Source organism: Leptonotus elevatus, chromosome 1 (genome assembly GCF_054856555.1).
Source record: "Leptonotus elevatus isolate MCC_2025b chromosome 1, RoL_Lele_1.0, whole genome shotgun sequence".
In the NCBI taxonomy this organism is placed as follows: Eukaryota; Metazoa; Chordata; class Actinopteri; order Syngnathiformes; family Syngnathidae; genus Leptonotus; species Leptonotus elevatus.
Window position 1 is genome coordinate 54,767,093 of NC_141239.1, and position 288,358 is coordinate 55,055,450.

At 39.6% G+C, this 288,358-nt stretch overlaps 8 protein-coding genes, 3 long non-coding RNA genes and 1 pseudogene across 23 annotated transcripts in view; 8 read left to right on the forward strand and 4 right to left on the reverse strand.

Moving 5' to 3' along the window:
- prkar1aa (protein kinase, cAMP-dependent, regulatory, type I, alpha (tissue specific extinguisher 1) a) overlaps nt 1–1,939 on the forward strand; it is a 15,049-nt gene extending 13,110 nt beyond the window's left edge. For both annotated transcript variants that reach the window (XM_086070362.1, XM_086070363.1), the window contains one exon: nt 1–1,939. This exon is cut by the window's left edge. The gene's annotated coding sequence lies outside the window, so the exon portion shown is untranslated.
- Nucleotides 1,940–33,605: 31,666 nt separating this feature from the next.
- Nucleotides 33,606–38,291, reverse strand: LOC147184676 (ADP-ribosylation factor-like protein 4D). Its single transcript, XM_086070364.1, has 3 exons — nt 38,077–38,291; nt 36,198–36,777; nt 33,606–34,456 (listed from the first exon to the last, which is right to left on the reverse strand). The coding sequence occupies exons 2-3, from the start codon at nt 36,639–36,641 to the stop codon at nt 34,292–34,294; spliced, it is 609 nt and encodes a 202-aa protein (XP_085926490.1). The 5' UTR covers nt 36,642–36,777; nt 38,077–38,291; the 3' UTR covers nt 33,606–34,291.
- A 3,694-nt stretch (nt 38,292–41,985) lies between these two features.
- LOC147184677 (uncharacterized) lies at nt 41,986–46,854 on the forward strand. 2 transcript variants are annotated; one of them, XR_015096209.1, is made up of 4 exons: nt 41,986–42,060; nt 46,365–46,428; nt 46,497–46,576; nt 46,650–46,854. It is a non-coding gene; the product is annotated as an uncharacterized LOC147184677 (long non-coding RNA). The 2 variants fall into 2 exon arrangements; XR_015096210.1 differs by lacking the exons at nt 41,986–42,060; nt 46,650–46,854 and adding an exon at nt 45,977–46,217 and having other exon boundaries at nt 46,497–46,564.
- Nucleotides 46,855–47,600: 746 nt separating this feature from the next.
- Nucleotides 47,601–83,362, reverse strand: nbr1b (NBR1 autophagy cargo receptor b). Of its 3 annotated transcripts, XR_015094286.1 has the most exons (25): nt 83,123–83,362; nt 82,396–82,458; nt 81,971–81,989; nt 81,851–81,873; nt 81,012–81,197; nt 79,835–79,912; nt 79,519–79,751; nt 78,786–78,911; nt 78,363–78,569; nt 77,114–77,273; nt 76,116–76,199; nt 75,625–75,810; nt 75,410–75,529; nt 73,727–73,802; nt 73,463–73,573; nt 72,442–72,612; nt 72,120–72,353; nt 71,467–71,668; nt 70,791–71,021; nt 69,492–69,577; nt 69,336–69,408; nt 67,260–67,353; nt 65,863–66,069; nt 50,944–51,203; nt 47,601–50,693 (listed from the first exon to the last, which is right to left on the reverse strand). XR_015094286.1 is itself a non-coding variant. In XM_086070367.1 (24 exons), exons 1-23 carry the CDS (start codon nt 83,222–83,224, stop codon nt 65,896–65,898), a joined length of 3,039 nt encoding a protein of 1,012 aa, XP_085926493.1. In that variant the 5' UTR covers nt 83,225–83,362; the 3' UTR covers nt 47,601–51,203; nt 65,863–65,895. The 3 variants fall into 3 exon arrangements, 2 of the variants coding, with proteins under 2 accessions (XP_085926493.1, XP_085926491.1); XM_086070367.1 differs by having other exon boundaries at nt 47,601–51,203; XM_086070365.1 differs by lacking the exons at nt 47,601–50,693; nt 50,944–51,203 and having other exon boundaries at nt 58,537–66,069.
- A 17,072-nt stretch (nt 83,363–100,434) lies between these two features.
- Nucleotides 100,435–110,106, forward strand: aoc2 (amine oxidase copper containing 2). 2 transcript variants are annotated; one of them, XM_086070368.1, is made up of 5 exons: nt 100,435–102,128; nt 107,481–107,599; nt 107,893–108,059; nt 109,102–109,234; nt 109,317–110,106. In XM_086070368.1, the coding sequence occupies exons 1-5, from the start codon at nt 100,553–100,555 to the stop codon at nt 109,599–109,601; spliced, it is 2,280 nt and encodes a 759-aa protein (XP_085926494.1). In that variant the 5' UTR covers nt 100,435–100,552; the 3' UTR covers nt 109,602–110,106. The 2 variants fall into 2 exon arrangements, with proteins under 2 accessions (XP_085926494.1, XP_085926495.1); XM_086070369.1 differs by having other exon boundaries at nt 100,435–102,104.
- A 1,645-nt stretch (nt 110,107–111,751) lies between these two features.
- Nucleotides 111,752–113,380, forward strand: LOC147184680 (uncharacterized). The gene is made up of 2 exons (XR_015095643.1): nt 111,752–112,384; nt 113,073–113,380. It is a non-coding gene; the product is annotated as an uncharacterized LOC147184680 (long non-coding RNA).
- LOC147184681 (uncharacterized) lies at nt 113,371–115,545 on the reverse strand. The gene is made up of 2 exons (XR_015095644.1): nt 114,635–115,545; nt 113,371–113,979 (listed from the first exon to the last, which is right to left on the reverse strand). It is a non-coding gene; the product is annotated as an uncharacterized LOC147184681 (long non-coding RNA).
- An 8,377-nt stretch (nt 115,546–123,922) lies between these two features.
- Nucleotides 123,923–130,665, forward strand: LOC147184682 (apoptosis regulator BAX-like). 2 transcript variants are annotated; one of them, XR_015094287.1, is made up of 6 exons: nt 123,923–124,069; nt 124,291–124,321; nt 126,927–127,091; nt 127,204–127,342; nt 127,991–128,655; nt 129,400–129,542. XR_015094287.1 is itself a non-coding variant. In XM_086070371.1 (6 exons), the coding sequence occupies exons 1-6, from the start codon at nt 124,042–124,044 to the stop codon at nt 129,538–129,540; spliced, it is 609 nt and encodes a 202-aa protein (XP_085926497.1). In that variant the 5' UTR covers nt 123,923–124,041; the 3' UTR covers nt 129,541–130,665. The 2 variants fall into 2 exon arrangements, 1 of the variants encoding a protein (XP_085926497.1); XM_086070371.1 differs by having other exon boundaries at nt 127,991–128,095; nt 129,400–130,665.
- Nucleotides 130,666–146,036: 15,371 nt separating this feature from the next.
- LOC147184683 (voltage-gated potassium channel KCNC1-like) lies at nt 146,037–218,930 on the forward strand. Of its 2 annotated transcripts, none has more exons than XM_086070372.1 (5): nt 146,037–146,747; nt 199,181–199,312; nt 199,878–200,739; nt 207,779–207,991; nt 215,670–218,193. In XM_086070372.1, exons 1-5 carry the CDS (start codon nt 146,205–146,207, stop codon nt 215,819–215,821), a joined length of 1,902 nt encoding a protein of 633 aa, XP_085926498.1. In that variant the 5' UTR covers nt 146,037–146,204; the 3' UTR covers nt 215,822–218,193. The 2 variants fall into 2 exon arrangements, with proteins under 2 accessions (XP_085926498.1, XP_085926499.1); XM_086070373.1 differs by lacking the exon at nt 215,670–218,193 and adding an exon at nt 218,217–218,930 and having other exon boundaries at nt 146,039–146,747.
- Nucleotides 157,060–161,088, forward strand: LOC147184684 (uncharacterized; annotated as a pseudogene).
- A 24,476-nt stretch (nt 218,931–243,406) lies between the features above and the next one.
- On the reverse strand, nt 243,407–249,911 carry LOC147184685 (pyruvate dehydrogenase (acetyl-transferring) kinase isozyme 2, mitochondrial-like). The gene is made up of 11 exons (XM_086070374.1): nt 249,677–249,911; nt 248,779–248,920; nt 247,698–247,769; nt 247,439–247,626; nt 247,167–247,256; nt 246,385–246,462; nt 246,223–246,299; nt 245,942–246,040; nt 245,157–245,267; nt 244,964–245,077; nt 243,407–244,136 (listed from the first exon to the last, which is right to left on the reverse strand). Exons 1-11 carry the CDS (start codon nt 249,804–249,806, stop codon nt 243,993–243,995), a joined length of 1,245 nt encoding a protein of 414 aa, XP_085926500.1. The 5' UTR covers nt 249,807–249,911; the 3' UTR covers nt 243,407–243,992.
- A 4,359-nt stretch (nt 249,912–254,270) lies between these two features.
- The window catches only part of LOC147184686 (TANK-binding kinase 1-binding protein 1-like), a 38,450-nt gene continuing 4,362 nt past the window's right edge, over nt 254,271–288,358 (forward strand). For 2 of the 6 annotated variants that reach the window (XM_086070393.1, XM_086070426.1), the window contains exons 1-12: nt 254,271–254,410; nt 261,656–261,899; nt 262,001–262,126; nt 274,936–275,040; nt 275,131–275,281; nt 275,824–276,023; nt 277,084–277,145; nt 277,214–277,320; nt 285,191–285,375; nt 285,454–285,729; nt 285,834–285,914; nt 285,996–286,208. In XM_086070393.1, the coding sequence (XP_085926519.1) occupies nt 261,666–261,899; nt 262,001–262,126; nt 274,936–275,040; nt 275,131–275,281; nt 275,824–276,023; nt 277,084–277,145; nt 277,214–277,320; nt 285,191–285,375; nt 285,454–285,729; nt 285,834–285,914; nt 285,996–286,208 (1,740 nt within the window). In that variant the 5' untranslated portion in view covers nt 254,271–254,410; nt 261,656–261,665. The remainder of the gene's footprint in view (nt 254,411–261,655; nt 261,900–262,000; nt 262,127–274,935; nt 275,041–275,130; nt 275,282–275,823; nt 276,024–277,083; nt 277,146–277,213; nt 277,321–285,190; nt 285,376–285,453; nt 285,730–285,833; nt 285,915–285,995; nt 286,209–288,358) is intronic. The other 4 variants (XM_086070410.1, XM_086070402.1, XM_086070418.1 and 1 more) reach the window with 4 other exon arrangements.

A 288,358-nucleotide genomic window follows, 5' to 3' on the forward strand; every position in this document is an offset into this window, starting at 1 on the left:
GTAATCCTGCCCTTCCTCGTGTCAACCAATCAGTGCCCTCAGCCACTTGTGTCTTGCCCCAGGTGTGTCTTGTTGTGTCATTAGTGTTTGTGTGTATTTAGTCTCCTGTCTCCCCTCTGTTTATGTCGGTTCATTGTCATTTTCCTCCTGTCATGCTGCCAGTTTTTTGCCTTGTTGCCTTGTTTGCCCTCCCCACGTTTTGTCTTCTGCCATTTTGAGTTCGCTTTTGTTTTGAATAATTAAAATCCTTTTTTGTACATCACCTCTGCCCCCTTGCCCTGCTTCCCTGCGTTTGGGTCCTCCACCAAACTTTACCCTCGTGATAGATTGTGCCTGCCAACACCAAGTGTTATTACCATGTTATTTTGTTGTTATTATTAGTGTTTATTCAAAGATGTGATAATTTCATATTGTTGTTAATGTGTTTTGTTCTATAAGTAAAGTTTGTGCCTAGGCTCTAGATCAGGAGTTGGTAACGTGTGGCTCCAGAGCCGTATCTAGCCCTTTATCGGAATCTGGATCTGACTGCCTGTGCCTTGATCAAACCCCCCAAAATGGCATTACACCACCTGCGCCACAATTTAGACCTGCTTTTAGCTGCTCTAAATTTTAGTCTACTTTTTGTCAGGTGTGCCAGGGACGTGTAATAGGAAACACGTTACATTCCCAAACACAGTCATTCATCCAATGCTGTTAACATTTCATGTTTCTTCCATGAAATGTATTTAAATCCACAATTTAATGTGTTGGAGTCATTTTTAAACATTGCATATATTGTTTTTCATTGTTACATTCCCCTTTTAATTATTTTACTTGTTTGGAATAGTACTGAATAACTACTGCTATAAATTAATAAAACAATTTAATCTTATTATAGTTGAAGCTTATTTCATTTTCTCCCCTTGAATCAGAATTTCAGATTTCCGTTAAAATAAGTTTTATTTATATATTATATCCTCCTCCATTTGTACTGTTTTAAAGTGTAATGTTGAAAACTGAACAGCATAGGCTAAGATCTCTTGACTCAGCAAGTCAACGTTTAAAAAAAACACACTCTTGGCAGTGGGTACGTCTTAGTGAAAGATTGACAGCGCAGCTGGATTAATTTGTCAAGCAGTTAGTTGGCTGCTTACTTTTTGGTTCATACAATGAACAATGATAATAAAAAATTATAATAATAAATACATGGGAGGTGCTAATATTGTTTTGGAGGTTGGGCGATTCCAACAGTGTCATGAATCTCACCAATGTTACATGAGCTTTTTTTTCCCCCACAACTGAAATGAAAGTCTCTACTCACATCAAGTGCTGATACAATGTGCAGCTGCGGCAGAAGTCGGTCTGGTGACTCAAAATCTCATGCAGATGATGGAGTCAACAAGTAACACATAAACAGCACAATGTTGGCTACCACCTGCACGAAGAATTTAAGGCTGGCTTGTCATGAAAATGTGAGGGAATGGGGGCCCAATTGGGGGCTAAGGGCGAAAGGATGTACATTTATCAGCAAAGCATTTCATCTTAAGAACCACTCCTGAGATAAAGACTTTAACAAGTTTTCGACACAAGCTGACATTTCAGTCCAATCTAGTTTTATATAAGGTTGCCTGTCAGTCCTCAGGCAAGAAAGAGTGTGGCTTTCAGTGTTCCCTATCACTTATACTCCACAGACCACACACTTTCACTCGTGTTCATTGGCCCATGTTCTTCTTTTCTCTTCCTCATTTCAAATCCTCTCATCCCATTCCCATGTTCATTTATTTCTCCACAATGACACTCGTCGTCATCCTGTCAGCCTTCATTAAAATCAGTGCTAAACTGAGGAGTCTAATAGTGATAGGAATAAAGTTGTGTTGATGTTAATGAAAAAGGAATAGGAAGAGTCAGTTGGCCTGTTTTCTGAAGACAACACAATGAAGAAAATAAAGTACTGAATTTATTTTTGTGTGCCTCATTTATTTTCAAATTCTTTATCTGCCTTACTCTCTCTCTCTCGCTCTCCCCTCCGCCTCCCTCCCTCCCTCCCTCCACAATTGTCCAGGTTCAGATACTGTATCCAACTTTCCACATCCGATGAGTATCCTGCCAAATGCGTGCCACTGTTGACCAGCACAGAAGTAGACTACAGTGCATCCTTTGCCGTTGTAGTTTGTGGTGAAGAAGAACATATTACAGTTCTATATGATTCTATATGATATATATTGATTATGTTGCAGACAGTATTCTAAGACAATAAGAGAAAGCCATCATGCACAAGAATCCACAGAAATTACAGCCAGCACAATGAAGAGGTTGAGAAATAAGAACCGAGTGATCTCAGAACGTGAGCCAACCACACACCTCATCTCAACTAAAAACATACCTTGCAATTTGATATGAAGTGTCTCTTCGGTGCACAAGGACTCATGTCAAGCAACAACGTGAAGCCCACGCAGAAGGCCACTTATTGGCGCATTCTGCCTCAGCCCACTTCTCACTAAGCAAACGTGTGAAAATCTCCTGTCCATCTCAATACACGTGCTCACGTGGATGATTTTGTGCAAGAAGAAAACTGAAAGAGCTCAGTATTTTGAGATCTATCTTAAGAAGAAAGCACATCCCTACAAAATTCAAGGTTTTTGGGAAAACCTTGTTGAGTGGAAAGCCACAGGCTACTCTTTCTCAAGAAGAACTAGTGCAATGATTTGACTTGACATGCAAGGGGGGGGGGGGGGTATACACAGCAGAAGTACTGGCAGGAATAAACTCTTTTTGCACATTGGGCAAGTGCTAACTCACTGTTCTCGGCAAGCCAGTCTTATTTGTTGCTGTGCCTGTACCCTGACTAACCCACACTTCATGTCATGTAGAGGCATATAACCAGCATTTAGCAGGATGGAAAATTATATCTTCTTAAAATAAACAAAATGAATCACAATACCATCTGGATAACACTGAATATAACAAAGAGAAAAGACTGCAAAAAGAGAAAACACCTCACTGGAAAGACTGTTATATGGAGTAATGAGAGCCTCGTAAAGATCGAACTTCACTATTTGCATCAAGCATTCAGAAGTATATATTATCTCAGTATCGTGACTTGCAGAAGTTAGGTTTACATTTCACAGCTAATTTTTTTATTGATGGCCTTTGCTTTCATTTCATTGTTGATGATGACAAATCTGACTTATCTTATTAACCTCACAAGCCAGATTGATAATTGTGATTCACTCAAGGGAGTTCATATTATAAATCTGGAACTTCATTCGGCAACGGATGAAAATGTCGTCTTTGGTCTCGTCTTAGAGAAAAAAAAAGAAAGCACGAACATCTTATCTACTAGATAAAAATGCACGGAGCACCTCTCACTGATCAACATTCAACAGGGAAACGGTGAGTAAATCTGCGAGAACAGAATTATTTGCAGCGTCCAAACCCCGCCATCGGCGCTTCTTGGTTTCGTCCCGCCCTAAACAATGCCTGATTGGTCCAACCTAAAAAAGGTCAGTTGCAAACATATCAGTGGGAGCAGTACAAAATGTATTCGCCGTAGTTTGTGAACTCACAAATACCACGAGAATTCAAGGTTATTTATCTTATCGCACTCAGAAAAATGTGACAACATTTATAATCACATTCTTACCGATAAAATTAGCATTTAACCATAATGCTACAACCGTACGCCACACACTGTGGCATTTTCGCCGTAGAGACAGAAAATAACATGAAAACGCCACAGAAAAATCAATGTAACTTAGGTGTGCTAAGCAAGCAGCACTGGCAACACAAGATGGCTGCCAGCGGTTTCAGTCCAGATTAATATACTGTATAGTATATACCAGGGTGGCCAAGTTTGGTCCTCGAGAGCCACTATCCAGCCTGTTTTCCATGTTTCTCTCCACTAACACACCTGATTCATGATCAGGATCGTTATCAGGCTTCTGCAAAGCGTGCTGATAAGCTGGACATTAGATTCAGCTGCGCTGAAGGAGGGATACATGGAAAACAAGCAGGATAGGGGCTCTCGAGGACCGAACTTGGCCACCCCTGGTGTATACAGTACGTCCTAAGCTTTGGGCCAGAAGAGCATGGTAGCATTTTTATTGCATTTCCTTAACTCAAGAGCTACAGTTGTTCACACACACACTTTTGGGTAGGCTTGTCCTTCGGACTAGCATCATTTTTACAGCAGGCGGCTTGAATGATACATGCAAACTTCACTCGTAAAGCACAGAGCTGGATGGTTAATGGAGTCTCGGTAAGATGATGTAGCAAGCGTGCGCTTGGTGATGCGATGACAGGCATGCAACACTGACAGAATTAACATTCTTTCCGTGTTGAGAAATACCTGAACGCTCAAGGGGTATTTTTTAGAATTACCGAAGCTGTGTGCCGGTGTGTTCCGGCCCAGTTAAAACACTGTGTATATGTGATAACATGATGCAGACGATTTGCTGCTATAACATTTGATGTATGTGGATTCATAGTCCCTCTGCGGGAAGTCATAACTACAATGTTGCCCACAACAAAAAATTATTTGATACCTCTGATCTATTGTAATTATAGTAAAAAACAAACAAACACTATACTATGAGGCGGCGTGGCTCAGTGGTAGAGTGGTCGTCCCGCAACCCAGAGGTTGTGCGTTCAATTCCATGCTATTGTGACCACATTGAAGTAGCCTTGAGCAAGATACTGAACCACCAGTTGCTCCTAATGCTGCGTCATCAATAAGTGAATCAGTAGTCGAATTGTAAAGCGCTTTGAGGGCCTTGTAAGGTGGAAAAGTGCTACGTAAATGAAGTACCATTTATACATAACAAAATATGATAAAATTACGGATATACTGTAAACACATAAACAGCAAAAGTGTATAATTAAGCAAAGTGAAAAACTATAGGGATGAATGTTGTAATAATGACGTTAATAGTCAATGCTACATAGAGGACATTAATCATGAAGCAATAGAGGAGAATGCAAAATGATTGCAAATTGTCACAGTGAATTCATTTAGATGAAAACCTCTAGATGAAATCATTAGCAACACAAAGAAAATAGTGACACAAGGTGTCCTTGAGGATCTCTCACGACAACTGCCAAAGTTAACTTGTGGTATCTTAAGTACAGGTCAGGTTATTTTCAGAGAATCGTGAATTACAGCGCATATATTTAAATGGTTGCTGGACTACAGAGTGACCACTAAACATTTGGCAAGCAGTCGGCTGCTACATGCACAGTTTCACACTACAAAAAGCAATTTAAAGTAGGCCTAAGTGAGAAACTGCACGTGTTGAAATTGAGAGATGCCAGAGTTCCATTCTTAATATCCACTTGTCAGTCCGCTGAAACATTTTTAAACCTGATTGATATGAACTGCACATTTGCCTCCGCCAGCCTTTCCCAAACTTTTAAGCACATCCTAAGTGTGTGTGTGTGGGGGTGTGCGCGCGCGTGTGTGTGTGTTGTCTCTCCACACTCAACCTGAGAAAATAAATCAGTTTCATCAATGAATCAAAAAATAATATATAGTTTAATCGATTATTGAAATAATCATTAGTGAGCAGCTCTAAATTGAAAACCTGGCAGGTTCAAACTGTCATGCGGATAAACCGGACTATTCTTTACCAAATCACGTTTATGGGAACATATACTGTAATGGGAGATCATATCTTTTTTTTATTTTATTCTTTACAGGATTTTAGAAGAAGGATTTCTTCTTCATACTCCAATACACAAAGTATACACACACATCGCAGATCACGTGTGCGTCAGCAGGGGTCCCAGAGAATATCAGTTCATCACATGGCCCATAAACCAAAGCTCATTAGGAAAAATAAATCCTAAATCCTTTTAGCTGTGCAGGAGGCCATATGGATAATGAGGAACTTAATGTATGTTAAATCCCATTTCCATCAGATCACCATTTAAAATTAATTATACTCCCGGATGTCTAGTAAGGCTGACAAGAAACATAAATCCTGGAATTTTCCATTGCTTTAATTATTTGATATCAACCTTGAATGTCCTCCTTTAAAGGCCAACTTCAATTGAATTCAAATGACCTTTTATTCTGTATTTGTTATACAGTTTGTCTCATGTAGGCAACAGAATCATAGAGTGAGTGTGAATCCTATTCAGGAAATGATCTGTAGTACAATGTTGGTGGTTTACAAAAAAGATTAGGCATTCATTATCGAGCAGGTCTCGCTCTTCAACGAAGCCCTTTTCCCATTCTCCTTATACTCTCTTCAATCTCATTATCATGAAACCTATTGATGAAAGGAGGATTTCCTGGTCTAGTGAAGTGGATTAGTGTCCCATGGGAAAAATGCAATATATGATGACACACTTTTTTCCCTTTCTGGGTGACTGCAATTGAAGAGAAAAGGGTCTGAATGAATGATGAGGAGGACAACCAGCACCAAAAGAGAGGGAAATAAACCCGATCATTAAGCTGCGCCTCTGGGTAATAGCAATGACATCACAAGGATGCAACACAGAGGAAACTAGAATCTTGAAACAGAAACAGATGGAAAGTTGATGGGAAAGTAATTGAGGAAGTGCATAAGTAATTAAAAAGGTTGATGATTGATGTGGTAGAGAGAAAACAACCGAACGGAACGCAAATAGTGACGTTTGTCAGAAAAGTTCCAGGCTCAGACAAAGCCAGGCTGAGTGGGTTGCTCCAGTTTGACAATGTTCTCAGTCAGGAAGCGTCAGATGCTCAGGGCATTGTAAGCAGGCATATAATCACCACTAGTCGTCCAGCCACAAATCTGGCCTCATCTCATGCACTGGACGAAGCAAGCTCGTACTTGATACTGGCTGGATTCCCAACAGTACCATAATATCCATTTCTGGAAAATTCCAGGCTTGCATAAATGTGAAGGCTGCATCAGGAAAAGAACATCAGCACATGATAACCATGACCAATATACATGATTGATACGTGAGAAGATAAAAGGACGTCAATAAGTTACGTTTCACAACACGAGGACTATGCATAGCCTACCAGAAGTTTTTTCTTCTTCCAACCAATCATGTATTGGTTTCACCAGAAGAGCTCAAAGTGAAACACTTGGGTCTGCTTTACAAAAATCCCAACTAGTGCTAAATTGTGTGGTCACTAACATGTTGCAGCGGTTGTGTTGAGGGCCCTTTTAGTGGTGTCTTTGTTCCTTGTGACCCCACTTGTTAACTTTGTGCTAATTGCTATTATCAACAGAGTTTGTGTTGTCGACAGGAGGAAGACGAGTAGTTACATAGTGAATAACAGGAAGGACACACACACTACAGGAAAAAATACAGTGATTGACAAAGAATTCCTTTTGTGTTTGTCTGCTACGGTGGACAGCTATCATGATCTATGTTTTTGTTCATGTTTTGGGTTATCTGTGGTTTTCCTGTCTCCTGTTTGTGCATTCCATGTTTACTCGTCATCTTTGTTTTCTTTTTCTCATGTCAGCCAATCAGCTTTTTCCAGGTTTGCTCCGTTGTCTCATCATCAGTGTATGTGTATTTAGTTGCCAGTTTTTGTTCAGACTATTGTTAGATGTTACCGTGTCCTGTTGCCTGTTATTTGTGATACTGGATCTGTCCAGGGTGTTCAGAGAACTGTTTTTTGTTTTGTTTTTTAAGGTTATTTACTCCTGTCTTGCCTTATATGTGCTTCTCATGATTTTTTTTGCCTTCTGCCTTTTTTTTTTTTTACTTTTGCATTGTTTCTTGTTATATTTAACTTTGTTTTTGTTTTGTTTTTTACTTTTGCCTTTGTTTGTTTTTTGCTTTTGCATTGTTTTTCTTATATTTAAATATTTTTTATTGTATGTCTTGTTTTCCTGTGTTTCTTATTCATGTCTTGTCAACTCATTACGTTTTAATTTCCGCCGGTTCTCGTCAGCCCTATCCCTTGTGTCAACCAATCAGCTATCTCCACCCACGCGTGTCTTATCCAGGTGTAGATCGTTGTCCTGTCAGTTTGCTTGTATGTCATTTCCTGCATGTTCTGTGTGTGTATGTTTTTTTGTCAGTTAGTGTTGGATCGCTGTTCCTGTCTTTTGTCACTAGAGTTATAAAAGTTTGGGATTATTCATTCACATTAGTTTTTATTCTGTTTTGACTTGTGTTTTTCAAATTTGGTTCGTTTGTAGGGTGAGTGTGATAGTTTTAATTATTGTAGATTTTTTCCAAAAATGCTTCATTTTAGATTCGTTTTTGTTAGTTTTAGTATGAGTATGTTTAAATAGTGGGTCACGTTAAGTATTGTATGTTTTATAATGGACAGTTGTATGGATAGACAGAAATTTTCGCGGTAAGGCACGCTAACAAGAACTACAATTCTGAAAGGACTGTTATAAAAACTGAATAAAAACATTTACAGTAGCAGAGAGGGAATTCATACAAATTGTGCACTTTGTGAGATTTTTTTGCAATTTGATATAGTGTTAGGTATGTGCACAAGGTTTTCAGAAACACTGCATACAATTGGGGTTGCCATATTATGCACAATATTGAAAATGGCCACTGTCACATCTCATCACTTGTTGGCACTATATCCTTGTGCAATACCATCTTTTCGATGGTCTTAAGTGTGAGGAATCTCATTTTTCTATTTAAAGGTCATCATCACAGGCTAGTACAGCACATCGTCCTTGTGTGTTGTTTGCCTTTTTCTTCTTCTTTTTTAAACATTCTGGTTTGAGTACATCCTGCACTCCTCTTTTGCCTCCCGGCTTTCCTGCACTTGGGTCATCCACCACTAGGCAAACCCTCAACCATTTGCTTCACCAGCCTTTTTGGCTTCACTCCACAATGTGACAACAGCAGCCAGGAAAATATACAACACTGCACATAAAAATCCTAGATGGACATAGTCCAAGATGTTTTACAAATATCTTTCGTGAACATTTTGATGGGGTTTATCTAAACATTTACTGCAAATGTTCACTGTTTATTGAGTATTTATTTAGCCTCCATTGTTCCAAGTAATAATTTTAGTCCCAATGACCAAATGATTGTATTAGCAATGTTTGCAATACTGTGCATCATCTCCGTAAACAGTGACATTCTCTGGGCTGGAGAAAGAACCTCTTGTTTATCTTTGCCTGCTACAAGTCTACTTGACATCTAACTGATTTCAGTTTTTTTCATTTTCCTGTTATAGCATTGTAAAAATTAAAACCTTTGTAATTCTTGGACTAGCAACAAGGTCAAGGTCATGAGGGGAAACCTGTAACTGCTGACTTACCCAGCAAAAGAGGAATGTTACGCCCTAGACAGATCGACCCACTCACCAAATCACACTCCTTAAACAGAGGCAGTCAACCATTCACACATGCTGACACTACTTTATGCACAATTCAGTTTCCTACCATTATTTATTTATTTACTTACTTACTGATTTATTTAACTTTGGGGTTCCAGGAGGAAAACCATTGAAATTCAGTCTCCTCCTGCACAATTTTATACACCCCCCCATATATATATATATATATATATATATATATATATATATATATATATATATATATATATATATATATATATATATATATAATTACAAAAAAAGAAAACATTTGTTGACAAATGTCAAATTTTTCGTATTTTGCTGTTGGAATATAATTTCCTCATAGTAATTGACTAAAAACATGTAATTTATGCTGTACCTAGTTTTTTCTTTTCTTTCTTTTTTTCGACACAAAAATAGAGGGGAAATGATGAGAAGGCAAGACAATTTACAGTATTTTGTCTTTTAGGTCTGTTGCTGCTGTTGTTTAATGTCAATAAAGTTGTAGCTGGCAAAGATCTTCTAAAGTTGGGTACAATTGTATACGTAAATGCAAGAATAAACATAAACAATACAAATCAGTCCATACAATGCTGCCTAAGGCTTCTTAACTGCTTCATTCCTAATGTACCAATACAGTATGTTCAGTTAACATATCCCAAATGCATTTGCTCTAAAAACCCTGCAATAACGTGTCAACAAACCCAAGAGATTTTTTTTTAAATTATTATTAGCTTTTTTGACTTGTACTTTATCATCCTTGTATGCTTGTTGACTGACTTACCATGGAGCTTAATTAAACCAAGCTCAAGAAATGTGAGAACAAGAAAATAAACAAGGAATGAGGGAAGTCATCATATAATATCAATGCATCGAAGCAGGGTTTCTTTTTTATTCTTCTTTCTTTATTTATTTTTTTACGTATGGTTCGTATGGAAAGAACATATATACGGTTAGCGGTTCTCTCTGTGGAGGCCAAGAGATGTCACCATGATCTAACAAAGTGATTTTTTTGACTGTCTAAGTATCACCTTCCTGCATCTGCATTAACCAATAATATTAAACAAAAAGCAGATTTAATGGAAGCATGATCCCATAATCTGTTTGACGTTGAGAAGACCAAAGACAAAAGACACGTTCACGTCATTTGTTTGGACTGCAAATACGCTGTGTGTATCTTATACTACAAAATTGATACTCTTTTGTCAACTTCAGTCTGTCTGCATGCACAGTTAAAGTTGACTGTATGACAAAATGAACTGTCACGAAAAAATGAAGTCACATGGACAGCAATAACATGATTCACTTTGTGGGACATTCTGTCAGAAAAGGTGTGCTGTTAGGCACTTTTTTTAGGCTGTGCAGATTCCCCCATCGATGTATGTCTCACTTACACACGTTCATGAAATGTATGCGGTCTGGGTTTGAAATGAGGGTGTTCCCGGATGTGTGAGACGCACCATAGGTTTGTCACATCCAAAACAAAAGCACCTTTATGTTCTGTGGCTTAGTTATGCTTTAGTTGTAAGAGAAATTGATGCTCTGCAGTTCCGTAGGGGATGTACAACAATGCAGTACAACTACATAAATTATTTTACATGTTTAGCATAAGAATAAAAGTTTATGTTTTTGCTGTCCATGTACTATAAATTAAGCTTACAGTATATATAAGCAAAGAGTTTTCCAAGTGTGTCTGTCTTTTATGACAAGCTGCCCACCTTCACTTGAATTCCCCTGTGGCTGCCACTTATATTGTACGTACAATCTACATCACCAAGAGGTCTGCCAGCAGGACACTAACATTTACAGAGGCATACATAGACACATAAATAAACACGGTGGTTACATCCAGCTATTATCTTCATGTTGGAGGGCCTCAGTGCACTCTAATTATAAGGAGACAAGGTTGACTTGCAGATCCGGGTGTAAACACTGCAAGGAAATTACTGATATTTTTGGCATCTGTGTCAATGTTTAAGAAAAAGTTTTGTTGTTTCATTTTGTTATTTTTTCCCCCTACGAGGCACAACGTAGCCACTCATATCACCACCACATCTTAGTCTTGTGCTCATGAGGTAAGATTAATTTTGATGTTATGTGCATACAAGGCCATACTGTAAATATGTCACAGTACAATACTTCTATGTGACTGGAGGCTTCTGGAGTCTCATACAGATCTTAATTATATGTAATCATGAATAACATGTTGTTAACCAAACAGCACACATGAGTAAGTGCAGCACAATAGTTGCCAAATATATTACACAAAAATGCACACCTATTCCGTACTTGGGATGCAAATACAATATCTAAATCAATGGGGGCAAAAACCTCTTGCACTTCCAAATTGCATCTTAACATCCATACAAATGACAAAAGTAATAACATATCAGCTTTTCATCTTATTTCCATTGCCTTCATACCAGCTGTACCCATCCAATATTTCCAGACAGCAAATAGCACAGCCATACCACAAGTCCCAGAATACATTACAATACTTGGTGCACTTATGTACAGTAGTTCATGAGAATCAGGTAACTGATAATTGGTTTTAAATGTTTCTAGACAAGAAAATACTGTCATTTGAACGTTTGATTTGTTATTAGTTAATATATGAGTTAATATTATAATACTTTATTGTTATTAATATATGCACAACTTTTTTTATGCCAGTGAGTGACCCTATGAAAGGGGATGGAATATCGGTCTCAGGGAAAGTGACCCTGCTATGTAAAGAAAGAAAGAAAAAAAACGATGACATTGAAAAAAAAAATCTTATCTGCAAAAGCAGTGGAGAAAACCTTATTGATTCAGTGTCCAAGGTAGGCAATTATTATTGAATTTTAACGTGTTTAAAGCACACTTAACTTATTAAGTCTCAATTTTCTAGTTTTCCATAAAATCAAATATAGACTACCAGTATTTGTTAAATCATTTCCTGTGATTCTGCTTTCTTATGTATTTTGCCCCCAATAAACATTAAATTGATCTGTTCACCATCTGACACTAATTGAATTTAAAACAAACGGCAAAAGAGCAATTTATTTGCCTGCTGCTAAATGCTTCTCGCGCATGCACCGAGTGATATCACGACCAATTTGTGGTGCTGTTCAATGATTGTCATGTCTGGTCACTACAAGGTTAAATGAATTGTAACGTGCATTACTGCTACAGTATAAGAAAAAGTATCAATAGAGCAAAAAGCCATAATTACAGAGACTGTGTTGCTTGTGTGATGCATTCATCCTATTACTAATACTGGATTTTTATTTTTATGTGACCATCAGCCATCCGAGCTTACTGCATGTGACAGCTTTATTTTCTATCCGACCAAAAATGTTTGGGTGTGTGTGAAAGTGCATTTTCCTGTGTGCTCATCTGTTTGCTAAATCAAGGGTTCATATCTCACAGTCTCAGTCTAGACTGGACTATCGAGGCTAATTTTCCTCTCCACTGATGTAGAAAGCAGGCTACTGCGAGGCCAACAGGAAAAAGCTGTTCCTCCTCGTCAGACAGATCACATTTTACCATAAGGCATAAGACTTAACTTCATGTCTGGCAGTGATTTATTAAGATTCAATGAGAAGGTGAGCACCAAAAGAACAAACCTGTTTTTGTGTTTGCCACGTATCAATTGTAGCAAAGTAAAATTCTGCAACTATTAGTTCTTCCGTGGTAAAAGACTAATTCGATTAAGCTTGAAGAGCAATTGTCAGTTGTTGGGGGCAGTAGTAGCTCAACAGTAATGACTTTTTAGACGTTTTGGAACTGGAAGGTCTGAGTCCCACTGCATAAAAATAAATAAATAAATATGGTGACTACATGTTGGAGGGATGCCAGTCTGCTTCCTGACTATTGTCGACTACTTGATGAAGCAAACGGTCCACCCACTCCTCGCGCTTTATGCAGCGCTTCACTCAGACATCTCTTCTTGCATGTCTGCCTGCATGTACAGTGTACACATGCGGACAAAATTGTCATTAAACCTCTGTTAATGAATGCAAAAAAATAACTAAGAAAATAATAATCATTAATCAAATGAGACATGTGTCCTCTCATTAGCATCACAGGTGCCTTCAAACTTAAGCAGTCAGTCAGTCAATCAGTCTAGTGACTGTGTAGTCACTGTGCTTTTTGGTGACCATGATTTACAACACTAAACATGGACCAGAAGAAGTCAAGGAGATATAGCTTCCGGGAAAATGCCCTCTGGACAAAACTATGGACTCACATCAGCTCTATTTTAACAAACGCAAAAATGAAGCAAAAGAACACATGGAGGAGGCTGTGCTATGTTCTGCGGCTGCCTTGCTATGTCTGGCACGGGGTTTCTTGAATCTTTGCAAGGTACAATGGAAATGCAAGACTATCAAGGTATTCTAGAAAGAAATATGCTGCCAACATTGACTACTTAGAAACAAGCATTTTGGTTCTGAGAAAGGTGAAACGATTTGAGTTTAAAATTAAAATAAATTAATATAAAATATACCACTACAGTATCCTTTTCTGATAGTGTTGAAACATGCAGTGTAAGGATAAGTATTGACGTTCTTTAGGAGACAAATAACAGTTTCAGATGTGCAAGGGTGCTCATTTTGTTGTTGCTGTGCAGATTCAGCTGCATACTATTCCGGTGCTTTCCCACCAATCATAAAAGATTGATAGCCAGAGACAAGCTAAATCTCACAGCATAGTAGAAAAAAAAAAGAATAGTGATGGGATCATCGAGAAACCATCCCACTTTGGAAGATTAAATAAATTAAATTCAGATTTTGCAATGCTGAGATGTATACATTTTTCATACTGTATCAATCCTCCTGGGGGTAAATCCTCTTTATATTCTCTTCAATAGGTATTGCACATACGCACAGATCCAATCCACACAATGTGCACAATGGAGCCTACGGGCATGTAGGCAAGGGAAAGAGCAATTAATGAACTGCATTTTTGGTTTTAGTGTGCTTTTTGTTTTCTGTACTGCACTGTGATTTGTGATCATACACCACCCTGGCCAGCCCTAAAGCTTCTAAAATATTTTTTAAAGTTTATCTTATCTTATCTTATCTTATCTTATCATTATTATCTAGTAGGAAAAAATGCCTGTAATGTATTTAGATATAGTCTGCTATTCAAAGCATATCCTGTATACTGCTAAAAATGTAAAAACAAAGGAAAAAATATTGGAGCTTGGGCTTGACATCTTTTAGTATTACTGTACTACAGGACACTATTGCAGAATGACTATGCATCATTTACACACCTATTTTACCATAATTACTATAATATAGTGGTCCCCTTACTTGCTCAATGACTCTTTGCACTTTAGTGTTCGTTTCCTAACTCTATATTTTTGTTACAGTGGCATGTTTCCTGTGGTACTAGAGTGGTTCCAATTACACAGAAAATCAGTCAGTGTTAAATTTCCAGTGTTTGATCAAATATGCAGTAAGCAGTATTATTTTAACACTGTTAGGATAAGTTACAATGTCAGAGTATATTTTCTAGAGTGCTGGTGTTGATGTTGGGTAGCCTATAGTGTGTTCAGTGTGAGGTCATTCAGCACCTTTTACAATGTTATAATGTATTTGACCTGTTTCGTAGAGATAAGGGGACAGTATGTTAAAGTACAACTCAACCCCAAATCAATTTTTTTTTTTTTTTTTGCTGATAAACTGTATAAACGGGTGTCTATTAGTGCTGTCTACGTGCCCTCATCATTGTTTTGATATCTTAGTGCCTCAACGTCGGGTGGACTTTGACTTGGATTTTCAAAATGGTTTAAGCAATTTTTTTCCCAACAAAATTTGCAGATTTAATGATGCGCCGTCTTATGAAGTAAAGCTTTTTTTTTTTAAAACACATTATGGAGCATCGAAAATTACAAACACTCAAGCCTCAGTCAGTCAGACAGAGCTACCTAAACGGTTTGAGGAAGAGGCGGAAGTGCAGTACTACATGTCCCCAGCAGATAGCGCATGGCGACCAGGACGGTTGAGGTTAGTATTTAGGTTTCGGTCAGTTTTGAATTTTCATTGTTCAATAAAGTGTTCAAAACATACTGTAATCGTTATATGGTATGGATATGGTTAGGGTTATGGTTATGGTTAGGTTAAACAACAAAGACAGACAGAAAGAAGGCGCTTCAAGGTCGAAAATCCGTGTGGGTGGAGTTTAGGTCCACCTGACGTTAAGGCACGCCTCGAACTGCGCTCTGCATCCAGGGCTGACTCGCTCATTGGACGTGCACGGGCTACCAACGCCACTTTCATGAAACTGCCGGCTCAGTCTTGTACGAGTTGGAGTGGGAATAGTAGCATCATATCGATTTTCAGGTTAGCGATTTATTAGCGTAGCATTTAGTAGGGATGGCAGAATTGGAACATTAAAACGATTAAATCTTTTGAAACAATTGATTCACAAAAGGAATCGATCTTTTGGAACGTTCGAAACATCTCCCCACAGCGACATCTGATGGCCATTTGTAAAATATTATAATCAAACAGTAAAGCAGTGTTGACAGCTCCCCAGTAAGGAAACTTACTATTTGCTCTCTGTCATCACCTAATTTACACGACTGGCAATCGGCCTATACTGTAATTGTAATGGACGCCATAAGAGAGAGAAATAATATCATGGGAAATAAAAACTGAATAACCCCCACCCCGTAAGTATAAGTATAGCAGTACAAATGAGCTTTTTGTTGCTGATATTTGGTTTGTTTTCAATTTTGCCTCTCAACGTGACTTAAATGCTTTGATGAAACCCCCAGTGCTATCACATTTAATCAAAAACTACATTTCAAAGGCTTTTTTTTTTTTTGCGACAGGGCATCAATTTTTGACAGAAAGTATTAGAGAGGAAAAAGAATAACCTGCAAAAACATGCCACCCGTAGCGAGAATTGAACCTGGGTTACCTGGATTTTTTCAGCCCATTGTGCAGGTGCGTCACCACTAAACCAACCGCTGCGTTCAAAGAGTTCAAGAGGATGTTGACATTTGATCATGTAGGGCGATGAATCAGCAGGGCAATTTTACATACGAAGTATACTTAGGCTGGATTTATTTAAGATTTAAGACATTTTAATATAGTGCTATGGTCGGATTTTATTTAATTTTAGAAAAGGCACTTGCTGAAACAATGTGACGTTTGGAGGCATAATGGAACGCGAACTGTCACGTGACATCCTGATTCTGAGACAGATTTAGGAACGCGATTCGAATCAGTTCCGCCTGGGTTCCGGTACGTACCAAAACGCAGTTTCGATTTTGCCATCACTAGCATTTGGTTAGTTGATTTAATGCTGTTTGTTGTAGTATAGAATTATTTATGTCGTAGTTTTCACAGCTTCTGTCAATCACAGACAGACCACGCCCAACCCTCTCCCCTCTTGCAAGTCCAACAGTCCTCCAGGCAACACCCCCTTTGAGCACCATTTTCAAATATTAGTGAGTGGTGGAGCAAGAGTCTGATTGGGAGTGAGTTGCACTTTAAATGCAAAATGACCTGATCAAATTTTTATGAAGACTTTGAAATACAACATAAAGAACTGTTTCAGCTGCATAAAATATTGTTTCTTGTCAATGGGAAACAATTTGTTGGACAAATATACAGTCATACACACATGCATACACAGACACACAAGCCTTATATACAGGGTTGGGAATCCAGGTCCAGAAAGTAGAAACCCTGCCACAGATTGGCTTGGCCAAAGGTGCTTCTACTTAACTGGCAGGTAAATGAGCTCATAGTTTCACCTGTTGAGTAGAAGCACCTGTGACTAAAGTCAAACTGTTTCACAAAAGTAATAATACAGTGAATGCAAATTTTGGCCTGGACAAAAATTAAGTGTCCTTCTTAATTTGTTCCACAACATTTTGAGGCAATCACTGCCATTAAAATATTTCTGTAATCCCAGTAAATCTTGTCATGATAAAGCTACTCCAGCTGCCTGATGATTAAAGTGTGGCTTTGCCAGACAAATGTTTTAGCTCATTCCACAGACAGATTCAAGAGGCTTTCTATCTTTAGAATAATTAGAATGTTCTATTTCAAGTCATTTGTGGTTAATTTTACCTTTGTGTTTTTGGGCATTATCTCAATGTACCGGTACTCGTATGTCAAAGGACCAATGACTTGTAGGTCTAGAATACCGTGACTGTCTTGAGATTTAATTGTTGCACAGATTCAAGACACCCCATGTTAAGGATCCCCAGAATACGACAGAGCCTTATTCATTCACTCGTCAGTGTGTTCTTTTGAAGTATAAATTTTTTATGTCTAGGTGTGAACTGAAAAAATGGACAATGGACTAAATTTTTCATCTTGAAGGCTTTCCTCACCACTGATGTCCACCAATGTGTTTGAGAGTCACTACCACGAGAGGCACCAACTACTTTATGGCAGTAGCTCCGGTCGGCCGCTTCAGCAATGACACACTCGGTGTCATTTCCTTCACAATAGCACTTTGAAACAGTAATCTCATGCCTCAGTTGGATAACTGTATAATGGACTTTATTTTGGAGTCAGCCAGCCCTCCCTCGAGCGTCTCCAGTTGGTCTAAAATACTGCTGCTCATCTCCTAACTGGAGCATTTAGGGGGAAGCACATACCTCCAATTCTGGCCTCCCTTTACTGGCTCCCTGTTAGATTTCCTTTTAAGATTCTTGGATTTGTTTTTAAATGTTTAAATGGTCTCGCCTAGGGTGACCAACCGTCCCACGTAGCGCGGGCACGCACAGCGTTTGAAGCTCAATTCATGCATCCCGCAATTTCGAGTCATGTCCATCAAAATCAGTGCTTGCCATGATAATAATAATAAAATTTAATGAGAGTTTGGCGCGATACTGTCAGCCGTAACAATAACAACGAGGCGTAGCCATGGGCTGTGTCCGAATGTGCACCTTACTCCCTATATAGTGCCCTACTGAGGGGCAACGCCATTTTGTAGTGGCGTCCGAATGTCCAGGGAGCGAAAATGTAGAGCACTCAAAATTACCCACAATGCACTCTGAAAAGTAGTGAACATCGATGTTCACTCAACCGGGTTGATATAGACCACAATGCATTGCGAGTATAAAAAAAACATGGCGCGAGCGACAGCGCGAGAATCAAAGCTATGCATTCATATCTACTATGAAAATACTTACAGTAATGCGTTTTAGTTGAAAATATTAAGAACAAAGGAACAAAAGTACAGTTTTAAAACATTTTCATTCACAATAGTCGGAGATTTATGCGCCAGGGTGTCGTAACAGTGGTCACGTGATATGCGACGAGGAGAAAGTAGTGAGCTGGCTCTCCGAATCGCCAAACAGAATGCGGACACTACATATTAGTGCGCGGCCTTGAACAATATGAAGCTGCCACAGACTTTGGGGGGTTGTATATGTGCTTGACGTGTTTTTTGTTGACACAATCAGAAAGTAAAGCACACATAAATGAATGTTTTTAGACGAAAGTCTTGCTTGTATCATGATAGCTTTGGTCACCCCCCCCCCCCCCTTAACCAATGTCTAATGGCTAGCACCACTTGCTGACACTGTAATTGCTGACGGGAATAATTTGATAGTAAAGTAGAGAAGGAGGGCATGAAGGTGTAAATAACATAAGGAAGTAAAAATAATGCATAGATATACATGTATTGGGAACAACCTCTGTCTCTCTCTTTCTCTAGTGCCTCCCTCACACCTCCTTTAAAAATGGAACGCTTCAACATAATGCAAGTCAAGTGTTCTTTGTGTACAGGCTCATTAACTGTCATGGCTCTAATTCCAGCAGCACCACAGATAAAGAGCAGAGGGCAGCAGCGAAGAACAGGAGGCGTTACTTCTTTTACCTCCATTGTGAGTAAACCATACAACTGTGGCGTCAGGGGACCTCATTTTATGACCTGTGAGACTCAGAGGGGACGGGTGTAAAACAGACAAAGGGATCTATGTCTGTATGGGTTCGTTCGTTCGTGAGTACGTGCGTGCGTGCGTGCATGTGTGATTTAAGGTGTATCAGAGGTCACAGAGGGCTCTCAAAGGTAATGAGTACAGCAATTAACTGTTTGTCTGCTCTAATGACTGAGTGGTAGCAACACTAATTATGTTTTCAGGAGATGGGATGTCCCCAATGACAGCAGAAACACACACAAAGTTTTGGAGAAGATGATATGTCAGGGATTTAAACCCACTATCAAGCTACTTTAATATCTGCCTGTGTCATGCTATGGATTTCTTAGCATGCGTTTAATGTAAAAACGCCGCGAAGAAATCAATGTATTTAAGTTAGGCGAGCTTAGCTAGTGGCAACATAAAATGGCTATTGGTGGCTTCAGCAGCATTGTTACTAGTCCATTCATATACAGTATAAGTCTGTGGTGAGGTTTGGGGAGGGGCGGCCTATATTTGATGGTTAGCCCCAGGGCCTATCAGTCGGTAAAGGCGGCTGTGCCCGCGGTGTGATCCTTAGGAAATCTATGGATACAGAACACATGAGTCATCGTAATTTCATCAGTTTCCTTTGCAAATGGCATCTTAGGCAAAGAGATGAAATTAGTCATCTCAAAAAATCTGTCCTGTACTGTGAGTACCGTAGTGTAACCTTCAGTTACTGGTCACACTAATGTGGCATGGAAAACATGGGCATAAGACTCAATGGACAAGACGAACTAGCGCGAAACAAAGGGGGAAAAGTAGAAAAAAATAGGGTGGGGACGGAAATCAGGAAACACAGAGGAAAGGCAAGTTGCCTGAAATGAGGGGATATATCTCTCCTAATCATATGCAAGTAATACTGCATTGACTTACGGCAAGATGTTTCACATAGATCAGATGATGTGGGATGACCATTTTATTGGTTTTCAAGTTATTTGACGTCCTTGCTTCAAGAGGTGGCGAATGCAGGTCCAGAAAGTCAAAACCCTGCTATCCATTTGTTTTTTAGGTACTTTGAATCTTGTGATTGTACGTTTGTGATTTCATATTTTTGTCCACGTACCTTCTTTGCCTTTTTGTTCTTTTGAATCAATTCAATTTGGATTCTTGCTTAACACTAACTTGGATAACTTTTGATGTCATGTAAAAAGGCCTATATTTCTCAATTGTACTATTTTGAGATGCTCGGGTTAGACACTGTTATTTGTTTTTGAACAAGAGAAACTACTGTACACCACGCCAAAAAGTTTTAATGGCCACTTTAGCATCAATGTTACTTTCTCATTAGAATCTCTCAACCTCACACTCTCCTGTATAGTTCTGGCTTGCACAACACATAAAGAACCAGATCACACAGGCAAGCATGTAAAAGAGAGATGTGCTGCCCCTCTTGAACTGGGGCACTCAACGGCACCTCAACAATAGCCAGGAGCAGACTAGCATCTGTTTAACAACCAGTTGCCCTTTTTTTGCATTTTGTTTGCAGAAGGACTTCAACCACCACCCCTTGGCACCAAAGCCCAAGTCCTAACAGATGAGCAAGTAGTAGTCCTAGTAGTCCTACATAAGCAAGGATCTCAGAATGATGGCTTTTCAATGCGGTTTATTTCCTGAAACCTTTTCAAATATGCGGACACGCACACACATAAGCACACAGAAGCGCACAATGTCACAGGGAAGCAGTTAAAACGCAACTCGTTAATCTACCTGACAGAATCACAAAGCTAATGTGCCACACTCACGCTGTAAAATCTATAATCATGACCCACAAACTTTAACAGACGCTTCTCAGATGAGAAACACAGAGCTGACTGTGTCCACGTGTGTGCCTTTTTTCCTTCACAGCTGGTAAATGCAGATGTGGCAGTTTGGTTTTGCTTGGTTCTCAGGCATCAAAGAGGCCACAAGATTGCGCATACCCATAATTTGCAGTGGTTAAGACTTGGATTTTTCCACAAAGTATCTCAGCGCCAGAGCACAACCTTGGTGTGTTGCAAGCATTGCTGTAGGCTATTGAATGTGTAGCGTGAGCTTGGAGATGATGCAATTCTTAAAATAGATGGACCCAGGATCCCACAAGGTCTTTAAGTAGGCAGGTAATTCAAATATTGATCACTGCGAAATAATACATATTGCAAACAAATAAAAAATATATATATTTTGTTTATTCACAAAAAATCACCATGCAGACACAGAAGGGCTCACTTTAGTACTCTTTTTATGTAGTGTTGACTGTATTGAAGCACAGCAAGCAGTAATAACCAGTTGTTGTTCGGCCCTCATCCATCCATTTTACTCCACTTTTCCTGTTCAGAGTCACGGGTGAGCTGGATCTTTTTATGAAGCGAGCCCACAGGATTAACAAAAAAAGAAAGAGAAGGAAAACAGTATGGGAATTTAAGTTTTGTTCCAGGGCACTCTGCCACATGGCTCACAATAGCTGGGTCATCTTCACACACCATTGGATGCCAACTTGGGACAACTTCCGTTCTGTCGATTTTGCGTATATAGATTAAATTGAATTTTAACTCAATGTAATGCAAACATTAAAAACCTGTTCTGCTATATAGCGAGTGCACAAAAGATGAAAGGCGATATAGTGGGGCTCACCGCATATTGTTATTTGCAGGAAACCCTGTAACTGCACCACCCCATCACTGTTATTGTAAACATTAAACTTCACCATGCAAGAGATGATTAGTTTCATATTATTCCACGTATAATTTACATGGAGTTACATGTTTTTCTAATAGTGTGCAAAACATTCTACCCTGGCCCTTGATATCCTCCTTAACTTAAAATAAACACAGAACAGAGTTCCAATGAAAGTGTTAGTAACATCTAACATGTTTGTTTGAAATGTTGTTTTGCCCCATGAAAGGGCTAATAAACAATTTCCTGCAGTAAAATTCTGAATCTGCTTGCTGTGTGATGCATGAATCTATAGCATGTATGAACCTTCTATCAGTCTATGAAGGTCAGCCTGTTCAACAGTTGGTCACGCTGATGTCTGTGCTGTATTTCCAGACTGACTTGTTTCCTACACTTGCAGGTGTGTGTGGAGCTTTGGCTGTACAAGCCTGTTATCTAATTTTTTCCATCTTGTTGTTACACAGACAAGAAATGAAAAATAAAAGAGTTGAATAACAATGGTGTGAGGGGGCGGGGGGAGCACACATGCGTGCAATTATCTGGATATTTGATTACCTTTAGTTTCTCTTTCAGGTAAACTACTTACAAAACAGTTCATATTGTTTGTATAGTATTATATGTTTTTTTGTAACGTCTTTCTGAAACTTCTGAGAGAATACAGCTCAACATTTAGTAGAACTATATAAAAAAAAAGTGTGTTGGTCTCGCTTCTTTCCCCCAGCACGAGTATACAGACGCACAGTAAGCAGACAGTCCTTTTATTTCAACCACTGCAGCAAAATGCAATAACCCAAAAAAATACAATAAATGTAACACAAAATTTCTGCTGCCTAGTCACTACATCATGTTACAGCATGCTACTACGTGAAAAATAAGTGAGTCATTAGTCACTCATGTAGAGCCTTGCTGATTTTTTTCCCCTTAATGAAAAGTCCACAATAAATGGGGAGTTTTTAAATAGCTAACTTGCATAATGTCTGTTTTACGGCAATCACAAAATAGTATATTTCATGTATGCATTTATTCCATTATGTTTCCATTCTAAAGGGTGTGGAAAATACCATCTACGTTCACTTCTGACCAACAACTAGTACAACAGGAAATACTATGGGGAAAAAAATCCACTACCATCTCACACTGAAATTTGAGTTTGACTACATTTTGTTGGACACTAAGTCAATTCAAACAAAGTGTAGTTGTTTACTCTTAGGATAATTTTCTACTAACGTCTCATGAGAATAGAGTGTAATACACTGCCATTGCCAATTAACATACACATTTTTCTGCCTGAGGCAAGACACAAGCTACAATGTATTAGTAGCCTGAAGCAGCACATAGGTGAAATCCTTCACATGCTTGACATGGGGACAGTCGAGATTTTATCTCCGTGGTCATTCCATGAGATAACATTTTCTTTTAGTGTGTGAAACTAACAAGACATGACAAACAAGACGACTCATCTCCTGTCACATGCTTGCCTATCAGTACAGTATGTAAGGGGAAGCTAACCAAAGGCCCACAATCACAACATTTACATACACTGAAGGAAATGTTGACAATTATATTAATAAATTCCTAATCTGATTTTAAATTTAGATAAGCAAGTTGGATTTTAAACCAAATTCCTCTTGCATTGATATACTTCCATTAAATAATAATAATATTATCAAACAGTGCAAAAGCAGCAGCATAGTGGTAGTAGTAGTTATTGTAGTGCAGTAATGGGAATAATGTTCTCTCCAACACTTTTTACTGTTTGACTGAAATTACTCTATGAAGAAGTGAAGACATGTTTTTGTTTTTCAACTCCAAAGAGGAAATTATATGTTTTAGATGCAATCATGTGTGGAAGGAGCCTCTCCCTTTAACTTGCTAGACCTTTCTAGACTTGGAGGCATGAACTATAGGCCCGTGCAAGCTTGCTGCTAGATAATATTAACAGATCATTGTGAGATCTTACAAGTGAGGCAACCAGCATACAGAGAAAGCTACAGGCTGACAACAGCGTCATCATGCCAAAAAGAGATGAAGCAGATGATCCATTTGTTGGTACTGCATTCTAGGCAAATTAAAGCAAAGTGGGTGTATTGTCATCTATTGTGGACATAATTTGACCCCAAAATCAAATTAACCGCAATTCATGTAAATTGTACAATAAGAGAGGTCTGATGAGTAAGTCAAACACACTGCAACAGTAACACACACAAAAAAAGCAATAAAGTGAACATTTGGAAGGGCTTGATTTAACTCTAGAATGTAGTAAGGCTGGCTGAGATCATTAGATGGGCAACTGTAAATGTTGTTTGCAACCATTGATAATAGGAGACAGCTGGATGCACTGCAGTGAGCATTGACTTGTCTGCTCCTGCGCCTCTGAGTGCAGTTTTAGAAGAGCTCTTCATCAATGAACCTGATGAAATTTTACAAAAAATGCTTTGACACAATTTAGGCTCATTTAAACTCATTAATATGCATCAATTAATGTTGTCTTTAGAAACTGAATGAGAGTGGAACTTTTTGTTGTTGATATAAACCCATTTTATCTTGTAAAATTAAGTATGTTATTACAGCTTTTGCTCATTGCTTGAACACTATAGACACATGCTTAAACCAAAGTAACTTGAAGTTTTTGTCACCATAGCTTAAACAAAAGTGCTGCTTTACACTTTAGTTGAAATTCTGTAACACACCTGCTCCTTTTTGCAACATACTTGCTCATGCACACTACACACTATTTCATACATGGGCCCCATTGGGAAAACACATCTATTCAAAATATAACACACATAGTTTAATTGAAGATACTTAGCCACACACCTGAAAACACTTACAAGATTGAACATCAATCAGCCCGCTGCAAAAAAGGACTCAGTTAATTAAGCCATTTTGAGAACTTTGCAAGCATAGACCACAAAGATACATTCAGAAAGCTAAGGTGTTGGGATGGAGCGGTTCTCTATGTGTTGTTGTGTGCTTTGAGGAAAGCCATCCAAGATATGCATTTTTTGTTACAGAGAATCTTGGACATGGATGGAGCTGCCTAGCCTCATGAATGTATTCATATTGACGAGGCTCCACCTCGACACAACTGTAAAGTAATGATTTCAGATTTCAGTTGTTGTGAAAAGTGCCTTTGGTGGAAGTGAATTAATTATAATCATTTTGTCATCAGAATGACATTTTGACAAAGGATTGCTATTTTTTGCTAAGAGGTTGTTTTTTTACGTTGTGGGGGTGCAGGATTCAGGGAGAGGTGAGGCCCGCTTACAGGAGATCAACAAAAAGGGATTTATTTCCAAAAGAACAACCAAAAGGCAAACGAGGAACGTGGTAAAACTTCTTAATTAACAAAAGACCAACAAGTTGATGCAAAGTAACAAACAAAACACATGGTCAAGGACAGGATGACTGACATAAATGAATGATCCAACAAAGAACGCAGGAAAGGAGGGAACTAAATAGGAGCAAACTAAAGAGAAAATGACAAACACCTCGACATGACAAAAGGGGCAGAGGGTGCTGATTGTAAGACACAAGGGGGCCGGTATGACGAGCACAATGATAAGGAAACCAAACTGAAACCAAACCAAACAAAACACAGATCAAGACAAAAGACAAAGCAACAAAACTAACCAAACCCAAACCATAACAGAATCCCTTTTTTTTTAAGTTCCATGCATATTACAGTGTTAATTGTGATTCCATAGAAATAGTTTGAAATAAAATGTTACATAGATAAAAGCAAAAGAGAAACATTGCTGGTTTTGTACATTGTCGTTGTGTAAACATACCCTCTGTCTCTGTGCCTATAACTGTAACATTGACACATTTTTGGGCTGAAATTGGCAAGAGTCCCAACTTTTCATTTGAGGAAAACACATGTTTAGGAAGCGAAGACAAAAGGCAATAGGTACAACAAAAATCCTAAGGGACAGAGGAATGAGAGAGAAAGAGACAAATAAAGGAGAACAAAATAAAATAATTTGAAATGAAACTAAAGTGAATTAATGCTTTACGTCTTTGGTGGGCTTTCTCATTTGTTTTGTTGACGAACTAATCCTTATTCTCCAACATCTGATTCACAGCAGGAGGGAGTCTACAATCAGTATAATTGGATTGACTGAGCAGTAAGGGGGCACTGGAGGATTTGACCAATGATTTACTGACAGTTGGAGGATGGGCCAGAACGCCCTCATGGCAGTTTGAAGCTATGAAATGTATTTGTTTGCAACATACCTTATGTTGACTAGCTCAAATCACCTATCTAATCATTAAGAGTCCTAATCTAACAATGTCTGCATGGGATTAAGATTTTATTTTCTCACAATATACTTCTTTTTTTTTTATGTCGTTACCTTGCCCACCCACGTGGTATCTTCTTCAAGCTCAGGTCCTCTGGGAGCTTGAGGGTACTGCGCAGGATTTTAGCTGTTCCCAGTGTTACGCTCTTCTGCATGGAGATGTCAGATGTTGTGCCTGGTATCTGCTGGAGCCATCTTGCCCCCAGTGCCTCAATTAACATTGACACCACAGTTGCCTTTAAGGCCTTTTTAACTCCCGCGTTCGCTCGTGCCGTGTCACAGCCGTGTTGCGTCTCGTGATCGACACATTGTGTAGCACAGTAGCTCTGTGTGGAATGTAGATGACACTGTAAATGACATGCACAAAATATAGTATTTTACTACTTTCTTACAAAATGCTGTATGTTACAGTTTTTTGCTGGATGTTACTGTATTTTTTGCCGCCCTTAACAGTGCATTCATTTTAATTCTGAACTTGTTTGAGATTGCTTTTATTTCTGTAACATCGCCGTTGACGGAGAACGGGTGACCTCCCCTGGACACAGTTGAAGCACCGATGTACAAGCGAGCACTCGTTGGACAGAGAAGACCATTAGAGATGTATGTATGACTCAAAACTCGAAATTTCAAGGTCACCATCTTAAAGTCGACATTAAATTGTAACGAGGTTTACAGTATTAAACATCCCCAGCAGCTCACCATTTTTTGTGTGGTGGGGAAGGCTGAGTAACAACGCTCTCTTCCACGTTTAAGATAACGTTGCCAAGGCTTTGGGGGAAGACATTGGCTATCACTTAAAAATACTCTGCCAAAATTAAATGGGGAGAAGCCTGTTGGACATTATATTGGCTAATTGATACTGTAATAGCTACTGGCTAAATTCATGACATTGGCTTGCTTGCATAAACGGCATTTCAGACAGTGACACGTGGTTGGAATTACTCTCACGTTCTACAGAAGTTAGTGTTTTATGTTAGTAGTTTTTTAATATGGAGCAGTGAATGTCTCCATGTAGCCCTATGTTTTTGACATAGAGTACCAGGAGCCTGCATGTGCAACCCTCAAGCTCATTCAACGGTAACGGTAAGTCTCTCTTTTTTCCCCCACACTTCTCCATTAATTCAAATTCTAATTTTTTTTTTTTACAGTTTACTGTTACATCAACAAGCCATTTACTATAGATATAATGTACTGTATATTGACAGATAAATATTTTTATTTTTCATAAAGATTCTTGAATCTAGAGGAGGGAACGAAGTGCTCTTCAATAACCGGCACAAGTCATAACGTAAGGGTGGAGCAGTGGTGAAGAGGAAGGTGGAGGCTGTCCACAGCAGAGTGTCTTCTTTCCTGTGCCAGCTGACTGAATTTGAATGGAAGAACTTGGATTAGGTAAATTGTCTTTGTCTGACCATAAAAATATCCCTCCAACACCAAGGGGGTTGTAGAGGGAATATGTTGCATTTGTAGGCTATATTTGTGCTATATTGTTGTTCTATAGGGTTTCAGTGATGGTTGTATTTATGACTTTAAATTATGTTCTAATTTGGTTCTGAGATTCACAGTAAACATATATATGTGACTTGGCCGAACACTCAACCAAATTCTACATTTATGGTTCTACCTTAAATTTCTCAACTGATTTGCTCGCAATGAAAGTTATATGCAGCTGGTTATTCCTTCATAGGAACAAATGCAAAGGTTTGTATTCCTCAAATTAATGTTTTCAATGTTATCTGTCTGTCTGTGTACATCATAAGAGAAATTGCCGGTTGGAGGAGCTGCAGCTAGCCTTTGCCAGCAACACAACTGGTTGACACCAAGACACCAACAGCACAACTGTTAACACACACACAGATTATCTTTAGCAATGTGATACTGAGCCACAGCAAGTTAATTTTTCTGGGGTTTGAACAAGAAAAGAAAAAGAAATAATATTGTCAACAAAATGTTTGAATGAAATTAATTTCAATGCTGGTAAATTAATTCAAATGAATAATTGTACATGTTGCAAATTTTATAAACACATAAAAAAAAAATCTGATTAAAATAAGTGTCTGGCCTGCATTAAAAAAAACTAAAAGAAAAAAAGAGGTTACTATAGTGTACTGTAAAATTTGGTAATTTACAGTTAAAAAAACACATTCCATCTTTACAGTAACTCTTTACTACTGTAAATGTGAAATACAGTTCTGCTACTGTAACTTACTGTAAAAACCTGAAATTTCTAACAGTGTACACTGATAACAGTGACTGATTTCATCGAAATATAACGAGATTTTAGTAACCAAAGCAACACATGACTGCCCCCTGACACACACACGTGTGTGTGTATGCGTGCGTTTGAAGTCTACCCTGCCCACGGCCATGTTTTCATTTACCTTTGAAAAATTCATTACAGTCTCCCATCTTTGATCTTATTGGCCACCAATAGCAACAAAGCTGTGCGCCCAGGTACACAGAGAGAGAAGAGCTTTAACTACCCTTAAATGCAAGACTTGCATTTGCATTGAGTATCCATAATCATATTCAGATACATTATTATTTGCTGATATGGCCATATATATTACTTGCAAATGCTTTTTCTAAATGTTGTTTTTGTGTTTTCTTGTTTTATTTCCTGCCATAACATGCCCATTCAACAAATTAAAAAAAATACAATTTTACCTGCAAATGTGGCTAGGGTTTGAATAATTTTGTTGCTTTGACTACACAAATCCACAAAGGTTGAATCCAGGCAACTGGATTGTTCTTGAATTTTTATGCTTGAGTGGGTGTGTCACTGGTGTGACAACAGGTTGTTGTTATTGTCTGTCCTGCATTCCAATCGGTCGTCCACTCGCATATTGATGCAAAACAGCTCTTAAGGTCACGTTTTAAGTAGAATAATATGTAGACAAGGAGACAATCTTTGGGGGAGGGATTTCAGGACATTGTTCTTGTCAGACGGTAAGGGATTTGATTTCTCTAACCTCTTATTTAGAGATGGCATTCCTAGTTTGATACATAGTTTCCCCTCCAAAAGCATTGGAACTGCAAGGTCAATTCCTTTATTTTTGTTGTACAGTATAATGAAGACAAATGGGTTTCAGGTAACAACCAATCACAGCTCAGCTTCAGAAAACAGGTGAGCTGTGATTGGTCGTTGCCTGAGCCCTGAGCAACATGGAAGTCATCTTCAGTCGACAGCAAGTGGCAAAATGGCCACTGAGATGGATAAATATGCTTAACTCATATTCCACTAACGCAAGATTAACCAGAATGCCGTATTTAGACTAGTGGGGATGCATAGAACATATTATTGTCCCCCAAAAAATGGCGTTGACTTCTCCTTTAACAGATCACCTTTTGATTGAACCTTGCACCCACTTTCAACAGCCCTTGTTAATTTAACTTAAAGTGAAAAACATAAAAACATTCCACTTTTTTCCCACGGTGAAGCCCTTTGTTGTGTTTGCAGTGTGTTTTGGGTCATTTTCATGTTACCTGAAGAAACTTCTCTCAAGTTAGTAGTTTGGATGCATTTTTCTGTAATTGCCAGATTTTATTTTTTGTAGACTTCAGCTGTTATTCTGCTGCTACCTTCATGAGATACAGATACATCATCAATAAAGACTAGTGAGCTCGTCACAGAAGCATCCATGCTTTACAAATGAGCTTGTGTGTTTTGGATCATCAGCAGATCCTTTCTTTCTCCATACTTTGGCCTTTCCATCACTTTAGAAGTGATTAATCTTGGTTTCATCAGTACATACAACTTTGGTCCAAAACTTTTGTGGCTCATCCGTGTACTTCCTTATGAGTGGTTTGCATCTTGTGATATGGCTTGCCTGAATATTTATTCACTTGAAGTCGTCTTCGAAAAGTGAATTGCGATACCTTCACTCCTGCCCTGTGGAGTTTGGCAGTGATGTCACTGACTGTTGTCTTTAGGTGTTTCTTCACAGCTCTCATAACGTTTCTGCCATCGCCTGCTATTGATACACTTGACCGTCCTGTTTGATGTCTGTTGTTGAGTACAGTTGTTTCTTTTTTTAGGACATTCAAAATTCTTGCATTGGCTATGCTCAGTGTTTGTGCAATAGTTCTGATCAATCATTTATGTGGTCTTCATGTTTGCTTCAGAGCAAATGCAATTTTCACAGGTGAAACCCAAAGCCAAAAACATGCACTCATTTTTAAGCAATCAATCTAATAGGCAACACCTGAACAACTAGAAACTTCCCAAAATTCTGCTCATTTGAAAAGTGGGTGGGTGTAAAAAAAAAAAAGAAGAAGAAAAAAGGTGCTCTATCCTGAGTTGTTTAACACATCTAGATTTAAATACCATGAAATAAAAGCTGGAATTGTGCACTTTGTCTTATATTCACCTTTTAACCTGAAACCCAGATGTCTTCAGTATACAACAAACACAAAGGAATTGACCTTGCTGTTCCAATACTTTTGTAGTCAATTTGAGAAAACCTTGAGTAAATCAATCACAGTTGTTGATTTGGTGAAAGGGACTATTTTCACTCCATTATTTATTTTTTGTCCTTTCGTGTGCTGTCATCAGTGTTACGTCACAGGACTGCTTACTGTAAATAAACACACTCTTTACACAGAAACACAGATGACATGCTTTGTTTTTATACAAGTAATGATTGGGCTTCATTTTTATGATGCAAGTTTTCATTTTCCAGTTGAAAAGTAGATCAAGTACAATACTGTATACAAAAGTGTAACAGCAATATTACCATGCCTTTTTTCCCATGCTCAGAATGTTTTTAAAATATTGCATAGTAACTAAAAAAAAAAGCATTGCCACTATCATTGTCCTCATAAGCAAGGGAATCCTAAACACAATTCTTTACAACCACAATCTGGTTCCACCATATACTGTACCTCCAGTTTCCTGCTGCTATTTTGCCTGTCTGATATCAAACCAAGGTTTCCTCATAATTCCATGTCCAGGACTTGTCAGGAGCAAGCAACAACAATCGGTACCCTGTAGCTATATTGGCCATTTCAGATTAGAACTTTGGGTTTAATGGAGAACAGTGCATGTGACTTTTTTTGTGCATTTACATCACAAATTAAACTCCACGGTTGACACTAGCCATGTAAAGGGGATATCGGGGTTTTACAGCCTTGTTGATTTGTCATCTTCTTGACTTACTAACCCACAATGTTTCGAGGGTGGCAGTGACTAGTTGCCTATCGTGTTTTTGGCTTGAGTAGACAATCACTAACAGCAATAAATGGAAATGAGTGATTTATTGAAATTGTCTTATATTTTTTAATGCATAGATTTGGCACACGAGGAACAACAGGTAAAGAAGAAAGAAAAAAGACAAGCTCAAGCAAGATTTTGGAAATCTTTCAGCCCATTGTGATGCAACCGTGTTATACTGGCACACTTTTGTTTTGAAGGCCCGACTTCGCCAGCTGCATGATGCATGAAGTTTGCCGAGCGGACTGAGACGGAAGCAAAGCCGGCTTGGTTCCTCAAACAAATCTCGTACACACAGAAGCATTTCAAGATTTGCGTGTGTCCAAAAGAAGACGCTGAAGACGTTTAACGGCTGTAATGTATATGCCAAGTCTGGAGTGGCTCTGTAGTGCAGCCACAGGGAGTTAACGGAAAGCATAGAAGAAGAGTCAGCGAAGAAGATGAACACATTTTCCCCCCCTAACTTTATTGCAATCTACAGAACACACATGGCTTTGCATGTATCAAAACAACATGAAGACAAACACAGGAGAAGTGACAATGGCGGGTGATTAAAGTACAACACCACTTGTTGAACGTGGGAATAAAGAAGCAAAATATTTTGCTGTATAAGCAAGCTAAGGAGGCTGTGCAAAACGACTACGACACGGCAGTCCGCCATTGTTGTTGACAGACTGACGGTTTGCGCGCAGTCAGGCGAGAATTGGCGCATACATCATTGATCTGCGACCATTACTTTATCACTGGAGGAGTATCCTGCATATGATATCCAGACGGACGTGTACGGGGCGCATTTTGAAATCTTTTCACTCTGGAGCCCGGTTTCAAAAGTGATCGGTTTCAAACTCCGAAGCCGCGCCATCATGTTGACGAACGGCCTAAACGGTAAAAACTTGTGAGGATACATTGAAACTGACTTTCATGTGGACGGGGACTCAGTGGGTTGGACTTGTTGCCTGTGGCAGTGAATAAATGCATTGCAAAATATGCCTTGATGTATGCTTGAACGAGTTGAGGAGAGGTTTCCTCGTTTGGCCAAGTTTTTCTAATGCCAGGTACACACAACAAGAAGACAATTGGGCTGTTTTGTCCCCAATTAGCCCCTTTCTGACCAGGATGTCACATATCCGGGCTACTGTATATTATGTTTTAAGGTTATTGTTTGTTCTGAGGTATGTTAAGATTTGATTTGTCAGTAATATGATCTGAAACTGGTTGGGCCAACAATTTTAAACATGCTGACTGACGCACAAAGAAGCAGCAGTAAATAAAACAAAATGTGCACTATATGCAATATCATTTTTTTTGTATAAAAGTGGGTTCCCCGGATGGTGGGAAGTTTGTATTCTCCAAAGCAATTCGTGTTTGTCGATATTGCTATCTTACAACGCTCTCAGTCAGCAACCATCAACGCAATCCTCAAAGTGTGTGTTTGTCTTCGTGTTTAAGATCACATCTAATTAGGCAAGATTGCTGCATCAGAGGACTTTGTTTAACTTCCAAGATGAATGGAAGGACAGAATCAGAGCAGACCAATAACACTGAATAAAACTCTTAAAGGCCTCAGTTTCTATCTTTATGTGTGGGTTCTCTCACATATAGAAAAAGTTTTGAAAAATCATTGTGCATACCAGGCATAATGTTATGTCCCAGCGGCAAGCACACAAACAAGAGGATTTTTTCTCTCTCTCACTTTCAATACAGTCACGCATCACAAGCCTTCACAGAGCCCACATCGATGCGACAGAGCATGTACGTTCTCAGTAAATTCTATGAGCTGTTCATCGAAGGGAAATAGATTGTAAAGCATTTCTCCTGTGATACATATATGTATATACACAGTGTTTTAAGTGGGCCGGAACGCACCGGTACAGAACTCCAGCACTTCTAAAAATCTCCCTTGAGCGTCCAGGTACTTCTCAGCGTGCAAAGAACGTACATCAGCGTTCTGGGACACTTGACAATTCGTGTTTTGATCCCCAAAAGGTGTTCCGGCGAGTGACGCTCATCCACTGACTTAGATATAGTATGGAAGTTCTGCGCTCATCATATCACCAGACGCACTCTTACTCGTAGCGGGAACCCGGTGTGGTGACATTAAAAACACCTGCGGCTTACAGGCGGGTGCGGCTTATATGTGTAACAAACTCGAGTATTCCCCAAATTTAGCTATCGTGACTTATAGTCAGGTGCGCCTTTTAGTCCAGAAATTACTGTAAATTGGATGAAGTTAACACAAAACAAATGTTAATGTCAGTTTCAGTCAATAATTTATTTATTCTTCAACATTTTACAAAACAAGATATAAAAACAAGTTGTTTTAGCAAAGAAACTAAACCAACCGTGAAAAACACCCAGCTGTGGCAACTTTGGTGAAGTGTCTGGGGTGAGGGGTGGGGGACAACAACTTCACATGCATTACTGCTGTCCTAGTCTTTGTCGGTTAGTAAATGTCCCGTTTGCTTTTTTATGACAGATCTCACCCAGCTTCTCAAATACTGGGCAGTTTCAAGTTTCTAATAGCGTAACATACAAAGGTGTGTGTGTGTGTGTGTGTTTTTCTACTCCCAACCATGTACTGGGTGACAACATGCAACATAAATAAAGTGAACAGAAATGACCCTAAAACTTACTGAAGGGGGAAAAAAAGTCTAACCAATCCTTCAACATTGGAGTGAGTGCATCAGTGAGTGTTCATCATATATTACACACGTTCAAATCCGTCTGTCCCTATAGAAGGGCAAGTCTGTTCAACAGGCAGATGAGGAAAGGGAGATGTGCTCAAGAGCTGATACCATCCTCTGCCCGTACTCTTCCTGAATATCATCCTTGTTCAACAAATGGACTGTATCCTTCCAAATTAGTGACATTATTTCCACTGTAGAACTGTGCATACAATTGCATTCCCATCAACGTTTAACGCCCCAAATAGCAACACCTCATCTCTTCTTCTTGCTCTGTCGAAGTATCTTCTTCCACTTCAGGATCATCTCATAGAGTTTTTCCAGGCCCATCTGCAGGCCTTGACCGTCCAGCGCTGAGCAGCCTTGTGTGTGGTGTAGCGTGGATGAGCTCATTTCATGGAGAGAGAGAACTTTCTCCACCTGAGAAAGGGAAACACAAGATTAGCCACATTAGCACCACTTTTGCTGGTAACAGAATGGTGGTCACAAACACCAATATTAGTTTATGCTATAATATAGTGCATATCAAGAGCAGAGTGTTTTCTTCCAGTGACTGTTGATAGCAGTCCAACATAGAGATGATAGAATGACACTATCCTACTAATGAACAGTTGAATAACAAGCATTTAGACTAACAGACTGCCGGTAGCTTGCAACCCCAACTCCCACTCTGCCTAATCTTGTTCTGAACCACCAGACATGTATGTGTAAGTTAGTGACGCGATAGCAGATATCTTCCAAATGTGCAACGCCAAATCTGCCATCTTCCATCAAAATAACAACTTGTGAACAATTCAAGATATGAACGATGCAGCATTCTGGAACGTAACTTGTTGCTAAGGAGGGTGACATCTGTATACACAACGACTATTCAATTCTTCAATTAATCTTGCTTCCACATATATTGGAGTGTGGAAAAAAAATCTCACATACTCTATATTTTTGTTTCGTGACTTGTGTTCTTCTTAGTACGTTTCAGACAAAGGTCTTAATCAAGCCCAAGTACACACCACCTAGCTCTGCCCCTGGTCATCATGGTAGCCCTACGACACACCTTGCATGGGGGGATGGTGTGTGTGTGTGTGTGTGGGGGGGGGGGGGGGGTCGGACAGTGCCGGCTCATTTGCATGAGATACAACCACACCCAAAAAACTGTTCTTTCAAAAAAGGTTATTAAAAGGGAAGAATATAAATAGAAAATAAATAGTCCCCGCCGTTTTAGGAATGTATTTGAATGTTTAAGTTTGAAGGTTTTGATGGGGGGCAAAAAACAAACATCTGCAATTTCTTCATATATTTTTTTTAAGTTTGGTGAACATACCCTCCCTTATCAGAATTCACATTCGCCAGCACAATGGCAATATAATTGCAATATTTATTCCTACCAGTAGTTGGCAATTTAAGACACTTAAGTTGATTTTTGTCAAGCAGACAAAACCTTTTTATTTATTTTTTTATCTGCTTTAGCACACTGTAATTGTAAAAAAAATAAAAAATTAAAACACAGGCCAGGCCAAATGTTACCCTATAAAATGGAATTGCTTAACTCATTGCAGGACATTCACATCATGATAACATTAAAAGCAAAAACTGTTATTACGTGGGCATGTCTATATGTGTACAGTACAGTGAAAACATACAGCATCAGCAATGCTTTAGATAAGTAATTCTCAGTTGTTTTTTTTTTGTTACGCCTCCCTTAGGAAGAAGAAAATATTTCACGCCGCCCCCAACTCCCCCACCGTGACTATAAATAGTACATTTGTCAATAAAATTGTTAAAATTACACGTCCCCTCTGCAAAACACTAATATTAAAGAAAACAAAAGATAAACAAATGTAGCTCAACAAAGGATAACTTTATCATAATTTTTTTAGGGTGTACAATAATAGAGTTGAAGTACATCCATTTGCCTGGTGAAGAAAGAAGAAGAAAAATAAAATAAAATAAAAAAAGAGCACCACTTCCAACCACTGAAGTGGATGTGCGATTATACTTTAGGGCAAAAAAAAAGAAAAAAAGTGTGTTCCCCAGGGTTACATCGCCAGTACAAACCCCCACCAATACTTGAGAAGGACTGCTTTTGAGTAAATGTGTATCAATCGCAGCATTCGTAACACATTTTAATGCAGAAAAACAGAATAAAAAAAAAAAGGATTACCTCTGACGCTGACATGGCTGATTCCAGGTCCTGTTTGTTTGCCAGAACCAACACAGGCACCCCAAGATTCTCAGCAGACCGACTGATCCTGTGAAGCTCCATCTTGGCTTCCTCCATTCGCTCGGCCTCAGCTGCATCCACCACAAACACTAGCCCGTCAGTCCTCCGAGTGTACGATTTCCAGAGAGGCCTCAATTTCTCCTGACCGCCAACATCCCACACCTGGAAAGTCGATGTGTTGGCTTTGGAATTCCCCATGGGTATTTTAATGCGCTCCATGTTGAAGCCTTTGGTGGGGATTGTCTCGACAAATTCCTGCAGTTTAAGTCTGTAGAGCAGTGAGGTTTTCCCTGCGTTGTCCAAACCGATCACAACAATGTGCAAGGACTGGAGGTTGGGGAGGAATGTGGTGTTGGGGGCAATGTCTGTAAACTGGTTGCCCATGTTTCTGTCCGGACCAGTGGAAGAATCCACTCTGAGATTTCCACTCCTGTCTGACTTGGGAGGGCAAGTGTGCAAGGATGAGAAAGGCTGTGTTGCCAGGGGGCAGCAAACAGTTGCAGCTTCAGTCACTGGAGGCCTAGAGAGAGAAGAGTGGGGGAGGAAAACATGAGTCAACTTGTAAATAAGAGCCATGGCCCATTAGAGGTTTAACAAATCTATCCACATATACGCCATGTTATGGAGTCAAAGTGGATACCAATGCTAAATATATTTTACAATAGGTAAGACTATAGTGGCCATACAATCCTGATTTGGATCAGCCACCCTCCTAACCCATTGTGTCATCACATTTTAGTTTTTTGGTTATCCATGTTTGCGTGGAGAGCCTCAAAGGCTGCTTGTAAATTTTGTGCTTTTGGTTGAGTAATTTTTGCGCTATCCTTTTACCAAATAAACACATGAAGGCCCTTCAAGCAAATAAAATAAAAATTGAATAAATATAACAAAATAACTGTTTCTAAGCCCTTTTTTTACTGTCTAAATGGCAACACATCCACTGTGACGTGGCAGGATACCTGCTAGCGATTTATTGACACAATTTGGTACAACTTGTACAAGCAATGAAAATTTCAAATTACAAAGTCAACTACAATTGCAGACATTCAACGACATTCAATAAACAAACAAAAACTAAAAGCATGCAGTCAACTCAACATTCAAAAAACTTTTCAGTCTGTCTGGGGTCACATGAAAAGGAAAATACAACATTGTACGCTCGGATTTGTTATTTTTAACAAAGGAGTGGACAGTACATTAATATATGATTTAAGCTCGATCCAAAAAACAAAACAAAAACTAGGAGGCGTGTTTTTAAGTCTGTATTTACCAGTAACCCTCCTGCGTGACGCAACCGTTAACAACTCTCTCCGTTAATAACTTTGTCTATGACACCTATAACAAAAGCAAAAATTACCGGCCGTCAGTATGGTCTGCTTTTGATAAGCTATTTACTGCACTGACACATGAAAAGAAACGTCCCAAATGCCCAACCCCAACTCCTGTTTTTGCCTTATATTATCCTAAAACCGCGATGAAAGAAAACTGGCCTCTTGGTGTGGGATGCAAGCAAATAAAAGCCTACTATATACCGGTTATAGTAACTTACAAAATAATAATAATAAATAAATAAAAATCCGTAATTGTACTGTCAAATGTAGGCAAATGTTTAATTTCGACAAAACGCAAGCAGCCGGGGTAAAAACCTGCAGTTAACACAACATTTGGGAGAAATGTCGAATTTTTTTACTATATATATATAATATTAAGTGCACATGAAATATTAACTGCACCTGAAGTAACATTTGACTTCCAAGATTCGACGAGGAGAAACTGAGACGTGAGTGCATTTAAACTGTACAACTACTGCAAAACTCACCTGCTTGTACTTCCACGCTGCTTAAAAAAAGAAACAAAAGAAACTATTCAACAACAAATAACCAAATCTTTAGTGAAAAAAAAGGCAATCCATAGGTCCAGCGCGTTTCAAACGGTCACCATCGGCTGCGTTTTCGCTCAACAATTGCTGCTTACGTGGTGCTGCGAAATATAGACTGGAGCCGAGAAGCATCTGAAGTGTAGTCTGAAAGTGGGGTGGGGGGTTGGAGTGGGAGTTAACGGCTCTGGAAACTCCCGCCTACCCCGCTTCTGACGTCACTATGCACGGTGGCCTTCAAAGGACAAAAAGCAAATCAACTGTCACACATCTCACCGTACGTCACAATAAAACCTTTGATGCGCAGCATCCGTCTACATCTTCTATTTTGAGCAAATGCTCCAGTGAATGAAGCTTTCTTTTGACCCACGACGAACTGCCATGGGCAATCTTTTCGTGGATACGTATTAAAAACTATTTTTAGTGTGAGACGACATTTACATTTACTTCGTCACTGCCAAAGCTTTAGCAACAGGTGCTTGTAACTGTCTCCACCTGTTGAGTAGAAGCACATGAAGTCAAGCCAGTCTGTTTCAGGGCTTTTACTTTCTGGACCTGGATTCCCCAAACCTGTAACATAGCTTCTACATAAAAATTTTATCTGTGCCTGACTAATTATTTGTCTAATGCAATTTTACTTTTACACAGTGTTCCGAACTGTCCCTAAATGGTGGCAGTTTATTTTAAAGTGCTGTAATGCATTCAAGTAAGTACAGTACTTATTTGTTATTGGGCATACAATATTAGCACTTTACTGTCCTGTCTATGCGTGTTTTCTTTGCTAATATTAAGCACCACTAATAGTGCAATAGAAGAAGTCTCATACATTTGTTTGTTTTCTTGTTTTCGCGAATGGCCAATAGAGGGCGCTCGGTGACTTTTACTTCCACCAAAGTTACTTTATGTTAAAATTATTTTACTCAAGTATCACTTTCAGGTACTTTATACAATATTGGTTAATGTATATAATTTACGGTAAAAATATCACTTTTACTTTTGCACGTCAGTATATGTCAAGAGTGTAGATAATTTACTTTGGTAATGGAGTTGAAGTGTGTAGATAATTTACTTTGGTAATGGAGTTGAATTAGCACACCTTTTATTTATTTATTTATTTTTACTCAAATAGCTGTAGGCCTACTTATATTTCCGTAGAGTGTCAGCACTTTTGCTACCTTAACAATTATAACAAATATACATTTAAACTTATCTGGCCAGCATTTCAACACTAGTCTTAAACAAATAATTTCATATCTGACCACTGACCAACCACCTTTGACTTCCTAGTAGTTCACTACACTCTAGCTAGCAGACAAACATTTTTAATAAATGTTTATTGGATGATAATATTGCTAAATTGAAGGAGGCCATTATTCCTGCCATCGATTCTGTACCCTGTATCATATCAACAGATGTCCTTTGTCTCACTCTTAATTGATGAACTTGTGGACTGTACCATTATAGTGTCACCACATGCAACAGTCAATTTAATTGCATCCTTAAAGGTGCAGTGAATATTTCCAACTATTTATCTTGATTGGCTGGCAACCAGTTCAGGGTGTACCCCGCCTACTGCCAGCGCCCCCAATATATATATATATATATATATATATATATATGCCTCCCGGTGCAGAGGACGTGAGAGTCCGGGCTTCGGCCTTCCTGGGTGAAGTTTGCTTGTTCTCCCCGTGCTTGCGTGGGTTTTCTCCGGGTACTCCGGTTTCCTCCCACATTCCAAAGACATGCGTGGCAGTGTTAATTGAACACTCCAAATTGTCCATAGGTGTGATTGTGAGTGTGGATGGTCGTTCGTCTCTGTGTGCCCTGCGATTGGCTGGCAACCAGTTCACGGTGTACCCCGCCTATTGCCCGAAGCCAGCTGGGATAGGCTCCAGCGCCCCCCATGACCCTTGTGAGGACAAGCGGTTAAGAAAATGGATGGATGGATATATATATATATTAGGGGTATGAATTGCCTAGTACCTGGCGATTCAATTCATATCTTGATTCATAGGTCACGATTCGATTCAAAACCGATTAAGCCCGATACGAATCTATAAATTGATTATTGCGATGTTTTTAAAACTCAAGTTTAGAAAATACTAATCAGTAAACTTGTACATGTACACTGTAAGATTTATATGAAAATTTATTTTTTTAATATGAAAATTCAGGCGTATAACTGAGCCACTGCATTTAAACAGGTTGCAGTTGGTTTCATGTTTGAACAGCACTGAAATAAAATATTAAGGCTTAATGTTCCATTAATATAACATTCTTCCATGCTTAATGTGTAAATCCTAACTCTAAGTAAGACGTTTTGTTGAATATTTCCATAAAAAATTGATGTTTAAAAATCAATTTGTCAGGGTGGGGGAGCTTGAGGACCCAAATGCGGGAAGACAGGGCGAGGAGGTTCAATCAAAAAAAGGGATTTTAATTACTACAAACAAAAGGTGATCTTCCAAATTGCAAGATAAACCAAAACTAGAACCAAAACATGGGGGAACAACAATGCAAAAACAAGCAGTATGACATTGGGAAAAGACAAGGCAAAAAACGGGCAGCATAACATGGGGAAAAACAATGAACCGACACAGACAGAGGGGAGACAGCAGACTAAATACACAAACACTAACGACACAACAAGACACACCTGGGGCAAGACACAAGTGGCTGAGGGCACTGATTGGATATCACACTTAAACAAGACCAAGGGAGACACACAAGGAAAACAGAACCCAAAACATGACACAATTCGGCCGCATATCGAATCGATTCAAGAGTTGCACGCCGTAATATCACGATATATTGTCAAATCGATTTTCTAACAACATATATATATATATACATACACATACAGTATATATATATATGTGTATATATATATATATATATATATATGACAGTCCTTACACAGTACACAATGATTTTTCCTAATCCTAAAAAGGCAGGCGTCTCAAATCCACATTGGCAATCAATCTTAGATGCCATTCGATACATGATATCCAGCAGTCTTGCCAACAGTGAGTTACTTACAAAGGCAGGCTAGTACAATTACCAGTGAGATGCAACAATGATTTATCCGTCACTATCTTTCTCCGTTTAAACAAAGAAGCCAAAGAGAGCATTAAGTTGCCAGCAGACCCCACTAATAGAGGTCGGAAAGAGGAGTGGGTAAAGTGACACTGCTATTGCAGACTCCAGAGGCTGCCATAGTTTGCTTTGCAGAGCAGAAAGCTTGGTGAGTATTCACTATTATTTATTTGTTGGGATTTGCTCGGTAGCTACTTAATGTAGTCTCGATGGACTCAATCAAAACCAGTTAAATTACATACTGGAGGTTATTAACATACAATGCACAGGATTTCAATTAAATAACTTGAGTAATGTTTGGAATGTAATGCCAACTATTTCCTTCCTGTGCTTCTTTCACTTCACTTTTGAAATACAACTGAGCTGGTGTGTTGGTATTCGGTCCTTTTGAAATACAACCATCCGTGAGGTAGTACATTGGTATGTGCTCTGTCACAAGAGTTTCACTTCATCTGTTCAAATGAGGCGCAGTTGTCTGGTACACAAAGTGCCAGGTTCGAGTCACAACATAGCAATGAAGTGACTTGAAGCATTTTAAGTGCATGAAGTTGGAAAAAAACCCACATCCATCCATTCAGAATATATTTTTTGTAATCGAATATTTAATCTAAATAATCTATGTAAATATTACATTTACCTGTTCATCTTCCTACGCAAAACATGCAATACCATGCAAATGCACAATACGCCTTTTGGACATACAGGTAGATCAGTATTCGGAAGATGTCTTGTGAACTGCTTCCAGGTACTGTCAAGATGTCAGCAATGCATTGGGAGGCCAGACGGCGTCAGAGTGCTCTGGATCGAAGGCGGGCTAGAGACAAGCAGCAAGTATACTGTCCCTAAATTATGATAATAATTTGCTTGTAATACTTTACCATACTCTTTCTCAACACCCAAAATGATAATAAAAATCTTGAAATAGAAACAAATACATGTTACAAACCCAAGCTTGGAACATAAACAAACATAACATATACAGTAGCCGTGATGTGGAAGTTATTGTCAGTTATTGTTGTATACTTTGAGGTAGTATTTTTTACACCAAGTACCACCAAAAGAAAAATTATTTACCTCTCTAAGCATCACTATGACAACTACATTTAAAATAGAGTAGCATAGTAGGCTTAAGCGTTCATCAAATACCGGTCAGAGGTTTTATTCCAAAAAAGTAAAACTTTACTATCCATTAATTAATTAAAACATTATGCACAGTTTGAACATTATGTGCATTGCACATAAAAAGTTAAATCAAAATTGCACATGAATGAATGTTTAAAAAAAAAACTGTTTTGAAAGGTTAGGTGCAAATATATTGTATTGTGCACAAAAGTTAAATACTATGGAGCCCCTAAAGTGACATGAGGGGGAAAAAATTAAATATGTTTCTCGTCCGGACAAGAAAGTTTCTCGTCCGGACGAGAAACATATTAAAAAAATTTTTTTTCTCCCATGTCACTTTAGGGGCTCCGTAAAATACAACTGAGCTGTGCTTAAAAATATACTGGACATGCAATGTAAAAAAATAAAATACTGTAGTGGGTTAAGAAAAAAATAAAAAGGCTGTATGCTTAGCTGCAAACTTATTTGTAATATAATTAAATAGACCATATGTATTATTTACCGCCATCTAGTGGGGAGCTAATAATTTATTCATTTTAAAAACCCACTATAAATTTCAATAATATGTAAAAACATATGTTCTATCACATTAACATACATGTTTTTATATAATCGTATGTGTAGGAATCGCTAATTACTGTATATTAAATAGGTCGCACCGCGCCTGCAGGAGGCTGACATGTTTCACCGCCATGTTTTTGCTACGGATACCAGAAGGAGAAAAACTTTGCGAACGTAGTTTCTGTAGCCTCTGACGGTGCTTGCAGCTAGTGTCAGACCCAGTGGATCATCTGTGGCCTGCAGTTGGTCATCACTGAGTCTCGTAATTCTGGCTCGCTCCACTTGTCTCCCTCTGCTTTGCTCTTGCTAGCTTTTGCTAGCTTCTCCCGCTGTCTTCTCTTGTTAGCTGCTCTAGCTAAGTTCTTGCGAGCCATTCTTGCGAGCTGGGCTGCTCGCTTAGCCTGGCAAGCCACACCCACTTTCTTGAAAAAGAAAGTGGGTGTGGACAGGCATCGATAGACAGCGATTCGGCAGGCCGGCCAATCAAATTTGTCTATTTGCATGACGTCGTCTTCGCTAACGCTGTTCGAATATTAAAACAGAGTGACTGATCATGACACCATGAATCTTCAAGGTTTTCCCGCAACAACAACATAAGTCATTCACTACTGTCTCTCTTCGGCTAGTAGCCATGTTGGATTTTTACTCCGTCTTGGCAAAAAAACAAAAACAAAAAGACTTCAATGAGTCGCTTTTCTTACATCAAGTCCGCTCTTTGCTCATTGGTTCATTCCACTACTGCTTGCTCGCTTGCTCACTCCAAATAATAAATTGGTAGTACATACTTGCCAACTTTCTCGATTTACGTGGGAGACTCTTGAATTTCAACCCTATTGCCCGCTAGAGTTCATTTCATCAACGAAAACAAAACAATTTATTAGTCAGCACACATTTTTAACCGGACTTAAACTAGACTAGACTCATTAATAAACCCTCCTTAATAAACAATAACTGAGACAAAATCAGTATGAATTTTCGTCGACAATGAAGACGAGATGAAAATGTACTTTACTTAATAAAAGCAGGACTAAAATCTATGGACATTTTAGTTCATGAATAAAAACGAGACGAAAATTTTATGATCTTGTAAAATCTTGTCTACTGTCACTGTGACACTGTCATGTGACACACTCCCTTTCAATTCTGCACCTAGTGAATGCAACATACACAAACACATGGGGCAGACAGGAGGTGGAGTCATGGTAAAAAAAAAGAAGAAGTAAATTATAGTTATAATGTAATATTAATCCAACGGCTATGACGTTCCAACAATAATGTTAATAAGACCGCTAAATAATGCTGGCTAACTTAATAGCTCATAGCATGGAGCTGTAGTAGCCACTTGTTGATGTACTGTAATTGTGTGTCAAGTTATTTTTCATCAAAAAGATGAGAGAAAATTTTATGTGACGAAATGTTCAACATAATCAAGCTTAATGGCTATTTATTTCTACCACGCAATTTTCCAATAGCTAACAATAGCATAATTATTTTTTATTTGAGCATGGAAAGCTACCTTCTAAATAGAGCCGAGTCCCCGCAAAGGCAGCGTCGTTTGGAAATCCCCCGTTTTAGACCTCGCCAGCGAGTGAAACCCTGTCCTGTGCTTTTAACCACATCCAGGTAGGCTTTTTATCATCATTATTATTGTCGTCTCAGATAAAAGTCTTCGTTTCCTGGGGTGTTTTCTAGCCTCTGCATGATAACAGCAACACGCGTAGACGTTTGACTCGACTTCCGCCTGGAAAGGACGTATGCCGTAAAGCAGTCGTTTGTAGTTTTTTGTGTGTGGCAGAGAGACACCATCCACCACAAAGTTGTTTAGTGCCAGTAAAAATTATACAGACCTCCTCAGGTCATCACATTGGTTTCATTAATCTAGCCGTAAATCAATGTTTCATCAGCAGAATTATGAAAATATGAATTAAAGGTTCAAATCGCATTTAGTGTTGCTTTAAATGATTGTCCTAACTAAAATTAGACTAAAACGTTGACAGTTTTTGTTGACTAAAACTAGACAAATACAATTATGTTTTCTTGGACTAAAATAAAGACTAAAATGCTAGATTTATAGTTCACAAAAAATTGACTAAATAAAAACGGGATGAGGTTGACTAACTATGATAAAAATACAACAACTAACAAGCGTGATTGAAACCGGACTAAAACTGAGACTAAATAAAAAAAATGGCGGACACTATTGCCCACATGACTCCCAATTTTACACCAAAGTAAACGGTTTACAATGTGGGGAATATTTGAAACAGTACCTGCAGCCTTCTGGTCATTAGTCTTAGTCGACTATAGCAAACATCAAAGATAAAAGAACTGGTGAAAATTCCCATCAGAACTTTACAAGACTTCCGCTGAAGGCAATGATAATTTAAGAAGCCTTGAATCTACAGATAATGCATCAAGGATTCTACCGGGAACGCAGTTGGAGGCTAAGGGGGGAGGAGACTGTGTCATACAGGGTTATACCGGTTCATACGTGGCAGAGATGGATAGTGAAAGAGTCGACCAGACACCATTGGGAATTTCATGAGTTTCCCAAACAGCCAGTCAATTTGTGGGCCAGTCACTTCTCCATCAACCAATACGGCTGTCGTGCGCTCACTTCACTTTTCAACGGCAAATAGTAATTGCTGGATGTCAGTCGATCAGTTGCACTCGTCGACGAATGCATGTCCCCGAGACAAGATGTCGGACATGCATTCCCTTGTCGATGATTAGGATTAGCATGTCCGTTGTCCACAACCCCCGACCCCAAAGGGGTACACCGATTCAAGTATGGATAGTAATTGGTGGTAGCCTTGTGAAGTGTAGTCTCTCTGACCACACTTTAGTGCACATGCTTCAAAATCATTGCATTCTATTAGTTCACCACTAGATGGCACTACATAATACACACTGTTACTTTGTAATTAAATTTCATCTTTTAAATGTTGTAAATGTTATTTGTTTCTATTTCTGTGTTTCTTTCATTTACCACTAGAGAGAGCCTAGTGGTACTTGTACAACACTTTGAGAATCACTGCTTTAAGGCAAAGGACAAACAAGATCATTGTCATATTACAGCTTTGAATTTGTATACATGAAAAGTCTCAGGACCACCAAGGAGGTGTCATTCATTCTTTTTTTTTTGTAAGTCAGCCGTTACCTGGTGAACCAACACTCTGCTTGGTCTACTATATTATTAAACAACAGTGGAGCTGAGCAAGGACATGTGACACTCCAGTATGAGGTCAACCTTTTTTCCTGTGTGAACAATTGACAGAGCACATGTATCCTGTTGCTCTTGACATGTGAGTGTGCGGTTTTTGGCATGGGTTTGATTTATCGGCTTATGTATGTCTTCACATATGTGGTGTATCATGAATTTTAAGGTTTTGTTAGTTAAAAGGTGAACATAATCTAATTGGCTTTAACCCACAACCTCTTTCTCGTTATAGTTGTTGAAAAAAAGTGAGACCAGCTGTGATACAAATGAATCAAATTCATCACAGGAGCAAACAGGTATACCGCACCTCTTAATTCTCTGGAAACATTCCCAGCTCTACCAGTCACACTGTTTTCATTTTCAGCTAGATACCAGTGTCCCCATTGTAAAAGTGAGCTGAAGGCACCGATTGATCACAGCGGCAAGATCCCCAACAGATACTCAGTGGGTATCAGTCTGTCTCTCTCTCAACTATTCATCCATTCATTCTGATTTACAGAGAATCCATTTCTTACAGTCTTTGCAGTACACGCAGCAGTGGTGAGACAGAGGCGGTCTTCTCTGTTACCTTATTGAAGATAACCTTACCTCACATGTTAAATCAAACAAACAAAAACACCAAAACTAGTGGTGGAGACTTTGCACAGTGCTGCATATTAGAATTTCAAGTGGAAGTGAAGCCACACATTTACTTTGCAAAAATATGTTCTATGTGCCCCCACTTGTATAATCACGGTATTCTGACTAATATTGGGTCTGTCACTGTGCAATAAGAATTAAGCCTCTGAACATCATGGTTCACCTGTATTCAGGGTTTGGTCACGTACCGTGATTACTGTGTTTTGATTAGTCGGAGTAAAAGATTTTTGACTTGACTTCCGCTTAAAGGACAGTATTGTGCCATTGACTGATCAGAGGTTGTGTATAACTATTTTAGTAGATACAAATCTAAATCACATGTTCTTGCTAACAGACTACACACGCTGTACCTGGCATGTTGTGCTTGATTTACTGAATTTGATTGCACATGTAAACAGATGCTGATCAAACGATATTTGTTTTATGTCCAGTTTAGGCGAAATATACCATATTAATTCGGGGGAAAATTTTTGAATCAGAAAATCGGTTTTGATTTCAAAAGAGTGCATTAAAATTTAACCAAATTTGATATTAAAATATAGATATATATTGAATTGTCTTCTATTGGAGAGATACATTTTTCAAGGAAATGCCACATTTACAGCACTGAAAAGTTCATGTGTAAAATGACCACACAAAAAAAAAGAAGATTACATTATATCCTCTTGAACTGAGCTGTAAATCCAAGTCCATGTTCCTTTTGGTCATAGGATATTACTTTTGGAATTATATATAAAAAAATGGAAAAAAATATTTGTTATCGTTATCTGATTTAAATAGAAACATAATAATTAAAATACAGCTTTATTTTCTTGTTTGATGACTGGAACGAATAAGAAAAATTCTAATAATAGTTAAATTTTTCATTTTAATTTCTAAAACGAAAATAGGATACAGCACGAGTGAGATAAAAATGGGAAACCTAATTAACAAACGTCTCATCTATTTGTTTTGCATTCCCAGAAGTTGTCAACGACAGCATTTCTCAAACAGGCCAGGAGATAGCGACAGCGTGGTGTCTGAAGACGATGGAATGTTCTGTAATGAATGATCATGAACCTCCTAAATTCCCCAAACTCAAAGTACCCCTCTTTTTAAAATTAAAACTAAGAAAAAAAAGGGAGAAAGAGAGAGAGAGAGAGAGAGAGAGAGAGAGAGAGAGAGAGAGAGAGAGAGAGAGAGAGAGAGAGAGAGAGAAAGAAAGAAAGAAAAAGAAAATAAAGTAGTGCTAAATAAAACCTTAATGAAAATTAACTAATGAAAATAAGACATTGCTTTTGAGTTGTCGTTCTTTTCGTCCCTCCCGACCGCCAGGTGGCGGTGCTGAAACAGCACGGAAATCCCCCACCCGCATGCGTCACTTGAGAAAGATTTCATAAAATGACATTTCCAGGGTTCCGGCTGACGTGATCCTCATGTATAAAAGAGGATCGTATCCGGAACCCGGTCTCTTTGACCTTCTCTTGCGGTTCACTCACTGTTCTTCGCAGCCGTCGCTGGTGGCCTGTGATCTTTTTGATCGGGGCAGCGGGGTTCCCCGTCCCCTTGGCTGCGACGGCTCCTTGTATTTTTTAGCTTTTGGAATATATGTACGGACGCTGGAGCTCCCTTTCCATTGTTCCATGTTTTCTGCGCCTCATCGTTGAGTGCAGCATCAAGTTTGTGAGTACGTTGGGGGTAAGTCAACAACTGTTGCCGTCTTGCCTACGGTTGCTTTGACTTGTTTTGAATACAACTAGCTAGTGGTGGTATCCTTTCCTAGCTTGTATTGCCTCGCAACTTATGCGGCTGCGGCCTAGGGTCGGCAGCCGGCTTGATGTTGTTTGATGGCTTTGATATTGTCTGTCATGACTTCAGCTAGTTTATGACAACACTAACGACCACTTAGGTGTTGCTGTGAGTACGTTGTGGATAAGTTTGTTCCGTTGGGGAAGAGGCCGGTTCTCGCCCCTCTCCCACACGAAGATAGCAGCCTGTTGACTTGCGCACTCATTGCGTGTCGATTGGAGGCTGCTATGGACGCCGTTGCTCGTTGTAAGCACTGTGTGATCCTTCTTGCCCAAAGAGGGACGCACTGACTGCTGTCGCGCAGCTGCTGCTGCGGTCCATACTCCGGTGAACACAACCGATGTTGCGCCTCACCAGGACGCAGCGGCTGTCCAGGGTTGGTCATCGTCGGTGGGAGCAATGACCCCTTGCGGGGGTCGGGCAAAACGCAGTTCTGCTTCTCCTGCTGCCCCTGACCATTGCCGTAAGAAAAGTCGGGCTGATTCTCAGATTGCCTTGCAGTTGAGCCGTTTGGAGGCGAGTGTGATGGCAATAAAAGCTCAGTTGGGTAATCAAAACCCTTCTTTGCCCTATGCAGGGGTGGACATGCCGGATGCAACACTCCAATTGCCCTCCCAAGATGACGACATCGCCAAGGATGCGGTCTCCATCTGGGATTCTGAGGAATATTTGGGAATGGACTCTGTTTCCACTGCCCCGTTCTCTTCTCCTTCTGAACGTTTTTCAGCTGGAGGAGAATTGGAGCGTGCTGTTATGCTTAGCACTTTCCAACGTTTCAGGTTGGACACGTCTGGCTTTTCTCAGACTCCGACTGAGTGTGACCTCTCTCTGATGGACTACTTAACCGAGTCTTGGATCCCGGAATCTCATCTCTTTTTTGACAGACCTCCATTTCTGCTAGTACATTTCTAGTGTTTATCCTCGGCCCTGTCAAACATGTGGTTTCTTAATCCTATTGGATTGGAACGTATGCCTAATGTGGAGTATTCGGTGGCTTCTCTCATCGTCTCCCCTGAAGAAGGCCTTAGAGAGGCTGTGAAGATGCCCTAGCCCTCAGTGGCGCTTGATGTACGAACTGGTCACTAAGTCGTACAACGCGGCGACAGTGGTAGCACGCCTGGCCAACGCCCAGGCGCATCTTCTACTTGCACTCTCCGCAGCTATGAAAGACAATAAAGTGGATGAGGCTACGTCGTACTGTAACATGGCGTTGAGGGATGATTTATCCCTCCTTTCTAGGGAGCATGGCCATAATTTGTCTTTTCGCTTCAGACCCATGTGCTTTCAACCTTGTCTCATGAGTACAGGATTCAGTTCCGACGCCGGCCCCCTCTCTCCAACCAGGTCAGAGAGACTGTCATCAGCGACCCGGAAAAGGGACTAGCTCTAGATCAAGACCTAGTGACGCTCCTCGCCAAGTCCGCTATCGAAGTAGTGGATCCCTCGGCTCATCCAGAAAGGATTCTATTCCCCCTACTTCCTCATTCCAAAAAAGAGAGGTGGATTACGCCCTATCCTGGATTCAAGAGGTCTCAACCGTTACCTCAGGGTGTTGCCCTTCTGCATGCTGACTACGTCAGCCGTGTTGAGGACGATCGCCCGAGGGGAATGGTTCACGTCAGTCGATCTGAAGGACGCTTACTTCCACGTCCCTATTGCTCCTCAGCACAGGAAGTTTCTCCGCTTTGCCTGCAGGGGTCGTCACTGGCAATTCAGAGTACTCTCATTTGGGCTGTTCACATGCGTAGTGAAGGCGGCCCTTGCACCCCTGCAGTCGAGTGGCATGAAGGTGCTCCCTTACTTGGATGATTAGCTGATGGATCAGGCACTCCGAGACACGTCTACACTTCTTCAGCATGTGTCACGACTTGGACTCAAGGTAAACTTGGAGAAGTCCTCTCTTGTTCCCTCTCAGCTGACTCTGTTAATCCGAATGTCATTGGATCCCACCTCTCCCCCCTCATTCATCTGACCCTTCAGAGGGTCCTCCTGATCGTCACTTTGCGCCTTCTCCAGATTCTACAGTTTAGATGTCACCTCTCCTCATCCACTGGATGTGGCTCGCGGTCCTGCGGAGGCCCCTCTTCGTGACATCGCTGGTATTCTGCGTTCCGTGCTGTTTCAGCACTGCCACCTGGTGGTACGAAATAGAACAACAGTTATGTATGGAACTACGGTTCTATGAGTCCTGAACGACCGCCAGCATTGTTTGTCACTCAAGAGCCCTCGTGTTGGTTTGCGCGAGAAGGTTCGTAAGACGGCGTTTCTACTTGCGATAGCATTCGCTAAGCGGGTGGGGGAGCTCCACGCCCTGGCTGTTGTGTGCTGCTGTTTCCAAGCAACACCTGTCTCATTGGATCAGGGATGTTATTCGGCAGTCGTACCGGGTCTCTGGTCGTCTCCCTCCTCCTGGAGTGCGCAGTCACTCCACCAGGAGTGTGCCTACGTCATGGGCCGTTCTGAAGGAGTGTCCTTGAAGGACGTCTGTGTGGCTGCTTCCTGGTTGTCACTCTGCGTGTTCTCCAGATTGTACAGTTTAGATGTCATCTCTCCTCATCCACTGGATGTGGCTTGTGGTCCTGCGGAGGCCCCTCTTCGTGACATCGCTGGTATTCGGCGTTCCGTGCTGTTTCAACACTGCCACCTGTCAGTCGGGAGGTACGAAATAGAACAACAGTTATGTATGGAACTACGGTTCTATGAGTCTTGAACGACCACTAGCATTGCTTGTCACTCAGAGCCCTTGTGTTGGTCTGCGCGAGAAGGTTCTGAGAGATTGGGTTCCGGTTGCGATCTTCTTTTATACATGAGGATTACATCAGCAGGAACCCTGGAAATGTCCTTTTATGAATTATTTCTCGAGTGACGCATACGCGGGGGGTGGGGTCGTTCGGGACTCATTGAACCGTAGTTACATACAGTGCTGCTTAAAAGTTTGTGAACCTCTTGAGCAATTTGGATTTTCCAATTGTTTGAACCTGATTTTGTTGTTTAATCTGAACCATTTCATTTTAAATAAAATAACAGGTGTAGGTTTAGTATTTCAATGAATTGTTCATTTTTTTTAGATCAATTGTGTGGTCAAAACTAAATTAAAAATAGTTTTTGGTCAATTGATTGATTGAATTACTACAATACAGCCTAGAAGTGGATGACCTTCTAAAATATCAGCAAAACCCACAAGACAAATGATAATTCAGGTGAAAGGCAACCTCTGCATGACATCGAGGGATTTGCAGACCTCTTTTGCTGCATCTGGGACACATGTGCAATGTGCATGCTTCAACAATCAGAAGAAAAGTCAATCGACAAAGCTTTCATGGAAGGCTTGCTAGGTAGAAGCCTCTGCTCACAAAAAAAGATCAAAGCTTCCCATTTCAACTTTGCCAGCGAGTACCTGGACAACACTGAAGCTTTTTGGAAGTCCATTCTGTGGAGTTTGGTCACAACTAAAACAGTCAACACTGCATACCAGCAAAAGAACCATCTCCCTCGAGTGAAGCAGGGTGGTGAGAATGTTAAGTTCTGGGCTGGCTTTTCATCCTCAGGACTTGGACAATTCCACATAGTCTAGGGAATCATGAATTCAGAGGAATATTGGGAAATCCTGGATCATAACCTGAAGCCGTTCTTTGTGAAGTTACAGCCTGGTAGAAGATGGATCATGCAACATGACAATAATCCAAAGCATTTCAGCAATACAACCAAGGAATGGCTGAAGAACAACAAAATTCATGTTCTGGATGTGCCCAGTTAAAATCCTGACTTTCTTTTCAAAATACTGTGGCGGGACCTTAAGCGGGCAGTTTAAGCTAGACACCCATCCAACCTCTCTCAACTGGCTGCATTTTGCAAGGAAGAGTGGCAAAAATCCCCCAAAGTAGATGTGAAAGACTGATAAGTTACTAAAGAAAGTGTTTGCATGAAGTTATCATTGTAAAAGGAGGTGCAATGTCTGATTAAGTGAGAGGTTCACATTCTTTTGCACCCATGAAATCTGGGTTTTTCTTAAATCGGCAACTTTTGCTTAAAAATTAATGACAATATTATCCTTTTTGTTCAAGTCTATTATTTTCAATGTCAGTATTGTAGATTGGGGTATGACTAAACATTTAATAAGGTTATTTTAATATTTTAGACAAAAAAATCTGACCATGCCTGCAGAGTTCACAAACTTTTGAGCAGCACTGTACGTAACTGTCGTTTAGCAGCTTTTTTTTCTTTAAAAAGAAAAAAATAGGCCTATACTGTATTATTATTATCATCATCATCATCATCATATCAAAAGAAAAAAATAGGCCTATACTGTATTATTATTATCATCATCATCATCATCATATCATTATCATCATTATTATTACAATAGTTGTTTCTTTGTTTTATTATTTTTGTTATATCTACCCTTAATAGAGGGGTATCAGCAATTTTCTCCAAGTGAGTAGTCTGCGTTTGTGGAAAACTAGAGATGAATCATTGCAGAATACGTTTCACGTCTTCAGCCTTCACGCTGTCGCCATCTGCTGGTTAGTTTGAGAAATGCTGTCAGTGACAACACCTGTAATCTTAAACAAATAAACCAGCCGTTTTTCGATTTGTGTCTCGTGCTGAATATTCCATTCGTTTTAGAAATAAAAATTGAAAATCAAACTGTTATTAGACTTTTCCTTAATCGTTCCAGACAACAAACAAGAGCATTAAGCTGTATTTAAATTGTGGTGTTTCTATTTTAAAACCAAAATCAAATAAGTTTTTCTATTTTTAATATCTGTCTCTCACGGTTATATCCAATAACCAAAAGAGACACGGACCGATGCACATTCCTAATAATTATGTTCAAGTCCGCAGGCATCAGTTTTGCTCATACAGTACTTAATCTATATTCGATAATATACAATGCGGCATATATATAAGATCCCTTTTTCTGTCTTCTCGCACCTTGTGAAGCATTATAGAAGATTGGGTTCTGTTTTGTTGGCAAAGGGGGTTGTACAAAGTATTCACATCAGAGGTGTTATAAAATGTGACACATATTTTCATGTACAATAATGATTTCTTAATGTGGGATCCCCCCACACTGAACAAATGCATGTGAATTAAACGTGGGATTCTCCTCTTTTGTTTTTAAATTTTGGTCGTACATTATTTAGAACACCCTGCCCTGAATTTATTAGAAGGTAAAGAAAACATCTTAACCAGGTGTGCCAACAATTATGGAGGACAGTGTACTGACTGATTGTAATGTATTGACATTATATACTTCTCCAAGTATATACTTCTCCCACAATGCGCAAAATGAACTGTGCTTTAATTTTCAGACACAATTAGTACATAGATTAGTGTGTGCATCTATTCACACAAATAAACCTGGTCCTTGGGTTGGGGTAGGATTCGATAAACTGGGTGCACTTTAGCAGTCAGCAATCCAAATCTGTCCAATTAGTTTCAAACTTCATTCTTAACACAACTCAGACCACAGGATAATCTTATAAAGCATTAGATTGTGGTTCTTTGTTTTCCTGGGTCAGAAAGGAGCAAAAATAGGGCAAAAGCAGCCTACTTATGGACCAGGCCTAATTAGCAACATGCTTTTGAAATTAATAGAATTAAGTGCAATTATGGGTTATAATAATAATAATAATAATAATGCATCGAATTTATATAGCGCTTTTCTCGACACTCAAAGACGCTTTACAATGGAATGAATACATTATTCATGCCCTCACACATTCACACTGTGGTGGCGGTAAGCTACTCAAGTAGCCACAGCTGCCCTGAGGCAGGCAGACGGAAGCGTGGCTGCCAGTGTGCACCTCCGACCACCACCAAACATTCGCACCTTCCATATACCAGTGTGAGTAGCACTGGAAGCAATGTGTGTGAAGTGCCTTGCCCAAGAACACAACGGGTTATGTAACTGGGAAATATTATTTTATTATATTGGTTTTTTTTCCCTCTACAAAAACAAATTATGATCTATTTAAATAGGCAATGTGGTCATTAAAAAAAAAAAAAAAAAAAAAAAAACCCCGTAAATTTAATAGTGGAAAATGACACCACATCTGCAACTATAATACATTATTTGTTTAGTCCACATTCATTGCATATTGCAGTGGCAGTAAGAAACATGATTACCCAAAGTGTTAAAGCTACTGAATGTAGAATATTCCATTTCGATTCGCTACTGCTACCTGCTGACGAAAAATAAAACTGCACATACCGTTCTTCACATACACCCACATCACATCCGCAGACAGGGCGCGGGAAATTCTAACCCGATTCCAGTCTATTGGCCAGAGGCTTGCAGGAGTACCCATTGTGAACAGCTAAGGTGTTAATCTACTAATTAGAAGGCATTTCAGTCATAAATGGTCAAATAAAAAGCTTACTCTAAAGTTATTTTTGGGAAAAAAGTTCCATATTGCAGCTTTAATCTATACCCCAATAGTACAGTAATAAAATTGTATCTGATGATTAAAAAAATACGGTACAAATCTTTGCTGTAGTTTAGCCACTTTGGCATTTAATTGTAGCTTAGCATTGTAACTTGCATTTCTTTGATGTGTAGAAGTATAGCTTCATTTAATGTAGAATAGCTTAACTATAACTATAGTTTTTTATTTATTTATGACATATATGTTTATGAAACATATTCCAAGTCACATCAATGTGTTTTAAAGAGTAGATGTTGAGAAGAGAACAACAGCCAGCAGATTTGGGGGGGGGGGGGGGATCATTAAGACTGTAAGCGCAGGAAGACTCATCTTAATTAAGTTTGTTGTTAAGACATTTAAGGCAATGTGTTCTGTTTGTTTGACATTTTGCATTGTTTAACTGCTTTTCATACTTGTGTGACAAGTAAAATGTTAATAAATAAAGTGAGTCATGTCTGTCTTATACCTTTATCCTTTGTGATTAATTCACAGATAAGCTTTAAGAACATATCTCACTGAGCAGCGCAGGCTTGTGAGGGTGTGCACACGTAACAAGTGTTGCTTTTTTGGCAAGTTTCGTTCAAACATCGCAACATCAAGACACTCACCACACTCTCAAAGACAAGAAAAACAGTTTGTGTTCATGAAAAAAAAGCTATAGGTTTTATTCCTAAAAAGTATATCGCTGGCATCGGGCCAAAACCTCCTAAGACACTATTAGGCAAATTTAATATTTTTTCAAAAATCTATACTTTTGGTCAGTCCACACATGTGGGTGTTATTATTATTTTTTTTTACGAATTACAAACCCATCTAAAGTGTTGAAAATGGTCCTCTCTTTGATGATGCGATTCTAATGTTTGAACAGAAATTCCATTTTTGGGGTCTCCTGGAAAGTGACGATTTTGGAGGTACAAGGTTTTGGCCATATTTAATATTATTCTAATATTATGCACAGATCGGGCATTACCACGACACTTAAATATTAGGAAAATAAAGTAATTAATCATCAATTAACTCTTTGACTGTCAGACGTTTTCAGAAAAGGGATGCTGTGGATGCCAGCCGATTTAAGCATTTTGACTGATCTTTCAAGGTCCACAGAACATTTTGTGTTTGGACTATGGAAAAACACATACTACCAAATGAAAGATTGAACTCTCATCTTTCATCAGAACAAAAAAGTTTGTTTCTACCTTATTCCGTTCTTCAGTAATCAACAATAGAAAATGGTTAGTTTCACCCAAATGCTCTTGTTTTGGACCAAAATACGGAGAAATCAAGCTTTTAGTGAAACGATATTATTTCATGCACTCTAGTGAATTTGACACCTTTTTTTTTTCCATGAATGATGCCACAAACATCTAAACAGTGCTTTACTTAAGTAAAACACTACCACCAACAATGAAAAAGTGTTTTTTGTTAGCAAAATACGTTTATTTACATTCAACAGTGTAACAATTTGACACAACAATTTGGCAAACTATTTACAAATGTGTGCAACTGTGGTGCTATTTACAATTATGTGGATGTTTCAACTACAGTTTTTCTTTTTGTATAACACTCCCCTGCGTGCAAGGAGACGCAACAAGATTTGCACAACAGATTAGTTTCACTGCCCCTTCGCGTGCAGACGCTACACTTTCTTGCCGGCCGTTTTTTCCGGGGAATAGCAAGTATATACTGCAGTGTGTGTTGCCATCAAGTCTACTATCAGGATCATGATACGGTTACGTTACGGTGGTGTTACGTCTGGCTTCCTCATGTCCTTCATTTCCTATACCGGGTGGTAGATGTTCTGATCCATCTTATCCACTCCATTCATGGTGGCATCGTAGTCCAGAACCAGTGTCTTCTCTGTGATCAGACTGTACCCGCTCCACCGATGAATATGCATTGGACTCGGGGTACTCTTCATCGTCCGATTGAACGTCCGCCTGTGCTCGGTTGTGCTCCGCGTTTTCCGGCGTTAGCATCGCTAGCCGGTGAGGCTTTACGACGTGATCATAGCCGCCGCGTCAACGCTTCCAACTTCGGCGTCAAGCTCGGAGTCACCATCATCATCATCGTCGTCATCAATGCGCTGTTTAGCATTAGTCGATGCTTTTCGTCTTTGAAAAAAATGCTCAAGCGTGAGCTGCTTGCAACCGGTCGCCATTGTTATTTCATCAGCCATTGTCCCCTCAACACTCTAGCTCCGCCTCACGTCTTCTACTGACGCCCACCCAATCTTGTCCAAAGAGAGTCATCGCTGCCATCTAGGGGCCAAAACTAGTCATTATACTAACTTGATCTGCTTGATACTTTCAGCACAGGCTTTCCTCCACCTGTTTCCAAAAAAAACCCAAAAAAACATAGTGAACGTCTTTTAACGTCTTTGGCGCCCCTCCGTAGGATTTTACTAAACGTTATTTAACGTTTTTGGCAGTAAAAGAGTTAAAATTTATTACAGCAAAAATATCAATAATAAATCATTGAACTAATTTCAAGTGTGTATTTGCAAAATGTATCCGACTTGGACGTTGTTCTCTCTAAGACATAGGTGTCAAGTCCTGCAGGTTTTGGATGTTTCCGTTTTCCAACACAGCTGATATATGATCAGCTCATCAGCAAGCTCTGCATAAGCCTGATAACGATCCTGCTGATTGGAATCAGCTTGTGTTGGAAGAGGGAAACCTCCAAAACATGCAGGACTGCAGCCCTTGAGGACCGGAGTTTGACACCTATGCTCTAAGATAAGGCTTTAGTTGTGCTACACTACATGCACAGCCCAGACATACAGTATGCTTAAGATGGGAGATATGTTGTCACATGTACTAGAATGTCAGTTGGCCTCTTGGAAATTGGTCAATTTTGGAGGGACATCCAAAATTTGCAACTATATAGGTGCATTGAGGAGTTTAAAATAGTAATGTTAAAGATTTTTCTTGGGGGTGGGGAGTGGTGACATCAAATTGACATCATGCTCGTCCCCGTGTAAATGTAGTGTTGTGTTCGCTGCATACAACACAACTGGGATGGAAACTGAAGAAAAAAAACAATAAGAAGCCGGCTTCAAACACAGCCCGAACTCCTGCTCAGACTCCGAGAAAATAGAAAAAACAAAGAATTTATTCGAGCGCATGTACTTGCACGCGCACAGTGCACGACGAGCTTGACACAGAGACTGCAGTTACAACTTAGGCCAGAGGAGTAAAAAAAGTAGCAAACTCCACAATGCATCATTAAGATACATTTTTGACAGGCAATTAATTATTCTCAACAAGCTTCATCAAGGTGTACGACTGACTTAAAATGAAACTAATATATCTATTTGTGAAACCAGGCCGTATTTGAGTATTTTCATATCTTAATATTAATTGTGGTTATTGGTTGTAACACTTTTACAACGGTGACAATATTGCCTTGGAGGAGATTTATTTACATTTCCATAATCTCCAATAGCAAAAATGTTTTCAAATCTGAAACGGGATGTATTGGCAGTCTACCAGGATTGAGGTTGAGGTTCAAGATTCCACTGTAAATCATAAAATGCAACATTCCACATTCAGTTGTATAACGTGATGTTTTATTTGAAGTTGCCATCTTTGCCAAACAACCATTAAAAACCAAAAGTACCATTACAAGATATACAGTAGATATTTTTTCAAATAGACATGTTTAGGTAGTATTTATGCAAATAAACATATTACACTATTTGATTTAATCAACTCAGATTTATTTTTCAAGTAATCTTTACCTGTAATCTAAAAAAGGTTCTGAACAGATTATGTCAAAAACTCAAAAGGAAAATACTAACACACATACAGCAGAGCACAATCAAACACTGCATATTAAGCCTAAAAATACAGCAATCCACAGCTCTTTGTACATTTTAAGCATAAAATGCACAGGACCAAAACAATTTTAAAAATCAATCTCAATTTAAATGGCAGAATGAAAAGGATTGTCCTTAATAACACAGAACACTAATACACATACACATAGATTAACAATATATTTCGCATCCAAGTAGGTAGCCAAAGATGCTACAGAAGAGGGAAAAAATGGGTCTAATTACCTCTCTGTGTGCTTATAAAGTATTTGCAAACTAGTTTATTTGCTCATACTTAGACTAGATCATATTTAGTACAATTTGCATTGCTCATTGTACATATCTAACTTCAGGAGATGCATGTTTTTTATTTTTTTTATATGTGCTGGATTTTTTTCTCCAAAATAATAATCCCAACCGTTGCTGAGGCACATATTTAAAAAAACAAAAACAAATATAAAAAATGTTTGAAGATTTTACACCGTTTAATTATATTCTGTACCTTCTGCCATCTAGAAGAACATATAATTGTTCTACCTGTCACTGGCATAGATAATCGAACAGGGATGCATTATTTGTACTAAATAAATAACTTTGGGACTAATTAAATGGAATTGGATAATTTCCCGTGGCACATTAATGTGCCATGGCACATGGCTGCTTGAGAAGCTCTGCATTACACCAACACTACTACACTATTGCATGTTGTCAACAAACTGATCAGTCCTTCTCATTCTGCCTTTAAGTCGATCAAGTCACTCGATAGTCTTTGAAAAGTTGAAAAGTTCTGTTTATATACACACACTTGTGAAGGAAAAACAAAACACAACTTTTAATAGTTTTAATGAAAAATGTTGAATTCCACTTCTGAGTGATTTAACTGCGTCTTTCAACATATTCCACTAAAGGTCACACAACACAATGCTCCCTTTCGAATACAGCATGAGACACATAATAAACTTCAAAAGAATCCTTGTACATATTTCAAAGTCTACCTCAACTCACCTTATAATGTAAAATCTAATTTCTCTTATTTTCATCAGCAGTTTTATATATTATATTTGATTGTATGTGGCTATGACTATCTAATTATTGCTTAGGTTAATTTCAGTATTTTTTTTCATCGTCCCCATTACCTTAAATTTACGGAAATTATTTTTTGTTTACATAACAGATTTTGTAAATGATTATATAATTTGCCATACAATGGCCCATTAAAAATATCCTATAAATCAATCAAATAAAGTCATTTCAACCTTTTGTGATTCCTGAAAACATATGCCATGTAGAAAGCAGAAGAGTCAACAATGTCTTGTTATATTTTAAAGAAAAAGTTGGAAAGTCTAAAAAGCATTAATTGCAGAAATGGACAATATCATTGACAACAACTGTGAAGACATACGGCTGAAACAGCCTGAACACGATTCAAAATATCATTTCAGGCTGGAGGAACTTTCCAGCCTCGATGTGTGTGTTTTTTTTTTTAAATAAATACACCTGGTAACAGTACCTTCACATTGGCCATCAAAGCCTACCCTTTTCCACCTTATGGCTGTCCTGTGTGTAAGGTATCGTGTGTAAGGTAAGGCGTAGAGGCGGCACACCACCAGTGTGTAAGGGAGTGCGAGTTGAAAACAATTGTGACTGTCCACACATCTAATTATCTCAATGCAGATATTTAAATGCACATTTTAGAAAGCCATGTCCCAGTCACGGAACAACTGTTACCTCTCTGATGCAACAATTTACCAAGAAGCCAGTGTGAACGTGGTTGTTAATATGTAAGTGAAGCCACTCAAAGATAAGAGTGATAATAAAAAGTCACTATCTTAATTATCTCAATTATTTTGAGGAACACTGAGACCTTTGCTTTTACAAAGAACAAATGTTTGGGACACAGTAGATACAAATAAGGTAGTATTGGTTGAGAAAAGAGAGGCCTGATTGTTAAAACAAGTTTGCATTCGATGATGATAGTGTTATGTTTATTATTAAAATATTATACCTGCTCAACATTGCTTAACATTAAAATAAATATTTAGGCCCTAATATTTGCTATGTTTGATCCCTGTCGCGTTGGAATGATTGTTGATACATGGCTGCACAGAGAAATTAGCCGAGTCGTCGCTGCGTATACAGTGGTGATTGAAACTTTGGGCACCCCACATAATAATTGGTATTACTTGTGCATAAACAAGCCAAGTAAAGATAGAAAAATCTCCAAAGGGCATCAAATTACAGATGAGATGTTTTTATAACATGTCCCAAAAAGTTTGATATTATTTCCATCATTTACACTTTCAAAATAACAGAAAACCAAATAATGGGGTCTGCAAACGCTGGGGCACCCTGCAAAGCTAACACCACCTTGTACTGCCACTTTTGGCAAGTATCACAGCTAATAAACACTTTTTGTAGCCAGCCAAGAGTCTTTTCATTATTGTTTGAGGTGTCTTTGCCCATTTTCCCTGACAAAAGTCTTCTAGTTCTTTAAGAGTTCTGGGTAGTGTGTTAAACAACGCTCTTGTTGATGTCAGGAGATTGTGAAGGCCATGGCAAAACCTTCTGTTTACACATCTTGATGTAATCCGCGGTGCATTTTGAGGTGTGTTTATGATCTTTATCCATTTGTAGAAGGCAACCTATCATTAACTTCAGCTTTTTCACAGATGTCAACAAGTTAGCATCCAAAATGTGCAAACTTGATTTTTTTTCTTGGTCTTCCAGTTTTTGCCTGAACTCCCGCTGTTCCTGATGACTGCCATTTCTTAATTGCATCCCGAACAGAGGATACTGGCATCTGAAACCCCTTTGTTTACCTTCTTATCGCGTTCTCCTGCTTTGTGAGGCTGCTCAGTTCTTCATGTCGGCTTTTCCTGACATTTAGTCTTCACTAATTGTTGAGGCAAGATCAAATCAGTATGGCCATTTAAAACCTTTGTGATCAACATCACCTGATCTTTCCAGACGATGATTGTGAACAATCCATGACATTATCAGGTCTCAAACTTTCCAAAGGGAGAGGTGCATGCTAAAAACTTTGCAGGGTGCCCAAACGTTTGCAGACACCATTATTTTTATTTTGAAAGCGAAAATGATGGAAATAAAATCAAACTTTTTTTTATTTTTATTTTTATTTTTTTTTACCTGGGTTACCCAAACTTTTGATCCCCACTGTACCTGTGATCTCATAGTAATGCCACACTGTATTTCCGCTGTAATAGAGTGTAAAGCAGTCTAGCAGTAGAAGAGGACAGAGCCATAGCTGATTTGTTATGGACATAAACAACTTCCAAAAAATGTCACAGTGGGGGGCTTGATATGCATTCGATCGATGATGGCTGCCAAAAAGCCAACAGCTGTTTTAGGTTACAAAAATCCTTAACACAAATGCTATGATCACAATTTTCACTCAGCCAAAGTCTAACTGCCTTCAGGCCCACATAACACAAAGGCCAGTATTCTACTTGGCTGGAAACAAGCCGCTCTGTTGGTTGCAGCCTTGCTTATTGCCTTGATAGAAAAAATGATGCTCGATTTTGTGTCAAAATGTGTTGCATTGTTTATGCAACTCTGTTGTTCTTGTGTGGGGGACAAGCGTAGACTTTGACCAGTGTAGTACTCACAGCTGGTACACTCTGGTAATCTCTCAATTCAACCAATTGACCCATTAAAATGTGACGTGGTGCTAACATTGTGGTGCCCAGCGTATACTATTTCTTTTAATATATAAAAAAAACTAAAACATAGTAATTTTAATATAAGACTAGTAGATAAGATAGTGCCTGCTATCATATAAGGCAAACTTGTATGAGCAGTCAGGGTATCAGTGAAAAGCGCAAATGAGAATATTTGTTCTATTTATAGCTAAACTACAGTATATTAGCAGTTTATAAATAACAGGACAGTGTAATTATACAAATAAGGAATAGCAATATACTCCAGTGCAGGACATACAGTGCATGAAAACTGAAAAAAACAAAACAGATCCAGTCGCACTTGAATACAACAAAGCTTAATGGGTACAACTAATAGAACAGATTATAAATTGTACACAAGTGGCTGAAAATGAGCAGCACACTTGACATAGGTCTTTGCTGAAAGCCCTTTAGTTAACCACGGCACTCCAAGCCTTCACTTGGGCAAATTCCAAACAAAATTTAAATTAATATTTGTGCATAAAGTCAATTACGTCACACAAGAGCTTGATGTAACTTTTTCTGAGGATGTTATAAATGTTCTCCAGAGGCTGATACTTAGCATAGTATATCATTTCAATTTCACTCTCACACTTTCCTTAATTGATTTACTTGGGGTTCTTTACATTGTACTTTCTCAATTTTTATAATTAACAGCTGCATTCAGAAATAAATGGGAGTGGAGGGTAGTCACAAATTAAGAGGATAAATACTTGGGTTGTGCCCAAAAATAAATTCTCATAAGAATCATTTAGTACGATTCCGAATCGATTTTAGATGTCCCCAAAATAGATTTTATTTAAATAATTTTATACTGTTTTGCCTTTGTCTGTGTGTGCCTTTATTTGGAGCGCTGTTCATGTTATAGTTTGGCCACTGAGGGGCAGTGTGGTTCCCTGCGGTCTAATACACTGTTAAGTTGTAGCGACGTTAGAGAGTAGAAGGAAAAAGTCACGATCAAGTTATTCCAATAAAAGCGGAGCCGTTCTTTTGAGTGATAAAAGTGCCGCGAGTAGCGCGCTAATTAGCATTAGCGAGTCAGACTGGAGTAGATCAATACAATTCCTTGCACATCTATAGATTGAAGCAAAAATCATTGTCAATCAAATCATTTTGAATAAAAAAGCGTTCATAATCGAAAATCGATTTGAATCGAATCGCAAGCCCAAAAATCTGAATCGAATCGAATCGTGAGACATTCAAAGATTCCCACCCCTAATAAATATGTCTGTAGGTGGCCTTATGTCGTGTCATCCGAGTTCATTAATTAAACTGAAGAGATGAAATTATGGTCCTCCTCATTAAATTACGTGGCTTCGCTATTGCTGCAGCAGCCACCACTTGCTTTTGAAATTTGATGATGTTACATATAAACTTTTCCTGCACTTAAGCATGTGCGATATTACTAACTGGAGATGTTTGAGAAGTTGTATTTTTGAAATATGTACTGTAATTATTGATGTAGACGATATGTTCAGTATTTAGAAGTGCAGTCCACATATTTACATAGTGTATCATGTTTCATGAAACATGAAAAGTTGGATATATTGAAGTGGCAAAACAAAATTGTTGTGGTCTGCACTTTAGTTTGTTTGATTTCTTACTGATTTAGCATATATTTATGTTGTTTAAGCCACACATATGTGGCAGAATTATGCTGTTCTGGTGAACGCTTAGACTGCACATCAAAGTATTTAGTTTACACCTGAATTGTAGTAGATAAATGGTCTTTCGTATTAATAATGCTTAATTTGTCTTTTTGTTAATATCCTATAATGTAAAAATTTTTTTTTTTTAATTGCGATCATAAGCCCTAGTGTACACGTAATATTTTTTTAAAGCCTGTGAGTATCCATGATATATTCAAGTACTGGACAAACAGCAAGTGTTGTAGTGTGGCATAAGGTATTTAAATTTGGTGGAAGGTAAAGCAGGAAAGGAACATATTTTAAACACTTAACTCCTATCCTAAGACGTTAGTGGAAGAGTTGGCACTTCTTCTTCCCCTCGACGTGACACACTGAGGGCCCTATTTTTATGCACAATGAGAGTCTAGTGCAAAGCGCAATCTAACATGCATGGAGCTTTCTTTCTTTTGGTGTTTTCATAGACCGGCACAGGCAGAAGGGAGGGAAGGTTTAGCCAACTTGTTAGCCATCCAAAGGAAGTGGCTCCCCTCATTCCCTTTCAATTCAGCACAGAGTGAGGTGTGCGGTTTTACAAGGCATGTAGATGTACATGTGCAAAGTGCATTTAAAAAGGAACTGCAAAAAATTCTCACTGTGGCGTGGGCACTTAGAGATTGCCTTCTTCTCACAATACTCACTTACAGCACTGCTTGAAAATCATGAATGGAGACCGCATTGTACACTACATTAAATTACAATGCGCTCACAGGGCACATTCCTTGGAAACTGCTAGTAGTACCAGATATTTTGAATGGTATTTTTCCACTGAATATTTCAGTTTTATTGTATTTCTATTTACCTTTTATCCGTTTTATTTTTCAATATAAAATGTGTTTATAAATAAATGGAGGAACGGTCAAAGAATATTGCCATTAATTTAATTTTATTAGAAAATATTATAACGTAATATATATCCTTCGTGGGATATAAAATGACCTATATGAGGATAGAATATTTGGTCCATTTTGCACAGCACTATGTCAAAACATCTTTTGTATTATCACATCATATAATGATATAAATAATGATAATGACATCAGGGATATCATATATCGTTTGTAGTATTTCATTCCCTCACTGAATGAGAATCTATCAGAAAATCCATATGGAAATCGGAATGACTAAATTCTTATTAAATTCTCATCCCTACTCCACAGGACCTTTTAGATTGAAAATAAATTATCCCATCACTCCTCAGTTTCTCACTATCATCTCTGGCAAAGTTTTGATGCCCGACCAAGTCCAAAAGCAAAAATAAGTATTTAAAGAAGACAAAAAGGAATTTAAACGAGTCTAGAGAGGACATAGAAGATAAGGGAGTGAGAAAGCAGACAACAGCTAAACCCAGCAGCATACATAATTTACAGGTTTGGACCTTGGCTATCCAATGAGGCCTTTAAATTGTTCCAAACTATGAATAACAAACAGAGGGCTCCCACTGATTTTTATGCTATGGCGATTAGTATTTGGTGTGTACGTTTTAGGTTTAGGTATTGTAGGGTTTATGCTATATTGTGCATGGGTCTTATGAGAAAAGATTCTGTGATCTAACAAGGTTCCAGTCCCCTGTCCCAGCATTGGAATGTTTTTTTATATTATATAAAGATAAGACATTTTGTCTTCGACCCACACCTCCGCTTTCTTTAATTCTGTTTTGCGTTCTATTACCCACCCCCATGCTTGTCTTGCATCTTTCTCTCGCTGGTCAGTAACGTGTAGAGTACCAGTCATTGTCGGTCAGCTGAACAAGCTCATTGACGACATCTAGCAGGTTATAGTTGTGTTTCTTTAGCAGCCGCTGGTTGAGTGGTCTGTCCCCAAACCCCATCTCTACGAGCACGGCCATCATGGTCTCTTGTGTGGACTCGTCTACTGGAGGCTGCACAAAAACAGATCAAGATAAATCTCTGCTCAATGCTACTCATGCTGGAAGAGCATAAAATTAATGAAATTAATGCTGGAATCATCTTCACATAAAGACAATCGGGCTTCCCGCTTTTGCCTCATCCCAAGCCAGGACACGCCCAACAATCTTATATTTTATTGGTTAACAATTAACCAATAATGTAGCCATATGTAGCAAATGAACATGGGGGAGGGGGGTGGCTGATTGAGTGATCAGCATATGTGATTGTTTTCATTTATTACAACTGATTTTATTATTTTTAAGGGGTGGCTTTGTTTTTATGTGCTTTAGATTGTGTATCAAGAGTAAAAGGCTCAACCAGGACGGGGGTTGTAAATTAGCATTTGCTAAACTGTGTATGCTCAACATCAGCTGCAAGCTTTGCTTAGTATATGTCTGATTGCATTGTTCCTGTTAAATAAACTAATAAAATGAAATGAAAAAGATTGCCTTATAAGAACCGTTTCAGATTACCGTTATGTCTGAGGTGTGTTAAGAGTGGACTTCCGGTACTCTTTAGAAACACTCAGCAATTACCGGCGCATACTCAGAAGAGCATGATCGCCTTCGTGTTGTCTAATCACCAACGAAGAAGCTCTCCTCATTCAGGTTAAGACATGTTTTTTGTAAGGTCAAAGTGGCCAGCAGATTCCAAATTTGGCAACTTTACGGCAGTAATGAAAAAACACTTACTGCTATTATCATGTTTTCCACTCAAGTAAATAAGGGAAGCCATTATGCTGCATCAAAGAAGCAACAAATGCGCTCTTTCATGGAACAGAAAACATTCCAGCTCTGAAAAATGGGCTTCAGAATCAATAATACTGACCCACCATAAAGCAATGATTTTTAAGTCATTTGATTAGTTAGTCACTGCAAGCGAAGTTCAATGAACAAAACACGTGCAGCGTTGTGCACACATTAATACATTCAGTGTTTGCCACACCATGTTAAGTCTTGGGTGTGCCACCTAAGTAAATTGGCCACCACCTAAGTAGATTTCAAGAAAATTTAATAAAAATATATTTTTTTCAAAACGTGTCACGACCAGATACACCGCATATAACATTAGTTCGCTGTCACGCACTTGTGGATCATGAAATTAGAGGAGACGCAAGTAGCAGGATTGAGAACAACCAGAAAGGATGCAGAGAGGGAAGTACCTGTGTCGGGCCTTGTCCAGTAAATAAAGCTTTGTAAGCAGAAGCAGCAACTGACAGCGCTCCTTTAACCAGGTCACTGGTGACACCTGGATGCCTGAGGAGAGACAACAAACATGTCAAATATGTCATATCGCAAAGAAATTTTGAACATATTCAAAATGTGATGGTGACCATAAAAACTGTTTGCAACTATGAAAAACTGTTTGCGAACGTCTTTGCAACCTTTGACAAAAAATCAACTTTGGCTACATGTGTATCATCTTCACAAGCCTTCGCCGCTCAGTGAAATACGGGCTTAGCTCCATGGTCGTCAAGGTAACTTAGCATTGCCCAGGCATTGACGAGGCAGAATGTGTGGTTAATTTAAAAAAAACAAAGTAAAAAAATGTGCTGCAATCCTTGATCTTTGTAGTATTTAAATAAAGCTGCTATTAAGACATACAGGAACTGTTTTAAATTGAGGAAAAAGCAGAATGTGTCTCCTTTAAAGGTCCCATCGAATGAAAATGCACTTTAGTGTTTTGTTTTGTTTTTAAATCAATAATATGCATACCCGGCCTGTCTACAATCGAACAAGGTATGAAAAAAGTCAGTCCGCGACTTCTTTATCTTTCTCCTCCTTTCTAAAATGTGTGCTTCTAACGGGCAGATTAAACTTCTGTGACTTAGTGATGTCAAACAGACATGGAAGTGCACTTGACCCAGCCCCCTCGGGTTAGTGGCACCACCTCTGGTAAAGGTTTGTCACGCCCACTGAAATTTGAGGAGCTGGCTGCCTTTCTTTTTCTTCCTGTGCTCGCAAATGCTCTGTGGAGAGGGGAAACAATGATCAAGAAAGAGTGGTTGCTTCCTTCGTCCCAAGTCTTTGAGAAGACAGTGGATTAATTTTATTTTTGAAGGACGTGTACTGACAATTTCTCAAAGGACTGTTTTGTTAGTGAAAGCCTGTTCAGAGCTGGATTTGCAACATGTTTAAATATAATGGATCGGTCCCAACAGTGTGACACGACTGCAAACGGGAAAGATGTAAGTTTAATATTGTTTATTTAGCCTTCCTCCCTATCCTTTCTAATAAGAGATGTGTACCTTCTACCATATTACTGGTGTATTTTTAGTGCCTAAAGTGGGAGCTATATTTGTCGTGTGGAGGTTGTTCGGTTACAAGACGTCAGATATGATAAAGCAGACGGTGGTTAGATAATATGAAGCAGTTGCGTATTGTTTTCTCAAGATACAAACCGCGATGGTTAATTTGCCGTGACTGGCAACTCGCCACCTAGTTAACATGACTTTGTGATGCTAACCGGCCGCTAAGTGGTCTTGACGAGATGGCTTGCACGTTGCGACCGCGCAGTGGCCTAAATGTGCACATTTGTGTTATTCATAACCGCTTGTAAATGTCTACAAGCATTCACGGCAAATCGGAGACATTCACGGCAAAATAACGTTCGCAGGAGATTTGCCGGTTACGGCAAAATAACCATTGCACAAACTAACGCTACAACATAGTCTCTGTAGTAACGTCATGCTACTTATTCTTATGGTAAAACGTTATGCCACTTTTCCACATATTAAAATAGTTCTTAAATGTGTAAAAGGCGTAAATCTGTATTTTTCTTTTCTTTTGCTCCCATGGCCAGTCGTTTCCATTCACAACATTAGCACAAAGCTACCATGACCGAGATCACTGCCCCTTCGAGAGAGAAGGGTAGCCTGGTGCAGCTATTTATATAAAAGTCACACACCCCTAAAACAGGCTGTTTTTAACAGAGCCTTTTTTGGCTGATTTAGGGACAGCAAAAATATTAGATCCAAAGTCAATTTTGACGAATACATGTCACAGATATGTCTTTTACACATTTGAGAACTAATTTAGTATGTTGAAAAGTTGAATAATATGAGACCTTTAATATCAAGTTAATCAATTTGCTGTTTGTTATACGGTTTTGTTCCACACCATACAATGCAAGATATTTACTGAATAAAATTCTAAAATAAATCCTAAATAAATAAATATTTACGGAATAAATTCCGCAAAATCCGCACTACTGCTAAAAATGTGTGGATATTTCTTACCTGGGATTCTCAGAGCAGTCTACCTCTGTGTCTGCAGTGGCTTCTGATCCTTCTGACTGTTTATTTTCAGCACCTGAGGATGAGAGACAAGACACTATTATGCAGCACGAACCTTGACATTTCAATGCTGTGATTTTTTTCATATGAAAATATTACCATCCTCAGTTTGATACATTTCAGAGTGCTGTGTTTCCTCCCCATCTGGAACATTTCCCCCTGCTGCTTCCCCACTGCTCTCTGGACTGTGAATATGAATAACAATTCCACATTGACACCATCAGGGAATCCCATCGTCATGTGCTAATCAGCAAAAGCAAATACCATTCTCTCACATAGCATGATTGATACACTTGCAGTCATTGGTGTAGCCTTGGGTGTTGCTGTAGTATGCTCAGATTTGCTACTTGGACTTTTATAACTTATTTGCAAATATTTTAACTAGTGGTAGACCGATTATCGGCCGAGCCAATTATCGGTGCAGATATTTGGCATTTTGACATTATCGGCATCGGCCTTTTTACAAATCTGAAGGCCGATAAAGCTGGTATCTCCCTGAAAGGTGAATGCTTGCGAATGTAGCAAATTTCGGGTTTTCATCAGGATTTGTAAGATGTTTTCAGACAGTTTTTACTTGTCGTGAACACATTTCAAACATATTCAGGCAATTTTTCACGGCAAAGATCTTTTGAAACCTTTTTTACGAACCTTGACGAGAACCCCAAATTAGCTACATTAGCATGCATTTGTCGCTTAATGAAATACAGGGAACTTTTCATTTAGATATAGATTATAACATATAATAATAATATATAATTAATATATATTATATTCTCTATACACTTTTTATTTTTTTTAATAATAAAATAAGGCAATTATGTTGAAATTTTGGAAAACTTTATTTACAGTAGAAAACTTTAGGGAACTATTTAATTGCTTATTTTTTAATTGGCTTAATACATGCTAATGACCCTGGAAGCTAGCAATTTTTGTTGTATATTTTTTAAACAAATCTGTCAATTCTTTATATGTTTAAAATTAAAATAAATGTTTTTTTGATTTTTGGTTTTAATTTTGACACTACTATTTTCTCTTTTACTGTAAATGACTTTTGGCTTGAAATATTTGGCTGGCTCCCTTTACTAGTAGTAATCGTTATCAGTATCGGACTTGAAATAAACATATCGGTCTATCACTAATTTTAACCAACAAAAATGATGTGATGTTGATGGAGTGACATTTCCTCCGAATTAAAGAGAATATGAAAGTTATTAAAAATGTAAAGGAATAATCATAAATCAATGTTAAAATTATTATATATTTTTTTTTTTTATTGATTAATAAAAAAAATAATAATGATTTATTTTTCCTTTATTTAATTCGTTTTTTAATTAATTATTTAATATATAATTATTATAAATTAACCACAAATTAAAGGGAATAACCATACAAACTGACCTTGGTGTAAGGATGGCTGTAGGTGGTGCTACCACCTCAGGTGTCAGTGGCTCATCATCGAGTGTCTGAGATGTGCAAAGCATGTCGTTAGCGCTGCTGTTGCCCAATGTTTCTGTGATGTCAAGTTCTTTGTCCTCTTGCGCGGAGGTACCATCTGAGTGCTCACAGGTAAGGATTTCAGGGTCTTTGGGTGTACTTGGGGGGATGTCACCAGGTTGAGACAGAGCAGAGCTGCAACACATTGAGGAATATAGAATATGTACAAAATAATTTGTATTAGGTATTCAGGACTGTGTTGCACCTATGGTTGTTCTAGGTGCCCCATTAGTCTAAACACAACATTCTGATTAATATTGCATTTGTGGATTAAGAATTAAGAATTAAGAATCTGAATCCACTTGTCATCCATGTCAAGGGGCTTACATTTTACCCAGTGCCACCCCCTTTGTTGTCGAGTGAATTTGATGACAAGATGACAGGGCAAAACACAACAAATAAATATCTCCTGCCTCAGTCCGCTTGACATTTGTCATGTTGCTGTATTTTTTCTCCATGTACAGGACTTTGTATGCAGCGCTGGTTGTTTTGAAGTGCTCTATAAATGTAGTTGAGTTGAGATATACAGAAAAATTATTCTTTTGAAAATTGCCATCTACCGCTTTAAACAGGCCCACACCTGTACATGGACTCCCCCAGTGGCCGGCTGGTGTCAAAACAGTCAGGAAGGATGATAATGTATTCTTCGGAAGAGGTTGAGGATGAGCGACTCCTTATGCCCGCTTTCTTCTTCAATCCCTCTTTCATCTCTGGTTCTTTCTCACTTTCCATTCCTTTGGACTGCACACCGACACAGTCATTGTGCGGACCCTCATCTTCACCTGTGTTGAAAACCAGGTTAAGTAACATTGAAATAACCATGGGATATCAAAACTTTTAAAACTATTTAAAAAAAGTATTGTATAATATTAGACAAACAGCTGAATATGAAATGAAATATAATGAAATGAAATGTAAAAAAATAGGGATGTGTGGAATAGTAGTAAAGACATGGGCATACATATGAAATATATATAATATTCATATGTAAGTGTGCGGGTAAATAGTAGTGGTGGGCGGATACGGAGTAAATTCAACATGGATACTTGAAGAGAGAGGGGGTTTTTTTCTCTCTCTCTCTCTGTTTTTTGGTGAACTTGTGGGATCCATGGAATGAATAAAAGGGTTGTTGTTTTTTAACTTAACTCTTACATTGTTAATCTTCGGATTTGAAATAAATGTTAATCATCTGCGTCAGTTTAAATGTGATGTACCTTTCACTCAACTACTCACCGATGTCTGTGGACTCCTGTAGTGTGGAGGGCATCAGTGGAGTGTTGAGTGTTGGTACTGAGCCGGGGCCAGCCACCTGGGCTGGGACCATAGATTGAGGAGCTGGTAGGGAGGCCCTCAGAGGGGATGGGAGGGAAGACTTCAGCATAGCTGGTGGTTTCAAGGGATTGTGGGAACTTTCCAAGATTTCTTCACTTTTCCCACAGGAGCCAATCTGAACAGCCGGACGTACCACTGTGAGCAAGCAGAATACAAACTATAAACCTACAGGACGTCTATATATTCAAAGAGCCAACTTGCGCATTTTGTTATGTTTGTTTACCTGCTCCGGAGCAGGATGATCTCATCGGGGTGTGATCAGGGGCCTCTTCCAAGGTCATTGAGCGAATAACAGTTTCACATACAAACTGAGTGCCACTGATGTCTTCCTCCCCCTCCTCTTGTGCTGGTATGCCACTATCCTCAGCACGAGAACTCGCCCCATGAGATACATCTAAAGGGACAGGCAAAATTACAGACTAAAGACAGCTAATTATTAGGACAGTTTAAGGATTTTAAGAGATCTGGCATAGTCAAGCAGTCTTTACGTTTGTTGTCTCTTTAACTCAGAAAAAAGTGTCACTTGTCACTTAATGAACAGTTAAGAGGATACATCAGAAGATGCATACCACTCATTACAAAGCATAATAATTTGAGCCTTCTTGGGAGTGGCCAGGCTGGAACTTGTCAAAAAGTACGGAGACCAGCTTTAGAAATTACAAACGTTTTTGGGGTCAAATTGGGAGAAAGTAATTATCCTGACTAAAACCCTACAGAGAATTTGCTGCTGCTTATGAAGAGTCTGAACAACGTGATGCACTAAAACAACAACTGGTAACAGACTTGATGCGATTATGAAGGCAAAGATATTGTAACTATGCTTCTGCTTCTAAGTCTGTATCTGTATCTGTCCCAATACATTTGCTCACTTAGTTTGGTGTTCCGTTGTGTAGTAGATGCAGATGTACAGTGAATATAAAAAGTCTACATGCCCCTGTTCAAAATGAGACAGACAAATCACTGCAACTTTTAAAGAGGGGAAGTTAAATTTAATAACTGTGATAATGTGTTTGATTTCTTTTGGAGAACAAAATCTGAGGGCATGCATATTCATGCAGCCAGGTTATTATAGGCTCCCCCCCGCCCTTTTTATCTATTTTTGTTTCCGGAAATAAAAGCTGAAATGATAAGTCTAATATGCATCGCAACTATTGAGTGTACACCAAAATTAAAACAATTTGTCTCACTGTTCCAATAGTTTTAGATGGGTGTGCAAAGTTTATTTATTCATTTATTTTAATTACCCATTATGCTGTTGATGATTTCAGTCTCTTCTTGAATCAGCCCTAAAGAAGGGCTGCTTTTGTCCTGTAGGTGGCCATCTTGAGGGAGAGGGGAGATGCAGGGAGTCATGTCTGGGTGGAAGAGAAAAAGAGGCAGGTTGATCATCCGATCAATCATTTCAAGCTATAAGAGACTTTCTGCTAAAATATTTTAACATGTATTTGATTAAACAGACAAGTAATCATCATGAATAAAAATCACAAATTACTTCCAACTCTTCTTACCAGCTGGGGTGTTATTCGGAACACTCTCCAACTCTTGAACAATGTTGATGTCCAGCAACTCAAAAGACAAAAGATCCTGAGAGATGCAAAGCAATGAGGTGCAACAATTAAATTTTTGTTTCACAATACAAATATCATTCAGCACTTTTCCATTGCGATACTGTAATATAGTTACTTTCTTTTGTACGAATCAAGGAGGTGCCCTTAAAATCCATATCAATAAAGTCATGTGAAAAAGAAAATACTGTACACTCTTGCAATACTGTAACTGGTCGTAAAATAAGATGCATACTGTACAACTCAATTCATTATTGATTCTACTGTGTAGAAATGAAATATGTGTATAATGACGTAGTCAGTGTACAGCTTGTATAGATGTATTTCCCTCTGAATATTACTTAAGGCACAGTCATTATTGTCTAAATAGCTGGAAACACAAGTTTGTGCAGCTCACGGTGATCCAGCCAAAAGTGTGCCCAAACATGGGCACCAATCTGGGCGTAAAAATGGGAAGACTTCCATGCCTGGGAGTGGGGGGTCCCTGAGAACACCATATGCTCCTCCACATTCTGCTTAATGTTGCCCCAGGTGCTCATTTGGGTTCAGGTCCAGAGACATATCTGGCCACCTACACCTTCATCTTCCTCAGCAAGGCAGTGTATGGGGTCATTACTGTGCCGTAAAACTGAAATTCATCCCAGTTAACACCCCCCCCCCCCAAAAAAAAGTGGATTATGCTCTTCTTCACATATATTCCAGTACAATGGTTGGAATTTGTGTTTCTCTCAATACACCCTAGATCACGACGTAGGCAAGCATGCTTCCTTCTGGAATGATGGCTATGCACTGCACGACTTACTGCGTACAATTTATTGTATCAACACTGACAGGCTGACCTCCCTTTTAAACAACCTCTGTAGCAATGCAGGCACCACTTGTCTGATGAGTCTGTTTTTTTAGGATCAGGATTTTACACAGCACAATGACTCCATTTCTTTGGCTGACCCTTCTGAGAGTTCATTGTGGTGAAGTGCCATGAGGTTCCATGCTCAGACATCCAAAAAAAGCCAGTATGAGAGAATAGTACATTAATCACCATATTAAATTGGTTTGATTTACTTAATTGTGCAGTCAACTATTCAGATAACAGCTGCGTGTTGAAAACATGTCTGTGGATAGTAAAACCATGCTGCTATAGACCTACAAGATGTACACATACTACTATGAAATAAACCCAAACCTAATTTCTAATGGAAGATCAAATACAATGGTTGCTGAAATGTGAGGGATGTACACTGTAAACCTCAGTTCAAATGCCAGTTTCAAGATTAATCATTTCGTTTTCAACCATTGTGACGTTATAACCTGTGCCGGGGCCAGCCACCTGGGCTGGGACCATAGATTGAGGAGCTGGTAGGGAGGCCCTCAGAGGGGATGGTGCGCATTCCATTCATTAGTCCATTATTAATGGAATAGGGGTTAAATGCAGGTGGAGTGAGCGCTCAAGTGGTAGTAAACTAAAGGTGCGCTGCGAGTAAATGGCCAGGATCACAATCTGACAGAATAATGTAGAAAAAGTAGGCCCATAAGGTAAGCAGTCTTAAAGTGCCTCCAAGCAGACTTCTTCTATCAACTTAATGAAATAATAGTTGAGTATCATTGTGAATGACTACAGATCATTACCTGTGCAGTGAGCAGGTCCACGGAGGGGATGTAATATTCTTCTCCGCTGTCGACTGAGAGTTGAGGTTGCTTTCGAGTGGCTGTACATGTTTTTCCATCCTTTGGCACTGGGTTTTTACCCTGTTGGCCATTGGCGCAATATTACTTTCACACTAATTCTCACATCATAATAGATTTGTGTACTTACATTTAACAACTTCTCTACACTATCATACCTGTGGTGTGACACACGGAGAAACAAATATCCCATCAGCCATCATAGGGGCAGGGGCCAGAGGGTCAACCACAATGCTGCACCAAACCCTGGGTCCAAATTGCTCTCCAGCATGGGCAAGGCGCCAGTGGGAGGTGTAGGAACCCTCCAAAGATGGAGCACATAATGCTACACTCACAATGCCAACCTGGACATACAGAGAGTAACATATAGTGACTGTCAGTCGGGAAAGAGCTTTTCAAAAGGTAATTGGTGTTAGAGCAGAGGATGCACGGTTAAATAGAGGCAACTGATTCGCTGTGGCGACCCCTGAAGGGAAAAGCCGAAAGGAAAAAAAGAACAGGTACTTGGAAAAATATTGCAAAGAACAATAGAAAAAAAAATTTGAGTTCAATGAAGTTAGCAGCACAGTATAAGGGAGTTTATTATACAGACGAACAATGACTAAGGCTTTGATACCCCATTCAGAATTCTCCAGATTGAGAGTCTCACCTGTCCAGGCTGGAGAAAAGGAACAGATACTTCTCTCCAACGATCCCCGGATCCCACTGCCAAGTTTCCCCACATGAACTTCAGCTGGAGGAAGAAAATAATATCAGCTGGAACCCCACTGATAATACTTGTTTTGTATATTTAGTGATTCAAAAAACTAACATGAGCATTAACATTAAAAAGGTGCAAATGGTTGACCACTAATTGATTTTTGTTTAGTACTGTAAAGGAAAAAGCACTTTTTCAAATATTGACCTCTGGTACTTAGGCTATTTGGGTCAGATATATTGTTCTTGGGATAGCAGACATTACAGTAATCGTTATGAATAAACATCACAAATTACTCCCAACTCTTCTTACCAACTGGGGTGTTATTCGGAACACTCTCCAACTCTTGAACAATGTTGAGTATTCCCCAAATGTAGCTAGCAAGGCTTATAGTCAGGTGCGCCTTATAGTCCTGAAATTACTGTAAACCCTTCTGGAAAAAAACTTATTTTTACAAATGTGTTAAATTAATCCCCAAAAAATAGTTGTTTTTCCACTGTCTCGTAGAGTAAATATTCTGTTGCATGCGTTACACCGAGTAGAGTACAGTCATGCACATGCAGGGATGCAGGTCAGGAGCAATACCCAAGGAATGAGCACGGTGGCATTTGGTCTGAATACACACTAGCATGTCACTTAACAACTCTTTGTCCAGAGGAAGATCTGAAACTTGACCCTTGGATCCCAAAGCCCAAGTCCTCCCATCAGGATTTGCCATATCAAGTCACTTGATGAACTTGTTTGGCAAGGTTGTTACACCAGAAGCCTTTTCCTGACACAACCCTCTCATTAATCCAAGCCTGGGACCAGCACTGAAGAGATGTAGAGGCTGGACGTTGGGGCACTAGTTATACAAATTTCACCCCACAGAATCCCCTACAAACATGATTGATAAACAAGTAAAAAGAATTATGTGCACAACCAAGAGCAGGGAAATGGTTCAATGGTACCTTAGTATCAGAGCTCCAACTCATTGTTCCAGTGTTCCTCATCTTCCAGTACTTGATGAACTTGGTTCCAGGACGCAGACGGGTCCCATCGGGAAGGTTTTCATCCAGAAATATCGCTGTCATGGTTGGAACCATCAGGGGACAGGGCCGCTTTGGTCGCCTTAATACAAATGAAATGCTTTAATACTTTACATTTTGTTATGCTAATCAATCATGTAGACTCACAAGTTTACATTACATATGGAATCCACAATTTGGCATAAAGTTGCAGAAAGTGGTCTGCTGTTACAGTGCTTGATTACCTATATGGACGTATAACTGCACTCCCGCTCAGACTAGAGCTGGATAATTATTAATTCAATTCGTTTGTCGCAGACTCGCAATGATTCCCGGAAAAAATAAATCTTTTTTTCCTTGTTCCATAGATCAAAGTGCTTCCCCCCTGACGTGCACTGGTTACACTAATAGCATGGCTGCAAATAGAGAAGAGCACGTTCACAAAAGTTTTTCTGACACCTCGAGAATTTTTTTTTTTAAGTGACAATGGAGTTTAATTCTAGCGAAGACCATATTACAAGGAGTGTGGGTGAAGGGAAAAGTGAGTCAACAACGCTGTCAAAAACATGCCCGTCCGTGATTTGTCAACATGTTGCTTTTGATGCAAGGTGCGTACTTCAAGTCATCTCCCATTACCTGTTCAACTCTACATGAGAAAATTAATGAGAGAGCTGGCAACAGACATACTACACCGCCAGACCAATCTTATTATGTGAAATTGTTGACCATGTCAAATTCTAATTAAAAAAGATTGCGTTTACATACAGTAGCCTACATGCTTTGATGAAAGGAAAAATATATATATTTTCACATTATCCGTAGAGAAAAAACACATTTATTTCTATTATTTCTGTACATGTTGACACAAGTTCATGTGTGAGGAAACATTGCCTGAATATTTATTAGGAGATTTATTTATTTATTTTTATCCCAGAAAGATGGGGGGAGAAAAAAAACGAACGCTTATTTTGAATAATATCATTGTAATTTTTGCCTTTCCTGTCATGTAATTTTTGTTAAAGAAATCAGGTTTTTTTATTTTAAATCCATATCACCCAGCCTACTCCAAATGAATAAATAGTTGGTCATATTACTAGTTTTCGTGATCATCTGGGTTGTTGATAATGTTTGATGCAAGAAATTTGACTTTTTCTACAATACAGTGATTTGGTACACATCTTTAGCAACCTACTCAGGGCTGTTGTGCTGGGTGGCCCGAGGCTGAAGAAGTACAGGAGAATTACTTCCATCTCTCTGGGAGGAGCTCCATTGTATGCCACGCCTCTCCATCCTTAACTGTTTACGGATCTCTTTCACTTCAGCCTTCAAAAGGCGCTTTTCTGCTTTCAGACGCTGCTTCTCGGCCTTCCGGAAGCTACGATCACCTCGCCTGTAGAACCTGAAAGCAGTACCGTCATAACAAGTGATGAGAAACAGATGTGGACCATGCACGTAAACTCAAGATGTTACATAAACCCCCTGCTAAGCTTGCCAGGCACAAAGACAGGCCAATGATAATGAGGCAAAGAACAAACACGCACTAAACTTTCAACTCAAAGGTATGAACAGAAAGTGTATTTCTGTAGTAATTCTAACGTTTGGGCCTTTTCTTTACCTGCTGTGGTCAGGGGCAGGTGATCCATGTTCCGGTATTGAAAGAGGAGTTCTGGCCCTCACCAAATTGTGACTAGGATCATGAGAGAAACTGCAAGGCTCACACAGAGTACAAGATGTACACACACTGTTGGAAGAAAAAACACACAAACGCACACACACAAAATCAATTGTATCATATCATTGGAGAGAGAGCAAAGACAAAAAGAGAGAAAGATTTCAGAGACATTAATAAATCATTAAGTAATTCAGTCAAGCTGTCATTAAGTGGAATCATGAATAAAAACGCATCCATATTGTTTAGTGGACATGCTAAATGCTGAATGATGTTTTGTTTTGAAAATGTGCATCACACCTGTGCCTCTATCAAACTGCTGTTCTTGGTCACGTGATATGGCAAAAAAAAAAAGTATGCTCTATAGCTAGCAAAAATTATTTAAAAACCAAGTGCATTTTGAGAACTTCAAAAAGTGAAAAAGGGCCAAACAATGAGACAGAATAAGAGCTACAACTTTAAGAAACAGAAAGGTGTCTTTAAGAGACAGTATCAGCAGTCCTACATAAGGTAAGAGTTTATTGCTTCAGTTTGAATGTGCACACCAAATCCGCTTAATCTGCCTAATAATGTGGCAACAGGCTCGCAAATGAGGGGAATAAAACAAGCTTCGGCAAATAGTGACCAAATCCCAGACAAAGACAAGCCTACAGTTAAGAGCTGCAAACACAAACAATACCTGCATTGGTAGCCTCCGCCAGTGGTCTGTCCCCTGCAGGAGGAGCAGGGAAGAGTGGAAGAGGACGGAGCGCCGGGCAAGGTCGAGGAAGAAACCTCAGGTACCACGGCAGCACCAGCTATTGCATCCCCTCTATTTCCCCCTACTCCACTCAGGGGCTTGTGGATGCAGCACTGCCCAGAGAACTCCCTGCAAATTTTTTCCACTGCCTCACGGACCACCTGGTCCTTGAACTGGTGGGACAGAGAGAGGGGGGAAGGAGAGGTCAACAGTGGCACACGTAGCCAAACTTGTGCTTGTTACTAGCAACACTAGCCTTCTCCATGTAAGAGGTGAACCAAGCTGGGGGAGTCTTGTCTTCCTCTTTTGTCCCTTTCACTTCTTTCATGATCACCTGATAAGGGAATAGAAAATGATACATGGAATGTCATTAGCCATAAGCCTTAATTATAGTCGATTCAAGTCATATTTGACCAGCAAAGGGAAACCAAAGCCAAAACTCCAATTTGAAGCAGGTACTCGTCTTGCCAAATGTACAGTTTGAGTCAACTTCTGGCAAACACAGATGGATTCAGGAAAATTATATGGCCTTTTTAAAATAACTGAACCATTGTGTTGGATTGAATTTTTTTATTTTTGGGGGGATTAAACTGACCTATTCCTTAATCATTAAAACCCCCAGCTAATATGCTTACCACAAGATGTCTCCTACTTTACTACACCTCCACAACACACCCCTATTCATAAACTGATTACATTTCGTCAGCATATTTATCTGATGTGAATCAAAGGTTTCTGAACTGTTATATATGATGGCGAGGTACAATTTCCCCAATTAAAATTGAATTCTTGACGAAACAGTACAAAACAAAAGTTATTATAAGATGTATAAATAAATAAAAAAGCAGAATTTTTGTAACTGAGTGCCTACCAATGTTATCTACAGTGGATGAATTAAAAAACTAAAAAAATTAAACTATATTTATTGCGAAAAAGTCATTTGTTTTAATCTTTGTCAATTAATATAATACATGAGCTTTCCGTGTTCATATTAAATGTATTTCGGGATTGCTGTATAGTATCTATCCATACAGTATATACAGTACAATATATCCATAAGGTCAAAAAGTTGTTTAAGAATTGTAGTTTACCGGTACTTTATTTTATTCTCGACAATTACTGCACCCATCCAGTTTCTGAGCCACTTATCCTCCCTAGGGTTGTGGGCGTGCTGAAGCCTATCACATCTGTCTTCGGACGAGAGGCGGGGTACACCCTGAACTGGTGGTTAAGCAATCGCAGGGCAAAAAAAACTTAAACTAATACTAAAAGTAATAAAAACTCAACAAAAATGAAGCATTTTCAAAAAAATTAAAACGTGCTCTAAAAACTAATCGAAAGTAAATGAATTTAAAAACAAAACACAAAATTCTAAACGGAATAAAAACTAACTCTAATAAATAATCCAAAACTATTACAACCCTGGTGCCTACCATGCCTTGTTCTGGCACCGCCGCCTGAACCTTGCGACTGACCACCTGGGCAAGAGTAGGACAGTGCTGAGGGGGTCTGAAGCCTCGCTTAGGCTCTGCACCAGCCTTGCCAGTGGAGATCCTTGCTGGTTGACCTCGGGTCTCATACACATTCATGTGCAGACGATTGCCCTGCCTTGCTGCACTCTGTGAGGCACAGACATAATTTGCTATAAACTGATGCTGGAACTATATCTCAAGACTTTTTGGGGACAAATACTAAAAGCAGTTTATTACAGTCATACAAAACGTAATTAAACAGTTTCACAGTGTTCCTTAAAAGGACAGTATGTAGTTTTGTCCCCAATGTTAATTCATTTTAAAAACTCACACAAATTTCAATAAAATGCAAAAATATATGTTTTATCACACAACGCACATTTCTTTTTAAATCATATAATCGTAGGTCTAGTAATCGCTATTTATATTACATGGGTCACGCCGCACCATACACAGGCTGACATGTTTCGCTGCAAACTTTCTGCTATGGCTACCTGAAGGAGACAAACTTAGAACATAGTAATTGGTGGTAGGCTTGCGAAGTGTGGTCTCTCTGAGCAGGCACCGTAGTTTGCTTCAAAATGCAAGCTCTTCAAACTTAAGTCATTGAATTCTATTAGTTCAACACTAGTGTTTCCCACACCATGTTAATACTTGGGCGGGTCTCCCAAGTAAGTTCACACTCATCAGCAACACAAGAAAAAGAAGAAGGGTAAAATTGTGTACAGTCTCCAGTCAACTTATTTTGAGACATTTGCTTTACTTATTTTGAATTACTGTGTTAAAGCAATTAAACATACCTTGAGTGCCTCTTCGTACTCTACTGCAATGGAAGCAGAAAGAATAGTTTAAAATAAGACCTTATGTATGAACGTTTGTGTGACTGCATTTTTAGAGATTGGGACGCCATGATTTCTTACCTTGGCTGTTAATGGAAACCTGGCAGAAAGGGTAGAGTTTTTTTTAATTTATTTACAGTCAACACATTATGACAATCCACACGGGTTGAATGGAAGACAGCTGGACTGTTTTACTTTGTGGGGGGGAAAAACTACAGTCCAGGTTGCCTTTCCTTCAATTCAATCCTGACTTTTTTGTGTAACATGATTGAGTGAAATTTATTGATAACATAAACATGGTCCAAGTCTCTAATTTTGGAGGACAAATCAATTGTAGAACAAAAAATGTGCCCAAATCTGTTCAACACTGTCAACTAACATGGTGGCAGTAAATATCCGTTTTTCAAAACAAGATGGAACCAGGTTTCAGTAGCTATCTAATGTCATGTAAATAGTTCATTCATTTAGATCAGTGACACGTTTTTATTTTAAAGCATTGTACGCACCTCTTCGTTCTCCTCGTCAAAATAGGTCAACTGAAGGCTACACAATCCAAAGGCACGCTTAACCTGCGACACACACACACACACACACACACACACACACACACACACACACACACACACACACACACACACACACACACTTAAGTTAATATGAAATCATATTTGACAATTGTAATGATAGTGAATTTCTATTAGATCAATACAGCGTGTTAGCAGAGTCAATGAATGAACCAAGGCACACACAAAAAAACACTGATTAATCATATCGAGATGGAGAAATTTGAAAATGTGGAAAAAGTAGATGAGAACTTTCTCATATCATAATATTGGCCTTAACAGCAGCCCGTCACACATGAATACTAGTGAATGTTACAATAAAAATCAACTAAGTTGTAATGTTAAGTAAAGTAAACGTGTCCTCAATGGCGCTAAAATGTGGTATACCAGGGTTGACATTGTCTCCACTAGTAACAATTTCACGATAGTACAAATTCGCGGTGATTCTCAGACTGTATGGTGGTAGTAAATATCCTGCAGTATATGAATATGATGGGACAGTTGCTCCACTATTTGGAACAGCCGGGTTTTTTGTTTCCTGAATGAATAACATCTGGATTATAACCACATATGTCATAATGTCGTCCGACACATTTTACGACCTCTAGGGGAAAAAATGTAGGAGCTAATACGTCGTATGTGCGGCCCGGCAGTTCTCCTGTTAGCTTACCATGGCCTCCATCGAGTCCCAGCTCTTGGTTTCGGATCCCGATAGGAGGAAATTCTTGGAATTTCCCCTGAAATTCACCTTTATGTTAATGCAGAAGTCCATTGTGTCACCTTCTCCGCATTAATACATATTATGTATGAAAGCCACGAGGCGTTTTTCCGGGCAAGACAAGGGCGATTTAGGTTAATCTTGCCAGATGGATCCAGGAAGAGATGAGTCGTATGTTGTGTTTACATCAGCATCCTGGGCACGCCCACTTTGCACCTTGTGCCGGAACAACGAGCACCGCTTCCGCTTAATGCCTGAAAAAATAAAAGACTATATAAATAAAAACACGTTGGCTAAAGATGCACGTGTTGCTTATTTTCATACATTTATTTACTTATAATCGTAACTTTTGTGCTGCTGGGAAATGAAAATAGAGACCTCAAGGCTATTTTGGGATAAATGCATGTGAATTTTGGTGAAGATCATAGCATTTTTGTGTTATTACAGTTTTTACAGATTACACATTAAAATAAAAAAAATTCTGACAATTACTGATGTTTACAAAATACCTGTCCAGAGTTGCACAACAATAGGCAGACTTCACACGTTTTGCAAAACATTACATACAGTGATTTGCAAAAATCTACACACATTTGCACAATTTAGACACAGATAAAGATTGTGATGTTACTTCTTTGTCATTACAAAGCCCTGTCTTGCCAATGACCACGGAACACCCTAATAAACACATTGGATAATCACATCCACCAAGTGTGGAAGCACACATGTGCATAATTGAAAATACAGCCCTCAGATAGGTGCTATAAAAGGGTGAGTTCGCCAGTCTTCAACAAAGATAGAAGTAGCTAGAAGAAGACAGAATGAGAGAAGAATGAGAGGTGGAGGACAAAGACGAGAAGGAGTTAGAGGAAGAGGCCTATGTTAAGGAAGAGGTAGAGCGGGACCTGAAGAAGTGATACAATATGAACAAAGAAGACGAGGACTAAATTTAACCCAAAAAATCCGTGCAACATTTATTGACCATGTTATCGACCATGGACTCACCCTGAAGGAAGATGGACTTGGAGTTAAGCCAAATCTCAGCAGATATACTGTAGCGACAGTAATGCGAACATTTCATCAAGAAAACAGGTAAAATACCCGCATAGTACATTGAAACTGCAGCTTACTGTACCCGTCATCACTTCTGATATCTACTGATATTTACTGCGACATGGGTTTTTTGTCTACATAGGATCGAGGGTTTAGGACACCAAGGTGGAAGGGGTCCCATGTTCCCTCATGCACAGGAGACAGCCATTCTAAACATTGTCATGGGTGGCGTGCATGAGTGGTTGAGGGATGGTGGACCCAGATGCAGGGAAGCACGGCAGTGAGACAGAAATCAAGTGTAATACGTGAAATGTAATGAAACACAGAAGAAGAGATGAGCAGACAACCATGACTTGATGAGCATGGACAGGACGTAACTGGACTGAGCTTGACATGACGTGGCTAGACGTAGTGTGGCTTGACTGGACAGGACAGGATGTGACTGGACTGGTTGCCGTGACTGGACTGGATGGGACATGACTGGACTGGTCGCTGTGACTGGACAGGATATAATTGGACTGGTCAACGTGACTGGACTGGTCAACATGACTGTCACTGGACTGGACGTGACTTGATTGGCCAACGTGACTGGACTGGACAGGATGTGACTTGACTGGTCATCATGAATGTAAATGGCTGGACTGATCGTGACTGGACATGACGTTGTGACTTACAGTGACTGGATGGGACGTGACTAGACTGGTTGCCGTAACTGGACAGGTCATTGTGACCTCTGTGAAATCTAAAACCATGGAAGAATGTGGAATACAGTCAAAGGTGACCTGTTTAGTCACAAATGAGATGGGGCATCAAATATGATTGCCTATTTGCCTGTGGCAAGGACCTTAATTTGTGACATTATGTCTGCATTGCACACACTTTTAATTTAACTGTCCGAAAAGCCACCATTCGAGCAAAAGCAAGGAAGCTGGTGAGCTACTTTTGAAGCAGCACAACTGCCAAGGTCAGCAACATTTCTTTCCACATTTGTTCACATATTTATTGCTACATATTTAACATTTGTTTGTGTATGTCTTTAAAGAGAAATTGGACCTTGTACAAGAGAAAATGGGGAATACAACAACAACAAAAAACTCATTCAGGAGGTAGAAAACAGGTGGAACAGCACATTTAAACCATTAAGGCCGGGAGCGCTTAACCGGTTGTGTCATTTTGTTGTGTTTTGACCCATTCTTGGTTTCTTAGCCGATGAAATGCATCAGAATATGCACGATAGGGTTACGTGGGCCTCATAGAATGTCCTGGAATTTTCTTCGAGCGTTTATGGTTGACGCAGATTCGCGGGAGTTATTAAATAAATGACTCGATTGACGACGGTGCGGGAAAAATTCGAATTAGTGTAACGAGTCGACTGTGACATACTGTTAAGAAATATGTTTGTAGACAATGAGGATGTTAAAAATTTTGACGGCTTTGTAACGGAATGGACAACGTATAATTACCCCAATCCCCTGAGGTTATTACAACTGCGCTCCAGTGTTGAAGGTAAATATATTTTGAGTTACACCTGCAGATGTGACATTTGTTTGTTGAAACTTAGGTTTGTGTGAATACCACAGGTGTAAGCTCTAAAATGTTTTTAGAATTATGTTTCTATCTGCTTCAGGAGGTGAGATATCAAATTTTTTTTTTAATATTGTTGATTTTCCAGGAAAACTTCAGGTTTTCAGGGGTGACTCAAAAGTCCCCCATAGATTTTAGAGGCATTTTTTTGCCAGGCGCTTTAGGCCTTAATGGGTTAAAATGCTAAAGCGAGTGGCAGAGCTGAGGGAAGCTGTTGGGCCAGCTTTGGCTGGCTTACAAAGCGAAATTTCTGCACTGACCTATGATGAGTAGTGTTTCATTTGTGGGTGGATGTCAATTTTATCCCCTTTCCTCAAAGCCACTATAGAGCTGTCAGAGGAGAAAGGGGTATCTGGCTCAAAAGTGACACCACTGTTAAGAATGCTAGAAAGTACAGTCCAAGAAGAAATATCAGGCTACAGTCCCAGTCACCAAGGAACTTGGTGACCACCTCATCAGGCCCCTTAGGGTCAAGCTCACTAAAACTCAAACCATGAGCATTATGTCACTGGCAACACTGCTTAATACACGTTATGAGGCACTTGGTTTCTTCAGCACAACAAAGGCTGACGAAGCCATTAAACGGCTTAATTTTGAATGTACAAACTTAATGGCACATCAACACCCACAAACATTACCAGCAACCGCTTCTACATCTCAACAGAATGAAACTGATATACCAGGTATGCATTGTTTTTTATTGCATTTCAAGAACGTTTTGGAGTAATGACCACTTATTTTCCCCTTTCTTCTAGGAAGCACATTGTGGTTTCATGCCACAGTGAGAGAATCAAAAAGCATCCACAATGCCACAGCTGATGCCATAATTGAAGTATAGAGATACCTTGGTAAACCTAATAGGCCGACCTTGGTGAACCTAATAGGCCGATTGGCTAAGACTTTTGAAGCCGTGAGGCCACCATATTACTCCTTCCAAGAAACGGTTCTCAGCGTACGTGTTACGTGTTACGTGATCGAAGTGAAAAGTCTCCCTCTGCAGCCGGTGTCATTTTACAGAAGTCTCCGCTGCGCCCTGTGAGAGCGTGTAGTGTACTCTGTTTGTGTTCTCATACAAGCCTTGTCCACATGATTCTTCTCACTCTAACAGACCACAGCACGTCCCGGAAGAGGCTATTGTTTGGTTAACATAGGGAAAGATGTGAGGATAAGCCAATCAGAGACAGTCTGACAGAGTAGGGCGGGTCTTACTATTACGACTGTACTCAACACAGACACACAAACCCAGTTTACGCACACACATACAAAACTCCGGGAACACGCTACAATGACAAGTGCGCATGAAACTGATAGTGGAGACTTTTCAGGGTGAAAATGCAAGCACGACTTCGAATTTCTGCGGATAAAGGAAGCTAAAAACATTGTGGTAAAATGTAAGTTATATATTGGACATAAAGAATTGTCTACAGCGACGAAGAGCAATGCAAATTTATTAAAGCATCTTCAGTCAGTGCATGCGACAACAAAACGTGTTGCCCCAAGACCCTAAATCAACCGCCACCACTGATGAAAGAGATTGACCAACACCATCTAACCAGATGATCAATTTTAATTCGCCGCAGCAGCATATAACCAAGACCCAATTTGATAGAATGATTGCCAGGTATGTTGTTGAGGAAATGTTTCCCCTCTCAACGGTGGAGTCTGTTCCGCTCAGAGCACTGATCAGCAAAATACCAGTGAATGCAGGGCCAATGTGCAGGAATACATTTTCCAAATACCTCAACAGTGAATCTTTTAAAATGGAAGAAGAGCTCAAAAACATTTGATGGGTTAAAATATCTGTCTACCTATGCAAATATATGGACTGCAAATAATAAAAGTTTTGTGAGTCTGAAAGTAGTCTCTTAAGTTTGTCAATGTTGACTATGTCTTCAGGTGATTATTATTATTTATTTTATTTATTTCATATAGCACAGCAACTTTTGTTCATTGTGTTTGGAGGGATTTGTCTTTTCTCTTACTGTAAGACAGAACTATCTATCTATCTATCAATTTTTATTTTCTTTCTTTCTTCTTTTGTTTTTTACTTGTTAAAAATAGTGACCAACTCCGCCCCCGGCCCTTAACCTAAGAGCCTATGAGCTGTACATGTCTAATCTGTACATATATGTATTGTTTATACAGTAGTCTGCTCGCGAGATGGGTGGAGTAAGATGGCTGCCCTGTCACTTCACGCCCAATTCACACTGACTGCGGAATGGACGCGGAGCGTTTTCCGTACGGCATTCGCACGGACTGCAATTCACACTGCGTGCGTTGCGTGAGCTGTCCGTGTCCGGGAATCTGCACCCGCCAGACCACAATAGCCACGCTTGCCTGTTGTCAAATCGATATGCTTTTTGGACATTATTTTTGGGACTTCTTCCATGGCTCATCTACCATGGGTAAGTACGTTTTGTGTTTAAATAGTGTTATTTTGTCATGTTTAATTTATTTTGAGCTTCTTTTTTTTTTTGTCTTTTAAATGTCCAACTCATGTCATGCTATGTTAGCTACCCCCCCCCCCCCAAAAAAACAAGTTCACATACAGTTTGATTTTGAAATATACCGGATCTACCCAGATGCCGACACCTGACTTCCGTGTAATCAGCTTCATGAAAACCGCATGCGGAATCCGGAAATAATAGAAAGCTTGCGGAACCTTCCGCAGCGCCGCATCCGATCCACACCGCATACTGTAGTGTTGGGCATGACAGTTCGTTTAAGTGAACTGCATCTTTAGAATCAGTTCATTAAAAAGAACCGTTCAAAAGATACGTTCATTGAATCGTTCGTCTACACACACACCCAAATCCCCCCCGACACCCCACCCCCCTACTCTTACAAGACAAACACAGGTGGACGTGGTAACACATAACGAGACGAGGGGAGAGACAAGGAACACATAACAAAACACTGAACACACAGGCAAAACTAGACAAAAACCCAATCCCACAGAACCGAAACATGACAAACATGGTTTTTGCCAACAATTGAATCAGGTTGAGGGAAATACAAGCCAAAGTCATCAGTGATTAATGATCACAATATTTTCAATAACATCCATCAAGTCTCTCTGTCAACATTAGGTTAAAACCTCAATAAATATACAGCAACTGTATCGCGTAGGCTACCATTTGACAGAAATTCAGAGAGTGAAACGTCAGCGTAATGTGTGTACAGTATTACAACCCTTTCACATGAAAAATTAATAGATCATTATTATTATTATTATTATCAAAGACGAGGTCAGGCAGAAGGGGAAAAGGAGGCGCTAACACAGCCCACCCATCAAAGTCCAGTGCGCGGGGCGTCAGAACGCCAAACAGGGGAGTGCCCCATAGGGCCAGTCAGGAGGGCGTCCTGGCCGCCTGACCCGGAACATGGGCTTGATGCCGCGACAGACGTGGAGCCGGGACGGGGACTTGGGGACTGTCCGACCTGTTATCCAGAGTTCCACCAGCCAAAGCCAGGTGCCGCAGGGCTTCGTCCAACAACCCTGTGGTCAAAGCTCTGGAGACAAGTATTTCTTTGTGGCGGGACAGCACCCCGCTGGGTCCTTCTGTGGTTGAGTCATTCTGTCAGGTTGGGGAATGGGGTGGAGGACCCAAATGCAGGGAGCAAAAGGAGCAAGGCAGGGATGCAGTCAGAATGAGGATTTAATTAAGAAAAAGGCAAACAAGGTACTTGGCAAAAATAACAAAATCAACAATGTCCAAAAACATAATTCAAAGCAACAAACCAAACAGGAACACGGCTAGGCTAGGAAATGATGACGACTGGACATGGCATGGGTGTGACAGTGACAATGACAATGACAATGACTCGACAAGGACTGAAAGAAAGCAGGGAACTAAATACACATAGTAACAAGACAACGAGAGACACATGGACAAGACACACGTGGCTTGGGGAACTGATTGTCAGTCTGCAGCATCAGTGTTGTGAAGTACTTGGTATGCTTATATAATTAGTGTACTTTCACTGTATTCCTCAAAGTAATGAAGAATGTGGTTAAAGTACCACTGATTGTCACACCCAACTAAGTGGTGGGTTTGTCAGTATTATTTCCTAAAATGGGTGTTTTGTATTGATCACAGTAGTATGTAACTGACAATATAGTGTCCATCATTTAAAGACTGTTTTAATGAGATGACAACAAAACTGCATTTTTATTAATATGTGTATGTTCTTACTGTAATATAAGTGTGTAGCCTATGTTGTGACTGAAGTGTGTCATTTTGCAAACAGTGTTTGGTGCGGTGTTTGGACAATTGTGAGAATATTTTGAAAAAGGAGCCCTGTTTTCAAAAGTGTGAGTAAACAGTTGAAAAAAAAAACTGTAAGCGACGTTTAGCTTTTGTACAGTTGTGTTCATAAGTTTAAATACCCTAGAGGTATGGAAACTTCTGAGTACAACTGTATGCCTATATAATTTTTTCCTGAAAAACGTTATATCCTGATAAATGTAAGCTTGAGAAGATGGATAGATTGTGACAATAAAACGAATGTGAAGGTACAAGATTAGAAGGACTAATAGCTAAAATGTCAGGACCAACCATTTTGAAACATCTTTGAAAAAACAGATGGCGATAAAACCTGAAAGACAGGAGCAACTGTTTGGAGCAACTGTTCTTCCTGGGGAGGGTTCAAAATACTGACTTGGTGGGTGGCTGGTCAAAGACTAAACTATGTTTAAAAAAAGGTGGGGGCGTGGGGGGGTTCTCAGGGATTCTGACAGGGATTTATGATACACTCCGAGAAGTTAAAAGTAAAAAATTATTTTCAAAAAGCTTTTGAAATATATCATGTTTTTTCTACACAAAAAAACAACTCTGTTTGAACTAGTTACACACTGCTATGCTTAACTTAAATAACGTTTAGCAGTTGCTATAAGTGAAGTACACAAAGAAAGGGTAAATTACAGGTTTTCTCAAATGCTAAAACACAAAAGCTAATCCTCTAAACCAAATGGCCAATTGTCTAAACACATTTAATAAATGTAGCCCTCATTTGCCAATATCATAAACACATTTCACATGAAGACACAATTCACAAAACACAATCTTCCCACAATCTAAACACATTTTGCCTTGCTTAAACACAAGTTGCAAAATAACTCTGCTCACATTCTCAAATTAAAGCTCATGTAATGCAAAATTATTGCACAGTCAGGAATATTTGAACAAAATGAACACAACTGCTGCCAATGATGTGACCACATCTGTAAAATCAAGTTCAGAGTGTGGTTTGCTGGAGATTCCAAACAAACACATGGATGAAGGCAAAGCCAGAGGAAGAGAAATACGAGTCAGAGGAGGGAGAGGAGCAGGCCATGGAGGAAGAGGAGATGATCCAGGAGGAAGAGCAATAAAACCTCCCACCATCATTACGGATAAGATGTGAGCAACAGTCATTGACCATGTCATCATACATGGCATGACAATGGCTGAACTGATCATTTGGGAAAATGTCCGCTTCCACAGAACAACCCAAATCACAGAGTGGTTCACCACCAACAGTAACCAGTCTGACACCCTTCTCACATTTCCTGAACCCTTAGAAGGAGTTCTTCTCATCATGAAGATGGAAGGTTTATGACAGACAACCATACACCAAATAGAGCGTCCTAAGGGCAATGAAGCTGGCCTGTGATGGCATACCAGTGGAGGCCTTCCAAGGATGGATCGCCATTCCAAGGTGTTTTTCCCGCGATGGCTGGAAAGGGAGAATTTAGCCTGTGATGAGGTGATGTGGCCCGATGCAGCTCGGGAATAACATGATGCCGCACAGTGATTGTGGTGTAAATAAAGTAAATTATAAATAAAAAAGGCTATTTGCAGTTATGAAACAAAGAAACTTCTCACAAATTGAACATTGTCTTTTCAATTGTTTTACTATAGTGTCTAATGATGTGTTTAGTGTTTACATTTTTTAAAGCTTTCACTTTCTCTTTTTGTGTGAAAGTTTGAAAAGAGAAGGCGCGGTTGTGTTTATGTTGCTTTAGAAAATTGGGTTGTGTTTAGACAATAGAAAAAAATGGAAATAACATTTGTGAAATGTGTTTTACCATTTGAGAAAAACTAATCAAACAAAAGCTCAATGCTACACACTAATGAATATAAGATTGATTTATCTTCATATAACCAAAATCAGTCATAAACAATCACAACAAAATGTGTCCCAAAACTGTCAGATTAAATGTTAGTCAAGTAAAAAAAAAAAGAAGAAAAAAGAAACATAATAAAATTGAATAAATCGCCTAGTTAGGCTTGATCAGTGAAATTCATCAACATTAGGTGTGTGAATTGCCTAGTACTTGACGATTCGATCCGTGTCACGATTCATAGGTCACAATTCGATTCAATACCGATTAATCCCGAAATAAATCTATAAATCAATTATTGTGATTTTTTGTACTCAAATTTAAAAAATACTAATCAGTAGACTTGTACATGTACACTGTAAGATTTTTTTGAAAATTTACTAATTTAGCTATCTGAAACTTCAGGCTTATAACTGTGAGCCACTGTATTTACCAAACAGGTTGCAATCTGTTTCATGTTTGAACAGCATTGAAACAGAATATTAAGGCTTAATATTCCACATTTTTTGATGCTTAAAGTGTGAACCCTAACCCGAAGAAAGACATTTTGTTGAATATGTTTCCATCAAAAATTGATGTTTAAACATCGATTCGGCCGCATTTTGAATCGATTCAAGAATTGCGCGTTGTAATATTACGATATACTGCTGAATTATTTTTTTTTAAACACCTCCAATCAATATCCTCATGGATAACTTAGACATAAATTAGCTATAACTTCATAAAATGTTGTTATTTCATGATAGAATCTTGTTTCTATTGTTTCAAAAAAAGGTTATATTTACAATTAAGATTTATTTTATATAGTACATACTAAAAATAAAACTTAATATATGTAATATATTATTTTATGCTTTATGTTTTGTGTATATGTTTCATAATTTATTTTACTTGTTAATTTGTCATTTTATTTTAGCCTTATTTTACACTTTCTGCAGTTGACATTGTAAATAATAATCTGTTCTTAGTTTCCTTGCCTGGTTAAATAAAGTTTAAATAAATTGATAATAAACTATAATTTATGTTAGATTATGAAAATCTTTTTTTTTTCTTTCCCAAAATGTATCTGATTCATCCTCATAGCAAGCGGCATGGTGGCTGACTAGTTAGCACGTCTACCTCCCAGCGCAGAGGTAGTGAGATCGAATCCAGGCCTTTGGCTCCAGGGTCCATAACCTGATAAAAACCAGCGTTAAGTAGTGATGGAAGCTTACAACTTTTGCCTCCTTGCAGCAGAAGAACGATTTACAGAGATGAGTGGCAGCTTCTTTTTCTCGCCGACAGGCATACTTTTTATTCAGCACACAACACACACGTCCGCTAACCACGAGTCAAGTGCAGCGGGAACATTCGAGAACTTTCTGTGACGTCATCAAGCGGCGACAACACATACTGCGACAAATTAACCTGACAGTTACAAGCAATCATACAATACACTCAACACTCCCACTTATGAATGACTTGTAAACTGTACAATCTTCAAGACATCACATAACAATAACATAACATTTTCCATGTCAAACTTTACACACTAAACATGACTCGTGCAAATGTGGGACAATAAACCAGCGACATCTTTTCATCATTTTCTGATGGACCTAATAAAATGATACTTGATATCGACATTTTACATCGCTGTCTACATACTGGATTTTTCACAAGTGCAATGGTCCCTTCATTGTCCTCACAAATGAGAGTTTTTCTGTACACATAAACATCAATGCCTCTCAACAGTTGTTCCAAATAAATACACTCCTGTATTGTTTGGGCTAAAGCCATATATTTCGCCTTGCATGTAGATAGTGCTACCGTTGGTTATTTCTTGGTCTTCCATCAGGTGCCACAAGAACATTATTGCCTTCGAAGAACACTTTGGCTCCATTACGAGGAGCAGACCTTACCGAGAACAGTTCTTGAGGAAAGGAAGGAATGTATAAGGCATTCTTTAAAGTCACTGTCAACCGATGCCTTCGATTGTCTATAAGACGTACCTGTGCATCCCCCTTTGCCGTGTGCCAGTCCAAAAATGCGTTTACCGTCCGCCAACTCCATGCTGTGCTTTTCGGGCGTGAAATCGCTGACGAAGCTCTTGAACCGCCTTCTGTCGTTGATGATGTGGGCTGATGCACCTGTGTCCACGATCATTCCCTTTCGTTGGGTCTCCTCCGCTGTCCGGCTGAAATCCTCCGTCTCCGTCCTGAAGGAGTAGTCATCATCTCCGGTTGCTCCCCGCGCGTCACCTTGTTGCCTTTCCTGGCTGCTGCCGTCATCGTTACCGGCATCTTGAACACACGTAGCGAGCATTCTGCCCGCGCTTCTTCCTACACGCTTTGTCTGCGCGCCCTGTGTGTTTGCAGAAACTACACCAAACAGTCTTTGAGCATTCATCTTTACGGTAGCCCTTCTCACCACATCGCCAACATGCCAGCTTCGTCGGGGTACCAGTCTTCTTCTTTTGTGCCGCCCGGGCCTTCAGCACCCTCTCTCACGCCTCTTCGGCGACTGGGCTTGTGTCCTCCGCGGCCTCGTAGTTTCGCAACTTAGCCTTGAACTCCCTTAGTGACATGTCCGCTAAGCTGTGTGTCACCATCAGCGTGAATGGCTTGTATTTTTTTGGAAGCCCCCTCATAATCATTGCCATCATCAGCCCTCACTTGGTGCTTCACCTGCACTCCTTATAATCTGCTCCGCTCTGATGACATATTCTGTCACAGTCTCTGTGTCCGCTTTCTTCAGCTATGTCATCGTGTAGGGCCTACCTTTGCCAATATGTTCTCTCAACACTTTCAGACTCTCTTGTCCTGTTTTTAGTGTCTCTGAAGATGAGTCCCAAACTTGTGTTGTCGAGAAGTGGCGCCAACGTACAATATGTGTCCGCATTCAACTTGTCATCCAGCGCTCTCTCCTGCGCAGACAGTGGCTTGGTGGGCTCTGTCAAAATAGTCTCCTTCAAATCCACTCCGTGCATACAGCACATCCTTTCTTCCTAGAGCTCATATTTTTCGGCTCTCCCGTCGAATGTCGGCCACTTCGTCTTGTTGCCATTGTCCGTGTGTTCGTAGCTCCGCTTTACTGCCCGTTAGCTTAGCTTTATCCTCCCTCTATGCTCACTCGCTCCCGCCGCTAAACTAGCTATACTTTGCAGCTAACTCGCTACCGTTGCTAGCGGCCACTCCATCTCACATTCAGAATCTTCTCGTAACCTGGACCCATAACCTGATAAAAACAAGCGTTAAGTAGTGACGGAAGCTTACACCTTTTGCCTCCTTGCAGCTAAAGAACGATTCACAGAGACGAGTGGCAGCTTTTTTTTCTCGCCGACAGGCATACTTTTTATTCCGCACACAACACACACGTCCGCTAACCACGAGTCAAGTGCAGCGGGACCATTCGAGAACTTTCTGTGATGTCATCTAGCGGCGACAACACATACTGCGACAAATTAACTTGACAGTTATAAGCAATCATACAATACACTCACACCCCCACCCCCCTCGCCCCCTAACCGCGCGTTCCCGCCGGTGGGCGTCTCAGCTCTCTGAAATGCTTCGGACAACTGAGACAGACACACTACACACTCGCATCCGAGGGGCACAAAAGTACTGGGACGCGGCCCATACGTCGCAAACCGGAACTGGAAACAAAGCTGATGTGTGAACCCCGGAAGTCGGAAGTCCCGCCTCCTCCGTGGCGTATACCTAATTGTCCCTAGGTTGTTCGTCTGTGTGTACCCTGCATTAGGCTGGGAGCCAGTTCAGGATGTACACCGACTACTTCCCGAAGACAGCTGGGATAGGCTCCAGCATTCCTACAACCGTCGTGAGGACACCATATACTTATTGTTTGGACTTCTGTTAACTTAATCCAGTAGTTTTGAAACTAACTTTCAAAAGTCAGTAACTGAGAATAATCGAGTTGCTGTAACAGAAAGCTTCTAAGTAAATCTGTATAAAAAAAAAAAATTGTTGCGTGTCATCAAACCATTCAAGTTCTGGAAAACTTTAACTTTTTAGTTAATCAACTCAAAAAAATTTAGGCAACCGATTTCCTCACTTTTTGTTTTAGTTCTGCTAACTTATTCGGGTTAACAGTGTACAGAGAAAGTACCCAAATTCTACAAACTTACCAAGCACTGTACACTGTCTGATGCTGCAGACTGAAAATGAAAATACTATTTTTTTTGTTGTTTGTTTTTTACCATACTCAGCTACAGTAACATATTACTCAACAATAAGACAAAGAAGTAGTTTTTCTTACTACTGTTTAGTGTAGACAAATAAAAATGACTGCATGAGGTATTTTCAATTTAGCACATGCCTACTTCCACACTTGGTGGATGTGATTATCCAATGTGTTTATTGGTGTGGTCATTCCCAAGCCATGGCATTGTAATGACAAGGAAGTAACCTCACAAAAATAACCTTACAATCCTTATCTGTGTTTAAGTGTAAAAATGTGTGTAGATTTTTGCATGTCACTGTGTGTAATGTTTTGCAATGAGTGTGAAGCAGAGTCAGTGCCTATTGTTGTGCAACTTTGGACAGGTGTTTTGCTCCTTCAGTGTATACATCGGTAATTGTGTGAAAATGTTCACTTTAGTGTGTAAACGACTGTAAAAAAACAACAACAACAAGTGTAAAATGGCATTTTTGTCATAGCTCTGGTTAGGAAGGTCCAATGTGGTAGCATTAACAACAAATTGTAGCCCCCTCCATCATTTAAATTGCTCATCCCTGCCCTAACTCAAAAACTAAGACGGCAGTTGAGACTGTCAAGATGGAAGAAAAGAAAGGAATATGTGGAATGCATAAGCTAGTAGTCTAAACAACCATTTGTAAAGCTTGAAACAGATGTGTGTGTGGGTGGGTGTGTGTGTGTGTGGGGGGGGGGGGGCGCGTGCGCGCGTGTGTGTGTGTGTGTGTGTGTGTGTGTGTGTGTGTGTGTGTGTGTGTGTGTGTGTGTGTGTGTGTGTGTGTGTGTGTGCGTGTGTGTGTGCGTGTGTGTGTGCGCGTGCGAGAGAGTTTATATCACATCATGGGGACCATTTTCTGGGTTTTTACTATCATTGTGGGGACCACGTGTCCTTGTGCGGACATTTTGGTGGTCCCAATGAGTCCAAACCTCTTTTTGAGGGTCAAAACTTGGTTTTAGAGTTTATGTTTGAATTGGGTTTTGGTTGGGGTTAGGGTATAAAGGTTAGGGTAAGGCAGTCAGTTGTGAGGGTTAAGGTTAGGGTGTGCAAGATCCAAATGTTTCTCCCCCACAGGGAGCATATTCTTATTAACTGCAAAGCACTTATTTCTCATGTCTCCAATATAAACATTTCCCAATGCTTACATGTAACATTTGTGTGCATGTGCGCGTGTTTGTGCTGCACATAAATTCAGCAGCTTTACTTCATCGTTAATCATTCTTTTAAATATTTAGGCAAGAGAAGGTTTTTCTCCGGTCACCTTTTCCTACATGCATTGCAAAAGAAAAGTTTCACAAGAAGGCATCTTTCATCTGGAACAACCCTACATAATTAATATTCCAAGAATTCAGTTTCAGAATAATACGTTTTTTTTAAATAATAATAATAATAATCATAATAATAATAATAAAGATTTTACATACTGTGAAGTTGACGTTATTCGAAACCCAGACTGTATGTTGTCAAAGTTAAATGACAATTTTAAATTTTATTTTATTTATTTTATTATTTTATTATATGTTAGGTTGATTGAAGTCTTTAAATTGTCATTAGGTGTGAATGTCATTCTGAATAATTGTTTGTCTCTATACGTGCCCTGTGATTGGTTGGTGACCAGGCTGTAGGCTACTTCTTATTTTTAGCAAAGAATTGCCTCAAATCTCCTTCATCTACTTCTCTATCTGTGTGTCAGTTTTTTCTGGGAACTGGATGTGTTGTGCTCTCCAAGTGTAAAAGCAACACCAAGGAAAGACTTGAGCACTGACCATTTGGACCTATTCACTGTTTAGAACATGATGGACTGATCTACTACTACGAGGATTTTTGCTATTCAAGGGCCAGCCTGGTCTCTATGCCCTGCGAATAGTGGGGGTCCACTGTAGTCTGTGTTTCCCTTTGCATTGTTCTAGTTAAGTTCGTCTTATCCGTTGAGTCAGAGTGCAAAGTCTTGTTTTCCACACCACTTTCCAAATAAGCTTCCGATAAGTTTTGTGGCAAGACTTAAAAATTCTCAATTTGTGTTTTGTGTTCTGTGGATACTCTGCATTATTTGTTATCATCAACATATTTTTTGCCAATAAAGTGATTTTGTGTTTATTGTGAAAATTGTCTTTTTCCTCTTCTAAGTGATTTTTGTTGTACTTTATACATTAAACAAGTGGTTATTTGGAGTTTGCTATTTTTGTGTTTGAGTCGTGCATATGGGTTCAGTCATAGTTCGGCCAAGACAAATCCTCTGGGAGGAATAAGAGGTGATGAACAATCATAGCATTCACTGAAACATGAGACACGCACACACACACACAAAAGCAGTGTGACTTAAGGCATGGAAAATTATCACTTTTTTGGTAATCATATTTGCAGATACAAACCCTAATTCCAATGAAGCTGAGTTCTGTAAATAAAAACATAATACAATGATTTTCAAAGCCTTTTCAAATCTGTACTCAAACAAACACACTACAAAGACAAGATATTTAATGTTCAAGCTGGAAAAATGTTAGTGTTTTACTTTCGTTCGTCCCCCCCCCCTCCCCCCTCCCCCCACACAACTATTCACTCATTTTAAATTTAGTGCCTGCAACATGTTCCAAAAATGCTGGGACAGGGGAATGTTTACCAATGTGTTACACCCCATTTCCTTTTAGTAACATTCAATACTGCAAGCAATTGGAAATGAATACACTAGTAAGTGAAATGATTTCCCATTCTTGCTTGATAAGCAACTACAATTGCTCAACAGTCCATCATCTCATATTGTGCCACACATCTTCAGTGGGAGACGAGTTTGGACTCTCGTACCACTCTCGTACTCACACTCTTTTTTTTGTAGAACACGTGCAGAATGTGGCTTGGCAATGTCTTGCAAACAAGCATAGACATCCGTGAAAAAAATATTGCTTGGATGGCAGCATTATATGTGGTCAAAACAAGTGTTCACTTTGTGTCAATCCATTTCAAATGAGCTAAGCCCAGAGAAGCTGTTGTATTTCAGGTTGTTTAAATTTGGTTTTCACTTTGCATGGTAGAGTTTTAATTTGCATTTAAAGATGTAGCGACTGTGTTAAACTTTTTTTAAAGTGTTTCTGAGCCCACGTGGCAATATTCTTTACACAATGATGCAAGTTTTTAATGCAGTGACACCTGAGTGATCAAAGGGCCTGCCCGCCTGCCTTTTCAACACAATAATAATAATAATAATCCCCTAAAACATTAAGATACTCTCTTATTTTTATTTCTCAAACTGAAATTATTTCGCTGCTTGTTATGAGGAAGCAAGCACAATAGTGAGGGCTGGTCCATTCCAAATACCTTCTCTTTAGATTAACCATGACCTTGAGGAAACAGGACAATCAACATCTGTGGTTGGTCTTGGGACAAACATGCTGAAATGTTCGGCTCGTTGAAGGAAGGAAATGCAACTTGGCTCATTTAACACAGCTCAGGCCATGTGGGATCCAATGTTCCGCTCCCTATTCACCAGAGGCTTTTGAGACATTCACTTGGCGCTCTAAACTCTGTTGTTGGTCCTGGCCAGAACTTTCTTACATAAGAGATTCTGTGATGAGGAGGGAGATGTCTAAAACAGGAAGTGTATGGGGATCTCAAGGACCAGACTTGGGCACCACTGGTCTACATGAACTATGTGCATGAGCACCTGGAAGCACTTTTCACCTAATGATCGACAGATTAGTTTCCGGTTTAAGAAAAAAAAGAAAGGAAAATCCCTGGAAGCTTTAACTGGCATAAAAGTGAATTCATGGTTTAGCAAATCTAAAAATAGTTACCGGTATATTGCTCCATCTTCTGATCAAATAGGTGATTGTTTTTCTTCTTCTTTTTTTGAAACTCATTGATTGCTGATCATGATCAGCCAAAAAATCCTGATCGTGTAAAGCCTAATAGCAATGTATAGTTTCACAAAATGTGTTTAGAGATTTTCCGCGCAATTCTTCTCGCTGTATACAATTCAAATGAGTGTGCTGCAAAAGGGTAATTATAACACAAAGCAGAGCGGTGGCCTGCGACACTGTACTTGATATATTTCCATTTACCGCAGCTGTTAGCTACAGGTCATTTGTAGATTAAGTTTAAGAAAAGTGTTAATGTAAAAGCCAGTGCTGAGTCGGGTGATCATACACAAATTTGCGCAGTGGATGCGCATTTAAGTAAATGCATCCCCTATGGAGCATGAGGCCCTACACAGATAGAGTGCATGTTCTACTTTTAAGGAGGGGCGACCCTGCCCATAGCCATAAAGTGCCCACCCCTGAATTAGGGGGCTAAAACACTTTATTTACTCCTCCTTTTCCTCGAGTGCTAGCCGGATCCCCATATAAGGAGGCAGGGTGCCGAGCAGAAGCGGAGGAGCACACAAAATCTTCTCACCATTTGACTCTGCTCACTTCTCTTTTTCTTCAACCACTGCTTCTAATAGGAGACCAAGATGAACTCCCTGGTGAAATGGGCTCTATTTCTTTTTGTCCTCATTTCTCTTCTTTTGAATATTATTCTGATTGGAATATATTCTAGCCGGGCACCCAAATGTTCCTCTCAGCTCACGCATCCTCTGAGGGGCAAACACGACAAGCGCAGCCGCGTGTTTGCTGATCTCACGCAGGATGAGTACTTGCAGGTCCAACAGTACATGCTCCAACAGAAGGACTTGGATATATCTACTCGGCAGCTCTCCAAGCCCTCTGAAAACTTCTTGTTCTTAATAGACCTTTCTCTTCCCAGGAAAGTGGACGTGTTGTCTTACTTGGATGGGGTCGCTTCTAAGCCAGTGCGCGAAGCCACTGTGGTGGTCTTCTACGGTTCTAGGGGTCACATCAAGGAGTATGTAGTGGGGCCTCTCCCTAACCCCACATACCACAAGGATGTCACCAAGAAGAAGTACAAGATGGAGCTGCCTATCAACACGCGCACGGTCACCATCGGAGAGTATGAATTGTTGTTAATGTTTCTGCAGCAAGAACTGTTCTCCAAGCTGCCGGAGCTCATGAAAGAGAGCTTCGGTGCCAACAACAAGCTACTCCCGTTTGAGCAAATGCCCCGTGGATTGCGGTCAGGAGACAGAAAAACATGGGTGTCTTTCTTCAGGGACATGAGTGGCATGTACATCCACCCGGTGGGTTTCGAAGTACTCATCAATCATAGGAGCGTCAATGAAACTGAATGGAAAGTGGAGAAACTTCTGTATAACGGTCAGTATTTCGACACCTTAAAAGAACTTCAACAGAAATATGCTGCCGGATCAATTAAAAAAATAATTTACCAGGAGGCAGCTGATTACGGTTCTCTGAAGCCCAAGAACAAGCCTCTGCAGCTTAGCCCGCTGCAGTACTACACAGAGGGAAAACGATTCAGCGTCAGCGGTAACCACGTCCTCTACCTGGACTGGAGCTTTGCGTTTGGCTTGAGTTCCCTCACTGGCATGCGGGTCTTCGATGTGCGCTTCAAGGGGGAGCGGATTGCATATGAGCTGAGCGTACAGGAAGCCATGTCAGTGTATGGGTCAGTGACTCCCGGAATGATTGTCACCAAGTTTTTGGACTCCAGCATCGGAATAGGCCGTTTTGCACATGAACTTGTCCGTGGCACCGATTGCCCCCATGAAGCTACCTATGTTGACACATACCGCTACATCGATGTAAATTCACCGGTTAGATTCAGGAATTCAATCTGTATCTTTGAGCACAACTTTGGTCAGCCTCTGAGGAGACACTTCTCTGACTTTTTTAGTAATAGTTATGGAGGGATGGTAAACAGCGCTTTGGTGTTCAGAACAATCACTGCAATAGGAAATTACGATTACATGTGGGATTTCATCTTCTACCAAAGTGGATCTGTTGAAACCAAGGTGCACGCCACAGGATACATCTCGTCATCTTATCTGGTGGACGGCAGTTTGAAACATGGCCACCAGGTGGCAAAAAATGTCCTGGGAAACATCCACACGCACTTCATCAACTTCAAAGTGGATCTGGATGTCTTGGGTGAGTCTGAAGTTGCCTTATATGGTAGGTCTATTGAAAAAGTCGTTTAAATAAACAATATTGTCGTGCTTTTTATGTTCTGTGCAAATTTGGGGTTTCCCATCCACAGTTTGCTTGGCTAGTGAGAGTGAAATAAATAAATACATAAATAAAGGGTCCCAGCTAGGTCCCATGAGTTGTTCCATATAGAGTTTCTCTCCCAGGGGAAACTTCTCTAAAATAACTGTAGTAATATTTGGCCTGATGTAGAAAGAAAGGAAACAGTAAGACCCACTGGCAGTCACTGTGGTGCAAAGGTTCCATCCATGCATTTTACATTGCATTGTAGGCTACTTAAGTCATCAGTTATTGCATGAACAATGCGAACATGAAAAAACACAATTTTTTTTTACAAAATGTTGTTCGAATTTCATGTAAAGGAAACCAGTTCTGTCATTTTACCTATTACCGTTAAAGGAAAAAGCTCTGCTCACTTGACAAGGAATTTGGATTTATCTACCATGGGAATTATTTTCTGTCATGCCCATCATGACTTTTGACAGAAACATTTGTTTCCAGGTTACAACGATAGCACCCTGGGTCTCTTAAAAGTATTAGACTTTAACCCTGCTGTTATAAGGTGGATCATATTGGCCCACTGTAAATTTGATAAATACTGTAAGAGAAAAGCAAAATATTTTTAAAATGTGTGTGTATTTGGGGGTGGGAAACAATATCCAGTTGTGCTTTTCCTATCATTTTTGTCGGATGCCCAATCTGCATCACTGTATGCTTCAAGCTGTGGACTTTTCTCACATAGCCAATCATAGCCAATGAAAATAAATTTTTCGCACCAAGCATCTAGCTTATTTGTATCTTGTTTGTGTCTATATAACATTCAGAGCCAAAAACCTTCATGTTTGATAGGTCAGGGACCTTTCCTGTGAAAGCACCGTAAGGCGTTTGCTCGAGACGTTTGCATTTGGAATGAGCTGCAGCTGTTTGATGTTCTTTTGGTAGTAAGAGGGTTTCCTTTTTCTTGCCAGTGCCATCGTCCAAGACTGATTTCTTGGTATTGATGCAGCGTTTCGCATGGGTCGACGTAGTTCCTCAGTGTTGGCTGTTTTGGTTTTCTATCCATCCATTTTCTTAACCGCTTATTCCTCACTAGGGTCGCGGGGGTGCCGGAGCCTATCCCAGCTGGCTTCGGGCACACCCCGAACTGGTTACCAGTCAATCCAGGGCACACACAGACAAACAACCATTCATACTCACAATCACACCTGGGGACAATTTAGAGTGTTCAATTAACCTGCCATGCATGTCTTTGGAATGTGGGAGGAAACTGGAGCACCCGGAGAAAACCCACACAGGCACGGGGAGAACATGCAAACTCCACCCAGGAAGGCCGAAGCCAGGGTCAAGACACATACGATTTTCGAAGCATTCTGCTGGCCTTTAATCAAAAAGATTTTAATCAAAAACATAATTAATGTACGCAAATAAGTAACAACTATATTGACCATTAGTGAATGAAGGATATACAACCACCTAGTTATGACTAATGGTAAGTCCGCCACTGCTGGTGAATACTGAGTAGTGTTCAAAGTACACTAGAGTCAGTGTTACCAGTGTGAAGTGTGTTTTGACTGAGTTAAATTTTAACGCTGGCACTAGTGCAATACACTCATTAATGTTTAAACACCAGAGTTAAGTCTCGTTTGGCAGAGTGATTATTATATATATATTTTTTTTTTGCTGTATACATTTTATGTAAGCGACAGGAAAAACTTCTAAATTCATCTTGAAACTAAAGAACATATATATGATTATTTAGTTTACAGAGCTTTAATACTTGTCTTGTCCCTAGTGCTGGGAACCCTCCATGTTCAGGGCAGCATAATGTTCCTCTCAGCATGTGCACAATCTGAGGGGCAAACACGACGAGCAAAGCCGCACATGGTTGCTGATTGGCCCATCACAAACATTGCTTGAGACAAAAGTATTTGCTGCCTGGTTACAGGTTCAGCACCCTGGTGTTCTTGAAAGGATTTTCTGGGACTTCATTTTCACGTCCATTTTTGGCTCTGTTCTAATCACATTCCACTAGTTGGTCCACAACACAACTAGAGGCTGGGAAACATGAAAACTTCTGTATGTGAACGAGCAGTTCATTGAAATTCAATTCAGTCTAAATTCCAATCATGGGTGTATTTAGTCATTTGGGGGCCCAAGGCAAAGCAAGTCATGGGGCCCGCCATATCCTTGTATTGACCAGACAAAATGTGTATTTTCACATCAATACATGGTCTTCAAGGATAAAGGATTATTTATTTAGCAAGGATTATGATCTAACAAGTGAATCATCTCAACGTTTTATAGGTGCATTGCAGAGTTTGTCACTTTCTTACTCACAACTGCCACCTCTGGCAGTGCGCTCGGGAAAACTCTTTGTGCCGTTTCAGCATTTTTATGTGTTTTTCAGAACACAATTTAAGACTAGTACAACAGCTTTAAATTTAATTTTTTCAATTGAATTGAACTGAGGTTCAATTCAATTGAAAAAAAATATCCATCCATTTTCTATAGCACTATAGTATACTGTACTTATTGGGTGGCAGGTGAGCTGGAAACTATTCCAACTGATATAGCGAGAGGCATGGGTACACCCTAGACTGGTCGTCAGACAATTGCGGGGTGCATATAAACAACAATACAAAAAATTCATATTCTCATCTATGGACTATTTAGAGGGTTCTGTTTTCATGGCTGGCAAGTTAATGCTTTGCAGAGGTGTATTAGACTGAATGTTGGTATTTCCAAGCACTCGAGAAGCGACATTTAAAAAAAAAAAAGAAGTCACCATTGCCGTTGTGGGTGTGAACACAGCCACCTTGATACTCTGCCAATCAAGATGTGCCAGCTTTTACTGCACTATGTCGTGTGGTGGAGGTTGAGGACCCAAATGCAGGAAGTGGGGAGGCGAGGCAGGTTTGCAGGATATCAAAAATGGATGGATTTATTTCCGAAAACAAAAACAAAAGGCAAACGAGGAACTTGGAATACTAACAAAAGACCAAAAGTAGATGCAAAGTAGCAAACAAAACACAAAAGGCTTACTAGGGTAAGGACAGAACAACCGACAAAGACTCAGGAATGCAAACAAATGATCCAACAAAAACCGCAGGGAAGGAGGGAACTAAGGCCCCGTCCAGACAGAAGCAAAGCCGGCTTTGTTCCTCAAAAAAATCTCGTACACACAGAAGCATTTCAAGATTTGCGTGTGTCCAGAAGAAGACGCTGAGGACGTTTAACGGCTGTAATGTATATGCCAAGTCTGGAGTGGCGCTGTAGTGCCGCTACAGGGAGTTAATGGAAAGCGTTGAAGAAGAATCAGCGAAGAAGACAAACACATTTTCTAACTTTATTGAAATCTACAGAACAAACATGGCTTTGCATGTATCAAAACAACATGAAAAACACGAACACAGGAGAAGTGACTATGGCAAGTGATTCAAGTACAACACCACTTGTTGAACATGGGAATAAAAAAGCAAAAGCATAAACAAGCTAAGGAGAATGCGCAAAACAACTACAACATGGCTATCCGCCATTGTTGTTGACAGAATGACGGTTCGCGCGCAATGACAATGTGACAATACGTTGTCAACGAGCTGCGACCATTACGTCATCACTGGAGAAGTACCCTGCGTATGGTGTCCAGACAGACATTTTGAAATCTTTCCACCCTGGAGCCCAGTTTCAAAAGTGATCAGTTTCAAGCTCCAAAACCGCGCCATCGTGTGGACGAACAGCCTAAACAGTAGGAAACTTGTGAGGACACTTCGATACTGGCTTTCGTGTGGATGGGGCCTAAATAGGAGCAAACTAACGAGACAATAACAAACACCTGGACATGAGACAAGTGGCAGTGGGCGTTGATAGGAAGACACAAGGGATCGGGATGACGAGAACAAAGGATAACAACAGGGACACATGACTAACTAAAACCTATAACACATAACTAAGACCTATCCAAAACCAAACCAAACAAATCACAAATTGCAACAAAACTAACCAAATCCAAACCACATCACACCATCTATTAAAATGGAGCCTTGAGTCTTTAATAACATGCCAGCTTTCGGAATGGGAGAGGAATTCAAATTCAAATCTTTTTCACTGTGAATGAGTTAGACCTGTTGACCATTGGCCTATCATAATGCCTCAGTTTAAACTAGTTTTTGTTCGTCCCCACAGCCCCCGAATTCTGTTTTCCATATATAAACTGCTCTACCACTGTGGAAATAGTAGACAGTCATTCTAGCTGTTCTGGCCTTCAGAGTTAATGGTCATATATATATATATATATATATATATATATATATATATATATATATATATATATATATATATATATATATATATATATATATATATATATAGGACAATAATTACACTAGTAGTATTCGTCGTAAGACAGTAGTCGATAATGGCAACACCAAAAGCTGAATGTTTACTGTCAAGAGAATTACTTAGCAACAGTGGACATCTGGTGTACAAGTGTTCAATCTGGGATGTGTCAGTCTTGGCGTGTAAACGCCTTGGGATCTCCCTCCAAAGAAGCTGCATGAAGTGCTGGTGAGAGGGAAGTTTGTATTTCCCTGCTAAAGCTGCCGCCCCTAAGACTCTATCCCAGATGAGCAGAAGAAAATGGCTAGATGAATGCATAATTAATCATGTATGAAAAAGAAGAGTATTTAAAAGACAGCAAATTCCAGAAGGCTAAGCAGTAGATGCACATGTACAGCTTGTATAGCGTTAGTAATAGCATCTTCATCAACTGCCCTTGCATGCATAAATAGAGTGCTTTAAATTGTTTCTAGGCTGTTGTCGAGGTAACGTAAACTGGAGTGTAAATTTGTGAGTTAAAAGAGTGGTGGAGCGGCATGGGCCCAATTATAAACCTGGCAGCCATGGCTCAGGAAGTAGAGCCGTCAGGGCAGCTGTGACATACATAGTTTACGGTCACTCTGGTTTTTAAACGGCATCTGTAAAGATCATGGAGCTAGTGGTCACTTTAAGGAGAATCAAGAACCATAAAGCCGATTATTATTATTAAATACTTCAGAGGCCATCTAAACTGTAGATTCAACTAAAAGACCAATATGAACTGGACACTGTATTTGCTAAACAGGCACCAAACAGGTGCCATGTACTGCTGTTTTCAACTGATGGAGCGGCATCAGTACCAGGGACAAAAATACAGTAGAAATTATTTATTAAAATGCCTTGTGACCAAAAAATGCTGACGTTGGGGATAATTGAATCAATGAGGAAATAGAAATAGCTTTCTGTTTATAATTTTTATTACATGTTTTGTATATATCTCTTCAGGAGTGAAGAATGTGTTCCAAACCAAAGACATGGAGTTTGTGAATGTGACATTACCATGGATGCCCGATCGCTATGCTATGGTTCCTCAGCTGGTGGAAAAGCAACTTAAAACAGAAAAGGTAAACCTTTACTACGAATAATAAAATTATTCAAGGGATGGACTACATTGAAGCCCTTAGAGAATAAAGCCATAATATTAGTTACAGACCTTTATACACATTTCTTGGACAATATATTTTTGCTTATCTTTTTAAAGATTTTTTTGATGAATGTTATATGCATATTTAATGTATTGTTTCCAATAACTCAGAAAGAATTTCCAGAAACCTATAACCTTGTCCGATGTAGGCAGGTACACTAACCAAAACCGATTTTGATTGTGTCCGTTGGACTAATGGGGCCACTTCTGCAGGAGGCAGCTCTGCGGCATGGTACAAAAATTCCTCGCTACCTGCACATTGCAAGCAACAAAACCAACGCTTGGGGTCATCAACGTTCCTATAGACTCCAAGTAATAAGCTTCACTGGAGACCATCTCCCAGAGAGTGAGACAGAGGAACGAGCCATGTCCTGGGCCAGGTGAGACCAAACAGCTTCAATAAAATCTTCACATTTATAATGTGAAAATCATACCCACAAGAAAATAAGATAAATTATATGGTGTTTCATTACATGCTTTTTAAATAAAGATTTTTAAAAAACTAAAACTAAATAAATAACTGTATTATTTTTTTTCTGGTTGTAGCAGTACTGGTATGTGCACATGAAATGTTATGTTTCAGGTGTGGCAAATAATTTGTCAAAATAGTACAAAAGTCACGTATTTAGACTACTGCAATAACCAAAATAACCGTTTTCACATTCCCCCTTTTTCAAAACAGCAATAATGTAACATGGACTTTACAACATTGGTTAATAATGTCCTCTGGTCTAATAGATGCTGTGCCTATATATATAATCTTCTGGCCTAATATCAAATGAGCACCACCCTTTTTTTACTTTGAGAAAAACTAACAAAAAAAACAGCATTACCGCACTTATTGTGGAGTTATTCCCTTCAGGTACTATGTGCATGTTTGAATGTTTTATTTATTATTACTTTATCCTTATTAAGATTACACACATTACATTGCAATATGTATCATTTTAACTTCCAATATTTATTTATTTATAATTCATTTCAATTTGATCATTATTTGATTTTGGTTATTTTGTAGTGATGTTCGATACTGATACTAAACTCTTGAGTAGTCACCAATACTGATACCAAATACCAATACCACTACTACATAAAATTCCCCCCAAAGAATGACATATAATTTTAAAGAAAGACCTATATATTCCAATATAGTATTTTTCTTAAAAGATAAAAAAAAATGAAATTATTGGCAATTTTCTATTCCTCTAATTTCTATTCCTGATTGTAAAACGGTCACAAGAGGGCTGACCATACTGGTATAGGCCACCGTCACGAGTACCGATACCTTAAACTGATACCGATACCTGGTACTCACCCATCCCTATTATTTTGTATTGCATTTGTGGATTTGCTCTGTGGCAGAGATTCTTTCCCTTTTCTTGTTCAGCCGTTCCCCGGGATCATCTTTGTCTTTGTGTGCAGGTATAAGGTTGCCATCACTAAGTATAAGGACTTAGAGCAGACCAGCAGCAGTTTGTATAATCAAAACAACATGTGGACTCCAGCAGTTGACTTCAGCATGTACATCGAAGACAATGAAAACATTGAAGATGAGGTACGTTGTGCCTGAATTCTCAAATACGGATTGAAATGTACACCTAAAGTAGTGAGTATAATTGTTTGAATGTTTGTTTTAGGATCTGGTTGCCTGGGTGACCACTGGATTCCTCCACATCCCGCATGCCGAGGATATCCCCAACACTGTAACTGTGGGCAATGGTGGCGGCGTCTTGCTGCGACCCCATAACTACTTTGATGAAGACCCTTCCATTCACTCTGCTGATGGGGTGCACTTTAGTCCAGGCAGTGAAGAAAGCTGTGAATACAACAGGATGGGCTGCCTTGCTCAAGAGACCTGCAGCCCTGTGCTGGAACCCTTCACATACAATGGCTTTGAGGGAGTCATGAAGTTCGAGGACTGAGGTGCAACAAACATGTTATGGGTAGTGATGTTTTTTTTTTCATCTGAAGGAAAAACAAAGGGCAATATAACACCCCCCCCCCCCCCCCCCACACACACACACACACACACGCACAATACAAATATGATATAGCTCTACACTGTGCATATTCTTGTCTAGTATCTGTGTTTTGTAAGGCATGACCAGGCAATTAGGCTCCATGAAAAAGGTGACTGCTGAGGTAACAGTGGAGTAAATTTACACTTATTTTGAGATGAAAAGCATGCTATTAGTTTTATGAAGTTATTTTATGAATATACACTGAATGTGACACGTGCCTTTACTTCTACTGTATAATTTCACATGTTGTGTATTGTCCGGGCACTACATCCAGCCCCCCAAACATGCATGTTCGGCAGCCAGCAGCTCACCCGCACGAATGCTATAAATGGATCACCAATGTGCCTGGTCTGTATTGTGTTGGGTACACAAAATAAAAATGTCTGATCAAAAGACACAAGCATAAGGCATTTTAATTGTCTTTTCATTGTTTCGACAGCTTAGTGTTTGTACACAAAGCTCAGTGTATGCAACGTTTGACTCTCTCATTCTCTAATCTCTATCACCATCAATGTTTAAAAATGGAGGTACACATTGCTTAATCTTTTAATACTGATAGCTGCAGCTTTTCACGATTCCCTTTCTCGCTTTAATCCTGCTTGCAAATTCAGTCTAATGTTGAGCCAATATGCCAAGTAGATATTATTATTATCATTTACACCGAGTGTTAGACTGCCCTAGCTGGTAATGTAGGCCTATACATGCAATGGAAAGTAGTGGGGTTGACTGGCTGCTATGCATCTTTCTTTTTTTTTTAAAGACTGTGTCCAAACGATTATCTACTTTATTAATAGTTACTGATTCGCCCCAGAGCTTTTGAGATTGCTCATTGGCTCACGTTTGAAGCAGTAAGTATGCGACTGTATGTTGTTGTTGGCCTTTTTTAGGCTTTTTTTTTGTATGTCATCCTACTACCCTGCTACATTAACAGGAAGCTAAAGTTGCAACAACTAACGTAGCATTCCGACATTGGTAAAGTCTGTAACAATCACAGCACCGTTCTGGTTTGTGTGCTCAGTTTTAATTGGATGATGGAGGTTGAATGAATAAAAAAAAAAAAAATAATAATAATAATAAGTCTGTAACAGTCTAATATGGACTGTGCAGTGTTTGGATTAATTCCGTAAATTGGGAGCATAATCTATGCAAAGGTTCGTGGGGCGTAGGTAGGTCAGGTAGATATGAAAAATGGAAGCGATGACCTCGCCCCATTAGCTTGATGTTGTCTTTTCTATCGAATCGATGGCTCACAGCCTGTGAACTATCACAACCTTGTTATTAAAAACTGTGACCCAGATAGCAAAATGTGGTTGAATCAATGTTGTAACATAGTTCAACTTAAGTATAGAATCTACATTGAGGTCTAAAGTTTAAATTATACAGAAAGCGCAAGGTTGATAAAATGTTGAGTTAACATTTGCTTTTTGACCATTAATCACATAATATCAATGTTGATTCAACCATCATCTAAATCAGAATCTACATGTATATTGTGGTTGATTTTATATTGAATTAATGTAAGGAATAATGTAAATTGGAATTTACATTTAAATGTACATTATTATTATTATTATCATGTACATAAATATAAAACTTCTTTTTTTTTAACTAACAAAAAATATTGGGTTAGTCCACTAGAACAAAATGTTTTTTAATCTAGTGTTTCTGCAGATCTTACAACGTACTTGGAAGCATTGTTAGCTTGTTGAAAGTGATTTCCATTACCATACTTTCCCATACTCTATGATAAATCTTAAGACAGAAAACACGTTTAATATTCAAACATTTATTAGGAGAGATCAAAACACACTACTTTGTAACTGAATTCTGGGGAGAAACGGTGCAGAGAAAATAACACTTGTTTTTTTTCTGCCTCGAAGAATGTTTGGGTTTTATTGTAGTTTTTCCCCCCCCTTGACAAAGGAATGAAATACACAAATGAAATTAAACATAGGAACAGTTATGGAGGTAAATTTGGTGCAAAACTAACTTGTGCAAAAAAATTGTGCCTGTAGAAAAAAGTCTAAATTTGTATCTGTAAAAGTCGTGATTTGTATCTGTAAAAAAAATGTGTGCCTGTAAAAAAAAAAATTTGTGTCTGTAAAAGAAATTTGTACCTGTAAAAAAAAAATGTGTATGTGTAAAACAAATTTGTATCTGTAAAAACAAATTTGTACCTGTAAAAGTCATGATTTGTATCTGTACAAAAAATTTTTTGTACCTGTACAAAAACTATAAATTTGTATCTGTAAAAGTTGTGATTTGTACCTGTAGAAATGACAACTTGTAGTCAAAGAAGTCGCCACTAGGAGTCACAAGTGGGTTTTCTGCTGCTGTTCAGTGACGTGAGTTTTGCCCCATTTGTCGCGCTACAAATGGAGCAAAACTAATTTGTACTTGTAGAGCGCCGTGATTTGTACTCGTAGAAGAAGAGGGCGGGCTCTGGAGGATTTGGGCGGGCTAAAGCTCAACCTCATTGGTTGAGCGAACGACCACGCCCATAAATCCGCAATTCCAAACAGAGTAGCTACACTAGTTTACGCGTCATTTTGGAAGAAGAGGGCGTCCCAGGCGTGAAAATTTCAACATGGTTCAATATACGAACACCGTGTGGAACAGCTTAAACGTTGGTTGACATGCAGAGCACTCCAAGTGGGCAGAAAGAAAGAAGTTTTAGTATGAAGGTAAGATTTATTGTACGAACATAGCTCGTAATCCGGTGCTAGCTAGCTAGCTCATCTCATGTTGTTGTCACGAAAACTGAACACATTGAAGTCACGATTTGTATTTCAAGATTTGAAGCCTACCAGTGTAAACATACGACCAATAGCTTGTACCTGTAAAAAAAAAAGTGGACAGTACTCAGCTACTTGTATTTGACTAACATTATATTCAAGCATCTGTACTCTTACTATCATAATAAAATGAAAACAAAACGTTTTTACTGCGAGTGGATCTTTAAGCCGCTCCAGGTATTTCAACCTCAACCCTTTATCCTGTATTTAATCATTTTATTTCAAATATTATAATTTATTGATAAATGTCAGTATTTTTTCAATGTATGCTTTGCAAACAGTTAAAATAAAAGGCTCTTACACTTTTAAACATACACATTTGCTTTCAACACTGAAGCCAAATAAAAATAATGCAAATGGGAATGTTTATAAACAATGTCTGTGTCTATCAGTATTACCACTATTTCTGAAATTAAGATGTGACAAAATCTTTGTTTTTTTTCTGGCTAACAAGATAAAGCTAAACATTTAACTGATTACGTATAATGTCAGTGGCTGTGTTTTGATGACACAGCTAGGAAGCTATGATTATTTTTTATTGTATGAATATGCTGACCCAATCATTCTATTCGCACAGATGCCAGCATGCAGTCAATCAAAGCTACTTCTTGATCAATCGCTAGACGGTGGCACATGGTGTGACATCAAACCTGCTTCAAAGTGGCTGTGAAGTCCAACAAATGAGAATCCTTGATACACTGGTTACGGTTCTGAGATAATTTCACTGCAAACACCTTTGGGAAAGTGAAGAAATTATGCTTTCTAAATGTCTTCCAATTTTGAGTTTGAAATGTTGCAGGAGTACAATTTAATCCATATTGAGTTATTTGAAATAGTCAGATCAAATAACAACATGTATCATTCAATAAACAAGATTGTGCATCATTTGAAATGTTTTATTTGATGTCCAGAAGAGCCGTTTCTGCATCCATCCAAGACGAGAACAGTATTCTTCTCACAAACAGAACAAAAGTTATTGATGGAGCTGTATGAGGAATTCAAGACTCACCAAAAAAGGCAATACTGCTGCTATCACTAAGACGAGGGAAATATGATTGGCAAAAAAAAAAGAAAAAAGCAGAACGACTAAATATATAAGTTATAATTGTTTCATGTTAGATGTGTATTTCACATTAATCGTGTTATTAATTATTGATTTAATGTAAAGCACCTCGAATTTACCTACATATTCATTCTTCACTGTTACATCTCAACAGTAGCCAAAAGCGATCATGGCAGCAAGTCGGCAAGTAGCCTATAACAATATATATATAAAAAATAAGACTAAATAGGTGTTGCCCATTATTGTAGCCACCAGAAAAAAAGACTGACCACTGCCACAGGTAGATCTGCAAAATAATTTTCCATAATCCAGTTTGATGGAATACCCCCAGGTGTCATCTCCTGTCTCTTGGCTGCTTTCTGATGGAGTGGGTCATCCTTTTCACTGATGCTTCAGCAGTGTCTCCAGCAGTTGTCTCCACCTTTTGAGCAATATTTTGAAATATATGAGATTCTCATTTAATTAAAAATAAATAAACTAACATTTGACCTAGTTACTTTTGTTAAAGTAGCTGCGTGACAGTGACACTGCTCACATCTTAGTAATACAGATAGACTGGCATTTCAAAAGCAGAATAGCCAATATTTAAATAAGAGTAATGTTACATTGGAAAATGTAACTCAAGTAGAAATTAAAAGCACAGAAAAAATACTTGCACAAATATTTGAGTACTGTGAGTGATGAGTAAACTAAGAGTGTAAGAGCAAAATACTGACATTTATCAATAAATTATAATATTTGAAATAAAATGATTAAATACAGAGGATACAGGGTTGTGGTTGAAATACCTGGAGCGGCTTAAAGATCCACTCGCAGTAAAAACGTTTTGTTTTCATTTTATTATGATAGTAAGAGTACAGATGCTTGAATATAATGTTAGTCAAATACAAGTAGCTGAGTACTGTCCACTTTTTTTTTTACAGGTACAAGCTATTGGTCGTATGTTTACACTGGTAGGCTTCAAATCTTGAAATACAAATCGTGACTTCAATGTGTTCAGTTTTCGTGACAACAACATGAGATGAGCTAGCTAGCTAGCACCGGATTACGAGCTATGTTCGTACAATAAATCTTACCTTCATACTAAAACTTCTTTCTTTCTGCCCACTTGGAGTGCTCTGCATGTCAACCAACGTTTAAGCTGTTCCACACGGTGTTCGTATATTGAACCATGTTGAAATTTTCACGCCTGGGACGTCCTCTTCTTCCAAAATGACGCGTAAACTAGTGTAGCTACTCTGTTTGGAATTGCGGATTTATGGGCGTGGCCGTTCGCTCAACCAATGAGGTTGAGCTTTAGCCCGCCCAAATCCTCCAGAGCCCGCCCTCTTCTTCTACGAGTACAAATCACGGCGCTCTACAAGTACAAATTAGTTTTGCTCCATTTGTAGCGCGACAAATGGGGCAAAACTCACGTCACTGAACAGCAGCAGAAAACCCACTTGTGACTCCTAGTGGCGACTTCTTTGACTACAAGTTGTCATTTCTACAGGTACAAATCACAACTTTTACAGATACAAATTTATAGTTTTTGTACAGGTACAAAAAAATTTTTGTACAGATACAAATCATGACTTTTACAGGTACAAATTTGTTTTTACAGATACAAATTTGTTTTTACAGATACAAATTTGTTTTACACATACACATTTTTTTTTACAGGTACAAATTTCTTTTACAGACACAAACATTTTTTTTACAGGCACACATTTTTTTTACAGATACAAATCACGACTTTTACAGATACAAATTTAGACTTTTTTCTACAGGTACAAATTTTTTGCACAAGTTAGTTTTGCACCAAATTTACCTCCATAACAGTCCATAAAAAGTTTGACTTGCATTCGTAGTTGCGTCCAAGGCACTTGCATTTCTTGGGATGCCGCCTTTACGCTCATGAGCAAAACACAGCCAATGCTTGACAGTAGCACCAAAGTCCTAGCCTGGCAATAGCCAGATTGATTTGTGAGCTTCACTCGAGGGAGTTCTCCACAATATCAGCCTGGGACTGCTCCGCGTTGATTTACTCAGAAAGGCGGGCCATGCTGTACAACACTTCGAGCTGATTGGACGAAGCAGAATTGTGTGCACGTCTACCTAACTTTAGTTTCGACCAATCACGGCAAAGGATGAAAATGTCATCACCGACATACGACTGTTGTGACTAGCTGATATCTTGGCGTTGAGTTTATGTCGTCGGTTTTGCAATGTTGATATGCGGATACAAGAGACTAATTCAGCGAAAACAGAATTAATTGCAGCGTCCACGCATTTGTCCACCGGTGTGGCCATGTTCGGTTTGTTTCTTCCCACGGCTACGGCGCTTCGTCACAGTTGCATATCCCTCCCTCAAATACAATGTCGCTCCGTGATTGGTCCAAACCACCAGTGGTTCGTATCGGTGGAAATCAATGTGAGCAGTACAAGGATTCTCGGGAGTTTGTGAACTCACAAATACCGCGAGAATACATCTTGCGAGAGCAAGGTTACCAACTGAAAGACAAGATTACAAAAAAGAAAAGAAAAAAAACAAAGAGGGAGAGGAGTTAGTATCCGATACAATTGATTGTTTTAGAAAAAAAGCTGCTCAGTTGTTACAGTAACTATCAGTAAGGATTAAGTAACACTTTTTTGGGGGGTAAGATTTTATAATGTTGGAGAGCCTACAAGATTTGAAAGACGTACTTCAAACCATTCCCCTCTAAGCTCCTCCTACTCCAGTCATTGGCTTTGCCCAATGCCACACCCCCACCAACATGAACGCACGGGCCTGTCGCACGCCACAGCACCGCTGGGCAGACTGGCTCATCAGCTTCTGAAGATTGTACATTGAGGAAATAAACGTTTGGTGAATGTGATCATTTAATTTTAATATGAATTCCACCAACACCGGCTTCCTCCTCATGATTTTGCATCAGCGGCCAATGGAGGGATAATGTAGCAGAACTATTTACAAATGCTTTCTTCCACCAACAACTGCATATTTCGATCCACAAATATGCGCAAAATAAGTGTGACATGAACAGGGCTGGACTGGGCATCTAACATATGGGCAGATGCCCGGTGGGCCGGCCTCTTTTGGGGCTCCTTTAATTATTATTTTTCTACATTGTATCCACTGGCTCACAATTTAGAGGGGCGAGGCCGTTAATCCATTTCGAATATAGATAACAAATTAGTCTGAAACATCATCAATTAACACCAGTGACAGAAATACATGTTAGGCTAAGTCAAAATGACCGGGCCGATTTTTTTGTGCCAGTCCTGCCCTGGGCATGAATCTGCAAATGTGTACACTGATTTAATTTGTATGCATAAACACATGGTTAAATTTGTAGATACATCTGATCTGTAAAAAAAATTATCTTTTGATTGGCTGTATTCTTACATGTACCATACTTAATTCGTAAATGCGTGCGGGGAGTTGCAAATGCGTGTTTGGAACATGTGCCTGGCTCAGATAAAACACATTCAAAAAATGTAGTATTCTATAGCTGGGGCAGGCAGATGGCCCGGTGGACTCTATCTTGCCTGCGATACATTATCAATGAAATTAAAAAGATACAGATACTAATAGCTGTTTTTGTGAAGTATCAATGATGATGTTTTTCATTGATTTTGGAATTGATCATTCTCTAATAAATAATAGATAATTGTTTGTTGTGTTTGTGTGGAGCCACACTTTTGTTTGTTCTTTGAACTTTTATTTCTTGGCCTCGTTGATTATCCACTTGCAACAAAAATATTTTTATTAAAAGTGTTTTTTTTATCGTTATTTTAAAAGTCTTGAGTGTGAAACTCGAGCGCCTCAGTACTCTGTCAACTACTTTGGTGTTAAGTTGCTTTAACTATTGAAGTAGATATTTTGCTGTGACTGGCACTTACCCATCGCATACAGTGCATTTCAGTCTACCATTATTTCTCGATACAATAAACATTGTCCATTAATAAAAGTCACAAGAAAGTATAAGGGTCTAAATAAGGCATGGATGACAAAGGGGATAGAGAATGCATGTAAAAAGAAAAACATTTTATACAAAAGATTTATTAAATTGAGAACTATGGAAGCTGAAATAAAGTACAAGACCTACAAAAATAAACTATTGAATATTATACGAACAAGTAAAACGGATTATAACCATGCATTACAAGAGCAGAATAAAAGCAACACACAAGCAATATGGAAAATACTAAATCATGTAATTAAAAATAGCTTAAAAAAAAGATTATCCAGAATATTTTATAAAAGATAAAAATATTGTTATTGAAAAATTAGATAATGATTTTAATGAGTATTTTGTTAATGTTGGCAGTAATTTGGCAAAAGAAATCCCTGAGCCAAGAAACAAACATGAAGCATATAAAAAAAAATCTGACCACTATGTGGCTTAATGCTGTTAATGATACAGAAATATTAAATGTTGTTGAAATATTAAAAAATAAAAAGTCCACTGACTGCTTCAATATTGATATGACATTAGTAAAAAGTATTATAGAATACGTTGTGCAACCTTTCACATATATATGTAATTTGTCCCAAAAGGCCCAATAGGACTCCTTCTTCAGTTTGACGGCATCCCTTACCGCTGGTGTCCACCAGCAGGTTCGAGGATAGCCGCCACGACAGGTACCAACCACCTTACGGCCACAGCTCCGATCGGCCGCCTCAACAATGGAAGCGCGGAACATGGTCCACTCGGACTCAATGTCCCCCGCCTCCCTCAGGATAAGGAAAAATTTCTGCCGGAGGTGGGTGTTGAAACTCTTTCTGACAAGGGATTCTGCCAGACGTTCCCAGCAGACGGTATATTTCCATCGAAAATGAAAATAACAAAAGTTATTCCTATTCATATAAATGGAAAAAGACATATATTCACTAATTATAGAACAATCTCACTGCTGCCACAGTTCTAAAAAATTCAAGAAAAATTATTTGCATATAGACTGGACAATTTTATTGAAAAACATAAACTTTTAAGTGAAAATCAATATGGGTTTAGAGAAAAACGGACCACCTCAATGGCAATCATGGAACTCGTTTACTAACATAGATAATAAAAAAATTACTGTTGGAATTTTTATAGATAAAAAAAAAAACATTTGATACTATAGATCATTCTATACTCATGAATTAATTAGAAAGATATGGCATAAGTGCATATAAATGGATGAAAAGTTATTTGGATAACAGATATCAGTACTTACAGTTTAACGATATACAATCAAAACACTTGAAGATTACTCATGGAATCCCCTAAGGGTCTGTGCTAGCCCCCAAATTATTTATACTGTATATATATGATATCTGTTGTGTCTAAAAAATATTCAAAAGTGTCTTATTCGCCGATGACATAACTCTCTACTGTTCAGGAGGGAACCTGAAGCAGCTTCTGACTACCGTGGATTATGAATTGAACACATTAAAAAACTGGTTTGACTTAAAACAAATTATCATTAAACTTAAACAAAACCAAGTTTATAGTTTTTGGTACTAGACGAACCACACAACAGGGCAAAATGATGGTAAATTCCATTGAAATAGAAAGAGTGGATGAAAATAAATTTTTGGGAGTAGTTATTGATGAAAAATTATGTTGGAATAGTTAGATAATGTCAAAAGGAAAATGTAAAAACATATATAAGGATACTCTCTAAAACTAAGGATGTCCTGAATAAGAAATCATTATGCAAATTATATTGTTCATTATTATTACCATATCTGACCTATTGTGTGGAAATCTGGGGAAACACATATAAAACAAATACCTATCCTGTTTTCAAACTGCAAAAAAGAGCCATAAGAATTATGAATTGCTCAAAATATATAGAGCCAAATCATTCTCGATTTATTAAATCAAATACAATGAAATTCTACGACTTAGTTGAATTTAAAATAGCACAAATAATGTATAAAGTACACAACAATCTACTCTGCCGTAGTACTCAGAAGCTGTTTGAAATTAGAGAGAGTCCTTATAACATAAACCCCTTATGTTATAAGGACTCTGGGGTGCAAGTGTCTACAAAAAAATTAAAACAAGAACAAATATTAAGCAAAGGTGTGTTTCTGTAAAAGGTGTTAATTTGTGGAATAATTTTGGAACTGACCTGAAAAGGTGTCAATCACTTACTGAATTCAAAATTTTTTTTAAAACCAAAGTTGTATTTTTTTACTTAAATCAGACAGGAACTGTTAAAAATGTATATATGCTGTAATTTCTTTGGATGTATCGGTATGAGTGTAATGAAAATTGTATATGTGAGTATGAGGATATGATACATAAATGTATTATGGTATATGCCTATGAATTTAATGTACATATGTCGCTGGCAAATGTGCGTATGTTAAAGTGCACTTGTATATATGATTAGGTTTACACATTTCATTTTGTTGAAATACATCACCTTATTATTTTATTAACATAAAACGAATAAGCCGTATAGACTAGATACGTTTTTAACTTCCTTCTACCCCTTTTGAACTTATAAACTCTTTTCTTTCTTCCTATTCTTGTTTTCTTTTTTACTTCAATTTATATTTTATACTTGTAATGTGTTTTCTCTGTGTTTATATGTTCAATAAAGAACCAAATCAATCAATCAACTTGCCACTTAGCGTCCTTGCCGTGAATCGTAAAGAGAACAGCCTATTTTCGGTAGCAAAACAAAACGAAAACTTCGTGGAGAAGGGGTGAAGGTATGGCCTTGGCCATGGCCTTTATCCCCCTTGCATTGTGAGGGAGGTACATTGACTTCTCTTGATCTTCAGTGTCTGGAACGTAAAAGAGACTTGCTGCGCAGCGTTATATGAATAGAAGTGGCAGGTACAGCCTCTAGCAATCGATTTAAATGCGCCATAAAGTAACTCCAAAACACTCGTGTGGGCAATGGTAGGTAGCAAAGTCCCCACACTAAGAAAAAAACAACAACTTCATTTTACAATATAGAGAGAAGCTAAAATTACTACTGGGAGGCGCCAGGTGGAGTGATTTGACACCACAAACGAAATTAGCTTCGAGCATTCCGCTTAAAAACAATTCTGTGTTGTAATATTAGGTAGTTTGCATGGGCGATAACTCACCAAACAGTCTTGCATCATTGTCTCCTTGAACGCCTTCTTGCCACTGCAACACTTGTCTTGCTTCCCTGCGCAGTTGTATTGACAGGCCAAGGCATTTGTCATCACAGTTCCCATCATCCGTCTGATTAGATTTTCCGAATTGGTGCATCCAACGACAGCCAGGCGATTAATCTATATAAGAGGGGATATTATTATTATAAATGTATTTAATTTTTGAACACACTTAAATTCCAGCAGGCCAAAGTGTCTAGTCAAGCTCATGCCAGTCAGTGCATTTGATCTTGGTGTCCCAAATTTGGTCATAAAAATATGCAAATTCAAAATTATTTTAATTAAACTTTTCCACAAATAGTAGATCTATAAGTTAACCACATGTACCACAATTTATTTAATTTTTGTGTGTGGTTGAATAGGTAAAGAGAAATACCAGGGAAATAGACCAGGGTGATACATTTCATTCAATGCAGTTCAGTCTGTCAAATAAATTACCATCTTTTGGCGGACAGAGTCATCCTTCTGTAGTAGCAATTGTACCTGATCGAAGTAGTCTTCATTGTTGATCGGCAGCTGTATGGGGAATGGATTGTTTGTGGCTGGTCCTAGAGTACCCTCTGCCAATAAATTTTTTTATGTACTGCACATCCCTAGCCAACTCCTTTACCACCACAAGTACCTCTGCAATGTCTTGAGAGAGAAAAAAAAGAAGGAAAAAATAAAATAATCAGGTGCTAAAAATAAAAACTCACTCGTGAGGGATCAGTATGGGTGTTCACGATTCAGGAAAAAAATTGAAATCGACATCATGGTTCAAAAACGATTAATCGTGCAGACCTAGACTACTTAAACGTTTTTATTTATTTTTTATTTTGGGAGAGAGCTCAGTATTGTTCATTCGGTAATCTTACCGATTCGACATGTCATCATCATTGCTCTCTCTTTTTGTGTGTGCGTGCATGTGCTTGAATACCTCCAGCCGCGTGGTGGGGCAGAACATTGGGGGTGGAAGGGGAGATGGGACCACCGGGAGATGGGCGGCACACCTGAACCCCAGGCCCGGCGGGGAAAGGTCCCGGTCGTCACACCAGCGTACCTAGTGAAAGCTAACCCTGTTACTGGGTTTGCCAGCTCGCCGACTAGCAAACTCCACCCCTACACTGTGGATGTGACCCCACCCAGTGTATATACAAGTGTGTGTTTGTGCGATGCATTAAAATTGGGAGCAGGTGAGATGGAGCAGAGGGAAATTACATCCCCCCGCTCTGATCCACCTGCTTTCCAGACGTGTTGGTGAGTGTATGTGGTGCATAAAAAAAAAATTGGAGGGGGGGGGGGGGCGCGGCGGGGATACAGATGGGGGACCGCAGAACTGCTTAATACTGCGGTCTGCCCCAACCGATGGCTCCCCACCCCGACACCCCTCCTAGTTGTGGAGTGCATTAAAATTGGAGGGGAGTTGTGCGGTGAAGACGGTGTCTCCACCCTACCCCACCCTCCAAAACTGTGTGTTTATGTGCCCTATGTGTCTATTAACAAAGTGTATTGTGCAAAACTAGTGCAGTGAGTTAAGAGGAGCGACCAGCAGGGCCTCTCCCAACCCGGCGGGGGCACTAGACTTGCTTTTCAAGAGATGCCCACTGCCTTGCATCTGTGCGGTCCCATCTGTAAAACACAAAATTCATGCACTGCATACATTTTGAAACATTTAGTATGCATGTGTGTGTGTGTGTGTGTGTGTGCGTGCGTGCGTGCGTGCGTGCGTGCGTGCGTGCGTGCATGTGTGGGAGAAATCGACAAAAAGAATTATGTTGGTCAGAAATGCAGACCTGCCAACCTATTGAAATTTACTCCGCCATTCCTAAATCATAGCCGTCGCTCCTTCAAATGTCCAATTAAAGCAGTTGGAGGCTGGTTCGTTGATTTCCGTAACAGTTTTGGAAATGTTAGTAGCTATATATTCTTCTGATCATTATGAAAAAGTTTTTTTTCTGTAACAGCACTTTTGAAAGCAGAAAATAAATTTTCAGGAGAGACAACTCGTTTATGCTAACAATGTGTCGCTTGTAAGACCATACGGACTAAGCATCTTAGGTAAATAAAATATGGCCAATGAATTGGATACACTGGACCACAATAGAAACAAGACATCTGCTTTGATTTTGAATATTACTATAAACTATGCCACTGTACCTTTTACAATCTATTAATGAAGTTTTCAGTCAATCCGAGAGTGATGAACAAACAAGTCAGCAATGATCATCATCAGAATAGTTTTAACGTTTCCATACATAGATCAGAAAAGTATACAAATTACCCAAAAAAAAGGGCAATTAGAGTGATTTAATTTCATCTAGAAAGACATTTCATCAATTGCATTTGTAGAAGTAAATTAGAGAAATAAATGACATACCATTTTCTGCTTGTTGTGGGTGACCATGCTACTACTGCATTGCATCGTATTCCGATATCCCTGTAGAAACAAAATCCTTGGTTATATTTCCCATAGAGTTTGGGAGTAGCAACACAATCTGACATTGTCATGTAGGGCTGCTCGATTATGGAAAAAAATAATAATCACGATTATTTTGGTAATAATTGAAATCACGATTATTCAAAACAATTATTCATTCATTTTGTTCAAAACAAGAATATGTTTAAACATTTGAAAATATTAAGACAAATAAAAAATTTAAAACACTATAAATATGTAGGTTCCTAACGGACCAAACAGAATTTATAATAATATGTATTAGTTATGTTAGCAACAATTTGAAGTTGGGGTGCAACGTGTGCAGTATGGCAGTATGTGTGGTGAAAGAACTCGTGTGAGCGTGCCTCAAAACAACTCAAAATTAACATTATTAGGGCTGCAGCTATTGAATATTTTGGTATTTGGATATACTATTGAAAATTCTAGCGAATAATCGGGTATTTGGATAGAAATAAAAATATACCTTCGAGTCACAGGTAGATTGTATGTTAGGAGACACAACTTCATCTTAAATCAGCCGGTATAATACAAAATGTTTTAACAATTACAATGAATACATGAACAGCATAAGGGTTAAGTATTTTAAATAATATTTAGGAATAATTCTCACTACAGCTACAGTTTATGATGCTTCGATCCAGAAAACGACCGTAAATGCTTAAAAACAACTGACCCAAAAACAGTGTGGAGCATCTCCCATTTAGAAATGGATACTTCAGTCCTCAAGATGGCAGTAGAGGTTGTTGCGAGTTTATTCGTCAACCACCTATAACTATAGAGGAAGAAAAAGAGAACTTGGTGACTGACTGCTCCACAGAAAAAAAAAGTTAGTTGACTGACGTCGTCTTTGGTGTCAGTGTGTCAAGTAACGAGACGTCGATAGAACACGGTTACTTTCGTTTTCTTTTAATACGATGGCGTGCGAAGGAAATGGTCTATCAGGTAAAATTGACATCGAAAGAGAAACTGTTAAATGTCGATAGACAGTACTATGTAAAGTTTAATTATTTATAATTGGTAACGTTGTCCGCAATCCAACTAGAATAACAGCGCTGTTAGATAAAAAAAAATACTTTCTTTAAATTGTTTTATTATTAGTATTTGTTTTACTAAAGTTTTCGAACTTTTGCCTACCCAATTAAATGTGCTGAATTCCTCCACAGATGAAAGGATCGGAGAAGCCCTGATAAAGGAGTAAGTTCCTCTCTTCCTGTTCATTCTTTTTTTTCCCCACTCGAGAAAAGCTTGTACAGTGCGTGCAATGTTGATTGCACGGCAATGATTATATTATTTTCTCACTTACCACGCAAAACAAAAACATCTGCCATGATAAAACTTAGTATTTTGTTGTAACTTCATGTCGGGGTATAATGATAAAGAAAATCCGAAAATGAAATTTGTGATTTTTGATCAATGAATGTTAACAACAGTTTTAGTGTCAGTTTTTATTGACGATGTGCCAGGCCATTGAGGGAAATATTTGTACTAGTTGTAGATTAATCTAAAACTACACCCATAGGTATTATTAAATTATATAACCTAGATCATTTGTCGTATGCCTTTTTTTTCTATACTTGTACTTAATGAGGTGTCTGTAGATTCAACCAAATCTTTCTGTATTTTAGTATAGGACAGTGCATCAGGAAACCTATGCAGGTTAGAATTTTCCCCTCCTCTAAATTAATTACCTCGTTTACTTGTTGTCTTTTCTGTAATGTTTTAAATTGGTTTGATAATCTGAAATGAATGTGATGACTGCAAAAACATACATCGGAAATCAGGAAATGGGTAAATACATACACAATACAAATGTTCATAGCAGTGTAGTTGAGTGCACACCCCCTACACAAATCACTCTTCCTGAGGAAGGTCAGACAGTGATGCCATCTTGATAACTTTCTCGCTAAATCCGGCAACTTTTTTTGTCAAAAGCGACTAGTGGCAAATCTAGCGACTTTTTCTGGTGTTCTTTAAGGTTTTTTTTTAACTCACTTTTTGTCTCTCCCACGACATTATTCGTCTCTCCTACGGGATCCATTACTATTACATGCAAATTGCCAATTATGCAAATTATGCAATGAGGTAATTTAGTGACTTCTAGCTACTTTTAGGACAGCAAATAGCTACTTTCCTTACTGGGGAGTTGGCAACACTGAGCTCAGATTCTTTGATGTATGCAGCAAGATATTCCATTCTGTAGTGGCACGTGCCATCACCTTGTGATAAAGCTGTTGTCTGCTGGCCAGGGGGAGCAGCGTCAGTGCCATTGACGAAAACAAAAATCATCAAAGGACTGAAAATGACGGAGACTTTTGTGTCAGTGAGTGAACAGAGATCACTGAGCAAATTTCTCTCCATCTTGGACAATCATTCGCATCCTCTTCTCAACACTCTACAGCGGCCAATGAGCCCTTTCTCAAAAAGTCTTAATCACAGGCATGAAAATTCCTCACCTTTCAGTGAATTTTCATGCCTGTTTTTAGCTTTGCGGCTAGTAGAAAGGGTTAAGATAATATTAAATGTTGTTCAACATTCACTTACAGTAGTACTGTACAGAGATGGGAAGTAACAAAGTACAAATACTTTATTTTAGTAGTTTTTTTCAGTACTTTCTACTTTAATGAGTATTTATAGAACAATGCGCACCGCCACAACAAAGTTTAATTTGAACTTGATAGCAAGTCAGAGAGTCAATTGGCTGATGTATACCCATTTTTGCTCCATTAGCTAATATCTTTCAAATTGATGTCGGAGGAAACATCTGGTAAAAATACTTTTACTTACTTCTACTCAAGTATATTTCAGAGTCCGTAGTCCGTACTTTTTTTGTTTTACTTTTACTTGAGTAATTATTTGAGTGAGTACTTTTACTTTGACCAAAGTAGTTTTTTACGCAAGTAATTATACTTTCCCTCAAGTAGAGAATGTCAGTACTTTTCCCATATCTGGTACTATATACCAATTGCCCACTATGTGTGAAGCAGATACTCCTAGACACTGTAATAAGGTGCATTGGTCCGATTTGATTAGATTTTTTTTTTTTACTTGATTGTTATTGTTGTTTAATCGATTCATTTTGACAGCTCTCAACGTATACCATTTCACATGTGCAGTCAATATTATTCATTATTTTATATTATATTATACTTATATTATTTAAAACTGCCACGGCCTAAGAATGGTACACCTTACATGTCTGTCTACTTATCTTCTAGCTTCAATTTATGTTTTTGTTGCTTCTTTTGTGTATGTCTTTTTTATTTCTTTGAGGATTACTTTTTTTTTTTTATGTAAAAGTGATGCATAAAATAGCTATGTAGTCATATATGCATCCATCCATATTGTCCAGTTTGCCCTGTCTGCCATAATAAGGGTGGTTTCTCACTGAGTGGCGCAGGCTTGCAAAGGTGTGTCCATGTATTGAGTGTTGGTACTGCAGTATTTAGTCAGGTTTCGTTCAAGATTGAAAAACGTTGCAAAGATGATTGCCAGACACTCGCACATCATTTTTATTCAGTCAAGCAGCTTTTCTTGTCGCCATCAAATTTGGAAAAAAAATACCTAAAAAAAATGGAATATTTTCCGCCCAAAAATTGTGAGCGTTACAATTGTTTACAAGTGTCTGGCAAAACTCTTCGCAACGTTTTTCAGTCAGTTCAGTAATGAAATCAGACGAAATGCCAGCATTCGCTACATGCGCACACTACAAAGGCTGCGCCACTCAGTAGATAGACTACAACCTACAAAGTGACTCGAGTGGTCTAAATTCTCACCAAGTGTAGTCCTGTTCTTTCTTCAGGGTTATCAAGGAAGAACTAAAGGATGTGCCCTCAGATGATATCCCTCCTCTCACTCCTCTGGATGAGAAAGTAAAAAGTGCTCAGGAGCAGAAGATTGTCACCCAGTTGGGCAAAATGATCCGAATCATTGGTGACAGGGTCAAAGATGACAAGGAGTTTCAAGAGTAAGTTTCTTCTCTTTTTCATGCTGTGAAATGCCTATGGAATTGGAAAAATGTATTTATTTATTTTTTTCTACATCATCACCACCTTGTTTTTCTTCCCTTTGCGTAACAGTGCAATTGATGGTGTAGCCTGTGTGGATGGATCCAAGTGGGAGAAATTCATGAAAGTGGCCGACAAAGTCTTTGAACAGGGCATTACCTGGGAGAGAATAGCTGTGCTCTTCTATGTTGCGGGAAAACTAGCACTAAAGGTGGGTCTGCATTTTTTTTCAGCCTCCCACATTTTTACTGTCCCCTGTTTAACAAAGGAACTTTTTTATTTTTTGCTGTTCTTTTTTATTTTTTTTGTGACAGTGCAACGTTAAAATTTTTATGCCAAGTTTAGTAAGGCATCAACATGGCATCCTAAAGTGCTTTGAAGGGCAACGTCATAAGATTCTCTTCAGTTTGTACCACAAAAATGATGAGACCTAAATTCACTGTCACCACTTATTGTTTTGTACTTGGAACGTTGGAACGCGGCAGGAGGAAAATAAATTGACCTTTGTTTCGTGCGCATCGAGGGCCTCTCCAACACAAATTCCCGGGCTGAATTTGGAGCCCAGTCTGTCCCTTTTATTTTATTTTTTTAATTATTTTTTTCCCCTCAAGAAAAAAAAAAGCCCAGTCCGTCCCTAGCGCTATTGGCCAAAATTCATATAAATTGCATCCCTTCATGGTAACGGTATATATCATGATATAAAAGTAAGGTTAAAAAATATTTTTGAGTTAATAATATCTCATAAATTATTCATTTCTGGATATTTTTATTGATTTAGTCCATTAGAGAAGCTAAATTGCTCAAATTGATTGGTCAATATTGGTAATGGTTTGTTTGTCTTTCTCTCTGTGTCCACCAGATGGTGGAGGCTCATCTGCCACAGTCAGTGAAGGAGATCCTGAATTGGACAGTGGATTTCTTTCGAAAGAACCTGCTCAGCTGGATTCGGGAACACGGTGGATGGGTGTGTTCATGTAATGTAATGTAGAAACATTCATTCACATAGCAAACATTACACACTTTTGTTTGGTATCTACCGATTTGGCTTGATTCTGTCAGATGTTCCCAGCAGTTCCTCATAATACAATTGGGCCTGCCAGGTCGAACCGACATCTTGCATCGCCATCGGAGCCAACACACCACCAGGTGGTGATTGGTGCACAGGTCCACCTCACTCTTCACCCAAGTGTCCAATACATGCAGACGCAAGTCCCATGACACGACCACAAAGTTGATCATTGTACTGCGGCCTAGGGTGTCCTGGTGTCAAATGCATGTCTGGACACCCTTACGGTTATGCATGAACATGGTGTTTATTATGGAGAGTCTGTGATGAGCTGAGCAAAGAATCTAATAACGGAACAACAACTCGGGTTGTGATTGTGGGGCCATTCCTCCCAATCATGCCCTTTCCAGGTGTCACTGTCATTGCCCACGTGAGCATTGAAGCCCCACAAACGGAACAACAATGGAGTCCCTAAAGGGGAGCTCTCTCCAGCACCCCCCCTCAGAACTCCAAAAATGGTGGGTTCTCTGAACTGCTGTTTAATGTTTAGGCACAAACAGCAGTCAGGACCCGTCCCCTCACCCGAAAGGAGGCTAGCCTCTGGTGAATCCCAATTTTAAAGGAGAAGTCAATCTTAAACATTTCTTAACAATTATATCTTATATGTGACCTCACTAGACATTCTGTTTAATACTACATTTGTGGGAAATCAGTTAAGCAGCAAAATCCAGCCATTTTTATCCATCTCAGAGGGTGGTCGTTTTGCCACTTACTGTCGACTTAAGATGACTTCACAGTTGCTCAAGGCTCAGGCAACGACCAATCACAGTTCACCTGTTTTCTGAAGCTGAGCTGTAATTGGTTGTTACTTGAGACTTGACCAACTGTGATGTCATTTTCACTCGACAGCAAGTGGCAAAATGGCCGCCTTCTAATATTGATAAAAACTATTTTGCTGCTTTTCTCATATTCCATTAACGCAATATTAGTCAAAATACCGTCTTTAGACTAGTGGGCGTTTCTCAATGTTGCCACTCCTTAAGTACTGTGAAACTCGTGGGAAGCTACAGAGGGCAGCACAGGGAAGGAAGAATTGTTAACCTTGACTGGTTTCACAATTTGATTCCATTATCACATCAATGATTTGATTGGATAACTTCACAATGCGTCATGATGAGTCCCATCAGTTTTGATGTGGTGTTCAAACAATGATGTTTGGAGTGTGATTAAAAAAAAGAAAAAGGTTTTGTTTCTGCCAACAGATCAACAGTTTCTCCGAGTTGGCAACATCCTCCATGCGGACCGTGGGATTGAGCTCCCAGCTCTATATCCTCGTTGTCATCTTCTGTGGTGGTCTTGCTATAGGAAGTTTTATCACCTGGAAGCTGACCAGACACTCTTGAGGACCCCCACACAACATGTTGCCTGTTTACCCAGTTGCCACTATTGGCACCACTTTTTTTATTGTTTTTAAAAAAAAAATGGATTTAATGTATACATTTGAAAACATTTTGGTACCACTATGTCAAATACAGCACTTTGGTATTTTCATACTTCTGTTGATACTGTATTTTACCAAACATATTTATAACCAGTAAGTTGTCCTTACAGTGATTGTGACACCAAATTATATATATAAAAAAAAAAGAGGCAACATTTATTGTCAGGCCTTAGTCTCTAGTTTAGAAGATGGCATTTTTGTTGTGGTCTAACTGTGTTTAATATTTTGAAGACAAATAAGAGATTTACAAAAAGATTGGCAGTCTTTATTATTTGTTTGACAAATAAATGTTTACAAAGATATTTTTACAGTTGTTTAGATTTCACTATCATTTTTTCATTTCAAAATATAGTTTGAGCTAAAATAAAACTAAGTTTAAGTTTTGTTAATTCGAAATTACTAGCTGAATTTCCATCAAAGGCAGGGACGTTGCAAGAAATAACCAAGCAAAACAAAGTAGCATTGATGGCACTCAACAGGCATAGAGTGAGGGATTTTTGTGTTAGATCCCCTCGTGTTTACTCTTGAAATGAAGGATCAATAACTTCTATTGTATCTTACGTGCTATTGACAGTGAATATGAAAAGCGCACGTACACCACTGTTCAAATGCCTTTTTGTGGCATCAAAAAAATGTGACGATAAATGATTTAAAAACGTATCCTCCATTTCTGTCACTTACTCTATAACCTGTACAAGCGGTTTTAAGTTTTTTTTTTTTTGTAGAATTGGAAGCAAAAGTAATAGATATTGTGGTTGTACAAGTGACTGTAGTAATTGTGGCGTTAGCTTCTCATAAGTGGTTCATGCTGTACTCAAATGTTCATTGAAGTTGTCAGCATGGGGGATGAGGCTACAGTATTTTTATGTGACAATGTGTCAATTACATTTGCAATATATTTGCACACTTGTTCAGTGCTAGGCGGCAGTCGTCGCAGAAACTAGTCAAGGTAAAGCACAACCTCTTTTGTCTTAAAAAAGAAAAACCACAGGACGATTGTTCAGTGCAATTAAATAACGAAGTGTAACTTGGCTGTTTGGTGATTACTGCATGAGTGAAATTGAATTGACTGTCTTTATAGGGACTTGCCCCCCCCCCCCCCCCAAAAAAAAAGAAAGTGGAGAAAACAGGCAGGGAGCAACGATACAACGCAAAGCTAATGTTAACAGAGTGTTTTCAATTTACGACATGACCAGCATATCAAAATGTTTTTTCTTTATTTTTTAAGAGCTCAGTATTATTCATTCGGTAATGTCATCATAATTGCTCTTTTTTTTTCTTTTTATTATTTTGTATGTGGGTGAGAATGTGTATGTGCGTGCGTGTGTCCGTGCGTGTGTGCGTGAGTTCACCAAAAACCTATTAAAAAATCCCATACCGTTCACCGAAACCGAACACCGCCGTCAGGAGACCCGAGGAAGGACCAAAGTAAAGAAAGGAAAGTGAAATCCAGCACAGACCAGACACCACCCAACGGGCCACCAACCCCAGAAACATCTAAATTCCAACAAATCAGGGAGACCTCAAGAGACCAAAGGAGAGACTGAGGAAAGGAAGGAAGGACAGACGAAGCAGAGTGAGATCCACAGACACCAGCCTCCACCCATACAATGACCTGAGGAAGAAGCAGATTGGGTCTGAGTTTCGATAGATGCTGGTGTGGTGGATCTGGCATGCATGAAAATCTCCACCAAAGAGGGGAGCCGTCGACCCCTGCCAGGACAGAGCAAGCGCAACACCTCAGGGCCCCCCAGGCCGCGGCAGCGCCAAAGGACGAGCCCCGCCAGGGCCACCGGCCGGAGAGCAAACCCAGGAGCAGGAGCGCCCCCCCACCCCAACACGGCCCGCGCCCCCAACCCAACGCAGCAGGACGGGGCACTGCAGGCCCGCCAGGCACGCCACCGGTCCACAGCCCCCGCCCCCCATCCACCCCAACCCAGCCGCCCCCCGACCCCACCCCCACCAACCGGCAGTTCCCGGGGACCCCCCGCACCCAGGCATCGGCGCCGAAGAGGGGCCGGACAGCGGAGCGGAGAGGGCACCCGCGCCCACCCCACCCCCCGCCGCGTGGAGGGACGGAACACCGGGGGCAGAAGGGGAGATGGGGGCACCGGAGGACGGTCGGCACCCCCGAACCCCAGGCCCAGCAGGGAAAGGCCCCGGTCGTCACTCCAGCGTTCTTAGTGAAAGCTAACCCCTGTTACTGAGTCCGCCAGTTCGCCGACTGGCGAACTCTACCTCTAAACCTTGAATGTGACCCCACCCAGTGTATATACAAGTGTGTGTGTGTGTGGTGCATTAAAATTGGGAGCAGGTGAACCGGAGCAGAGGGAAATGATATCCCCACGCTCCGATCCACCCGCCTCCCAGGCATGTCAGTGAGTGTATGTGGTGCATTAAAAAAATTAATAGGGGGGGGGGGGCGGCGGGGACACGGACAGAGGACCGCAGCACTGCTCTATACTGCGGTCTGCCCCAACCGATGCCCCCCCCCACACACACACACAGTTGTGTGGTGCATTAAAATTGGCGGGGAGTTGTTGGGAGAAGACAGTGTTCCCCCCCCCCCCCCCCCCCAACCTAGTGCAGTGAGTTAAGAGGAGCGACCAGCGGGGGCAGGAGGCGCACCCGCCGACCAATACCCCCACCCACCCCACCGGGACCCCGGCAGGCATATGGGATCAGCCCGGCGGGGCGATAGGGCTTGTCCGCCCGAGGTGCCAGGAGGTCCACCGGAGCGGGGCGGGCACAACACCAAACCCACCCACCGTCCCGGCCCCCGGAACGCCGAGACCCGGGCCACGGATGGAGGCCCCGGGGAGGGGAAGTAAGGCGGACAGAAGAGGGGGAAGGGAGGGGGGAAGGAAACGACAAGAAGGGCAAGGGGCAGCGGGAGGGTTGCAGAGAGAGGGGGAGAGGAGGAGGAAGGGTGATGAGGAAGAAGGGACAGGGAGGCGGGGAGAGGCAGCAAGGAGGAGGAAGGGGGAGGGGAGAGGGAACCACGGGGCACCCTGGCGGCCCACAGGCCCCGAACCGCGTTGCCGGGCCCAGAGCGACGGACCGCGCCGGAGCGGCGCCGCCCCGGACACCAGGGGGAGCCCCGCAACGCAGCACCCCCCAAGAGACCCAGGGAGCGGCCAAGACGCAGCCGCCACCCAGCAGCCAACAGAGGGGCAGACCCGCCCACGCCCAGCCAGGGGGGGGCAGCACCTATAGAATTAACCCACTGGCATGCAGTGAATCCGAATATCAACCCCTGGTGCCCATTGGAGGTGAATCTGCTCGATCCTGTTGGCAGCAACTGGGTTCCTGACTATAAAAACACAACCATTAGTTACAAATTGCCAAATACAGAAATATCAATGTAAGTTATCGCGATGCGGTGGCTCTCGCTAACAGGCAGAATTAAGTAACCAGATTTAGGTTAAAATATTCGATATACGTAGACCATGTTTTCTATAAATTTTGATATTAGGCAGATATTTTTTCCATTAAAATGTGATTTATGAGGAGGTTAGACCATTGGTCGATATTCAGAGTTTGTTTATTTTTCCAGTTAACAAGAATTGTTTTTTTTGCGATAGTAAGGGCTACAAGTGTAGATTGAAATTGTTTATGTGGTAAGTCAGTTGTTGTTAAGTCACCTAGCAAACACAAGTTTGGAGAGAACAGTATCCTACAGCCCAAGATAGCGGAAAGTTTTTCTAAGACTTTAGTCCAGAAATACATAACCGGAGTACATAACCATAAAGCATGAAAATAAGTGTCTGTAGTGTTTTGTAAACACTGGAGACAAATGTCGGAGTCTAAGAGTCCCATTTTCTTCATCATATATTGAGTAATGTATGTTCTATGAATAATTTTATATTGGATAAGTTGTAAATTTGTGTGTTTTGTCATTTTAAAAACGTTTTCACAATCTTGAATCCAAAAGTCAGATTCCGGAGCTATAGACAAGTCTGTTTCCCATATCGAGATGGGTAAAGACGTTTTATCAGTATATGACAGTAATTTTTGAGAGTTTTTTTGTTGTCGGAGAAAGCTTGGTAATATCTTTAGCTAAAACAGGCGGTTGGAGCGTACCCCGAAGTGTTGGAATTTGTTTCTTTATCATACTTTTAACTTGCAGATAATGTAAAAAAATTCTGTTTATTATTTTGTATTTTTGGAGCAAGGATGTATATGATATAAACATATTATCTGAGAAGAGATGGTGGAGATGTGTAATTCCTTTCTGCTCCTACACACCTAAATAAAACTAAGATTGGTTGTTAAGTTGAAAGTCGGGGTTATGCCATAGGGGAGAAAGCCCACAGAGCTCCACTTGGGCTTTTGTAATTTCTAGTGCCTTCCACCAGGCATTCAGGGTGGCGGAAATCATTGGGTTTTTAAAACAATTATGTCGCTTAATCGATGTTGTAATAAAGAGTAAATCTAGAAGTCTGAGGTTATTACAATCCTTCTGTTCTAGTTCCAGCCAACAGTTAGTATCTCTGTTGGGTTGTGCCCATAAAATGATATATTTTAGCTGGTTAGCTATATAGTAGTGCATAAAATTTGGTGCCTCTAGACCTCCTTTGGATTTATTTTTCTGAAGAGTAGATAGACTAATCTTTGCTCTTTTTTTTATTCCAGTAAAATTTTGTAACGGCTGAGTCCAACAACTGGAACCAGTTAGCCGTAGGTTTAAATGGAATCATTGAGAAAAAAAATATTTTTTAATAGTGGCTATTCGTCCTATTAGAGAAATAGGAAGATTATTCCAGCGCTCCAAGTCACTATAAATGCTATCCAGAAGTGGAGTAAAGTTTAAATGAACTAAATCAGTTAATTTAGGTGAGATTTTTATGCCTAAGTATTTTAAATTACCTATAGGAAATGAGTAGTGTGGGTCCTGGCTTGCAGGGTTCCATGAATTTTCTGTAATAGGTAGAAGTGTTGATTTTGTCCAGTTAATAGAATAATCTGATAACTGTGAGAATTTAGTTATTAAGTTAAATACTTCCCCTAACGAAATAGCAGGCTTTTCTAAATAAAGTAAAATATCATCGGCATATAGATACATTTTATGTTCTGTTAGCCCAGAGTGAATTCCTTGAATCCTAATTTCCTGGCGTATGGCTAATGCAAGCGGTTCAATAAATATTGCAAATAATAAAGGGGACAGTGGGCATCCCTGTCTTGTGCCTCTCTGTAGAGTAAAACTCTGAGATATAATCCCATTAGTAGTAACTGTAGCTTTTGGAGAATCATATAATACTAATACCCAGTGAATAAATTACTTCCCAAAGCCAAATTTATTTAAAACAGCAAAGAGGAAGGACCAGTTAACTTTGTCGAAAGCTTTTTCTGCATCCAATGATATAATAACTGCCTTTTTATCATGCCGCTGTGACATGCTAATAATGTTAAAGAGCCTCCTAATATTATTAGTAGAGTGACGATCTTTAATAAAGCCTGTTTGGTCGCTTTGAATGATTGTCGGGATTATTGTTTCTAGTCTAGATGTGAAAGCCTTAGTGATAATTTTAATATCAGAGTTAATTAGTGAAATCGGACGGTAACTTGATGGAAGGGTGGGGTCTTTTTCTGGCTTTAATAAAAGTTTAATTGCTGCTGTATTCATGTGTGGGCGTATGTGACCATTAGTTTTAATTTCTGTTACTACTCTTAAGAATAGTGGAGCAAGCATTAACCAGAAGTGCTTAAAAAATATAGCCGGATAACCATCCGGGCCAGGTGCTTTGCCATTTGGCATACTATCTAGAGCACTGTACAACTCGTTTACAGTAAGTGGCGCATCTAACATATCTTTATATTCAGTAGTTAACTGAGGTATATTTAAGCAACTGAGGAATGCCTCAATATGCTCTGGGTTAGGCTTTTTAGTTTCTGAGTATAGGTTGTGATAATAGTTATAATTTCTTCTGGTGATTGTGTACATTCACCAGTTGTCCCTTTAATAGCCGTTATAAGCGATTTTTCCCGATTGCGTTGAAGTTGGTTTGCAAGAAATTTACCTGATTTGTTATTGTATTCAAAGTTGTTGTATCTCAATTGTTGTATTATAAACTCTGTCTTTTTAGTTAGCATATCGTCTAACTGTATTTTTGTATTTTGTAAGTCAGTCCATATTTGGTTATTTGGGTTTATTGCGTACACATCCGTCAGTTGTTAAATTTTATCTTCCAAGTATTTTTCTAATTTTTGATCCTGTTTCTTTTTATAAGATGAATATGATATAATTTTACCTCTAATTACTGCTTTCCCAGCTTCCCAGAGAAGAGATGGAGATAGGTCTGGAGAGTCATTTATTTCCAAAAAGTCTGCCCACTCTTTTCTTATAATTTTGTCAAATTCTGCGTCGTTTAGCAGTGAGATGTTAAAACGCCATGTCGGTGGTGGTTTAAAGGTATAATCAACTTGTAGGGAAAGGGAGACTGGTGCATGGTCGCTAATAATAATAGGATGTATTTTTGTAACAGTTTTATCAGCAATAGAGTTATTTGTAAGAAAAAAATAAATTCTTGAAAAAGACCGGTGCACAGCGGAAAAGAAGGTAAATTCCTTCTTATTTGGGTTTTTAAGTCTCCAGCTGTCGACGAGGCCAAAATCATCCATATATAGCATATCAAATTTGAAGGTGTTGATTGTTGTGGTAACTGGTCAAAGTAGCTAACAGAATATATGTAATATGGACACAACAAATCTAGATCGGGTTCGGTCTGAGAGGTAATGTAGATAACTTACAAACTCTACCCTGCATGGGACATGTATATTAGAATTGTATGATTGTTGTCATATTAATGTCCACCAGATGTCACCAGAGATCCCGCCAAGATAACTTCTATTTACAGCTTGCGTTAATAAATAAATAATGAATACATACAGGTACTAAAATATATAATGCGTTACTCATCTGGTAACTGCTTCAGTAACATTTTACATATACTGTGATGACAATCAGTTCAGAGTGTACCCTGCCTAATACAGCTGTGATAGGCTCCAGCAGGCCCACGACCCCACGGTTCAGATAATGAATGGATGGATGTAAGCATTATGTTAATATATGCCCATATGAGATGAGTTAGGATTAACATAAAGTAAGTCAAAACAAACTGTAGTAGGTTCTGAGAAGGTGAAACAGAATATAAGCGTGCCCCAGGTTTTTGTTGCTAGTGCACAGTGGCACATTTTAAATATTCATGTTAGTGTACTTTAAATCATATAATCTGAAGAACGTCATCGTTAATATATTTAAAACAAATGTTTTGATCAGAATGAAAGCTTTCAATATTTTATTTTATTTAATAATGTTGGGAGCACATTACACCGGCATTGGCTCCCTGTGTGTTTAAGGATTGATTTTAAAGTGTTTTTATTAGTTTTTAAATGTCTTAATGGTCTTGGTCCATCTTAACTATCTGATCTACCTGCTTTTATCGTATCAACACGCGGATCCTATATTCACTTTGGATTAATTTTGGATTAATTCAACCCTATAACGCCAAATGTATCATATTAAATACAAGACATTTTGAGCCCTCTATTTCATGAGTATAATATTTTTTGCCCCATTAATACCGTGATTTATATGATCTGATACATGCATTGCACAGATAATCCATTATAGGGCAGTATCACCCAGCTGATGGCTTTTCCAGCGACCTTGTAAGATTGCCCTAATTGAGAAAGGAGAGACCTATACTTAGTAATAGTGGGAAATGTTCTTTCTGATTTTTGGAAATACTAATATGTTTGAAATGTCTATTATTATATATTTGACTGTTATAAATATACTAATTTAAAGCATTTTGATCGGATGTATCAAATATGACACAAATCACGCAGAATTTCCCCATATTTCAGGGTTTCTTGACCCAGAGTTTTCACTAAACCTGCTTTGTGAAATAGACCCCAGGTCCGGAGAGACTATTGATATTTTTAAGAGGAGGCTCAAGACACATCTTTTTAGTTTGGCATCTGAATGATCTTTTTTATTTATTTTTTTATTTTTTACCCCTTGTATTTCTTTACATAGTTTCATCTTCCATTCATTATGTTGTCTTTTAGCTTTGCTTTTAGCCTTTTATTCTTTTTTTTCCCCCTCTAGCTTTTAACAGTTTTTATTTGGTTGTCTTTTAATTTTTAGCTCCAGTGTTTCCTCTGCACTGGGAGGGGTGGCTGGTCTTCTTAAATCGTAGACCCTGAATCTATCTATAATCTCTGAAAATTTGACTTTTGGGAATGGAATTATGGAACCTATTCAACTTTTCGAGGATGTTCATATTTTTTTTGAAGTGGTCTGTACTTGTAGACTTATGAAGTGTAATTAATTAATTAATTCAATAATTACGTGTAATTTGGCAGTTTGGTGATGAACTGAATGATAGGGACCCATGTGTTTCATGTAGCATCAGTGTCGAAAAGTGACACAAGGCATCTCCTGACTGAGTAGAAGTTGTGATAACTACTATACCAACTTGCTCATGTCAATCAAAAGTTTAAATTTTAAAATGTTAAAATTTTTAACTATTTATAGCCCTGAACTCTCTATTGTTGCACAATCATAGTACCCATGGTTACTACTATTCAACATACAGTAGGTTTTTGCGTTGTGCATCCCACATGTGTTTTTATAAACTATCAATTAAAAATAACTAACTATGGATTGTGCCACTTTAATGTAAAATCAATTCACCCATTTCCAGTAAACACTTGGGAGTGTCATTTGTTTCTCTCTTTGTAATCCATCCATTCTAAAACAAAGGGGAACAAATAGTTATGCATTTTCTGTGAGGATTTATGTTTAGAAATAATGGATACCATTGTCACTTAGTTTAAACTAACCACTTTAATATTCTTCTTCATTCTTGTGAATGTATCTTTTGGTGCAAAGGAAAACAAAATCAGATGTCATCTTTGTACATGTGAATGTCTTATACTTGCTCTACTTCCTATAGCTTTCATTGCGCTCAATTCAGCAAAGAGACATTTTGCTCCTTAGTCAGCATGTTAATGTAATTAACTGTGAGTGTGTGCGCTTGTGTAGACTAATGTATTGTCCATTTTGGTCCTGTTTTTGCATACGCAATATTTATACATGTAAACGTGACTATGGTACTTGTGTACAAACTGAAACCACTGATTCATCTGTTATGTCGAGTTAGTTTGGATGGCTCTAGTTTAGTTTAACTATTGGAGGTGACATGCAGGAACGATACACGTTGCCATATTTTATTTATCCCCCAGCAACATGATTCCTTACGCAAGATTCATACCTTCATAAGTGACCTAATACTACATCCTACTTTCTAAAGAAAGTAACTCCCTTGGGAACATGCAACATATGCACACATAGGCAATAGAATTAAAAGTAAAACAACACTATTTATATGTATTATATAGTGCAAGTATGTAAACTAAAATATTATCCAATTGTTTAGCTGTGGAACACTTTATTTCTGCATGTAAACAATTTGTAACTCCTTTTGGTATAAGTGCTTCAATAATCAGCAAACATTTTTCTGTGTACTCTTGGTAACCATTAACACAACAAATAGCCCTCTCACAAAGGAGGAGAAAAAAAGTCCAAAGATAGACTTGAATTGTTTTATCACTGCCTCTGATGTTGTAGATGTTAGCTTGGCCACGTCGAAGAATCTTGAGAAATAGTCCACAATGACCAGTTAATGCTTATTGTCTATCTGAAACGGATCTGCCCCCAATGGACCATGGTCTTGATGAGAACTCAGTAGACAACATTGTTTCACTGGGGTTTGTACTCTCCTGGGCAGACACATCACATGCCTCAAACAGTTTAGTCAGCTCTTTGCTGAAACCTGGCCACTGCACCGACTGTTTAGTGCTCTCCCTGCATTTATTTATTCTTAGGTGTCCCTCGTGAAGCTTGGAGAGCATGTTTGCTTGAAGTGAAGCTGGAATTACAATACTGCAGCCATATAGTAGCAGACTGTTGTGAACAGTGAGCTCACCTGAGGATGGCAGATAGGGCTGACATATTCTTTCAAAAGAAGGTCACCCCTTGACACACAACTTCTTGAGCTGCAGGAGAATGGCATTATTGCCTTGGATCGTTCATATTTCCTTTAGCTTCTTTTCCGTTGCTGGCAGGTTTGTGATGAAAGAATCAACACAAATTTGATTTCCTCCTCTTGCAAACCATTGGACATGAATCTGTACCTTGCCAGACGTGCCGGTTGTCCACGCGTCCACAACTTTGATGGCACCAAAAGGCAGCAGCTTTGTCAGTTTTATTTGACGTTAAAAGCAAACTTGGTAATGGTTGTAAGATGTCCAATACAGTACGTTCAATTAGTTTATTCAATGTGCATTCTAAGGGTCAACATTCACTTGTGCGTGCGGTCAGCAAAAAGGAAATCCTACTCCTTGTTCATTGTCTGACAGTTCAAAGAAACCCTTCCGCCAAGAAACGGCTGATTTTACCACCTGTGCTTACACCAACACCACGTAACAAGCATCCAGAAAATACTTTCAATGCAATGAATCTATATACATGCATAGTGTGTGCCACAGACTTGGCACCAAAATTCCGGCCCCTAATTATTACAGTTACTACATACTGGTATGTAATACACATTACACAAATATGAAAATTCAATAAATATCTAGAAAAACAATAAAATGTGTTTTGTTTGCCTTTTTCTTTGTTTTCTTTTTTTCTTTAACCGTCCATTATTAATGTCAAGAGGTATATAAAGTGTGCAGGAGTTCCTTTCGAGTGAATTCAGTTTCACCAAAACTGATTTCAAAATGGTTCAAACTCCTTAGGTGGACAGACCTTGGAGAGAGTGTTAGTCCGGGTATCGACTTGAACCTGCCGGACAAAGCCCTTTCTGTCTGGGATGGTTTCTATGATTTTCCCAATTACCCAGGAATTCCGAGGGGCAGAATGAGCCATTATAAGCACCTATGTCCCCTGGAACAAAGTTCCGCTTGACTTTTATCCATTTCTGCCGCTCCTGGAGTTGTGGTAAATACTCCTTGATCCACATTTTCCAAAAAAAACTGAAGTTTATGTAGGATTACCTTACCTGGCAGTTCTACTCAATTTAAATGTCTTTTGAAAATTGCTAAAACAAAACAAAACAAAATCCAAATTATTTGATATAAAGCCATTTTTTTCAAATAGTGAAAATAGTTAATATGCCTGCTTACGAGTTACTTTTATGATGAAGTAATTCAATTACTAACTCAGTTACTTTTTTGAGCGAATAATGAATAACTAACTAATTACTTTTATAAAGTAACGCTCTGCCACCCACCAGTTCAGTCTTGTTTGTATACGTCTCTTTACACGCCTCCTTAGCAAGTAGGAGTTGGAATAGTAGCGTTTGCAAAGATCTTTATATCGATTTTAAGGTTAGTTATTTATTAACATAGCATTTAGTTAGTTTATAGCTTTTATAGTTTTTAGCTACTGCTAGCTCCAGTGGCCCGAATGGCAGCGATGATCACGTGGTTTGATCACAATATCGCAAATACGAGAGTGGAGGCAAGTTGGCCCATTGTGTTATTTGTGACAATTTATCTACTTGTTTGATGCCTAACTTTCGGCACGGGAGCTAGTCTTGAGGGCCAGACGTTTTGTTCTCGCGGGCCGCTAGTTGAGGTTGGCTGGTTTAGATGATTACCAGTACCAGGCAGTACCATGGCGATGTTAAAAAAAGAAAAAGAAAGAAAAGGAAAAAAAGAGGCTGAACACATTTTCCCTAATATTCTAAGGACAACCTTCAGAGATGAGCATAAGAAACAAAAGGATAAGAGAATATGCTGCGCAAGGCGAAAAAACAGCAAATAGATTGAAGTGTTCGAATGATGGTCTGCAAGCTTTCCATTTTGTGGAGTACTTCTGCTCTTTGGCTTTCTTTCTCTGTGTCTGCTATTGGATGGGTAGCCTTGGAATTGATGAGAGGGAGAGAGAGAGAGAGATAGAGAGAGAGAGAGATTGGACATAGGCGTGAAACACTCCATCATATCCCTGCTGCTCCGTTCTAGCTGAACCAAGTGTTTTAGTAGATTGAAAGACAGTGGAGGAAGGGAGTGGTACCGCAGGAGGGATGGTGGTGGTGTGGGCGGTCAAAAAGGACAGACAAGAGCTTTAAGAGACTCATTTTCATCAAGCACAGCACTCTCCATTTCTAAATACTTAACTTAATATGAGTTTAGCAATCTCTTTTAATTTGTTTGCAATTTGCTTAGTCTCAATTTAATCACAAATAATCTACGACATGGCATGTTAAAATATCTGTTTGATATATTGATTGTCCCATAACTCTAAGGTTAAGGATCATTGATTTCTCCTGAGTGTTATGATTTGTGTATCATGCTTAGGTTTGTTGTTTTGGCTTTGTGTTCTGTCTTGCTCGTTAGGTTTAGTTTTCACCTGTGCTCGTCAACCTGTTCCCTTTTTTTTTCTATTTTCTTTAAAGCAACCTGTTCCCTTGTGTCATCCAATCATCTCCCCCAGCCACTTGTGTCTTGTCCAGTTGTCTCTCGTTGTCTTGTCAGTTGGCTTCTATTTAGGCCCTGTCTAGATGGAAGCAAAGTTTAGACTAGACGGCTTGGTTCCTCAAACAAATCTCGTTAATACAGAAGCATTTCAAGACTTGCGTGTTTCCAAAAGAAGACGCTAAGGACGTTTAACAACTATAATGAATATGCCAAGTCTGGAGTGGTGCTGTAGCGCAGCCACAGGAAGTTAACGGAAAGTGTAGAAGAAGAATCAGCGAAGAAGACGAACACTTTTTTTTCTAACTTTGTTGCAATCTACAGAACAAACATGGCTTTGCATATATCAAAACAACATAGAAAAGACGAACACAGGAGAAGTGTTGTATTTTGTTGTTACTTTGATTTTTGGTATTTTCAGAACTTTGTTGGTTTTGTTTATTTAGAGTTTTACCCAGTACCCCTGTTAGTGTTTTTTGTTAAACAAATTGTGTTCAGTATTCCATGCATCCCTGCCATGGTTCTCCTGCCTCCCTACATTTGGGTCCTTCCCCACCAACTCACCGTGACACTGAGACTACCACTGTGAAATTGGATTTCATATTGATGTAATAAAATGTGAGTCAGATTTTGAAAAAACAAACAAACAAAAAACTAAATTTTAGGGGACAGAATGTAGGGGTACATATACTTCAGCTGCTGCTTTGGAGAACTCCAATGAGAAAGAAAAAAACTGAGAAATTTATGTTGCGCACTGGCCACAACTATTGAGTGACTGCATGTCACAGAAACGTGGATGCTGTTTCTTCACCTTTTAAAGGGTCAAATCAACCAAAAAAAAAAGAAAGATATTAAAAATATCAAATGATTTTCATGGTAACTGTATTTTTCTGAAACTGAAAAAAACAAAACAAGATGCAGTTACACTTTAGGCCAGAGGGTGGCAGTCGCAAATAAAAATCAATTTAAAAAAGTGGCAGACTCCACAAGGCTCCTTTAAATCTTTAGATTTTCCTGTGGGTCTATTGGAGAAAACAAAGTTTGGACACCGCTGATTTACTGTATAGTATTTTGAATGGCAGATAACAAGGGGTAAAAGTGTAGCTTTTAAATAAGCTTGTTGAACTGCTGGCTTGGCCATATTACTCCAATTCATGAAAAATCTGCCATGCGTCAGGATGCCCGGAGCGTGCTGGGTTTATTATAAATGTCTACTGAAACAGTGTGCCAAATGTTTTAATATGCCTTTTTAGATAATTTGTTTTATGACCAGGTATAGCCATTACATTATAGTTTTTGCAGTACCTTGCATTACTTACATGTAATAAATGTCTTTATTACTATTTAGTTTGTTTATAATCTGCTAAAAGTTTCTTTATAATCTATAATTATTGTGACAACTGCCAACATAATGTGGACAGCTTTAAATCAGGACGCTTACAGTCAAATACAAATAATAGCTCAGAATGCAGCTCTATGCAAATGTATTTGTTTGTTTTTCTTATTTGTTGTTAGCGGTGTAATAAATTGAGCGGGCTACCTAGCAAAGCCTGGACTACAAGATACACATTAGGGATAAACTGAAACAATAACTTTGTTGTGAGTCATTTGTTGTTTTTCTTATTTCGAAATTGTTGTTATTCTGTTTCCTGTTTTGGCCTCAGCTGTGATCAGGCGTGCTGAGCTCCTCACACAGCTGTTTAACATTACTCATCACACTCAGCATTTATGCAACGGGCACTCCTCGTCAGAACAATATTACTCTCCTCCCCTTCTATTTCCTCCAAGTTATTTCCTTTTTACTCGCTCCAAATGTTTATATCATCTTCTGTTGTACTTTGGCCTTGCTCCTAGTTTGTAACTTTGGACTCGTGATTTTCTGTTCATTTTTTTCACCATTTTGAGTGTTTATTCCCGAGTTTTGCTAACAATTTTAGAATGTGTTTTTTTTCATCCATCTGTTGTTGTTTGTTTTGTTGTTGAATAAAGTTTATGTGTTACTTTATTGTCAGTGTCCGCAGCCTTCTCTCTCTCCAGCCTCACGTGTAGAAAACTTCTCCTATTACTGTACGTCACTGGTTGCACCTCACCAATGCACTCAGTGGGAGAATAGAAGTAAAACAACAGACACAGGTGCAGTGCATCCTTAAATGTTTAACACAGCCTGTTGACACTAGTTGACCATAGTTTCTTTGGATTTTAAATTTAAATTCATCAAAGGATATGGGAATCAATCAATCAATAATTTCCAAGGGCAAACTGCTTTCATAAATACTTCAACATCCATGCATGCAATCAAAGTAACATTTTAACAGTCCCAACAGCAATACAAGGGAAAAAGGTTTATTGCTGTAATATTAATAAACACTCATTAAACTTTAATGACAGACAAGGATGAAAGAAACCTGTGACAAAGAAAGTTATGCCTTTTTAAATACTCAATTAGGGTTTGCAGAACCTACAACTTTCAAAATGTGAAAACAAATATTTTTTTCTACTGCCTACCCAACATTGTATTTATTTTTGCTTTACTTCATTTTTGCAATGAATGTTTAATAGAAATCATGACTTTTGTCCTTGTGTGTTGACTGGGTGCGCTGTGTGGCAGTACCTCCTCTACCGTCCATTCTGCAGCTCTATAAGGTGACATGCATCTACGGTTCAGCCTCTCTCTGTGTAAAATCTCCTAAACTCTCCACTCAGAGGTCAATGTGGCATCCATGGTATATTGCTAGGTTGCATTAACACAGCAAGCTGCACTGACGCTTTGTGGCTGTATTGTAATGTCAATCAAGGCCCATTCACCCATACACACAGACACATTCATACACCAGTGGTTGTCAAGGACACTTAACATGATCACAAGGTCTGAGAATCAAACCCACAACCACCCGATAGGTAGACAACCACTCTACTATTGAGCCATGCCGACCCTTGTGCCAAGTTGCAGTCATTCCAAGCTGAGGAAGTGAGCAAAATCTATGATGTAGTTTTTCTAATTAAGGTTTTTTTCAAAAGCTTTTATCGCAACAGTTTTACCACTAAGTATTGTTTTCTTCACCTTAAAATTAATTGATGGCTCACCAGGGAATATTTGATTTGAATACAAATATTACACTGTAGTACCTAATACTGTTAAATACTGTGAAATCCTTGTTTTTTTCTCTCTCTCTCTCTTTGTTTTTTGTTGTTGTTTTTTTTTTTTAAAACTGTGGGGCTGTTCAATGTGATGTGTGTGTGTGTGTGGGGGGGGGGTGACTGCAGTAAAATAAATAATAGTTAAATGCTGCAAAATCCAAGAATGCTGTAGTTTATACAAGTATTCATTGGGATATTACAGGGAAACTAAATAACGTATTACTGTAAAATACTACTGTTAATTGTGATTTTTTTTACAGTGTGATCGATCCATCGATCCATCTATCTATCTATCTATCTATCTATCCATCCATCCATCCATCCATCCACCCACCCACCCATCCATCCATCATCCATCCATCATCCATCCATCCCTCCCTCCCTCCCTCCCTCCCTCCCTCCCTCCCTCCCTCCCTCCCTCCATCCATCCATCCATCCATCCATCTATCTATCTATCTATCTATCTATCTATCTATCTATCTATCTATCTATCTATCTTGTAATTGTGTTTAGCTCTCAGTACCGTTTTAGAAAATCCCAAAACATTCCATGCTGAATTCCAGTTCAATTCAAATTTAATCAGTTGCTGCAGGTGAAAAATAGCATATATAATCGCATAATCATCATCTTGGGCTGCAATTGACCTTAATTCATTGGGTCAAATAATTTGAATTTAACCAGTCACTTATAACCTTCCGCAATTTGATTCATAAAATTAGCTTCCTTATAGGCTAGTCTCTCTAGCAGAGGCGCCGCCGCAGACTCCTCCTTCGCTACCTCTCTCTCCTCCTCTTCTCGGTGACACCTTGCAAGGATGCCTTTGCAGAGACTAAATACACAGCAGGGATCGGCAGTGAATGGGACAGGGTACTAGCAGAATCAGCACCCCAACACCAACACTCGGGCGCACCGACCGAAGCATGCCCGATCGCAGCCATGACTTGCTCGGCGTCAGATAGCGAGAAGATCGTGATCAACTGCGGCGGGATCCGACATGAGACCTACCGGAGCACCCTGAAGACGCTGCCGGGCACGCGCTTGTCCTGGCTGACGGAGCCCGACGCCTACAGCAACTTCGACTACGACCCAAAGTCAGACGAGTTCTTCTTTGACCGACACCCGGCTACTTTTGCCTATATACTAAACTACTACCGCACCGGGAAACTTCATTGTCCTAACGACGTTTGCGGGCCGCTCTTCGAGGAAGAACTCGCCTTCTGGGCTATCGATGAGACGGACGTGGAGGCATGCTGCTGGATGAATTATCGGCAGCACCGCGATGCCGAGGAAGCCCTGGACAGCTTCGAGACCCCCGAGCCAGACGTGCCCGAGGACGACCCGGCTCTCACCGGCGGAGCTGACGGTGACCTGAAGCGGCTGTGCATGCAGGAGGACGGCCGCAGGGCGACGTGGTGGGAGGTGTGGCAGCCCATGATGTGGGCGCTGTTTGAAGACCCCTATTCATCTAAATACGCCCGGGTGAGTGGCCGAACAGGCTTGGGCTTTTCTCTGATGTTTCTTTCTTGGCACGCACGTTCCTCTGCATACGTTGGGCACTCCAGTATAGCTATTGCATGCCGTTGCGCATTGCTGCGGGAAAAGTCAACACAAACCAGCACAGACAAAAGAAATTATGGCAGCCAGTCCCGTACAAATATTTGCACTTGGGGGAAAAAAGTTGAACAGTTCAAAGTTTAACAGAAAGGGCGCACAAGGCTATACATACATTCATAAACACACATATAAAACAACAACATATATATATATATATATATATATATATATATATATATATATATATATATATATATATATATATATATATATATATATATATATATATATATATATATATATATATATATGTGTGTTGTGTGTGTGTGTGCGTGTGTGTGAACCATGTTTCCCTGGATGCAGTTTCATATTTTCTGAGTAATGTTAAATGCATCTTCACTTTACGTTCAGTCAGTGCTTTTGGGTCTATGTGGCGTGATGGAGTCAATAACACAACAGTCAAGATTGTGCTTTTCTGCTTTTTAATTTGTAGTATTTTATTGACCAAATTAATGCCTGTCTCTAATCATCGTTGACATCTCTGCATTTGACAATTCACCATAAGTTCTGCACCCACACTGCACTGATGTAAAAGCCCAACATTTGTCCTTGAAATCAGCCTTTATATACTGCCAGCTTTCACGTTTCTGCATCATCAGTAGAAGTATAGTGGGCCTACAGATAATTTTTCATACAAAAAAAGAAGGGAAAAAAAAGAATATCTGTAGAATACAAAATCCATCCTTTTGAAACTTGCACTGATGCCACACATTGATAGTGCAGTGATACACTCACCATCATCTGGTCACCCTATGCTGAGAGCACACAATTCTAGACTTGCGTTGTTGTAACTTGGAAATTCTGACTCAATGGAACTTGAACACACCATAACATCTCCAAAGCTAAAAGGGCTATTAATCTTTTTGTTTTTGATCTTGAAGCACCTTGTGTTGCTTTTAAAGTATGAAAGGTGACATACAAATAAAAAACGGATTGATTTATTGATTGATTTATTGATTGATTTATTGATTGATTTATTGATTGATTTATTGATTGAGGGTTTTTAGTTTTTCATTAAAATATTCAAATGAGTATTTGACTCAATAATTCAATTTGGAAAAATGCAGCAGATAATTTCACCTGCTTTCAACCAAAATGGAAGAAGTCAGAGGAAGAAAAATGAGAGTGAGAGCAGGAAATAAAGGTCGAGGAAGAACTATAATAGGAGAACGTCCTCAAAGAAGAAGAGGACCAAATTTGTCAAATGCAACTTTGTCGTGCACCACTATTTGATAATGTCATCAACCTGCATGGATTGATGCTGAGGGAGGCCTTCCAACAAGACAATGGGTTGGGTTAAAAAAAAAAAAAATCTAACGAGGATATTGTTGATGAAATTTGCTAGTCAGATCCTACTAGGCCAGAGGTAGGACAACCCTGGTCCTTGAGAGCCGCAGTCTTGCATGTTCTAGATGGCTCCCTCCTCCAACACAGGTGATTCAAATGATCAACTCATCAGTAAGCTCTGGAGAAGCCTGATAAGGATCCTCACCTATTTTGGATTTTTGTTGTGATTGTTTAACTTGACTGATTTTGTTTATATGAAGACAAATTAATCCAATTTTGAATATTGTGTAGCATTGATCTTGTGTTTGAGTCATTTACCATGTTGTGTATTTGTCCTTTATTTGTGTACTTTGCTTACAGTGAGTTAAACATCGCAGTGTGTAACTGGTTCAGAGTTCATCCTTATCACACTTGTGTATGTCATATGGTAACATAAAATGCTTTATATATATGTATTTAGAGTTTTGGTAAGAGTGATTAATTTTGCACAGGATGTGAGATGTTCTGCATCTCGTGTGGATGGTAGTTCTAATTGGGTGTAGTATTTTAAAAATCCGAGCCCTGTTTTGTATTTCGTGCTTAACCAATTGTAAAAAACTGTAAGAGCTATCTAAATTACATGAAGTAACTTGTGAAATTGTGCACATTTTTAAAATTGTAAAATAAAGCTTGCATTATTATTACATTTATTACAGCTAAATTTTGACGTGGACGTGTCTGCTGCGTTGTGACAGGAATTTGCGTTTAAAAGATGAGTGGCGTTAAAGGAAATTTAAATTAACTCAAAATTAACGCACTAAAAAAAATAAAAAAATAACGCACTAATTTTGACACCCCTAATTAAAAATAAAGTAAATATTTCCAATTACAATGATTCTGTGGATTCATTTTACTCCTGACAAATACAGTACAGTATTAGTGTGTTTTAAGGTTAACAGACAACAATTACATTTAAAGCATTTTATACGTAACTGCTGGGTAGCAAAGAGATCCATTTTACAAAGTACTGCATTGCACTTGGTCGTGGAAGGCAGGCACTACCCATAACTTGCCCAATATTGAACGTTTGACTTTCTGGAGCTTCCTCCACTCCACTTTCTCAACTTAGCATCTCTGGAGATCATCCAAAATGGTCTATTAGTCTTATTGGTCTAATTTCTATTAGTTGCTAACTTTTACTAATTCAGCAAAGGTAAGAGCGATAAAAAAAAATCACTTTTAAACAAGAGTATTTCAATGTTTTTTTTAATACAACAAATGTACAAATACAAACATATGATGTACAAATACAAAAATATAAATACAAAAGACAACTTGCAAGTTAACATACACATAATGTATCGCTGGTGTTGGGCTGCAACCTCTGATGTCCAAATTTCGTCTTTTTTTCTTAACAAATATATTTGTCAATGTTCATGGCTCAAGGGTTTCTTTTTCTCTCTGTTTAATTAAAACGCGCGCGCGCACACACACACACACACACACACACACACACACACACACACACACACACACACACACACACACACACACACACACACAACACACACTCGGTGCTTATAGGGACCCGGGGTATTGCTGTCTTGCTCAAGGACACCACAGCTACATTTCTGGGGATGTTGAGGGTGGATGATCTGATCTTGAACCAGACTGCCCACAGTAGCTGGTGACGATCTTAACTACTTGGCCACCATTTTCCCAAGTTACTTTGCAGTTGCATTCTATATTGTTTTTAGTATCCCATCTTTCCCCCTTAATTGGCTTACTGTAAATCATGTTAGAAATTCCTGTGGAGCCAATGCAAATTCAGCTGGTAGTTAGCATGGCTTTAACATGTCAATAGCCAGATTGATTGACTCAAGGGAGTTCTCTCAATCTGAGACTGCTCCACAGTGATTTGTATTGTGTACAATATTTTGAGTTTATTGGACGATGTCTTCTTGTGCATGACATCTTGTGCACGTATACCTAAATTTTGTTTTGACCAATGACCCAACGGATGGAAATCTCATCTTCGTTCTTGTCGTACAAAAAAAAAAAGCACGAACATCTTTACCAGCTAAAAATGCACGAAGCGCATTTCGCTGTTCAACATTCAACAAGGAAACGGTGAGTAATTCTGCAAGAACAGAATTGTAGCATCTATTTGTCCATGTTAGGTTTGTTTATTTCCCCCGGCGTCGGCGCTTCCTATCGTCACAGCTGCATATCCCACCCCCCAAACACAATACCGCTTTGTGATTGGGCTGTACAAAAAGTGTACGCATCGGTAAAAATCAGCGGGCTTGGTACAAGATGTATTCTCTGGAGTTTGTGAACTCACAAATACTGCGACAATTCAGCTTGCAATGCAAGGTTCGCATAGCTTGATGAGCTGCATGCAGACTTTGCTCAAGAGTGACCTTATATTCTGGCAGCCAAATTCTGTCTTATAACTCCTGTTATACAAAATGCACCAAGTCGGAAAATAAGATGACAGCTATACGAGTGATGGAAAACTATAGTGATGAGAGTTTTAAAACAAAAGGAATTGGATGGAAGGTGAAGGGTCCCGTCAACATAAAAGCAGAGGTGACTTTGAAAGTAGTGCAGTCTATGTTTTGATTGCCAGTACAGTAGAAAAAAAAGATAGGATGGGAAAATGGAGGAGGGTGCCAGTGCAGCAGCATCTGCTGCAGCACTTCAGGTCTGGCAGCACCTCACTTTCACCCGATTAGCTCAATTTATGGCCAAGGAAACGTTGAAAGAGAAAATCAAGAAGCACAGCATCACTTGTTTGGTGCATTCATGAGTCAAGCAGAAGGTTTTTAATAACGTCCGAAAACTCAGTTGCACGTCTCCTCTTTTAATTTCTTTACCACTCAGTGAATTCCAGAACCATCGCCACTGACAGCACTGGCTGTTATAGAACCAAGTACTGCAGGATTGCAGATAATTCCTTTTCAGAACCCCCAAACTCACCCCCGTCTACTCTTCACCCATCCATTTTCTCCTCCCTCCCTTCATTGGTGGAAGTTATCCAGCTGACTGCTTGTGCTATAGCATAACACTGCAGTGCCTGTAGTAGCTGACTGTGCTGTACTCTGCAGCACAGGACAGAGCCACACACTGAGAAAAGGGGTGTTTTGGTCTGCTGTGGGTGGGGGTGGATGAATAAGGAGTAGAAGATGAGGGACAGACTAGGGGTCACCGCACACACACACACACACACACGCACCCACACACCCACACACCCCAGCCCCCATTTATTTTTTGCTGAGCTTGGCATGTTGGGGTGCTCGTACCCTTTTATCGATTCAGTTGTAAGTCTCAGCTCGTCTTATTCAGGCGGATGTCTCAGCTGAATGGTGTTCCTTTGTAAGCAAAAGCTTCAGACGCACATTCCTTTCTCTCTTTTTCAGCTTCTCACCTCTCCTTCAAGTAAGATGAATGGGATTCTAATGACAAGTTCCGAAGGGAAAATATGCATGAGTTACCAAATGTCGGATATTAGTTAAGTTGTATTCGCATACATAAAATACTTGTTGACCAATAAGAAACCCTTGTTTGCATTGAAATCAGGGTCACGTAAATAAAAATGAAGCACATCCCAAAGTTGGTAGTTCTGATGACATACAGCAATTGTATTTATTTATTTATTTATTTGGAGAGCGGGAGTGAAATGTTGCAACAGTTGAGGATTTATTCTTAACTTAAAGATGAAACTATTCCTTTAAAACCTTAATGAGGTAGTAGCAGAATTTGACTTTGTATACTGCTCTTTCCATTTTGGAAGAATTGTCATTTATCCCCACTTTTAAACAACAACAATAATAATAATAATGATAATGATGATTTGTATTGTGATTATTCTTGCCACTACTTTTCATTGCCTTTTTCTTATTACAGCAAAAATTCTAATTGTGTATATAAAGTAGAGTTATATACATAAATATAGAGTTAATGACCTGTTTTAGGGACCACCATCCTATGTGACGCCAAGGATAACTGGAAGCATAATAAGTCAGGTGGAAGCCATCTTTTTTCTTTAAAAAAACAACAAACCTTTTGTAATGTTCCTAAATAATTTGATTTACTAAATGTATAATTGTGTGTATTAAGCATCTGTAATATAAAGCTTACATAAACAATATATAATTTGACCTTTAGATAGTCACTAATCTGTATTTATCCAAAACAGGAGATTGCACATTGGTCTCAATTATTAATGATGCCTCACAATCTTTCTTGGTGACATTACATTCATAGGAAAATATAAATAGTTGAAGACTTGACTAGGATTTTATCTATCTCTCACTGTCTCAACTTGATCAGCCTTCTCCAGTTGTTTATTCTGACCGGTAAAGACATATTACACCAGTAGCTCATATTCCCAACCATAATATAATAATAAATTTGCTTTTCCCTCAGCCAAAGGGGAAGGATAACCAATGGACTCAACCAAAAAATCGGGAAGATGACATGTTCTAATCGTTGAAATGTAAATTTTTTTGTGTGTGTGATTGTTCCCAAATAAAAGTATAATTACACACAAAAAAAAGTGCTTTTGGATTTGACCTAATGGTTGTTGTGTGTGCTGGTGTAGGAACAGTATGCAAATCACGTCTTCAGGCGGTAATGCACTTTAGTGTGAATAAGAATAGTTTCAATCACGTTGCTGTCCGTACACGAAACAGGAAGAAACAAAACCTCAAGTAAACTTTTACCAGGGGCGGACTTACCATTAGGCGGGCATAGGGTAATGTCAAGGGGCAGAGAACTGCAATAAATACAATTGATAAACGATATTCATTTTTATTTTTCCATATTATTTATTCTTTACTGCAGTGTATAGATGACAGCAACACTTTACTGATGCCCTAGAACAATAACATCCAAATGAGGATTATAGTTTGACTAAATTCTGTCACAAGCAAATATTATAATACTGGTCCTCTTTCTTCTTTACTGTGCTGGCATTCTTAATGATTCCCCATGTTTTCAAACAATCCATTCTAGCTCCCCCCCCTCCTTTTCTGTTGGTTTGTTGCGCCATAGGCAATATATCCACTAGGGTCCCCCTTCCCCCTCAGTGCTTTTCAGGATAATGCTGCGACAGAGCTTTCTTTCTCTCTGTGTCACCAGAGAGAGAGAGAGAGAGAGAGAGAGAGAGAGAGCACTGTATTTGATGACATGTCAAGAACTAGTATTTAACCTCTGTATGATCTTTACTGTCATCACGTCACACAGGGTCTGTAACATAGTCAACATCAAGCTCCAAAGTAGCCAAACAAGGCTCGCCAATAGCTTGTGCAGACAACCTCATTCTTAGTTCAAACATGGTGCATACACACGCATACGTGAAGTAGATTACTGCAGAATATCTGCTATGATGTGTACTGTGTACTTTGAGTGGGCCAGGGTAATTATTATTAATATATATACGACACTATTTTCACGCTAGCTGCAATTTAAAGTCCTTTGAAATCCATCTGTATATACAGTAAGTAATTGCAATTTATATACAGTAAATATTTAGAATTATCTGGCAACTTTTTTTGCCAGTTATTTCTTGTAATTGCTACAGTCAATTTGTTACAGTGTAGTCAAAGAAAGAGATGGATGGAAAATTATTCTTACAAGTTTCAATCATCAAATCAACTAAGAAAATAGTGACAAATTATAGTTAAATGTGGGCTAACAATAGCAGGAGGTCAGTCTCGATAATCCAATGACTTAATGCAGCCTTAAAATATTAACAAGCTCATTAATAATTGATGTACAAACAGTTTGCCATATGAGATTATTGTAAAGTGGTTTGTCTGTTTCTTTGCTAGTCTATCTATTTTTATTTTATTTTTATAAAGTCGTATAATTATAAATATTGGCTGACCACTTGAGTGAGGTAGCAAGATCTTCACAATGACTTTGAAAGGATATTCATAGAAGAAATATAGTCTGAGTCTTTCAGTAGAGCCTCTGAGGTTGGAAACAATCCGTTCTGTGATGCTGGTTGAAAAACATGTATTTTGGATTTAAAATATTCCTATAAGAAATAAATGTAATGTAATTATCTGGGTGGCAGACCCTCGGCCAAAGTGATCTGCGATACACTCGAGCTTACCTGTGACAGAGCAGGATAAGCTGTGATGAAACACACTCCTCAATGTCAAGCTCTTATAGAACATGCACTAACAATAACTACCAAACTAATAATAATAACAAATGAAATATGTAGATTTACAGGAATAACGTCAGCAGCTTAATATGAACTGAAAAACACTGCGGCACATGGAGGCAACAAACAAAATGATTGGTTTGACAATGAGGGTGGCATGGTGAATGACTGGTTAGCACGTCCGCCTCCCAGTGCTGAGGGCGTGAGATCGTGTCCAGGCTTCAGACTTCCTGGGTGGAGTTTGCATGTTCTTCCCGTGCCTATGTGTGTTTTCCTCAATTGCACCGGTCTCCTCCCACATTCCAAAGACATGCATGGCCAGTTAATTGAGCGCTCTGAATTGTCCCTAAGTGTGATTGTGAGTGTTGATGGTTGGATTGGCTGGCAACCAGTTTAGAGTGTACCCCACCTACTGCCTGAAGCCAGCTGGAAAGGTGAGCATAGGAGAGGATGGACCCAAAGGCGAGGAGACAAAGCAGGGAGACAGGAACTTGAAACTAGATGGGAAACTTTATTGAAACAGGAAGGGTCGGGTGAATGGACAAGGGCAGGACGTGACGAGACTGGATGTGACGAGGGTGGACTGGTCATCCTGACTGGATTGGGCGAGAGAAGACTGGTCATCCTGACTGGACTGGGCGAGAGGAGACTGGTCGCCATGACTGGACTAGGCGAGTGGAGACTGGTCGCCATGACTGGTCTGAGCGAGTGGAGACTGGTCGCCATGACTGGTCTAGGTGGGTGGAGACTGGTCGCCACAACTGTACTGAGCGAGAGGGGGCTGGCTTGACTGTAGCTAGCAGAATGTGGGAAGCTTGGCAAAACTTGAGAAGCTTTGCAGGAACGTGGAGAACTTTGCAGGAACGTGGAGAATTTTGCAGGAACGTGGAGAACCTAAGGGTGAGGAGGGCGACTAGTTGGTGACTTGGTCGACAGAACTGAGACAAAGATGACCTAACTCTGACGTGGATGACAGGGTTTACTGTGGAAGACTTGAAGGAAGGCTTGGTGATGAGGGCGAGGAAGACTTGACAGTTAAGGCGAAGAAAACAGACGTGACGACTATACTAAAACGTGGATGACTTACTGAGACAAAGGTTTAGCATAATGCGACGAAAAAACACAGACTCCCATACAAGAACGACACATGACTTCGACATCAACACTTGACATAGACAATGATCCCACACCGACTGAACAAAGACAACAGACTAAATCACCAACACTAATGAGAAACACAATAGGGTCAGGGCACTGATTGGTCAAACACACTGTGCTCGCGTCGCCTGAGGGGGATCCAAGGACGGCCGCTGTGCTTGCGCCGCCTGAAGGGGATCCGAGAGCGCGAGCATCCGAGGGCGGCTGCTGTGCTCGCGCCACCTGAAAGGAATCCAAGGGCAGCCGCTGTCCTTGCGCCGCCTGGGCTTAAATCCTGGCTGTGAGACAGCTGCAATGGCAGAGACGAAGAGGCTGGGGGCTGCAGCAGCGGCAGGGACGAAGAAACTTGAGAATGCGGCAGCGGTCGAGACGGGGAAATTTGAGAATGCGGCAGCGGTCGAGACTTGGGACTGCGGCAGCAGCAGAGACCAAGAAACCTGAGGTTGCGGCAGCGGCGGAGACGAGGCGAGGGAGCCAGGGACTGCGGCAGCGGCAGAGGCGAGAGAGCCAGGGGCTGCGGCAGCGGTACAGGTGAGAGAGCCAGGGGCTGCGGCACAGGCGAACGGTCCTGGGACTGCGGCAGCGTCACAGGCGAAAGGTCCAGTGATGGCGGCAGTGGCACAGACGAGGGAGCCAGGGGCTGCAGCGGCATAGGCAAGAGGGCCAGGGGCTGCAGCGGCACAGGCGAGAGGGCCAGGGGTTGCAGCGGTACAGGCGAGAGAGCCAGGGGCTGCGGCAGCGGCACAGGCGAGAGAGCCAGGGGCTGCGGCAGCGGCACAGGCGAGAGAGCCAGGGGCTGCGGCAGCGGCACAGGCGAGAGAGCCAGGGGCTGCGGCAGCGGCACAGGCGAGAGAGCCAGGGACTGTGGCAACGGCACAGGCGAGAGAGCCAGGGACTGTGGCAACGGCACAGGCAAGAAGTCCAGAGACGGCGGCAGAGGCACAGGCGAGAAGTCCAGGGAGGACGGCAGCAGCACAAGTGAGGGAGTTAGGGGCTGCAGAGGATCCGGGACAGGGACTTGGAGCTGCCAAGGATCCGGGACGGGTACTTGGAGCTGCCGAGGAGCCGGGACGGGGACTTGGAGCTGCTGAGGGGCCGGGACGGGGACTTGGAGCTGATAGCAGATAGAGTGATGAGCCTGAAGCTAGGAATTGAAGGTGAGATGATCAATAATGTTAGTGGGTATGCGCCACAGTTAGGATGTGAGCTGGAGGAGAAGGAAAACGTTTGGTTGGACCTTGATGAAATGATGCAGAGCATCCCAAGAAGTGAGAGAGTTGTCATTTGTGCAGACTTCAATGGACATGTGCAGCAAACAAAGGTGATGAGGAGATAATGGGCAGGTTTGGTATCCAGGAGAGGAATGCAGAAGGACAGATGGTGGTTGACTTTGCAAAAAGAATGGAAATGGCTGTCGTGAATACTTACTTCAAGAAGAGGCAGGAACATAGGGTAACCTACTAGAGTGGAGGTAGGAGTACACATGTAGATTACATTTTGTGTAGACAGTGTAATCTGAAGGAAATTAGCGACTGCAAAGTAGTGGTAGGTGAGAGTGTAGCCAGACAGCATAGGATGGTAGTGTGTAGGATGACTCTGGTGGTGAGGAAGGCAAAGGCGGCAAAGGTAGAGCAGAGGATGCAATGGTGGAAAGCTGTAAAAGGAAGAGTGCTGTATGACTATTAGGAAGGAGTTGAGAGAGGCTTTGGATGGTCAGAAGGTGCTTCCAGATAACTGGACAACTACAGCAAATGTGATCAGGGAGACAGGTAGGACAGTCCTTGGTGTGTCATCTGGAAGGAAAGGAGATAAGAAGAAATGAGGAGGTGCAGAAGTGGATCCAGAGAAAGAGGTTAGCTAAGAAGAAGTGGGACACAGACGACTGAAAAAAGTAGGCAGGAGTACAGGGAAATGCAGCGTAAGGTGAAAGTAGAAGTGACAAAGGCCAAACAAGTGGCTTACGATGACTTGTATGCTAGGTTGGAGAGTAAGGAGGGAAAGACTGATCTATACAGGTTGGCAAGGCAAAGAGACAGAGATGGAAAGGACGTGTAGCAGGTTAGGGTAATAAAGGATAGGGATGGAAGTGTGTTGACAGATGCCAGTAGTGTGATGAGAAGATGGAAAGAGTACTTGACGAGTTGATGAATGAGAGAGAACGAAGAATAGAAGAGGTGACTGGACCAGGATGTAGCAAAGATTGGTAAGGATGAAGTGAGAAGGGCATTGAAAAGGATGAAGATTGGAAAAGAACTGGGTCCTGATGGTATACCTGTGGAGGTATCGAAGTGTCTAGGAGAGGTAGCAGTAGAAATTCTGACTGGGTTGTTCAACAGGATCTTAGATAGTGAGAAGATGCCTGAGGAATGGAGAAGTGTGCTGGTGCCCCTTTTTAAGAACAAGACACAGAGGAATAAAGCTGATGAGCGACACAATGAAGATATGGGAAAGAGTAGTTGCAGCTAGACTAAGGGCAGAGGTGAACATTTGTGAGCAGCAGTATGGTTTCATGCCAAAAAAGAATTCCACAGATGCAGTATTTACTTTGAGGATGTTGGTAGAGAAGTACAAAAGGAGCTGCATTGTGTCTTTGTAGATCTGGAGAAAGCTTATGACAGGGTGCCCAGAGAGGAACTGTGGTTTTGTATGAGGAAGTCTGGAGTGGCAGAGAAGTATGTTCAAGTGGTGCAGGACATGTATGAGGACCGTAAAACAGTGGTGAGGTGTGATGTAGGTGTGACGTAGGAGTTGAAAGTGAAAGTGGGATTACATCAGGGATCAGCTCTGAGCCCCTTCTTGTTCGCTATGGTAATGGACAGGAAGACAGACAAGGTTAGACAGGAATCTCCATGGACTATTATGTTTGCTGATGACATTGTGATCTGTAGTTAGAGCAGGGAACAGGTGGAGGAGAAGCTCGAGGCGTGGAGGTTTGCCTTAGAAAGGAGGGGAATGAAGGTTAGCCGTAGCAAGACAGAGTATCTGTGTGTGAATGGGTCGGGCCCAAGTGGAAGAGTGAGGTTACAGGGAGAAGAGACCAAGAAGGTTGAGGAGTTTAAGTATTTAGGGTCAACAGACAGAAAAGTGTCAGGTGGGATGTGTGATAGAAGAGTTTCAGCTAAAATGAAAGGAAAGGTTTATATAACTGTGGTGAGGCCAGCAATATTGTTTGGTCTGGAGACAGTGCCACTGAGGAAAAGACAGGAGGCAGAGCTGGAGGTGGTAGAGATGAGGATGCAGAGGTTCTCTTTGGGAGTGACCAGGATGGATAGAATCAGGAATGCTTACATCAGAGGAACAGCATATGTTAGAGGCTTTGGAGATAAAGTCAGCGAGGCCAGACTGAGATGGTTTGGACATGTCCAGAGGAGAGTTAGTGAGTAAATTGGCAGAAGGAGTTTCCAAATGCCAGGCAGGAGGTCTAGAGTAAGACCAAGGAGGAGGTTTATGGATGTAGTTAAAGAGGACATAAAGGTAAGTCGTGTGAGAGCAGAGGATTTAGAGGACAGGGTTAAATGGAGGCAACTGATTCGCTGTGGCGACCCCTGAAGATTGAAGCTGAAAGGAAAAGAAGAAGATTTTACAACGACATACTGTATACGTGTATTAACAGGAATTTACTGACAACTTTATTTGCCGGTAAATTCCTGATAAATACGTAGAATACAAGAAACGGTTGTAAACTAGATTACAGTGAATTGATGTAAAAGTAAATAAAGTATGTAACTGTAATTTATATACAGTAAATATTTGTAAAAATACAGTAATGTACTGATATTTTACAAGAATTAGCAACTTTTTTGCCAGTTATTTCTTGTAAATTCTACAGTCAATTTGTTACTGTGTAGTCCTACAAGTTCATGTATTTTTTTTAGGCTTCGCATCATAAAGTACTTGCCAAAAATGTGGAACCACTCGCCGAAAGGTTGTTTTCCGTCAGTAACGGATCGATGTAACAACAATTTTCAATTTAAACCAAACTAATTGAGAATAACTCTTTTGAAGAGAGAATTTACTATTGAGAGTAGTCTCTTCTGTGAGTGAAAATGACTTCATGGGCCCAAACTCTTTTGTCTGTCAGTGTTTTCCAGTGATAAGCAAGAAGGAAAGGACGAGGAGGAAAATGGCGCTGACCTGTCTCTCAAACTGGAGACATGCAGGTGCAAGGCAATGTTAATCCAACACTCTGGGGAGTTGATCTAACCCTAGGTGATCAACTCTGTGAAATAACAGCTACTTAGGATACAATTTAACTATGAAAATATTAAAATTGCACTCAGTGACTTAAAATTAACTCCCACAAATTTAACTCTGCAATATTAACTCTCCAATTTTTGCTGTGCGGTGGGGGTCGTGAGAAGCCTGCAGGAGGTGGGGTTTGGGGGGCTTCCGCGCTTTAATGTATGTACAGTTGTGCTTATAAATTTACATTCTTATGCTATTTTCGTAGAAAGAAAAGAGTGTATGCTGATTTTTCTTTAAGTGATGAAATCCGAGTTTTTCCTCTATATTTAATATGCAGAATAAAAGTGACCTCAGAGTCTAAAAGTTTTTTTTTTCACCTGTAGGGAAAGTTTTAAGACCTATTGATACCAGTTAGCAGTATCGGTGCTGATACCAGCCTTATTTTAAGGTAGCTGGCCTTGTGACATTGGGTAGTCCTCTTGTGGCCCTTTACGATCAATCAACTTTTTTTTGCTGATAAACTGTATAAATTGTTGTCTACTGATGCTGTCTATATATCCTGGTCATTATTTTGACATTTTAGTAAATTTTTGTTGAAAGCTTGTAGCCAGTACAGATGACGTGAGATTGAGTCTGGGCTTCAGCCTTCCTGGGTGGAGTTTGCATGTTCTCCCCGTGTATGCATAGGTTTTCTCCATGTTCTCCGGTTTCCTCCCACATTCCAAAAAACTTGCATGGTAGGTTAATTGAAGTGTCTAAATTGTCCCTAGGTGTGACTGTGAGTGTGGATGGTTGTTCGTCTATGTGTGCCCTGCATTGGCTGGCAACCAGTTCATCAGCCCGAAGCCAGCTGGAATAGGCTCCAGCACCCATGCAACCCTGGTGAGGAATAGGCGGGTAAGAAAATGGATGGATAGATGGATGCATGGATATGTACTAGTGCACTGGTTCTCAGCTCCGGTCCTCAAGTACCCTTATCCAGCCTGTTTTCCATGTCTCCCCAGCCAACGAAGCTGATCGTTTGAAACACCTGTGTTGCTTGTGGGAGACATGGAACACAGGCTGGATAGGGGTACTCGAGTATCGCGGTTAAGAACCACTCTACTAGTGGTATCAGAATTTGGTATTGGTGACTACTGAGTGTTGAGGTTTTGTACAGGTATTGGTCTGAAAAATAGTGGTATCAAACATCTCTAGTTTTAAGAATTACACTTGTAATTTAGACATTTTTGTCTTTGAGCCTCAGGACCGATGACTAAAAGTCAGTTTGTCCTTATAAAGCTGGAGAAAGTTTCTGCTGTCAAGGATTTGATAGCCAAAGTACAAAGCGCATCCATTGGACTGGTGTCAGAAGACACTGTGATGTACATCAACCGAGTTGTGCCTCCTGATGACATCGCCAAGGAGCATATACCATAGGACTGGGCCCACAATTGATCCCTGTTGATGCTTTACTTTGGGGTCACAATATGATAAGTATCGTGATACATATGTATCCTGTTAGAGTCGACAATATTAAGTATTGTACTCTTTGCGTGTTCAATTAACTGAATGGTGAGATTCTGGTGAAGAAGTCCCTTTGCAAAGGTATCATTAAAACAGAAGCTTCTGATCACACAAATGAAGTCACCCAAGCAGTGTTCTGTTCAAAAGTGTGTCCCTCCTTCTCCTGCACATCATTATTTATTGAAAAGTGGGTAAATACGAAAAGTCTCCTCCCATTCACAAAAAGGCAAAAGTTCCCAGGAATACAAATCAGATTAGACTTAAACAATAATAAATCAACCTGTCTCACTTCGACCGGCTGAGACCGGTACTAGACTACACTCCCTTCTAGATAACATAAAAAAGAAACTTGTTGCCCTTTTCTTCTCAGACGAGAGAGACAGATAAAAATACAATAGACAATACTATTCATTGAGCTACACAGCTATAACTAAATCCAAAACGGCTAAAATATAAATTAAAACTGAAAAACAATGTTAATAATTCAACATTCCCTCATTTGAGCTCATGAGAGCTCAACACATTAAAAAAAAAAATTTCAATGGTTGTGTGGTGGAAATAATTATCATTAAAACATCCCTTTAGCAGGAGAGGAGATAGTTTAGCCCTTTAACAGGAGAGGAGGTAGTTTAGCAATCATATGACATTAAAAAACAATTTGATACATTTAAAAGATTTTTAGTGAAATAAGCATAACATATGTGAGGCTTAACATAAAATGTTGTTCATTAAAAAGTGTCGCAATGTATCGGCAGACGAATATGTGTTCTTTGAAGCCATCTCGTGATGAAGTTCTTTGTTGAATGAGAAGATGACGTTGTCAGCTTTTTGCAGAACCCCAGAATAGATTGCCTGCAAATGTGATTCTCGTGATGATTGCCCAGGAAAAGGCACTTGACTTGATCCGTTGAATGATGTCAAAACGATGTCCAAACGGCCGCTCCAGAACCGAACACTGGGTCAGCTGACGTGGCTCCCAGGTCGGAGGTGATAAGATTGATGATCATCAGTTGATGAGATAGCCGGCAGCCTTGTAGACCAGTTGTGGAATTTCGTCTCTCCTTTCCGTCATCAACCTGAGAGCGGAATATGTTTAGTCTTCTCATAAACCCACATAAATTTTATTTGGAGGAAAAACCCTGATAGTTTTTGTTAGTTGGGATTAGTAAATGTTATTTGGTTAAGATCCGTAGGTCCTGTGCTGTTGGAACAGGAAAAGATCTATTTTTGTGCCCAGCCTTTGATTGAGTTGAATGACATTCGCTCATTCATTAATATAAGACAGAGCTTGTAAATATTTATTTTTCAAATAGGTTTTGTTCAATAATAGGTAATTTTTTACCACGACTAAATTTGTTCTAAATTTGCATAACTGTGCCTTTCACCATCCTGAAAGGAATCATTTTACTAGCATATCATATATTCTCTTCCCAGAATTCCACGAACGGCCGAATCGTGACATCCTGGAAAAAGCTCACATATATTCATATTATCTATACTCTTTTGCAAACACTGAGCTCCAAACATTACATTTTTCTAAAATAAAATATATAATATAATATAATTACCTTCATCCGGCGAATATGCATTATTGTCCTTGCTTGCTTCAGACTTACTTTGCGATCGATTTCCTCTGGTAGATTTCTTCATATTCAAACTGTGGATTATCACTTCAAAACCTTTTCATTTTTTAATCTACTAATTCGTCTACATTGGTTAATTTCTTAAACATAAACTCCCTCATTTTGACAAAGATCCACTGATTTTTTCAAACACGTCAAGATAAAGGGAGGATAAAATAGAGACCTCATAACTCAAAACTCAAAAGACGCCGTAAATAACACAACCCTCTAAATCAGGCTATGAGGTAAACGAAAGAGCTACAAAACACAATAAATATGAGCACAAGCAGATACAATTTAAGACACTAATATATGATGACTTTGGGGCCATAAAAAATAGAGGTAACCATATTAATCTAATTCAGAATACGAATTACACAAAACCTACAAATATCTACCATTTTCTAGATTTAATCAAACTAAAAATTATTTAAACTGCTAATCAACCTCACCTTTTTTACAGATCAGTGGGGCTCGTAAAAAACACAGCACAAAAAATATTTCTAGGATTCATAAATCACAGTGCTGTGAAAAAAAAAATAAAAAAAAAATCTAAAATTAACCACCAAACTCTTAGTTAGTCTTTTACTTGTTACTACTCATTTTATTCTATAATTTATTTTATACTATAGCTGCAGCAGGACAAAGTCCAGGAAAAAGTTCCTCTAGGGGAAAATAAAAGTATATCGTATCATATCATATTAATAAAATTCCCATTGTACCAATTCAGAAACTGATTCTCCCAAAAATATAGGCAAAAATTTAGTAGGCTATAGATTGAAATAAATTTTCTCAATCCCTCATTTCAAATTTACATATGTCGTTTTCAATTTCCTGAAATATCTTGCTATAGATCACAGTTCCCCATTAAACACATTAAAAATGCCTTGCATATACCGTGCAGCATTTCACTGATTGAAGGGTCGCATCCCAGTCAGACCACCAGCTTTCAAAAGTCAATGTTCAGGGCGGGGCTGTGTCAGACAAAGTTCGATGAGAGGAGACATCTGTAATGAGGCTTGTACACAGTCACTGGGCATTGTGGAAGTTGAGCATCATGTTTTGTAGGCACAGGAGGAGAAGACTGTTGCTCTGCGGCTTTTGACCTTTGATCTCTGCCACATCCATTCAGACGCTGTCTGCAATGTGGATCCGATGACACATTTTCGGTCCTTCCAGGCGCTCACCTCGACCAACGAATGCACCTGGCTGATCCAATGCACTACAATGCCAGACTGAGGAAATGGGATCATAGCAAGACAGTTCACTTCCTGCTTTCTCAAAAATGTTTCGTAAAAAAACAGCCTTTTTTTTTTTTAAATACCCCTTCAAAATAGCTACTAGCAATACTTGCAAATACAACGTATCAGCAGCTGGGGCGCATCCCGTTCGCAGTTTGTAATCAGTGAAGGCCATCAAACCCTCATCTGCCTTGGAACTCAAACATCAGTTTCTGAAATGACACACTCAGAGAAAAAACAAATATTAAAAATCATTATCATTATGTCATTTTCAAAGACATTTATAACTTCAACTCAATACAGCTCAAACAAAATACCATTATTTTATCATTATTCTTTATTCATTTGTCCCGAAAAGGGAAAGTTAACAAATTAACCATCTTCATCAATCATTAAAGTGTAAAGACTATTGGCTCAGTCACTAAAAAAAAATAAAAAAATAAAATAAAACACTGATGTAATATTCTTCTACAAAAACTCAACAATATCTTTCAAATACTATTACTTATTTTTTATTGTTTATCATTCCTCTCTTACCTAAAAAAGAGAAAAAGTCCCACTACGAGGACACATTATGCTCTAACCCACAGCCCCCTCCTTTTCTTCTAACCTAGAAACGGGGGGGGGGGGGGGGGGGGGATCTTAACATTATACATCGCAAAACCTATTTTACCACATTCCCATTAATAAAACAAATGCCACTATCACAACAGTCTCATCTCACACAAAAACAACACCAAACTTAGTTAAAGATATTGAAGAAAAACAAACAAAATCCCCATATGCACATTTCTCACTCACAATCACAATAATAGCCCCCACCTTTTAGAAGCTAGGTCACACACTCAAATACATACGCACACACTCTTAAGTCATTAGAAAATAATAAACGGTTTTATTCTATCAATTCGTTGTCCACAAATCTTATGGCATTTAAACCGCAGTTTTGTACGGTGATTTCAGTAAACGGGTTAACTTCGAACAAATCACCCGTAAACTGCTCCACAAATGCTGGAGTCATTTTAGCATCTAATTCAGCCACTACATCATTACCAACAAAGAAAATACAAAAGTCTGACGTACCATTTTGTCCAGCGAAAGCTTTTCATACAATCGATCCATAGTTTGTTTCTTCATTTTTTATCGACGTTTTTATTTTTCCGCACGGCTGCGACTCACAAGTACAAGTCCCGACTATAAACCGGAAGCGCATTCAGGACAAACCATTCTGTATCCGGGTCGAAATCGCCTCCATTTTGTTTGTAGGCTATTTTTTACTTTCGGTTTCTATTCTACGCAAGTAGTATTAATATTTATCAATACAGTGACGTCTCACTTTTAGTATAATAGTTCAATAGGTTAACACATATGGCCACACAACACACATAAGAATCACGTGACCTCTCGTTTATACACAGCGGTTGTCCAATCCCGCTGAGCTAAACTGTTCTCCATATATTGCAAAATTTTTGCAAGGCGCTCATTTTCAAAATAACTTGTCACGCGCTATCGAATTAAACCGTAGAACAAAAGAAATTCATACGGTAATCCTGACCCCAAAACTACAATCGTAGGAGCGCCAAAAAATAAAATAAAATTCACGTAATCTCTCGATTGCAAATACAGTGATACAAAATCCAATCATCGCTGTAATCAACCTGGACCCCTCAATACTGTTCAATTTCAAACAGGCGCTTTTTTTTTTTCAAAAAACATATTACGTGTAAATGGACGTTCTCACCAAGAGTCATGAGCAATTATGATACTAGTCCCCGATCGGCCTAAACTGCCAAAAAGGCAGAGCGCACCATAATCTTCGCGATACTTAGTAAAAATAAATACTTTTTACATCATCCGGCAAACCCTTTTATTCAATATATATTATGGTCTAAGGATTCTTCGTAGCGTGACGAGAAACAAAACAAATTAAAAAAATCTAATTCGCTACTTCATCCCGTATAAAAAAAGCTTCATCTCTTTGAGTCTGCATTCACGTCACTTCTAAATGCACCACCCCACGACGTGTTTAGTTCAATATCGTCGGAATTATCCCAACTCACAATAGAACGACATCAAACTACAACTTGTTCACACAGATCTCATTTAAAATTTTAGACAATTTAGAAGACGAAAAACCAGTTGCAGCGGACCCAAACAGACAGAACCTCCCTACGTGGATAAAAGTCTCCACTTACCGTACTTTATTTATTTAGGCCTAGAAGTTCCGCCCGTCCGTGAACGCCGCAGCTTGCTCTACGTCAGAATACCACCATCCGTTAGAATTCAGCGGAGGAGGTCACCATTCGTTATAATTCAGCGTCGGGATCACCATTTGTTAGAGTAAACTATATTAAGTATTGTACTCTTTGCGTGTTCAATTAACTGAATGGTGAGATTCTGGTGAAGAAGTCCCTTTGCAAAGGTATCATTAAAACAGAAGCTTCTGATCACACAAATGAAGTCACCCAAGCAGTGTTCTGTTCAAAAGTGTGTCCCTCCTTCTCCTGCACATCATTATTTATTGAAAAGTGGGTAAATACGAAAAGTCTCCTCCCATTCACAAAAAGGCAAAAGTTCCCAGGAATACAAATCAGATTAGACTTAAACAATAATAAATCAACCTGTCTCACTTCAACCGGCTGAGACCGGTACTAGACTACACTCCCTTCTAGATAACATAAAAAATAAACTTGTTGCCCTTTTCTTCTCAGACGAGAGAGACAGATAAAAATACAATAGACAATACTATTCATTGAGCTACACAGCTATAACTAAATCCAAAACGGCTAAAATATAAATTAAAACTGAAAAACAATGTTAATAATTCAACAATCCCAATACATGATCTTCAAGGCGATACATATCCTAATATTTTACATGAATTTACTTGCATTTTTAGTGTAACAGTCATATGTACAGTATACCTAAATGATATGTTCATTATGCTGGATGGCAACATTTTTTTTGTTAGCAGCTCTTCTGGTTTACCACGAAGCGGCATGCCTGGTCTAAATGTGCACACTGCAGAGCAAGGAGCAGCTTTCACACACTCACGCACCCCCACGCACGCACGCACGCACACACACACACACACACACTGGGAAAATATATGAATAGGCATGAGCCGATATGAGTAAAAATATCAAAGTATTAAAATTACAGCTCTAAAATGTGCTTATTTGAAATATTTGGGGAAATAATAGCATTTCCCCCCCCCCCCCCCCCATGTAATACATTCTAGTTTGATTTTTAACAAAATATAGAAAAATTGGTACATTTAGTTGATAAGTAAATAAATGTTTATTGTTCCTCTGTTTTAATTTTTCTTAGCAAGACACAATATCCAATCACTGATGGGCTATTTTTAAAACAGACTTCACACGTACCCTTTAGAATAATAATAAAAAAATAAGTAGGCTACAATGCAAACTAAACACTCAAGGCACTAATGTCCCTTTCGTCTGCTCCCCCACTCCGCTGCGCTCATGCTGCACGTGGACTAATTGAAGGCAATTGACATCAAAGACTGCTTGTTAAGTACAATGCATGTTGGGCCCCCACACCGCACCTGCAGCTAGTGCATGAGCGAAATTTCAGAGGCTGCTGTTTCTGCGCAAGCAACCTTCCTTTAACTGCCTATTTAAAGTTAACGAGCAATATAGATTCTGACACCTGCGTATCATACATGTATTGTAATGAGGCCCGCAACGATGTATTGCCTATCGATTTTTTCAGCACACCCATAATAGCAACCATACCACGTATTAGTCGCAAGCTCAGTTGTACAAATACAGAATGATGCCGGTGGTAGCAGACATATCATCTCAAATGTGCCATGTAAACATGGCAAAGCTGTGTTCATGTACAGTATTGACCAATGACAAGTGTACACACACACACACACACACACCCACACACGCACACGCATCCCCCACACACACACTATGGGATGATTTTATTTATTCATGACAGACATGACATTTGAAGAGCGTTCTCGTGGGAGTTATTGACCTGAGAAAACCCGTCATAGTTGTTTGACCAAAGGAACAGGGCAATTTCAACATCTAATACCATGCCCCTGAATTTACAATGCCAAATCACACTATTAAAATTAGGGCTGTCAGGCGATTAAAAATTGTAATTGTAATTAATCGCATGACTCATGATTAATCGCAAATTTGATATCTGTTCGAAATGTACAATAAAATGTACAAAAGGTTTTCATACTCTTGTTAACATAAAAGTGGAAACAAATGTTAAACTAATAGAAATATGGCTCCATCTTTTAGTCATCGATACAGTAATTTCATAATAAAACATAAAACTGAGTTAAAATTAAAAAAAAGTACTGTACTGTAAAAAATGAGTGTGATATTGATTTGTGTTGTGGTCATATTTCTGCCACTAGATAGAATAATTGCATTTGTAAGACGTTGGTGACAGCTCAGTGCATCTTTCTTTTCATATTAGGAGCTATCTAAATTACATGAGTTAACTTGTGCACATTTTTAAAATTGTAAAATACAACTTGACCCCAATCTCCACAAATAGATGTATTATTATAAAATGTATTACAGCTAAATTTTGACGTGGACGTGTGGACGTGTCTGCTGCGTTTGTGACTGGAATTGCCCCCAGTACAGGCTTTCCAAGTATAAGTATAAGTATAATCACGCGTTTAAAAAAATTGTGTCGTTAAAGGAACTTTAAATTAACACAAAATCAATGCACACAAAAAAAAAACGCACAAATTTTGACCCCTAAATAAACCCCCTAAAAACAAAGTAAATATTTCCAATTCCAGTGATTCTGTGGATTCATTTTACTCTTGACAAATACAGTACAGTATTAGTGTGTTTTAAGGTTAACAGACAACTATTACATTTAAGCATTTTATACATAACTGCTGGGTAGCGAAGAGATCAATTTTACAAAGTTTTGCACTGCACTTGGTCGTGGTACTATGTGGAAAGAAGGCAGGCACTACTCGTAACTTGCCCGTTATTGTATGTTTGACCTTCTGGAGCTTCCTCCACTCCACTTTCTCAACTTAGCATCTCTGGAGATCATCCAAAATGGTCTATGGTCACATCTCTCTGAGGCTTTCTTTATTGCTCAATGCTCACTTTGATCATGCAACAATTAGCGACAGAAGACTACTGTCGATTTAAAAACTGCAACTCCATTTATAAAGGAAACTCACTTGATGTCAGAATGTATAAAAAGTCGATTTTGGCTCACAAGCTGCGTGCTGCTCTTTGCCTGCCTCAGTGCAGTTTGCGGCTCATCTGTCAGACAGACTATTCAGCATTCAGAGATCTTCCACAATCTGCAGAAGAGTGTGCTCTTACAAGATTTATGCTACATTCACACCAAAACCGAAACGGCGTTCTGGAACGCTTCCTTTGCTAGCCTTTCACCGCAAGTTTTTTGGAACGATTTCCGCTCATTCATGCATTCTCCTTGGTGAACAGCGACTGTAGAGCACTTTAGCGAGTCAACAAAAAGAGAGCACCACCGACTACTTCTACTTCTTTCCTGGGACTATACAGCTGGGGCACTATTTTCTCCAGCAGCGAGAGGTTTTTGAGGTACATAATAGCACTTCCGCCTTGTTAGTGGCAATCCGGCAGCCGGCAGTTGCGCTAAATAACTTTGGCATGGATGATAAACACTAGTGTTGTTCTGATACCGTTTTTTGGCCCCCGATACCGATTCCGATACCCATCTTTGTATCAGCCGATGCCGACACCATACCGATACCGAAGTTTTTTTTTTCTCAACATTGCCATTGGTTCAGAGTATTCAAGGGCCAATACGATCTGTTATCTCGGCATGCAGTGAACATGTCACACATCAGTGAATGTCGTGCATGACCAAGACACAAGATGCTGCATCCAAAATCCTATATTAGCGTCAGAATTAATGGTATCGGCATGTTACCTGTTAGTACTCACCGATACCGATACCACTGTTTTAATGCAGTATCGGGGTCTCTGCCGATACCAGTATCCGTATCAGAACAACACTAATAAACACTGCTGCTACCTCGGTACAGCCTCAGTTCAACAGCAAGTAAATATACATACTAGTACTTGTATGCTACTTCCTTTCTCACCATTTGGTCCCGGCTGGCGGTGTTGTTACACTTGATGTGACAACAGACAGGATCCTGCGTATGACGCAGCCGGTACGCAAAGCCGATTGGCTACTGTGACGCGAAATGCAAAAAAAGTTAATATTTTTCAACTTTGGCGAACATGCGATTGTGCGGATTTCGCTGCGCCGCACTGGCCAGTGCTCCAAACGCATCCTCCGCGCCGCCCCATGCACTTTCGTTCCGGTCCGCGTGAAGTACATTGACTACAATGCAAACGCGCCGTCGAAACACCTCCCCTCGGTTTTGGTGTGAATGCAACATAAGGTAGGAGGTGGCAGTGAAACCAGCTTTAAATGTATCTGGATTACAAATGCAGCATGAAGGAGTGTCACAGAGCAAATGTGCACAATTTACTGGGTTCCAGTGCAAAATGTTAAAGGAATCAGAGTCACACAAACACGTGGCACATGTATGCATCACTAAAGCAGCCTTGTTTGCAAAATGGGAAAAGAAAGCAGTCTTTTTATCATTATTGCATTATTATCATTATTGCAGACTGTGCTGCTTTTTTTCCCCCTGCGTGCACAACACATACACTCATAATCACATATACTGTACATAGACATACATTCTATAAACCTTGTTGTTCGTCTGCCTGCTGCATTGACAATAGAGTGATTTCCTTTAAGCCGTTCTCTGTGCTTATTCATTTCCAGTCTGTCAGAGCATGTGTATCGATTATGTGTGTGCGTGTGTGTGCGTGTAGCTGTGTGCGTGCACTTGCCACAGTGATAAAGCGAGGCTGTCCCTGGCTCTCCCAGCTATACGAGAACTTAACCAGTTCTATTCTGAAGTCTTGTTATAGTTAGTAATAATGCTACAAATGCAAATCTATTCTTTATAATGTATCACTCAACCACTAAATCAATAGTAAAGACATATAGTTATGGGATCCATTTACACCAGGTTGTCTGTGACAACCTCAAGACATTCCTCATCTGAATAATTATTTTAAACATAAAAGGTTTAATTTCCGCATTACTGCATAGTACACTCCAGGAAGAAGATATCCTTTCTGCCATCTACACATTTAATAGGCACAGTTGGTTGGTAATATCTTACCCTTTTTTTGTTATCCCCAATGTCTTCAATCTGAGTGTAAGCAGTAGTAGAGCAGGAGACACTAAGAAGGTGTTAGATGCTTGCCATTTTTCTGGGCCACTGTGTGACTGAGTCCCAGAAAAATATGCAAACACAAAAGCAATTTGATTAATTTCCTATTTAAGCACAACTGGATGTCCCCTTAGTCCTTCACAATCTTTAAAACATCCATCCGTCGAGCCGGCACGGGGACTTGAGGCCGCCGCGGAGCCGGGACGGGGACTTGAGGCTGCCGCGGAGCCGGGACGGGGACTTGAGGCTGCCGCGGAGCCGGGACGGGGACTTGAGGCTGCCGAGGAGCCGGGACGGGGACTTGAGGCTGCCGTGGAGCCGGGACGGGGACTTGAGGCTGCGGCGGACGTGGTTCGGGGACTTGAGGCTGCAGCTGACGTGGTTCGGGGACTTGAGGCTGCGGCAGACGTGGTTCGGGGACTTGAGGCTGCGGCAGACGTGGTTCGGGGACTTGAGGCTGCGGCAGACGTGGTTCGGGGACTTGAGGCTGCGGCAGACGTGGTTCGGGGACTTGAGGCTGCGGCAGACATGGTTCGGGGATTTGAGGTTGCGGCAGACGTGGGACGGGGACTTGAGGCTGCGGCAAACGTGGGACGGGGACTTGAGGCTGCGGCAGACGTAGGACGGGGACTTGAGGCTGCGGCAGACGTAGGACGGGGACTTGAGGCTGCGGCAGACGTGGGACGGGGACTTGAGGCTGCGGCAGACGTGGGACGGGGACTTGAGGCTGCGGCAAACGTGGGACGGGCACTTGAGGCGGCGGCAGACGTAGGACGGGGACTTGAGGCTGCGGCAGACGTGGGACGGGGACTTGAGGCTGCGGCAGACGTGGGACGGGGACTTGAGGCTGCGGCAGACGTGGTTCGGGGACTTGAGGCTGCGGCAGACGTGGTTCGGGGACTTGAGGCTGCGGCAGACGTGGTTCGGGGATTTGAGGCTGCGGCAGACGTGGGACGGGGACTTGAGGCTGCGGCAAACGTGGGACGGGGACTTGACGCTGCGGCAGACGTGGGACGGGGACTTGAGGCTGCGGCAGACGTGGGACGGGGACTTGAGGCTGCGGCAGACGTGGTTCGGGGACTTGAGGCTGCGGCAAACGTAGTTCGGGGACTTGAGGCTGTGGCAGACGTGGTTCGGGGACTTGAGGACTGTTCGACCTGACACCCAGAGCGCCACCAGCCAAAGCCAGGTGCCGCAGGACTTCGTCCAACAAGGCTATTAGTAGGGCTCCGGAGGCAAGTATTTGTTCCTGGCATGACAGAGCTCCCGCTGGGTCCTTCTCTGGCTGGTTCATTCTGTCAAGATGGCAAAGTTTGGTGGAGGACCCAGTCGCAGGGAAGCAGGGCAAGGAGGCAGAGGTGATGGACAAAAATACATTTAATTATTCAAAACAAAAGCTAACTAAATACACACACGCTAATGACACAACAAGACACACCTGGGGCAAGACACAAGTGTCTGAGGGCACTGATTGGTTGACACGAGGAAGGGCAGGATTACACTTAACAAGACCAAGGAAGACATACATACAAGGAAAAACAGAACCCAAACATGACATCGATAAGGAAACGATGAGTAATTCTGCATGAACAAAATTAATAATACCTTGTCCAATTCTTTACCAATTTTGACATGGATTGATTTGTTAGAAACATCAGACATGCTGGAATGATACCATACATGTGGCATTTTTTTTTTTACAATTGGGTCTTTCATAACATATTAAATATAAAGGTGAGACCAATTACTTTTTAATTTTAAAGGAGAGACATCAAGAAAAATAAACGTCAACAATAAACATGACCTTATATAAAATATTATTTTGTTTTTCTTGCATATTGTAGCGCAATTTGGAATTGATTGAAGCATAATTCAAAGCTTTGAAAACAAAAGTTTCAATTAAGTTCAAAATGGAAATATAGCCAAATCTATTTTTGGTTCATATTTTTATATCCAAATCCAGATGAGTCAATGCCTCATCAGTCATGAACCTCACCGCACGTCACTGTTTGCTAGCCAGCTGTAAATACAGCGACAACAAATAATGGAATAGCCAATGTGGACATCTACTGAGCAGTTTTAATTTCTACCACTGACCATAATAATTATGACCCCTCCAAGAGAGAGTATTATGTCTCCATTGTGTTCAATGTTCTCAGTGGCAAGGTGAGTGTTGAGACGTTAAAGATCACAGGAGGGTATCCTGGTAAGTACGGTCTGCAACCATGCAGACAAAAAAATTAGCAAGACTCCAACATTATGTGTCCATGTTGTACATAATAGTGAACCCATATCACATAAATCACTGTATTCATGAATTAAATAACTCAACCAAAGTGATTATTTCCAACCAGGGTGGAGGCCGTGAAAGATCATTAGGGGTGCCATGATTCATTTCACTTAATTTGTTTGATAATTATCAATACTTAGAGCTATTTCATCTTTCCCAGCAATGTGTAGTGACAGGCAAAACAATTAAATGTTATTTTATTTAATAGCAACTCAGAGTAAGTTTCTTATGGTAAATCTGCTTTATGTTCAATTAAGAAGGACCAAATTTTGTGTAAGTACATTTGCAATTAAATTGAGACATGATCATACATATTTCAGTATGCATACTTTTTAGAAAATTGTTGCTCATGCTGTGCTGTGAGATATTTTATTTTTTTTAATGTAAAATGGGGGCCTTGGCTCAAAGGTTGAGAAACACTGAGCTAGCATATTAAATAATGAAAATATGCAAGTGCAAACTGACCTGACATTACACATAAATAATCAAATATGCTATACCATAAGCACTTAACACAAACGTCTAAGTGATCAACCGTACCTTTACCCCTTTCCCACAAGAAATGTGAATGACTCCAGGCAAATTGTAACATCAAAAGCTGCCCGTAAGAGAAGCAAAATAAAACATTTCTAGACTTTACTTTGGGTTCACTCACCTTCATTAAAGTAGGACATCAAAATATTAAACATAATACCAAAAAGCATGTAAACAATGGTTACTTTCTAACATAGGTTAATAGTAATAACAATATTTTAATTAAATATGATTACATTTAAAATGATCCACTCCAAACTGCCGATTTTGTGGTGCACCCTGGAGGCCGCAGCACCCTGAGCATTTGCCTATATTGCCTAATGCAGTCATACTCATTGCACTGCTTGCCCCACGTCTGGCTCGTTTAGCTTTAATTGGTGGCTCGAGTGGCAAGTTCTAGGCATGGGCCACATAACAGTTTTGACAATTTTGACAAGCGGCCCCTTTGTAGTTAATTGCTTTCAATTAACTATTTTTCTTCTCCTCAAGTGAGCTCATGCATGGAGGAGGAGGAGTAGGGAAGAAAGGACAGGTTGGGAAAAAAACAAAAAACGTGTAGATGTGGTGGTGCCAGCTTGACATTGACAACACAAGTGTGGCTGTTCTAAAAAGAGCTTGCCTTTGATGGGGCACTGACTTGCTGAGAAGAATTTAAACATAAGAAGGTTGTAAAAAATTATTTATTTAAACTTAACAAGGTACATGTTTGTGAATGTAACAAATATTATTATTATTATTATTTTTTTTTTTTTTTTTAGCAAGCACCGCAAACAGATTTTCCGAAACACACAAACCTTCTTATTGAAATGCAGGAGATCAATATATGGCTCTCAGCTCAGTGCCCTCTTCAGTGGAGGACCTCATCTGAAATAGTTAGTTAAAATATCAATAGGGGGAAGTTGGCCAAGCTGCCAATCACGGTAGCTGACAGTAGGATGCTTCATTTGCTTAGCAATTCTGTTTCCATGTGTTTGTCTTCAATCCATGAATGTAAAAGTTATGTCAACATATGAGAAATTTGAGTTTGCTGATATTTACATCTGGATGTGGTTCATTCATATCAATTTTGCCGGGTCTGGTACACCCTCTAAATCAAAGTAGGGGTGCATGAGCGATCCCGCAAAATAAATTCGATCTTGTCCACCGATCACATTTCTCTTACGTAAGTCCGAAAAAGTCAGCCATTGCCCTCTTCTGCTGTGACATAAACCCGCCCGCCCTCTAGGTCACGTGTGCAAATGCGCACTTGAGTGTCACAAACAGCAGCAGCAATATGTTGACAGTTTGGCAGCATTTCCCAGTAAAAGTAAACAAGCCCAGGATCGCAATTTGTAATGCGTGCAATGCCGAAATAAGTCATTGCGGGACTGCATGCAAGGCCTCCCACAACAAACCTCATTCGTCGTTTAAGGAATCACCACACTGCTGAGTATGCGATGTTTGAAGTTAGCAACCAAGCTAAGGCTAACTTAGCTAAAGCTAGCGTGAGCAAGGAGCCAGACAATGGACCGCTGTTGGCGCTCATGGCATTAGATGACCAACCTTTTTTCGGTCGTGGAGGACCGATGCTTCAGAAGCCTGATGCAGCACTTAAGCCCACGATATGATTTGCCAAGTTGGAAATACGTTTTAGAAGTTGCATTACATGAGTTGTTTAAAAAAAATTGGAGCCACACTCTTAAGTTTAATGTCGATGTTGAGTCTTACTACGCAGTGGATAGACAAAAAATTTGAACGCCATAAAGTACTTCTACACTGCAAAGAAATGCCGGGGTCTCACACTGCTGCTAATGTAGCGGCAGAATTTAAGGCAATGTTAGCTCAATGGGGAATCGAGCATGCAAGAGTTTATGTTATTGTTTGGGACAATGCTCGTAATATGAAAATTTTGCCCTGCCTCTCACACACGCTGCAACTCGTCAACGAGGGACAACTGGCACGCAGCACAGCATCGCGGATATTGTGGCAACGGGAAAGAAAATCGTCTGACATTTTAAACAGTCATCGTTTGCCTATTCCCGACTTTATGACATACAGACGCAGTTAGGTCAGCCCAGGAAAAGTCTACAACAAGACGTTACCACTAGATGGAATAGCACGGTGTATATGTTACAGTCGCTGATGGAACAGAGACGTGCTATTAGCGTGTATGCTGCCGAGTACAAGTTACGAGCATGAGTTCATTGGCCTTCTGGAAGCTCAATGAAAGTCGTTTCTCTGAACTTGCTGTACTTGCCCGAGCCTATCTTTCTGCCCTATGCATAAGCATTGAAAGCGAGCACCTGTTTAGCTTAGCTGGTCATGTGGTAGATGAAAAAAGAAGTTGTTTATCTGGTGAAAAAGCAGAGATGCTTTTGTTCAAGAAAAACCTTCCATTAATGCATAAGTAACTGGAGTTGTGTTGTGACAACTTGTCTGTTCTGTGGTAAATCTTGTTAGTTGTTGGCTTTGAAAATGTTACACATGCTGCATTTTATTTTTTTATAGAATATTTTACTTTAGGAGGTTTTGATCCTATAAGCTGTTGCAAGATATTTTTGGATGGATATTTTTACATCTAGATTGTGACATCTGCATTTAGACATTTATTCGTTTTGCACTACAAGGAAATTATATTCAGGAAGGACACTTTACTGATACTGCTGTGCACTTTTTTGTTGTTGTTGTAAAATCTCAAAACAGGTCTGCAGTGTAATTTTAAATGTTTAAATGTGAAAAAAGACTAAGTAGTTTGGAAAGCAACGCTCTAAACCTTTCAGTTATATTTGAGAGAACTACTTAATGTACAGTTTACACATGTTTTACCTTGTTTGCCAGGTATTGCTCAGCCCCCCCCCCCAAAAAAAGGAACATTGAAGGTGTAAGCTCTCGGTTTTGAGAAAAAAAAATTGGGATCGGTAAAAATCAAAATCAGCAAGTCAGGCTATTTTAAAGATCGGTGATCAGCCCAAAAAATTGGGATCGGTGCACCCCTAGATCAAAGCATTAGCCGCGTTTCCACTGCAGGAACTTCGGGTAAATTTACGGGGCCAGCCCCGTATGTGCACGTCTCCACTGCAGGACCCTTCCCAACCAGGCCACATTTACAGGAACTTACGGGGACGAGCGGAGGTCCTACTAGAGGGTAGGTACTCCGCCGGCCCGATAAACTCCCCATCGGGCTTTCGTGCTGATTGGCTAAAGTTTTAGTATAAAAATGTATCTTACATTCATGCGCGACGATGATGCATTCTCGGCTTAAGTCTCTTCCACCAACACAATTCTCTTAATAATCCTTTGCCTATTTTCGTTCCACTCTACTGTTAGCCTTTTCAAATTCTTCATCTTCTCACTCAAATCATCCATCCACGCCAAGTACATAAAATAAAAAGCAGAGAAGAACAGCAACCGCCACAAATTTTTCTCTTTCCTCGTTGTCTTGATTTTTGCAGTCATGCTTGGGTGACGTCACAGAAACCGTCGCAAGGTGATTACGTGTCGATCGAAACTCGTGACTTGCGAGTCAACCAAGTACATAAAATAAAAAGTAGAGAAAAACAGCAACCACCTAAAGTTTTTCTCTTTCCTCATTGTGATTTTCGTTGCGCGGTGCTTGGGTGACGTCACGGGACAAACCGTCGCACAGCTTTTACGTGTCGATCGAAATTCGTGACGTCGCGAAATGGGTCGCATTCCGCAGTGGAGACACCGCCACAAGCGGGCTGGCTGAGAGGACCGTTCCTGTGAAAGTCCTTACCCCCCCTCCCCATACCCGAACACCCTGCGGAAGAAACACGGCTATTCTAGAGCAAATTCTGGTGCCTAGTGTCAGGGCAAATGTCCCAAAATAACAGCTAAGAATACCCAATAATGTCTAAGATGAAACGTCCTATCCTGTTGAATATCTATGGACAAAGGTTAAACACGCAGTCTGGAGTATGAAATTCTTTCGGGAATCATGGGAACGGGAACTGCGGGTACAAATGAAGTGCAATTATTGGCGCTATCTGCATTATTTTGTGGATTCAGCCCTAAGTGCATTACAGCTGCAGCTTTGCCGAGGACAGCAATGCAGCAATCTGTATGTAGGCTGTAGTACTGCAGTAGAGCAAGATGGAAGAACGGGAAACTTGTCTCCTGCTGTTCTTAATTCTTTCCTTACACCATTTTTGCTGTCTTGAGCATGAATTCTATTTATTCATATCTTGCAAGCACACATACTTTTTCCACATACTTTTGCTGCAAATGTTTCCTTGTTAAAAACAAATCAAACAAAAATGAGCTCAGTGTAGATGCATATGTATTTGATCCAATTTTTGAAAGTCTCTGTCTCTGCTGAGATCTGTAGGGACAGGATAAGTAACGCTTCCATTTTCCAATCTCATTATTTTATTTTAGATATGCACTGAATGGCTGGTCATGCATTGTATTACCTTTTCTTTTGACGTTTAAAGGTGTCTTTAATCCAAGACGCACTGGGAATTGATGACCTACGTCTTGTTGTGCAGCCATCAACTTGAAATACTCATAAAGATGAATTGTGATGATGCAATCTATAGATTTATAATGAAAATACATTATGCTGTTTTATTTTTCATCCCATTGATCTTCTTGCACCAGCAACCTGTCACCTTGCTGATTCAGTGCAGTGTATAGCTTTGCCTACGCACGAGTCAGCTGAAGGCCAGACTATAATTACTATAACAGCTTTGCTTGGTTTTGAGATTGACTGGTTAAAGTTGTTTGGTTTGGCGACCATAACTGAAAAAAGTATTTGGAAGGACAGGATGCACATACAAAGAAATGTATATTTGGAGGGGCAAATAAAAGGTCATATACAATACTGTATTTTTTTTTTCTTCATTTTTGATCCAGAATATGTATATGGTTTGATACTATTACAATATGCTTACATTCTTAAGTCAAACATGCAACAATTAATGGAAAATAAACACCAATAGAGTGTAATAAAGAGTGGGACAACAACAACTAATGGAGAACAGAACACAAGCTACATATACAGTACACTGTAGACTGTCTCACGTTATTGCTTTTTCACTGTGAATGTAATTTACAGTCTTCTGTAATTTAGGGGAGGTGGTGGTAAACACCATTACACTATTACAACTGTTCAGTTGTAAAGTCACCTTTACTCAAGTAGGGTACGTTTGTCTGCATTTGTGTACCGTTACTGTGCGTGCATGTGTGTGTGTGTACCGTTACTGTGTGTGAATGCGCGTGTGTGTGTCCGTGTTGCAGTCTTATAAAGGACGTCCCGGGTGCTGCATCACTGCAACAAAAGCGAAGGTGACATCATAAAAAAAAAAAAAATGCTGTACTGCCGTTGAACTGCTGTCACATGATTGATTATGTGGTTGTGTGTCTGATTTTGTGAACTATGTAGTGATAAGTTGTTGTTTTTTAACAGGTGCTTTCCTTTTTATATTTAAAAAAAAAAGTGGCAGCACGTCATAGTTTCTCAAGGTCAGGAATGTCTTGCCCATAATCATCGTCCAAACAAAGACAGAAAAGGTTCTTAATGAATATGTTAGGACAAGGGACAAAAGAGAGGTCTGACAGCTAACTCTTCCACATTGAAGGTGTAGCGGGCCCCGTCGGCATGTTAAAATGTGTTACATCTGGCCTCTGCACAGTTGGAAGTTTTGTGTTTGGACATGGTATAATTGTTTGGACACATGTTGTTTCCTCAGGGGCAGAGCTATGTGGTGTCCATGCATGGGCCACCCCTTCTCACTCTCTGGCCACCCCCCACCAATTAGGGGAACATTTTAATGTCTGTAATTTTTCTGCTATTTTCACATGGATGCAGTATTCTTAGAACACTTGCTACTCTGTCAAAGTTATTCATATTTAAAGAATAAATAAAGTAGAAAATGGATCTGAATGCAAGAAATAACCTGTATTAACCCATTAAGGCCTAAAGCACCTGGCAAAACATGCCTCTAAAATCTATGGGTGACTTAAGAATCACCCCTTCATTCCCAAAAATATTTGAGAGCTTACCCCTGTGACGTTCACACAAACCTAAGTTTATTATTATAAACCTTCAAAATGTATATATTTTTAAATGAACAAACAACTGTGTCGCATTTGCGGGTATATTCACCTTCAACACTGGAGCACAGTTGTAATAACCTCGGAAGATCGAGTGGTAATTATTCGTTGTCCATTCCGTTACATAGCCGTCAAAATTTTCAACATCCTTATTGTCTACAAACATATTTCTTAACAATATGCCACTGTCGACTGGTTAAACTGGTTCAAAGTCCACCGCGCCGTTGTTAGTCGCGTAATTTATTTCATAACTCTCACGAATCTGCGTCAGCTATAGATGCTCCAACAAAATTCCAAGACACGTCACACTCTCGTGTATATTCTGATACATTCCATTGGCTAAGAGACCAAGAATTCATCAAAACAAAACAAAAAGACGTGTCCGCTTTTCCAGGTTTAAAGGTAGAAGAGCGCTAGAGCGCTCCCGGCTCTAGTGATAGAAACATGGTCATGGCTCCCTGCTAAAATGGGTTAAGTAAAGACAAAAGCATTTAATTCTTAGAATCAATCTAAATGAAAATCATTGTTTCCACACCATAGTAAGCAACCAACATTGTTCATCATACCATCCAGTGATAGTTTTAATCTTGCACACACTCATAATGCAAGCAAGAACAAAACTAGAGCAGTTAAATGATAAAAAAAAATAATAATCTGATAAATCACATTTTAGAATTTTGGATTAATCATGATTATTCGCTTAATTAAAAACGCTTTTTAATCAAAATGTTTTGCCCGCCAAATTTAAAGAGCACCTGTTATGTGTTAATTTTTTCGACATTTAATGTTATGAGGACGTCTTCAAAATTTTTGATCCACCGCACACTCATCCTCTTTTTCTAATTAGTTAGTTACTTGTTTAATTTAAAAGGGGGGGGGGATGACCCCATGACCCCAATATTTTGACATGAACAAATATTCTGAATGTCATATGCAAACATTTATTAAATGCTTTACTTAAATGCATGTAGTTACGCTTATTGCTCAAACACAACCTGTGCTAACTTTAACGTAACCATCCGCTATCAGCTAAAGGAACATCTGCGATCAAAATTAATAGTGTGATTAATCTGCGTTGATTAATGAGCGAGTTAACACTTTAACTTTGACAGTACTAGAACAAACCTAAGTAAAAATCTATGTTTAGAATGATGAAGAATTTAGATTTTTATATTATTGTGCTTTTTACTAGATGATTTGAATGAATGAGCCTTGATCGCAGCATACAAAATAGCATTGGCCATCGGTGACAATTGATTATTCTCATTGGCTGTTCGCTAGCGAATCAGTGCATGAAATAGAAGTAGACTATGAGACGCAATGGCAAAGAAAATGGCATTATCTAGTATATTAAGCTCAGCAAAACGTCACTTTTTTACTTAAAGCTGTTCCTGATTGATTATGAGTGGGATGAGCATTGTTCTGTATATGTGTGAAGTTTATTACATGAAACCTTGACTGTGGATGTTATGATAAAGAATGGCAGGTGCACGCACATATGAATGGCCTTCTCTCGCCACCCTAATGAAAAATGTTTGGCTTCGCCCCTATTTCCCATAATTAAAGCAGTTGTTTCTCCTGCCAGTAATTGATTAAAACCAGCTCCTTTGCTTAAAAAACCCCCCCAGAATGACTTGAATTATACACACATCAGGAGTATAATGGCTATAATGCAGTGTAGTGGAACTTCATGGCAATGAATAAAAATAAAATAGTAACTATGGGGCATATTTTCCCATGTGCTTAAGTCAGAAAAGGGCACGCTGCTGCACATTATTTTTTTGGGCTATGCAGATTTTCCCATAGACTTAGGCCTGGTTCACACAGCAAGATGTTAAAATTGTGGGCTGACTTCCGAATTGTGAGAGACGCCACACGTGACTAGAAAAAATCATGGGAGTAACAGTTTTAATGTACCGTGTGTGTTGTGCAGCCACAAGGCACAATTAACACATCACACATGAACCGACTTCATTCATGAATGTTTCCTGGATCGACGGGAAGTCTCACAAAATCTCTCAAAATTAAACGTGACTTATTTGTTCACCTCTAGATGGCGCTAAATATTACATAATGTCCCTTTAAGTGTGTCAATTACACACCTTTATGAAATGTACGCACTCTGGGTGGAGCAGCGTTTAAAAGAGGACATTCCCTGTCATATCTATCAGAGACTTCAGCATCTTTCCTCTTGCGTGCTCATGATGGTACTAAAGGACAAGCGGCTATTGAAGGTGAAACATCATATTGCACGTTTTGATTCAATTAGCCTAACTGCTTCCGTGCTCCGCTGGTGACAGCCGCGTCACGCTGAGTGGCTGCTGACTCGAGTTGGTCTGAAAGCGCAGCTCACAACAACTACAGTTATTCTAATGAGGAAAATTATGAGTTCGATTTTGAAACATTTGTTTTTATTTGACATATGCCAGTCATGAAATCCACAAAAGAGCCATGCTCACATGTCCAGCTCACTCGCTTTTCAACTAATGAAACAGCTCCAAATATACATTCAGTCATGAGCACAGTACTGTAAATTACTTTTATTGTATTTATCACTGCAGAATGTAGGGCTGGGTGTAAAATATCGATATATGGATATCAAATCAATATTCCTTTTCATAGCCCAATATTGAGTCATAAAATCATGAATCAATACTTTTAACAGAGCTTTCCTCCCATAAATGAATGTGCCTTCTCGCGTAACAGGGAAATTTATTTGACAAAAAAAAAAGAAACCCCAAATGTGTCTGAGGCTAGCATGTACTCCATTCAGAACCTCAGCGTTGTTCAAATGTGTCCTTCTGTTATTCAGAGTAGCCCAAAATGAGCCCAGTGCTTACAAAGAAAGGATGAGCCGCTCCAAGCTGCTGATTGCTGTATAACATTAGAAATGGGCTGCGTTTTAATGCAAGCAGACCGCATTGCGGGTCTCCCTCTCAAAAAATACACACATGCACAGGCTCACACTATTTATACAGATGCAGGCTCTGGTTGGATGAAACTTCCACTACGGAAAAGCTTTTCTCTTTGCGGTAGTTTTAAATGGCTTACCTTAACAAATATTCTGCGTCACATTGGAGCCATATAGAATCCTGATCGGTTACTGCGCATCTTGCTGCTCTCAATAGTAAATAAATAATGCTACACTATATGTTGCATGTTCACAAGACTACAGACTTCTTCTTCTACTTTCATTTGATGATTGTTAAATACTTTTGGTGCATTAACGCCTCCTTCTTTAGCATAGACTTTCACATAGATACTTATGGCTATGAAGACGATAGATATCTACAAAGACTAGATGTCTTAGGATGCAGAATCCAATGTCCGCACTGGCCGCCATCTTGTCACATTCAGGCAGTCTGGTTTGTTGTATTGATTGTGAACAAAGGTGAGTGATCTGAACAAACATAAACACTGGTATCTCGCTTCGAACTTGACGGATTTACACACGGTTTGCTTTCTCACAAACGTTAATAAACTAGTAATAATTCTGGATGGTTGGACATGTTGAGAGTGCCACTTATATGCTAAACTAAAGCGCTAGGATTTTTAATTAAGTTAAGCCAACAGCGATTCCAGGATAGACCAGTTTTTGTTGTTGTTTTACATTACAATCTTAATCTTTGCGGTGTTGGTTGTAGTTCCTTGCTAAAGAGCATATTCTAAAACATTGCAAATGAAGCTAATGTAATTTAGGCTATATTTATTGCCGCTACAGTAACGCAGACTCATCAGTCCCCTTCATGCAGCAGAGGCACTGTGATCAACGAACTAGTGCTGCTGTCTCATCCATCGCATCACCCACCTCTTTGGTTTTGACTAGTCTTACTGTGACAACCTGAGAATACATCCGTCTCATTTGTCGATTTGATAAAAGGGAATGGGATTGCTACGTGTAAGAAAAACAAAGCAAAACGGTCAATGATTGACAGCTGCTGTGGACTAGCTGCCACAACGAGAAGATCGGCAAAAAAAGGTTTGAACATGCTCCAGGCTTCCAAAAAAGGAACCAATGCGTAGCCAATGGCTGAATCAGCAGATGCTAACTGTTACCACACGCAAAATGTGGGGAAAATAATCAGTTTCGTTCATTTGTGCTGCTATGTTTTAATAGATATTACACAGTTGAATTTAATAACGGACCAAAACCATAAGGAAGACTTTTTACAGCATAAATGACGGCGGCCGCGGCCCAATTAGCAGCTACTAAGTTGCTAACGTAACTAAATAACACTGCCAAGACTTGCATGAAACTGCTAACTTCTATGGCATTTTAACCACAAATAAAGGGGAAATAAATCTGTATGATCAGATTTGAAAGCACTCACTAGCAAGAGAGGAGGTAATTCCACGTCACAGCAGCGTCGCCGAGTTGAAAAGAAAGCACCCCTGACACTTCATGAACAATCCATTGTGTCCACCTCGCACATGTATATCATGCCCTTTTCATCAAAGTGACTGTCAATGCTTTTGGGCGGAAAGATGACAGATAAATGCTAGTTTTTGCCCTCCTCGCCGTTGTTGTTCATTAATGCTGTGCCGCAGGGGGGCATGTTCAGAGAAATAGTCACGTGACGTCTGGATCTCTATGTTGTGTATTTACAGTCGTGCAGTGTCAGCGTCTGGGACAGTGACAATTGCTTTGACACAAAAGAGGGTGACCAATGATTCGCTGATGTTAAATTGCACTTGGAGGCCCAAGTCAGTGTGGTGGGATGCACAAGGGCCCCATTATGACCACCATATCTTCCTCTTCCTCCAAGACCCGCGCCTCCTCCTCATTGCCATTGCTGCTGCTAATAATTTTATGAATAATTGTAATTTATCATATATTACGTTCTTACTACACAAATGCAACCCATGTAAGAAAAGATAGGCGTGAATCACACAGGCTGTTTTATGTCAGAGTAATCCAGTCAATTTGTTGACATATTAACAAATGTTTCAATATCAAAATGTTTATTTACATTAACTGCTTAAAGTGCAATGTTACCGAATCCCAAAATCAGGTCACAGAGACTCGATCATTTTCTGATGAGGTGAGCAACAAGTTTCCATCCTGCCATAAGTAAGGACTTAACAATTTTATCATGAAAAAATCAAAAGTGTTACAAAATCATTTGCTTAAGAAATGCATGGTCTGCTAGGCTTAATATTACCACATTTTCCACCTGCCTAGCTGTCATCCTGCTGGTTCCCTACCTCAGCAGCAATTTATACTCCCCCCGCTGAAAAGTTCTGTCTGCCTTGCACCCATTATATTCTCACCTGCCTGCTTTCTTCATGACATTTACCTTACTATATTAGCGAGTTGCTGAATAGTGAAATTGAGATGAGCTTGCATCACGAAAAACCCTAATCGACAGAGGTGGGAGCGAGGGGTGGCTTTGTTGGCCTTGAAACAAGCATAAACACATGTTGCAGCCTGAAGACGTACTTTTTTGTTGTGCTTGACAATAACATTCTGTAGCTGAGTGCACTCTGCCAGATGTGTGCGCTGCAGCTCCTTTGGTTGGAGGTGTGCTGCCGTGCATGCAGCCTTCCCTATAAATCGTCCTGTATTTGTTGAACAGTAGTCTCTAGATATGTGTTGGTAAAAGATGGCTGTGTGCACCTGAAATTATATTGGAATTAGGGTCTATTTAAAAAAAATGTCGGCCTGGAATAGCCACCACGCCGCTGCTCTTGTAACTGGTAGACTGCGCAGCAGCTGGAGTAACTTCTTCAGCTCAGGAACAGTCTTTTTCTTTTCCTTTTGCCTCGTCCCATTAGGTTTTGCCAGAGCATGTCATCCTTTTCCATCAAAGATTCTGCATATCTTCTACATCCTTCTCCCAAACATCAACTGCCCGCATGTCTTCCCTCCCTCATTGTCACATCAGAGCCGTAACGCTACAGCCGTAATTTGTTTTGCCTCAGTTATTCAAACATAACTCATTGAAGCAGGACATTGCTGTGTCTCAATCTTGCTTTTGCAACTGTGGCTTCACATGTTCAGATAATTAGATGTGCGATAAAAGGATCAGTGACAATTGCTTGAACACAAAAGAGGGTGGCCAATGATTCGCTGATGTTAAATTGCACACTGCAAGGGTTGAAGCAAAATCTGCTCTCAAGACAAGAAGAACAAGCTAAAACACAGGTCATATGTGTTAAAATTAGATAACTTATATCCATTTTCCATTACACACTCTGGTTGTGCCTTCCATTATCCATCTCTGATACTTTGTCAGAAGCTGACTAATTCCCAAGTCGACTTTAACCCCTCAACTCACATCAGAACTGTACAAAGACACTGAACATGGCCATTGGGAAAGGCCTACCTCTTCCAAACTCATTCATACATTTTACTCCACATTGGGACAAAATTGTTGTTACTGGGAACCCCCAATCCCCCCACCCACCCAAAACCCCCACACACCCACACACCAAAAAAATGGCTTGAAAGTGACAAAAACAATAAAACAAATATTTGCTGAAAGTGAACTAATGATAACCAGATACTGTATTGTTTTACTGTTGTGGTCCAACTGAAGTATGAAAGACAAGTATGCCCTTCCCACGCGCAAACTGTTCTAGCTATATTAGTTTGAACAGGTGCCTTCTCCAGACTGCATGTTCATATCCATCCATCCACAGATGGTCAAAAGGATTTAGATCTGGGCTGTTCAGAATACTGCAATGTTTTGGTCAGTTTTCCTGTTGAAGGTTCCGTGACGAGTGATTGAGACCAAATACAACAGAAATATATACTGACAAAACAAACTGACAAACCACAATGCTTGGAGAGTGTATTTTTCCAGAGATGATACTTAACTGAAGTTTTTTTGTCGACTTACTGTGGCATAAAAAAATGAAACATACAAAAACAGGAACACTGTAAAACATCGAGGGGCTAAATTGTGTTCTGGGGCAGTCAGATTATCAACCCCCAAAAATCTAACATGCACATGAACTGGAAGCAGTGCAGAAAAAATAAAGAAAACCGGTTGCCTGGATTTGAATTTAAAGTGTATTAGAATTTACAGAGTCAAATTTTCTCTTCGTAAAGAAGACTAACAAATGGCTTCACCAAAATTTGAGAGGGGTAGCTCAATGGGGAAAGAAAGAAAGAGTGACACAAGAGAGTTGCTAAATGCAGCGCTAGTTGTCTTTAACTAAATTGCTGGGGATTCCCAAAGTCTCCGGTCAGTTCAGAACAACAGAATGAAAAACTGAAAAACGTAGTGGTGGAGCTTTATATTTCAAGGTCGATGATTCGCTTATGTCTTTTCCCCGTCAATCAAAGAAGCATTTTGCCTCAACCCAGATCATCCAATCATCATGCAAAAGTCAAGCGTTCAGGCCAGCCCACTGCCTCATTGACTCCCAGAGACGCTAAGCATCCAAGGGTGGGATAAAGCCCAGCAATATATCCAATGACCGTCCAGTTTCACGTAGTGTAACAACACACCCTACGCTTGAAGCACGTAACAAAGCGCCACTGATGAGTATGCATTGCTTATGTTTTCAATCCCACCACCCTTTCTGTTTGCCTTTTTCTAACAATGAGGAATAGTTACTACTAGGGGTGTGAATTGCCTAGTACCTAGCGATTCGATTCGTATCATGATTCATAGGTCATGATTCGATTCTATACCGATTAATCCCGAAATGAATCTATAAATTGATTATTGCAATTTTTTAAAACTCTAATTTAAAAAATACTAATCAGTAAACTTGTACATGTACATGTTTATGAAAATGTATTTATCTGAAAATTCAGGCTTATAACTGAGCCACTGCATTTAACAAACAGGTTGCAGTCTGTTTCATGTTTGAAATAAAATAAAATATTAAGGCTTACTGTTCCATTAATATAACATTCTTCCATGCTTAATGTGTAAATCCTAACCCTAAGTAAGACGTTTTGTTGAATATTCCCATAAAAATTAATGTTTAAAAATTCGAGAATTGCGCGCTGTAATATCGCGATATATTGCCAAATCGATTTTTTCTAACACCCCTAGTTACTACCATCGGCGATGGTATGGAGGGGGATTAGTTCTCACACATGTGCAGAAGGTACTTAATATGTCTGTGTCTGTCTGTTACGGTGTGTACTAACGTCAGTTTTCCAACGGGACGTGCTGACGATCATGCTGATGCCACAGGTGGTAGGCGTCAGTCTCATTTGGCTAACGTTAGATCGAGGCCTCTACGAAAACACAAACTCAAATAAAGGAGTGGTGTAAAATTAAAAAGTGTCAGAAAAGAATGAATAAATAAATAATAAAAAAAATAAAAAATAAAAAAATAAAAATAAAAAAGAATGAGGAAATACAGGCAGGCAGAAATAGAAGAAGTCAAAGATGAGGAAGATAAGCGAGAATGCTTGAGAAAGATACAGTAGTCAGTTGCTGAGGGAAGAAGGTAGAGCAAAGAGATTTAGGTCATGCTGTATGAATGACAGGAGCAAGGGAATGTGATGATGAAGAGGAGGACCAGTGAGAATGTGGGGAAGCAAAAAGCAAGTTCTCTGCTCTGGTATGTGTCATGTAGGTTTCATAACTGGGAGGTTGAGGAGGTTCCATTAATAAGTATCCAAATCCACACTCACCACGTCACAATTTTAAAACCAACTGTAGCACATCAACTAAATTACCACACTCAAATTTGAGAGGATTTCAAATAATACATATAGAGAACTTTGTATATTCTGTTTGATCCCCCCACCCCCCTTTTTTTGGTGTTTTATAAATTTTAAGAATACTGCATTATTTCAAACATGTTCATTAATGAGGCCCTTTGAGAGGATGACAATATAAAGTATTCATACTGTGTAGTCAAAATCCGGCCATCCATCCATTTTCTATACTTTTTAGACTTGGCGATATTAGAAGACTGGTATGCAAGGCCATTCATACTCACATTCACACCTGTGTTCAAGCATGTTTGAATGGGGGAGGATGTTGGAATACAATGGGGAGAATGTGCAAACTGAGCCGGGATTCAACTCCAGAACCTCTTCACTGTGAGTCTTACCATCATCATCACCATTACCATCAAAAGCTGCACGTGATATGCAAATAAAAACATGTTTTTTGTTTTTTTTCAATGAAAGACCTCCCATTTGGAAATAGCTAAAAAAAAATCTGTATTGCTCTTTGGCTCCCTTTTAATATACTTCAGCCCTCCTAATCGTGTGTGTTTGTGTGCGCGTGAGAAAGTTTGTGTAACCAGGACAGCTCTAGATAGGGATGTTAAATTAGACCATAGTTAATAACCTGTGGGACTCAATGTGCTCTCATTGGATTAGACGAAGACTTCATCTGTCTGTCTTCATTGCTGACCTGACACATACTCTCACACTAGTTCTCTCTCTCACACACACACACACACACACACACACACACACACACACACACACACACACACACACACACACACACACACACACACACACACACACACACACACACACACACACACACACAATTTTAGCACACATGCACAGTATATGTTATGATAACAAAATGGTTAATCAGCTACAGATACATTGAATACCAAAGCTTGATTAGCAAGAAAACAGGATCGCAACCCTATACACAGAGGAAAAATCGAATAAAAGTTAACGTTATCCAGACAAACAAAATGATCACATGGTATCACATTATACCTGTGATGTAACCGCAAGGGGGCAATGTAGCCGGAAGGGGGCACAAGGTTGTGTCAGTAAGGGCATCCGACGTAAAACTTTGGCCAAATCAAAAATGCGAATCAAATATATGACTTCCATACCGGATCGGTCGGGGCCGGGTTAACAACGACTGCCATCGGTGCTGTTGACCTAGAGTGTGCCGGTGGTACCCTGAAGTGAGAGCATTTCTAGAAGTGAGAGAGTTGACATTGGTGCAGACTTCAATGAACATGTTGGTGCAGGAAACAGAGGTGATGAGGAGGTAATGGGCAAGTTTGGTATTGTTGTGGAGTAGATCTTTTCCTCCGCGTGTTTGTTTCCTTTCGGGTAGTGAGAATGTTGGTTATCCGAATACAGGCTGGAGACGATGAACAGTTCCTTCGAAGCTTTTATTTCGAAAGAATATTCCGGGCACAAGTGAGTTACAGGCAATGGCTGTGGCTTCTCACAAGTGCGAAGATTACAGAGGACTTACAATATTCTTATACTATCTTGAAGGGCGGTACCACACAGTTTCCAGTAAACAGTTCAACCGGAGTTGACCGGACATGAGATAAATTCAAGGACACTATTCAGACACAAAACAAAAGCCCATTTGAGGAATAGAGGAGGTTTTTCAGTCATGACTGCACCTGGCAGAAATTGCGATAACACTCACAAAGATACATCCGCAGAACAAAGCTCTACTGAGAAAATAAGGAAATTAAAACAGTTATGACTAAATCTGGGCAGAAGACCCTCTTCAGTATCCAGGAGAGGAACGCAGAAGAACGGTTGACTTTGCAAAAAGAATGGAAATGGCTGTTGTGAATACTTTCTTCCAGAAGAGGCAGGAAATAGGATGACCTACAAGAGTGGAGGTACACAAGTAAAAGTGCTTGTTAGAATTTTTTTAGGTTACCCAGCTTGTTATCATAGGAGAACCCTTTTTTGGTTCTTGTTAGAACAGTTTATGAAGGTTCCACCTGGAACCCTTCCAAAGGGTTCTACCGAGAACATAATGGGTTATACCCAGAGCCATCTGTGAAAGGTTCCACCTAGAACCCTGTATGAGAGGTTAAACAAAGAACCCTTTAAGGCAGTGGTGGGCAAACTCGGTCCTCAAGGGCCAGCGTCCTGCGGGTTTTGGAGGTTTCCCTGCTACAACGCAGCTGATTCCAATCAACAGTATCTTTACCAAGCTTATGCAGAGCTTGCTTATCAGCTGATCATATATCAGCTGTGTTGGAGAAGGGAAACATCCAAAACCTGCAGGCCTCCACCCCTGCTTTAAGGGTTTCATTTAGATCTCAAACAGAGAGTTCCACTGACAAACCCTATGATGTTTCAATGGTTTCATCCAGAACCTTCACTGCGAGTTCCAATGAGAACCCTTTTGTATTTTAAGGGTTTCATCTAGAACCTTCACAGCGAGTTCCACAAATAAGTATTTTATATTGCTAGGGTTTCATCTAGAACTAACACAGTAAGTTATACTGAGAACCCTTTTATGCTTCAAGGATTTTATCTAGAACCTGCTCAAAGAGTGTTTTTTAATATAAGGGTTTGTATTAAGAGCCACACTTTTTTTTTATTGTGTTCATCATTATTCTTGACACTGAGAAACATTCAAACATTTTTTAAAGAGGATTTTGTTTTTATTAATTAAAAATCTTCAAACAATGATGGATAATGACAGCAGACGGTCTAAGGAAAAGCTATTATGTAGGCCCCCGAGGGAGGACAGGACAGGGACAAACACAGGTCCAGTGGAATCAGCAACATGACAGGGTGTCCTCAGTAGGTGGATTCATATAATCTCCAGCAATCACGACATAGAAAGGGAGGACAAAAAAAAGACAGTTAGTAGCATCAATACAAGGCATACATACTGCACCAGATGAAGCCATCTATAAAAAGTAAAGTAAAGCCATGCATGGTCGAATGAGAGCAGTCAGAGTATGCATTTATTTATTTAATTAATTTATAAACACATCCTAATGGTGATAGTGGAACAGACTGAATAAGCATGTCCTCTAACTCCTATAACAAAAGCCTCCACTGGCACAAAATCAGGTGAAAATGAGCGAACCCCACAAGGTTTTCACTTTAATTACTTTCACTAAAGTTGAAATACTTTTCAGTAAAAATAAATTACTGGAAAAGGAGGTTCAATACTCACCCTAATCCACTTGTTGAAGCCAGTGGCACACGTCTTTTTTGTCCAAACTCTCTAACTCATGTATCAAATATTAACAAAAAAACGTCTACCTTTCTCCATAAGGGTCCTCGAATCACACTTGCTGAAATAAGATAGTAGATTTTACTTACCTTGATAATATGAGGTTTCTGATAGCATGAGGTTTCACTTCAATCCAGCTTGTAATACAAATTCACATGTGAATAGTAGTACCACTGGTATGTCAAACCTGTTTTGAAAAGGGCGGAGCGTATACTCAGTAGCAAAGCCATCATTCCACTCCCACAGGGCAACCAACCTGGCAGCCAGCTCCCAGGTCCCGCATATACTAAAATCCATCTTTTCTTCTGGGCAACACAACCACCAGCAAACATTCGCACCATCGGTACATCAGTGTAAGTGGCACTGGAGTCAATGTGTGTACCAGTAAAACGTCTTGCCCAATGACTCAACGACACAACTTGGAGAGAGTGGGAATTGAACAGCAGACATTCTGGTTACTGGACAACCAGCTCTACCTCCTGAGCCAATGCTGCCACCCACACCCAAGAAGAAATAGGTCAACTCCCCAATTTCCAAAAGTGAATAAATGGGACTCATGAGGTCCTCCCTCCAGGGTGGCTTACAACGGCAGGAACAAAATGAATATACAGAGATTATTTTGTGTTGCTACATTAATATTTGTGCTGTTTTCTAAATTTTCACACACAAAAAAGTTATTCTGCAGACAAATGCCTCTTATCTCAGTCCCAGAGTGCACTGATAAAAAAGGAAGAAGAAAAAGACTTGAAAAATCTTTAGCCATGGTTGAGTATTCACTTAGAAATTCTAAGTCAATTTTACAAGGAGAGTTTGGAGTACATTTGACCAATTTATTAAAAACAAAACAAAAAAAGGCTACTTTTACAAAGGGTGAGGTAAAAATCCACAACCTTCAGGTTGGTGGACAGCCAGTGTACCACCTGAGTCATGCCGCTTCTGCTGTGTGTTAGTATATTGCTAGTGTCGGTGTAGGTGGAATCCTCGTACCTCAGTATGTTGGCCTCATTTTGGACAGTCCAGCAATGCAGTAGAGCATAGGTGTCAAACTCTGGTCCTGGAGGGCCGCAGTCCTGCAGGTTTTGGATGTATCCCTTCTCCAACACAGCTGATACATGATCAGCTCATCAGCAAGCTTTGCATAAGCCTGATAACGACCCTGCTGATTGGAATCAGCTTGTGTTGGAAGAGGGTGTAGCGATAATTGATGTTGTCTTTTGGACGAATTAGTAATTTGATCAACACTTGAGGAAGTCGTAATTTCCCCAACCGCTTATAGGGGCACCACGTTCTGTTTACTTTCAGGTTGGAGAAACACAACAAATAAAATCCAAATTCTCGTTTATTTATTCATAATCTGAAGTCGCCACATTCAAAGTTTGTGGTTCTTTGTATTACTAAAATAATTACTAATCCACTCAGACACAAGCACGATTGAGACTGAACTAGATTTAAAAAGAAAACATGCATTTATTCACTACGGTCACACATACAGAATCACAATACGGTCTACCTAACTATCATACGGTAAAATAAATGAAAATAACGTGAACTAATGGAAATAAGAAAGGAACAATTTAACGAGGTAGAAAGGAAAGTTTTGACTTGCCAAATCTGTCAGATGTTTGAAATGGAAGTTGCACCAGCGATATGTCAAATTGGGCATGAGATGTGCAATTTACTGGATTGAGGTGGTCGAGCGGAGAGAGACTATCAGTTGAAGAAAGAAGAAAGGAAAGAAAAAAACTGCTCCAAAAAACGAGGCAAAATATAAAAATTATGAAAAATTGTTCAGCAGTCGGACGCGCGCGCCACAGCTCGGCTCAGGTGTGTTTGGCCCCAACCGGATTTGTCCTCTCGGAGATCCGCGTCTTAGCTGGCCAATCACCTGAAGCCGAAATTCGCTGTGTGTCCGCGTCCCGAGGGAGATCAGCTGTTGGACCCGCTCTCGCCACGATGGGAAGTCGGAGAGCAGGTGCAGTGGGACGCACTGGACTTGCGCATGTCCATCCAACTGTAGTGCCTGGGTCCCAAAGGGGTCACGGAAAAGTTCGTCGGCGGCTGTATTGCCGACGTGGGACGACCACACAAAAAAAGAAAATATGAAAAATGAAATAAAAACAAACAAGGTGTCCGTCTGCCAGTGCGGACGCGTGCCGGCTGCTTTACACTGCCAACAAGCACGATCGCCAAGTCCGAGACACTTGGTAGTTTCTTGGACAAAAGAAGAATTGCCACGTGGAAGTTCTTTTGTCTTTTCTGGCCAGACAGACGGAAAAAAAAAGAAGATGACAGGAACAGCGGCAGAAGACGAGAGAGGGCGAACAATAGTCCGCGCCCGCTTTTAAAAGTGGAGGGCGTGGACTAGGAAAGGAGAGGAGAACCGCCCTTCAACTTTAACTCGACTCAACTCCAAGACTTCTTAAATTCCAAATTATTTAAAGAATTAATAACTAACAATAAAAATTTGGTCAGGCTGGCAAGCCAAGTTCTTCCAGGCAAAACATGTTATCGTTACACATATCGATTAATCCTGCGGCACGAGTTAATTTCGTTCTTTGCGGAGTAACTAAGAACTCTCTTGTGAAGTTGACATACAGATGAAATTCTTTTCCAAACACAAACAAAACATACATGGTGTAAAACATTCAGTTGTGCGTACATTCACTTGTATGTGATGAATTCTTAGTTTTAGGTGAAATGTGTAAGATTGCTTTGTGGGTCATAGGAGTTCCAAGTGAGGGCAGTTTCGACCGTCCCCGCTTGAAGGCGCTGTGGTCACATGTAACTTTCAAGAACGCTGGAATGTGGCCATCTGGGTCAATTTAAACAACTGGTATGGTTTATCTGTCGCGTTAATCCCCCAACTCCACAGTGGAGACGATGGAGACCCCGATAAGACACTTTAGTACCATAAACTCGTGGTTCTGTCGGGTGAAAAGTAAACATTAACATCCTGATAGAACTGGGCGACGAATTATTGAAAGGGTAGAAGTCACATTTTGACCTTTCTCACGAGGGTGAAACCGGAGGGGGAAAGCTTATCTCTTCACCTCAAAACCCCAGATTTCACCTCGCACATATTTCCAAGAGTGGAATGTTTGGGGAAGGGAGAACAAAAAACAAAAAATTATAGGGTGACTGGCAGTATTCGTTACAAGGGAAACCTCCAAAATCTGCAGGACTGCGGCCCACCAGGACTGGAGTTTTGACACCTATGCAGTAGAGGGACAAACAAGATTGAAATAGCTCAGGTGGTACAGTGGTTGTCTCCCAACCTGAAGGTCAAAAGTTCCATCCTCAATGCTTGAGTAACTTCTTCTTTTTAAATAAAATGATAAAATTCACTCAATACGCTCCTTGTAAAATTTCCAGAGAATTTCTGAGTGAAAATTGATTAATGTATAAACATGTGATGGTAAGGATCTTCTAATACCCATGTTTTCAACAGTCCTTGAGGAACCAAAAAGAGTTCTCTCTATTGAACCGGTTCTTACAGGAACCCTTAGCTTCAAAAGAACCCTTGATCTTTTTTTTTTCCAAAAAAGGTTTCCTCAGAAGTCCATAGTTCTGGGTAGAACCTCTGCTCTTCATGAAGAACCCTTTTGGAACCCTTACTTCACTACAACATGTAGGAGTACACAGGTAGACTACATCTTGTGTAGACTGTGTAATCTGAAGGAGGACTGCAAAGTAGTGGTAGAAGTGGAAGACAAAAATGGCAAAGGCACAGTAGAGGACGAAATGGTGGAAGCTGAAAAAGGAAGAGTGTTGTATGACTTTCAGGAAGGAGATGAGACTGGATGGTCAGGAGGTGCTTCCTGATGACTGGACAACTACAGCAAATGTAGGACAGTCCTTTGTGTGTCATCTGGAAAGAAAGGAGATAAGGAGACTTGGTGGTAAAATGAGGAGGTGCAGAAGTGGATCCGGAGAAACAGGTTAGCTAAGAAAAAGTGGGACATTGAGAGGACTGAAGAAAGTAGACAGAAGTACAGGGAAATGCAGCGTAAGGTGAAAGTAGAAGTGACAAAGGCCAAACAAGGGGCTTACAATGACTTGTATGCTTGGTTGGACAGTAAGGAGGGAGAGACTGGTCTATACAGGTTGGCAAGGCAAAGAGACAGAGATGGGAAGGACGTGCAGCAGATTAGGGTAATAAAGGATAGGGATGGAAGTGTGTTGACAGATGCCAGTAGTGTGATGGGAAGATGGAAAGAGTATTTTGAAGAGTTGATGAATAAGAAAAACGAGAGAAAACGAAGAATAGAAGAGGTGACTGGACCATGAAGTAGCAAAGATTAGTAAAGATGAAGTCAGAAGGGCATTGAAGAGGATAAAGAGTGGAAAGGCATTTGGTCCTGATAATATACCTGTGGAGGTATGGAAGTGTCTAGGAGAGGTAGCAGTAGAATTTCTGCCTGGGTTGTTTAACAGGATCTTAGATAGTGAGAAGATGCCTGAGTAATGGAGGAGAAACGTGCTGGTGCCCATTTTTAAGAACAAGGGAGACGTGCAGAGTTGTGGCAACTACAGAGGAATAAGGCTGATGAGCCACACAATGAAGCTATGGGAAAGAGTAGTTGAAGCGAGACTGAGGGCAGAGGTGAACATTTGTGAGCAGCAGTATGGTTTCATACCAAGAAAAAAGTACCACAGATGCAGTATTTGCTTTGAGCATGTTGGTAGAGAAGTACTAAAGGAGCTGCATTATGTCTTTGTAGTTTTGGAGAAAGCTTATGACGGGTGCTCAGAGAGCAACTGGTGTTTTGTATGAGGAACTCTGGAGTGGCAGAAAAGTATATTCAAGTAGTGCAGGACATGTATCAGGACTGTAAGACAGTGGTGAGGTGTGCTGTAGGTGTGACGGAGGAGTTGAAAGTGGAAGTGGGACTGCATCAGGGATCAGCTCTGAGACCTTTCTTGTTCGCTATGGTAATGGTCAGGATGACAGACAAGGTTAGACAGGAATCTCCATGGACTATGATGTTTGCTGATAACATTGTGATCTGTAGTGAGAGCAGGGAACAGGTGGAGGAGAAGCTAGAGGCGTGGAGGTTTGCCTTGGAAAGGAGGGGAATGAAGGTTAGCCGTAGCAAGACGGAGTATCTGTGTGTGAATGGCAGGGACCCAAGTGGAAGAGTGAGGTTACAGGGAGAAGAGACCAAGAAGGTGGAGGAGTTTTAAGTATTTAGGGTCAACAGTTCAGAGGATTGGAGAGTGTGGAAAAGAAGTGATAAAGCGTGTGCAGGCAGGCTGGAACGGGTGGAGAAAAGAGTCAGGTGTGATGTGTGATAGAAGAGTTTCAGCTAAAATGAAAGGAAAGGTTTATAAAACTGTGGTGAGAACACCGATGTTGTTTGGTCTGGAGACAATGCCACTGAGGAAAAGACAGGAGGCAGAGCTGGAGGTGGCAGAGATGAAGATGCCGAGGTTCTCTTTGGGAGTGACCAGGATGGATAGAATCAGGAATGATGGATGTAGTTAAAGAGGACATGAAGGTAGTTGGTGTGAGAGCAGAGGATGCAGAGAACAGGGTTAGATGGAGGCAACTGATGCGCTGTGGCGACCCCTGAAGGGAAAAGCCGAAAGGAATAGAAGAAGAAGAAGACCTGTACGTCTCCTTAACTATGATTATATTTGCAAATTATTGGTTAAAGTGAAATTTCATTTGGAAATAACACAAGCACATTGAATATAAGACATTAGGCTCAATTCCAATATTTGTAATTTTGCAGATAAGCATAGGCAGCAGATCTGAGTGGGAGAAATCTGACTTCAATCATGGCCAATCAAAGCAGCATCTCGCATTGCCTTTAAATGCAACACGCTAGTCACATACTTAAGTTTTGACATGCATGTGCATGTGTCAAGGCCTTATTTCAAGGCATCGGTACTCGTGACGGCGGGCAATACTCGTCTTACAATCAGGAACTAAACTCAGGAACTAAAAATGAGAAATTACAAGAATAGAAATTTGCCATTAATTTCATGCAGTGCAGGAAAAAAAAAAATATATATATATATATATTTTTTTTTATATATATATATATATATATATATTTATATATATATTTTTTTTCTTATTTATTTTAAATTATCAAAAGTACAAGTGAAATCAGTATGTGGTATTGGTGACTAATCAAGAGTTGAGTACTGTACTTATTTATACTGGTATCAGTCTAAAAAAAACTGGTATCAAACATTCTATTTGTAAGCCACGTTACATGTAGAAATGTATGTACGCTGTTAGGGGTAAAGCATTACTCATATACACATGCACACACAAGGGAAGAAGCATCTTACTGCAGCATATTAAAAGGATTGTAAGAAGAGAGAGTAAGATAGAGTATGAGAGAGAGAGAGAGAGAGAGAGAGAGAGAGAGAGAGAGAGAGAGAGAGAGAGAGAGAGCAAAATGGAGGGATTGAATGGTAGGGGGTGCTGCAGCAAAAAAGGAATGGAATCATACGCACGGACGCACGCACGCACACAGGCTTAGTACAGAAAAAAGCTTCCTTGAAATACATGGATGATTAGCAATAATGGAATACTGTACTTCACTTGTGTATAATGTATATTGAGGCCAATGGATGATCAATGATAGATGTACACTATGTTTAATATTAATATAACATTGCAGAATGTTCTGCATACATACAGGCAATCTCTAGAATACCTGAAGTATGTTAAACCTCATTTTAGTGTTCCTAGTCACTTGTTTTTCCTCATTCCTTTCCTTGATATCACACTACAGGTATCACATTTTACTACATCCCTATCTCGCTGAATGTGCCTAAATCAATGGGCATGCAGCAGGGAGGCCATTTGCATTTAACAACATTGCTCCACTCTCCACAGTGTTACAGATACCCCCTAACGGTAGCTTTCTTGCATAACAGCTTCACATGGTGCAATGGCTCAAAACGCAGAACCCCTCTTGCACAATGAACACAATAATGAACACCTGAATGCAGTGTTTAAGGCTGGAATGAGCCAAGGGAAGTAGCGTTCACAGACATGACAGCATGGTGAAGATGGTTTTGAATATGAAACATATTAACCTCCTCCCTTTTTTCCCCTCCCTCTGCAGTATGTGGCGTTTGGTTCCCTCTTCTTCATCCTCCTCTCCATCTCTACGTTCTGCCTGGAGACCCACGAAGCCTTCTACACCATATACAACCTGACTGAGAACGTCACTGTTAGCAATGTGACACACGAGGAGGTACTTGATATGTCAATGAGTTGCTTAATGTGTCCATTGTAAGCTTATGGATTTTATTTATAAAGCCCCTAAAAGTGTTTGGGGTCTTAAAATACTGTCCATTTAGAATGATTTCAACATTTACAGAATAATTTTAAGGTACAAACATTACAACACACATACCATTTAGGATTAAATCCTTGGTACCCTTACGTTAAAGAAAGTAAATGCCACAATGCTCACTGAAATAACTTAACACTGACAAAAGTAACAATAATTAACACTCAACTGAAAATTGGCGACCGGTAATTAAAATCAGATACTGCTTGATGTATTATCACTTTTTTTGGTGGCATATTTCACTCTAGCAGCATGCTAATAATTTATAAAGAATGTGAAGTTGTAAATCTTGCTAGCTAGCTAACTTTAGCGCTAGCTTTTTTAAAAATTGTTATCAATAAATGTTTTCACTGGAATGTTTGGGTTAATTTTACATCCTTATTGCTGCAGTGCAGAAAAATATGAATGATTGAATGGAATATTTTGTTTATTCAGTATTATTATTTGTGTTGCTTCCACTCTGCAGACAGTGTTTGAAGTGGTCACAGATGGATGGCTGACATATGTTGAGGGTGTCTGCGTCATTTGGTTCACAATTGAGGTGCTGCTGCGTGTTATCTTCTGCCCTGACAAAACGGAGTTCTTCCGCAGTACCCTGAACATCATAGACATTGTGGCCATCGTGCCCTTTTACCTGGAGGTGGCGCTTAGTGGCCTTTCATCCAAAACAGCCAAAGATGTGCTCAGCTTCCTGCGTGTGGTGCGCTTTGTTCGAATTCTGCGCATATTCAAGCTCACTCGCCATTTTGTTGGTTTGCGGGTCCTGGGCCACACTCTAAGGGCAAGCACCAATGAGTTCCTGCTGCTCATCATTTTCCTGGCACTGGGGGTCCTCATCTTTGCAACCATGATTTATTATGCTGAGCGCGTAGGTGCTGACCCGGATGACCCAACTGCTGGTGCCCACACAGATTTTAAGAACATTCCCATTGGTTTTTGGTGGGCAGTGGTGACCATGACAACACTGGGCTATGGAGATATGTTTCCCAAGACATGGTCAGGAATGTTGGTGGGCGCCCTCTGTGCCTTGGCCGGTGTGTTGACCATCGCTATGCCTGTTCCAGTCATTGTCAACAACTTCGGTATGTACTACTCCCTGGCCATGGCTAAGCAAAAGCTCCCCAAAAAGAGGAACAAGCATATACCCCGTGCACCACAGCCAGGCAGTCCCAACTACTGCAAACCGGATGCCCTCGCCATGGCAACTGCCTCGCCGCACAGGCTCATGGGCAATGTTTTGGGGCCTGGCATGGTGGGATCTGGCAGCATGATGGGCGCTGGAGATTGTCCACTGGCACAAGAAGAGATCATTGAAATCAACAGGGCAGGTATGTGATCTACAGGGAAGTATGATTGTTGTATTTGTTATAGTGACTGTGCGTACGGTTCAGGTATCATCCACATGGTCCATTATAGTGTATAGCAATTTTTTCAGAGCGCTGACCTCTGCTAAGGCTAAACAATCCCAATTTTAACCGGGACCAGGACAATTATCCAAATTTGTGTGAGACAGCATATTGATATTGCGACAATACCACTAAATAATAAATGAAAACGGCATGTTTTTAGCATTTGGTTTCTTCCCTACTCATTGCTCAGTTAATTTTGTTTTGATAAAAAGAAAATAATCACTGCATGTTAAAGACATGAACAAATTGGTGGTACTTTATTTGAATGAATTAATTTCTTGTATAATTAACCTTTTCAGTTGATATAGACCAGTGGTTCTCGAACTGGGGTGCTCAGAACTCCAGGTGAGCTGTAATTTTGGGATTGGCAAAGTAATAGTAAGTTACGTTGTAAAATAAATAAACAGGGAGTCCTCGAGTTACGTCGTACGCGACCTACGTCGTTTCGACTTTACGGCGCCCGTGCCTCGTCCGTAGCCCCTTCCTTTTTGTTAATTTCCCACAGTAATCACGCCATTTTAAAGTTATGTTGTTGTTACCTCCAGCAATGGACGTCCATCAGCAGGGGTCCATTTTACAAATCATAACCCTGAACAGCGAGTTGACATGTCCTGAGATAGGAAACTCCGCGTTTTCGGTTCCAGGACAGCTGATCTGAGGTAGTTATATCAACGCAGAGTAGTTTCACCTAGTGTTGCCACTACACTAAAAAGTCCACATCAATTGAGCCCTGATTCGTCGAGTCACCATGGCAACGGGGAAGCGCAGCGCGCGGTGCTGCCCTCTGCTTCCGCATTTTTTTTTTTTTTTTACCCCTCTCAACTGAAAACCATAATGAATTTGAACATGTCTTTAGAAAAAATTTGCAAGTCGGTGTGGAAGAACGTTGCTGCTCGGGTGTCGGGTCGGGTCAATGCGTACATTTAAATGTAGTCCTTTGCAATCACAATAATATTACAGGGGAAACCAGTTAAATGGTAACTCATTAATTAATTTCATTTAGGTGCAATCCTGCGGGGGAGAAGCGCACTTGATCTAAGATGAAATATAAAAACATTATTCAAACGGTTATAAGAAAAAGGGAGCGAAGCAAACAATATATGCTGTGATGTGAACGCATAACTACGGCGCTCGTAATGTTGCAAATGTAAGGACAGATTCAGTTGTGTATGTAGATGATGGACTGTGACGTGAAACGGTGCCGCTCAAAAAGATAACTGTCCGGAAATGCCAGCATATCTATGCGCGGTCTGATAACAATCTCACAACGAATATTTAATTCCCTGCACAATAGGGTCATTGTCAAAAGGACATGCCATGTTCGTGACAAAAGTGGACTATAGGCGCATTTACGCAAACTCGCCGCAGCGGACTTTATGAATGAGGGAATGTGGCTGAAAGGAGGCGGGGACAGAGAAAACCTTGAGGTTCATTGTGGAAAAACCTGCAACCGGTTTGTTTAATGGAACATGTTACTACGGTAACTGACCGAGAGCTTAAATGACCTATTTTTATGAAACAGGCTTGAGTTACCTCTTTTTCTCTGGTTTCAATTACCTCCATTTCTGAAATGGAAAACACAGAGTTTTCCACATTTCAGGGTTTCTTGACTCAGGGTTCTCACTAAACCTGCTTTGTGAAATAGACCCCTGGTCGGCTTCACACCAGGCGCGTCACGTTTGCGTGTTTAAGCTTGAATTAGCTCCGCTCTCCCGTCCGTCAGCAATGAATGTCCGTGCGGAAACACAAAATATTGGTTTAGGCTCTTCCGGGTCGCACAAATATGTTTTGTGCAAAGTATTTTAATGTAATTGTCGACTTTAACGGTGAAATCCGACTTAAGTCGAAATTCTGGTTACATCACCAGTGTAGGAACATAACTCGGACGTAACTCGAGGACTCCCTGTATAGTGGAGCTTTGGGCCAATTAAAAAGTCTGATACATATGATTATGACATCATGACATACTCATACTTCCCAACTCTGCCGATTCAGACGGGAGACTCCCAAATTTCAACCCTATCTCCCGCATGACTCCCATTCTGTCATTTAGCACGCTAATCACCTGATTTTACAGAAAAGTAAACAGTTTAAATTGTGGAGAATATTTGACACATTGTCTGGCAACACGCTAACAATGCAGTGAGAAGGCCAACATCAAAATAAACCTTACCTTACCAAATATGTGGACCACAATGCCTTGGAACGCTTTTAATTTGAAGTTGTTCCCGGCAGCGTGTCGCGGCGTAACGTATGACTTGACTCATCTTACAGAATGTGAGTCGGCAGTTCATATTGCCAGCATAAATTATAATATATAGTCACAACTTTGAAAAGCGTGCTTCGGAACCGAAACATGGCACCGTTTGATTTGATGTAAATCGATGCTCGGAAGTACCGACCCAAATCTGTCCATACCACAAAAAGTTTTCGGGACCCATCCCTATTATTCACAAATCTATTTATAACTGTGGGTGAATTAGCTTTTTTTTTAACATGGCTCTGGTTGATCTCTTTTGCTCAAATGTGCTGTTGTAGTCGGCAAACTTGCAACTGTGGATAGACCAAAAACTACTCAACTCAACTTTAAAGCACTTTAGAACAACCATCGCTGCATACAAAGTGCTGTACATGGAGTAAAAATTAGTCATGGAATAAAGTAAATAAGATTAATAAATTAATAACACAAGAAGTAGGTAAGTAAATAAGTAAAAAAAAAAAAGTATCAATAAATTAATAACAAAAATTACAGAAGTCACCATAAAACACTGAAACAATGGTGATTCTCATGCTGAGTCAAAGAACAAAAAATAAAGATGTGTTCAAGGCAGCTTTTAAAAGTAGATAGAGAAGGAGGTTGCCTAATATTTAACGGAAGGTCATTCCAAAATCTATGGGGTTGAAGTTTGTTTAATGACTGAGTCGGGCGGGGGCTATGTTCAAGAGCATTGCTTTTACTGATGGAGGACACAAGTAAGACCAGTAAGGCCAACAAATAAGAAGGGAGTGAATTGAAGTGAGGTTGGTTGCAGTGAAAGCCGGGCAAAACATCAAGGAGGAAATTCAGATTTTAGTGATCTCCATGGGCCCCAGTCTTCAAACACTCATTAAATGCAAAGGATTTTCTTTGTTTTGAACTCACAGTCAAGAGAACTTGTTTAAATCAATGTTTCAAATAAATTTTTTAACCCTCTTAATTTATAACTGGATGTCTACACTAAAAGCCTCTTTATTGTTTTACTTCTGTTCTAAAATGCTGTATGTGAGGTTGAGGATTGGGGAAAAAAACTGCTGTCACAGTCCAATAACCCGTGGACCTAATTATGTGCTACCTAACAAGATTGCACACACATCCTGAGCATTGACACACATGTAAGTCCTTTCATGTTTGTTGTAATTTTGTAATTTTTTGTTCTTTTATATTGAGACAACTCTTTTGAAACCTCCAAACACTTGTCCCTGAATGTTAACGCTGAGTGTACAATCTGCTCATGCTGCAGTGTTGGCCATGTGATAAGACCCCAACCATGCACACTTCTTTACTCCTTACATATTTTTTCTTTTATCCTTACTAGCCTATTTTTTATTTTTAGCATTTGTTCTTCATTTTTGTTCTTCCCTTGTGCTTATCTTCCCATTTACTATGAACATCTTTACCAGATAAAAATGCACGAAACTCCTCTCGCTGTTCATATTCAACAAGGAAACGGTGAGGAATTCTGTGAGAACATAATTAATTGCAGCATCCATTTGTCTGTTAGGTTTGTTTGTTCCCCCCCCCGCCATCGGCGCTTATTGGTTTTGTCTTGCCTAAACAACGCGTGGTCGGTCTGATCAGAAAAAGATCGGCTTCAAATGTATCAGCAGGAGCGGTACAAGATGTATTTTCCGGAGTTTGTGATCACACAAATACCGCGAGAATTCATCTTGCTGGCAAGGTTAGGGGCCACAATTGTCGCTTTGGACGATGAGCAGCAACTCAGAAAGGCTCGCTAAAATTTTTACCACAAACTTCACTATTTCATTCACTGATCCATATGAAATTTTACAAAGTAAATATGGTTACGTATTGTTGTAAAACAAAATAAGTATGTGTACTGTCTATTGACCATTTGCACCGACGTCACGTGATCACTTGACTGCCCTATGACGGAAGGCGGAAGGAAATGATTGTTGAATGGAAGTGGACATGACCTGGAGCGACTTAGTGACTGCTATTTTACAAATTAAAAGTTTTTATTGCCCATAGAGCCATGAAATCTACTACTTCAACCGAAGGTCGCCTGTCAGTCGAAGTTGCACATTTAGTCGGGACTCATAGAGCGCGATATTTACTTAAGTTGGAGAATGCTAGTTTGAAAACAGCCCCCTTACCTTCTGTTGCCTGCTGTTTTTACCAAGTTCATCAAATCGCTGACTTTGCCGGAATTCACAGCGCACGACCTATGTATGTAGTCAATGGCGTCTCTCCTCCTTATACCGGGGCTGATTTAAAAGCTTGTCGCTGGCTGGGTCTCTGGGACGAGATGCTACGCTCACACCGGGGGACAATATACCTCGTAATGCAAAGGTAAAACTTGTTTATCATGCTAACTGACTTATTTTTACATAGTTCGTTCTATATTGAAACGCTGTGTCATTGTAACTATCATCGTCATGTTACTATGTTTACTAGCATGGAACAAATGACTATCGTAGTGGCAAGCTATGCGGTAATTTCATGAATATGACTCTGAAAACTCCAAGCACAAAGATGAAATCCCCCATTATTAAACAGTCAAGTGCACTTAATAGTTTTAAAGAAGGTGCACTTAATAGTTTTGAAGAAGGTGCATTTTAAAACTAAGCCGTGTGTTTGTGCAGTTGGAGTGGACGCTAACTATCTGGCTCGTTAATGTGATTTGAAACACGTAATTTGACACCTTTGTTACAATCTTTGTTAGAGTGTACGTTTACTAGTAAAATGTATGAATATTTATCTACTAATTACAACATTTATCTACAAACCTTGTAAAAAATGATCGCTGCAAATCCGTGAATACTTTGTGGGCTGCCAGTCCTTTCTGTTGATTGCTGCTATCAATCAACGTCGTTCGTCTTCATTAGTAGGTATGCGATAAAAAGCAACATTTAGTTTACTCCTTTGTCATTCTGTAAAACCGACCGCAAAGCAAGATATGACCATTTTATAAGATAATTGATTAGATAAAGGACTTTACGCTGTATGACAATCAATAGGGGCTTTTCCACTGCTGGAACTTTTGGAGAACTTTTCAATTTACCTTGGTAAAATTCAGTTTGCGCGTCATTTTGAATTTGGGCAGTTTTGATCCTCTATATGCACTGACCAAGGCTGATTGGATGGTCAATTTCGGGGTGGTGTTGTTTTTACATCGGCTGGGCTCATCAAACTCATACGTTATCAAACTGATTTGAATTAGTTGCAGAGAACTCTAAGACGCTGTGGAAACACAAATTCTAAATTCCCTGCGAAACTTTTACAAGAACTCCTGTCACCCAGAACTCAAAGATCCTGGGCTTGTTGGTGGAAAAGCAGCTATTGGTTACAATACAGGCAAGTGGCTCTTTTGCTGTCCAGTGTCACTGAGGGGGCGTTCCCATGAGGGCTGTGACGTCACGTGCAAAAGGTGATTCTTAACCATCTAGTGGGCCGCAAAGTAATTTCAGTTTTGTAACTGTAGGCCGCCAATCAGGCGTTGTTTAGGGCGAGACATGCAGCTGTGACGAAACCAGGAAGCAGCAACGCCGGGGGAAACGAACTAACTTATTGTAACTCTAGTTCTTCGGGAAGACGAGATCGTGGAAAAGAAAACAGCATTTGGAGAGGGAATAGCTCCAGCACAACCTTTTTGCGTCATCTCACTCTCAAGTCACAACAACAATCGCTCCCCCCCTCCTTTCCATGTATCCTTTCGCCAATCGCGCTCATTTACAATAGTTCCGTCCCCCCTAATTCAGAAACAAAATAGATCCCCAATAAATCCCCACAAATACATATATCAATGTGAAAATAAATCTTCTTACACTAACATAGACAAATGGACGCTGCAATTAATGCTGTTCTCACAGAATTACTCACCGTTTCTTTGTTGAATGTTGAGGCGCTTCGTGCATTTTTATCTGGTAACAATATTCATACTTTTTTGCTTTTGTTTCCTAAGACAAGACCGAAGACAACATTTTCATCCATCGCCGTTATTGGTCAAAACAAACGTGCACAAGATGCCGCATCGTCGAATCAGCTCGAAGTATTGAACCGAATGTCCCTCCTTTCCCGAGCAAATCGTGCCTCGTTTGTTTAAAAAAAACACATCCACATTGGGCATCTTATTGGTTGTCAGTGTTTACACATAAATAAATGTCACTGATGACCATATTGTGTCATGTTATTTGATAACGATTTTATAAACTTTAATTAGATTTAATTTAGTTATTACATACAAACAATAATAAGTCAACATAAATCATACTTTCTGAATGGGCCCCGGGCCACTTTTTACAGGATAAGTTGGGCCCCATGGTAAAAAAGGTTAAGAACCCCTGGTCTATACTATATTTTAATTGTAATTGTATTTTTTTATTTTTTTCCTATACTATATTTTTATGACTGTCTCGCTCGCTTAAACCAGGAAATGGACGTGTGCAGCGACTTACAAATGCTGTCAATCTGTCAACCAATCAGATAACAGTGACGTCAGGTCACAGCCTTGCTTGGCCTGCGTTTTAGAACAGCTTCCAAAGGTTCCAAAAAGTGGTTCCGAAAAGTGTGAAAAGCAACCACTCAGGGCCGAGCGAGGACGTTCCTGTGTGGAACCGGTACACTAGAAAAAAGAGGCTTATGTTAGAACCATTATTCTTATTTTTAGTTTTAGTTTAGTATTTGTGCTCTCAATCATCATATTCTCTCTTTTTCTACCTATTTGTTTCCTCCCCCCAGATTCCAAGCAAAATGGTGATGCAGCAGCCAATGCAGCAGCATTGGCTAATGAAGACTGTCCCACCATTGACCAGGTTTTGGGTGATGAGCGCAGCCCAGCCATTGGAGGACACGGTTCCACCACCAGCCGTGAACGCTACCCACATGATCGGGCCTGCTTCCTATTGAGTGCTGGGGAATTCCAGCGTACAACAGATGGCAACGTTCGAAAAGGTAGGAGCAGCAAGTGGCTTCAGGAAAAGCAGGATGTTGACAGAACTTTACAAAGCAGAGCGCCGTTTCTTGGCCCATAGGGATCTAGTTTCGTAAGCAGTGCCTTTACGGTGGGGCAGATCCTGGTTTTCGTGCCAGCAAAAAGTTCTCTGTACGTGTTTGCAAATTTGGTAGACAAGTCTCTGCCAAGATGGGCAATGGGCATGCCGGTGCAGCATAAAGAGTATTGTTACAGAGTACTTTGCAGAGTGAGAATTCAGTGGCAGAAATTCAATCTAAACTTTCACCTGTTTAAACCACGTCTTTGCCCGGCTAAACCACTGGTCTAAAGTGATTTTGGCTTTGATTGGGCTGCAGGCAGACAGATAGCGACCTCTGCCAATATTTTGTAGTGTATGTAAGATGTATTTCATTTATAAATATGTGCACAGTGGGCATCAAACCATCTGAATCATTGTAGAAATCCATTTGTTGGACACATTATTATTATTATTATTATTATTAATTTAAAAAATATTTTAAAAATTCAGAATGTCAGAATTCAATTCAATTCAATGGATGAATTTTAATTTGAATATGAATGAAATGAAGTGGATTTAAATTCATTGTAATTTGGACAATTCATTCTCATCACATTCCAGTCGGAATGACACTTTTAACATACATTTTTATTCCAATAGTACAGAGACTAACATTCGATATGAATTTCCTTAATGTAGGAAAGCTTTGAAATATATTGTTATATCGTTTCAGAGCTTCACCTTTTGAGCTGAATTTTGTCCAAACGGTCCTGTTTTTAATAATCAAGTACTTTACTAGGTAAAGTTGTTGCATCTAATAGTCAACAGTTCCTCAATTGTTTTGTCAATCAGGCAGGATCGTTTTGTTCTACAGTCATATCAAAAAGACAAATGTTAATAACATAAAATGACTACTCTTTAAAAATCATAAATTCCTTACAATAATATTGCTATGAAATTAATGTTGTAAATAGGCTTATACTGTCAAGATTCATTGTTCAATACACTTTAATTTCACATTATGAATTTCTTTGAATTTCATGGAATTTTATTTCTACTTACTGCAATTTTAATTTGAAATGCAATTCTACTTCCTGTTTTCTACCTCAATTCAAATTCAAATTCAGGAATTGAAATTGGAATTTAGGGGTCATTCTCAATTCATTTGTTAATTTTGCCCAACCCTGGTAGTCACACGCGCTATTTTTATACTTTTATACTAGTATTGTGCTTTCAATTATGTTCAATTTCACAAAAGCATTATAAACATGAAGCCGGGGTTATGAATAGTACTACTTGGCTCAATGTGATATGTTAAAATACCTCAGAAAATAATATAGAGGGTCACAAATATAGTACGTCATCTAATGCGTGCCAAAAGATTTTCTAATCCTCCTGTTATGTTGTGGGTCAAATTGACCCGTTTGGAAAATCTAGAAAGAAAGAAAGAAAGAAAGAAAGAAAGAAAGAAAGAACCTAGGTTCAACTTTTGTCTGCTGGCCTTTGTTTTTTAATTTTTTTGTTTTAATTATTAAAAACATTATGTGGTATTATTTGCTGATTAAACATTAGAACGGATCACATTAAACTATGGACGTTGTTAAGAAACAAACACAACAGGAGGTCTATGATATTTTCAATACTTTTACATTGTCATACCATTTTCATTGAACAAAAAGGTTCAGCTCGTTCACAAAGTGATGACACAATACAGTATTAGCAATGACTTGGGCTTCAGGAGCCTTCTCAAATTGAACCTTCAACCGTCACATGGGAGAGAATAACTTATGTACCTGAACCAAGACAATTATTCTCCTTCTTAACGTGTATTTCACTTCTATTAACATCAATGTCTTTAAACCCACTCTAAATGATATTGCCTATTCTTTCCATGCAAAATGTACTGCTCCACTACTTTTTGTAACAGCATTGTTAATTGGGTTCCCATCTTCTAGTGTTCAATGACAGCGAACGCAGCAGGTTCGTGCCTTGTCATTGTTAAAATAAAAGGATTCTTTCAAAATACAAACAAGGATGTCAACCAACAGGCTGCATAGATCAAATGTGCAGTGAACACCTTGGTAACCTGTTAAGTCATGCTGTGGTTGTTAGTTCAAACCACTCCTGGACTGAGTTAAACTATTTTTGATGAAGGCACTGAGCCCAAGTTCACATCCTAACAGTTAATGTGAAAATAAATAACTAAACAAACAAACAAATAAATAAATAACCGATATAGTACATGTGAGATCACATATTGTCAAATAACCCTTCTATAATGTTTATAGCGATCTAAGCGTTTTTTGTTGTTGTTTTTTTTAACGCTTAATGGTCACAGTCAGTCATCTCATCAAAGTGCAATCATTTGATGTCATATTTCCAAATGAAGTGTATTATTAATACATTACTGTTTTGTAATGATGAATTTACATTTCATACGAAGAGACATCAGTGGGACAATATCTAGTCGTAATCATGAATAATAAATGCACACAATCCATTGGATGGTTGATTTCAGGTGGATCTTTTTTTCTTTAAAACTGCTCAATGTAAAAATTTGCTCAAAATTATCTTTACAATAGCCTTCTTATTTATGACTCAAACATCTTCCAACTAGCAGATTAACACCTTTTCACAATGGCTAGTCCTGCAAGCCTCTGGCCAATATTTTCAGACTGGATTTGGGATTGAATTTATCGCCATCTGTCTGTGGATGTGATGTCATGTGCGCATTTTGTACGTAAGTAAGGGAGTGTGCAGTTTAATTTTTTGTCCACACATGGCATTAGCAATTCAAAATTAAACTGCCTGCATTGAGCAGCTTTAAGGTGTTTATTAAAACTGAATCAACTGAATCACATGACAACATTAAACATAATACAAAAAAGACTTTGGTAAAAAAATAAAAATAATCACTCAAATTTCATGCGTCCAATTATCCACTTTTCACCCCCCACCCTTCAACACAAATGTGCGTACGACGCATGCACTCTGCTCTCTCTCTCTCTCTCTCACACACACACACACACACGCACGACACACACACACACACAGTCAACATATTTTTATGGTTAGGTGTGTAGAGGACTGTTTATTTGTGAGAATCAACTTACAGTACTGAATGCTTCCTTAAAGTAATGGGGTCAAGGAGGGTATTGCGGGTTCAGGGTTTTAACGTCCAAGATTGCATGTTGTTGTGTTCCTGTTTAACTCTTTAGGCTGTGTCACGTATTTGTACAAACTATGTTGGTTGGTTGTCGTCCTGGTTACATGATCCATCTGGTTTTTTTCAGCCTTTTTTATTCTATTGTTTTCTATGTTGGATCATCTCTATATGTGTCCCTTTTTTCAGCCGTCTCCCCCTCCTCCTACTCCTCCACCTCCTCCTCAAACCCGTCTCTTCTCACTCTGGTACCTACAAATAGGGGCACCAAAAACATACCAAAGTGTTGTGATATTTTTTATTTAAAAAATAAAAATAAATTATATATATATATATATATATCAACAAAACATTCTTATATTATTGTTTTAGTTAGAATTGTGATTCATTATAAACAATTTTACTATTTATCAAATTTACAATGATAATACAATGAAAGATATAATAATAATAATAATAATAATAATAATAATAATAATAATAATAATTATTATTATTATTATTATTATTATTATTATTATTATTATTATTACGGTGACAACCAAATTCAGCATTATGATCGGTGCCAGAGTGAAAGTGGCCAATTTGCACTGGTTGGCACATTGTTTTGTCAGGCCAGTGAGAGCTGGCGGTTGATTGGTTGGTCTTCTCTTCTCTGTCTCCTCTGGAACTGAGCCCAGAACAGTTTTTACATCACAGTCTTCTGAGAGCACTGCCTATTTTAGTGAGTACTGCAGTCCAAAATTGCATTACATACTCTGGCTGGATTTTACTGGGAACCATTTTGATTTATACCAAAATATAAAAAGCATTACATTTACTACCGATTGATGTCACATGGTGCTTTGCTGCCCTCATACACTGATTTCTGATCGCTTGGGTGATTCAGCGGTCTGTAGTGGCGTGTTAAATAAAGCACATATTTCAAGTGTTACATTAATCAAAATCCAGTTGGTTGCAAATCCCCAGACAGAAGAAAGATAGATTCTTCTCCAAACATTAAAAAAAAAGAAAGACGAAGAACACTAATTAGTAACTACAAGTTGTCCTGGCTCGCATAGCATTGGGTTGCTGTACTGATAATGTATCATCCACTTAAGCTATCAGATGTGATTTTAGATATTGATGTTTTATATCCTAATCCTTCATTTATTTTTGAAAACAAGTCTGAGAAACTACAACAATATTCCTAGCATTATGTGTGGTTGTAAAAAAGAAAAAATATGTATTTTATTTGTGCTTTTTGATTGATTGGTAATCCTTCCAGGGTGCATATCACCTTTTGCTAAAAATCGGTAATGATAGGCTCCAGCTCTTCAGTGATCCATAACACGATAGTCAGTTAAAAATAGATTTTATCTGCTAAACTATTTATCGCCTCCAAAGGCAGTCACAGTATTGTCCTTTATTTCATACATTCTAACACATTTTTGCAGCCTCAATGCTGCTCTTCACTCAACTTTAAGCAGGGCTTTGAAAGATTGAAGTTTTTAAATCCCATCTGATATTAATTTGAATGAATGCATTGTATATGCCCAAGTACAGGGCAACAAAATTGACCTTACACTTGTATAGTGACCATGGAATTGACTAAGAGTTCAGTTAAATTCAATTGAGTTCTGGTTGTAGCTGTGCACATTTCAACATGCACTCAATCAGGAATTGAAGGCATTCTCCAAGTGCCCATCCACGGCGGCCAACTTTACTTCATGTCAGCAAGTGGAGATCTTCTTGCAGTTCCTTTTAAATGTACTTTGCGTGTGCCAATCTCCTACATCTACATGCCATGTAGACCACGCAGCTCTTCACTGAATTTAAAGGGAATAAGGGGTGCCGCTTGGATTGGCCGGGAGTCGGCTGTGTTCTCTCCCACAACAGCGCTTAACACTACCGCCCACTTCTATTTATAATCTAGGAAAATGCCAAAAGACAAAAACCTCCACACACACTCCCAGTTCGATTGCACTTTGCGCTAGATCTTTGTAAGAAGAGAACTTGTCTTATGCTACCCCATATTGCAAAGGGAGACGCTACATTCCCTCCTCCTCAATAGGATTAACAAGCAGTCGGCATACAGTATATGTGATGAGAAACCTAATCAGTAAGTGGCTGGAGGTAAAACAAGGAAATGGGGCGCTGCATTGATCACACGCTTGTTTTGAGTCCTCTGTGACTGCCACCCTGTCTCCATAATTTCATACCTATCCCCATCCTTATCCTCCTCAGCAGTGTTGGGAATAACGGCGTTAGGTAACTTCGTTTTTTTTCTTTTTCATAAACGAACTAATCTAACTAATTATTCTCCACGTCTTTGAAACGCTGTTATCATTATTGTATGTGAAATGCATTGCGTTACAATCAACTTATTAGTTTCAAGGCTCGAAGTAAGCTGCAAGATGTTGTGCAGTCGTGTGTTGCTCTGAAAATGTAATTTGCGCACAGTTAAAGGCACTGTTGTTGTCGGACCTCGTCACAATAAATCTGTCTCGACAGATGAAATATATGGTGACTTTTATTTTGGAGGTGCCGCGGGAAGCGTGTCACGACGTGACGGACGTGTCATCCCTTTGGAGCTTAGCTCGCCTGGAAGTCATTCATGATGAGTGACATTAATCAAAATAACAGTAGAGATTTGCCGAAAAACGGCCGCCATGGAGAGCGATTTGGTGACAATTCTGTTCCACCAGAAACCATTAACATCGCAACTCCCGCTTTTAGCAATTGGCAGTGGTAGAACATACATCACCACTCCAAATGTAATGAATTAATATTAATATTAATATTAATATTAATATTAATATTAATATTATTATGTCATTATGGAGTGAGGCATTTGTGTGACATAAATATTCCCCCCAAAAAATAAACTCCCTATATAGGCTGGACATTTAAATTCCTTGTATAATAATTATGATTATTATGATTATGATTATTATTATTATTATTATAGTAACAATAGTAATAATGATAATAATAATAATAATAATAGTAATAATAATAATAATCATATTAAAAAATGTAAAAATCAAAATTATTTGAGATAAAACTTTTTTTTTAATAGTGAAAATAGTTACTTTGCCTGGTAATGAGTTACTGTTATTATGAAGTAATTCGATTACGAACAGTTACTTTTTAAGCAAGTAATGAGTAACTATAACTATTTACTTTTTTTTTTAAGTAACGTTCCCAACACACTATAGAAACATCCGTCATTGACAAACAAAGTCTGAACTGACTTAAGTATTGAGCGGTCCAGTGATGTTAGGCTACGTTTGCGCTACGCTCCAAGCAACTGGTACAGCCCCATTAGACTGAATGTAGTTGTTGTAATCAGAGGGATTATTGTGCATGTTTCTCTTCAATGATCTGGTCTAATCTATAGCATATAGCATGTTGTAAAATGGGACATTGTAGCCAGGCAAAAACAAAAATTAACTAAAATGATCTGGGTCTATTTCACTTTTGTTTTATCATAGCATAGACTTGTATATTATATATTGGTTAAACAGTTTCATACGCTTGTAGCTCATGGCCAAACAGTGGTGGCGACTCAATAGAGGGCCCTAGGCTGAGTCACCTTGAAAGGGACAACAGTTCAATGATGAAAATAAAAATGATATATTGTAATAAAAGTACTTAATTAATTTAACACGCTGAGCAGCAACTAATACAGACAACATTACACAACCATGCATATTTGTGACTTGACCAGCAAGCTCAAGAAGTACATGCAAACTACTCAGATGTGTTGAGATTTGATCAGGACTGTGAAGCCGACATGGTACCCACATGATACCCACTCACCACACTTCCATAAATATAGTGGAAGCAATATAGACATAAAATGTAACATTTGCAGTGATGTCATTGCTAAATGTGTGTAATTCTGTGTGAGCTCAGTTCCAGATGATTTACCCATGCATATGTTGCTCGCCACCGTTGTTGTTCTAAATAAGTGAGCCACCGCTACAAGCACCACTAAATGCTTTGGGAAGAGTGTGATCTCTTGTAGAGATGCAACCCAAAAAAAGGACAAAAAATATATTATTGAATTTTCAAAAAGATTAGTAGATTTGTATTAAACAATTGTATGGTCCCTTGGACACAGTTGTGCGACACAAATGGATGTGTTCAAGGGATATTGTGGCAACGGATTTTTGTAACCCATGTTTCTGTTTTGTCCTGTGTCTGTCCATCCATCTGTTTGTCCCTCTGTCTACCTGTCTGTCTGTTCCAACTTCCTCCTTTGGTCTCAACTATTTAATTTTGTTTGGGCTGGTTTTGTTTTTTATCTTAACAAATGCTTGTTGGTAAACAAATGGCTTATATTTGCTGTGTCTAATGTGTGCTGCATAAATGTATTTAACTGTTTACTTTCAAATTTACATTGCAATCCCATAACACACATTGCTTACATTACTACTTTGTCATGAAAACATGAATGTGCATTGTGGTCTTTTTTGTCCTTTGTCCTGTGCATTTCATGGTTATGTAGCCACAGGTTATGAGAAATCCCGCAGCCTAAATAATATATCTGGGATGACGGGTGCCCCGCTGCGCCTCGCCCCTATCACCAACTCCACCTTTGAGCCTTTCGAGCCTCCTGGCCTCAGGCGATGCCACTCCCCCATCCCCTCCATCTTGTAGCTAAGAAGGAAATATCACAACACACAAAAATACAGTACATTTAGATTTGTGCAGTAATAAACAACAACGCTACACATGGTGTTCACCTTATTGAGCCCAGCTACACAATTGTAAAGATAGAAACATTGAATTACAGTTGTGCAGGGGCTATAAGAATACAGATCATTTGAATAGATATCCATACCCTAAAATGACTCAAAACCCTCCAGAATATAGTGAGAAAAGTGATTATCTGCCAGACGAGCAAGGACAGATGCAGAGGTTAGTTTAGGTTTATACTGTATAATAACTCAGTTAGCTTTCTCGTGCTACTTCTTGCCTCTCTGTCAATTGCAACTGCACTTGCGTTGCTTTATGATGTCTTTACATTTGACTTGGTTCAGTTGAGAAGTTAAATCTTGATTAACAACACCAACAAAATGCTAGACTGACAACAGCAGGACTGAAATGTCCCATAGTTGGAGATTTAGTCCGACTCTAATACAGTTCCTTGTATGGTATGAACTCCATAATGATTGCATTTATTTAGTGCACGATAGAGCAGTGGCATAGTGTACTGGTTGCATATTCTACAGAAAACAAGTACCGGTATGTCTTCCAAAATACAGTATGTGGATGTTCACTTGGATTTTCCTCAGTGGAAATCCAAACTGATCCAAAAGCACCATGTTTGTAGTCTTACCAGCACTTTTCCACCAGAGCTACATTATCAAATCAAATCAATCAATGAAATCAAACTTGGATATACTCTACATTGCTGTAGAAGCTCAACACTGTCTACTCTAACTTATGTCCAAGTTTTATTTTATCATGTTGTCCCTTGAGCAGATATGTTCAATTGTTAGTAAAATATGAGGGATGGACAAACATTTTGAGATATTCTAGTTGTTAATGTTGAGAATGACCTTAGACATAAAATAAACCCCATCATTTACGTACACAGATAAAAAATAAAAAATAAAACACACACACGCAAAACTCAAGCATGTATTTTTATATAATAACAGAAAAAAATTAATAATATATATCTACAAGTAGATTGGAAAAAAGAGGTTTTAGGCAAAAAGCATTTGAGAAAATGAAACTGGCACTTTTGCACCTTGGATGCAATGTTAAATGAAATGTATTAGATGCACGCGGCATTGTTTTTGTTCTCACTTAGTTCAGGTAAGATTGTTTCCTGCAATATAAACTAAATACAATATATGAGCTTACTCCTGCTTCCAACTCAAGCCTCATCCTCAAGCGCAATAACCATACAAGTCACATTGCAGGAGAAATGGAAAAAATATCGTAAGAAATGTGTCATTAATTGTGAAAAGACCCTGAACCTGGCGACCTGTTTGGAAATATTGTGAAAAATTATACAATCTACTTTCATTTTTATCCTCTTTGGTAGTTCCAGTAATTCCAGATTCGTTTAGATACTCTTTAGACCTCATAAAGGTGTTACAATAAACCTCAATCATAAATGCAAATTACTCGTTGTCGTTATTTGTCCACCAAGTGTAGCTTTTTCATACTAAAGCAAACAGCTGTATAATAGTTCTCATGTCACACATATTAATATTTGAAGCAAATCATCGTAGCCTCCTTGTTTTCCATTTGATGTTATTAATGTGTCAATGCTCTTTTGTTATTAATACACAAAGCTTTAGCTATAGTAACATTTGCAGGATTGATGTCAAACTACAAATTGTCATACATACAGGAAAACAGCTACCTTTATGAATCACAAGCCTTTCGTTTTGGCAATCACTGTCATTGAAAAGTACGGGATGCCTGGGGAGCAAAGTTGCTGCATCACCCCCTACATCTCCCCATGTGCTCTCTCACATGATATCTCAGTAGAAGACTGAGCTGCATTGTTGACAAGTGAAGGATCTTTTGCTTTGATTTGTCATAAATGTAAAATGTGTTCGAGATGTAACTTCTTATGAATGAATGAAAAACATGTTTTCAGCTTTTGTGTCTCCATTAATAGTCTTTGCAAAGAAGAAAACAAAAAGGATGCATGTGAATAATGAAAAGGAGCTTCAGATAAAATATATTGTTTCAGGAGGTGGATTCTAATTTACCTGTAAGACAATAATGACAGACTCAAATAGCAATTCTTACAAATTTGGCTCCACTTTTGATTTGAGGTGGCAAGCATAGTAACTCTGCAGCTCAGCCTATATACGAGAATTCCATCTCATCGCCCATCACCACCAACAGCGATACAACTTTGCACTGACTCCAGTGTGATTTGGCTGTCAGTGGCAATATTTTTAGTTTATGCCTTTTTTGGCTTCTCTTTCTTTCCCTCTCGTAACCCTCATGAACTCCTACCCTACCCCGCCCCCACCCCTCCTCTTCTGGCCATCCATCTCTTGTCTCGGCTGTGGCAATTCAGTAGGAGGCACCGTAAACGGCTACTGGAGCGACAGCCCGTGGTAGAGGAGCAATGGACAAAAGCAAGACACCACGTGGGAGGAGCTTAAAAAATGGGACAGCATTCAACATCCAAATATGCAAAGTAGATCAAGGAGACTGCGCTGTCTGATCTTTGAGGTTGTGTTCTGACGCAACCGGTGTGCACATAAATGTGTGCGTGCGTGCGTGCGCGCGTGTGTGTCTGTGTGTGTTCACATGTGCACATGCCATCTACCTCTGCACAGATGCACAAATGTCAACTTTTTGGGATGAGGAAGGAATACTGCAAAGTTCGTATTTATTGTTTGCTTCTTTTGTTTTTCATGTGACTTTGTTTTCTCCAAAATGGGAGGCCTGTTTCTCTGATTTCTCATATAATGCATTGCAATTCAAATGGTTTATTTCACATTGATTAATGCAAATGGCCTTTGGTTAGACCATTATGTTGTTGTTCACAGCTTTCTTTCCGTGATACATTACATACCGAGAACTTCCAACCAACAGACTATTACCTAAATTTTACTCCCCATTTGAGGCTGATGAGAACTTAAAGCTGATAAACATAAATACGTCTGTCAGAAATATAAAATCACAACATGTGACAAAACTGATCTTCCAAGAAGTATTTTTCTGTTCTCTTTTTATTAATACTTTTATGCTTGAAGTTCTGAACACCCAATTATACGGAAGAGGATTAGGAGGGCCAGTGAAGGGGTGGGGGGGGGGGGAGGTTCTATGGCCGGATTCTCACTTTATTCTCTTGCAGAATTCTGAGATTTAAGTCAGAATTCTCACTTAATTAAAGTCAGAGAATTCCGAGATTAAAGTTAGTCATAAACTTGCAAAACCTTTTTTTTTTCTCTTCACTGGCCCTAATCCTCTTCCGTACAATTAGAAGAAAAAGGTTGTCTTTTTTTTCCTTCTTTTTTTAAAACAAGAAAATGAGTTATGTTTTATCAAATGTGCTTATTTTCGTTCTGGGCAAGATGGAGTGATAAGGAGATCAATATTTGTCTTAAGTGCTAAAAAGTCGAGCCAGACATTAGAAGAGCTTTCTAGCCCATGATTGATTTCCCCCTGATTGTGCACCAATAAGACAAATGTAGAGCAAAGTGTTCATCAGGCAAAATATCTGAACTTTTTCGAGTCAAGCTTGCAGTTTCTTTCAGCATAACTTACTGTACAAAATAGATCCCTGGCTCTCGTTTTTGCCCAGAAGCTTTGGATTGATTTCTCATCATGCCATGAAGGAAAACAAATGAGCTTATTTTGAAAAACGTATTGCATAATGGGACTTTCTGATGAAAGGTACGGGAATATTGTGGCAAGTTCTTTGAAGTGTATAGCCGATATACATGTCAACGTTTTGTACCTGCACAAATGCTGACCTGCATAACTATGTCAGTGTGACTGGGCCCTGATTCAGTCAATTCAAGGCAGCTTTAATATGGACTGATTGAAATGGAATTTGGTCATGCAGGGTTTTATGTTCATTGCATTACATGGACATGTTCGGCAACTTTTTTCATTTTTCCAGAGGAATCTAATGATTTTGATTTTTATCCTTTTTTGGTTCCTGACGAACATGTAATTTACTGTACATGGCATGGACACTGTGCACACACACAGACAGACACATCAAGACCCATTTCCCCAGTTGATACCTCTCACACATCAACCTCCTATCTCTAATTCTTCACAGTGTGTGCCACTTATGTCATGGTCATGTACATAATTTGTAAAATGTGCATTGTAGTTAACTTTGCATGGATTTCCATTGCAAGCAATAAGAATTCTGGTATGAAAATTATGTGAGGGTGTTTGGTAGGTTTTAGTCTTGAGTTGATTAGATTTAGACCACCAGTTGTGTGTGTGTTTGTGTGTGTGAATGTGTGTTTTGGCACATGTATATGCACTAACAAAAGCATGAAAAAAAATCTCTTTGAATGCAAGAAGAGGCAGGACATGCTGACATTATGCATGCCAAAATGCTATGATGCTACTGGTCAGTAAAGACCAAGCTAGGTACTGTAATGGGGCTGGGCAGGGTTGGGAAAGTTTATTTTTGCAGGATGGGGAGGGGTTACCTTTCTTAAGTCTTGTATAGAAAATTTCCTATTCATTTTGAGAGACTTGCGATAAGAGAAACATTAACATGTTTAGCTTATGATTTACCCTTTACTTCTATGCTTCTTTTTCTTACAAAAAGCTTTTCTGAAAGCCACGTGCTTGTCAGATTTATGCAAAGACATGCAGCAAATATGCACGAATGCAATGATGTAAAAACAAAACTAAAAAAACACGCACACAATGTAGCTTCTTCCATTGAATGTTAGAAGGTATGCTCTTTTGCATGTTCTCCCATCTAAGAGACTGTCCTACCAAAGCTTACAGTGTTTTCTTTGTTTGTTTTAGTACATTATGTAGCATATCCTTCTGTCACTTTAAACAGCTTGTTCAGGGGAGGTAAACATCTACAATGTGGCATATAAGAGATGACTTGGCTGCAGAATTATTATTATTTTTTTATTGCCCCTGTTGTTGTTTTTAATTGAGTTTATTACATGTATTTGAGTGTTATCAACCAAAATTTATGTTATTTTTACAGTGAGGTCAGATGCACATTGTTTAATTAATTAATGTATTTATCCATCCATCCATCCATTTTCTTAACCGCTTGTCCTCACAAGGGTCGCAAGGGGGGCGCTGGAGCCTGTCCCAGCTGGCTTCGGGCAGTACACCCTGAACTGGTTGCCAGCCAATCTCAGATTAATGTATTTATTAATTAATTTATTTATTTATACAAATAGAGTCATAACAGTCAGTAATTCTCAATAATGGGTGCCATTTTGAGTGAGGAGTAATCTAATGCATCACTAGTGTTACTTTGTGACAAAACTAAGTTGGTAATATATACAACTGTGAAATGTTTATCTTCAGACAATTCCCACTAGACTGCAGAAGTGAATAACATGAGGCGCACGTCATTGATACACACCAAATTCAGTCACCACCTAGTACATGTATCGTTTGCACATGTAACAAAACTAATGGTTAACAAAAAATACATAAAGGCAGTGAAACATACCCATTTACTAACCTACAGGAACACAACAAACAACGGTACATTATGAAAAATAAAAGTACTCAAGGGAAAAGATTTACATCTTTAACCATTTCCAAATCAAAATAACTCTACTTCCAACCATTTTCTTGTAATCATTATATATTTTATTGCTTTATTGTGTTACATCTGGTAATCTAGTTTAACCTTCAACAATTACAACAAGTTGCTGCCTATGGCCATGCTCCCAATTACCAGTACTACCTAATATTAGAAATACTTAGTTTATCTTTACATCAGATGAAGAATTATCTTATACAGCTCTAGGGGCTTGTTATATGTGAAGGTTTTGGGTTACACACACGCACGCACACACACACACACACACACACACACACACACACACACACACACACACACACACACACACACACACACACACATTGTAAGTGTTTCCTCCCTTTTTTTTAATCAATCTACAACTCAGGTATCCCTTTGTACCCTCTTATTGTTGTCATGTATTATATATAAACATACACACATACACAGTGAATGTGAAACATTGATTCATAAGGGTTTTGCTTTGTCAATGTCAAATTCCACATCCTTCTTTGTGAACCTTGTTATTTGTCTGACTGTCTTTCTCCAAATCACTTATTTTCATCATTTTCAGTGGATCTAAAATGGTTACACACTCCTGTTCACATGCCATATATAAATATATATATATATATTTATTTATTTATTTTATTTTATTAAATTTTTTTGGTCACAACTCCAAAAGCAGTATGTTCGGCATAAACACAACATGCTCTTAACCAAAATAACGCCATACCAACAGTGAACCATGGTGGTTGTTTTATGTTACGATCATTAATGACAGCCATTGGTCTACACAAGACTTTATTAATCCCCTCCACATACATCGATACCACTTCCTTAGTAGTCTCCATTAATTGACGCATGTGCACATCCTTCAGAACTCGTACGGTGGCTTGTGACATACTGCGTGTGGACAATACACCTGGATCTACAGTGGTGACATCATGCTCTTTTTTTCAGCTGGAGATTAATTAACAATTTAAAGTAGCAGTCAAACCTCAAGGGTCACTCGACAAAAACAAAATAAATTAATTTGTGGTTAATCAGAGGCACTTTACATGGTGTCTGGCATATGGCTGTGTGCTGAGTCCCATTTAACAGGAGTTTGAATGTGACTGGTTAATTCTGTACACAGCCATATCCCCATTTTTAAGAGGGTGTGCACTTTTTTGTTTTTTGTTTTCAGTTGAGTTGTACAGGTTATTGGTCAAATTATCTATGGATTTTTATTTTTTTAATGATTGATTTTGGTCTTTGGTCTTTTTTTCTTTTTCTTTTTATCACAAAAACCTAGAATTTAACCAGGGGTGAGTAGACGTTTTATGATCCACTGTAATTCTCCTTTGGTGAAATTTTATGACCCCCAAAATGTAATCCTTTCCTTCACTATGAAACATCTGGCAGAAACAAATTAAGTACAATTTGACCACCTTTGGTACTATTTCAAAGAGGAGCAACACAGAAGAAAAATCAGAGAGCATAAGTGGGAATCATGTTTTGTATTGGGAGGGATGTTTGATGAGATGTGTTCTAACTGCTCTGCCAACTGAGAGGAAGCCGATGAAGGCTGTCAAAATGAGTGGTCGCGATGGGGAGGAAATGAAGATGGAAGCAAAGTCACCTTTCCAAGTAAGCCAAGTATGATTGTGTTCCTCAATGTTGGTTCTGTGCTTTGGCTTTTTTTTTTTGTTGTTATATTTGTGTAGCTCTTTTTTATCTTACACATCCTTACCAATTCAATTTACAGGGTGTGCAGAATTATTAGGCAAGTTTTTGAAGATTAGTTTTATTATTGAACAAAAAATATGTTGTCAATGAACACAAATGATTCGTAAATATCAAAGTATAAATATTTTGGGAAGTTGGAGTTGGGCTTTTTTAGTTTTTGTATCTTAGGAGAATATCTGTGTGAGCAGGTGACTATTAACTGCGCATAATTATTAGGCAACTTAACAAAAAACTAATATATACCCATTTCACTTATTTATTTTCACCAGGGAAACCAATATAGCAACTAAAAATTTACAAATATACATTTCTGGCATTCAAAAACAACAAAAACAAATCAGTGAACAATATAGCCACCTTTCTTTGTGAGGACACTCAAAAGTCTGTCATCCATAGATTCTGTCAGTTTCTTGATCTGTTCATGATCAACATTGCGTGCACCAGCAACCACAGCCTCCCAGACGCTGTTCAGAGAGGTGTACTGTTTTCCCTCTCTGTAGATCTCACATTTGATGAGGGACCACAGATCCTCTATGGGGTTCAGATCAGGTAAACAAGGAGGCCATTTCATTATTTTTTCTTCTTTTAGACCTGTTCAGGCCAGCCACGCAGTGGAGTACTTGGATGCGTGTGATGGAGCATTGTCCTGCTTGCAAATCATGTTTTTCTTGAACGATGCTGACTTCTTCCTGTACCACTGCTTGAAGGTGTCTTCTAGAAACTGACAGTAAGACTGGGAATTGAGCTTGACTCCATCCTCAACCTGAAAAGGTCCTACAAGCTCATCTTTGATGATACCAGCCCATACCAGTACCCCGCCTCTACTTTGCTGGCGTCTGAGTCGGAGTGGAGCTCTCTGCCCTTTACTAATCCAGCCACGGGCCCATCAAGACTCTCATTTCATAAAACCTTCGAAAGTCAGTCTTCTGATATTTCTTGGCCCAGTCTTGACGTTTTATCTTGTGTGTGTTGTTCAGTGGTGGTCGTTTTTCAGCCTTCCTTACCTTGGCCATGTCCCTGAGTATTGCACATCTTGTGCTTTTTGGTACTCCAGTGATGTGAAATATGGCAAAACTGATGGCAGCTTCATGCTTGATTTTCCTCAGTTCACAGGCAGTTATTTTGCGCCTTGTTTTTTCAACACGCTTCTTGCGACCCTGTTGACTATTTTCAATGAAACGCTTGCTTGCTCGATGATCACACCTCAAAAGCTTGGCAATTTTAAGAGTGCTGCATCTCTCTGCAAGATAGCTCACTATTTTTGACTTTTCGGAATCCGTCAAATCTCTTTTCTGACCCATTTTGCCAAAGGAAAAGAAGTTGCCTAATAATTACACACACCTGATATAGGGTGTCGATGTCATTAGACCACACCCCTTCTCATTACAGAGATGCACATCACTTATATGCTTAATTGGTAATAGGCTTTCAAGCCTATACCGTTTGGAGTAAGACAACATGCATAAAGAGGATGATGTGGTCAAAATACTAATTTGCCTAATAATTCTGCATTCCCTGTATGTGAACTATGCATCGATTTTGAAGAATGTAGCATAAATTGTGCCAGTTTTATTTCAGCTAATAGTTATTGTATAAAAACACAAACTGTTTTCTGGGTTTGGTCATGTGACATTCGCAAACTCAGACCTTAGGCACTGTGACATCATTTTCAATCGACAGCAAGTGGCAAAATGGCCGCCCACAAATATTCATATTCCACAAATGCAATATTAATCAGAATATCTAGTTTAGACGAATGGGGCCGCACAGAACATATAATTGTAAAATATAGATTATTATTTTTAACTCCCATTTTAAATTCTGCCAGAGTTGAGTAGAAATACACCTCTTGCATAACGGTTAAGACTAAAGTGTGTAATGGTAAGAACATTAACAGCTTCACAGAGACTTCAGCAAGCGAGTTCCACAGTTTACATGTGTTGCCCTTTAAATGCTGCAGATACAAGTACACAAATGGGCCTAACATCTCAAACCTAGTACTCTCTTGTCATTATACAGCCGCAGTAATGGTAAAGACGTGTAATTGCTCTAAGACTTTTACAAATACATACTCTCAGAAATAATATCTATTTTGATGTCTGCTATTGAGTAAATGCAAAATGGCTGCTATCTTGGCACTTCTAATTTCAGATCCTCTGGTTTATTGCGGCAACATAAAGAGGCTTTCTCCAGATACATTAATGGACAGCTCGGGTGACAAAAAAATAACCAAAAAAGGAACTCTAAAGACAGCATTAGTTTTCATGGAAAAGGCATAGGAGAAAAATCCTACACTGTATATCCTAAAATCCAAATCCATTTAGAGAAATCAAATCATGTTGAACTATACTTTTTCAAGATTAGTTTTGTTGATTAGTAGTTGCAAGTGTCACATTATGACACCATTTGGGGTGTGTGTGGGGGGGGGGTGGGGGGGGGGTGCTGAACGCTTCCTCTGACATCTTTAACTTTTTTCTCTTTTTCTTTTTTGTCTCTGTCTTAGGGCTAAACATTCTCTACTAGACCAGTGATTCATAAGTGTGGTGGAAAACAGGAGTGGAAGATGCAGAAATCATTACTGTCAGATCTGATACTGACTTCCATCTAAGGCAGTTCTATTCCTTTTCAACCAACTTTGACAAGGCCTTGGACTATGTAAACCACGCAACAAATGTTGTGATCTATTCAGTGATGCTGAATTCAGAGCAGTATTTCCTGGAGATTTCCATTTTAGCATTTCAAAGTACTATGCAAGGTACAAGGGCTGGGTGAGAGCGCTGCTGGTAGGCCCTGCAGCCTTCTCTGTTTAGCCCTACACGATGGTCTCGACTCACACATATCAGAAACATCAGCCACAGTTAGAACATGATGTTATTTCATATGATAGCTTTGCTGAGGACAACCTTGAACTTGAAATGCATCACATTTGATGGATAGATCTCCTCTCATGCTTTACAAGAAGATACTTTGTCATCAAATTAACCCAAAGACATTTAGACGAATGAGATTGCAAGAAAAAAGAAATTGGGTGTTGCTAGCATAGCTACCCACATGTATCCCCTTTTTCTCTCAAGTTCGACAATATGACCTGTTATGTCTCAGCCTTGCTGCGCCTTTCTAGCTGACCTGTATGGCATAACTGAAAGTAATTACTGAGAAAAAATATCAAAACATTGAATGAGCTCAACTTAAAAAAAACAAACAGCTAAATTAATTTGTGCTCAGTGGCAAAGGACAGGTACATCAGCACTATCAAAGCTACTTTATGTTTGAACAAGACCAAGATCATCATCATCATCATCACTATCTCTGGCAATAAACTCCTGAAAATATGTGACGGATGAAAAAATGCCCAACGTCGAACACCACACACACACCTCAGGGGAAATGTGTTGAGAAAGGAAAGCCAAGAAAGTATTTATTCAAGCCGGGGCGTTCTGTAATATTCTGAAGACAATGTGGCAACTGCATATTTGTTTATTAGCATGGATCTTTTTGCATGACCTCTCTGCAAGCCATTCTGATTAGTCCTATGCATAATAGTATGGAAACCAATGAATGAATGGTGGGTTAGTTTTGCAAATACGATAGAAACTCTATTTTTGCTAGTCAAAACCTACCCTCTATGTGCAACTGTTGTTTTTCTACCCTATATGTCTTATCACTTTGCAGGAACCCTACTTCAGTCACTCATTTCCCTAGAAAATAGAATAATAATTAATATTATATTATTATGATGATGTATTATATAAATTATTGTAACTATACATACCTTGTATGTTGTATCATGTTAATTACATTTTGTTTGTTTCTTTGTGAGAATGTTCTAAATATAATTCTTGTCATCATGTCCATGCTGCATATTTGTAACGTATTTCCACAGACTTTTTTTTCTATGTAATAACAGTTATCCGATTTTGCGCAGACCACTGAGATTATACATTGCTTTGTTTTTTCAAAACACTTTATAAGTTCCCATAAAAATCTAATTGTGAGTCAACGCTTGAAACCCCTGTCAGGGTTGAAAAGAGAGACTGGATGTCATTGAATTGTTTGTTATTACCATTTCGGAAAGTGTTACAATTCAATTATGTGGCATCATGTGAAAAATTCAAAATTTCTGAAATTTTCAGTTTACTGCAATTTTTTATTTCTTCAAGGTTTTTTGTTTGTACTACCATTGCGGCAAGACAAGAAAAGTCAATTTCTACATGGTTATCGCGGAAATGTCAAGATCAATTATATAAATGCGGTATTTAGTTTTGTGTTGCTGGGATGAATATACAGATTTATTGGGAATTTAAGTGTGAAATTAGCAGAGCCTGTTATTTGTTTGATGACTTGTTATCAAATTGTGCTTTCCATACATTCCCAGCTGACTGTGGGCAAAAGGCAGACTACACCCTGAAGTAGTCACCAGTCAGTTACAGGGAACACAGTGACAGACAACCATCTAAACTCAAATGTATCCCTACAGACACTGAGGTGTCTCATATACTTTCCAAAGCCCTTCAAATCTTTCAAAGGATATTCAATGTACCTCCCTACCTGTCATGTAATCATTGCAAATTCTCATTCAACTTTGTGGAAGAGTAAGGCATTCGGCCACACACGTTTGTTAACACTGTAGGATGCCAACATTTTCCTTAATTTATCAGTAAATACTGTAATGCTAAAAATAATAATGTGAACAAATTATACAGAAAGTAAAAATCTATGAGATTGTACAATAAGGTGCTGATAAATATGATTGTTTGGTGGAGCTGCGCGCTTCTGTTGCCATTTGTATACCTTTCACACATTATTATGAGATCAGTTAATGTTAAAGTAATCTCATGGATTCTGGATCTATCCCCTTATCTTACTTTAAAAAAATGATAGTACAAGTGATTAATTGTCATTTTTCTTTTTCTTAATTTCTTGTATGAGTATATACAAATAGCAGGGAATCCATGCATACAAAAATCTCAGTAAGATATTGTAACAATTACCAAGAAGGAATGTTGAGTTGTTGCATTATGTTAATGACATATATTGTTCCCACAATGTTATTTTGGTCCCTGATATAAAAACACAGAACAGATCTGTGGCGTGGCACGACACAAGAAAACCAGTTTATTCAATTCCATGACTATCAGCGCAGCTTTAGCAAATGGCACTTAACAGGAATGAGACGAGCCGCTTTGATAGGGAACAAATAAAGTTGGCTGTGTTCACGCCCACAACGGCGCAAAATACAATTTCGCTTTTTAATAAAATGCACTACGCTGTGCCCACTTGCACAGGTCTGCAAAACAAAACTAACTTAGTCCAGCCCACCTTCAAGCAGATTTAGACCACATGACAGACTTTGCATTGGGCACAAAAATAGAGCCAATTAATTAGTTCATCTGTCACACAACAAGTGTAGCCTATAAAGACATTAAAACCACCACTAATAGTAAAACATAAAAACAGTCTCAAAACTTTCTTCTTCCCTTTTTGAGTATGGTCCAACAGAAAGAAAAAAAATCTAAGACAAAAAAAAAAGTTTTTTTTTTTTATGCTTACAGAACAGAGCTCTCTTAAAGTATGAGTAAGTTATATGTCATAAGTTATACAGTATGTCATTTTATTTTATGCATCATGTGGACAAGTGGCTAGCATATCCATCTGACGGTTAGCTTACATACTCCAATCCAAGCGTCATCCTTCCTGTGTGGGGTTTACATGTTCTCCCTGTGCTTGTATGGGTGTTCTCCAGATACTCAGTCCAGCTTCCTCCTAAATTCCCCCAAAATGATTTGGTTAATTGAAGACTAAATTGTCCTTAGGTGTGAATGTGAGTGTTAATGGTTCTTTGTCTTTATGTGACCTGCGATTTGTTATCCAGTCCAGGGTTTACCCCACCTCTTGCACAATGTCAGCTGGGCTAGGTGAGCTAGGCCCCAGCTCACCTGGGAACTTAACAAACTGGATGGATTTTTTAAATATAATAATAATAATAATAATAATTGATCATCTGTTTTGTGTTTTACAGATTTAGTTCATTTTTTGTAGAAGAGTGGGGATTGAAAAGGAAATGCATAGAGTTGAAACTAAACCATCTTCTGGAACATGTGGTAGAAATGGAGAGAAAAATGTGTAGAAAGTTTTATTCATATTCAGAATCATGAGACTGTCACTGTAGTCTACATAGTAATTATGGAAATGTTTAAGTACTCGAAAGTTTTATTTCAGAAATGCAAGCTGTGCACTACACAAACTGTCAGATGCTAATTTACATATGTTGAGCAGTTTTCATTATTAGAATTAGTAACCTAATGGTCCATTTTGACCACATATTTTTCACTGTTTGTGGTTTTAGAGGATGATTTCATTGCAGACATTTTCCGATTTTACGGCTATTTTTATTATAGAAATTTATTTATTTAGGCATGGTTTTATTACTTTTAGGCAAAACATTAGGTTATGTTTATGTCTTCCATTTCAGAATTATAAGTGTTGTTGTGAATGTTGATGCATTGTTGCATGCATCATATTTAGGATGAATTACCTCCTGAAAGTTTCAAAGATTCAAAATTACAATTTACTTTTTGGATAAATGATGAATCTTTGTTCTGAGTATTATGCATTTCTAGAGGGGAAAAAAACCAATTGCGATATTTGCAACTGCATGATACATATCACTTTAATCTGAGTAGTAATAGTGATTATTTAAGACACCCAAAATAAATTACATCACCAAAGCGCACCATCATATGTGATCAACACACTGTTTACAAACAGTGACGTGCAGTGAGCTCTAATAGGTAAGCAGGCAGTCGTAAAATTGAGACGCACACACTAATTACAAATGTGTGTGTCGGCAGGCGAGTGTACAACGTATCCTAGGGTGACCATATTTTCATTTCCAAAAAAAGAGTACACTCGGCCTGACTAATATACTTAAATGATAATCAGTTTACTCCAAGATGCCATACATTCAAACAATTTTAACGTATGCCTCCCCTGTATGGTTAGAAAAACAAAAAAAACATTACTCTTTTGAAGTCTTACTTGACAAAAATGATTATGACACAATGTTGTTAGCGCATTTTTTGCTCTGCAAACGAGTTATTGGGATGAGCAGGGTTCGTATCCATCGCCTCCTGTGCAGCAGCTAAACACTTTGCCACTCAGCTAAAGTTCTGGGCCACCGGTAAACCCCAGGTCAGCATTCGAATGTAAGTTATGTACGTGAACTGGTCTGCAAAAACATGATGCATGCAATGCACTCCGCCTCCCATTTGCCGCGCAACGAAATCCGGATCATTTCATTAAATTCCTCACAAAATCAAGTTAGCAATAGCAATGCCAAACATCATATAAAGTGAAACAGCCAGTTAATCGAAGCACATCCACAAAGTCAATCTTTCGTTTTGTACCATTCTTTGTGAAAAGTACAAATAATTATTTGTCCCTTACTTTGCTGAAGATCCAATAGCTTAGGTGTTGGTCTCCCATCCTTCAAAAGATGTTTTTCCTCAAAAGAAAGGCGTGAAAATAGTTTTATATTTTCCAGGAGTGGCGTCATCTTACCAACGTACTTAAGTGTGTTTTTAATTCACGAATGCACTGTACAAGCGTACGAAGGCTGCGTAGCGATCTGCCTACTTGCATAAAATACTTTTATACTGGTAAATTGACTACGCATGCACAAACACACATCGCTACTCAGAAAGGGCTTGTGAAGGCATCGGAGCCGTGCGCCTTCAGCAGGAGAATTTTGCAGCATTTTTGCCTGCAGGCCAGAAGAAGTCATGAGTCCTTTTTAATGTAGCTATGAAAATCACCAAATATTGTCACTTTCAAACCTATATAGGTAGTGTAGGCTGAAATGCAAAACATTTTTTAAATAAATAGAAGAAGCCAAATGGTTTCATTTCAGCCTTGGTCAGGCAATGCCTGCCCCGACTGCACAAATATTCACTATATGCCAGGTCCGGGCAAAATAAGGCCACATCTAGCCCATCCACAGTCTCTGATTGGCCTTCACAGAAACCAAAATAAAATGTAAAATATGCGCTGCTTTTATTTTGAAAGTAGAGATTTTATTTTATGTGCACACGTGTGGACATTGAACCAGCAATAGAGAGCAAGAGCTAGTCTACAACTTGTGTCAAATTTTTAGTTTTCGCTATATTGAGGGATCCCCCACCCCTTTAGCGACTATTAAAAAAAAATGAAGATACTGGACGATTCTGCTAATTATACTCATCATGCAAATTACTCAACGTGAAAATTGGCATCTGGCAGTATATGTACGCTGTTGATCCATTAACATTAGCGCAATAAAACTTTGGGGTACTAGTTCATTCTCGGTTCACAATGGGGCTTTATGGGCTTTTTTTCACAAGATGTTCTGCACAGGTTGTACACTTTTAACATGTTAAATTGTTTGATTAATTAAGTAAATGAGGTTTCACATTGTTATCCATCAGTAATTGATAAGATGATTTTGATGTTTGGTTTTGTTGTGTTTTTTTCATTTAACGCTGCATATTTGTCACTGAGTTCTTTCTTCTTCTTCTTTTTTTTTTAAGGCTGAATCTTTCAGGCTCTTCACAATCATAGTTTGAAAAGATCATAATTCATTAAGATGTTGGACAAAAAGTATTACACTGTAACACAATCCATGTAGACTTAAGATATTTGAATACTATTCTTTGTCTTTCTTTACTTTTATAAATTAGGGACAATTGTGTATTATAATCCAAACTACAAAAAATATATATTTATTGTAATGTAGCTTCAGTACAACATCCCAATTATAAATAAATTATACTTCTATTTTCTTTGTCCAATATCTTTTATATTCTCATGATAATGTTGTGCATAATAAACTTTCTTACAGTGAAGATTTATTATTTCAAACTTTTTTTTTGTTCTGTGTTAGATGCTATGATTTTGCCTTCCTAATTCTTGATCATTCTTCTGCAGTAGAAATACATGAGCTGTCAGCCATATTGACACAAGGATAAGAAAGCATGAGAGAGAATTCAAGATGAGGGTCTTTCCTCCATAAATAACTTGTGTTTATGCTGAATACAACTTTAATGTCACATAATGGAATGTGACAAATTTAGATACAGTAAATCGAAATAATCGATTTAAAATGTATTTCATATTGACTGAATAAATATGAAATATATAAAAATGGAATGTTTATTATTTATCTTTTATATTTTTGAAACCTGCATAGAACAAAACTATAATAGTTACTTTGTAAAAGAATCTTTAAAAAACAACAACTGTTTCAAAACATGGAAACTGACTGTGAATGCTGATTTACCCTTTGCAGATAAAACAAAAAGCCAGACAAACAGAATAATGTAAAACCCTTATTGGAGTTCGAATAAGTATGTGAATTAAAAAAAGGAAGAAAGAAAGAAAAACAGGAAAAATAAAGCTTATTGCAATATTTTCCATTTGTGTCTTGTGCTTTTATTTCACATTCCATTGCACCAACAGCAAGTTTCTCCTACAACACCCTCTAGTGGGCATACTTTTTTTTTGATAGATAGATAGATAGATAGATAGATAGATAGATAGATAGATAGAGAGAGAGAGAGAGAGAGAGAGGCAACTTTACAGGCGCTGGTCAAAAAATTAGAATATCCTCGAAAAGATGAATAATTGCCGTAATTCCATTCAAAAGTCTATTAGAATAGATTATAGATTCAGGGTCCACCACTAAAGTGATTTCAAGTATTTATTTGTTTATTTTTACATTATTTGGGCTTCCAGCTCATAAAACCCACAAAAAGAGGATGTCCAAAAAATTTTATATTGTGAAGAAATCACAGTGTTTTGCATGCAAATAAAAGTATGGATGGACGGATGATATTTTCAAAACGATATGTCAATTTTGAGTATTGGATTCCCTTTGCCTTAATCACTGCCTTGATATGCCGTGGCACTGCCTGGGGGTCCTACTTTATTGTAGCCCTAGTTTTCCTCTTGTAATACAGTACTATCAAGAGAAAAATTAGTGCTACCAGACCCCAAAACAAAGAGCTGACAGCAAGCATCAAGAAAGCCTGGGCTTCCAAGACCCTCAGGCATTGCCACGGCGCATCGAGGCAGTTGTTAGGGCAAAGGGAATCAAACCAACTATTGAAGATTGAGATGTCGTTTTGAAAATACCATCGATTCATCCATCTTTTCCCCCCCGTGCAGAACACTGGAAGTATGCATGGTGATTTCTTCACATTATTAAATTTTTTTGACATCCTGTTTTCGTTGGTTTTATGAATTGGGAGACCAAATAATGTAACAATAAACAAATAGGTAGTTGAAATCACTTAAGTTGTGGGCCCTGAATATATAATCTATGAAAGTTTGACTTTTTGAATGGAATTATGGAAATTATTAAATTTTTCGAGGATATTCTAAATTTTTGACTAGCACCTACCTCTGCAGCACATTTCATATAGGGCAACTCAATGTGCTTCACAAATACAGAATTAACAGAACAATTGAAGATGTTCACAGAACAAAAAGGACAAAAATAACTTCATAAAGTCACCAAAATAATATATTGATAACATTTAAGCACATTTGAACACCAAAATTAGAACGGATGGATGGAACCAAAAGATTTAAACACATGTAAAAACAAAGGAAAGTAAGAAACAATAGCTTACTGAAATTACTCAAAGATTGTACAGTGAAATTGATTTTAAAGAATTAAACTAAAAACAAAATAATTACATAATTATCACCACTTTACATTGAAGGAGCAAAAGATTGGACCAGATTTTCACCACTATAAACATGAAGTCAGCCTCACACTTTTTTTCAGAACACACACAATGATTTGTGAAATACTGAACACACTTTTATACATTAGACACAAAGGTATGTTATAATGTCACTTCCTTGCAATTCCAAAGCACTGACTTACAAATCACCACACACATGAGCCAGTTAATTAAACACACACATAACGTCATTAAAGAAGAAGACCAAATTTGTCAAATACAACTTTGTCGTGCAACACTATTTGATAATGTCAACAACCATGGATTGATGCTGAGGGAGCCCTTCCAACAAGACAATGGGTTGGATTAAAAAAAAAAATAATAATAATAATCCAACGAGGATATTGCCTACGATGTTGATGAAATTTGCTGGTCAGATCTAACTAGGCCAGGGGTAGGGCAACCCCAGTCCCAGAGAGCCGCAGTCTTGCGTGTTTTAGATGTCTCCCTCCTCCAACACAGGTCATTCAAATGATCAACTCATCAGCAAGCTTTTGTGCACAAGGAATATACCTTACTGACAATCCCGAGATGACGTCACAAGTCAAGATGGCCGTCAATTTGGTGAACGAAATCTACAAAACCAATCCCAAAAAGTTGAGACACTACAAATTGTGAATAAAAACTGAATGCAATTATGTGGAAGTGCCAAATTTTAATATTTTATTCAGAATAGCACATAAAGAACAGGCAAAAAGTTTAAACTGAGAACATTTCTAATTTTAAGGGAAAACTATGTTGATTTTAAATTCCATGGTGTCAATAAATCTCGAAAAAGTTGGGACAAGGCCATTTTCACCACTGTGAGGCATCCCATCTTCTTCTTACAACAGTCTGCAAACGTCTGGAGATCGAGGAGACAAGTTTATCAAGTTTAGAAATAGGAATGCTGTGCCATTCTTGTCTAACACGCGTCTCTCTAACTGTTCAACGGTCTTGAGCTTTCTTTGTTGCACCTTCCCCTTTATGATGCGCCAAATGTGCTCTATTAGTGAAAGAAGTGGACTACAGGCTGGCCATTTCAATACCTGGGTCCTTTTCCGATGCAGCCACGATGTTGTAATTGGTGCTGTATGTGGTCTGGCATTATCGTGTTGAGAAATGCAAGATCTTCTCTGAAAGTGATGATGCCTGGATGGGCGCACATGTTGTTCTCAAATCTGACTATACCTTTCTGCATTGACGATGCCTTTCCAGATGTGTAAGCTGCCCGTGCCACACGCACTCAGGCAACCCTATACGATCACAGATGCAGGCTTATAAACTGAGTACTGATAACAACTTGGATTGTCCTTGTCCTCTTTAGACAGTATGATATAGCGCCCCAGTTTTCCACAAAGAACTTCGAATCGTGATTCGTCTGACCACAAAACAGGTTTCCACTTTGCCACACCATTTTAAATAACCCCTGGCCCAGAGAAACGCCTGCGCTTCTTGGTCTGCTTTAGAAATGGCTTCTTCTTTGTACTGTAGAATTTCATCTGGCAACGGCGGCTGGCACAGTGGATTGTGTTCACCCACAATGGTTTCTGGAAGTATTCCTGAGTCCTTTCTGTGATTTCCCTTATAGTACGCATTCCTGTTTGCGGTACAGTGCCCGAAGATCATGGGCATCCAGTATGATTTTTCGAAGCTTGACCCTTACACACAGAGATTGTTCCAGATTTTCTGAATCTTTAGATGATGTTATGCACTGTAGATGATGATTACTTCAACCTTTTCGCAATTTTTCGCAATTTTTCCTTTCTGATATTTCTCCACTATCTTTCTGCGCAACATTGGAAGAATTGGTGATTCTCTACCCATCTTCGCTTCTCGCACTCCGAGAAGCTCCTTTTATACTCCAATCATTTTGCCAATGGACCTCTTTAGTGGTAACTGGTCTTCCAGCTGTTTTTGCAAGTGCAATTGACTTTTCCAGCCTCTTATTGCTACCTGTCCCAACCTTTTTGAGATTTGTTGGCACCATGAAATTTACAATCAACCTATTTTTCCCTTAAAATTATACACATTTTCTCAGTTTAAACTTTTGACCTGTCATCTATGATCTATTCTGATCAAAATATTGAAATTTGGCACTTCCACATAATTGCATTCAGTTTTTATTCACAATTTGTATGGTGTCCCAACTTTTTGGGAATTGGGTTTTGGCTCATTGAAAAGCATTGGATTTTGGATTGTTGTAATTAGATTTGTGTGGATTATTTCAAACTGTGATGAGATGTCATTTGTATGATAGTCACAGGAAAAAGCATTACAATCTGCCGTTTGTTTTCACCGTAGAAAGGAAGCATTTGCATTATGTTGCATTGGGGACTTATAAAAAATGCCCGAATTTTGGGAAATGTCAATAGAAGTTTTTAAATAAACATTCGTAGCGATAATTGATGTTGTCTTTTGGACGAATTAGTAATTTAATCGGCGCTTGAGGAAGTCATAATTCCCTCAATCGCCTATAGGGGCACCACATTCTGTTAACTTTCAGTTTTGGAGAAACACAACGAATAAAATCCAAATTCTCATTTATTTATTCATAATCTGAAGTCGCCACGTTCAATGTTCGTGGTTCTTTGTATTAATAAAATAATTACTAATCCACTCGGACACAAGCACGATTGAGACTGAACTAGATTTAGAAAAACATGCATTTATTCACTACGGTTACACATACAGAATCAAAACACTGCCTACCTAACTATCATACGGTGAAAAGAAAGGGGATAAAAAATAAAGCTAATAGAAATAAGAAATGAACAATTTAACTAGGTAGAAAGGAAAGATTTGACCAAATCTGTGAGATATTTGAAATGGAAGTTGCACCAGCGATATGTCAAATTGGCTATGAGACGTGCAACTTACTGGAGTGAGTTGAATCGAGCTAGCAGAGGGAGGGTCGATTGAAGAAAAAAAATTGCTCCCAAAAAGGCAAGGCAAAAATAAAATACATAAACATATTCCACAGTTGGATGAGGTGCGTTGCAGCTCGGGCTCAAGGTGGATGGCGCTTACAGGCGAGGGCGGGGGCTTCAGCCGGAGTTGTACTCTCGGCGCGCGAGAAGATCCGCTTATCCGCTGCCCAAATCCCGCTGCTGAGGCCAAGATCCGCTGCATGCCTGCGTCCCGAGGGAGACCAGCCGTTGAACCAGCTCGCGCCGCGACGGGACGCTCGGAGGATGGAGCAGGTACAGATTGACGCACGTGGGTTGCGCACTGCCAACTGTCAAAACTGTCATTGCTGGGTGACACACAGGGTCACGGAAAAATTCGTCGGCGACTTTGTGCCACCGAGGTGGGACAAAACACACACAAAAATAGAAAAATTAAAAACAAAAAAGTCCGTCTGTCAGGAGGGCGCATGCCGGGGTTTGGAGCACGGCGGCGGTGAGAGCGCTAAATAAAGGTCGCGCCGGCTGTTTTAAAGTTGTAGGGTGTGTCCGTCAAAGGGGGTGTAAGCCGTCCCTCTTTTTGGCTCAACCCAAGTCAGAGACTTTTAAACTCCAACTTATTTAAAGAATTAAGAATTAAGAATTAAATTTGGTCAGGCTGGCAAGTCAAGTTCTTCCAAGCAAAACATGTTATCGTTACACATATCACCTAATAACGCATCATGAGATAATTTGGTTCTTTCCGGAGTAACTAAATAATCTCTGGGTTCACAATCATCATTCCTGTTGAAATACATATGACCTTTCTTTTTCCTAGACATACATGATGTGAAACATTCAGTTGTGCGTAAGTTCGCTTGTATGTGATGAATTTCTTATGTGAAATGTGTAAGATTGCTTTGTGGGTTATAGGTGTTTCATGTGAGGCCAGTTCCGATCGTAACCAATTGAAGGCGCTCTGGTCACGTGTAACCTCCAAGAAGGCTGGAATGTACTGACCAGGATTCAAACGGACCTTTTGGCCCATGTTGTTTTATGACTTTTACAAGAGTTTGCGCAATATCACAGGGGTGAAGATGAAGATTTCCGATAAAATACTTTGGTGCCATAAACTTGTGGTTCTGGTTGGTGAAAAACAAACACTCTGGTGACATGGCCTGTGGTTGACTTCAAAAGAGTGTAATCTCTTTTGGACTGTCTCTGGCTTAGGTAGAAAGGGGGAGAGCGGAGGCATCTCACCCCACCCTAAGGTTGACTAAGCGCATATTTCCAAGAGTGAAATGTTTAGAGAAGGAAGAAAAAAAATTGAGGGTGACTGGTCTATAATTGTTACACATTATACACACGTAATAATTTACTAAATGCCACGGACTTCCGACTTTCGTAAAACACACAGCAATAATGTTTCCGGTTAATGTTAGCCACGTCCCAATACTGACTTTCCAACTCCACGCACTTCCGGCAAAAGTGTGACATGTAACATTTTAAACGCTGGTCTTCTCTCATTGATCACCTATCTTGAAAAAGCCTCATGCAATAAATCATAATAATGACAACTAATGTGGACAAATACTGCACGCAACAAACGCGCCTACAGTATATTCACCCACCCGTCTGCACAAATGTCATTGCAGTATAAAAGGCTACATAAAACTATTCATGCGAGTATTGGGACGCTGCCAATTACGTCATAACCGGAAACGGAAACAAAGTTGATGGGTGAAAACCCGGAAGTCGGAAGTCCCGCCTCCTCCATGGCATATAGTCCATAATCAATAAAACCCCACAGCTAGTTTTAATAACAGCCTATTAGGGCAATGTTAAATCTCTTGTCCAGTGAACTCTTAGCCGTGGTACAGAGACTAAACAGGCACGTTCTGTTTTCGTTGCTTTCGCACAAACTTTATTTCCTCTTTTCACCAATGTACAGTGCGCTCAGAGCAAGCTCCACCACATCCATTCACTCCCTTGAACCAACACCGCCCCCTGTGCCAAAAGCGTGGCACCGCAACACTCTATCCCCCATAATACTACTCTTTAAAGGGCCAGGCTTAGCCTGTAACACTATCCCCACTCTGGATGACTGTTAACCTTTTAACATCACTCGAGCATGTCAAATAAACCAATTCCTAATGGATTTTAGCACACATAGGCATTAAACATTATATCCCTATTCAGTAACCACTACTCAAGTATCTCTGAAGGCACAAGGTATTAGCACAAGTTGCAACATGTAGAACACAAGAAACATCACTTAAAAGTGCACATAAACACAGGAACAATAACAGTAATTACAATACCTTTTTTTTCTCTCTCTCTGAGTAGAACAGCGATCCGCCTACACCCAGACTCAGGCATGAATGCTTTTGCAGCTGTGTCTAGTGACTAGCCCAGTCACCGAACATATCCGGTGCTTTCCTGGTCCTAGGCGGTGGAACCCGTGGAAGATCATAAAACGGCGTCCTCTTGCCCCCTGTGCCAATGGGGAGGTACCAGCCCCGTTCTGCAGAGGCTGTGCAGGAGGTGGACTAAGGTTCAACGACACAGGTGACGTGAAACCAGTAATGAGTGTTAAACTGTCATATGTGTGCGTGAGGCGTACTAGCATCTCTGTGTTCAAATGTCTGGACAAAGCCGCTCTGTCACAAATGGGCTAAGTGACTTCTCAACCAAATAGCATCATGTTAGGGGTCAGTCCAGTAGAACTATGTCGGGTGGCTCTGTAAGCCATGACTGCATAGGGAAGCATCAAATCCCAGTCCCAGTGGCAACTCTCTGCGGTGGCTGCCAGTGTTTTTTGTAATGTGGCTTGAAGCGCTTCACTTGCCCGTCTGACTGTGGGTGAAAAGGGGTAGTGTGAGTCTTTTCAACCCCTAGTAACTGGCACATGCTCTGAAAGGCAGCCGATTCGAAATTGGTCCCGTGATCACTTTGTATTGTATATGGAGACCCATATCTACATACCCATTCAGACACAATATTTTCAGCCACTGTCACCGCCCTCTCGTTGGGGACGGGGTAGGTTTCCACCCACTTGCTAAAATATTTTGGACAACTACAATGTAACACTTGTGTCTGTCAATTTCATTTAAGGGCTCCATGAGGTCAACTGCGATCCTCTCCATGGGGAATCCAACCCTCACAGTGCCCAGGGCAGCCTGTGGCGTCTTCTTTGGCCGGGCCTTAGCGGCACAACTGGTGCATGTGCGGCACCAAAAGGTCACTTCGCCCCTCATATTGTACCAATAGTATCTCGTCTTGATACGTGCGAGCATTCTTTCCCCTCCAAAATGACCCCCGACTGGCCCATCATGCATCTGTTCCATTACAGCTTCATGTAATGTGCGGGGCAGGAGGATCTGTGGTTAGTAAGTTTTACCCTCCGGGCAGAAAACTTCCTAAGTAACACTCCCTTTTTCATGTATAATCTTTTCCACTGTGACCAATAAGCCTTTGTGGCAGGACTGAGGGCCGCAATGAAGGACCACGGTGGCCGGTTCCCTCCACTGGCTACCCAATGCCAAACCGGTGCAATGTCAGAGTCATTCTTTTGGGCAGTGCTGAGCTGCCCTAGAGTCCAACCCTGGAACAAGCTAGTCTGTTGTGGTTCACTTGCTCTGTGGACACTTGGACAGGTGGAAACAGTGCTACTTCTCGTGCCGGCCACCCCCACTACCCCCACTAGAGGCTGCTCTGTGGTGAATGTGAAAGACTCGGCTACTGGGGCGGGGTCAAACAGTTCACACTGCACAGCTTTGTCCTGGCACCTGTTACTGATGAGTTCCGGGTCTTGTACAGTACATGGGCACGACTCCCGACACGGTCGCCTAGAAAGCGCATCAGCATTTTGGTGGATTTTACCTGGGCGGTGAACAGTAAAATCATACTCAGCCAGCTTTTCAAGCCAGCGGGCCAGCTGACCCTCAGGTTCTCGTAATCGGGTTAGCCAAAAAAGGCTAATGTGGTCGGTTCTGATGGTAAAGGGCCGGCCCAGTAGGTATCTAAAATGTGAGGTGAAATGTACAACAGCCAGAAGCTCTCCACGGGTCATACAATAATTGTGTTCAACTTCTGCCAGTCGCCTGCTCCCATAGGCTAACACGCTCTCCTCGCCCTCCTGAACTTGAGAGAGGACAGCTCCAATCCCTTTTCATAGATGTTATCCCGAAGCATGTGCAGAGCTTCACCTTGCTTCCAGACTAGCCGCCTTAACTCAATTCTGATGGCCACAGCATGCTCTGAACGTGGTCCATATGCGGCATCCACTTCACTTCTTATTCGTTCATAGCTCCAGTGGGCCTGCTTGTTTTTGGGCCTGCCCAGGTAAAATCCACCAAAATGCTGATGCGCTTTCTAGGCGACCGTGTCGGGAGTCGTGCCCATGTACTGTACAAGACCCGGAACTCATCAGTAACAGGTGCCAGGACAAAGCTGTGCAGTGTGAACTGTTTGACCCCGCCCCAGTAGCCGAGTCTTTCACATTCACCACAGATAAAAACACCGCACCAGATAAACTAACCCTGAGCTGAACAGCTTTAATAGCTTCTGTCCAGTGATTTGCTCAAGCACATGCCTCAAACTGATAGATACAATCTCTCCACGAGCCAGACTCATCAAACTGTCCTGGCTGGAGGACTGGAATTCTCTCTTTAATTCCACCACCTTCCTCATCGCTGCTCTCTGTGGAGTAGACGGGCACTTGTCGCGGGGAACGGCTGCCAGGCACCGACGTTGCTCTCCTGGAGCCAGGCAAACCCATCTCTGGCAATTGTGGCGTTAACTGTGCTTGTGCATAAGTAGCTGCGGACCGACATTCCCCGCTAACTGATGTGGATGTTGTTGTCACTACCTGCCGCTGGTGAGCGGTCCCAAACTGCCAATCGACGGTCTCAGTGGGCGTTATGAACGGGTTGGTATGTGTCGACGGCGGTGGTGTAAGCTGCCACGTGGCCTCTTGCTGCTGCATCTTTCACAGAACCCGTCCCTCGTGGCTAACGCTAGCTCCATGCTAGTCAACCCTGAGTCGAACGGGTTCCCACTGCAATCACTTGTTGGCTCAGTTCGTCTAATATTAGCTCTAGCTGCAACTGTCAGGTCTTGCCAAAACGGGTTTGTGCTCACATGGTGTTCCATTACCTTGAAGTATCCTCTCATATCAGTAGGCTCATTACCACGTTGGACGGGCGCCGACATTTTTCCACTAGCGCCCTACCTTCGTCTTGTTCCTTGAGAACTCTCCTCGGCAACGATCACGGATGATTCCCCAGTGTTAAATCCTCTTCCCCTGTCCAGTGAACTCTTAACCGTGGTACAGAGACTGAACAGGCGTGTTCTCTTCGTTGTTTTCGCACAAACTTTATTTCCGCTTTTCACCAACGTATAGTGCGCTCAGAGCAAGCTCCACCACATCCATTCACTCCCTTGGACCAACACAACCACCTGTGCCAAAAGCGCGGCACCACAACACTCTATTCCCCATAATACTACTCTTTAAAGGACCGGGCTTAGTCTGTAACAGCAACATGACTGCAAGACTTGTAGAATAGAAGTAACTTATAAGTTATGGTTTGTACTAAATAATAGCTAATATTTTAGCTAATAATAGCTTCATGCCTGCTGATTTAGTACAAACTACTTAATACAATTAACCTTAACTCTTTGACCGCCAAAAACATTTAATAACGTTTAGTAAAATCAAAATGAGCGCCGCCAAAGACGTTAAAAGACGTTTTGTTCTGTTGGTGAAGAGGCCTTCTCTCCCACACAAAGATAGCAGCCTGTTGATTTGCACACACTCATTGCGCGTCAATTGGTGACTGCTATGAACGACGATGCTCGCTGTAAGCACTGTTCCTTCTCACCCGAAGAGGGACGCACTGACTGCTGTCTTGACTGCCCGCGATCGCTACTGTCGCATTTCCTAGCCCCTTCCCCTAACCCCAACCATCAAAAATGATTGCCTACCCCTATTCCTTACCCTAACCTCAACCATAACCCAATTCAAACCTAAACTCTAAAACCAAGTCTTGACCCTTAAAAAGAGGTCTAAACTTGTGGGACCCAGCAAAATGGCCCCACATGGACTGTGAAATCCCGAAATGTTGGCCCCACTATGTAACAAAAACAAGACCACACACACACACACACACACACACACATTTATAGTTGTTAAATAGGTGTACTTTAGAGTTGAATAAAGTCCTGAATTTAAATTTATTTTGAGTTACAACAATCAAATGGCAACGATTCAGTGGATTGGCCCATGTACTAAGCACACTGTATGTGTGTAAAATGTGTTCTGTATATTAGTATTAGTGAGTTTACGTACAATAGTGTTATAGCAATGCGAAATCTCATCAGGGTTACGAATGCACATTGCTTTGGCAGACAGCCGGGAAGTCAAAGTGTACTTGAGGTCATTACTGTATAACATACTCAACTTTTTGTTATGCAACTTTGTGATAAGCTTGTTTGCGAGCAAGGTTTATTGTGTCCCTCTATGTTGTTCAACACGTACACACCACACATGGTCTGCCACAAGTTCTTCATCAGCCATTAAGTCAATAAAGAACCAAATCAGTGCAAAATATATGAATAAACACGTTGATTTGTAAAGTATTTTTATCATTTTATTTTTATTTATTTTTATTACAAAAATAGGTCATCCGAAATTATTTAAAAATTTTACAAAAAAGTACAACAAAAGCACTCAAACTTTAAATGAAGGAATGAACCAAGCACAAACCTCATTTATATAACCTGTGACCACTCACAGTGACTCAAATCCATCTATACTGTACAACAGAACAAAGGATTTTCAAATATTCACACCGCTGTAACAATATCAGCAAATGAAGGCTCAGTGTCCAGCTGCAACTGTTCAATCATTCCATGCTTGAATTCCACATGCTTTTTTTCTCAATGTTTCCTATTCTCTTCCAGCTTTCTACCACAGCACTACTGCATTCTGGATTCCTTCATAGAGAGGACATGAAAAAACACAAGGTGGAAAATGGTGCATCCCGATCAACCAAAGTGCCAGAAATCAGAATGGAAAAAACAACAACAACAACAAAACATGGCCAGCTTGGTCTATTTTGATTGCCTCAGCTTCTGGTCCATCAATGTCCTTTCCTTTTAAGGACACTTTGTGAGCAAGCACACGAGTATATTTGTGTCTTTTCTTGGCTGGATCACTTGGCCGTTCGAAAAACTGTAAGATCCAGTGGCTCCTTAGAGGGAACACACCAATCGTCTGCTTCCAAATTCAGCTTGTAGTGGCGCAGGGCAGTTTGGTTAAAAACTGGCAGCCTTTCCACTGAGTCTGTCGACAACGCCTGGAGAGACACAATGGTAGTACACATTCGATAAGTATCTGCCTCACACATTGACGCAAAATTAAGACAAACGCTTAGGAAAAGTGTTCTGTTCAATAAAGGCATGGACATAATAACTAGATCATGACTTAACTGTGACCAACAGTGAATGTGTTGATTCAGTCTCAATATGTTTGAATTCTAAAGAAGAAGAATTGGGGCATCGGCTATGCAAAGTTCTAAACATTCTGAGAGTGATTCTTCAATTACCTTACATGTAACATAACATCGTTTTTAAAAAGGAACTCCACATGTTCAGCGGAAAAAAATAGAATTAGCCAAAGTAATCTTTATATTTATACTGATACTGAGTATGATGAGCAGCATACTTTATTAATTATCATTGCAATATTTTTTAAGATAGAAAAGACACAATGATGTGTAAGACAAAAATTATAAAACACTGTAGCAACCTCACTGCCCTAATTATATTTGCATTATCTAGCATATTTTGTCAAAAGATAACATTTCCAAAACAATTCTCAATACAGGCATATACAACGTTTTAAATTTATAGTTGAGAATGCTCTAGTCTAGAAGATTGTGCTAGAGCCAGGATCCTTACAATAAAAATCTGGTTGTTTTTGCCACTTTGGCGTGTCTTTTTCAGTCAGAAGATACCCATTGAATAAATACAAATGAAAAAGTTAAGCCTCGCGTTATTCATCATAACACTGCAAAGGAGGGAATAACTGGAACCATCTTAGTACCAAAATGGCAAATTTAAGCTTTCAATCAAACCATATACTCAGTGTACGCCATAATGCAGTCTTGTTTTTATATGTTACCTTCAGGTGTATAACTGCATCAGTGCCATAACCTTCCATGGAATAAAGTTGTAGGTCTCCTTGAAAGTATTGAGCATAGAGACGAGAAATGGGCAGCCCATAGCCAAAACCAGCCTATAAATACACAAAAGACATGTATGATCATAGCTTCTCTTACATTGAGTAATGTATATTTTGTACTCAAAATGCTCACCAGAGGGGCTCTATGTTTCTCCCCTATCTCTGGTCTTGGAGCCGTGGAGTACATGTAGCTGAATAGACGCTCGGTCTTCCGAAATGGAACTCCACCACCTCTATCACTCATCTGTTGGAGACAGAGATTATAGTGACCTTCTCTCATTTTTTAGGGTGCAGCAGCAGCAATAGCTACTATGTATATCTTCAAACATTATGCAATGGTAATGCAATGCCAAATTAGCTAACAACAGCTAATCCCATCTAAATATGGAAATTTGGTTTTACAGATTTAAATGGATTTGGATTTTTGAGGATTCTAAGGTTTTAGTGGATTTATGCAACCACATTAAGCTGTCAGTGGGTGAAGGGAGAACCACAAAAGTTAGTTTGCTACCATAAGTGTGAATAGTTCCCAGATGGTGTCAAGGCTATTAATCCGAAACAATTTGATAGAACACATTATAAATTATTTTGTGTGCAACTATCGAAAAAAGGTACACACAGCTTTATACAGTAAATGTCACTATTGTGTATTTCTCAATTTATATTCATTACATTTAACATATTCCTTAAGGTTTATTTTATTAATGACAAGGGTTGTGGAATCCTGAAACAGTTTGGCTTCACCACAGGTGCTTCTACTAAACAGGCTAAAGTCAATCTGTGAAAGGGTTTTTACTTTCTGGACCTGGGTTTCCCAACCCTGTTAATGACAATAACATGTCGTTTGGAATCATATCAGTAGATTCCACATACATTATTCACAAATAAGGAAATTTTCTCTGGTAAAATTATGGTCACCTTGATTGACAAGTCCTCTCCACCAACTGCGACTAGAACCTTGATGGGTGGGAGGATCCTGCTGGCCTCGTGGTTCTCAATGGTTGCTCTCATGGCATTCTGCAGTCAAAACACAGGCTCAACTACACATATTCAAGAATGTAAATTATATTTGTATAGCAAACGGTGTTCAGAATGATCCCTTAATTTATTTTTTTATAAACTTTCAACTAATAAGAAGATGAGGGATTGTTTATCTTTTTCTTTTTACTTCAAATAATTGTTGCTTTGATCATAATTACCTTAAAGAGCTCAAAGAGCATGTGGTACAGGTGAGATGGGATGTAAGATATCTGGATGGGTTGTCTGGTACTGTTAGCTAAGGGAGAAAAAAGGTAGTCAAGGCTTTATTTATATTCACATGAAACATTCAAACAATGTGTGTGTCTGACAATCTTTCTCACCGTTCATCTGTCTCAACTCCAGCTCAGGTGCTCCCAGGTAATATTGTTCACACATTAACTTAGCGCTTTCATAAGCATCTAGGGACACAAGATCAACTCAATTGAGTGTCATTGTATTAGATATCACAAAGTTGTTATAATTAGTTGTTATGTACAGTACAAATCTCATTTCTGATAGCTGTGCTGAATCATAAGCATACTGTCTGTCATTTTGGAGTCACACACTAAAGCTGATTTACGCTGGAAAAGTAGGACAGCTCTCTATTTATATACAGTACTATATTGAAAAGTATTGACAAAAACCACAGTGCTTTGCTTGTATGAATGTTCAGAAGAGTCACATATAGCGTATGTGCATGTTTATCTAAAATATATGGAACCTGACATAATGCCAAGTAACAGACTGGTTGGAAAACAAAGTTATTGGGGGGGGGGATTAATTGGACCACCTTGTTTTCTTCAATTTCTTGTTCATTTTATTGCCCGGTAACACTAAAGGAGAATTATGAGACCAATAGTTTACTGTTATTGCTATTGGTGTAAGAGCTTAAGTGATTTGACCTAATATCAGGAAAACCATGGCTAGATATTAGCTCTTAATTTGAACTCTGACCAGCTATTTTTTGTTGTTATCATTAACAAAAATGCATTTGAAATGAACAAGAAAGTGATGAAACAAGGAAGGCCAAATCATTATTTTCTGTGACTGTCATTAACATGTCACAAATTCAAATGTGAAATAAATGCATTGTGGATTAAAAAAAAATCTGGTGAAGACTTACCTCGTACAAGCTCAGGCACATCACAAATGGTGTCGATGCAACCAATGGTGTCAGGGTGAGTGCGATTTGTGTTTCCACTGAATACGAGCGCTGCATACAGAAACCTACATATTAGTTTCATCTGGTTTATGGATTATGACATTATGACTTATCATGGTCATGTGATTCAGTGTCAGAAATGATCTGGTGATAGATACAGTTCAGAGTGTATTTGTGTGTGTACTTGCGGCGAGTGTTAATATGTTGACAGTGTGTGTAAGGCCGCCACTCACTGTGTTGGTTGATGAGCATGCGGATAGAAATTCGGCTGGTGTAAAAGCGATCCAGGAAGTACTGCATGTTGTGGTCAGTAACAGCGTCCTGGCGTCCGTGGGTCTCCTTGTATTCAATCACCCCCTGGGCCATGGTGGGGACCACCTCATTGTGCCTGTTTCTGATCGCCTCCAATACTTCTACAAACCTAACAATCATCATGTTTATTTCTACACTCTGCTGCTGTGAAATTTATTTCTTAAATAATTATTTCCCTACGTCTCGAGAGTTCTCTGATCATCCGAGCTCTTGTCCAGAAAATCCAAGATCTCCATCAGGCTTTGGATGTACCTTAGGGAGAGTACATAAAGCATCGGTGTAACACTTAAGACACCCATATCATGTTGCATCAGTTTCCACGGTACATTTGACTGGGCTAGTTGAATAACATAAACAGAGAGTGGTGCAGAATGAAGCTCAGAGGAAAAATATCCACACCATGTGTCCTGACAAGTGGTGTGGCAATTCCAAGAAAATCAGAGCAACATGACATTAAGACACCCCCATATCAATCCATGTCACTTTTTCTGCATATGGCAGTGACGTTACTCCAAACGTGATGTTCCCTTCAGCTTCAACAACGTGCAAGCACGATGAGGAAAAACAAGACGACGACAGGCGGGGAAGTGAGTAGGAAGTTAGGAACTGGGACAAAGTTCATCCACTCTTTCTGCCTCCCCACCCCGTTGCTTAGTGAAGGAATCTGTTTGACTGCTATTTACAGCAGATGGGCTCAGTATACAATACCACTATGAAATATCAGGCATTTTCAACAAAACTGTGTGATACACATATTAGTGGAAAATTGTACTTGCTTGTGTACAGTACAAATAGATAAGTCTGTCTACCCAGTACCCAACAAAAGTGACTACACTACCAATTCAAGTTTTGTGAGCTGCCTGATTTAGAAAACAATTCTGTAATCAAGCCTTTCACACGTGTCATAATTATATGTACAGTGGACCCCCATTATTCGCGGGGGTTAGGGACCAGGTGAATTGCCAAAAATCTAGTTTTGAGTTTTCCACAAAAACAGGGAAAATGGGGAGGGAACAAAACAACCCCTCAAATACAATAAAATAAAATAAAACCTAACTCCGCGGGTGTCCACTGTAATTGAGTTTGACAATGTGTCCTCTGCATTAGTCACATGCATGGATCCAGACAGTAATTAACTTTTTGGCAGCTTGCTAGTGAAATGCCCCATCCACAAAGTGAACATTTCTGCCTGCTTTTTCTTCAGACTCAGCATTAAACTAAACATAGAAAGAGTCGTGGTCAAAATGTAGCTGTTACTCACCAACTCTGGACCAGTTGCACAGAGGATGTGACCAGCAGTTGGTCAGGCAACAGGTTGATTTCTTTCATGATGTTCGACAAACGCACAGGAAGCTCTTGGCGAAGAAAGATGAATGATGTGCGCTCACATGCGTTGGTTGAACCTTCACAGTACAAGAAAATAAATTCAAACATGACATTTCATACAAACAACACAATGTTGGTCAGGTTGAGAGTGGGTCAGATGTGAGTCAGAGTGGGGATTGCAGTACAGTACTATTTTTTTTTTTAACAAGGTGTTTCTGTTAGCATGTCCCAATGACATAAATGGTACAAATAATGCATATAACAAACATATTTAAAATTATTGTAATAATAATAATAATAATAATAACTATATATATATATATATATATATATCAGGTTGCATACATCCGCTAAATAATAATAATAATAATAAAAACTATATATATATATCAGGTTGCATCCATTAGCTTATTTTTTTTGCTGTCATGATAGATAAATATGATGATGAATTAGTAAGTAGGAGCCAAAAGAGGCTGTGCGCACATGAATTATGTGATTAGTATCATTTGCTGTTAGTGTTATCATTAGCCTACTTCATTGGATCATCAACAATATGGAAATCTCTGTGTAACTAAGGGCTGATGGCCAGTAATTACATACATGAAACGACTCCACGTTGAGAGAGTTGAGTAAGATGTGCATAAAAGAGATCCTTTACTCTTTTAAGGTTGCCTGTGATGTCAGTTATTACAAATAGGGGATTATAGACCTGTGTTCAGTTGGATTGTTTAGTTACATATAATCCGTATCACGAGGAAACTGCATCGCGAATTAAAGAAACACCAAGATAACGATACAGTTGGCAAACCAATTCAAGTTAGAACCCCACTTACCGAAATCCAGGAATTGTTTCATAGAAAGCGGAGATGGCGAAAATTTAGAGAAATTATCCACAAGTTTAGGAACGTTGGCCACAGCTGCCGCCTTCACCATGGATCTAACAAATCTTATTCTACTCGTCATCCTAAAAATTAATCTTTAAAAAATTAAGCGCTGCTGCAATTAAATTTGCCGATGTAGACGTAATTTGCAGGCAGTTTGCATTCTGCAGTAGCACTTGTGAGGTGCACATTTATTACACTGTTTACTGCCTCTCGGCCAATGAGAAGGCGAGGTGGGCGGCAGCCAGCCAGTCATATTCCAAGAAACACAAAGAGTTGTACTGTAGATGGAGAGTAAACAACACAGTCTCCTGAATGACTGACCTGGTCATGTCGGAAATTACATAACGTTCTCTCTCGCTCGCTGATAAACAAGTAGGATGGAAAATTGCTGCACTCTGTTGTCATAATAGTAACTTGGGCGATACTTGCGCATCTTCATCAACAGTAGAGTCGTAACGTGTTTTTAAAGACTGAATTAAACACACAAACAGATGATATAATGCGGGGTTGGGTATACGCTTGAGTAGTGACGTCATGTTTGTAATATTCAAGGATACAATAAAGACTAGCCCTATTTTGTCTCACACTGGCGTGAACGTGCCAACTTTATTCATCCTTCATTTTCGTCTCTGCACTGGTGCATCTTGTTACGTCATCACTAGTGGACATGTGCAGAATACTACAATGTTGATTTCGACTAATCAAAGGAAGTAGTATCAATTGCAGTATCATTTGTTTTACGATTGTGATCTACTTTGATTCAATTAACTAACATACGCTAAAATTTTGTAATTGTGCGCATGAAACTACTGCTTCTGCGGAAGCATATTGCTGCCACGTGCAGGAAAGTCAATAATAAACGTTAATACATAAATTCCATGTTTTAACGTGTTAACTTTACTTCCACATTCGGCGAAACAATACTCATCACTCGAGGCAGCTCAACTGACTTTGTCCCTTGCAAATTCCAAAGCCTTATAAGTAAAAACTGTTTCTTGTACCTACAACGCAGCAGTGCAAGGGAACAATCTGTCAAAGCATATAAAACAAGTGGCTCATTAACAACTTTTAAGAGTCCTTAAAAATTGGCTACAAAATCATACAAAATGAATACCTCTATTGTGGTGCTCCTGCCATTACCAGGTTTTTGCATAAAAATAAATAAAAGAAAGAAAAAATAATGCGTTTGTTTACATGAATTATTGTACATAACTTTACATTTATTTAAAAATGTATATATATATATATATATATATATATATATATATATATATATATATATATATATATATATATATATATATATATATATATTGGCCATTTTTGTTTACAGTAATATAAAAGTGACATGAGTTAGCATGATTGAGGACCCAAATGCAGGGACGCAGGTAAGCAAGACAAGGGAGCAAATTGAGTGCCACAAAGTATTTACTGTATTTGCAAAAGAACAAAAAGGCAAACCAGGTACTAGAAGTGATCAAAAAAGCTAAATTAACAAAGTCCAATTTGTTTTATTCAAACAACAACCTAAAACTGGGTATACATGTACTATAAAAGGAAGCAAGACAGGACTCTGGGAACACATAATTCACAGCGACATGAACAGAAGCAAGAAACACAAACAATGAACTGGCAAAGACCGAAAAAAACAAGACAAGAAACAAAGAGAAACACCTGGGGTCCATTTCACAAAGCACGTTCAACAAACACCTAGACTAACCCTGAACAGCGAGTTGATATACACTGAGAGAGGAAACTCTGCGTTTTCGGTTCCAAGACAGCTGATTTGAGGTAGCTTTATCAACGCAGAGTAGTTTCACCTGGAGTTACCACATCAATGGAGCCCCGATTCCTCGGGTCACCATGGCAATGGGGAAGCTGAGCGTGGCGCCGCCCTCTGCTTCCGCGTTTTTTTACCCCTCTCAACTGGAAATCTAAATGCGATCATATAGCGAATTTGAACATGTCTTCCGAAAAAAAGTGCAACGCCGCAGCGGTTCCCCATAGAGGAAGGCGGCGTGTGAGAACGTTGCTGCTCGGGTCAATGCGTAAATTTAAATGTAGTCTTTTGCAATCACAATATTTATACAGGGAAAACCCGTTGAATAGTAGCTCATTAATTAATTTCATCTAGGTGCAATCCTGCAGGGGAAAAGCGCACTTGATTTAAGATGAAATATAAAAGTATTATTCAAACGGTTATAAGAAAAAAGCGGAGCGCAACACACAATATATGTTGTGATGTAAGCGCATGATTACGGCGCCGGTAATGCTGCAAATGTAAGGACGGATTAAATTGTGTATGTAGATGATGGACTGTGATGTGAAATGGTAACGCTCAAAAAGATAACTGTCCGGAAATGCCAGCATATCTATGCACGGTCTGATAACAGTCTTGCGACGAATATTTAATTCCCTGTGCAATAAAGCGGACCCTTCACGTGGCATGTTCATGACAAAAGTGGACTTTACGCTATAGACTATAGGCGTATTTACGCAAAAACTTGCTGCAGCGGACTTTATGAATCAGGAAATGAAATGTCGTGTGTGGTTTGAAAGGAGGCGGGGACAGAGAAAACCTCGAGGTTCATTGTGAAAAACCTGCACCCGACCAGGTTAGGTTCATGGTTCATGCTAATTACTACAGTAACTGACCGAGAGCTTAAATTACCTCTTTTTAGGAAACATGCTCGAGTTACCTCTTTTTCTCTGGTTTCAGTTACCTCCCTTTCTGAAACGGAAGACGCAGAGTTTCCCACATTTCAGGGTTTCTTGACTCAGGGTTCTCACTAAGCCTGCTTTGTGAAATAGACCCCTGGACAAGATACAAGTAGTTGAGGGAGCAGATTGAAAGACATACCAGATGAACTGCATGATGACAACAGGTGGACACAAAAATCAAACGAGCCAGACATGGAAAAATGGACACTGGGAGAACATGACAAAACTAAATCTAATCCTAACCAAATCAACAAAAACACAGCTCATGACCAGAAGAGCTATATAGTAGTTATGTAACTAGTAGCTTTAATTTATAAGACCCAAAAAGGACTCTGCCAGTGACGTTGTTTTGTTTTACCAAATGTGGAAGTCAAACTTATCACTTTAACACCAATTCAAATGTGAAATGTATCTCATTGTTTAAGGATATCTTACCATGTTTTTAGTTTTTTTCCTGGTGTCGCAGCAATTCCTAACGTTTGGTTTCGACTAATCACTTACGCAAGTTCTGTAATGTTTTGTTATAGTTTCTACAACGTTTGATCTTGTTGTTTTAAAATGTTTTATCAATAAAGTTATGTTGAGTGAGTTAAAAAAATAGAACATGCATAGAAATAAGACCACAGCATAGTACAGTAACTGTAGTGAAAATCAAAATGAATCCATCGATTTTCAATCACTAACCCATCAATATATTTCCTATGTTCATTTTACTAAATAATACACCTTAACTTTTACTTTCTCCACTATTTCGCATTATTATATCTGTTTAAATCTGGTCGTAACTCAGCCTCTATTCTCTATAGTATGGCTGTTTATTAATCTCCAAAAATAATTTGACATTACAAATCATGACAAATTTATGGAGGTAAATATGGTGCAAAAGTAACTTGTACCTGTAGAAAAAAGTATACATTTGTATTTGTAAAAGTCATGATTTGTACCTGTAAAAAATTGTACCTGTAAACGTCGTGATTTGTACCTGTACAAAAAAATGTTTGCACCTGTAGAAAAAGTGGAAATTTGTATCTGTAAAAGTCGTGAGTTGTACCTGTATAAATGACAACTTGTAGTCAAAGAAGTCGCCACTAGGAGTCACAAGTGTTTTTTCTGCTGCTGTCCAGTCACTTGACTTTTGCACCAAATCTCTCACTAAAGATGGTGCAAAACTGATTCGTACTTGTAGAGCTCCATGATTTGTACTCGTAGAGAAGAGGGCGGGCTCTGGAGGATTTGGGCGGGCTAAAATGTCTGTGTCTATCAGTATTACCACTCTTTCTGATATTAAGATGTGACAAAATGTTTTTTTTTTACAATTTGTTTTAATACAACAACAATTTTTTTTTTTTTACAGGTACAAGTTACTTTTGCACCATATTTACCTCCATACAAACTGATCAGTAAACTGCAACCCGATGGGATAAGGGGATAGCTGAGTGAGTTTAAATCAGAATTCCTGGACATTGTATGTGGCGTCCCCCAGGGCTCACTGTTGGGGCCAAAACTGTTCATCCTCTATATATAAATGATATATGTAACGTGTCACAACTGTTAAGTTTGTGGTATTTGCACATGATACAAATATAGAGACAGAGAAGTCGACATGACACATCTTGCAATAGGCTCCTTGACTTGAAAACTGTCCAACAGGACTTGCGTTTCTATTTCTATCTTTTAATGTTCTTGATTTGCTATGTATCCTTGTTTTTAGTCTCAGGCCACTGACACAAGAATGAATCGGAGCAGTGTTGTCATCCAGCCTTGTTTTAAAAAAAGAGAAGTGTAATTATTTATACATGTAGAACATTCTCTTTTGAAAAGACGTCCCCTCCCCATCTCGTTGAGAGTGGGTAGGGGGAGGATCACTCACATCAGCATCCAGTGCTGATGTCACACTCAAGTCATGTCGACCCTTCCTCAGCACAATCAGCACCACCACCTGCTCTGTTTTTGCCACGATACGTAAGTAAACAAGCTCGGTTACTTGTACGTCTTTACTTGCCTTGCCGTCGTTTTCCTTTGCATGTCGGTGTCCGCGGTCATAATTTATTGGCTGAATCAATCATAACGCTGCTAGGATATAGCGGGCCGTGTTGAGACGATTTTGTTGCGCAGCTGTTCATGGCGTGAAATGCAGCTCTCTCGGAGGCGAGACAAGTAGCATGGATGGAGTGAAAATGCGAATAAATAAATATATAAATAGGCTATCAAAGAAATGTGGGTTTATTAGAAATCGGAGCAGATGCAAATCCATTTGTCCACAAATACCTGAGCAAAGTGCCATTAACGAGCAGTTTGGATTACATTGTCAATAAATGTGGATGATTTTGTTCGTTATTACAACCCTGACTCGTCAGGGTGTGTTGCATTCATGTGCCGTCGGCTATCTGAAACACCACAAGGCAACGCAAAACCTGGTGATGTTTTTGCAAGCACTGCAACAAATTGACCTCTATTGGATGCTCACATGCTTCAAATACTCAATTGTTGTTGACTCTTAAACAACACCACACCTGTGTATATATATATATATATATATATATATATATATATATATATATATATATATATATATATATCCCATTTGAAGAACTGAACAAACCCTAAACTTTATTGGATATATTTTTTAAGATATTCATTAAGCCTAATGAGGAGAAAAATGAATGTATCTCATTTTGTTGAATATGTTACATTCAAATGGGCATTTTACTTGAGATAAAAGACTACTATAGCTGAATATTGGAATTTATGTGGAAGGTGTCAAGGTGGAAGTGGAAGTTGCAGACAATTTTTAAAAATTAAACTGCACACGGTTTCTATACAAATGAACAATACATGGATTATTGTTCTGGCCCTACAATTAAAATGATCACATTGCCATGCATGTGCACATAAAACTCAAGTGTCAATGGGTACAAAGATGATAAACATGCATATAAAAAGGCGGGTCCAAGATGTCACAACAGTGACAGGAATATTTTCTCTACAGCTGTATCAGCATGAAGCGACACAGTAGTGCTGTATTGACTTTCATTTGTTTCTCTTTTTGCCATCTCTTTTAAAATATACATAATATACATATTACATAATCACCATCACAATACAAAGAAGACATATGACAGCAGTTGGGGTGCGGAAAACCACACTCTTTATTGTAATAAGAGACAGATCTGCTTCAAATATAGAGCGCAGAGTGTTGCTGAGCTTAAATAAAATGTACTGTCAGAACAGCAGTGCAGAAGGTTGGAAATGTTGTCCTTAGTAATTGCAAAAAACTAAGTAAATGTAGGCCTATATTTAATAACTCCACTGCTGCCTGAATTGTAGACATAGTAGTTAAAATGTAACTTATCCCCCTATTTTATAGATGCCTATAATACGTTAAGCATGATGTGCCACACCAAAAAGACGTCTTGTCTCAGCCCTGCACTAAATAGTCTCTGTCTCCATCAGATAAGAGCTTCTGAGTTTCAGTCTTGGCTGGACCTTTTCTGTGTGGGTTTTAACCAGGTCCTCTTATATGGTTGCCTGTTAGATTAACTGAAGACCCGTAATTGCCCATGAGTGTGAAAAACTGTTTATATATGTCCTGTGATTCAGTGCCGACCTGTCAGAGTATCTAAACAACTCCCGTCACCTCAAGTTATGGATAAGATTCAGCTCACCCATGTCAGTGAACAGGATCTGCCGGAAATGCGAACCCAACTCTGGCAGGGACCGAATAGCCCATATCAGGGGGTCCAGTTCCCTATACTCTTGGAGCACTCCCCACGGGACTCCCTGAAGGCTGAATGCCTTCTCCAAGTCCTTAAGCAAATGTAGACCCTCACCTTATCCTGAATCTGAGTTTCATTGTAGCAAAAAACATCCGCACGGGTGACTTGGGTTGTGGAGTATCAAGTAAGAGCATGAGAAAAGATTATATTTTATTAGTTCCACTAAATAACTAGCAATGGTAAATGGAGACTTATTTTTTAATTAAACACCCCGCTCCTTCTCACAAATAAAACCACCAAGCTCAAGGTGGGTGGTTTACTCCATCTTCTTTAGGTTACACAAGCTGGATGATATCCAAGAGTATTGAAGAGTAACCAGAGCTTTGCTTTCTTGTGTGTTTGGCTCTGCTTGTTCAGAGATAATCAAGGGACAGATATTGCTTAAAATGGAATTTGTATATACAGGTGAGGGAGGGACGAGACTTAAGGTGATGAAACAAGAGTGCATGACCAAATTCACACATGAAATCTATAAAAATGTCCTGGCTGTTGAGTAATGTAATTTTAGTCTCCAGGAAGTGGAGAGAAAGCCTAACACAAGCTTCCACATCTTCACTGACAAATTATGCCCCACAGAACCTGACATTTTCATTAAAATCTTGCATAACTTCTGCCCTGTGTGTAAATCCAGGTTTATTATTAATAAAATTACCACCAGTCAGTGCTGTTCAGAAATCCAATTGCCCTGCTAATGGCTAATTGTTAGTGCAACAGTCATGTCATCATACCTTCATCCGTTTGGGTCATGCTTCAGCGTGCTTTGTGCAGCAATTCTAGTGCTGATTATCAATCAGTTTGTGTAAAGTTGGTCTGTGCAGAGAGGTGTGCAGAGCTCTCTCTTTTGAAGGGATGAGATCTTTTGCCAAGTTGTAATCATATTCTCTGAAGGCTATAGACAGAAAATTGTTATATTCCTTCATCTTTTTGTTTTTCTTTAGTTCCAGGTGACCAGACATTTAACTACCTTTGTTTGTTTTTTTAAACGTATCTATGGCTGTATTTACATTAAATTAGGGGTGTGAATTGCCTAGTACCTGGCGATTCGATTCGTATCACGATTCATAGGTTACGATTCGATCCAATACCGATTAATCCCGATACAAATCTATAAATTGATTATTGCGATTTATTTATTTATTTTTACTTAAATTTAGAAAATACTAATCAGTAAATTTGTACATGTACACTGTAAGATTTATCTGAAAATTCAGGCTTATACCTGAGCCACTGCATTTAACAAACAGGTTGCAATCTGTTTCATGTTTGAACAGCACGGAAATAAAATATTAAGGCTTAATGTTCCATTAATATAACATTCTTCCATGTTTAATGTGTGAATCCTAACCCTAAATAAGTCGTTTTGTTGAATATTCCCATTAAAAAATTATGTTTAAAAATCCATTCGGGCGCATATCGAATCCATTCGAGAATTGCGCACAGTAATATCGCGATATATTGCCGAATCGATTTTTTCTAACACCCCTACATTAAATTGTTTAAGTGACCCAAATTAATTTCACTCTTCCTGGTAACTAAATTAGGTCAGATGGATTAAGCTGTAATTATTCTTCCATGCATTGATTTTCTGGAGAGCTTCTGCCCTCATTAGAATCACAGGTGAACAATTTAGAGTCTTCAGTGAACCTAGCATGTATATTTTGGAAATGCGGGAGGAAGTAGCCTACCTGCAGAAAACCTAAAAGCAAGGAACAGACAGTGCAAGGATGGAGCCAAGATTTCAACCTAGAACATCAGAAATGTGAGGCAAACATGCTGAGCACTAGCTCAGTCTGCTGCCTTTTAATTCTTGTGATATATATGTTTTGCTTGATAATTGCAAACCTTTGTGAATGTACAAAACCTTTTTATTTTTTTAACTGTTATGGTTTTACAATATAAAACTAATACAGTAGCGTAGCATACTGATCAAGAGTAAAAGCGCAATCTTTTTTGGGGGGTGGGGGGCAATTATACTGATCATTGTGATGCTATAACAGGCGACTCTTCAGTTTTTGTGCTTGACTGCAGGGGGTTATTATGTGCAACATAATATGTTGGTCCATTAATAAATGAAAAAAACATGTGAGGAAAACATATGGCCATGTTCTGATCTGCCCTTGGCTTGCACTGAGTATGTGTCATGCAATAATGCTGACTGAAAGTGGAGCAGGAAATTTAGAGGAAGGAAGGCGGCAATGCACGTTTGCAGTGTGTGGGATGAAAGTGGATGTGTGAGAGAAAGACAGTGTAGGCTGATGGAGTGGGAGTTATGCACATGCCACATGCATGGTTTGACCTCTTTGCCTCTATGGCTATTGCTGTTTTAGGTACCACACACACGCACACACGCACGCACGCACACACACACGCACACATGCACACATGCACACACACGCACACACATGGTTGAATGTGTATCTTCTGGCAGGTAGACAATACCAGGCCCAGTTGTTCAAAGGTAATCTGGACAGTTTTAACAATGGATTGGATCAATTATTAAAAATAGGTTGGATAAAACCAAAAACAGATTCTGAAATTGTAATCACCTAATCCAATTTTGGTTTTAATCTGTATCAAACCCTCAATTTGTGTTTTAAACTTTTTTGCAGGATTAGGATAACATTGTTTACCCGCAACCCCCCCCCCCCCCAAAAAAAAAAACAGGATTATTCTGATCTCAGAAGTAGATGGAGTCAACAATCCTAACAGGTGAAATAAATAACATTTATCATTTATTTATTGAGATTTTATTGAAGTGAAACCACAAAAATGAAATTATACAGCCTGGCAAGCCACACCCACTTTCTTGAAAAATAAACTGGGTCTGGACAGGTGTCCATAGACAGCGATCCGGCACCGGCCGAAAACAGGCCGGCCAATCAAATTTGTCTATTTGCGTGACGCTGTTTGAATATCGAAACTCATGACACCATGAATCTTCAATTTTTTCCTGCAACATCAATATAAGTCTGTCTCTCTTCGGCTAGTAGCCATGTTGGATTTTTACTTCGTCGCTGCAACAAAAAAAGAAGAAGACTTCAACGAGTCGCTTTCTGACGTCACATCCGCTCTTCGCTCATTGATTTATTCCACTGTCTGTTAGCTCAGGTTTGCCCCGCCTCAGAAATGCGACTGATAGGACGGTTGACCAGACTCACTCTCCGGCAAAGCCGCGAGTGAGTCTGGATTTCCTGGCTAGAAATGATAGACTACTTCACACTGTTAAAGTAGAAGTAAATATTTCTCTGAAAAGCTAAAATAAATAAATACAATGAAGTTAATTAACGCTAATTGGAAACTTATCATCATATTTAAAGAACAAAGACAGCAAAAATGTAGGTGTTGCTTGAATAGATACGATTACAAGTGCATTTGGTCTGGGAAATCTAGTCACCCCTAGGAAAACAAACAAACTGATTAGCCAGGCTGGACAAAGTGACTGGCACAGCTCTCACCACATTACTCATAGTTAATTTGTCCACTCCTATACTGTCATCAACAGCTTTGTAAAAAGATCCAGATGCACAGAAGCACAGAACAAAGAGGACCCTGTTCTTCCACACTCCTTATTGGTTCTGTGTTGAAGCTGTGATCTGACAAGGTCTGCAATGCTTTTAATATAAGAATTTGCTAAATAAAACCTAAACCACTTAACTCTTTGACTGCCAAGCATTTTCAGAAAAGAGGATATGCGGGTGCCAGCTGATTTAAGCATTTTGACTGATCTTTCAAGGTCCACAGAAAATGTTGTGTTTGGACTATGGAAACATAGATACTACCAAATGCAAGATTGAACTCTCATCTTTCATCAGAAAAAAAAGTTTGTTTCTACCTTATTCCGTTTTTCAGTAATCAACAATAGAAAATAGGTTAGTTTCACCCAAATGCGATGTTTTGGACCAAAATACGGAGAAATCAAGCTTTTTGTGAAACGATATTATTTCATGCACTCTAGTGAATTTGACACCTTTTTTTTTCAATGAATGATGCCACAAACAGCTAAACAGTGCTTTACTTCTGTAAAACACTACCACCAACAATGAAAAAGTGTTTTTTGATAGCAAAATACGTTTATTTACATTCAACAGTGTAACAATTTGACAAAACAATTTGGCTAACTGTTTACAAATGTGTGTAACTGTGGTACTATTTACAATTGTGTGGATGTTTCAACTACACAGTTTTTCTTTTTGTGTGGTTTATTGTGTAAAACTCCCCTGCGTGCAAGGGGACGCAGCAGGATTTGCACCACAGATTAGTTTCACTGCGATTGCCCCTTCGCGTGCACTTTCTTGCCGGCCTTTTTTTCCGGGGAGTAGCAGGTATATACTGCAGTGTGTGTTTGGCCATGTTGTCATCAAGTCTACTCTCAGGGTCATGATACGATGACCTGGTGTTATGTCTGGCTTCCTCATGTCCTTCAGTTCCTATACCGGGTGGTAAGAGATGTTCTGATCCATCTTATCCACTCCATTCATGGTGGCATCGTAGTCCAGAACCAGTGTCTTCTCCGTGATCAGACTGAACCCACTCCTCCGATGAATATGCATTGGACTCGGGGTACTCTTCATCGTCCGATTGAACGTCCGCCTGTGCAGAAGTGCTCGTTTTCCGCCATTAGCATTGCTAGCCGGTGAGGCTTTACGACGTGATCAAAGCCGCCGCGTCAACGCTTCCAACTTCGGTGTCAACGCTTCCAACTTCGGCGTCAACCATTAAACGTTTTTGGCGGTCAAAGAGTTAAAATGCCCATGCCAAACAAATATGATAATGATGCTAATAGAGAACGTCTTACACAAGAAACTGAAATAGCAGAGGTACAAATTCACCTGGCAGATTATTTTTACATTACTTTAACCAAACTGCAGCAAACCAAAGCCAAAATTTGAGATCCTTCTCCAAAGCTTGGTCATTCCACAGTAGAAGACTGAACGCATGATTCATATTCCTCACAATTTTAGGGAAACACAATTTTTTTATCGGAGTGTATAATGTTCAGCTTCAATCGGCAATCAATCATAGGACACATTTACATTGTCACTGAGTGGAAACTGAACACAATAAATACCTTAATAAATGCCAATGAACCACCACATATCATCAGTCACTCTTTTTAAATGCAATGCAACTTTCTAATACATTTAACCACTTTCATATGGGGTTTTAAGATGAAACAGTCACTAAATGAAAACTAAAATCATTTTAACTCAAAATTTCACCAGGGTACGACTACATTTGGGCTTACCCTCCTGGCTTTGCTTTGACAAAAGTGGGGGATCTCTGAGAACACAAGGTTAAACATTATTCAAATTTCATGGCTGCCTGTACATTGAGGTTCCACTGTGTGGTGAAGAATACAAAGATACAGTTGAATGGCCTCTTCCTGATTTTGTTTCCCTGACCAAAACCTTATTACTTCCCTCTCCGACAGATAACTGTTGATGGAAGTATTTGGCACAGCGGAGCTCGAGCTGTTGCGAAGTGGCGAAGGGCTGCGAGATGACATAGACATGTCGGCGATCAGCTGGTCGGCTGACCACCTCCAAGATGATAGTATGTATCCAGCGTCAGGACTGGCCGTGGCTGCGGCGTATCATGACATTAAGACCCGTCTTGCCAGTTTGGAGAGGGAGAACAGCAGCATCAAGAGGAAACTCAAACAATACGAGGTCAAGGTGCAGATTAGAACATAAATGAAATTTGGAAATGTATTAGCTTTATGCCAAATCAGTCAATGTTCTTGTTTTCTCTCCTCTCTTTCAATAATTGCATATAGTTTCCGATCAATACGTTTGGTGAGGAGAGAGTGTACTTTTCCTGTCAGCCCATTATTAAAGGTAACAATGTCATCCAATCAGAGACATCCAATCTGCAACACAGGATCAACTCTCTCACCCAAGAGGTACAGTTGGCTTTTTATTACCAACTCATACAATTGGAATGACACCGACTTTTCTACCCGCACTAGTTTATACAAAGCTGTTCTCACAGACTTTGTTTCCTCACCATGCACTTTCTGTTATTCTACGTGTGTTAAAGTAAAGTTACCATTTTCATCTCTGCATTTTAGAAAAATCTGAATGCAGATGAGGACAACTGGTAGTGTAGTATTTCACATTGATGACAATTTGGCATTGGATGTGTAACCAACCTATCAGATTAAGTGAGATAACAATGAAATGAAATAGATCTTTAAATTAAGATTTGACAAACTTGGACTAGCATCAGAAGAACAAAGATTCTTATGGAGCCATATGTTTGAACAACAATAATGACACAACACAGATTAACAGTTGTGTAGCAACGCATGTATAGTTACAACATAAAAGAAACAATGAAAATTGTGCGCACCAAAAAAAATAGCTCAGTCCTTTTAATTAAACTCAAATTGTTGGGGCCCTTTCTATAAAGTTCACTTGTCCTGTCCTGTCCTCTGTCACGTCCAAGGGTAAATCCAAAAGATGTATGAAATGTTTGTCCTACCACGACCAACCGTCCAGGCAGGGAGTATGAAGTTGTGTTTTTGTGTGTGTGTTCTTTCTCCTCAAATGTTCTAGGGTTAGCTCGCCATTCAGATGTGATCCAGAATCGTGGACTGGTCCTTAGTTTTGTCCATACCCACAAAAAAAAAAAAGACCTAAAGTACAGGGTCGCATTTGTATCTATGTGCTACATATTGTCCAAAACCTTGTAATTGAGTACAAATGCTCAGTTTCAATCTCAGTATCAATATTCAATTATAAAGAGTAGATGCATTTAACTCTCAAACATATTAAAATACTCCTAGAATCAGTAATTCACAGTAGTATTTAATCATATATCATGGTAGGTAACCGTAGACATTCACATATTGTTCCTTTACGAATTGGTATAAATTGTCCAAAACATCGCATACAGCTTATTACAATTAAATTGACAAAATGTAAATAACATCACATTTCCATATGAAGTCAGCTTCAATAAGAGATTTCAAAACACTAGCGTACTTAATTACTCTTCTTACATTATAGGCCTTCTAATATAATGAAGAGCTGCACTAAAAATTCACCTCTTTATCTGCATCAATTCACAGTTGGAAATACATCAATTCACTCAACAGCAATTGCATTGTAAAACAAAACACGTAAAAAAACATTCCCCTTTCGTTTGGCACAGCTTCTTTTATACAGTTAACTTGTTTTAACAGGCAATTAGCAACGGCGAATAGGGTGTGTCTCTAAGTAGCAAAACACGTTGCTCACCGTTGCAGTATGCGTTGAAGGCAATGAGGAAATGTCTGCAAATCTCATTTTATGTATGGCCAAATTTTTCATTCACAAGAAAAAGTTTCAAAAATCTAACCCCATTTTTCAAAATGTTGTTGATCAAATTTGGCATATATATTAAGTCTCTAAGATTGGTTAAAAGACCTAAAGTACAAATAATATATACTATGTTGAAGAAATTCCCTCTTGTGTTGAGTTGAATATGTCCTGATTTCATTTATGTACTTTCATTTAATTATTACTTTAATAGTTTTATTTTATTTTTGTTTTGTATGTAATTTACAATTGTGTGTGAGCATGGTATAATTGATCCTTGGGTTGTTTTTTGTTGTTGTTTTTCTGTGACTGTCTGTTTCCTTGGCAGTTATTGTTGATTTGTACGAAAAATTGATTGCTGATTGTAGCCAAGTTTGTATGTCTTACTGCTTCATTTAAGTATGCGTTGACTGGGCGCCGTCGAATGCTCTCACCACGTACAAGAAAAGAAAAATGGGTGGGAATGGAAAAAAAGTTCTCCAGTATGCAGTATTAGCTCCGGTCCAACCTGCGTTTGGACGAGCTACTGCTCAAAACAGTATTCACTAACAGTAAGTAACAGTACGCGGGTCTCAAATCTACTTTACCACAAAAAGCTTTCTAAACTTTCTGCTTGTGTCGACTCGCTGCTTCACCTCCTCGTAACTGTCACACCACTCGCAAAGTAAAAGAGCCGAAGCGCAAAAGAAAGAAAACTAGACATGTTTCAACCGAGAGACTGTCAATTCTGTCCGATAACGGCGCAATCGCCGCGGCTTAAATGGACGTTGTTGACGAGAGCGAAGAAACCTCAAACGCCGTTTTTGAACCTAAGAATGATACTCCCCCCGAAAAAAACGTCACTCAAAAGGACAAAAAAAAGCGAAGATGAAGGTAGCATTCTAATGGCAATTCAGGCTCTGTCTTCAAAACACGAGGAGTCTTTTAAGAAAATATCAATAATTGAAAGAACAACTGAGGCCACTTCACAAGAGGTAGCTAAGCTAACTGCGACAGTCCTGCAACTTAACATTGGATGTAAACCAACAAAAAGAAAAGATGGAAGAAATGGATACAGTAATTAAGAAACTTCAGGCTGAATATAAGCTTTTGAAAGCAAATGTTGCTGAGAGTCAGTTTCAAGTAATCTGCTTTAGTTTCACAGATTTTTTTGTTCAATTCTCTTAATGTTTAGTCTTTAAATGTTAAAGGTCTTATGGATATTACCAAGCGTAAAGCAATCTTTTTGTTTTGCAAAAAATCAGAAGCTGACTTAATATTAATATAATATAATATGACTTAATAGGAAACACATTCTGGTGAATCAGATATGAAATTTTGGAAAACACAATGGGGACATTCATCTTACTTTAGCCACGGTACTAATCACTCTGCTGGGGTCTTGATTTTTATTCATAAATTTAAAGGAGATGTTCATGAAACAATATCTTCAAATGATGGCAGATGGGTGATTCTAAAAGTTAAACAAGACAATGCTACTTTTATTATCTGCAACATATACAGATTTAATTCTCATGCTTTTAATAAGATACTATTTGATTTAATAATTTCAAAATTGAAAGATCTTAATAACAAATACCATGGTGCAATCCTTATTCTTGGTGGAGATTTTAATGAGTGCCGAGATGACAAAGGATAGATACCCTCCAAGATTATCCCAAAAGTCTACAAACAATAATAATGTGGTGGAATTTACATGGTGTAATACTAAATGTTGGGACACACCATACAAATTGTGAATAAAAACTCAATGCAATTATGTGGAAGTGCCAAATTGTAATATTTTATTCAGCATAGAACATAGAGAACAGGTAAAAAGTTTAAACTGAGAAAATGTATCATGTTAAGAGAAAACGATGTTGATTTTAAATTTCATGGTGTCAACAAATCTCAAAAAAGTTGGGACAAGGCCATTTTCACTTATAACCATATGTTATAATGTCACTTCCTTGCAATTCCAAAGCACTGACTTACAAATCACCACACACATGAGCCAGTTGATTAAACACACACATAACGTCATTAAAGAAGAAGACCAAATTTGTCAAATACAACTTTGTCGTGCAACACTATTTGATAATGTCAACAACCATGGATTGATGCTGAGGGAGCCCTTCCAACAAGACAATGGGTTGGATTAAAAAAAAAAAAATAATAATAATAATCCAACGAGGATATTGCCTACGATGTTGATGAAATTTGCTGGTCAGATCTAACTAGGCCAGGGGTAGGGCAACCCCAGTCCCAGAGAGCCGCAGTCTTGCGTGTTTTAGATGTCTCCCTCCTCCAACACAGGTCATTCAAATGATCAACTCATCAGCAAGCTTTTGTGCACAAGGAATATACCTTACTGACAATCCCGAGATGACGTCACAAGTCAAGATGGCCGTCAATTTGGTGAACAAAATCTACAAACCCAATCCCAAAAAGTTGAGACACTACAAATTGTGAATAAAAACTGAATGCAATTATGTGGAAGTGCCAAATTTTAATATTTTATTCAGAATAGTACATAGAGAACAGGCAAAAAGTTTAAACTGAGAAAATGTATAATTTTAAGGGAAAACTATGTTGATTTTAAATTCCATGGTGTCAATAAATCTCGAAAAAGTTGGGACAAGGCCATTTTCACCACTGTGAGGCATCCCATCTTCTTCTTACAACAGTCTGCAAACGTCTGGAGATCGAGGAGACAAGTTTATCAAGTTTAGCAATAGGAATGCTGTCCCATTCTTGTCTAACACGCATCTCTCTAACTGTTCAACTGTCTTGGGCTTTCTTTGTTGCACCTTCCCCTTTATGATGCGCCAAATTGCTCTATAAGTGAAAGAAGTGGACTGCAGGCTGGCCATTTCAATACCCGGATCCTTTTCCTACACAGCCAAGATGTTGTAATTGGTGCTGCATGTGGTCTGGCATTATCGTGTTGAGAAATGCAAGATCTTCTCTGAAAGTGATGATGCCTGGATGGGAGCATATGTTCTCAAATCTGAATATACCTTTCTGCATTGACGATGCATTTTCAGATGTGGAAACTGCCCATGCCACACGCACTCATGCAACCCTATACCATCACAGATGCAGGCTTATAAACTGAGTGCTGATAACGAATTGGGTTGTCCTTGTCCTCTTTAGTCTGTATGATATAGCGCCCCAGTTTTCCACAAAGAACTTCGAATCATGATTTGTCTGACCACAAAACAGGTTTCCACTTTGCCACACACCATTTTAAATAACCCCTGGCCCAGAGAAACACCTGCGCTTCTTGGTCTGCTTTAGAAATGGCTTCTTCTTTGTACTGTAGAGTTTCATCTGGCAACGGCGGCTGGCATGGTGGATTGTGTTCACCCACAATGGTTTCTGGACGTATTGCTGAGCCCTTTCTGTGATTTCCCTTATAGTAAGCATTCCTGTTTGCGGTGCAGTGCCGTTTAAGGGCCCGAAGATCATGGGCATCCAGTATGATTTTTCGGCCTTGACCCTTACACACAGAGATTATTCCAAATTCTCTGAATTTTTGGATGATGTTATGCACTGTAGATGATGATTGCTTCAACCTTTTTGCAATTTTTTGCTGGTAAACACCTTTCTGATATTTCTCCACTATCTTTCTGTGCAACATTGGAGGAATTGGTGATTCTCTACCCATCTTCGCTTCTGAGAGACACTGCCACTCTGAGAAGCTCTTTTTATACTCCAATCAAGTTGCCAATGGACCTCATTGGTGGAAACTGGCCGTTTTTTTTATAAGTTCAATTTACTTTTCCAGCCTGTTATTGCTACCTGTTCCAACTTTTTTTTAAGATTTGTTGGCACCATGAAATTTACAATCAACATATTTTCCCATTAAACTTATACATTTTCTTAGTTTAAACCTGTCAGCTATGTTCTATTCTGAACAAAATATTGAAATTTGGCACTTCAGTTTTTATTCACAATTTATACAGTGTCCCAACTTTTTGGGAATTGGGTTTGTAGAAGTATGACATTCAAATTTTTAATTTATTTATTTTTAATATCTTCATCATCTCTTCAATTTGTTAAAGAAGTTTATCATCAATATGCCCCATTAACAGACCACATGCAAAACATTTTTTAAATTGGGGGTAATCCAAGACAATCCTGGCCTAAGAGGATACTGGAAATTCAATAACTCTTTACTTAGTGATAAATCGTTTAATGAGTCCATTAAAACCTTAATAAATAACACTCTAATTAAAAATGTTGACAATAACCTTTTCAGGAAATGGGAATTTTTCAAATTTAAGGTCCGATGCATTTCTATCAAAAGAAGCTAAGAATTAAAGAAAGAGAAAAACCTCCATGAAACTGAGTTGCTTGCCAAACTTGACTATTTACTAAATATTAACAGTCTCACTTTAGAAGAGGAAGTTGAATTGAAAGATATTCAGCTACAGTTGGATCAGATCTACTTGGACATGGCAAAAGGGGCATTTATTAGATCTAGGGCCCAATGGTTGGAGTATTACTAAAAAAAAAGCCAAAGTAGTACATCATAACATATATTCTGCTAGGCGGCACGGTGGATGACTGGTTAGCACATCTGCCTCCCAGTGCAGAGGACGTAAGATCGAGTCCGGGTTTTGGCCTTCCTGGGTGGAGTTTGCATGTTCTCCCCGTGCTTGCATGGGTTTTCTCCGGGTTCTCCGGTTTCCTCCCACATTTCCAAAGACATGCGTGGCAGGTTAATTGTACACTCCAAATTGTCCATAGGTGTGATTGTGAGTGTGGATGGTTGTTCGTCTCTGTGGGCCCTGCGATTGGCTGGCAACCAGTTCAGGGTGTACCCCGCCGACTGCCCAAAGCCAGCTGGGACCCTTGTGAGGACAAGCGGTTAAGAAAATGGAAAAATATCAATTATTTGATATCCAAATTTGTCGAAAATAGTAACCTTTGTGCTTTTTGTGAAAATGAAGTTGAAACCATATCTCATTTATTTTATGACTGTGTGATAAAACAATTTTGACGTGATCTAGTGGCTTTCTTCTTTAAAACCTCTCATCTAAAATATGTAATTTGCTACTATAGTAACACAGAAGACAATAATTGTTACAATAAAATTGTATGTAAGTTATCATATATTTGCTACTAATGTGAACTTTGGATGAGCCTACTAATCAAACGGCTCAAAGGTCACTAGATTTTGTTGACTGTTTTTGATGAGTCACACAGCCTGGGACAGCAAGGAAACAGGAACTGCGCCCAATCACAAGGAGGATGATTTAATTTTCGGTGACAGTTGACAGATAAAAACATGCTTATACTTGCAAACACTTACAAACAATCAGACAAATGTGTTATTTTGAAAATCATGTGTTTCCCCACCCCTTTAGAGGTGCAACGCACTCATGTGATTCAGAAACCACCCCAAAATAAAAAAGAGCAGGAGACAGAGAGTGGCTAGAGTGGTTTGAGGAGTCTGTGACTGGACACCACTCTGCTCTCCTCGCGAGTAAGAAACCCAAAAAACTTGTTTTCTCATCCTTGTGTCTGTGTATTTTTAAATGTTCTAGGTTGCTTTAACCTGACAATAATTTTGAATATGTATTTAATTTAGTTATTCTTTATGCTACGTTTTTTATTCACAAACAAAATTGTTCCAAGTCCTACCCCAGATTTGTGTGTTTCCTTCTGGAATTGAAATCCATTTTCAAAGCTATAAAATGAATCAACAATAAAAAAAAAAAGCAGTAAATTGTCAAATCTCTTGGATGTTTTTCACCTATGCAAATGCAAATGCAAATACAATACAATAAGATACAATAATTATCTTTCTCTTTTCAGTTGGTTTTAAACAAATGTTATTTCTTTAATACTCTATTTTCTCGGTCTCCAAAAGTAGATTTTACTTCTTAACTTAAATTTGTACCTGGGTTTTACAGATGACTTCCTACTCATTTATTTCTTTATACAGTAATGTCCGTCTTTACATTGTGATTGACCGGTGACAGGTCTAGGTTGTAGTTGTGTTTGTTCCCTGCATTAGCTGGCTTAGATTCTGGGCCAAGATCCTAAAAAGTAGCGGATCACCAGTGCAATATGCAGACTTGTCAACCGTCTAAGTCAGGGGTGGCCAAGTTTGGTCCTCGAGAGCCACTATCCAGCCTGTTTTCCATATTTCTCTCTACTAACAACCCTGATTCATGATCAGGATCGTTATCGGGCTTCTGCAAAGCTTGCTGATGAGCTGATCATTAGATTCAGCTGCGCTAAAGGAGGGAGACATGGAAACAGGCTCTTGAGGACCGAACTTGGCCACCCCTGGTCTAAGGCCCCGTCCACACAAAAGCCAGTTTCAATGTATCCTCACAAGTTTCTTACAGTTCAAGCCGTTCGTCCACATGACTTCGATTTCGGAGCTTGAAACCGATCACTTTTGAAACCGGGCTCCAGAGTGGAAAGATTTCAAAACGCGCCCCGTACCCGTCCGTCTGGACACCATATGCAGGATACTCCTCCAGCAATGGCGTAATGGTCGCAGCTCGATGATGACGCATTGTCACAGATTGATGACGAATGCGCCAATTCTCACGTGTCTGCACGCGAACCGTCAGTCTGTCAACAACAATGGTGGATAGCCGTCGTTTTGCGCAGCCTCCTTAGCTTGCTTATGCTTTTGCAACAAAATATTTTGCTTTTTTATTCCCACGTTCAACCAGCGGTGTTGTACTTGAATCACCCGCCATTGTCACTTCTCCTGTGTTCGGCTTTTTCATATTGTTTTGATACATGCAAAGCCATGTTCTGCACTAACGGTTTTTTCTTTTTTTAAAAGTGTTCGTCTTCTTCACTGATTCTTCTTCTACGCTTTAAGTTAACTCCCTGTGGCTGCACTACAGCGCCGCTCCAGACTTGGCATATACATTACAGCCGTTAAATGTCCTCAGCGTCTTCTTTTGGACACACGCAAATCTTGAAATGCTTCTGTGTGTAAGAGATTTGTTTGAGGAACGAAGCCGACTTTGCTTCTGTCTGGACGGGGCCTAAGTTAACAACGCTGACTGTGTTTTTTAACTTCTTTCTCCCTGTCAGCAGCCATTGTGTGTGCCATTTTTCAAAAATATTTCTATGTTTTTAATTGAAAGAAAAGTGCAGGTCTCAGCAGGCCTTCAACGGATTTGTCTCACCTATTGTTTGCTCAGGCGATGAGGTCAGGAACCGAGTTATGGATGTTGTGTAGTTTGTAGAGTTGATACATAAATAAAACTAATCTTTTCAGCTTGAAATATTGCAGAATATCAAACAATGTTTAAATAATATTAATAATAATGCTAATAATAACGCTTGAAAAACCTTAACAAGCCGAGAGGCCTGCCTATAGCTTGTCTCCACTCCCACACACAACCAGAGCTAAGGCAGCCATCTTGCTTTTTAAACCTTTACCCAGCAGGAAGTGCACACATCTAAATGTAGTAGCCATACCTGGCCAGTGGGGGGCATACAAAACATAAATTACCACACTATGGTCAAGACTTCAAAACAAAGCAAAACTAACACAAAAGGTACTGCATACTTGCTTATTTCAACTTAAATAATCTTCTCTATGAAATAAATAACTTAGTAATTCTAACTCCCTTTAGAGATAATGGTTCCATATTCGGATTCACTGCATGTCAGTGGGTTAATTCTATAGGTGCTGTCCCCCCCTGGCTGGGCGTGGGCGGCTCTGCCCCTCTGTTGGCTGCTGGGTGGCGGCTGCGTCTTGGCCGTTTCCTGGGTCTCTTGGGGAGTGCTGCGTTGCGGGGCTCTCCCTGGTGTACGGGGCGGCACCGCCCCGGCGCTGTCCGTCGCTCCGGGTGGATCGGAGCGTGGGGATATCATTTCCCTCTGCTCCGGTTCACCTGCTCCCAATTTTAATGCACCACACACACACACTTGTATATACACTGGGTGGGGTCACATTCAAGTTGTAGGGGTAGAGTTGAGTGAGTGGCAAACTCTGTAACAGGGTTAGGTTTCACGAAGAACGCTGGAGTGACGACCGGGGCCTTTCCCCGCTGGGCCTGGGGTTCGGGGGTGCCGCCCGTCCCCCGGTGCCCCCATCTCCCCTTCTGCCCCCGGTGTTCTGTCCCTCCACGCGGCGGGAGGTGGGGTGGGCGTGGGTGCCCTCTCCGCTCCGCTGTCCGGCCCCTCTTCGGCACCGATGCCTGGGTACCCGGGGTTTGGGGGTCAGGGGCTGGCTGTTGGTGTGTGTGGGGGGGGGGGGGGGGGTCTGGGGGTTTGGGGGCCTGGGGGGCGGCTGGGGCTGGGTTGGGGTGGATGACGGTGGTCGATGGGGGGTCGTGGGGGGAGCGGGGGCTGTGGACCGGTGGGGTGCCTGGCGGGCCTGCAGTGCCCCGTCCTGCTGCGTTGGGTTGGGGGTGCGGGCCGTATTGGGGTGGGGGGCGCTCCTGGGGGTTGTCCCTTGGCGCTGCCATGGCCTGGGGGGTACTGAGGTGTTGCGCTTGCTCTGTCCTGGCAGGGGTCGACAGCTCCCCTCTTTGGTGGAGATTTTCATGCATTGCTAGATCCACCACACCAGCATCTATCGAAACTCAGACCCAATCTGCTTCTTCCTCAGGTCATTGAATCGGTGGAGGCTGGTGTCTGTGGATCTCACTCTGCTTCGTTTGTCCTTCCTTCCTTTCCTCAGTCTCTCCTTTGGTCTCTTGAGGTCTCCCTGATTTGTTGGAATTTAGATGTTTCTGGGGTTGGTGAAGGACTCTGGTTGGTGGCCCGGTGGGTGGTGGGTGGTGTCTGGTCGGTGCTGGATTTCACTTTCCTTTCTTTTCTTTGGTCCTTCCTCGGGTCTCCTGACGGCCTCACGACTCTGGCTGGATTCTGAAGTGTTCGGTTTAAGTGAACGGTATGGGATTTTTTAATAGGTTTTAGGTGAACTAATTAATACACACTCACACGCACGCACACACACACACACACACACACGCACATGCACATACACATTCTCACTCACATACAAAATAAAAATGAATAAAACATAAATAAATAAAGCAATGATGATGACATGTCAAATCGGTAAAATTACCCAATGAACTGAGCTCTCCAGGAAAAAGAAAAAGAAAAAAAAAGAGATAATGGCTCCAACAGCCATGTGTTTAGTAAAAGTCAGTACAGTTGTACAGTTACAGCTGTACAACTGTATTTAATTATCTTAATCTTTTCATTTGAATTTCGTTATGTTCCTTAAACACGTCAGGAACATTTATGTTAAAATTTTCCAAAAATAAGAAAAAATCCTATGGTATGTTGGAGTACACATGGTAATTGTGTTTACTTGGCATTAGGATTATGAGTGAGCTCTGCTCCTCTGTTGGCTGCTGGATTTCACTTTCCTTTGTTTTCTTTGGTCCTTCCTTGGGTCTCCTGACGGCGGTGTTCGGTGAACGGTATGGGATTTTTTTAATAGGTTTTTGGTGAACTAACGAATACACACACACTCGCACGCACACACCCCCGCACACACACACACACACACACACACACACACACACACACACACACACACACACACACACACACACACACACACACACACACACACACACACACACACAAACACATGCACATACTCACCCACATACAAAAAAAAAAAGAGCAATGATGATGACATTACCGAATGAACAATACTGAGCTCTTTAACTCTTTGACTGCCAGACGTTTTCAGAAAAGGGATTTAAGCCGATTTAAGCATTTTGACTGATCTTTCAAGGTCCACAGAAAATGTTCTGTTTGGACTATGGAAACACACATACTACCAAATGAAAGATTGAACGTTCATCTTTCATCAGAAAAAAAAAGTTTGTTTCTACCTTATTCCGTTCTTTAGTAATCAACAATAGAAAATGTTTAGTTTCATCCGATTTTGCTTGTTTTGGACCAAAATACGGAGAAATCAAGCTTTTAGTGAAACGATATTATTTCATGCACTCTAGTGAATTTTACACTTCTTTTTGTCCATGAATGATGCCACAAACACCTAAATAGTGCTTTACTTCTATAAAACACTACCACCAAGAATGAAAAAGTGTTTTTTGATAGCAAAATAAGTTTATTTACATTCAACAGTGTAACAATTTGACAACAATTTGGCAAACTATTTACAAATGTGTGCAACTGTGGTGCTATTTACAAATATGTGGATGTTTCAACGACAGTTTTTCTTTTTGTGAAACACTCCCCTGCGTGCAAGGAGACGCAACATGATTTGCACAACAGATTAGTTTTACTGCGATTGCCTCTTCGCGTGCAGAAGCTACACTTTCTTGCAGGCCGTTTTTTCCGGGGAATAGCAAGTATATACTGCTGTGTGTGTTGCCATAAAGTCTAATATCAGGATATTTGTTACGGTTACATTACGGTGGCGTTACGTCTGGCTTCCTCATGTCCTTCAGTTGCTATACCGGGTGGTAAGAGATGTTCTGATCCATCTTATCCACTCCATTCATGGTGGCATCGTAGTCCAGAACCAGTGTCTTCTCCGTGATCAGACTGTACCCGCTCCTCCGATGAATATGCATTGGACTCGGGGTACTCTTCATTGTCCGACCGAAAGTCCGCATGTGCAGCTCCGGCGTTAGCAGCGCTAGCCGGTGATGCTTTATGACGTGAGAATAAAGGCCGCGTCCAACTGTGGCGTCCAACTGTGGCGTCAACCTCGGGATTCACCATCATCATCATCATCAATGTGCATTGGTCGATGCTTTTCGACAACTCTCCTTCGCCCGATCGAATACCCGGTCGGTTGTGCTGCGCGTTTTCCGGCGTTAGCAGCGCTAGCCGCGCTAGCCGGTGAGGATTACTACGTGATCATAACGGTCGCGTCAAGGCTTCCAACTTTGGCGTCAAGCTCGGAGTCATCATCATCGTCGACATCAATGCGCTTTTTAGTATTGATCGATGCTTTCCGTTTTTGAAAAAAATGCTCAAGCGTGAGCTGCTTGCAACCGGTTGCATCATCAGCCATTGTCTCCTCAACACTCTAGCTCCGCCTCACGTCTTCTACTGACGCCCACGGTGGGCGGGCCACCCAACCTTGTGCAAAGAGTCATCGCTGCCATCTCGGGGCCAAAACGAGTCATTATACTAACTAGATCTGCCTGATACTTTCAGCACAGCTGCCCAAGGCTTTCATCCACCCGTTTCCAAAAAAAACCAAAAAAACATAGTGAACGTTTTTTAACGTCCTCGGCGCCCTTCCGTAGGTTTATACTAAACGTTTTATAACGTTTATGGCGGTCAAAGAGTTAAAAAAAAAAAAAGGATTATGAGTGAGCTGTTGGAAGAAAGGCATACCTAGATCCTAAAATTTTGAGAACCCCCTTTTTAAATTATAAAAAAAACCTCTCTCTCTCTCTCTCTTTCTCTCTCTCTCTCTCTCTCTTTCTTTCAGCTCCAAAAGAGCAAAGATAGGGAGGAGCAGTTGGAGGACGTAATTCAAGCTTATGAGAAGATTCACCTCGAGAAAAGCAATGTCCAGAGAGATCTTGACAAGATGGTTAACACACACACATACATAATGCATACTCTATTATTTATTGTGGCTCTTTTCAGTCTGGTTACCAGTTCAACATATTTTATATTTTAGACCACTCTAGCAGAGCAGCATATGGAGCGAATCTGCAGTCTGGAGGCAGCTCTGAGACAAAGAGAAACTTCCCTTCAAAAACTCAACGCTCAACTCCATAACAAAGATGCACATCAAGGTCAACCTCATTCAATCCTGGTTGTACCTCGAGGTGAGTTAGAAGCAGCTCATTGGCTTCTCAATGTAACATGCAGCACTGATGAATAACAACTCCATAGATAGATAGATAGATGGACGGACGGACGGACGGACGGACGGACGGACGGACGGACAGACAGACAGACAGACAGACAGACAGACAGACAGACAGACAGACAGACAGACAGACAGACAGACAGACAGACAGACAGACAGACAGACAGACAGACAGACAGACAGACAGATAGATAGATAGATAGATAGATAGATAGATAGATAGATAGATAGATAGATAGATAGATACTCCTATTGTACCCTGGGTAATATGGTTTGGATTGGAGGCCAAAAGCTTTTGAATAATATAAATGTCAGTACTTTAATCTGCCCACACAAGGAACCGGAATTCTTATTTCAACCTGAGGGAAGAGAAGTTTCATAAATGCTAAACGATTCCTAAATTATGTCTGGCAGCATGGCACAAATTCCAAATATTACCACTGATTGAGGAGGTGTAATCCATATTTACCGACCGTTTTGTCTGTGTGATGTTGAAAGAGGGCCGCTCGCCAACACTGCAGAGCTCCCGCAGTCTGGATGCTCTCTCAGACCTAAAGCTGCAGTGTCTTGAGGCCGAGTTGGAGGGAGCACTGCATCAGGCTGAGGGAGCGTGTCAGAGAGAGAAGGAGCTAAGAGTTGAGCTTCAGAGACTGCAAAAGGAAGTAGCCCAGCTACAAGATGCGCAGAGACACAAAGAGGTATGGCATTTGAGCACTTTCCCAAAATAGGCGAAGTTTAGTTCTCGTAGATGACACTTTAGATTGTACAATCATAGTTTGGCAAGTGGGAGGACAGATAAATAGCCATTTGAATCTGTTTAATCAAAGAAGCCACTGGAGCTATAAACCCTTGGGACATATGAAATTAAGATTAATTATGTTTTCTTGTTTTTCTTTTTATTTCTGTTTGCAACACCCATTGAACCGGGCTGCCTGTCAGTACAGCCACCATATTGGATGTGGCCATCACATTACCCATAAAATCGTCAAATTATATCCGTAAATTGAAATAATGCAATCATAAGCAATGGTTTGATATTAATCCATTGAGTTCCGGCTTGATGACACTTTCATCTACAAGGAGCAAGACATATTCACAAATTGCTTCACTTTACCACATCCAATACGGCTGCGGCATCTACATACTTATACTATGTATATATACTGTAAATACTTGCCAGTGTTTTTTTTGTGCCAAGGGCACCATTCAAGACTATTTATTGTGAGCAAGAGTGCTGCTCATCAAGTACAGTAGCATCAAATATATAGACAAAAGTAAGTACTGTCTGTAATGTATCAATAATTACTGGGCTTCCCCACAAATCTGAGGTCTGAGAATGTGTCTGCCCTGGGGTGTAACATGAACAGGAATGTGAATAAAAAAGAATTATGAATACAAATGCTGTGAAATAATTATCTACAAATAAATTAAACATTGGTATGAGAGCAGTTGTAGGTAGAAGATGAATGAGTAAATGAGCAAAAATAAATAAAAAGATGAAACCATGCTCAGCAGTGATCAGTTTGTGTTGTTGTTTTTCCCTCTCTGTATGTGTTCAAAAATCTTAGCAGACCTATCTGGGATTCTGCTTCTTACATATCACTGTGACCCTTCAGATTGTGGATTATTGGTTTACTCAAACACCTATTAAACAAAAAGTGGTTAATGAGAAAACCATTAAAAGCCCAGGTTTAAATGTCTCAGCTACTGTGTATATAAAGTGATGAAAAAGTACTGTTGCTCACATCTCTCGAACAGGACTTGGCCCCACACTGTGAGCACTGCGATGTAGAATGGATCAAGAAAGCTGGGGATGAACAGTAAGTTCTGTACTTAAAACCTTATGGGAATGCCTGAATATTGGGGCAACCATTGTGTTGTGTTTCAGAGTTAACCTTGCATTGGCCTACACCGAGCTTACAGAGGAGTTGGGTCAAGTCCGAAAATTGGCTATGAAACAAAGTGAACTTCTGCGCCAACTCCCACAGGAACCCAGTAGGTGCCTACCATTGCTTTCCACAAATGTGTAGCGATAATTGATGTTGTCTTTTGGACGAATTAGTAATTTGATCAGCGCTTGAGGAAGTCGTAATTTCCCCAACCGCTTATAGGGAGGGGCACCACGTTCTGTTTACTTTCAGTTTGGAGAAACACAACGGATAAAATCCAAATTCTCGTTTATTTATTCATAATCTGAAGTCGCCACATTCAAAGTTTGTGGTTCTTTGTATTATTAAAAGAATTACTAATCCACTCGGACATAAGCACGATTGAGACTGAACTAGATTTTTTTTTAAAACATGCATTTATTCACTACGGTCACACATACAGAATCACAATACTGTCTACCTAACTATCATATGGTGAAAAAAAATAAAAATAAAAGTGAACTAATGGAAATAAGAAAGGAACAATTTAACGAGGTAGAAAGGAAAGGTTTGACTTGACCAAATCTGTGAGATGTTTGAAATGGAAGTTGCACCAGCGATATGTCAAATTGGTCATGAGACGTGCAACTTACTGGAGTGAGGTGGGTCGAGCGGAGAGGGACGAGCGGTTGAAGAAAGAAGAAAGAGGAAAGAAAAAAAACTCCCCAAAAAAAACAATGCAAAAATAAAAATTATGAAAAATTGTTCAGCAGTCGGCACAGCTTGACTCAGGTGCGGTCGGGATTTCAGCCGGAGTTGTCCTCTCGGCGTGCGGGGAGATACGCGTATCAGCTGGCCAACACCCGCTCCTCAGGCCGAGATTCGCTGCGTGTCTGCGTCCCGAGGGAGATCAGCCGTTGAACCAGCTCTTGCTGTGATGGGACTCGGAGAGCAGGTGCGGAGTGACGCACTGCACTTGCGCGTGTCCGTTGAACTGTGATTGCTGGGTCCCAAAAGGGGTCACGGAAAAGTTCGTCGGCGGCTGTGTTGCCGACGTGGGACGACCACACAAAAAGAGAAAATATGAAAAATGAAACAAAAAAATAAAACAAAAAAATATGTGTCCGTCTGACAGTGCGCGCGCGTGCCGGCTTCATTGCACGGCGCCTCCGGTGCGATCGCCAAGTCCGAGACACTTGGTCGTTCAGGGAGCCAAGGTGCCACGTGGTTGAGAACGTGGCACGGCAACGGGAAATCCTTTTGTCAGTTCGGGGCCGGACGGAGGGAAAGAGGTGGAAAATAACAGGAACAGCGGTAGAAGACGAGAGAGCGAATAATAGTCCGCGCCCGCTTTTTAAAGTGGGAGGGCGTGGACTAGGAAAGGAGAGGAGAACCACCCTCCAACTTTAACTCGACTCAACTCCAAGACTTCTTAAATTCCAAATTATTTAAAGAATTAATAACTAACAATTAAAATTTGGTCAGGCTGGCAAGCCAAGTTCTTCCAGGCAAAACATGTTATCGTTACACATATCGATTAATCCTGCGGCACGAGGTAATTTCGTTCTTTGCGGAGTAACTAAGAACTCTCTTGAGGTTGACATACAGATGACATTCTTTTCCAAAACACAAACAAAACATACATGGTGTAAAACATCCAGTTGTGCGTACATTCACTTGTATGTGATTAATTCTTTTTTTAGGTGAAATGTGTAAGATTGATTGGTGGGTTATAGGAGTTCCAAGTGAGGGCAGTTTCAACCGTCCCCACTTGAAGGCGCTGTGGTCACATGTAACTTTCAAGAACGCTGGATTGTGACCATCTGGGTTCGTTTGAACATCTGGTATGGTTTATCTGTTGTTTTAATTCCCCAAAACAACAGGTGGGAGGATGGAGCCCCCGATAAGACACTTTAGTACCATAAACTCGTGGTTCTGGCGGGTGAAAAGTAAACATTAACATCCTGGGGAACATGGGTGACGGATGACTTCAAAAGGGTAGAAGTCACATTTGGCCTCGTCTGGTGAGGGTGAAACAGGAGGGAGGAAGCTTATCTCTCCTCAACCCCCCAGGTTTCACCTCGCACATATTTCCAAGAGTGAAAAATTTGAGGAAGGGAGGACAAAAAAATTTATTTGAGGGTGACTGGCAGTATTTGTTACAAATGTATAGTTGATATAAAATAATAATCACTCATCAGATGATTGAGTTAAAGATTAGATAGTCCGAAATCAAAAGTAAAGTCAGTACATGTACTATATGTATGACTTACTACCATCTCATTTCTCTCTAATATTTCATGAAATATTTATCATTGATGACAGATGTTTTTAAAATAATGTAGGATGCGCAAGACAAAGGTCATTTTAGTTGGTCAGCACTAAGGGTAATGCTTTTTAATCACCAGTGTTACAAAGGAATTTGTAAAAACGTCGGTGGTCGATTCAATTACAACTCAAACAGAAAAAGAGCAAGTTTTACAGATTTTATCAAACAAAATTAGCTTGCAAATATGAATAAATACAAATAACAAAAAGCCATGTAACAAAAGGTTAACGTGTAACTTAAACCAAAATTACTACAGCTGTAACTAAGGTAGGTGGACGGAGTGCCACGGGAGCAAGATACTAAACACAAATACAGACAAGTACACTGTTAAAAAAATCAAGTTATCACTTAACTAATACATCCTAGATGTCAATTAAGGAAATGTTCCAGTTAAAAATCTTAACGCAGTGGAATATGTTGAGGACAAAATAAAAAAAAACTTCATATGCTATTGCAGGCAGCGTTCCCCACAGCATCTCCATACGTCTGTCACATCAGGGATGAGCAGAGGGCACCAATGGCAAATTTGCCAAACTTGATATGCTCTGGTAAATGCTAGGTCGTGTCTTGGGCTGGAAACTTGTGGACGTCGAGCCCTCATACCACCATCATGGACTCTGTTTGTAAAAGTGTGAGCAGAAACTTGCACATTAGTGGCCTGCTGAAGCTCCTTTTGCAAGGGTACTTAATTGCGCAAAGAAGGAGGTCCTGCTTCTGGGTTGTCCCCATGCTCTGGACACTGTGCTGGGAGACACAGTGTCCCTTCTTGACACAGCCCACATTGATGAATTTCAGCAGGTGGTAATCACCTCCTCATGGTACCTGCAGTAGAGGGAACCTGACAAAATGCATTTTATTATGGGCCTGCTAAGCGAAGCAAGCAGGCACATATTACTATCCTAGAAAAAAGCGGTTTATTATGGGCCTGCTAAGCAGAGCAAGCAGCAGCTTTGCAAGCAGGCACATATTACTATCCACCCTAGAAAAGGGTTTAATATTATTATTATGGGCCTGCTGCAAAGCAGAAGGCACATATTACTATCCTAGAAAAAGGGAAAAAGGGTTTATTATTTTCCGCAAAAATGCGGCCCGTACCGTAGATCGCACCGGCACAAATGAGGTATCAAACGATGCGGCTCGATCTGACTCGCTGCGCTATTATTTTTATAAGAATTCCCAGTTACCATGGCGACGCTATTCCCAAAAAACTCCCAAAAAAAAGTCCCGTAGGAATGAATGGGAAACCGAAAGAGATCAAGCACCCTTTTCCAAGACACGCTGCACGCGCATACGTTAACCGACCGATATGAATTTGAGCTCATTTTGTTGGAATTTTTCCCATCTTTAGTTCAGTGTCAAAAAAAAATTTAAGGAATGAAAGCTCTCCCCCCTGTGCGGGTTCAAAGACAGTGAGTGAAATAGCCTTTATCACATTGGTTTGTATTGCATGGGCTTGAGCGGACCAATTAAGAATCAGAGTGTAGACAGGGAAAAAATTGATTTCAAGTTTCACTTCAACTCGTCACCATGGCCACAATCTTTGCTCACTAGACATCAAATTCGCACATCTTGTAGCCACAAGTGTCTAGTTTCTGACAAACCTATTTTTATTTGGCTAAGGTGTCATTTAGTACCTTTATTTTCACTTTAAGCGAGGAGAAGTCGGACTATTTCACCTCTTTTTCCATCTTAATTTCGGCGTTTTTCCCTCTTCATTTTCGATCAATCATAAGTTTTCAACCTGCTCTCATTTGGTCATTTTTCATCCGATTAAAAAACTGAGAACATGCTCGCGTTCCCCAAACCCTTGCCGTTCTAACGAGCCATTTCTGGAATCTGCATCTTCAACCGTTAAGTCGTGAGAGGCTTTTGTTTGCAGTGTGCGTATCCTATACAAAATCAATGAAATGTTGGTGCGTGACGTCTGTTGGTGCGTGAATGTGCATGTTTCTTAAAGGGGCAGTAATACTTTTAGTTGATTATGGTTAACTTCCACATTTCTTGACCGATTTCAATGGTTTAAATTTTAAACTGTTCAGCTCATTTCAATGTTGGTTAAAATCAAATGTGTGTGCGTGAATGTGCATGTTTCTTAAAGGGACAGTAAGATACTTTTAGTTGATGTTGATTATGGTTAACTTCCACATTTCTTGACCGATTTCAATGGTTTAAATTTTTAACTGTTCATCTCATTTCAATGTTAGTTAAAATCAAATGTATGTGCGTGAATGTGCATGTTTCTTAAAGGGGCAGTAATACTTTTAGTTGATTATGGTTAACTTCCACATTTCTTGACCGATTTCAATGGTTTAAATTGTATTTTTATTGCTCCAAGTATTGCGTGTTTCCACGTGAGTCAGCAGGCCCATTCAAAATTTCCGCGGAAATTTTTCTAGTTTCCATTGTTGTACATATTTTCAACTAAAACAAATTATTTCCATAGTATATAGTTAATGTAGCACTTTGACTCTTGCGCATACACTGTCGCTCGATCGCGCCATTCTTTTTCCCATACTCGCAATATTGTGGTCTATACCAAGCGGTTCAATAAACCTTTTTCACAAAACCCGGCAGTTAAGTGATTGTTGAGTGCATCAACTTCCGGTGTCATTCACAGCAACTGAACAATGCCGCGGGTGAAAAATAAAAGCCACTGTATCGTACTGTGACGCTCTTCCTGCGTTTTAAACTTTATTAAAGCAGCCTTACCTTTCATTTTATTCATTTCCCTGCGACACGGAACTAAAACAGAAGTGGATTTGAGCGATTCAGCGGGATTAAAAACAAAATTTTATTATCATGAAAGGGCAGCACGCACGTCTAGCATTTCACCTCCAAGGATTTCGTGTTGGGGCTTAAGTGTCAGATGCCCGAAACCCAAGGCTGTTCCAATCCTTTACCCTTGGATTACAATTACGCCGCCTCCTACGAGGGAATCTGTGTTTTTGATCGATGCTGTTGCAAGCAAACGAGCTCTCACCGGAAACTTGGCAGTACATACTGGGATTATGACACAGATTATAATACTTAAAAAAGGTCCTTTATATACGCACTATGAATTAGGCCAATTTAAGCCTACATCAATCTCTTAAAATAGCAATATGATCGGTTTGTTTACGATTGTTTTTCTGAAATTAAGCCACGGTCGAGCTCCCCCTCCCCCACAATCTCTCATAAAGTACGAAGGTAACCGCTAACTCTGTTGGCCTATTTTATAGTAAGGATACAGAGGACATTATTTAAGTATTATAGTTATGGTTATATAGTTATATGTTTTCAATGATGATGATGGCAATGTGTGATGTGTGTTTGTTGTACGTGTGTCCCCTTACCAAAAAGTAGTATACTTTAAGTACATAATATAGATTATACTTAAATTTACTGGAGTTTATTTTTCTAGTGTACTTATTCTTGTACAAAAAGAAAACTTTAACTTGGAACATTTTAGTACACTTAAAAGAATACTTAAGTATATTAGTAAATATACTTAATCATACTTTCAAGTATACTTTATAATATATTTAAGTACACTATTATGTATACTTGGTGGTACACTTATGTCCACAGTTTAGTTTACAGCAAAAAGCCCAGTGATGAATTGACAGGGATTGAACCAGCAAAACTGGTACTAAAGGTTGTGACTTTAACCTCTAAGCCAGGGGTCCCCAACTAAACCGGCAAGAGTTCCAGTAACTCCATCAGCCTAGTAGACCAGGGTCCGAACATGCAACAACATTCAGACGATAATTCATTTTTCTGTTCTTTTATTAAATTGCAAATGTGCTGTTACATTGACAATAATACAACTTGTTAAACTTACTCTCTTTCATTAATTTTAGTGCAAATATATTTGAATGTAAATCACAGTGTAACAAAAATGTATTGCGCATTAACTAACTCCGATTCTTATATTTGTATACTGCCTAGAAGTGCAATACGTGTGCTCTTGCACAAACCTTAACATTGTGATTAAGTATTTCACTTAAAGTGCAACAGGTGATATTAATGTGCCTCAAAAAGCATTTCACTTATCTAGTGCAAATCTGAACTTTTTGTTAACAGACCACAACAGTGGGTTGCAAATTATTCATGTTCAAAGCATCTCCATATTGCTCTGACAGTGATGAGCAGAGGACAGCCATGTGGATAATGCAGTGATATGACAAGAGTTCTGGGTGGTCATGTTTCAGTCGAGTAACTGCACCCTTTTCTCGTCCCATCATGGATGGTGCCCCGTCAGTAGTGATAGAGACAACATTTTTTAGATTTATTCCCCTCTGTGTCAGCATTTCCTTTATGGCTAAATATATGTCCTCTCCTCCTTGTGTGTGTTTTCAAAGCTGTGATGCCTAAAATGTCCTCTACAAATGTTTTACTCTCTTCATGATAGAATCTTACATATACCAAAAGTTGTGCATTGTCACTCACGTCAGTTGATTCATCAGCAGCTAATGCGATGCATGGGGCACTTTGAATGGCGCTGTCGAGCTGGGACTGCACATCTTCGGATAGCAGCTCAGCTCTTCTTGTTGTAGTTGTGGATGATAGTGGAATCTGTCGGACCTTTTGTTTAAGCTGCTGTCCCTCTTTTCCCTCCAATAGCGTTTCTGCCATTGCCTCCATACACTCTTTGATCATTCCGGAGTCACTAAAAGGCTTTTTGTGCTTGCCCAAAATCCACTGCACACGTAGTGAACACTCGTATGCTCGTTGTTGTGCTGTTAGCGTCTGTGCAATTACCCGTGTTGCACACTCATACTGTCCTTTCAGTTCATGTAATTTCTGTGCCCCCGTCGCTGATCCTGGCGGGTAATTTGCGACGAAGGTTTTGTGTCTTGTCTCGTAATGCCGCTTGATATTGGCGCTTTTAACAAGAGCAACAGAATCCGTGCATATAAGACACACTGGCCATGTAGCACTCGCTGCTGGCAAAATGCAAGCGTAAGCTTCAGTCCACTCATCTCTAAAGACTCGGTTTTCAGAGTCAACTTTTCTAACTTTAGACAGCGCCAGAGTTCACCCACTTTCCCATAGTAAAGCCTGTCCCATGTAAATAAGAGCATGCTGCCGGTCAAAGGACCCCGGTTCAATCATAGCTGCCCTCGCGCGCGCCTATTCAAAAATGGCTTTTGTTAAGAATGAACGTATTATCGTACTTTAAAACAAAAATTGCTTGGAGGTCCGGATAAAATGGTCTCGGGGTCCGGGTCCGGACCGCGGCCCGCCAGTTGGGGATCACTGCTCTAAGCTATCCAGCCGCATGAGCTTTAATGCTTTTTAAATAAAAGTAACCTATAATTCTGGTTCGTTAGCGAGTGTCTTCTACGTATATACTACAGCAGGGGTGCCCAAGTTCGGTCCTCGAGAGCCCCTAACCAGCCTGTTTTCCATGTTTCTCTCCACTAACACACCTGATTCATGATCAGGCTTCTGCAAAGCTTGCTGATTAGCTGATCATTAGATTATTTTCCTTGATTGTCGGTGAGACGCATTAAACTCCACCCACCCACAAGCTCCAAGGAAACTGAAACAGACGGAAAATGACCAGCAGAGGGCAGCACAAAAGAGCATATGACACAATGCACAATTTGTGTTTTTTGATGTATTTGTCTTACCGCCACATAATATATTATTTGGTGTGTTCCGTGTATCTTCTCCCACTTTCCAGTTTGTCGACCTCCCTCAGCTCCTCAGCGTCTCTCTCCCCCATCCCCCCAGTGTACTTCCCTCACCCCTGAGAGGCTGCTGCCCTCTCCACCACCTCCTGTGCACAATGGCCCTGCCTCTTACTCGCACCAGCCAACCAGCAGCAATCTTCGAGCAAAATTCCAGGGTCGCCGTAGTTACTCTGAGGTAAATTTCCCCCTAATATAACTGAACTTTGCACGCATCAGATTCACTTCTTGAGTGTTTCTATTTGCATATGTCTAGGTTTCTGACCAATCAGCCATACAGAGACTCCCACCTCGCCTCATGAGGGACCCAGTATCTACCCTGCCCAAGCCCAGGTCCCTCTATGGAGACACACATACTTATGGACAATCCAAATCCCACCTCCGGACCCCTTTGGTGGGCCTGGTCAGACCCGCATCGGCTCATGGAGCTGGTGGAGACCGAAGAGTGAGATCAGAGAGAAATGGGGGCAGCAGTCTAAGCAGCAGTCCTCGTCATCGTGCGCTGGATCTGGGCTTCCCTTTGACTACTGAGGTGTCGCTAAGAGCCTTAATTGAAGTGCAGGCGGTCAATCTATACTCTATTCATACTGTTCATCGTTAATCATCATGTTATTCTCTGATGCTTGTCATGTGTAGGTACATCATTTCTGTCACCTGGATGATGGACCAGAGCCAACCCCACTGGTGACACCCCCACACTCATCAGATGATGAAGAGGTGATGCCAGTGCAAGTGAAGCTTGATGGCTCCCTATTGTCTTTTAAAACATGCAAGAATGAATAGTGTTGCCTTTTACAGGATGCAGGCACTTACGTCTCAGCGGCCACTAGTCATCCTCAAACACTTGGACCCATATCACTTAGGGAAAAAACACTCCACCCCTCGTTCTTGTCTCAGAGAAAACCTGGCCAAATTCCATCTTTCTCAGCCCCCGAGGGCCCCACCACACTCTCCTGCCATCTGCCTGCCTACATGAACACTGAGCATGCTCAGTCATGGCCCTCCATCAATGTGAGTACAAACCAGTATAAAGGGTACCATGAAGCAAACAAAATATGTGTTTAGAAAATGGCAAACTTCTTAATGATGTGGTGTCATCCTTGGATGGTGTCAGACTCCTTCCAAAGGTTCTGTGAGTATCGCTGGTAGTTTTGGAGTTATGCTGTTGTTAACTAAAATTTATTTAATTAATATTAGCCATGTATTTTATTTAAAGGTCTCTTGCTAAGAAGACAAGAAGCTCCTTCCCCACTGCTAGGTGTTGCTAGTGTGGAGCCTCATGGAATAAATTAATAGTTGAAGAGAGATACTTAAAGCTACTGAACGTAGAATATCTAATTTTGAATCGATACTGCCACCTGTTGATGAAAAATGAAACTGCGCATACTTTTTTTAAAACATTATTTTATTTGATTAATTATTTTATTTATTTAACAATATGAAATCAAAAGCCAAACATGGCAAACATTAAGCAAACAATCATCATCACAGTACACAACAATCTCAAAATAACAGTAAAGGAAAAGGGGAAAAAGGGAACAAAAATAAAATAAAATGCCAGGGATATCTTAAACTAAAAAATATTAAAAACACCAAAATGAGAACACAAAATTAAGGTCTTGATAGCCTTCTTATTTTTGGAAGTAGAGATGGACTGTAAATATACGTCTATCTCTTTCCAAAACAGAAAAAAAAAAGTTTAGACTTTACACATTTACATTCATTAATATAAAACTTAGCAAGATAAATTAAAAAGATTAATCACATAATATTCTTTTTCAAATGAATTGTCATAGTTCAAAAAAAAAAAACATTCGGTAAAGAAAAAGCTCAAAATTACAAAAAATATTGTCCAAATTAAATTTGCAAATGTCTTGCCATAGCTTGCGAGCATAAGTACATTTCCAAAACAGATGCACAAGAGTCTTTGATTGGGAGCCACACATGGAGCAGTTCAGATCCATATCATAACCAAATTTAACAAAAATGGATTTCACAGGAAAACGATGAATAATTTTGAAAGACACTTCCTTTACCTTGTTCACTAAAAATAATTTCTGAGGCAGGGTCCAAATTTTTTCCCAACATAAATTCTTTACACGACAGTTCCAGTATGATATTGCAGGTGACAGACACAATATCAGATTGGAAAATAAGCACGGATTTTGCGATTGTTTTTATGACAGAAAGGATTGAAACATAATCTACCAATTGGTGATTCAGTGATATCAGCAATAGGAGTGTTAGCTCCAACACCAATGTGACCCCTATACAGCATTAATACACCAGAAGGAATAGCATCAAAAACTACAGCAAATTGTTTAGGCGTCACAGGCATCAGACAGTGTAGAAGAAATTCCTCATAAGTAAATAACACTCCCCTGCTGTTGAATAATTGACTCACCCAGATGATAATTTGATCAAACCAAGTCTTTAATTTTTTTTTGTTTGTTCTTGTAACAAATGTCTTGGTTATTCCAAATTGAGTAACGGTGTGGTGAAAAGTTATGCTTGTAAATGAGTGACCAAGCAAGCAATGCCTGTTTATGGAAGTTTGATAAACGAATGGGGATTCTTTCAATTTTATAATTACATGACAACAGAAATGTTAATCCACCAATTTTGGAAAAAAACATAGTTCGAAATACAGTTCCAAATAATAGTAAAGTAAGGATTATTCAGAAAATACCTAATCCAGTTAATTTTAAATGTTTTATTTAAGGAGTAAAAATGTAAGAAGTCCCCCTTTCTCATACGTATTCATAACTACAGAATTTTTTTTTATGTAATGCGTTTTATTCTTCCATAAAAAATTGAAAAGCATCTGGTCGATCTCTTTAATGGTCTTATTATCTACATACAATGAAAGGGCAGCATAAGTAAGTCTGGAAATACCTTCTGCTTTACTTATCAAGGTTCTACCTCTTAAAGACAAATCTCTAAGAAGCCACATATTAAATCTTTTTTTAGTTTTTTCAGTAATTGGTGCAAAATTCAGGGGACTTCAGTTTCTTTATTTTTGATGATAGATATTCCTAAATATGTAACTGTGTCTTTGACAGGAATGTTCAAAATCGAGCCAACAACAGAGTCTTTCACTGCCATAAACTCACATTTATTTAACTGCACATACCCTTCTTCACATACACACCGTGCACATT

Coding starts and splice junctions, on each gene's coding strand:
- LOC147184685 (XM_086070374.1), bottom strand. CDS start 249,806: ATGACGAGTAGAATAAGATTTGTTAGATCCATGGTGAAGGCGGCAGCT. Junction 245,268..245,941: donor GAGAGGACTTGTCAATCAAG/GTGACCATAATT, acceptor TGTCTCCAACAG/ATGAGTGATAGAGGTGGTGG. Junction 245,078..245,156: donor AGAAACATAGAGCCCCTCTG/GTGAGCATTTTG, acceptor GTGTATTTATAG/GCTGGTTTTGGCTATGGGCT.
- LOC147184676 (XM_086070364.1), bottom strand. CDS start 36,641: ATGGGCAACCAGTTTACAGACATTGCCCCCAACACCACATTCCTCCCC. Junction 34,457..36,197: donor CAGCCATGTCAGCGTCAGAG/GTAATCCTTTTT, acceptor TCCCTTTCTCAG/GTGGAGAAAGTTCTCTCTCT.
- aoc2 (XM_086070368.1), top strand. CDS start 100,553: ATGAACTCCCTGGTGAAATGGGCTCTATTTCTTTTTGTCCTCATTTCT. Junction 107,600..107,892: donor AGCAACTTAAAACAGAAAAG/GTAAACCTTTAC, acceptor CCACTTCTGCAG/GAGGCAGCTCTGCGGCATGG. Junction 109,235..109,316: donor ATGAAAACATTGAAGATGAG/GTACGTTGTGCC, acceptor TGTTTGTTTTAG/GATCTGGTTGCCTGGGTGAC.
- LOC147184683 (XM_086070372.1), top strand. CDS start 146,205: ATGACTTGCTCGGCGTCAGATAGCGAGAAGATCGTGATCAACTGCGGC. Junction 146,748..199,180: donor ATTCATCTAAATACGCCCGG/GTGAGTGGCCGA, acceptor CTCCCTCTGCAG/TATGTGGCGTTTGGTTCCCT. Junction 199,313..199,877: donor GCAATGTGACACACGAGGAG/GTACTTGATATG, acceptor TCCACTCTGCAG/ACAGTGTTTGAAGTGGTCAC.
- LOC147184682 (XM_086070371.1), top strand. CDS start 124,042: ATGGCGTGCGAAGGAAATGGTCTATCAG. Junction 124,070..124,290: donor CGAAGGAAATGGTCTATCAG/GTAAAATTGACA, acceptor ATTCCTCCACAG/ATGAAAGGATCGGAGAAGCC. Junction 127,092..127,203: donor GATGACAAGGAGTTTCAAGA/GTAAGTTTCTTC, acceptor TTTGCGTAACAG/TGCAATTGATGGTGTAGCCT.
- nbr1b (XM_086070367.1), bottom strand. CDS start 83,224: ATGGACTTCTGCATTAACATAAAGGTGAATTTCAGGGGAAATTCCAAG. Junction 78,570..78,785: donor CCTGCCCCTGACCACAGCAG/GTAAAGAAAAGG, acceptor TACTGCTTTCAG/GTTCTACAGGCGAGGTGATC. Junction 73,803..75,409: donor TGGACCTGCTCACTGCACAG/GTAATGATCTGT, acceptor TGCATCTCTCAG/GATCTTTTGTCTTTTGAGTT.